Source organism: Coloeus monedula (genome assembly GCF_965178545.1).
Source record: "Coloeus monedula genome assembly, chromosome: 10".
Taxonomy (NCBI): domain Eukaryota; kingdom Metazoa; phylum Chordata; class Aves; order Passeriformes; family Corvidae; genus Coloeus; species Coloeus monedula.
Window position 1 is genome coordinate 9,223,184 of NC_138790.1, and position 288,358 is coordinate 9,511,541.

The following is a 288,358-nucleotide window of genomic DNA, read 5'->3' on the forward strand; positions in this document are numbered from 1 at the left end:
ATTCTTAGATTATATGGTGTTTATTCCCCTCAGGTACTGCTGGCTGAGGCATGGGGATGGGTCTGTGAGTCCAGGACCACCTCTTGCCCTCCAGGAGGCATGGGTGCTCCATGGAATCACAGCACAGAGAGAAAACCAGGAGATAGGCCATCTGCTGCTTGTGTCATGCTAGCTCCAACAGGTGTGTGTTTAAACAAATATTTGATATTGTCCAGGAAAGACAGAGGGGTTTGTGCACATGTGTCTAAACTAGTCCTCTTCCCACAGCAGTGGGAATACAGCAGGGCATGGACTTTTGTTGGTTCCCTTCCCCTGGGCCTGGGTCCCACCAGGCTTTGGCTCAAGAGGCAGCTTTTGAGAAGATACCCAGTTTATTATCGGTGATGTCACAGGAGAGTCACTGGTTGTGTGGGACAGAAAGGCTGAGGGGAGTTTAGAGGAGGCTGTGGAAGGGCTGCAAAAAGCAGCACTTGTGCTTGGTGTAGGGCTTTGACCCAGATTTTGATGTGCCTGCTGAACACACACAGCACTGGAGGGCTGAGGATCAGAGACAGAGCCATGAGCACAGTGCCTTAGAATCACCACACCAAGAGCAAAACCCTCCCTGCCAGACAGGCACAGAGCCCTGGCTCGAAACACAATCCCCTACAGCATCCCACAACCTGCACCAAACAGCAGCAATGAGGTGGGTGACACAGGGCTTTTAGTACCCACAGGGCTGCCTGTGCCAGTTGGGCTGATGGAGGACAGAAGCTCATCTTTATCAAGGGGAGAGGGGTTTTCCCCAAATAGTTCTTCATTGTGTCCCCTCAGGACTCACTCTCAAATCACTGAAATCTCTCACTCTACAAACAATTATTTAAAAAATAAACGTAGGAAATGGGGTAACTCTGCCAAGCACCAAACCCCATGAATTCATTGCACCTAACACCAATCACTGCGTTCCTGTTAATATCCCTGCTGCTGTCCTTTCCTGTCGGACAGGCTGGGTGGCTGCAGACACAGCCTGGATGATGGCAGCCACATGCAGGGAGCTTCACCTCCTGCTTCTTGTCAGGCCTCTGGCAGCAACTCACAGCTTGGTAGCAGTAGAACGGAAAGTGCTGCTTCTCCCCACAAACCTCCTGTCCTTGGGTAAGGGTGGCTATTGACTCCACCATTTCTGCTCCTGCTCTGCTAAGGGCAGTTCTAAGAAAGCCTTGGCAAGAAACCTCCTTGCCACTCTCCCGGCTCCTTGCCCTCCGGAGGTTGGGACCCGATGATCCCGGCCGTGCCAGGTAGTGTCCAGCTGGGGCTGACCGCACCACGTCCTGCCTGGGCTCCAGCAGCGGGCACCGGGACGAGGGACGTGCCGTGAGCTGCCGTCGTGCCGGCGATGCCGTGGCCCCGGGATGCTCCTCGGCAGCACTCAATTCCCGACACAGCCACAGCTGCGGGAAACGCGCCTCTTCTGCGGAAAACAGCCGAGCCCGTGGGGGGCGCGGAGGGGACCCGGGACCGCGCCGCTCGGGGCCGCTCCGAGCGCCGGCGGCGCGTCCGTGCCCGCGGCCACCGGGTGCCACCGGGTGCCACCGGGTGTCACCGCCGCGGGCGAGCGCGGCGGGGCCGGGCCTGGCCGGGCCGCCGCCCCCCGGGCCGGCAGCGGGCAACACAGCGGGACCGGCGGCAGCGGCAGGATGGTGAGCGGGGCGGCGGGGCGGGCCGGGACAGACAGACAGACAGCTCCTACCGGGGGCCGACAGATAGACAGGTAGCTCCTGTTGGGGATACACAGGCAGACAGCTAGCTCCTGTCGTGGACAGACAGCTGCGGCCGGAGACAGACAGGCATCTCCTGCCGGGGACAGACGGACAGACAGACGGGCAGCCCCTGCCAGCCTGAGAGCAGGGGCTGAGCGCCTGCTGCCGCCGTGTCGGGACAGGGTGCTGACCCGCAGGCTGTGGGGCATTCGGAGCGTATCATCCTTCGGCTGGTGCCGCTCTGACAGCGCTGCTCGGGCCGCTCTTTTATCGTTTCCCGATCCCCAGTGGCGAGTCCGTCAGTGCTAAGGCAGAACCGCAGCAGTCGCGGCACGGCCGAGTCTCCGCAGATGCGGCAGCCGTGCGTGGCTGCTGTGCCCGCGCTGCAGCGCCGAGCTCCGGCCGCAGCCACGGCACAGCGCATCCCCGGCCGGCGGGGCCTCGGGCCCTTCTCTGCAAAACAGCGTTGGCTGTTTCTTCTCTTCTGCTGAATGCTTGTGAAACGCTGAGGAAAAGGCTGCGCTGTTTACTGAAAGATACAATGGCTGTCAAACAATATTACTTTCTCTTTAGGCCGTCAAGCATTATTACTTTCTCTCTTGCAATATAAAATTAGCAGAGGAATCTGAAATACAAAATAGTGGTGTGTTGGGGCAGCACTTGAAAAACCAGTAGGTCTTTTCCATGTTCATATATTTGCTTTTGCAGTATGGATTTATAAACACATGCCTGAAGTCTTTGGTGGTTGAAAAGTATGGCGAAGAAACATGGGAAAAATTAAGGTAATGTGTTGCCAATAAACGTAGTGCGTTGAAAGAAAATGCACAGGAATTCAGCAACAGAGGATGTAATTTCTCATTGGTAAATGGTAGCTGATGTGTATCTCAAGTAATTATTAGGAGTAACTAACAGGGACAGTTTCTTGCCTTGTAACACTTCATCCTCTGATACTAATTTGTCCCAATTAATTTGTCATATCAGATAATTAAAGATGACATTTAGTCTTATAGACAATTTTGCAATAGACTCACTGGCTCAGCATGACAATATCAAGAAGTAATTACACTGAAAAGATGTCATCCTTAATATAAAGTCAGTTTAATTCAACTACTCTCAGAAAAGCAGCTAAATCATACATCATCTGGTTCCAATTCCCCTGCCATGAGCAGGGAACCTTCCACTAGACCAGGTTGCTCAAAGCCCCATTCAATCTGGCCTTGTATCATCTCTGGTTTTGTCTTGTCTTTATGAGCTATGTAGTATTTCCAAGATACATAAATGATATTTAGATATATACATATATTATCCATTGAAGCCAATATAAAAAAACCAGCAGGTTTGGGGAGCCTCAAAGAGCTAGATATTGTGGCCACATTGAACGACAAGCCAGTAGACCAGAAGACAAACTAAGAGTCCACTTGCTCTAGCACCCCACAGTAAGATGTCCTAATCCTTGATAGAGTTTTACCATAATGTGAAATAGCAGAAATGGAGAGGTGGACACCGCCATTCAGCCATGTTAAAGCAATTTAATTAATTTAAAGCAATTTAATATTAAACTTACATCATTAGGTGAAGTAGTGTTTGCATTCACAGCAAACAGTACTTAAGAAATACCAGTTGGGTCACCCAAGCGTGTTGTATTTCCAGCACTGCTGAAACAAGAATATTGTCTTCTCTGCTTTAGGCTGCAGGCTGGAGTCCAGGATTCTTTCTTGACTTTTGAGGTTTACAAAGATGAGATCACAATGCAGCTCGTCGACAAAGCCTGCAAAGTATTAGGTATGTGTTAGCATGCCTCAAAAATGAACCATCCTGGGTCAAGCCTGAGACTGCAGCCCAGGTTTTGTCTCCTGTGCCCTTGGGAATGTCTTCCCTGTATTGCAAATTTTCTGCCTTCATTCTTAATCCACCTGACAGCACTGCAAGAACTTGCAAACCTTTCTTATTTCTTAAGGTATCTTTATTTTGCCAGGTGTTCCTGCTGACACTGTTCTGAGCGAGTTTGGAAAGTATTTCTTTGAATTCTGCAAGCGCTCAGGCTATGACCACATGCTGAGGACACTGGGTGGAAATCTCTATGAGTTCATAGAGAACCTGGATGCATTGCACAGCTACCTGTCCCTTTCTTACCAGGCAAGTCCGAGTAGTAACTGCTGAGCAGGTATGGATGGACTCTGCCAGAGCTCATAACACAAGGAACAGCATCTCCTAGGTGTGAATAAATAATGAAAAAAATCACCAAAGCATGTTCTCCTACGTTCTGAGACAGCTGACTCCGAAATGTTAGGACAATATCTAAAAATGATTAGTTTTGACTAGTCTTCAACATTAGGTATTATTTGGTACATTGGCTTTAAAGCATAGCAGATTTTCCTTCACAGGTGAGAATATTTAATTTTATGTTTTTCAGCTTATTCATATTACAGTTTATGTTATTAAGGCATGAGATGCTTTTATCAAAGTAGAATCCATCAGTAGTCTTTTTCAGAAAAAGATATTGAGATTTTGGGTTTGGTTTTGTTTGTTTTTTCCTCAGGAGATGAATGCACCATCTTTTAGAGTGGAAAAGAATGAAGATGGGTCAATGAATTTACATTACTATTCAGACAGAAGAGGTCTGTGCCATATTGTGCCAGGTAATGAGACAAAATGCAGAGTACAGATCAATGCAATATATATACAGAATAATCAAATATTTGCAAATGCACTCAGAGTTCAGTATCTTTTTTCAGATGAGGACTGGCCATGGAATTGAAGCGTGGCAGCGTTCGGTCTCCAGACACCTGAACTCAGTACTTCCCTACTGCCTGATCACTCCTAGCTCCCAATAACTTTCATCAAAATGTACTGTATGACAACCTGGACTGTAATTGTCCATTCTTGCTATAGAATTCCGTCCCTGGAAGAAGAATTAAAGTTCATGAAGTGTATTATGTCTAACTGTTTATTAATTCTTGGTGACTCGTGCTTTTTAAATTACAGTGAAGTAGAAATTCTAGTTGAGTTCAAGACAGTCATCCACCCTGTAGTACATCCAATCTGTGAAACTCCTACTGAACCCTGCTCAAAACTGAATCTTTTATCCGAATTTACCAGAATCTCCTGAGCTGTAATTGTGCAAGGATTGGACAGCTATAGGTCTGTAAGAGAAGATCATATTCCTTTCTTTCATAAATAATGCCGAATTTAGAAGTTCATCAGAACTTCCCCCTTTGTCAAAACTCATTTAATATTGAAAGCACAGAAATATTTGGAATGTCAGACAGAGCTTTTGATGTCATTGTCCAGTATTTTGCCTAATACCCAATCAGAGATGAGAAACTGATTTTGCATCTGCATGAAAGGTATTTCCTTCCTTTCAAAATATAATATCCTTCAGCGATTGAAATAGATTGTATAGCAGAATTTCTTTAGACTGCCTGCACTTTTTGGGTTAATGGGAATTCATATTATTGCTCTATGACTACTTGAACACATTCTTCAGAGGTCCTGCTGGGCTGCTCCTAGTGAAAATAAGCATTTGTCCTCAGCCAAGGCAAAAGCAGCAGTAACTTTAAAGCTGACCTCCTGTGTGCATATTCTCATCATGGCAACGGTAGCAAGAACGACATGGGTTGCTTTCTTCTTCCAGAGTCCTTTGGAAAAGTGATTTCTGAAACAGTGAAATTCCACTGTGGGCCCTCTAAAAGGGGAATTGAAAAGGTTTTGTTCTTGGCAATACCTTGTCTTTTGTTTCTTCTTCAGGAATCATCAGTGCAGCAGCCCTGGATTTTTTTAACATTGAGATTTCAATGAAAATAGTCAATCAAACAGAAGAAGAAGAAAGAACTGGGAAAAAAGAACATATTGTTTTTCTTGTCACTCAAACCCCTCTATTTCCATGTAAGGAAAGAAGTGAATTTTCTTCCTCATCTCGATGTCTTGTTGACTCTGAAAAACAATTTGAGAACCAACTGAATAAAGAGGTATTTTAATATTCATATCAGCATATTACTAAAATATATTTAAAGTAAAATCACCTTTGAATTTCCCTTTGGATTTATTTCAACAGGACCTAGAAAAAGCCAAGAATGCAAATGGAGACAGAGGAAACTCTGTTTGTCCTGTTAAGAAAAGTCACTGGAAAACATTAAGAGGAATAATCACATTAGGAAAAGGTGAGCGATTGTTCAGAGAGAGCTTGTCATCATTTCTGAGTCTCTTCAGCAAGAAAGTCAGTAAGCCTCCCTATCCCCACCCACCCATCCATTTTGAAGTTACCATTTATATTTCCTCTGCAAATTTTCAAAATGTTTCTGGTTAAGTTTCTTTCAGTTTGACATTGATGATCAAAGAAAAATTGCAGATAATAAGCATGCTTAGTAATGACAGATACTTAAATGGAATATGACCTGTCACTTTTGTCTCTTAAACAGGGCTTTCATCTGAAAAGTCTTCTTCTATAAAATGCCATTGTGTGGTGAATTTGATTCTTCATTGTCATGTCACTTGGTTTAAGATGCTGAATTTAAAAGCATGTTTTTTAACTCGGTAGATACTATTCCTTCCAAAACTATCAACTGTAGTAAATTTTGAAAGCCAAATTACATCCTCCGCTACCAAAAGTCTACTGCTAATCTAGCAATCTCTGTTCGTACCTCTATATATTAGATGTTTATATATGTTTATAAAACTGAAGGAATTTTTCAGAAGGAATGAAAATCTAGTTCAGTATTGCCAAGATGTTGGTTTTTTTTTTTTCTCTAAGTGTTTCTTAGGAGCTGGCAAAGTGTATTAAATCCACTTCTGTGCACATTTTTGTGGGATGTAGCTGTGTCATATTGCTATGGCATCTGCAGATTCATAAAGGAGTAACATCTACAGTTGTTAATCTATTCTTATTTTTTCCACATAATCTCATGCATCTAGTGCTCTGTGGTTTTTGTGTGCTTAAGTTTTAAACACCCAGCCAACTCAGATTAGTTGCTAATCAGCTGTGGATTACACGGCAGAGCATTTAGCACAGATGTGTGCTCATTTCTGGGCCCACACACTGTTTGCTTTGTCTTCAGTCATTATGATCTAGGGTCCTGTTTCACTGAGTGGCAAAAAGTAATGCTGATGGGCTTTATGAGGTGCAGCCTGATTTAAAGACTATACATTTATCACCACAGGTAAGCTCCTGAGAGGATTTGATCCTGTTTATCCCAAGAGCCTCTGGATTGACACAAAAACATTTTGCAATGGACTTCCTTTTCATATGGTTTTTGACAAAGAGGTAGGACAAGCATGTGGTCAGGGCCCTTAGTTTGCATAAACCTCGTAGTAATTTCCCTCTATTTTGACTGTCCTACAGTTCCCTGCTGCATGTGCTCTGTGTGCAGTGCACACTCACAGGATTTGCAGAAGTACTCTGTACAGAGACATGCAATAAACAAAGCAACTCTCTCTCTGGATCACTGCAGACAGGAATCTCCTTTGAATTTATTGAGTTTACCATGTCTGAAACAGCTGCAGAAATGCCAGCAAGGTTTATTGCAGCAGTCTATCTGTTACCAAATACTAAGCAGAATTTTTCGAGGTTTCTGGCCACCTTCCTGTCCCTGGATATACCAGAGACATGTCCCATCCTTTAAATTGGCTTTGCCAAGTTAGTCCCCTTCTGCTCCTATTAATCTATCCCAAGGCTTTGAGGGCTCTGCTGGCAGGTGAGGCTCTATGTGCTTCCTGAGACATGCTTCTGCTGGGAAAACCCAGCTACCTACCAAATCAGGCAGCATGCAGCCCCATCTAGGACCCAAAAATCTCTTTACCTTCTGGGGCAGGATTGAGTCTCCTCTCCTTTGCACACATAATCTACAGTCCCCTATAAGGGCTGCCCTCCCAACTAGCCTGGGTTCCCACCAAGCTACAGCTCCTCTTGCTCCGAACTCGGTGGAGAGAATATTGGCTTAAGACAGGAGCAAAGAAAGGAGAAACTGAGGATGGGACAGCAGAAGAACGCTGACCACATTCCCCTCAGGGAACATGTTTTGATATCATGCTGATCGAGATTTCCAGAGCACACAACCTGCTTCGTGCTACTGTCCACATCAGCCAAAATACAGTGTCTTTAACCTTTCAAGAGGGCCATATTTTATGCAGAATTTAATAAGATTACTAGTGTGCAAAGAAGACAAATCCTACACCCATTCCTGGTAGCTGGGTCAGAGCTTCAGTAACTGATAACAAGCAGAGAAGAACATTTCTGCAGAATTTAAGAGCTCACATATGGTCAGCAGAGTAAAGAAGAATGACTAAACCTTTACACCCAGTTAAGAGAAAGTAACCCATGGCATCTATTAGAAAATTAATATTTGCCAAGCCATTCTATGCCACAGTTATTTTCATTTTGGAATACAAGACACTCTGGTGTCTCTTAACTTTCTCCTGCAGCTACCTGTTTGTTAGGCCTACACAAATGCAAGCAGGGATAATAGCAGGTAGTTTTGGGGATTTTTCACAATTGACAGGAAGGAACACTTAATTAACAACATTCTTTTCCTGGGGCTTTGCCTTGCTATAAAGGGCATGCATTCAGAGCTGTGTAGTAACTACTAACAAGGTAGAAATTCTGTTCAGAAATAAGCCACATACTCTAGCAAGGCTCAGCGTGTGGAAATGTATAAACAGCAATCAGCTGTAGCTTGGTCTGAACCCAAAGGGACATGAATTGTAACACATGGCCTATGTTTTCTTTTTAAGCTCAAAGTGAAGCAAGCTGGGGTGAGCATTCAAAAGATTGTACCTGGCCTTCAGACCATGGGCATCTGCTTGGATCAGTACTTCAGGATCGTTCACCCAGAAGTACCCTTCACCATCTCCAGCATTCAGAAATTCATCAACAGCCAATTTGTTTTCCAGACTAGAAGAGAGATGATGCCTGAGTCGTGGAAAGAACGGCCAATGCTAGAGCTAAGAGGTACTTCACTGTTTTCAGTAGCACGAGTGCTCATATTAAATCAGGAATTACACAGAGGTGCACTCCTGACCTCACTCAAGTCCTATAAATAGCCTTTGGGAGAGGAGATTACATGGTTCTGTTTAGAGAAACATGACATGCTCGTACACAAATTCTGCTATCACCCCACCAGATTTTGAAGGCTTTCAGTCAGAAACAACAACTTTGCTCCTATTTGAAAGGCTTAGAAATATGGTGCTTTTCTGATGCTGCAAAACCCACATGTGAATACATTATTTGTTCTTAATTTATGCCTTTGAGGGGAGTTATTTGCTACTGGCTGGGTTTCAAATGTGATTAAAAATAGATTAGTTCTCTGTGCTTTTATTTTTTGTAGCACATTTTCAGATTCTGATTTCTGTCTTCACACAACCCCCCCAAAGCCACATAAGAGTTTACAAGTTAAAATTATCTCAGCAAAGAAGATACTGTATTTGCTTTATTTTTACTGAGAGGACTGAATATGGGATGATCCTCTGCTAGGTGTAATTAACTATAATGACATTTGCTTTAAGTGTTCTGTGACTTCAATTTTGCTTTTCTGAGCTATGTAATCTCACCTAATTTTCTCTTGTCTCATTTCACCTTTATGTAATGAGTGTAAAATGTCGTATTCCTGAGATTCAGAAAAAACTAAGGGTTTAGGGAGACCTTGAAAAAAGTAATGCTACCAAAACAAGGAACTTTGACTAGTCATGGGTACAACTGTACTTTCTCTTATGCTTTGGGGGTTAATTCACATGGTATTTCTGATGTTTCAATCCTCTTACTTTTAAAGCTGTTCATCCAGTAGCCCTGGGGATGAGGTGAGGGAGAAAGAAAGAAACAGGAATTTCTAGATTGCTGTTTAGAAACCTATGATACTTGTGAAGCAAGATAATAATAATAATAATAATAATAATAATAATAATAATAATAATAATAATAATAATAATATACAAAGCAGAATCATAACCAAACCTCAACCAAAAACCAAAAAACTGAATCGCCCACCAAAAATCCTTTTTACCTTTCAGGCATTTTTGTAACTGCTTATTTAGATTATGATAGTGAGGGAAAGCTCCAGTTTCCAGGAAGGAAAGTGCCATTGACTTTACTGGGACACAAACTATGCGCTGTGAAATTAAACTTCAAATGTTTTGCTTAATCACCGTGAGTCTTGGTTCCCCTGTGCATGATTCTAACTGACTGGCTTCAGGAACAGCTCAAGACCAGGGAGTAGAGGAGGGGAAATGCAGAAGGGAGCAGAAAGGAGAGGAGAGATATTGTGAGCACTGGGGTTCCTCATGAGGAAGAGACCTGAGTCACAGTTGGGCTCTGCCCAGCACCTGCAGTGAGGGAGTGACTGCTTCCTGGGTCCTGGCATTTTGTTATTTGCCTAGTGTAGCTCCTCTGAAAAGGAGGATTCACAGAAAACAAATTCCTGCGATCATCCAGACCCTACAGAAACCCACTGTCCTTGGAACTCATCCCCTAAAATTAACACCAGTAATGCTGAGCACCGTGTGAAAGGCCACACTGCTGAAAACCCTTGCCAACACTTGTTCCCCACAGGCCAGATGATGTGGATGGAGTCCCTTCAGTGCATGCTCTACCTCTGCTCACCTTTGCTTCGCACTTTGCATGAGCTGGAGGAGCGGCAGATGCACATCGCAGACATTGCCCCTCACGATGTGACCAGGGATTTGATTCTCCTCAATCAGCAGCGACTGGCAGAGATGGAGCTCTCAAACCAGCTGGAGAGGAAGAAGGAAGAGCTGAGGATCCTGTCAAAACACCTGGAGGAAGAGAAGAAGAAGACTGAAGCTCTGCTCTATGCCATGCTTCCCCAGCACGTGGCCAACCAGCTGAAAGAGGGGAAGCGAGTTGAGGCAGGTGAATGAACAGGATCATTTGGGATGTGGGATTTCTGCATTTGGAGATGGTGATAGAGACTGGGGTGCTGGCACAGCCCCTTTGCCACTGCTGTGGAGTCCTCTGTACTTGGTGACGTTCTTGGGTAGGAGGATGACCCAGACCCTTAATCTCGCTGATAATAAAAATTAGGCTATTCTTTCAAAGAAAGCTTTGGAAGCTCTTTGCCAGTATTGTTCTTTAGGTGGTGAAATGTGGTAGTAGCTGCCCAGTCAGTGAAAAAATTCAGTGATCAACAGTAATCTGAGATTTTGGTTTTAACATGGATATACAGGAAAACAAGGGCTCAGAAGTGAAGGAAATGAAGAAAGTGGTGTTTCCTAGACTATTCTCTTAGTACCTCTGTAAACACAGAATCGTGATGATTCCCATTGTTATTAAGGGTAGCAATTAAATGCCTAAATTCCCTTTAGTAAGTACATATATGAAACTAAGGATAACAAGCTAAGTGTATCCTGTATATGATGTATTCAGATCTCTGCGTTGAGATGTGCAATGATTCTTACATTTGATACAGTCTATATCGACACTTCTCCTTCGTCTCAGCACCCACTTATGAATATTACAACTGATAGGTCACTGGATGATCTGTGCAAACAAGTCTTGAACAGATACCATGATTGTCCAGCCATTGCAAGTACTTAACCACTGCTCTTTCTGCTCACAGGAGAGTTCAAGGAGTGCACTGTATTGTTCAGTGACGTGGTGACCTTTACCAACATTTGTGCCCAATGTGAGCCTATTCAGATAGTTCTCATGTTAAATTCAATGTACCTGAGATTTGACAGACTGACCACGGTGCATGACGTGTACAAGGTAGGTACTGTTCAAAAAACGCTGTAGAAATTTTTGCTGTGGTTTTTGCTTTGCTTTTTTTTTTTTTTTTTTGCTTTTAAATGTACTTTAATCCTCTTCAGCACAGCATAATTTTTTTTTTTTTTTTTGCTTTTAAATGTACTTAAATCCTCTTCAGCACAGCATAATTTTTTATAAATCATAAAATATTACCTATTTGTAGTGGCCACGCAAACTGAAAAACAAAGGGAAGTGTGATTAAATCTGTTTAAAATTTTTGGACAGGAATGCAACTTCTGTCATAGACTAAAGTCTCTTTCCACAATGCTAATACCAGAATGGCTGTTTTTTCATGTATCTCTTTCCCTCCTATCTCAAATGCCTGTCCAACATGACTAATTTTCCTAGGTCCTTTATTTGAACTTTTTGTAAATAGGTCACTATCATTAAGTGTCACTCTGGTGGAAATTAACATTGTAAACAATACCCAGATAATACCCAGACTTTTTATTTATTTCATGGAGATCTTCAGCTATGGTATTGATCTCCTGCTGACCCCCAAAGAGCATCAATTAGACCTAGGCTGTAATGTACATGTGATCTCCAAACTGTGCTGCAAAGATCAGAGCACTGTCTGGCCTACTGTAATAGTGTCATTAACACTTCCAGAGTTACCAGATTTGATGTGCTGAAGAGCAGTTCCTAAGTTTCTGTCTGTTCCCAGCTCATTAAGTATCGAGGAAGGCAGAAATAGTAAAGGGTGAAATCCAGATCTCGTTCATTCCTTGCTCAGGCAAGGCTTGCAGTTCATCCCACATAAATTGTACTGGGAAATCAGAAGCATTTCTTCCTTGGCAAGGAATATGTATTCAATAATTGAAGCATTCAGGATATGGCTCACAGATTTTAGGATAGATTAGCATCATATTCTATGTAAATCATCCATCATGAGTAAATGATATGTCACTATAATAATCTCCTTTTGATGCCTGTATATAACTCCTATTAATATTGAAGGAGGTTACTGGGGTACAGAAAGCAAGGATGAGATTACTATTGCAGGGAATTGGAAAAGAAATGAAATAGTGGCATTGATCAAAGAAACTTGGCCCAAGCTTAAAACCATCTAAAGTTATGAATAAATCTTGCTAAATTAAATCTTCTACTATGGCTGAAAAATAATTAGGGTATCTATTTGCATTAGTAGCTTTTTACAGTTGTTTTTAATTTGTTACAGAAAATTACTGGCGTCAGCGTGGGTTTGGCTATCTGATAGAAGGCATGGACAGGAACACATTCTTTGAGATTAATGTGCTGAACAGTTTTAAGTCATTATGTTAATGCACAAACCCAAATATTACATTATGTTTCCACTGTCCTATTGGTGTTAATTTTTAAGAAAGCCAATCAATCTAATCTAAAAGATCTCTTGTTTACTGATGATAAATGGCCAGTGAAGTCTCGTAAGAGCAGTTAAAAAAATTTCACTACCATGTAACCGGCTTTTACAGTGGGTTTATAAACATTAAAGAATTCCCTGTTTCATACAGGTCTGTTCTATTTCCAGCAAAATTTCTGATACAGGAACAAAATCCAAAGTATTTCTCTTACTTTTGCATGTATTTCAAGGAGACTGGATGCCTGAAGGAGGACAAACCCTTCAGCATATGTGTCACAGGCTGCAGCTGTTGTGGGAAAACAGCTGGTTGTAGGGAAGGATGCTCCCAAATTGCTTAGCTCACACTGTGTTCTGTGACATTCTGGAGATGAGGTTCCTTAATTTCATGTGAACCCCTTAATCATAATCAGCCGTGAATAGGCTCCCTTGCTTTATTATGACTTTTTAAAAAAATAAATCTCTCCTAAATAAGAAATATGCTTTTAGCACCAATTGTGAATTAGAGCTAATTAATATCACTCATCTATCATGTAACCTCCTGGCTCAGGAGGCTGTGCCTCGGGTTAGCTCTCTGCATATGGGTCTGCCCTGCAAAAGAGGAAGGCAAACAGTCTGACACTTGCACAGCAGCCCTTTCTCCTTAGGGTCTCTCACACTGATATCTAAAGTGGGTCAAGTGAGCAGGGACAGAATGTGTTGAAATTTTTAGTGTGGAGTGAAGGAAAGAATCTCCATCTCAAGGAAACTCACGTGTGCTAGAGCTTTTCAGTGACTGGAAACATCTTTTAAGAGAAAGGGGCAGCTGGTGCAGATAAGAAGAGCCCTGAACAGCAAAACACTAACCTGAGTGAGATATACCTGGCATGCTCATGTGCTTGTCCCTCTCAATTAAAGGTGGAGACGATTGGAGATGCCTACATGGTTGTAGGTGGGGTCCCTGTGCCTGTACCCACTCATGCTGAGCGAGTTGCTAATTTTGCCTTGGGCATGATAATGGCAGCCAAAGGAGTGCAGAACCCAGTTTCTGGAAATCCTATCCAAGTAAGTTAACACAAAGGTGCATCTGTGTCTGTCTGCTTCTCGTGCTGAGCTTCTGGTTAATGTATTGCAGCAGCACCTCAAACAGCTGCTTCTGACTCCTCTGTGGCTTTGGGCAAGGCCCACATGGGCATATTTTTCATGAAGAGTGTCTCCCTGTGGATATTTGATATCATACTGGTGTCCAGTGTTGTGTTGAGATGAACTGGATAGCATTAAGAAAGATGTTAAATAACAAGTGACATTTTTGGGGGGTGTTTTATGTCTTTGTAAAGATTCGAGTTGGGATCCATACAGGTCCTGTTTTGGCTGGGGTTGTTGGAGAAAAGATGCCTCGTTACTGCTTGTTTGGAGACACAGTGAATATCGCTTCCCGCATGGAGAGCCACGGTGTCCCGAGCAAAATTCACCTGAGCTCCAGTGCCTATCAGTGAGTAACTGCGTTGGAAACTTTACCTGTTCAAATCCGTGCTGAAATCCACTGCCTTGGTAGCTGCACCTTTCAGTGTAGATGGTGCTTAGTCACTCTTTTAAGCAGCTTGTAAAGGAAAGTCACTGCTTGTAAAGAGCTTGATTTTCTCTATTTATTCCAAATGTACCTTTATATAGAAGCAGAGGTTTGAGAGTCTCCATCCAAGAGAGCAAAATATTTAAAAAAAAAAAAAATTGTGACAGCTTAGCTGGAAGTACTGATAAATTGATGTAGATGCTAGAAAGACAATCAGAACATTTAGAATGTTTATTAACAAAAGCTTTAAAATCTCTCTCTTTGAGTACCATAATTTGTAGTGAAACAGTTTTATTTACACTTACTATGGATAAACTGCATACACAGCTATCTTCTTCATGCTGTAATTTACTCTCCAGAAACTCATGTTCATAAAAAATTAATACTGTATTTTCAAGAACTTCATGTATGCATAAAATCTGTGTGCAAGAGTGGAAGCAAAGACAAACTATAAAGGAAGTAGTGCAACAGTATTTTCTGGGCACACAGGAATGATGTTGGGAAAATGAGAACTCAGCTGGCACTGAAATGGGCAACAAAGTTCAAAGGCAGTCAGAGGAGCTTCTGCAATGTTAGAATATAAACAGACACATGGACCTGCTGTGGCAGGTGATTCAGTGACAGTGCCCTGAAGAAAGGCTGAGTTACTCAAGGCCTTTCTTGCCTTGGTCTTCATTGATGAGATCTTCAAGGTCCCTGCACCAAGAGTCAGGGTCCAAGGAGTAGGTGAACTGTAAGTATTGGAAGAGGATCAGAGCAGGGGTCTTTTGAGACACCTCAATCTACAGAAATGTGAGGGAGCAGAAGGGATCTGAGGTAATGAGAGAGCTGGGCGATGGCACTGCAGAGCTGCTGGCTGTCAGCTTTGGAAGGCCGTGACTGTCAGCACCGTAGCAGCTGAAGAAAGCCAGATGCTACAGCTGCATGGAAAAATGGCAAGGGGGACAGGGTGAAACTGGAGGCTGATAAGCCTCGTGTCAGTCCCAGTGAAAATCAAATGGCCATTTTTGAACACATGAAAAAGGCAATCGGGAATAGCAAGTCTGGATGTAAAATAAGTAAGTCTGGATGTAGAATAAGTAAATCATGCTTGATGGACCTGATTGCCTTCTCTGATGAAATGACTGGGGATAATTCTGTCTAGCTGATATTGGCTGCCTCAGTTCTTAAGTTCTATTTACTGGTCAATAAGAACCCTCCGCCCTACTGAAGTATTTGACTACGTGATCCATTAATTTTGATCAGGCTGTATGTGTAAAGCTATGAAAGCACAACAGGCTTGAATAAACAGTTGAAACAAATCCTGAGTTGTTCATGAATTGAGACTCTTTTCCCCAGACTGTTGTGATTTGATCACTCGGCTCTTTTAAAACATCAGTGTCACTTCTATTTGTCTTGAATTTTCACATTCGTTTTGCTTCTCATACTTTAGGTGCCTAAAATACAAGAATTTTGAGATTACTGAAAGAGGAGAAATAGAAGTAAAAGGCAAAGGGAAAATGCACACATACTTCCTCATTAGAAATAAATCTGCAACTGAGAATGAGATTATGGGAAGGCCTCTGAAAGATTTAGATTCTGGCCATGAATCTGTTCAGTCCCTTCCAGAAGGCAAGACTGAAACAATACCAAGTTCTCATCAGCCAGGTAGAGTCAACTCAACACATATTTTCTTCCTTGAACAAATGAGCATTAATACAATCCAATTAAATGTCCTTTTGTGTTGTTCTTTCAGCTACTCAGACTCAGCCAGAAAAGGACCAGACCCCAGCTATTGCAATGAAATATGTTGACGGCCCCACAGATGCACAAAACAGCTTCAAAAGAAGAAATCAGATGAAAGTTGGAGATTTAACAGGTAGTTTTGGTTACCATCTCACAAAGACCACAGAACTAGGAAGTAACTGAGGTTTAATCTTACAAGTTCTTTATATGCGTCTTCTGAATAACTATTGTTTTACTTGAGCCAGAAATTCATGCCAACATATACACATCACCCTTCTGCACACTCTTTAGGGCCAGACAAATTTCACCTTTGGAGCAATCCCAGGTGTTGATTGTGCACTAGGGAGAAAGAAGCTGACAGAGCTGTCAAACCCCAGAGCCCTTCTGGCTGTGCAAATAGAATTGATAAACGTTAGACAGCTCTGCACAGGGACAGAGCCATGAACTGTTCATGTACCCATCTTTTCCTAGAAAAAGTGTAGTTATGGGGGAGCCTTACCTACTCAAGAGAGACCTCAGTCCTCAAGCCAGACTGCTGCAGGAGTCAGAAGGATTTAATGCCATGCTCATGTTCTGTGACCAAAGTTCATTCTCCTTTGAAGCAGCTGATGCTGAAAGATAACAGATTTGATGCCATAACAATCTAATTCAGCAAGTCTTGTAGTTCTATTTCTGTGTTTTGTGGATTTTATAAAGACTAAATATGTTGTCACTAATTACTAGAAAATATTTTACTGCCTTGCCTCCCACCTACTTAGATGTGGTAGTTATTCCAGTATGTGGTGTGCTGACAAACAGAAACCTTGCTGGTCCTTAAAAACTCACACTTCAGGCGTGTCTCCTTGCAGGCAAAACTTGTGATTCCAAAAGCGATGGAAGTCTCCATGGCAACCAGCAAGCAGATGATGGTTCTCGTCCTCCAAACCAGGGAAGAGTCAAACCTGCTGCTGAAGAGCCACAGAATAGAAATGTTCGCTCTAATTTTTGCACTTTACTCTAAGTTTCTTACTTTTACATTAAACAGAGAAATTTTATTATGATTTTGTGCATTTTGCTGTTATGGGACTGATTTTGTATATGAGTACCACATGATTTTGTAAAAAAAAAAAGAAAAAAGACATTTCATCACAGTGTTCAGTAAAAATAAAACAATGGAGGAAATTTTTTTAAATCAATCTACATGGGCCATATAATACTCCCAGTGGAGGAAGAAACCCTTGCAAGATGCTTTGAAGATGCATTTTCAGCCTGTGCCACATCTTTGAATATCCCTGTGCAAAAATCTTGTGTTGGTATCTGATGCAGCAATTGAGAAAGAGGTGACTCATCCAGCCAGAAATATTCCTACTCAAATGAGCACTTGCCATAAAAGAAACATTCCCTGAAGTGACCATCTGTCTTGACTCCAGCACAGCCAACAACTTCCCCATGTAAGGTTAGCAGAGTTACATCTACATTTTAACTGCAACAACAGCTTCATCTCTTAACAGGTCTTTTGTTGGGTAAAGGCATCATGAAGTAGAAGTGCAGAATAGATCTAAAACAACCTGTATTTTTGCATCCTGAGGAGGGAATAATATCTACTTGATAGCATGCAACAGTAAAAAAGAGCACCTGTGATCTCTGAACCAGCCACACATGCTGTGCATAGAAGGACATGGAAATGGTGGAGTTACAAAGCATCAGATTTGTCACAACACTGAAGGACTGTTCGAGGCCTACAACCTATTTGACACCTTCAAATGAGTTTCAAGTTTATTTCTCGTTTTGTCAGCCCAGCTAATAAAAAAAAACCAAATTTCAGGACTGCAGAAGGAGACTGTCAGTGCTGGAATTAATGTTGCTAATATAATTGAAAACAACAGCATTCAAGATCAACATTACTCACCTGGTGTCAGAGGCTGCTCAGCTGAAATACTTCCATGCTGATGTACTCTTAAATTATACCTGATCAGAAATAGCAGAGAAAAATTGAAGTTCATCTGTCAGGGATTTCAGACAGAGGAGCAAAAATACAATGGATATAAAGGTTGTAGATAATTTGGTGCATCATAAATTGTGCTCTCACTCCTATAAATGGATCCTGGAGTAGGTGGGTTACTTTGACAGAAGATGTGCCCTGCACACTGATTTATTACCTCTGGGTGTGGATTCAGCGACTAAGGATGCAGGCATGAGACTAATGTGAACTTTGAGCAAAATCTCACTGGAGAAGGTGATAATGTTACTCCTCTCTAACAGTCTGGAGCATCACATTTCCACCTCTGTGTCTGCAGCCAGAACAAAGCTCTTTAAACAGCAGACAGAGAGCTAAGACTGATGAAAGGCATCTCCTCCTCTTCATGCTATAGCCAGATGAAATTTCACCTGGTTAGATTTTTTTTTTTCAAATCTGAGACAGGAGCTCCATAGTCCAGGATCTCTGTCTAAATGAGCAATTAGTGCAATTAGAGCAGCAGAGGAGGATGCACAGAGTAAAACCATCAGTGCTGTTCTCCACACCAGAGGTGTTCAGGGGATTTGCTAGGTGTGGTCCCATGCAATAATACCTGTTAGCTTTTGGAGCACCTCATAAGCACATCCTCTGACTTACGTTTCATCCAGAAGAAATCCATTCGTGTGCTGTGAGACCACTTTACAGCGAGAAACAAAGTATGGTGAGTGGCTTTGAGCAGGAAATTCACTCAGGAGTGTACTCCTGACTGACTGAAATGCTGTTGTAGGCACACCCTGTAACAGGAGGACTTTCCACCATACAGCTGAGCAGCACCATTGAGGGAGTTCAATTTTATGAATGGAAAGCTTTATTTATTTATTTGGATATTGTTATCTAGGTATTCTTCATTATTTTGGCAAGGGAGAAATCTACTGTATGTTGATGCTGCATCTGAGGGTTATAATTGCTAAGTTGGGTATCAAGATTTCAAACACTGGACTCTGTGCTACCCTCAGACACACAATCTCAGTATCACCTTCACCCCTGGTAATGCCTCTCCATTGTCCCAGTGCTTTTTTGTGCTTCTGTAGTACGACCATAGCTTTAAGAAGACTTTCCGGAAGAATGGGAATACTCAATTTCTCTCTCACTCACAACGATGTAAAAGTGAAGTACAGGTTAAATCAGCACTGTCCCAGTGACTGAAGTCAAGAAGGAGCTCTGACAAGACTTGTGTCTCCAGCCTAGAGATGTGTTTCAGCACTCTTGACTAGTCATGCTGATGGAATGGAGAACACATCATTAACAAATGGCAGTGGAGGACTCTGTCATTATTGGCATTTGCTGTGGAGATAGAAAGCCACTTTAGTCCCAAGCAAAAGTGTGACACAGGAGTTTACGTCTCTCCGTGGCCAGTGTGAACACAGCAGGGATGCTCTTTCTGTCTCTGCTGCTCTTGCAGTCCCACACCTGTGTGGCTGAACAGCCCTGACCACTTCTCTGAAAAAAAGAATTTCCAGCTGGAAATGGTCCAACCAGTCTGGCCATCCATGAATAGGGTCTGGTATACATTCTGGGGTTTAATATAGATATATTACAGAGTAGTTTTAGGTAGAAGCCCAGAGCTCCTCTGAACTTGTATGGATCATCTTGGGAAGAAGAAAGAAAAGAATAATGGCTTAATTGCTGCCAGTATCTCTCTGTCCTTTAACACTCACTTTGCTTAAACCTGCCCTTCTTGCACTGAACAATCTATGGATGTTTAATATTGGAATGTTTTAATTGCCAGTAAGTGCTCCATGGTAAGTTACTTCATGCTGTACTGTGGTAAAAATGATGTGCTCAGTGCTTGCTCTGTGGCATCTGCTACAATCTGGTTCTCCTGGAGGTGCAGACCTGGGTCAAATCTGCACAACTGCTTCTAAAAATTAATGCGCCTGTGCATCATCATGTGTTCTTAAATCTGTAGGCACTGCTAAAGTCTGCAAAATATAATTCAAAAATAAATCTTTTCATTAATATACTGACTGCCATCTGTCAATGACTACTTTGATTCCTTTTCCCTTCCACCTTTTCTGTTCTCTTTTTCCTCTAGGCCTACAAAAGTGCACAGTCTTTGTGTCAGTCATGTATATACAGTGAATTGACACAAAAAGGGTGAGAGAAGAGAACTGCTGCTTCATGGAAGCTGAAGCTTAGAAAAATTTAAAGTTGAGATTTTGAAAGCTTTCTAAAGCATAGGGATTCCCAAATCCCATTAAATCTGGTGTTAAAACATTAACTGTAAAAGTTTGGGTACCTTAAAGGTCCAGGGACCAGATTTTTCAAAGACTTTTGTTACTTTCCTAAGTGAAAACAACTGGATTTAGGTCCTTAACTGAACACATATGCAGTGTTTAGTTCCCAAAAATTATGCTTTCCTTAAAACATTTGAAAAGCACTTCCCTGTAAAGCCTTCTAAAATGGCCTAACTAAACTTTCCAAACTGGAACATCATTTGCCGGAACTCATTGATTCATTACTTCTGACATTACAATGCAACTCTGTATGGATCCAAGCTGAACATAAAAATACACAAATTAAATAGCTGTGAAATTATTACTTCAATGGTAAGAATATATTAAAAGTATATTTGAATATAAAATACCGTAGTGAAATTCAAAACAAAAAAGGAACATAGATTTTTATAGAAGTATACAACATAATGGAAAATCCAGAGGGGATTTTTTTACACCAAGTCTCTGCTTTCACCTTAGAAAATTCAAAACTTTAGGAGTAGACAGTGAGATGAAAATCTTCCTTAAAGTTATCTGTACAAACATCTACTATTCATGCATTCTCTATACAATATTCAATCATAAATGCTTCCTGTACATAAAGAAGTGTGAAGTATTTTGATTCCTTAAATAGTTGTAATCAAAATAACACATGGAACGCTATCTTTACTCATATGACTAGACTAACAAGCACTGCTCGTTTTTTACAAGCTGTCTGTAGTTCTCTCTCACATTTATTTTGCACCTGCTTGCTGAATTTCTGTTAATGATTTTTGGTCCGAGCTGTGCTGAGAAGCCATTCCTGAAAAATTCTGATATTCACCGTCCTTCCTATTTTTACTTGGTGTCCAGCCTTCAGTCTCCAGCTGGATGAGCACAACAAGTTGGAAGCAGATTTGTAGTCACATTTTCATACCAATATGTACTTACTCTCCTGTGCTCTGTTAGAGGTGAACTCCAAACGGAAATATACTCATTGCCAAGCTTTGCAGAAATTCAGGGCAACGTTAACTGACTCTGTAACACCTCCTTAACTTTGTTTTATTAGTACTGTGAAGTTTGAAAGCTTTACCTACAGAGAAAACCTCACAGGCTCTTTGATAATTCTTATTTTGTGATTTGCATCAGACACCTTTCTGTCAAGGGAATCAGCAAACACAAGCAGTGGCACAGTTTCTGCTTTTTTGTGACAAACACACCAAACCCAGCTTCAACACCCTGTTCACATCAGTCCTAAGGCAAGGGGTCCTTGAGACACGTTGCACAGAAGCACTTTGTGGAGGGACCTTTGCTTTCTGTGGTTTCATCAGTGTCTGGGCTTCCAGCTGGCTTTGTCATGGCTTCCATTGCCGTGCTGAACATTGGGCCAGTGACCCGAAACACGGCTGAGTGATGCTCTGTGGGCATCCTGCCAAAGCGTTTTGCAGGAGAGGAACCTGACACACAGCTATCATTTAAGGCCAATTTCTCTCAGGGATCAACGGGCCTTTAAAAATTCACCAGCTCACATATCCTTTTCAGTGATGGCCATTAGATGTTTTGTGCTCTGATTTTGTGGACTTTTGAGAGAACCTTGCTTTTCAGCAAATGCTGACATATCCATTGGTAAAAGGAAACTCACAGCCTTTACTTTACCCCTGGAGAAAAAATGAGAAATCATTATGAGGATTACAAATGTATAAAACATGCAGAGAAAGTAAAAAAACCCCCAACAAAACAGCAAATCAGCAAGCAAAAAGTAAATGCTTTCAACCCTTGCATGCTGCTGGAGGCAGGATTTCATGCCATTCACATGGTCATCCCAAAGGACGATCATGGTCCTGTCTGCTGGAAGCATCTGCCATTTCCCATTGAGTCTCACTTCTGTCACTGCCTGCCCTGTGTGTACAAAGCTGTGTGTGCACAGAACCCTGGGGGTGCGCGTGCACCCACAGAGACCCTTCAGTAATTTTAGTATAATAGCCCTGAAAAGAGTTCTCAGCCTCTCTTATCCTGTATTTAAATATTTAATGGTTTTTTCCATTTACCAAACGCAGTGGGAATCCCTTGGTAGAAATAATGCTTTAGCATATATGAATTAAATTATTTTAGACATGCAAATTGCAGATGATTTGTTAGCAGTGCTGGTTTTTTATTACTTGGATGCAACTGCGCTCTATATGAATTCAAGGTGATACTTCTACAGAATTAAAGCAAAAATATTCGTATCACATACAGGATTATAGCTTTGGAGCAAAATGTGAGGAAGCTACAATAAACAAAGAATAGGAAAACCTGACATGAACCAGCATGCTGGGAAGCAAAAATGTCATCCTTGTAAAAAATTAAGCTTAATAAGCTTGCTGAACTAATTGCTAGAAATTTTCTTACTAGTGAAAAGCTAAGATTGGTGTCCATGTCAGACATTTGGGTATATAACAGAAGCATCCACCATTAAGACCATAAAAGATATTAAATTTTTTTTTTTGGTGTAAGAAACACAAAGCTTCATGCTTTGCCTCTGCGTCCTTTTTGGAGCAGTTCCCACTTTGCCCGGTCAGCTCTGGATGCAGCAGGCTGCGGGGGCCAGCCTCCGGAATCCGGGAGACCAGAGGTCTGGCTCGTGGGTCCTTCCACAGGACCGCAGCAATAGAGGCAGGTGGTGGAAGAAGGAGGCAGGCTCAATTGTGGATGAAATCCGGAAGGTTTATTGTGTCTCCGAACAGGGGACCCCGCCCCCCGGGGGTGTCCAGCAATGAGCAACCCTGAACGCACCTGCCAGGGGTTTTATGGGGGGGTGGCGACAGGGGCGGGATGACGTCAACGGCTTCGAATCAGGGAAGGAGAAGGACGGGTCTGCGGGATGAGGGACACACAAGGGAACCTATCTTGGGAAAGGGAGGGATCCTCTCCCCAAGACCAATCACTCGACGCCCCTGCCAGAACTTTCTAGAAGCTTGGGAGGGGTGCCGGAGCGATTGGCAGGGGTCTGGGAGGAGACAAATAGAGAAAGCAGGGTTATGAACACGAAACCAGGAGGGTATAAACTGGGATGGTACAGTAACACGAAACCCAAAGGGGAGACCCGGACTGAACCAAACAAGACACACTCCCACAATGCTTCAGGAGATCAACCAGCCTTCTGAAGGGGTTAGGTGAAAAGCTCTTTCCACAGCCATTTCTCCTCCTGAAGCAGCCAGCAGTGAGTTCACGAGTCACTGTTCAGCTTGGCAAGGCAGCTCAAAGACAGTGATAAAATCATCAGCTCTGTCGTTTGGCCATGGGCACCTGGTAGGTCCCCAGGCATTTGATGTAACAGATCTGTGCAGCTATTTTGATTGCTTTGAAAGTTCTTTCCCCTCATGAGCAAGCAGCAGTATTTGCCACTGCCACCCCGTTCCTGCACGCTGCCCCTGTGTTTCCAACCACGCACACCTTCCACGTGAGCTGGCTGGAGGGCAAACCCCCTGGAAGCATTCATGAGCACCATGAGTCTTGAGTTTCCCTGACCCAGTGGAGTGTGCACAGAAATCCAGAGTTACAGGGTCAGGGTGCTCTGGAACACAACACGAGTTCCCTTCCAGGGACTAAATTTAGGTACCTAACTGCTGTAAAACATCTGACCCTGAAACATCCTTACAAGGAAACCCAGGTGCCTCTCAAAGCTTGGCCTCGTTGTCCCCTGCAGCCTCTCAGGGAGGAGCTGGGCCCCAAATCAGCTTTGCACAGGGAGTGCAAGGGGCTGGGCACTGGTCTGCTCTGAGGATTTAGGGGGACAGAATTAAAGCTGTTGTGATGTGCCATGCACAGTTACCTCCACACAGGTGACACAACCCACAGCAGGTGTCAGCTCCCAGGGTGGCCGCTGGAGTCCTGCCCCAGGACATGCATGGTCAGGTGGGCAGAGCCATGGACTTCTCCCTGATCAAACACATGCTTTGAGGCCATTTGGATTATTTTCCTTTTCAGCACGGGATGATTGAGCTGAACCCGGGAATCAGCATGAATTCCCAAGGTGGATGTATCAGCAACAGGATGTGGCTGGGCTATCATGTATCACTGTCTTATTACTGCTGGTTCCGCCGGTGGTTGTTGTCCTGTGCTGGAAAGCTTCTCGTCAATGAGCAGAGACACTCAGGGCTGGTCCAGCAGCCATTTCACTTAATTTAGAAGCTGTCCTGAAACTACTTTTTTCAGGGCTGAAAGCATTAACTTGTAATGCTTCAGTTACAGGGGATATATGATACAGTACAACTAAATCCATGACCCGCAGTAATCACACTTTTAAAGGCATAGTGCAGAGTTCCTTGGTACTTCCATGCTTTCTGTTCAAAGTTTAAGAAACCCTTTCAAGCTTAGCTTGTCAGAACAACACATCAATCTGCAAAACCCTGCCTGGCTTTAACAGAGCAAAGATTTCAACCTCTTTCTCTCTCCCTCAGCCTCTCCTTTCTATAGCAAATTTAACCTGCTACCACTGCCGAACCTCACGCATTTCAGGGAGGAGAAGGACAACTTCCTCAAAAGAGGTCTCCAGTCTGCTCAGGGCCCGTATACATTCAAACAACAATTTTGGTGATAACATACTAAAACCCAGAGCAAAGTCCATATACCTTATTAGGTGAAACCTATGACCAGCCCAGGCTGGTGATGCTGTGAAGGCAAACCAAACCTACCTGCACTTGCAGATGTGCTCCTGAAACAGCTTCATGTTGCTGGAGTGGCTGTAGGAGAGACAACTGGCTGGTGATGGTTCAAGCCCTTTCTCCTCTTCCCTGCTGAGCGGTGCTGCAGCAGGAGGGGCTGGTGGCTGGGCACTGTCTGACACCTCCAGGAGCCCATGGCTTGGAGGCTTCCTGCCAGCCCAGTAGGACCTTGTGCTGGAAGGAGCAGGAGCTGGGGAGACAGTGGGGTAGCGTCTCACAGTCATGGCAGTATCTGAGGAGCAGAAAAAAAAGCAGAGCTAGAAATAATAATAATAACAATATCATTACAACAATTCAGGTATCCTCAATGTATTTTTGGAGAGCAACTTTTTACATGGGCAGATAGTGATAGAACAAAGGGGTGCAGTTTTAAGCTAAAAGAGGGGACATGAGATTATAGGAAGTGAGACACTGGAACATGTTGCCCAGAGAAGTTGTGGGTGCCCCATCCCTGGAAATGTCCAAGGCCAGGAAGAATGAGTCTTTGAGCAACCTGGTCTAGTGGAAGGTGTCCCTGCCCATGGCAGGGTTGTTCAAACTAGATGATGTTTAAGGTCCCTTCCAACCCCAAATGATCAATCATTCTATTTTTAATCACTTTTTTGAGGCTCAAAAACATTTTGCATGTGGTGAAGCTGAGAGGCAGAGGAGGCCAGACAGCCTCTCTAGGTCCTACCCTTTGCCCTAGAAGGCAGCTGGAGAGGAAGAACCACAGGGTTAGAGGGCACTAACTTTCCAACTTGCCAAAAGACCGTGGAGCTATTCCCAAGATGACAACATCCATAGCCACCAGCAGCCCCTGTCTGAGGCCTCCAGGCAGGTAATGTGGCCACTGGGTCAGTGGGGTTGGCAACAGGCACTATTCCCTCACAGCACCCCTCTGGCTGCACATAGATCCACTGGTGCCGGTCAGCCTCTCATCTTACTCCTTCACAGAGATTTGTCTCCATGAAAACTTGTGGGGCCATTTCTCTGATGCTTCTCACCAAGTAACATTTTGTTCTAATTCCTGCTTCATTAATTCCTCCAGAAGTCCCAACCAGATTTCTGTAATTGAGGAATATTTCCATTTTTCTCCTCTGATACACTTGTGAAGAGAATGTATTCCTATATCTTGACCCATCTCTGCCTCAGCGAGAACTAACTGCATTATCAGCAAAAGTAAACTGCACATCTGGCATGATGTGCAGCCAACCCAGTATTATTTGTTACTACTTGTAGCATTTTTCTCATTTTTTACTAAGGCAGGATGGGTTATGGCATGGTTACAAGTGTTGGCCCTTTTCTTCCTGGAATAGGCATGTGGAGGAGAGTCCATGCCTGCGAAAACCCAAAGCAGAAAGTCAAATTCTGCTTAAGCAAACTGAACTCTGAGTTGAATCCTTTCAGCTGAATCCTTTGAGCAGCGGCAAAACACTCCGCTAAGCTCAGCAAGGAGGATGCATCCTAAAAAGCCCACAGAGCAAGACACGCAGCGCTGGCGTGTTTGGTGTGAACACAGAAGGAGGCCAGAGCAATTCCATGGAGTTAACCAGGCAGCCGGCTAGCAGCTCATCTCCCTTCCCTGCAGACAGGGCACAGCCGGGCTGGCAGACCCTGCATGGGCAGTACCGGGGTGCCATGGACAGCCCCACTCAGTACCTGTCTGCTCGCTCGGCGCTGGAGCGGCCGTGGCGCTTCCCTGCAGGGATGCTGGGGATGCAGCCGGTCCTTCCCCATCAATGGCGAGGCTCCTCACGTCGTTCCCATCTGCTCCTGCCGCCCCTCTCTCCGCCGGCACAGCTCTCTGCCCGCAGCCCTGCAGCTCTCCCTTCAGCGCCCTGTTTTCCCTCTCCAGCCTATTGATTTGGGAGAGCATCTTGCGGATGACCTGCAGGAGGTGCGTGTTCCCCTCCATGCCGCCCCGCCAGAGCCCCTGCCCTGCAGAGGGGCTCCGCAGCCGGCCGCGGGCAGACCCTGCCCTTAAAAGCTCCTGGACACTGGGAGTCCCTCCCCGCACGGGCCAGATCCCGGGCTGGGAGGGCTGGACCGAGCCGCCAAGTTGCTAAGAGAGGACCATGATTTATTCATTCGGGGGCTCGCGTTTCAGAGCAGAGCTGGCCTGTCCCCCCCGCACAAATCACTGTCAACACGGCATCGCTGCCCCAGAGAAAACCCGCCCGCCCCTCGCCTGCCTTTTGGTTTTCTCCGCATGGCCGAGGAGGACAGAGCCCATTTCCTTTGGTTTGCCCAAAAAGGCCAGGGATCATTTCCATGGCACAGAGAGAGGGTCACCCTTTGCTGGGCAGCAATTCAACTCTCCCTTAACACAGGATGAATTACACTTTTTCGCTCTGTGCATCTGGAATTTCAATTCCAGAATTAGCAATTTCTCACAGGAAAATTAAATTTCTAGATGAAAGCTGATACGGTGCAAGAACCCCGCTATTAACAACATATGCCAACAGCTGTGATGGACAAGCAGGTATGCCAAAGCTCTCCTGCAAGGCTGCAGCAGCCCTCTCTGGGCACCCAGGGAGGCTTGCTGGAGTGGAGCGCCTGCATGAGTATCCCAGGAGTGTAACAAGAGACAGGACAGGCATGATTCTTGCATTAGCAAAAGAAACACAATCCCCTGTATTTCTCTCACCACCTAGTCCCTAAAGCCATCTTTCTGCTGGCAGCAAGATGAAAAAACGTGGAGCAGTCTTCCCGCTCCTCAAAACCTACTTCAAAATACAGAGAATGCCAGAAAGTCAACAGGGAAATAATTTAATACACCTTTTGCTTTGAGGCCATTCACTTCCCAACAGCTCAACAGTGACTCACGAATCTCTGAGAGAGGAAAAAAAGACTTTTCAGCTGTGTGCATTTTCCCACTCTGCTGCTGGAGGCTGGGGAAAGAAAGGAAAATTGTTGTGAGATGCTTCAAACATGAGATGACTCAGTTTTACTTTTTCCAAAGGTGTCAGAAGGGCTGCTGTGAGGAAGCCACCGGGTCCATGGGGAGGTGCTGCTGCCAAGCAGCTACAGGGAAATCTGACAGAAACTGCTGGAACTGAGACAAAACCAGGGATGGGAGTGAGGGCATGCCCTGGGGCATGTCCCCATGTGAGCAGTGCTGCCTTCTTAGAGCAGCATCCTCAAAAAGTGCTTCACAAGGGCAAAGTGGTTCCCATAGGCCTCACTGCTCACTGCCCCCCTGACTTAGAGCATGTGCAGTGTGTAGCAAGGGCAGCTAGGACTTGCTGCAGGAATACACACCTGTGCTGATTTTCCCAGGGACACAGGCACAAGGCTGGGCACTGGGAGCCACAAGAGTCACTGGCAGCCCTGCTGTCACCTCCTGGGAACCTCTCCAGAGGGCTCTGTGTGGTTCAGGCTGCATGCAGAGAGGTGAAACAAATGAGAGTTCTTAGGCTGCAGATGAAGCCCACAGCACCCATGCATTTGACTTGGGCTTGGACCCAGGCTTAAATAACAGTGTAGGTGCCCCTATGCAGGGGACAATCTATAGGGAGCATTATGGGTCTATTTCTCCTGCAAACAGACCAGGCACTGGAGCAGTGACAGCACCTACGCGTAATTATAACATTGCCGCTGATGCTGCAGCTGGCGGGTTTGGCTGGGCAGGGGGTGCTTACCAGCTCAGCAATTGGCTTATCCCAGCTGTAGTTGAACATATCTGCTCCTGTCATCACATGCCTGCTGCTCCTCTGGAACCACATTGGAACAGGCATAGACCTTTTGATGCACCAGAAATGTCTGAGGAAATGACTTTTGTCTTGTAACCTTGAACAGCTGCTCCTGCTGCTAGGGCCAGATGACTCAGGAGTTTTGGACAGTGGAAACCTGGCAAAGCTGCCTTTGCCACTGGGCTGACCAGTGTGCTCCCTGTCATCAAAAAGAGCTCCATGCACCCAACCTTGGTTTTTGTAAATTCAGTGGGGTCCAAGACGTGTGCTTACCCCGACAGCTCCTGGATGTTGCTGCTCTGTGTGCCATGGGTGGGAAACATGCTAGGAGCCTCTTAGCTATGACACACTGGCAGGCTGCAGATTTTGGCCAAGTGTATCTTCAGTGTGCCTTCCTGAGCCTCCTGCAGACACCTCTAGATGTGTGGGTTTTGTTATAAAACACTCCAAATCTTTTAACAGAGAGAGCACTTTCTCACACCTGAGAAGCTTTGGCAGGTTGTGCTTGGTAGGATACAGACCTGGGTAAAATTGTTTTCACCCTCAGTCATATCCGAAGCTCTCAGCTAAGAAGAATAACCAAACACAGATCTTCTGGCAGCTGTTGGGCTTGAGGAGCCCCATAGCAATATCTCTGTGTGGCTGCTGGTGCATGAACTCTGTCTCAGTGGACTGTACAAATTGCATAACAAATAGTACTGCAGCAGAAAACCTGTAAACAAAACACAGAGACCTTGTGGAGCATCTTCATCCAAACTGTGGGGAGCTCAGCTCTTTATTCTCCCCTGCCCAGCACGGTGACGTGTGCTGTGTGTGCATGGCTGCTGCAGGGGCTTCCTGGGGAAGGGCTGCACTGAGAGCAGTAAGGGGACAGTGTGAAAACTGCCACCAGCAGGAAACAGCACCTGCACAGCTACCACCACTGCTGAACAGTTTTTGTAGACGTCTCACTTGCCAAATCCCTCTTGCTCCCCTGAGGTTAGAGAGACAAAAAAATCAAAAAGGACTCATTCATTGCTACTCATTGCATGATGATTTCTTCTTAGCATATCACAACATTTTGTTCTGGGAAATCCATCAGCTGCAGGTGTGTGGATGTCTTCTATGACATGCTGCAGCTGGAGATGTGTCCTGCCTCCCAGTGGCACGGGAGTCCCTGTGCAAAAAGACAGAGCCTCCCTTCTCTGGGGATAAATCCGACCAGCAGAGCACAAGTACTGACATGGCATCTCCAGCCTCTCTGGGACAGGATGGAGGAGAAGCACAGCAGCCCGTCTGCCCCCACAGGAAACCTTTGGGAATAGAAGAGCTCACAGGTCCATCACTCCAGCACCAAACCTGAAGCCCAGATCTCTGTCAGGGCTGAAGTCTCCAGGGAAGGTTTGCTGTTAATCAGCCTCAAAAGTCAGCAGCACTGGATTTATGCATCCTATAAAAAATTACCAAGCAAAAGCATAACAGCAGCTCTGGTCAGGGTCAACACCAAACTCTTCCAATTCTCATTGTGCAAGAACAGTGCTGTGCCCTGAGTCCTTGCTTGATTTCTGACTTTGACGTGTTTAAAGCATCATTGTGGTGCAAAAGAGCCTAATTCTCTTCCGAATCTGGCTGTACAACTTAAGGAGGTAAAAAAAAGAATATTTCAGTGGATTTAAAAATTAACAAAAAGATAGTTTTTTCTGTGCTGCTTCTGCTTTGCTGACACACTTCTAATAATTTTCCTTCTGTACATCTGAAAGGACTAAACAGGTTTAATGTCCAAATTGGATCCCATATTGGCCTTCTCTCAGTGGTGTCTCCATTTAAATGGCAAACTAAGAGGTAAACAGTAAATTTAAGAAGCAAACATATTTTTTTCCAATTTTCATTTCTCCCCTTTCATTCTTCTCCAAGTTGAGACATTTAGACCTTTATGCATTTAAATTATCCCTGTGCTTTATTTGGCCTATCCTATGACCTGAGGTTTAAGATGCAGCAGGTTTAAGATGCTCAACTTGAATGCATTTTCTTCTGAGCACTCAAATAATAGCTTGAATGCAGTGGGAGATGCAGCACGGTCTGCAAGGCCCTTGCTCACCTGAGCCCAGCATGCTGGCAGCCACATCAGTGTCCCCAGACATGCTGCTCTGCCAGGCCAGGCCACGTCTTGCTTTGGACATATTTCATCTGCAAATGCTCATCCACGTAAAGAAATGCATCCTTCGTGTGAGGAAAGGATTTGACAGAGTAGATTTTACAGCAGAAATTGGAAATGTTCTAATAATTGGACAAATGGCCCAGTCTCTCAAGTTTGCTGGTCATATCTGTGTTTAATGCAGTTCCCTGGCCATGCACTCCTGTGGGAGTGTGTTTCTGTTTGGTTTAGTCGGGGTCTCCCCTTGGATTTGTATTATTGTGCCAACCCAGTTTGTACCCTCCCAGTTTCATGTTAATTGCCCTATGTGTCATCTTGGTCTCCTCCCTGGACCTGCCAATCACTCCGGCACTCCTCCCAAGCCTCTAGAAAGTTCTGGCAGAAGCGTCAAGTGATTGGTCATGGGGAAAGGGTCCCTCCCTCCTTCTCCTATGATTGGTTCCCTTGTGTGTCCCTTTATCCTGTCTACCACACCCTCCCTTCCTTTGATTGGTTGTTCTTGTGATCCCTCCCTTGTCGCCACGCCTCCATAAAACCTCTTGCACAAGCCTCCAGGTTGCTCATTTTTGGGCACCGCCGGAGGGTGAGGTCTCTTGTCAGGAGGCACAGTAAACCTTTCGGATTTCACCCAGAATTGGGCTTGCCTCCTTCTTCCACCGCCTGCCTCTATTGCCGCGGTGCTGTGGAAGGACCCACGAGCCAGACCTCTGGTCTCCCGGATTCCGGAGGCTGGCCCCCACAGCCTGCTGCGTCCAGAGCTGACCGGGCTGAGTGGGAACTGCTCCAAGGGGACGCAGAGGCACACTCCCTGGGCAGGGTGCTGCTCTCAGCCCGGGTCTCCAGCCTGTGTTCACGCACCCAAGAGGTCCATCCCTGCAGGGCCACTGCTCCTTCCTCGGGCCAGCCTGGGCTCCTCGCCAGAGCTGAGCTGCCATAGCGAAGGCAGGGACAGGAGCTTGTACCAGTTTCTGCAGCAGTGCTTTAGGCTTTCACCAGGGCAATCAGCTAATCATTCACTGACTAGATTCATTTACAGGGCTGTTTGGAGCACCCTCGGTTTTAGCTGTGGGAGTACCTCCCCTCCTCTGAGCTGGCACCACGCTGTAGTCAAACAGGAAGCTGAAGGCCTGTTTTGGTACATTCCCACAGATACAAATGCCGAAAAATACCCATTCTTATTCTGAAAAGTCTGGGGTTTGGGTCTTACCTATTGCACAGCCGAAACCTGCTATTCCCAAGCCCCTTCTGAAGGAGAAGGCTAAGGTATGCTGGTGTTGAGACACCCATGTGGGAGGTGCCAGTGCTGCCATGCCAGCAGGCAGGTGTCCCCCAGAACCACAACCCACCTAGCCTGGGAAGGAAACTCCTTTTTCACGTGTGTAAAAGGGCTGAGACGGTGCTTTTGCAGGCAGAGCTCTGCAGGAGCGCAGAGCAGCACGCACGAAGCTGCCCGAGGCGGGGCGCGATGCCCCTGCTCCCCCAGCACACCCGTGCCCGGCTGAGCCAGCCCCGCTGTCCCGCACGGAGCCGCCTCCCCGAGCGCCACCCGCGTGTCGCACCCCGCCAGCAGCGTCCGGCACACGCCGCTTCTGTACAGAGCGCTTTTCTGAGCACCCTCGGACTGAAACTTCCCGGCAGAGCGCCAGTTACCGAGCGGATTGGCAGGATGAGCCCAGGAAGGCAACTACAAGTCTGCAGGAAAGCTCTGTCCTTGACATTGAAGTGGGAAGAGGAAGTGCTCCAGCTGAGCGGGAGGGGGACATGGGACACGAGGACATGGGCCGGGGGCTGCCTTGGGGCACAGACACGAGCAGCAGCATTCGGGGGGAAGCGGAGCGGGAAGGGCAGAGCCCGTGGAATCGCTCCCCAGCGAATCACGTGTAGCCGGGCGTGAGCCAGTGCGAACCCGGCTGCTCTCCGTGCTTGAATGAGACTTTGCCTTCCTCTCATGACTAATTAAACGTTCCCTTTTAACCACGGCGGAGTGGGGACTTGCTCACAGCGGGTGCAACGAGGCTTTTCTGGGGAGTGAGCTGCACAAGCTCCCAGAATCAAAGCAAGATGGCAAAAATCAATTATATGCGTAAAGCATTCTCGGGTTTCAACATCTCATTAGGTAATGATGGCGCAAAGTTACCTGATTAGTGCGTTAGGAGGTAATTGTTTAACTTATTAATGTCTGTTAAGCACCCTTTTCCTTTTGCAAGGACCATTTGCCTGACTGTGCCTTAACTCCCACATGTGTGTGGAAAATCCCACATGACCCATATTAAAAGAAGCTTTGATTTTGAGCATTCAAGGTTTATGAAAGGGGTCTGAATTCCAGCAGGGGATGCTCAATACTTTTGAAAAACAAGGCTTGACCTGAAAATGGGAAATAGAAACACTGAGATACATGAGTCACATCTGAAAACCTCGGCTATGGTTTTGGACTGGGCTGGCGTGAAGTAAGGCTACAGAAATGTTTCAAACTTCTAAGAGAGCACTTCAGGTCTCCGTGTTGCATTTCCAAGGCTCTGTGTCTCTGTCCCTTTAAATGGATCCTCAAATTAGTGTGGAATAATTAGAACTAGTCTCTTTTATGCTACCCCCTGCAAGCACAACATATGCTACAGAGTACAAACCCGTGCCTCATGCAAGAGAATCTTTATGCTCAGCTAGAGATTTTCATAATGAGGAGTTCGCAGCTGGGCCCAAAGTTACCTGCACAGAGCTTGTGATAACTTTCAAATTAGAACAAGCCCTCACTCATGGGAGAGAGCCTCATGATTACAGAGCAGCCCCAAGCACAAAATCCATCCTAAAATTAATAATTTTTTACTCAGCTTTCTTTTCTCAAGCAAAACACCCCATATAAAATGTGAGTATATTTGAATCCCTGTAGCTATAAGGTATCACACTGGAGGCAACCTGTGCAAAGACATCTAAACCATGACTCAGAACTACAGGGAACAGCACATGGAATTTGCAGGTCACAAAAACATATCACAGGGTAAGTAACACCCTCACAGCTGGCCCTAACCAAAAATGAGTGACTATAGCTAACCAAAGCAGCACATAGCACAGCTTAAAAAGCACACTGAAAATGCAGCTTCTATAAGATGGGGTAATTAATAGGAAAAAAGGAAACCTGGTGCTGTTCACGATGAGATGTTTGCAGTGAGTAATGAAAAACCCTCAACAACCTGGACAGAGGTGTCAGTAATTGTGATAGCACTTCTGCATTACTGAGAATTTTGTAAAAATATCTGTACATTTTCAACTCAATGGAACCTTAGAAACCATGCACATATCTCATGTAGGCTACGACTCCCAGCTTAAAGGACACTCACTACCCTGACTCCCACCTTACTGGGCCTCAGAGATGTTCTTAAAGGCATGAGACATGCCCAGGGTTGATCCCAAACCTCTGTTGGGTACAGCTTCCCTGCAGCACCTCCTCCCACAGTGCCGTGAGCCAGAACTGCTTGGGTGCCAATGTTTTTGCATCTTGAGGCTGCAGTGTGAAATACACACATCACTTACTGGAGGCTCTCCCAGATGAATTCTTTATCATTTTGCCTTAAAACCACTCAATACTCTTTTGGCCTGATACTCTATGTGCTGTGGCAGCTTCCCCCTAACACTGCTGGCTTCACTGTACTTTTACTTTTTCCCATCTCCAAATGCTCCAACACATGCCTGGGAGGTAGGAAAGTTACTTGATATTTTCCATAGCTAATATTTCACCAAGGAACTGTGCTGGACTTTTCTTGAAAAGAATAATAATGTTCTCATTTCCTCCCCCAGCTGCCCAGCAAGCTGACAGCCGCCCAGAGCTGCTCTCTGCGGACTGCAAACAAAAATGGGCTGGAAGGGCCCGTGCAGGGAGAGCTGGGGGCACCCAGGCTGCGATCTGCATGGCCTGCCACTGGCCATGAGCCCACCCTGGTCTGTCAGGGACTGCCTCAGCCCCAGTGGGAGCTGGTGTGGAGGGCACAGCCTCATTTGGAGCAAACTCTGCACATCCCTGATTTAAGTAATTTTGAAACAAAAGCATCAGGTTGGCATTTTCCAAAGTTCCCCCTGCTTTTCCCAACTAAAATTAGTTATTCTGTTCATTTTTAGTTAGCAAATAATTTCAGTTGTGTTTTGCAGTAAGAAGGATTCTGTGTTTGAAGTACGAGAGATCAGCCCTGAAGTATGGCCACAAGACCGGGTTTGTGACGAGGCAGGGGATAGTGATCCCAGTGTCCCAGCCCTGGCAGCTTGGACACTGCACTGCTCCAGCACTTCTGATCTTGGGGAAGTCCCGACCCACTGTCTGCAAACTCTGTGTTCACACTTTGATCTCCCATGAGCCGTGCTCTGCTCTGGTGCACAGCAGCTGTTCCCATCACAGGCTCACCTGGGAGCTGAAGCCAAGCAGGTGCTCTCCTGCAGGGAACTGGCCCATGGCACCTTGGCAGCCCAAAAGACCTGCAGGAAGTTTTCTCTCCGCTGTTGCAGCGTGTGCTCACCAGAGTGGGACCCTGCCCTTCCTTGTCAGCATGTGTGCACTTGGGGCCACTGCAAAAGCAAAAGAACCTCAAACAAAATTTTAAAAAAACCCCTTCCCACTCCTGGAAGCTGTGGCTTCCAGACAGCAAAGTGGTGGCAGAAGGAACAGGAAACTGGTGTGGGGCTGGGGTGGTTTGTGCCTGGTGGTTCCTGTCCAAGCAGCTCGTGTGAAAGCAGAGGGGATGCAGCAATGGTGAGGCTGAAGGTCCTTCCTGGTCATGGTCGTAGTTCTACATGGCCTTGGCTGTTCCTTGCCTTTTGGATTAGTTTTAATTTATCTCAAAGCAATTCTCTTAAATGAGAAATGCATTCTAGTTTGTTTGGTTATTAAAATTTTCTTCTTTTTCTGCAGCTTTGAAGGCTTTCCTCCAAATCCTATTTCTTTGTTCTCATTTCATATTTGATTTAAACATCCTTTGATTTTAACTGCCTAGTTCAGAGCTCACTTCATGGTTTTATTTGTTGTGAATGTGTATTGCTGATTATTTTTATGATAATCTAAATATTACAAGAAAAATCTTGTGCATGCATACCAAACTTGTTAAAAATTGGTAAACACATTGAAGTTCATAGCAGATACCCTTGATAGATCATCTGTCTTGAAGATTCATCCTCCCATGTTACTTGGGAGCTGAAATATTGAGTAGTCAGTTACCAGTTTAAAAAACTTTCAAACTGATGTAAAAGGTACCTGCAGCCTGGAGCTTCTCAGCACATGTGGGACAACAGTTTTCATGCTGAGATCAAAAAATCCACATTTAAAGCTATGTATGGATGCAATTTCACTTCTTCCCAGATCCAGGCCCATGGATGGCCAGCACAGGGGCGGTATGTCTGGACTATGCATAGTATAGATCATCCCCTTCCATTTCTCATTTGGATATTATCCAAAAATAAAATAAAAAAATAATATTTCTCTTCAGATCAATATTATGTTGCCAATATAACATTTCTCCAGTTAATGTTAAGATATAATTACCCTGTAAGGAATGATTCCTATTAAACATTTAATACATCTCCCTCTAATTGAAATTTAAGCCCTTGGTTGTGGTTGGGTGTCACTAAAGATGTGATTAAACATAAAATATGTATAACACTTAACTCCTTTTGGGGTGTTGAGATAGCTTCCACTAAGTAACAAACATGAATAATTTCTTTTGCACTCTGTAAAGTTTTTAAAGAAGCTCAATTTGAGTCTGGTACAGGCAGATCTTCTTCCTTGGATGAAAAGGAATCTTTCATCAGCTTCGCCTACAGCACCAGGGGGATGAACCTCCTCCAGCTGGAGGAAAAGGTGTAAGAATAGACTGTGAAATAATTTACTGGAGAAAACCTCAGCTCCAAGAACAGGCATCATGATCTTGTGGCTGCCCTAGACAAAAGGAGTCTCAAAGTGGAGCTTGTGGTAGAAAAGAAAAAATAGTGCAGACCTCATATAATCCTATGAGTTTAAAAAGCAGCAGTTGTATGAAGAGCCTTTTCCTACAGCATCGTGGACAGGGTGGGTATGAGATCCAGTGCTACACGTCTGATTTACGAAGTTTGGGTTGCTGAATTTTAATCATGGTAAAGGGCCGAACCCTGTGCTTGTAATCATCCTACAGCCTCACAATGAGTCCTGCATTCCTTTTATCCTCTCCCCTCAAACGCTGGGACCATCCATGGTCTAATGCTTTTGTTTTCTCTCCGTGCTGCAGCCTTGGTTCAAAGCTAATGTTTGTGCTAATTGCCTTCACCTGACGAAGTTTAAAGTGTGTGAACACAGCAGGAAGGGAAGAGCCATCTGGAGCAAGGACCCAGCTACACTCAAGCCTGAGCATCTCTAACACCAGCAACAAGGCAACTCCAGAAAATGAGCTGGTTCTCAAGCCCCAGAGGAGGCTGCAGAACTGGTTGCTTAAAATAAACCAAATCCCACAGCCCTTGGACTTAGTCATGAAACTCATTATGTGTGCAACTTATTGAGAAAACAATCCAGGGATTTCCTTACCTCTGCTTTACAGACCACAGCTTGGCTTCAGGCCAGCCTGGCACCAACCTGCAACATTCCCTCAGTGCAAGCCATGCTTTTGCCATCTAGTTATTCCCAAAGATGGCCAACAACAGATGCAGTTGCTCATTTCTTGTGAACATTAATTAGAAACAGTCTGTCTCCAGATCACCTTGATGGCTTCTGAAGTACCCATCCATAAACACAAATCATCATAAACACAAAATGAGTCCAGTGAGACCAACAAACCAAGGGACAAGAGGACTCAGTGCTCACTTACCTCTCTGTATGGCGCAGTCCTGCTGCCATCACTGATGATATATATATATATATATATATAATATATATGGGTTCCTCTCATATATATACATATATAAACAGCAGGTAAAACTTCAACTACCACTATATATACAGCATAAAGCAAGTTAAAATTTGGGCCAGACATCATTCCTTTCAGTAGACTACTGGTTTTGCAGAGCAATGTCTGAAGAGCAGAGCTGGGCCTGTCGAGGTGAGGCTGAGGAGGGCTCAGCTCCTGTCCAGCTGTGTGGCTGATGCTGCTGTGCAGTGCCCAGGTGAGAACTTGGGGTCTTCCCAAGCCCCAGGTGAGGGTCACGCTGTCCCTGCACTGACACTGGAGGAGCAGGGCCATCCCAAACCATGGTGTGCCTGTCCCAACCACTCCCCTCCTTCCCCCACCAGGCAAGGACACTGGGGGAGATTTCAAACCTTAGCAAAGAATTCTGGAAAACTCCTGATCTGCTGAGTGAGACAGCAGCAGGTGCTGGCAGCATCTGCAAGCAGGTAAAGGCTGGGTGATGGCACCTCTATCTTGCATACGGACATGGGGTGAATTCAGAGGCTGCTCTTGGCTCTGGCCTGCAGGGCCAGGCTACAACTCCAGCTGAGATGCACCAGTTGTGCACTTGGCGTGTTACGAGAAGAGACAGGAGGGCAGAATGGGGCAAAAGACTGGAAAATTCCTCCTGGTACCCCCAGGTGGAAAGACATAGCGCTGCCCTCTGCCCTGAACAAACCTGTGGAGGCCTCAGAGGAATCACCAGAGCTTCTCCAGGGAAAATGAGCTAAACAGAAAAAACCAGCTTAGCAGAATTGTGGGGACTGTGTGCATAGGAAAGAATAATTGTAACACACAGGCACTAAAAGCAGGGACTGCTGAAAGCAGGGATTTTCTATGAATGAACATGAATGAACATTCAGGGAACTCCTAAGAACTGGCAGAATCACTCCCACCTTATCCCCACATGATGCAGAAACTGAAACAAACATCTCACTAAAGGCACAAAGTTTCCCAGCGTGCCCTCGGCAAAATCTGGGACTATGAACTTCAAAGGAAAATCAGAGTTTTCTTGGCCTCAAGCAGCAGAACTACACCAAGCCTGTTTCTCACAGGGTGACTTCAGTCTGGGGCCATGAAGAGAATCCAAAGCCACATTCTGCAGATGGTCACCAGTGTCTTTATCAGCATCCAAAACATGACAGACAGTTGGGATGCAGGAGGCATCCTGATCACCACCACTCCAGAGAGTGCTGTCCTAGGAATGAACCAATGCACAGACCTTCAAAGAGAAAATTTTATGGACGCTTTTATACACATACACAAATATTTTAATATAATGGTAACTGAAATGTTATCCATATTCTTAGTACTGTCATAATTAACTAAAAAGATATTTTTTAAATTTCGTAAAAATGACATATTTTACACATCTTCTATTTACAATTGCAATATGCTTAAATGTTATAAAACATCCACTCTGACCTTTAAAATATGTGTATACTAGGACTTAGTATTAGATATATTATAATTTATAGCAAATTTAGGGTTTGCTGTGTACCTATCTGTTCAATGGGAATTTCATAATCAGCCTGGCTTAATAAAGGCTGCTCAAAACCAAAAATTGACAACAAAAAAGAAAAAAGGAAAAAAAAAAAGAGAGGGAATGTGCAAATATTGGGGCAGGCAAAAAAAAAAATTCTCAAGCTTGCATTTTTAAAAATAACACTGTGAAGACTTCCAATAAATTAAAATCTTAACCCTCAAAGCCTTTTCCTGGTATTGTCCATGTTCAACTTAATTTTCAGTACTATTAATCTAAAAGACAGAATACCCCAAACAACAAAGGACAAACCCCACCCCAGACACCAGATCTTCCTGAGGCCGTATGGTCCCCACACTGCAGTCAAGCATCAGGATTTGCTGGAGTGGTGGCTGCTGGCACAGAGGAGCTAGCTCTATGGATGACTCGTGAATATGTGCGCTCCATCCCTGGATGTTTTGCTGAGTCCTCCTTGTACGCAATCTTTTCAGAAAAAAAAGAGAAAAAATAAGCAACAGTGAGACAGATCTGAATAGCTTGGTGTCTGATGTGTCCATTGTTTAACCAGGGATTTCCCATTTTTAAATTGTTAGATTTACTGTAATGATGCCAAGGATCTGACAGAGGAAAAGGACCTTTCCCTGGCAAATGGAGGCTGCAGGGACAGGGGTGACATCTTCTGAGTCAGGGGGGCTGGGCTGGCTTCTGCCAAGCTCCATAGGGTTCCCTGAACTGCACCACTCTCACAGCTGAAAAGTCCCCTACACTTTACAAACTTCAAGACACCTGCATTAGCACCTCCTGACTGTGGCACAGACAGGCCCAGCTCTGCCCATGCAGTCATTCAGAGATGCAGCAGCCCCACAGAGCTGCACACACCCAGTAGCAGGGCTGTGACCAAGTGCCAGGCTGAGCCTGTGGGCAGAGCTGCAGGGGAGCAGCAGAGGCAAAAGCTTGCTCTTCTCTGTCCTATGGATAGGCTTTGGCAAGAAGGAAGATCTTTTTCTGAAGAAGCTCTTCTAGCCTTGGTAATAGCTCTTTTTTCCTACTTCTATAAAAGCAGACTGAAAACCTGTTTTCCTCCATAGGCGCTTTGTTGAAGCATCCACAGCAGAGACAGGGCCACCCCCACTGACCACACAGCACCAGCAATGGATGAGAAACCTCTCCCCTTGTCAAAGCTCCAGGTGTAACCCTACACCATCAACCCCGAGCTGTCCTTGGCCAGGGCTGCAGGTCAGCCACACCTCAGCTGTCACTCGGCAGACATGACCACAGTCAGCTTCAGTGCCTGAGCCAGCAGCTGGGGCAGCTCTGGGAAGGAGCTGCTCTCACACAATGGGCTGCAGGAAGAGCACTGGGACTTGGGCACTCCCTTTTGCTACTACTGGCGCTTGCTTTTGCATTAGGGGCCTCTTGTCGAGCTGCCTCACTGGCCTCCCCAAAGTTCGCAACTGGGATCCTAAAGAACAGGCCTCTTGAGACTGCTCGTGGACAACACATCACACATATACCTTGGATCTTTTTTTTTTAACCCCCTGAGAAGGGAGTCATTAGAGATGAAATTAAACAAACACCCAGCAGAAAAACCAGCAAATGAGGGAAGTATGTGACATTAAAAGAAAAAATAGATGTAAGAAAAATGAACATACCACTTTTGGCTATAGTATTGAGGGAAATGTTAGACAGGGAAGAAGAGAAGCTGTATAAGCAAGGACCATGACAGAGCTGTCAGAAAAGAAAAACAAAACAAAACAAAAAAGAGAAAAACATATGGTGATGAAAAAGTCACTGTCAGTAGGTGAGAAACAAAACTCTCTTGAATACGACAATGGGAAAGACGGCAAATTGTACTGGTGTAAAGCACAGAGCACAGATGCAAGAGAGCCTCAAGCTTTCCAACTGTGAGATAAATATTTCAGCCACAGTTTATGGCATGTGATTTCTCTGAGGCAATACTCTGCTCAGAAGCAGGGAGTTCATGAGTTCACTGCAAGAGGAGTAGAGTTTTCTCAAAACCTCACACTGCCTGGAAAATGGGGCTGTCACTTTTTAGGCTTCCCCAAAGGACTGCAAGTGGGAGACTGTTTTCAGGGTGGACTTCAAAATTCAGATGATTTTGGTAAAACAGATGACAATTTTGACTTTTGTTGGATGAACTCTTTACAGATTAGCATTGCTTTGTACGAGTATTTTTGTACTATTTAGTGTTTTCATTTACATGAAGAAAACTCACAGAGCTCACTGATACAAATAGAGGTATGAGCATTTAACAGAACTCTCCAAATATTTTATGAATGCTGAAGCTCATGGGCTGCTCATGCCTCGTTTGAGCTGACCATCCATTCCCCATTCTTGTGGGGAACAGTGGTTCACACAAGACATATGGTGCTGCCTATGCACACTGACTAGATGGCCAAAATAAACTCCTTGGGAGATGCATGAATATTGATTAACAAATAATACCCTTAACACTTACATACTTAATATAACAGTGATAAATAGTAGTTATGATAAAATCACTGGAATGCTTGAGGTTCACAAATCTTTATACACTTAAACAGGAGAGGAGCACAACTCCCAAAACTGCAGTTCGACCCCCACCTGACAGGCACCAGGCCTCCAAGCAATTAGGAGCTTTACATCCAGTGAAAAACTCATACAATTCCACAGTAAGTACAACAATGGGCAAAAAATTCAGATCAATCCTTATTCTCCTCATATGTGAAGATGAATAATCCAGCATGGGGTAATGGAGTGCCAATTAGGCACTTCCGTGAGATGCCACCACTGACACCAGTGGTTAAGCCAAGTAACTACACCAACAGTGCTTTTGGATGCTACAGGCACCTGGAAATGCAGCACAACTGCTAGAGAGGAACTGTTTATCAGATGCAATCTAAGGTAGCCTACGCAAAAGCATGCAGAGATATAATTAAACATGGTTTAATTAGTACTTCAGTATGCAGAATCACTCAATATTTATTGAAACAGAAAACTTTAAAAAAATATTCTGCCTGGACACAGCAGTAGAATAGCTGCAAGTATGCACTGGAGTCCAATTCAGAATTTTGGGATGCAGTTCATATAATGTACCCATGCATGCTCATCCTTCTGAAGCTGCTAAAATATATGACATCTATTCTGACAGTGTATTCAAATGAAAAAAATTTTGAAAAATAACTTTCTCTGAAAGATGAATATAAATAGAAGCGATAAAAATACCTCCTGTGGTTACAAGCTACATCTTAATAGCAATTTACTGTTTTAATTAAATACTTCACAGCTATAGGACAAAGCAAGCACAGCATAAAGCACTAGTTTAGACTGACTATCTTTCTATCCTTCTAAACCCCAGTCAGCATTTAGCCCCACAAACATTCAGCTTTTCAATATGTAGCAAGGCAGGCAGAAGACAGATCTTTGTTGATCAGATTCAGCATATAGAACATACCTCTATTTAAACAAAAAAAAAAAAAAAAAAAAAAGAGGGGAAGAAACAAAAACCAAAACAAAAACGTAAACTGTTTTCTCAGTGACTATTGCCTTGAAAGGTTTTACTTCTAGTATTTTGCTCTACAGCTTCATTTGTTACTAGAAGACACAATTAGCCACCCTCATTGAGCCTAACCAGCACCAAAATAGATGTTCTGACCTGTTCATTCATAACTACAGAGAGCTCACTGAGCATATCCTTGTAATGAGACTTCATCTCTCCCTGATACTCAAATTGGTCCTCCTTAATAAGGCGTTCGTTGACATCGAGGGCATGTCCACAGGCTTCAGCAAACTGCCTGCAAGCACAAAACCACAAAAAAACAATGATACAAGTTTTGTGGTAATGAAAAAAACTATCTATCTATATATACACACACAATGCTGCATCTCTTCTCCCCCTTGCAAATTGCACCTTGCTAGAAATAGAATTTCAGAATTCATTCTCAGATGAAAAGGAATGTATTCTACTAGGGCAGCCCAAAACTCCAGTAAATGTTTGTTAGGAATTACTTGTAAGATAGGGTAAATGCAGATGTAAATTAGACTGGTTGAAATCAGCCTGATTTCGTGTCTCACCTACCTGTGCCACGCAGAGTGTCCTATGTGCTATGCAGGGGTGAAAAACCTAAAATTAATGTTTACCTGAAGATTTCCTTCAGCAGCTTTACTTGATTATCAGGATATCTCTTAGCATTTGTTTCTTCAAGAAAAGCACGAGCATAGGCCATTGGTCCAGCGTTTACCTAGGTGAAAAATACACAGTTTAGGTTCAGAGAACAAGCCATTCACTGTTGTTTTTCTTGTGTTCCAAGGCCTGGAGACTGGCCTCAGGCAACCTAGCCTGTGAGAATATCACCTCACTCCTTTTGTCACCAGGATGGAAGCTGAGGAGTTTTACTGAGGAAACAGGAGCTGCTCAACCTTGTACAAGCTGCAGATCTGTGCTGGCCTTTTGAAGTCCCCAGCTAGCTGACCACCCAGACAGCTACATGTTTGTTTGAAGACATTTCCATGAGAGCACCAGGAATACACATGCCTTTCACAATCCCAACTTTCCTAAATAGGAAATGACAAAGCCAGTCCTAGCAAAACTCCCTTTAAATAATCTGCTTGCTTGTGATGGGCCATATTCTCAAGTGATATGCTATGGTCTTGTTGGAAAGGTCTTCATTTTTACTTAGAGTAGACTTAAATGAAATAATTATATTAGCATATAAAACCAGTAGTCACCAATGCCAGTGGAAAACTTTCCATTCCTTAGTGTGTTTACAGTGGGGTCTAACAGCACTGGAATATAAGATATGCCAAAGACAAAAAATGCCCAGAATTATGAAAATCAGAATAAAAATTTAGGTATATGCATTTAAAAAAAAAGACAAAAAAGGCAGGAAATTGTCATTACCTTGACACTGACACTTCCTTGGAGCTTGAGCTGCAGTCGGATCATGTCCACTTCTTCCATTGTGCAAAGCTGATTGAGCTCTGAAACCTTTTTGGACATCTCATCAATGGCCACTTCGATGGGGTTCAGTTCTGTGCTGGTTTGGCTTATGACCTGGATCCGCTTCTTCACGTAGGGAAACAAGTGACTGGCTACTCGAGAGAGAGAAATGGATCAGAGAACTCACCCAACAAGAGACTATCTCGGAAAGCAAAACAATTAAGTCAAAGTATTAACTTTTGACTTTGTCAATCTCTTTATCAATCCATAAAAATTAAGTTTTAATCACTGAATGAGTAGAAGTGACACAATGGGTCCAAACTGAATTCTGATGTACCTGGCACTGGAAGAGCATTTCCTTTTGAACTCATCAGTTTGATACCAAGCTCTGTCACATGCAGGTGGCAAAAATCTCTCAGTGCTCAGATTTTAGAATCCACAAATTTCTTCTTCTGAGTTAAAGCACCAAATTATAAGTCCACACTGAACTTCAGCTAAGTCCACAGCTAAAACCATCACATCAAATATATGTCCTGTTAGAGGCAGGAGCCTCTAGCTTAGCTGAACTGGGAATCATTCACTGTGCTGGTGTTGGCTGGGATAGAGTTAATTTTCTTCACAGTAGCTGGTAGAGGGCTGTGCTTTGGATTTGTGCTGGAAACAGTGCTGATAGCACAGGGATGTTTTGGTTATTGCTGGGCAGGGCTTACGCAGCATCAAGGCCTTTTCTGCCCCTCACCCCACACATCAGAGAGGAGGCTGGGGGTGCACAAGGAGTTAGGAGGGGACACAGCCAGGACAGCTGACCCCAACTAACCCAAGGGATTTTCCAGACCATATGGTGTCATGCTCAGCATATACAGCTGGAGGAAAGAGTAGGAAAGGGGAGGGACATTCAGAGTGATGGTGTTTGTCTTCCCAAGACACTGTTACATGTGATGGAGCCCTGCTTTCCTGGAGATGGCTGGACCTGCCTTCCCATGGGAAACAGTGAATAAACCCCTGGTTTTGCTTTGCTTGTCTGTGCAGCTTTTGCTTTACCTATTAAACTGTCTGTATCTCAACCCATGAGTTTTTCACTTTTACACTTCTGATTTTCTGAGTGAGTGGCTGTGTGGGGCTTAGCTGTCAGCTGAGGTTAAACCGGGACACCCACCTGCAGATGAACCTACTATTAAAACATCATCCTTAAAGCAGTGAACAGGTTCTTTTAATACTCAACCTAAATACTGCTCTGGGAGCTGACAGAGGAATTATTCACCTTTAAAACTCTTTACTTCCCAGTCAAGGCCTTTCATGGATCTCAGGGAGTTTGGCAAAGGTACTGTTACAGTCCATTAAGTCTGATCTAAGCTAACACTCTTTTCTGATTGCCCTACATACTTTGGAAGGTCTCCCAAACTCCATGCATGTCCTTCTCTGCTAAGCATCTGCTTCCAGTCAGCTCAGACCTAAATAAGCTCCAGTTTACAGGGTGTCTGTCTCACTGGAGAGCAGGAAACCCAGGACTTCCAGAGCTGGAAGCACGAGCCAGGCATGGCAGAGAGCCAATGAACCAAGGACTGCAGCCAGACTGTGCTTGCCCTCTGCCCAGCAGCCTCTGGAGCAGAGGCACAGTGCAGGTGCCACTCCAGCCACCCAAGCACAATTGACTTCACCACTTCTCCAGTCATAGCATAAGCCTTGCTTTTTTCTCAAACTAAAAGCACCTAAGTTTACACAGGAAACAAATGAAAATACATGACTTTATCAAACAGGAGTGGAAAAAAACAAGAAAAAAAAAAGAGAAGAAAAGAATGTTTCCTTTAGTGAAAAGCACTGAGGTGAGGTCCCTGTCAAAGGGAAAAGCAAGGCAGAAGAGGAGGTCATCAAACTCCCACCTAATACCAAAGATGGAGCAAGGCTGAGAGCAGTGGAAGCTGATGACAGCATGTAATAACCCAGGGAAAATACTCTGCCAGAAGAACAGCCCTCTCTATGTTTGCCAGACAGGCCATAATGGCTGCACTTTCAAGTCAGTGAAACGACCTGCTTCAATACAGATCTCAAAACACCTACTGCTGCTCAAGCACTTAAAAAAACCACACACAAGCCATTCCTCCTGTCTTCTTACAAGCAAAGCTATGTCATGTAACAAGACACTCTCAGACATCAGTGCCTCCTTCCTGATTTGCCAGAAGAAAACTTTTAGGTGACTATGCTTTCACTGTAGGCAGTTGTTTTCACTTTGTCCTTTGGGGGAAGCAGATGCACTGAAGTTGGTGGAAAACTGGATTTTCTGTCACTTGGGAGCCTTTGCTGTGAACATCAGCCTCTGCCCACGGCTGCCCATGAGAACAACGCCTCCAACTCAGACAGTTCCTCATACATCAAAATTCAGACATGTTGTAGTAGTGTCACAAAGGAGGCTTTTTAAAAGAGAGATTTTAAAAGAGAGATTTCAATCATGATAAGGAGCTAAAATACTTCAGTTTAATATGACTCATTAAGAAGACATATCCAGTGCTCCTGACATTCCTGCCTTAAAACACTGATTGAAATCTTACCTCTAGCTTAAAAAAAATTCTATATAGTATATCTTATTCCCATTTTGAACAAAAATTCCTATCTGCAAGTTTTATTCTTAGCAGAACAGACACCCTACTTGGCTCTTTCTTTGACTTGTTTATTATTAAAAGAAAATGGTTCTGAGTGCTAAGCTGCTTCCAGCAGAACCACTCCCAAGTTACATCACTGCAAGAATAGTTAAGATGTCAATTATAAGGAAAAATAAAGCATCTAAATGAAAGTAACTATCCCTAAGATGGTCAGCAGGTCTGTAAGGAAGCACATTGCCAACAGACGCAGTGAAAAGATGAGTTATCATCCTGCACAACTGATGGACACCTGGCACTGGACCTGCCCTTCTGGGCTCAGCTGGGAAAGCTGGGATGGGAGCGGGCAGCAGGCAAGCAGACGTACTGGTGAGGATGGTGCGCCTCTTGCACTGCTCCTCCACTCCCCCGTGCTTCTTCCCCGAGAGCGTGAACGGCGTCTCGAACACAAAGCGGTTGATGTTGTGGTGCATTTCAAAGTCAGTCTTTCGATCCTCAGCCTCCTTCTCCTCAAAGAAAGGTGTGACATAGGTCACTTGGATGTAGGCATATTTTGGATCCAGGTCTTTGGGGTTCACCTGTGTTACAGCAACAAACAATAATGTTATGTTTAGTGCGACGAGCTTCCAAGGCATCTGTTACATTTTTGATGTACTTATTTATTTATTTATAAATAAATAACGATGAAAACTGACACTTCCAAATGTAATACTCAGATCCTGGATGAATACAAAGATACTTAACCAAGAGATCCCCAAGAAGAGTGGGACCTTTGACTACAGCCATTGGCAAAAGTAGATGAAAGCTAAATGAGACAGAAAACCACCTACTTCTGCACTGCAGCAAACATCTGCTCCTCTCCCACTGTGATGCCCTGCTATAACACTGGCATTTCCATACAGCACCTGCCAGGCTTGTTTCAGTTGTCTGGAGGGTTCCTAGTAGTTTACACATACACTCAGATGCCATTCATTCGAAGCACAGCTCTCAAAATGTGAGCCATGCACTCAGTTCTCTCCCTTGGGCAAAACCACATGTCCATACCTTGTTGGAATCCTGGATGATCTTCACGTTATCTATTCCAAACTTGTCTGCATATAGTTTCATCAGCCTTTGAGAGATCTCAGATAAGCCAGTTAATTTGGGTTCTTTATAGATATATTCTTTCCCTTCCTCTTCTTCAAAAAAGCCCTGTTCGGAAAGAAACAGAAGGATACAGTGAACATAACAGGCAGGGCAAAGCCAAAACAAGGTGATTACATCAGGAATCAAGGTTGCCTGTATACCCACCAGAGCATCCAGTAGACCACTTCCAGCACCTAAGTTAAAAGCTTACCTCTGTGCACTTCTAGCAGACATGTGCCTAGAGGCCAGTGTTTATACTGGTCTGCAATCTCCAAAGTAACCCAGGAAAAGATCTCTACATTTATTCTCGTAAGAGACTAAGCTGCTTAAAGAGTTAAAAGGCTTACTTGAAAATGCTGATGTATGATGAAAAAACCCTCATGGATTAAAAATTAGACATTAAAAATTCTTCATATCTTAATAATTGGGTTCAATTAACAGCTGTTTGCTGGACACTGAGCCCAGCTGGGTTGTGTGCAGCATGTGGGATCCAGTGCATCCTCTGGGAGCCACGTGTGCAGGCACAGGCCATGGCATGGGGAGCACCTGGGAGCCAGTCTGCATCGCCTCAGGGCAGCTGAAGAGACACTCTGGTGGCACCTTGAAAGGCCATACAGAATTGCAGCATTTCCAGAGGCAATTAGAAAATAATTTACATTTGAAAAGAAAAAGAAAGCAAATTTTTTGCAATAAAGGTACAATCTTGCTAAGGTCATTATTTCATATACTGGATGGACTTGGCTCCATTTATTATTAAAGTGGACTTTAATAAGAAGCTCCATTGAAGGGCTGAACATGAATCTGTCAAGCTTCAGAAGAAATGCCAGCCTCTGAAAATTAACAGAGCACTGCATCACCTGCAGGTGAGACACTCAACTGCTACAAGAGGAGCATGTACTTTGGTGCTCCAGGAGAAGCTCTCCCAGCTGAGCAGGAAGCAGCAGGTGCCCCATCAACAAGGACTGGATTCGTCCCAATGCCATGAGCAGCACCAACCCTCCTCCTAGGATTTCATATCCAATTTGGTGATGTGCACCCCTGCAGCTGCACTCAAAGCCTCTTCCTTTCACCTTAAAGCAAAGTGACCCAGAGGGAAACACCTGAAGCTGCAGGGATAGGGGGAAAGGCAGACAGCATTAATGATGACAGACCCAAGGCCCTTTGAACTTCACATGATGTGAAAGCTTGGACAGCTAATTCTACAATATGCCTAAGCAAACTGCCGAGAAGCAGAAATTTATGAAGGCAAGAGATACCTCCAAAATCTCTTTGGAAGGTACTCATGCAAAATCCAGCCTTTTCCTCTGGAAGTGTATTTCAACTTTTCGCTGTAAAATTATTGACTAGGCAAATCTTCACAAAACAAACCAAACAGAATTAAAATATAATAAGCTATGAATTTCATTGCTTCTTTAGGAGAAAAATCCTTAAATGTTATTTCAATAGGGATTAACAAATATGTGCATCTTTGGCTTCTCCTTCAGTGAGGACAAGGGGCAATGAAATTGTCTTTTAATTTGGCAAGTGCCAGGAGTACTGTGGGCATTACTGGAAACCAATAACTAATAGCTGCAACAGCAGCTCATCTGACAGCATCTTCATCAGTCTCAAAGTGACCTTCTAACATTGCATGATTTTTAACAATGTTCATCAATTAAATTCCATAGGCACATGAAGAACTTCACAGGTAATTAGAGAAAAAATCTAGAGCTTGTCCAAAGTTGACATCCTATAAACATCTGTTGAGCTGGGCAGGCAATTGACTTCCTATTGATTACACTGAGAAAAGATCTACAACATTATAATCTGGTTTCTGATCTTGTTTCCACTGAAGCAAAACTGCTTTATGTGGGAAAACCTCATTAGTTTGATGCAACCATACTTACACGCTACTCAGGACTGTTTTTGTCAAAAGACATCTGTTTTCTGTTACTATTCAGCGTTTTCAACAAAACCCCTCATGTTTTCCAAATTAATCACACAGCAAGCTAGAATATAGTTTATGCTCTTAAACCCTAATTCTGTGTATGTTTGCATGCTGGAACACAGTGTTTATATGTAAGCGCCAAATCTCTGCTGATGCTGCATGGCACACTAACAGAGGTGTTATCTCTGTTAATCATTTTACTTAAAAAAAAATACCTGAAAACAAACAACTAACAGATTTAGTCTTATCTCTAATGCAAGAGACATCATTTAAGTACATATTCCCTACAGTATTTCAGCTGACAAGTGACAAGCAGAAGTTAACTGTGAGCTATAAATAATCACGTCTGCCATATGCTATATGTCTGGCAAAGACTATTAAAAGTAAGATTAAATACTTTTCAGAAGCCAAATATCCTCCAATTTCAGGATTTAAAAATATTAAGCAGCCAAAGTTACATTATCGATGCATATCCCTGGATTATTTTCATCCTGGCTGGTTTTGTCCTGCAAGGACAACACAGCCTCACAGATGAAAATTATTCCGGGGAGCAGCTGATGGTGATGGAAGGCAGATGACCTCCTGGACAGCAGGTTACTGGTTTCCACTGTGCTCTGATGTTCTGAGAGGCAAATTGTGATCCAATCACAGCCTATCACTGTGTGAGTTCTGATAAGGCCCTTCCTCCTTCCCACACTCCTCCAGACACAGCCTTGAAGCTCACAGCAAGTACATCAGACCCTTCTCTGCCCTTTATTGAAAGGTGCTGAGGTAAAGCCTTCTGCTTGACCTGCCAGGAATTGGCATCTAATGGAACCTTCCCCATGTCTATTAAGCAAGCATCTCCTTCCACAGTGAGTGAGTGTGATCACTGTGAAAACACTGACCTCCAACTTCTAGAGCTTCTTGCACACACAGGAGAACAAGCCCTCAGCTCTACTTTTACCTGACATTGCTCTGAAAAACAGGTCTTGAATGTCTTTGCTTATCAGCACAATATGAGTTCTCAGTGATTCAATATATTTAACAGGATTTTTTTTGGCTTTTAATTCAACAAAGGTACTGACTTCTCAAACACTCATCTGTGAGTAAACTCAGATGCACTGGCTAGTGTGGTCACTTGGTGCAATGAGATATTCTCACCAAAGGCCCTTACAGTCTAAAACAGCAGCTGCCATGAGCTCTGGTTCTCTGAGCTGGCAAATAAAGCTTGCTGATGAAAACAGACGACTGAGTCCTCCCTGAGGATCACATTAATTCAAACCATCCTTGCACAGAGTCCCTACAGCAATGCAGTAACCAAATACTGCCTCTGCCTTTGCATGAAGAACAGTTTTCAGATGCAGCTGCAGATCATCTTTCTCCACTATGAACCCACAAAATTCTCCCTCCCACTATTAACATTATTCTTTTTTTCTCTAATCTGCTTTCTCTGCAGCTTTTATTTCACTTAGGAACAGCAGCCACATCACATGTTTTCCTGCGAAGGGCAAGGAGAAAGCAGTGCTTGTTGCCTTTAGAACCCAGTGACTGGGGGGAACAAAAAGAGGAAGACACACCTATGACCAAGTCATACACCTTACAGCACCAAGGCTCTTGAAATGAAATTGCCCTTGTGGCACTGGCACCTGGAAAGTCATTGCACTGTTACAGAGATGCTAACCCAGTTCAGCAGAAGTGCTGTAGCTAAATTACCCACTGGGAGAGCCACTGGCTGTGGGAGAGTGCTGGCAGGAGGCTGCACGTAGGAGAGTCTTGTTTTGCCCTGTGCTGCTCCCATTTTGAAGGCCAGGCATAAGAAAAACTGCCCTTCCTCAGGTGCAGCTCACTTTCTCCGTGCATTTGGCAAGCTCAGCTGTGCTGATCTGTCCAGAGAGCCAGGACCTGCTATTCCCCTCTGACTCCCCATCTGCTTGCTCCTACAAGGGACTGCCAGGACCACGGCCATTGCCTGCCCAGAGTGCTCCAGTGACCACTGCCAAACCCCTCGGACTGACACAACAGCCCTCCACCTGGGAGCTGCTGCACAGGCCAGGAAAACAGGCTTGCATTCAAACAGCATTAATGCTACCCCAGACTTTCAACAGAGGAAGAAGGGGTCCAATCCTGCTCCCAGTGAAGCTGGGAGGAATTTCCACTGAGATGAGATGATGCAGCACTGGGCCCCACTGTGCACACACAACATGATGACAGATACAGCTCGGTAATTCAGGTAACTGAACAAACAAAAGTTAGTTTGCAGGATGCAACAATGAATGCAGCAACGTTATTTCATCTGCCACAAACCAAAGAATTGAGAGCACAGGAAAATTAATGTTAAGTAACAGTAGAGGGAAGGATGGAGGATATGTGAGGAGAATTAAACAAAACATGCAATAGAACTAGACTTACCACAGCCTTGAATAAGATCAAAAGGAGAAAAGAGCAAATTTCTGCATTAAAATCTAATTAGCAAACAGAATGATTCACATCAATCTGTTGTTTACACACTTTATATTTCAGAGCACAGGAAATTGTATGTTTGTCAAAACCAAGACTAAAAGGAACATGCTGGATTGCTACACTGGTTGGTGGTGGAAGAAAGCACAAAATAATGCTTCAAGGGTGCTGAAGCACAGCAGAGGGAATAATGCTATTCTACAGTACATTGCACAGAATCAGAGGTGGCCTGGAAGCAGAAGGCAGAGTCATTGAAAAACACAACAAAGCATCTACTGCATACTGCTCTGCTTTAAGCTCTATTAGAGGAGAGTGCCATACATCAAAGATGTCTTATCTGGTTCTATTTATGTTGTAGTCTGAAAAAACCTGCCCTGCCTCAGTCTCAGCTTTGCCTGACGAAGTCAAGAACTAAAGCTGACACACAAGTCTGTTCTCTGATACATCACTAAATCCACAGCAGTGGTTTACACAGAGGCAACTGAGTGCTCTCTCTCCTGAATAAATCCTGCTGGGAATCTGACCCACGAGGCAGTTTCTATCCTGGGACTCACTACCAAGTGCTTCCCTGAACTATATCAGGAACAGGTCTGAAATCTGTGACTCTGTGGAGACAAAAGAACCCAAGTTCACTTACCTGCCCATAAAATGCCACCCGGTAATATCGCCCAAAGAGACGTTTCTCAGAGTTCACTACTTCTGCAACCTTCAGGTAGGACCGGTGGATGTCGTAGTACAGGTCAGACAGTCTCTGCATGAGCAAACAGGCAGAGGGAGGGGAGGTGAGGTGAGGGTGTGCCAGCACCTTTGGAAATGCCACCACAGCTCTGCACAACAGTGGCTTGCCTTAACTGAGTTCCCAAACCTTTGCAAAGATGGCTGTACATGCTAAGGGAGTAGTTTAACCTTGTTAGCAGTCACTAAAGATTCATTTCAAGGTTTCTGTCATCTCCTGAGGACTTTTGTGGCAGTGGAGCCTTTGTGTACAGGGTCACACAGGAAGAGAATCATCCCACCACCAGATGGTGGTGCTGACCTAGTAAGAGGTCAGAGAACTCAAGTGTCGTTTAGGCAGGTGGGAACAAGGTGCCAACAACTCCAATCAGCTCCCAACCCCACACAAAGATGTGCTATTCACTATTACCACTAGGCAGCACTTTCTCAGGAGAGTGAACCAAAATTTCAGCTAATTTAAAATCTGAGGACCTGCTTCCTCAGCATACAGCTTATTGCTACCTACCATTTGGGGTCTCTTTAAATTTAAACCCAGAAAAATCAGTAAATGGGATTATCATCTAGCTATCCATTATGTATTGAAATTGCCAAGTAAATAAGAAATTAAGAAACCCTGAAAATGTGAAGAAATCACACAATTTATCAGCATTTTCTAAACTTAAATACAATGCAATTGTGCTCTTGGTTTAAAACCCATGTAAAAAATCATATCCACTGGCTAAGACAAGAGGTTTGTTTGAAAAATTTTACATTTACTGTTGCTGAAAAGAGGCAGGGAAGACACCAGAGCTTTTTATTTTTTCACAGCACAAAACATTAAAAAGAGAAATTACAGTCAGGAAGAAAAAAAATGTTCCTTTTAAAGAAAGCACATTTTTTCCCCTAAAAGTTTTGATCTTTACTGTTGCCTTAGGATAATTAAAAAGACCCAAACCAAACACCCACTTACTTTGAAGTCCCTCTGCTTTTCAAAAACAGCAATGATAGGCTTGTTAACCTCAGCAATAAGCTCATATCTCTCAGACTTCCAGAGGTACTCAACACACAACTCCAGCTGTTCCACGAGAATATTCTGCAATGTCACAAATGCAAATAGTTCAGTGACTTGACAGCTGGTGGCATTTAACGAACAGCAATGCAGCAAAAGCACATACCCACTACTTCATTTTTATTCTAGAACTTCTATATTAAGGTTTATTGCAATTACACAATGTTTAATCAGGTATTGGTGGCCTATCTCTTCTTTAGACAAAATCCCTAAAAAAACAGTAACATGAAAATACTTGAATAGTTGACATCTCATGCAGATGAATGGGTTTGCTTCATGGGCTCCCCTCTGCCCTGACTTCCAGCTCTGGTAATTTATGTTCTCCTTAGCTAAACACCAGTGCAACAGCTGTGACATTTCACTCAAAAGCTGTGTGCCTTTTAATGCTGCGTGAGTACACTCACTATAATTTGTTGTAACATGCACAGGCATTCACTAGAAATAACTCTCTCTGTTAATACAGAACAGGTATATAAATGTTAATGTTGCTGACCTCATTATACGGAGTATCTTGCATCCCAGAATCTTCCTTCATAGCACCTTCTTCTTTAATGTTGGGGGTAATGCTCAGAAAAGCAGGCCATCCCATGGAAAATAAGCCTTGAAGTGCAAGTCATAAGAAAGGCTATCAATGACTAAATAACCAGATACTTCAAGAAGTTACTAGATGCCATTAAAACAGAGCTGATGAGTTCATTTTTTTTGCAGCCCAAGTAATGAGAAGCACAAATAGAGCTGATTGAATTTATGAGACTATTACACATTTTCCTCAGTAATAGAAACCCACTTCTCCAGGCAAAGGGGAACGATAGCATTTTCCTGATGCAGTGTTATTCCTCTCTCTGGCATTTTGGTTCCTGAGCTGTAAGTACTGGCAGTCCTTGCAAAGCTTCATGGGCAACACTCCTTTGTGCACAGGAATTACCCTCGCAGGCTGAGGTGACACAATTCACACTTGGGGAACCTGCACGTGTCCCACCTGTCAGGTGTCCCGGGGCACACAGTCCCCCCGGTCTGCCACAGCCCAGGGGAGGTGGCTCAGGGCATGCTGTGCCTGTGCTGGGCTCAGACCATGCTGGCAGTGGCTTTCCTGTCCTGCCCTGGGTCAGCTGTGCTGCCATGGGGCAGTAAGCTCGTGTTGGTGGCAGCAGCTGCTGATGGGAAGGCTCACAAGGAATAAAACTGAGCTTAAATTGAGTATTTGTTAAGCTGAGGCCTTAGTGCCACGGCTGCAGCAGAAACAACTTGCACAGGTACCACACTTTACAGACCAGGAAGAGTCTGTTCTGCAAGGATTTTTTTATTGCTCTGGAGTGGAGAAGGTAAAGCTGCCAGTGGAGGGGACAAACACCTGGCATGGCCCATATTTAATTTAAAAGTAGGAAAATGCTACTATGGCACAATTAAAAAAGCTAACCCATATACACTGAGATGGTGGCCTCCATTCTCTCTCTCAAGTTCTGGAAACCATTTAAGTGCAGGTTTAAAATGACTTCACTCCAGCTACTATAATCTTTATACAGGCAAAGTATTTTACCACTACTGAACTGTTTCAGAAATACTGCTCTTCACAGACAGCTTCCTTCTAAAAGGATGCATTTTTTCATCTTGTCCACAGACACTTTGAAATGTCGTGAAGGACTACATTCTTTCCAAAAATGTTCTTTCTTCCCCAGATATTTGTCCTTGACCCTGGAAATTGCTCTTTGTGGAAATTGCTAACATATCTCATGCTAAGAATTAGTATGAAATACACATTTCATAAACTAAATAACCATCAGCACAGAAGCATTAAAAAATATAAGCCTGCACTTTATTTGTTAATAAGTATCATAGATTTTAAAAACCCCCTTGATCTATACTATGTTACATATGGATAACCTGATATTAATTCCATCCCCCTGCCCTCCCAGCTTTGGATAGCCAAGGAATTGGACATGGATTTGCATGCTAAACACCAATTGACCCAAGAGGGATTTTCCTGCTGCAAAAGCCCATAATCAGAGGCATTCTGAGCAATCCATCAAACCAGCCAAAGAGCATCAGGAAAGGAACTCATGATGTTTCCAACATTGCTTTCTATAACAGCCTTCATCATGCACTAGAAACAGTTTTGCTTTGGTTGATATTTTTCCAGATCAATTGGGAAACAGTAGTTTGATCTCCTAATGTTATTTGACCCACAAACAGGCATGGTTAGAGCACTCACTTCCTCCATTGTGAGTTGTTAGTAACACATTACTATCAGAGACTTGAGCATCTTCCAGGAGCATACGTGAGGTACAAATCTTTTCCATTTTCCAGTAACCTATGGTATTGTAAGATGGTATTAGTATACTGCTACCGTATGTGTTAATACATGCATATTTAATAACAACAGACTAACAAGTGAAGCATTCTGTATTAGCACTAGCTTGCTAAACATTTAATTAAACCTCTTTACACAACACACACTTTCACTGTTCCAGTCTAAGACTAGCATTTATGATATATTAAAAAAAAAAAGTATTTGGGAAGAATTCAAGCTGCTTTAAGAATACTTTACGTATAAGGAAGGAAAGCAGGATAGCCAAAAACGATTTTGAACAACAATAATATTTATAGATACACAGTTGGTTTTGAATATGTTGATCTTACCTTTTCTCTTCAGGTACTCTGCAATGAGAGCAGCAATATGAATATAGCACATAGCAGCCTGTAACGAGAGACCAACATACATGGATATGTTAAAGTACACTGAATTACAGCATGATAACGAGCATGTACTTTCAGCACTGTCAAGTCATGAGGCAGAAAAGGGAATACAAAACTAATCTAAGAAAATCAAGGATTAAATGATGAAATCCTCCTGAAGTGTAAATTTCACGAGGTATCTCATGTAAATACCTAGATTTTCTCAAGACAATCGTTAAGATTACTTAATAAATAAGGTATTCCTGGGTTATGCAGTAGAATTTTGCATCACCCATTTAGACTTTGATGAAAAGGACAACACATTATAAGCAAAGCTCCTCTCCTAGGGCCATAGTGGTGAAGAAGACAATCCTTTATGTGAGTTACTTACTGCTCATAACCTCGTCTGCACTACAGCTATGGTGCCTGATGGGGGTAAGCAGCAGAGATGTCAAAGTGACACTGCCCTCAGCTTCCCTATCAGACAGTTTCACATCTTGCTCCAGCACGTATCAGGTCGTCATGATCAGGCAAGCTGGGATGAGCCTATCACCTGTACTCTTCTGATGTCAAATAGATGAGAGATACTGTATGATTCTCTTAACTCACTACTGCTGTTTGTCTTTCAAAGCCCTTTTCATCAGAACAGCTCAGCCTGAAGACAAATGGATTTCCTGTTCATTTATTTACATTACCTCTGATAAATCTCCATTTCTTGCATGAATTTTGGCCATGCTTTCGAGCCATGTCCTGCGTAACTCAGGTGTGCTGGCATAGGAATTTGCTAGGCTGTACTGCAGATCCACCAGCATCTCGGGATCTTTCTCATGCTCCTTCATCTGAGCTGTGGCCATCAAAACTGTCCTGATGCGCTTAGTCAGATCCTTCACCTCTGCTGGGAAATTAACGTTCTTTGGGAAAGATAAGCAATGCATCACTGAAACCATCCAAAGAGCCACATGCAGCATCCCTGAACAAGCTAAAGTTCTGCTTACAGAAGACCTCCATCCCCTTCCCTAACTGGGCACGCTTTGGAGCAGTCACAGTTCCAGAGCATGCACACATTGCACACAAACCCTGGATGTTCTTTCTTGATGTGTCACAGCACTATAAGGTGGCCCATGTCAGCCACCTGTTCCAGTGCCCCTGTGCAACAGCTCTGCTGAAGTCAGGGAACTGGGACGGGTGTTGCTCAGTTGCTTACTGGGTCCAGAACTGGATCCTTGCACACTTTCCTCTGAGCAACAGCACCATGTACTATAGATAGTCCTGCTTAACTACAGTCCCAGCATGTTTCACCATGGGAATAAAGCACAAGTCTGGCTCCTGACCTTCTCACACTGTGCCAGATTAAAACAGAGTCCTTATATTACTCACACCAGCTGTTCTCAGCATATTTAGCTCAGCTCTGCAGTTTTTCTTTTTAGATGAGTGGTGAAATACATTTGTTTTCAGACTTATTTCCATCCTTTGCTTTGTTTAAAAGCAAAACATTCAGAAAAAGTAAGTGAAAATAAATGCTTCCTCCTCTAAGTCACACAGAGATGATCAAGTCACAGAAGCAGGTTGACTGACTGCAGTGCTGTGAAATCAAAGCTGGACTTCAAAAGCAAGTAGAACTGTAATTATATCTTATTTAAGATCCATGCCAACTTTATTATTAATCTCAGTGGAGATACCCTAAAGTCACCTTCAGAAAAGGACAACACCTCCAAAGTATAAAACTGAAAATACATGTTGACAAATGTTTCAACAAGAATGGTAAAAATTAAAAACCAGAATATTTTTTCAAAAATTTTAGTACAGACAATTACTATAACAGCAGTGGTAACTCATCTAAGAGCCAAGTGCATTTTCCAGGAGTTAGCAAGGTCTTACAAAAGCCAACTGTTGTGCCTGTTTCTGCTACACATTTACTGAACAGAGGAAAGGGAGAGATTGTAGACTAAAAATTGTAAACTGCAATTGTGTTCCATTAGTCACAATGCATGACCTCTGACATGAGGCAAATGAACAAAATAAGCAATAAAAACCAAATAATACAATTTTCAAACAAAAATATTTTTTGTTTAAAAATTATTTTCAGTTATTAAGCTTCTGAGTCACAAACACCTTCATGAACTTCAAGTTGCCTGTGAAAGACACATGAATGCATAAATCACTGGATAATAAGAGCCAGCAATTTTATTCACTGAAACACTTGCTCCTGTGAAATTGTTGACCTTTTGCAAGAGGTAGTGATCGACAAAAAATGTTTCTTACTTTCATCTGCTTGTCTCCATTAGCAAAATTATTTATAATTGCGAGTGAATGTTGAAATCGAGATCCGCCAATCCCCGCATCTGCTATGAGCTGGCTCACTGCTTTGATGAGCTGCACAGGGGGAGCAAACACAGGATGTAATTAGCAAAGAAATCAGAGTTTCGGAAGAGTTTTTAACCCCTATTTCAGTATGACTTAGTGTACCAGGCGCTAGTGCACTTTTATACCTTTCTTAAGAAGGTAACATGCACAAAGTCAAGGACTGAATAATCTTTCCAGATTTTGTAACTGCTCACATTTTGAAGCGTACACGTTATTACTGGACTTAACATGTCTGTTCCTGTACTGTCTGATTCTGTTTAAAGAACAGAATCAGACAGTGCTCCCACTGCTGTAAGCAACACACGTGAGTCAAGAATAGCCATTAATCTGGCAATGCGGCTACATTCATAGCAGTTGTCTCTCCCTGGAACAGAGCTGAGCAGCCCAAGAACAGCAGAGAATCCAGTCCAGCTTCAGACATGGCAGGAAAATCAAGATGCCACAGAGAATTGCCTGTCTGAGGACTCCAAAAGGATAGCCTTGCTTCAATGCATCAAAATAATAATGATAAAAACTAATGCACATCAGTTAAATATTGATGATCTCACACTTCACTTACCTGTAGATGGGATCTGACTATTGATTTCTGCTTGTTAAATTCAAAGTTCTTCCTCATGAAAAAATAAAGAAGAGCAGATGCTTCTGTCTGAGTTGAACGTGACCTATGGTTACAACACTTCAGGATTTCATAGCAGAGGGAACCACAGAGATCTGCTTGTCCTTGGAAGAATGCTGATGGGAACTATCGAAAAAAAATGCGTGAATATGTTCAGTACTACTCTCAGGTCCTGTGCAGTTATTCTGAGTTAACAATTTTTTTGTTAACCTTTCAGTAACTCTCCCACAGTTATTCAAACTAGGGTTTAAACTAAACATAATCCCATATGAAAATTAAGATTAATTAAGAACTATACCCAGGTTTTCATACAAACACTGTATGCCATCAAACTGGCCTCTAGGAAGCCCAGACAGCAGCTGGCTCACAGCAAGCCCAGCAGCAGGGAATCTGCAAGGAATGCAGGATAGCTGACTAGGAAAAGCAGGGGGGAGTTCTGCACTGTTATAAAAGCTGCTCAACAGAAGGAAAATATTTTGAGTAGCAAAGTCAGTGAACTTCCAGAGGTCAAGAGTTTGAACAGCACAAGACAACAGAGAAGGATGGCTTTCCAAACCATACCCACTATTACCAGCAGGGTGAATGTAATAGAAGACTGAGGGAGATGGAAGTGTACATGCGCTATAGATCTTAATTACTGCCTGAGGGGTTCTGCTGCAGGAACCACAATGGAACCCTGCTCCCACAGAACCACAAAGGGAGAATTCAATCCCAAAAGCTACAGCATAAATGAGAAGGGCAATTCTGGATATTTATTCATTCTCCCCATTGCATAGAGTTCTTCCGTTCCCAACTGTCTGGTATGACCATTTAAAGCCGTATGTCGTTTAAAGCTGTCTGTGGATGGTTTACTTCCTATCTCCCCCATGTCCTGAAGCTGCACTATTGGGAGAAGCATGATTTCCTCCTCTTTCCCCTGAGACAACAACCAGAGGGAGGCCACATGGTGTAAACTCAGCTACACTCTTGTGTTTCATAGAAACATTTAGGAACCGAGGCCAGCCTTGCTTATTCTCACTTCCCCAGAGCAATTGTTATGTGAGTGCTAGATTCTGGTTGCTTTTCAGAGGATCTAAGCCTGTGACTTGGAAATTGTGCAGCCTCTGCAGTTGGCACCAAGTGCCTAATTGCCCATGATCGTTTACACAAATGCAATGCAAGCAAAGAAACAGTTTGACACACAGCCATATCTTTTCCCCAGTGCTCTTCTATGTTTAAAACTAGGCATTTGTAAAACTGTACTAGTGCGGATGAACTTTTGGTGAAGTGTACGGAACACACTCCTGCTAGTTCCTCCAAGGACAGCAGTAATCATTCACTGCTGGATTCTGCAAACCAGGTATCTGCCATGAAGACCACGGACCTCTAGGGTTTCAAGCTTTCTTCCATAGGTGGCAAAAGCAGGGAAGTCAATGGATACAGAGCTGGACATCACTTATCTACTTACATTAAAACTTTCTCTTTCTTAGTAAATTTTTTGATTTCAAAACCAAAACTGTTTTTTCAGACATTGTGAAGTTCTTAGTTTTAATCAGCAGTAAATCAGACCATCTTTGTCAGGAATAAGTATTAATACAGTGAAGTTCAGAACTCTTTCCAAGTGTCCAATTGTCCCCAAGCTGTACTTGCTGTAATGTATTGATAGGCACGACTAACAGAATAAACCCAGAGTTACCTTGCCTACAAACAGCCGTAGAGCAGCAAAGACGTGTTTGAGAGCTGCTGCTGACTGGTTGATTTGCAAAAAGAGCATGTGCGTGTCAAAGACTTTCTTCATCAACACATTCTGGCAGTCAGACTGTTGGAGCTGCCTCTGAAAAGTTCACAGACAAGACATGACATTGCGATTATTGAAGTGAATAAGCAGAAGAAGGATCTGCTGGACGTTACCTTGGAGCGCTCCTAGAGAGATATTTTTTTCAATGTAAAATTTCTGCAGATGATGCTTCCCAGCTTGCTGCAGACTCTTGCAGGTTTTCAAGAAAAGCACTTTGCTATGCCTGCACTGCTCATGGATTGTATACACTGTATTTAAGGGTTAGGGTGACAGAGAGGGAACACTAAAATGTAAAAGGAGCTGTTTTCTGTATTGCAGTTTGAGACCTTCAGCAAGTCATCTGGGCTTGCTGAAGCAATCTGAGCCATTTCTAAAGAGGCAGAGAATACACCTGCTGACTTGCAGAGATAGAGAAAATTAGCAGTTTGGAAATCTGTTGTCAAAAATCTCTGAATTCTAGTGGGATAAGCGTGATTCAGAAAATGCAAGACATTCCAAGCAGAGCAGGGTTGTACATAGCCCTGGATACGTAGGATGTTTTTCTTCTTCCATCTCCTTCTATTCAGTTTGGGTACTATGAACCAATTCCCTTCTAAAAGACCTACATTGAGGACTGGCATATCTTATTTCCCTATCCTGCTGTCTCAATGTTTTAACTTTCTGTGTGCTTGCTCCCCCAGGCCTTCCTTTTACCCCGCATCCCACCCGTTCAAGCAGAAAAGAAACTGAGCAAAACATACCTGGTGATTCACAGTGTAAAGACACAACAGGTCAAGGATTATGAGGGAAACTTCTGTAGCGATGTTTGCCTCTGTGTCTACATACTGTACAATGTCTGTTTCATTAGAGGTGCCTGCAGCATAATAAAAGAAAGATGAAAAACAATCTCCTGAGTGTTGCTAAAGATTATTTAATTCTCCAATCTGGTCCGTAAGTCTCATCACAGCAGAGATGAGGTCCAAACTGCACTTCTAATCAAAGTGGTATTTTGAAGAAAACTGCTCATAGGAGATAAAAGGGGAAGTTTGAGTCAACTCTCACCAACTGCACCAGTGGTGTGAATACATCCTGTCACTGTTTCTGTTCATCCTCAAAGGAGGAAAGAAACCTAATTGGAAAGTGGGATAGATGCCTTCAATCTCATAATTTTAAGAACATCCTGTCAAGAAAAATTCTGTATAGAGCCTGATCTAAACCCCACAGAATTCCACAGGGAAGTAAATAATTTCTGTACTTACTTGCAGTGCTACTGTCTATTATCTGCAAGAGTTTGGGGTTAGAAAGTGCATTTTTGCCACGGATTATTGGTAATGTTTGAGATCTGTGGTGCTTGTGGCCATCGTGACTTGAAGTAGAATGCATCCTGGAATTGAAAGGTACCATTAAAAACAGAAAAAAAAGAACAAACTAATGTGCCTTATCAGAATTTTCTATGTCAGTTACTACAGTGCTTCCCAATGGCTGAATTAAACAAACTGATGCAAAATTCTTCAGAGAAACAAAGATGAAGGAAATCAGTGGGGTGGACAAAAACATGTGCTGGGATTTCTTGAAATCACAGGGGACAAAACTTTAAGCACTGAAAAGAAATGCATCAGCTTAAATAGCTGGCTGATGTTTAGAAAACTGGTTTTGGGTGAAGAAAAACTGAGGTGAGTTCTGTTAGCTCAGAATATCAGAAAAATATATCCTGCTCAAGAAAGAAATAATAGAGTTTCTATGAGGGGGAAAAAAATTACGACAAACTGAAAATGACAGTAAAAATACATGTGTGCATATGCACACATGTTCTTTTAATCCTCTTTGATGCTGACAAACACATCATTAATTTATAATGAGAAGCTTAGAACTAAAATACCAGTGATTATTATAATTCTTGAAAGGTTTTTGTATTTATAACTAGTATAGAATTCAGGAAGATTTAACATCTCAAAATTCAGGCAACTTCTTAAAATACACTTCCTGTTTATTTCTTTTAAAAGTGTAATTTCATAAATTTACATAATTAATAATATTCTAGGACAGAATTACTCCCTGAAAGTAACACTTTAACCAACAGCTTGTAAGTCAAGCTGAAGAGACACAACTTTTTTATGATTTAAAGCTTTGGAGGCTTTGAAATTTGGTACATGTTTTGTCCACCTCTTTTCAGTCAATGCTGTCACAGAGTACAAGGGCTGGAGGATGACAGCAAATGCTGAGGGTTTATAGAGTTTGTAATTCAATGTGACATTACCATTGTGAGAGCAGCCCCGATGCTTGGCCAGAAGAGTTCGAACCTTTAAGGGTTCCATTATTCTGGGTGGCCTGGACAAACTTAAAAGCAGCTGCAATTTTCCTGTTAAGGAAAGAGAAAATATGTGTTGATCTGTTACGAAACATGACATTTATTTTTGCCATGTCCCTGAAGAGTAAGTGCAGGCCTGACAAAACCTGCCATGGAGCATGGACTGGTTCATCTGGCGACCTTTAATTTTTACACTGCATGACACACAGACAAGTTCACAGCAGTAACATAAAATTAAAAATGAACATCAGCTGAGACAAAGCGTGCATTCCACATTTCACAGCTGAACATGATCTCACATTTTTTCAGACAGGTAGGAGACCTTTTTTTTTATTGCTGTGAAACAATTATCTATGCCCATTAAAACTACTCTTTCCATGACATTCTTTCCAATACAGTGTTCAAAGTTCCCTTGTTCGGCATATGCACAGAAATGTGGTTGAGAATGGCCCAGTATTTTGGGTTATAAATGCAATAATGGTTATCACATCATGCAATTCATCTTTTATGGCAGGTATGTACGCAGATATCCAGAACATCACGATAACATTGTTGGCATAAAAGAAAAAATGAAGCACACATTGGCTTCAGTTTGACAAACAGATTCTTTCAAGAGAAAATTGATGGATAAACTGTTAATCTCATTTAAGTCTAATAAATGCTGTAATATTTCAATACTGCAACACAGAGTCTGTAACTACAGAATTACCTGACAATATTGCGTTTTCCTAGATATCTGAAATTTTGCAGACAAACCCTGAAAGACAAAACAACACATTTTATGCCTATTAATGGCTTCGTACTTATGAAAAAAATGCCAAATCTTAGTGCCTCAATGAGACCCATGGCCTGGTAGTTAAATAACTCACATTTCAACTACAAAATGGTGAGGAAATTTCAAAACCAGCTACCCGCTTGGATTCTGCAGTCATGCATAGATTGGATTGAGCAAACCACCCTGGGGATGTGAAAAGCAAGTCATCCTACATTATGTGACTTATCTTATGGCTGGAAAGTTTTGGGGAGCTAAATATTTTTCTCCAGGGAAGAAGAGAAGCTCAACACCAAATGGGAGACTAATATGAAGATCTCTTTTAGGAGGAAGACCCAAAGCATTATGACCCTTGTTCATGGAAATTACAACATATTGCAGGACACAGATCTTATTAATAATGTCTCATTATGACTTTGGAAGACTATGGCAAAATAATTTAAGATACAAGAGTATCTCAGACTATTCCAAGAGGTGGACAGACCCAATAGGAATTGTTTGCAGCCAGCACTTTAGAATATTCAACACAAAATCAACCACAAAGTAAACTTACTCTAAAATGCTGAAAAAGTCTGTTATTTCTGAGAATGGTGCTCGCAACCAGTAGGAAATCAGTGCATCTAAGGGGAGATATTAAAATAAATTATGTATCTGTTACAGGGAATTAAACTTAGCCCAAAGCCTTTAAAATACACTGATAATTACTCTAATTTAATGTTCATTTGGATTCAGCATTCACAGTATTTTACAGCAACATAAATTACGTAGTGAATGCACATTTTTTACCTTCCGAAATGGTTTTCATAATGTGAAGGAAGCACATAAGAAGGCTTCTAGTTTCAGCTTGATCCAGCTTGTCAAAACGAAGAGTTGACCCAATCAAAGACAAAGGTCTCATGATCTGTTGAGGTGACAGCAAAGGGCCTCATTAAGTACAGTGACGGGCTCCCACCTACAGCAAGCATTCTCAACATTTGCATATGTACCTTTTCACACGTGTCAGTTCTCTCACTGTTTTTTTCATTGGTACTTGGGTTAGATTCAAGACTTGCTAAGGAAGCTCTGGAGTCAGCATGGTTTGCTGCAGAGATAGCTATTGATGAAAAGGCTGTAAATGAAAGTCATAGCAAACATGCTAAACTAAAACATTTATGGATACAAAAACTAACAAAAAAATGGAGAACTTAAAACGTGTCACATGCTGCATTGAGACAAGTGCTTTGAACTTCCAATAGCAAAGCTATTGATGGGTACATTTAGTACTGAAAACATGCAACAAGTTGAAGTATAATGATTCAGTTTGCCATTTTTCACGGCATTAAAATGGCCTGTTGCATTCTGTAAGAATTGACCTAAAGCCACAAAAAATCAGTGGAAAGATGCCTGAATTCACTTCCCTGAATTTTGAGATGGGGTTTGGAGGTAGTGAACAAAGTAAACTGTGTTTCTACTCTTCCATTAAGCCTGGAAAAACTATGAATATTTGCCTCCATGAGACATCAGGAGTTTTCAGGAGAAACCTTGTAATTATTTTTAAGTCAGGCAGAGACTAGAAGAATGAACTCAAGCAAAGGGATTTCTTAGAGCCTGAATACTGGCATCATTCCAAAGCAGGAGAGTAAGTGAAGCAGTGGAAGTAGAACAGCTTCACAAGAGAAAGAAAGTCAATCCAAAGACACTCAAAGGGAAGAGAAACATTGCATACCATATTTCCCTGGATATGGTATAAAAAAAGTTAATGGATATCCTCAATGAATTCTAAGCAGAAAGCACAATGGACTGAGATACACACAAATCTGCCTATGTGTCTGTTCAATCTGTCATTTATACCGGCAATGGAGTTCAGAACATCTTTGGAAAAGGATGTGTCCACAGAGTTTGCATGTTTCATTGCTGTCTGGCTCTGAAACCCTCCGGCTGTGCTCAGGTCGTCCCTGGATCCCTGTATTTGAAAGAAACGGAAAAAGTTCCAGTGGGTGATATCACTCAGAATTTAGAAAAGCCTCCCGGGTCATTATCCAAGACGCTGAGTTTGAGAACCTACTTTCAGTTGTTTTGACATGACAGCCTTTAAAGGATCAAGGCTTGCCATAATATGCTGAAAAGTTACCTGCCATATGAGACTCTCTCACAGTGGAAGCTGTAAAGGATGGATCAAGTCAAACTAGTATCTGTTTCTAAAACATTAACACAGCATTGGCAAAGGAACATTAATTGCCATTAGCAATGCTCAGATGAAATGGGCTCGTTCGCTGGAAGGACTGAAAGACACAACACCCCTGCAGAAATCTGCTTCTAGTTTTTAAAGCGGTATGGTTATAACACATCTAATCAAAAAAATCACCTGAATTACCTGATTGGAAGTATTGATATTGAAGAGGAACATATCTTTCATGTAAATCCTTGGCATATTGTCCAAAAGCATTCCATAGAGTGGCATATACAGGTTTGCTATTTGTGCTTGTTTTGCCTAAAAATAAAAGATACGACATAATCATCAAGAAACTAATAAACATATACCAGTGGCTAAGAAAGTTTCACGTGTGTTTAGCTACTGTATGAACAAGAAAATGAAAAAGAACAAACAGTTTCTTTACCGGCTCTGCATATCGATCATCAAACGAATGCTTGGCCATCAAATTTTTAAGCACAGCCAAAGCCAAGTGCCTGATATCCTGGTCTTCTTGCAGGGCAAAGCCAACCTCCCGCAGCAGGACTCCAATTAGGAAATGTTTACGGCAAAACTCATTAGTCAGTGTGTACTCTGGAATGTCTTGGAATAGAATGGACAAGACTGTTTAAATTAATATATAGGTTACATACAACCTCCCCCCCGCCTTCATTTTCTAAATGCTCAAAACCTTGATTTCCTGGTCTGACTGCCTCATTCTGCTCCCTCACTTCTCAGAATGACCTAGTCTAATCATCTCTTGAAATCATGCAGTTTTTACTATTTAATAATAAAAGATGATTTATATACACATTCCCACATGAGAATCGCAACTGTTTTCTCATTAGACTATTGACTTCTTGGGGGCACAGAGTCCAAATTGTTGTTCCCATATCCTAAGCTAGACAAGTTCTAAACCACAGAGTTTGAGAGCAATTACACTTCTGAAAATGATAAATAACTTTTGTTTAATATTTGCCACAATACAGTGGCAGTGATCAAAGTAAAATTCTGCTCACTTATGCAGTCATTTTGTTCATACCTGATGTTCGATATTCCTGTGCTGATTCTGAAGGCGTCACAGTGTCTTCATTTTTCATAAACATAAGAAAATAGGCAAAAATAATCCACTTTTCAATTAATGGTATTAATTGTAAAAATAATTTGCTTTGCTTTTTTGTAAAAAATTTGACTCAAATTTGAACTAAACAGCTTCTACGCTGAGAAAAGATCTGAGTGTCAGAACTGAACTCATTTTTTGATGCTGAAAACTGAAGTAAAAAGGAGACGAGACATTGTTTGAGCTTCTCCTCCTTCCTGCTGTACTTGTTGAAATCCTCCCAAGCTCACCACCTCCCAAGGCTACTGCATTAGCCTTACTGATTTAATAAATCAGTCATCACAAAAATTCCAGTTAAAACTTCCAGTGAGAAGCTTCCACCTCCCTCCCCCTCACTGAGCTGCCAGAGGTTGCATTCATTTACAGGCATACTGAAATTATGTTATTTTTATTGCACTGCTTAAGTACCACACCTGAAAAGCTGTTTGGGGCTTCTGAGCCTGATGTTCAGACACAGCTCTTGAGAGAGTTATTTATTATCTGCTCTTTGAACCTCCCAACAATTCACTGTTGTACAGAAACCCACCCGAGGGAACCCTTACCAGGAATGTTTGAAGACCGTATGGGCAGGCACAGAGGGATAAAGTGCTCATGGTGACAGACTTCTTGGAGAAAGTCAAATTTGAACTGGTGTAAAGTCTGAAAAATCACAACAGGCAATGGCTCAGTTCACATTTAAACAGGGAAAGTGATGAGACAGAGCTCCACTACTACTAATCTCTACCTCAAACTTCACACTCACACCCAACAATGAAACCTTAGAGCTTGTTTTGCCAAGCTGCACAAACAATAAACACGTGGTTTTCATCTCTGTTATCGAAAGAATTCATCACAGACAAACAAGCTTTTTGAATTCTTAAACTATGATTTTTCATTGAAGATGTACTGATAAACCTAAGCTTGATCCAAACTAAATATTTAAGGTATCCTTAAAGCTGCACTGGGTCTTTTGATGACATATACTACAGCATTTAATCATAGTGAAGTATCATCTCCAGTCCACAGAAATTTTGACCCATCATAGTTATTATGACTTTTTTGGGTTTTTTTTACAGTTTCAGCCACATAGGTCAGACCCAGAGCTTACTGACAGTAGTAAAAACTTCCTCTATTGATGCCAGTGAGTTTCAGCTCCAAGGGATTTGGATAACATATAGTTCTACTATTATTTCTTTAATATCTCCCTTCAAAGATGCCATCCAGACCCTTTTTGGAGCCTTGCAGCTACCTGAAGAATTTATCATTCCTTCTGTAATGATGTGACAGTGAGATATAAAGATAATACATGATTTCCAGTAACAAATGTTTATTTCCATCATCTCATCTCATTGTTCTCAGTGGCAGAAAGCAGTCATTCAGGGCTATTCTGAATGCCCTTACACTACAAAGCACTTGTAGATGTCTTTTAATTTGCACTAAAATTAAATTGTAGCATTTCTGCTGCCACCATCAGGTTGGGATACCTAGAACATGCAGTTTTCACTTTTCAGAGTCTACCAAGTAGGGGATGGTAGGGAATTTTCCCCTGAAATGTTTATTGCACTATAGTACCTTTTCAGGAATACAGCTGGACATGCTAATGGCAAATAAAGAAGTGAAGCATCTGAAATGTGTTTCCCAAGAGGAACTGTGACATTTTGAGGGAACACAGCAATGAACTGATTTCTAATGAGGTATTTCAACTTTTCAAGAAATGCTTCCCAAAACAATATCCAAATGTCAAAATATGGAATACCATAAGGGATATTTCTGTGAAACAGAAACTATGTTGCTTCATCCAGAATTACAATAAATTCAAACTGCACTAAGACTGATATGCCCACATAATATTCAGGCAACAATATACACTGTTAAATTTTCTGAAAAGACAGGTCAGATTGCAGTATCTTTTTTTTTTGATACATAAATAATCCAGTTAAAGAGGCAAAAAACACACAGAAAGAAATCTTTCTGCACATTAAGAAGACTGACTCTTGCCTAGGCATTGGACTGAAATGAAAACAATTCAAGGCCTCTCTCTCCTTGAGGTCAGAAATCTCTCATTTTATTTTGTGACTATTGTTTCCAAGTGCCACAAAGCCTACTCCAGCTGCACATCTGTCACAACTCCACAGTGATTCCACTCCCACACATGCTGGCAGATGGATCTGGAGGGATGCTGGCACTGTTCACACGCTTACTGCCAAGAAGGTGCTAAGTACTGCTCTGCACACTGATTAATCTCAGGCTTTTTGACTGACCATTAATGGGCTTTTTTAATTAAACATCTGTTTCTATGGTTGAATGTATTTAGGGAAGTTTGAAATGTGGAAACAGTTTTCAGATTGCATAATATTGTTTACAGAATTAGGGACTTCAGGCTATGACATTAATAACTGAGAGACTCCATTCTACAGCTGTTCCAGAGATTAAGTGAAAGACCTGCGTTCAGAATGAAGTTGGTTTTAGTAAAAGGGAAAGCAGACCTGGAGTAATCTCATTCTTTAGCTACAAATGCACATTACCACTAAAAAATCACAAAAAGTTAATGGACAAAAGCATTGTGAGCTTTTTGGGGTAAGATGAGTCATTCAAAGCGTATTTCTTGAATACATTCTGTTACTATATATATGCTCTGGTATGATACCTCATAAACCTTGGCATGGAAGAGAAAAAGCCTGTGACTCATCCTGATGGATGAAGAGCAAAGGAGTCAAGCTGAATAATTTGGGGACCTCTTGCTGTTTGAAATTTATTGTTCAAATTATGTCAGTGACTATTGCAGGTATTATAGAAGAAATTCAGGCTGCAGGGAATTTTCCCCACAGCCAGCACAAACAAATTTGGAACAGCTTTGCCTTCTTGCATCGTCAGTGAGGTAAGAGCATGGCAGCCACACAAAGTAAAGATGTTACAGTCTCACTTGAGTTTACACAATTATAACTTTTTCATATGCTCTTACTTTACTCTTCTCAAAGAAAATTATTTCCAGTTGCTGATGATATTTATAGACAAGTGTACTTTCAAAGAATTAAGGCTTAAATTCAGTCTTTTGGATGCTTTGGTCTGAGCAGTCTCTGCAGTCTGCTCTTGCAGGTCTCACTGAGTAGTTGTTTGAACATGGCTATATACTCCCAGGAAAGGGGATACATGGAATGAACCCAAGAGGTTTTAATCCATATTTATCCTAAATGTTTTCACTGACTTGAGTTCTGAGCGTGGTGAAGTCATGGAATCATAAATAGTTTCAATATAAAAAATATTCTGCTAGTCATCACTTTAAAAAAACAGACACAAAAAAATAAATCAGAGCCATACCTTGCTATCTCCAGCTCCAAACATACTTATATAGTTATTAACCATCCTGAACACAAATCCACGATCCATAAACGTAAAACAGCGCTAAGAAAGGGGGGGGAAAAAGAATTACTATTTTATAGAAAAAACCCCAATACATGGCCTCATTTAGCTGGCTGTTCACTTTGTGTCACCTGTACACCTGAACCATGTGTGCAGATGAGGTTAGTCTTAGGCAGGGAAAGGAACATCAGGGACCTGGTGAATCTCCCTTGATTTTTACACCTGTTTTCAGTAACAATGAGTTAATCGAACTTTTCATTTGCACTGTGTCTGCAGCCTAAAATAACCACCTCTTGGGAAAGCGTCTCTGAGGGCAGTCAGTCCTGTATGGCAGCACTGCATCCGCCACTGGAACTGGCAGGTGACGGGAGCTGAGCATCTCCCTCAGCAACAGGGCAGCGACTGGTGAGGAACCAGTCCAGCCACAATGCTCATTGTCTGGGCTATGCTCTCTCTCTGGGACCAAGTGTGCCACTACATTGCTTTATGATGAGAACACAGCTCTTTATGACTGATCGGGCTAAATATTGGCAGAAAGTGTAGAGGTTTTGAGGGCCTTGGTTCTGCAGTTACTGACATGTTTTCCTTGCCTACCAGCTAGAGAATGCAATCTTGAATTCCCTCCTTTTCTGCAGCTCCTGAACTCTGCAATACTAGCAAAGCCTTCTGCTACACACATTCAAACAAGATTCCTTGATTAGGGACAATTAATCCACCCACAGCCACTCAGAATTACAGCATTTAAAAAAAGAATAGCAGCTCAAGTCCAACTACAGTCTCATTCCTTTCCAAATGTTTTACCCATTTGAATACAATGTAAGAATCTGCAAAACTTGAAAACTTTGACTCTTTAAGAGCACAGACAGAAATGAATTACAATTGCTTTAGAGCAGATTTACATGAAGCCTTTGCATCCTCAAAGACCAAAGGCCATAGAAAAATGAACAATCAGTCAACACTGAACTTGGAAACTAAACCATCATTCAACTCAGAATTGGTTTTACTCCCTTTGACTAGACTAGAATAGTCTGGAGTTTGTAATAAGTATGGGGAAATAAGAGCATATGCTGTAATGACGGAACACCTCACCTTGAGAAATTTGGCAGTGCTGTAGTTTGCATTCCTGGTTTCTTCAAGAGCATCTTTGTACTTCCAAACAACGTGGTCTGCTAAGACCATCACAAGTATATCCAGCTCAGTTTGAAATGATGCTGGAAACCTCTGAGTTCGAGAAACCTAAGCAGGGAATAGATCATCAGCTGAAGAGTGCATGATGTTGCACATTAAACATTCAGGCCAAGAATAAAGACAATAAACCACAGGCCATTCCACATAGAAGAAGAATATTCCTAGAGTTCCATGGATCCATTCTGAGCACAAACCCCAAACAAAAGAATCGGGTCCATAGGAAAGTGGGAAATATGTCCTCAACCTATCCTTAATCTATCCTTGTACAGTCAAGAACAGGTTTGAGCCTAGCAGGTAATATAATGTTTTTGTAGGTCAACCAAATATTTTACCAAGTATCACAGCATTTATTTTATTGACCAGTCAAGCAGAAAAGTTCAAGTATATTCAAGTGTATTTCCTGGGCTTCTGCATTTTATATTTTCCCTAAGAGATGGATTGCCTACTCGCTAAGATTTTGTATATACATATACTTACCTTTATTTTGTTTGTATCAACCAAGTGCTGTGCCATTGATTTTAAGATAACTGCAAAGAAGAACCAGGAATGCTGTTCAAAAGAAGGAAAAGAGTGAATGAATACTGACTACCTGAGAAAACACCTTATGATGCATTACCATTCCTTGCAGACGGATTGCATGTCTCGGTAATGCACAGTGTTAAACACTACATGACAAATAAACTAAGAAATTTAAGTAACATTGGATCATGTCCTTAAGAAAGGTGAAGCCCTCTCAGGCATTTTGTTATTGTGGCCTTTTGCAATGAGGACCAAGCACACCTCCTACAATCTTCCCATTCCTACTGAGCACCATCTTCATGGGTTGTTTGCAGTTAACTGGCAGAAAGGTGTGATGCAGAGAACCTCAGAGAATAACCTGCCTTGTTAGTTCTATCAGACTGCTAATTTAGCACAGAATAAGATGGAACTTGAACAGAGTGGTTCTTCAAATACCATTTGAAATAGTGAATAGGTAGGATACAGATATATATGAAACAAATACACTCCAAAAGCTTATACATTGAAAAAAAACCCAAACCATCCCATAACAAACCCAACCACAAGTACTTTTGCATGGCCCAGGTTTCCTGCTTTTTTCAGACTATTTTTTGCTAAAGGCTCAGTACAGGAAATCAGAACTGGCTCACTTTAAACAGGTGAACATATTTTTGCCTCTGGGAAGTCCTGGGCTGGTCTGGGTAGCTCTCGTACCATAACCCAGAGGCCTTACACATGAATAAATTTCATACAGATCAATATTTTCCCTGCATCTTCCAAGTTAAAAACTAAAACAAAGTATCGTAAAAGTAATTGCTCACATCATATTGTGTAAGAATTAGGTCTCAGACTCTGACTGAGCTGTAAAAGACAGGAGGAATTTTATAACGCAAACCACAGAATCCTGAGAAATGTGTTATGCTGAGAACCTGCAGCAGGTCTGATAAGTCTGACTGTTGAATCACTGCAGGACATGATTTGCGCAAAGGTCGTAGAGGGAAAAGGAAGAGGAGAAAGAGGTAAGTGAACTTCAGGCAAAAAACCAGTAATTAAACTACAAATGTGCTAATTCAAGCTATCATTCACCTTTAAAACCTGTTTCACAGTTACTTGTTCATTTGACTTCAGAAGACTAGTCACATTCTTGGACAGCTCCTCATGGACAGTTCTTTCATCAAATGATTTGGTCCTGAACACGTACTGAAGAAGGAAGAAAAAATGAAAATTTTCAAAATGTGCATTAAAACAAACATAAAAAAGCCTCAGTTGGAGATGATAAATTATTTGTATAACACTGATAGCCAACAATCTTTGCTGCCAAAATATCTTGACTGAACAATGCATTCACATGAAAGTTCAATTTCCCTGGCAGTAATGGCACAACGCTGCTCCCCTACAAAACCTGTGTTTTAAACACAGCTTTCTGTTGATTTCAGCTTAATGTGAATCAAGAGGAAATTCTGCTTAAATTCAGTGCTATGATTTACTTTTCAATAGAGGATAGGATCCTGACACCTCCAAACTGCCTTTCAAGCCATTTCACCAGGAAAGAAAAGAATAAGCAAGCAGAGGAAGTGTGGAGGATTTTTCACCCACCTAGTCCAGGCTACCTTTCACCTGCTCCTTCCTTCCAGTGGCAACAACTACTCAGAGCTGGTAACAACTCTTCATCCTGAAAGGTGTAGAGTACCCACTGCAGCTGACTGAAGGGGAAAACTAAACCCCCTTTTAGAAACTGAGCCTTCAAGGAAGGAATTTATCTACCAAGTTGCTTGGAACTCATAAATCTACTATGAGTTTTATTCAACATTTTAAGCTAATAATTTGGTACTACTGTGCCTTCCCTAAAGCAAGAGCTCTGACAGGGCATCAGTTGGGATCAAAAATCTTTTCAATACAACCAGGTTGGCAAAAGAAACTAATGTCTCTTGGAAACACGTTATTAATATTCAGCTTTGTTTCCACAGCAGATGCCATAAGCTTCTCCCCGTGCAGTTTGGCACTTCTGGGTCCAGTTATTTAAGTCAGTGTAATTTCGCATTATTGCTGCATTGTGAGTCACAATTCTCAACTTACTTATTCCCAAAACAGCATTTGTAAAGTAGGTATTTGTTTCCTTACAGATGGAAAACGAAGAGATTACCAGTTATTGGGTTTTGACTGCTGCTGGAAATGAGAAAACAAGCCAAATGGACTTATGGTGTGACTTAATGATCACCTGTAGTTTCAAAGATGATTAGGTGGTCACGTAATAGACATCTACTTCAATTTTGAAACGATATTGGAGAGAAGAGGTTTTAATACCCATTTAATTAACGACATTTACATGTTACATAGCTTATTTATTTTGGAGCCTGAAGAGCTCTGTTGGACCTCAGCAGAGTTCCGTGTTTAAATCAGAGTTCTTGGGACTAAAATTGAACAATTCAGAGGCTGAGGTGCATGACCTATAAACACCTACATTCATAAAGTAGAAAAGTAAATCCATGCCATGAAAATATCAATCGACAGTTGTCAACACTGAAATTAAAATGTTTTCCCATTTAGCAGTCCAACTCCTAACATATTCTCATTATTCTACCCATGAACACGCTAAAGTCCCCAGTTTATCAGGAACATATTTGCTTTCACTTTATTCCTAAAGTGAAACACCTCCCTCCAAATTTATGTCACATATACTACTCATCATCCACAAATGAAATGTACTTTATGAGAACTACTAGTTGCACAGTGAAGCAGGATATCATCACAGCCAGCACTCCACACAATCGTTTGCCTCTCATAGTTTCTTTCCATGATTGTGGGGGATCTCTCACTGCTATCATGATCTCCATGAGTTCTGTCACCACTGACTAGAGCAAGACAAGAGACAAAGTGATGGCAATATCTCCTTCAACTCTTTGAATAACCTTAAATTCTCCCTTATTCTGCTATTTGAAATACACAGATAAGTCAGCAAACATAACACTCAAAGATATGACAACTTTCTCGTTACTGATTCATCAGGCATGACTAGAACAAAATTTATCATCGCTCTCCACTGCAATTAAAAGAGAGAGAAAAAAACAAAGGCAAGTGAAGGGAATAAAAAGTGTAACACCCTTAATGGGGATCCCTTGTCTATGTATTTTTCTGCCCCTGCCAGTAGCAGCAGTTAATGTGTGCTTCTGCTTAAAAACACTGCCTCATAAAACTCTCAGCTTACACAGCTGTTACCCAAGTGTACTGATGATGAGGTAGTTGATGGCCAACAGCATTTTTCATACTCATTTGATGGATGTCCAACTGATACAGATGACAAGGAGATCATCTTTAAAGAGGCCACTCCTTTGTTTTTTTAAGTAATACCACAGCTTGTCCAGAAGCAATCTCCATACACAGTACATACCCATATATATTCTAAATATATCCTATTCTTCAAAACAATAAAGGATTAAAAAAAGGCTGAGGAAATAGGGAAAAGTCACAAGAATATGAATTCCACAGATGAGAAAAGAATTTATGTACAATAGCACATGCAAAAACAAGGGATCTTGAGACTAGAATCAACTTCATAATCAAAAGCTTAGTTAAAAAGCTATAGCTTCCTAAGAGACATAAAGCCATCTTGAAACCGTGAAGAGCACCAAGTACCTCGTTCATAAAAATGACTACTTGTGGATCCTTTTCAGTGGATTGAAAGGGATTCAGAGGGATTGCCTTGCGAGGGCAACCCTGTACCCGTATAACACAGATGGCCAGATATTTTATAGTGAAAAATCTCATCACAGTCAAGAGGAGTACTGCAGACTGCAAGCAGCATCAAATGTCTCTCACTGGTATCTATCTAGCTGAAGTTTCATGATTTTTCATGTAGTCATCTCCTCCTTCCCTTCTCTCAAACCCTGCACAGGGGAAGCTCTTGGTTAAGCACCATTTCACAAAGACTGATACTAATTCTACACTCCTAAAAGCTCAGTGGTAGTGCATTTGCACTAGGTTTTGGTCCTAAAATATAAGTTCTAGTTACCAGCTGAATGCACTGCAGTTTCTCCCTCCTGTGCTTGCTCAACTTGGTGTTTTATGGAAAAAAAGCTGCAGCAGCAGCAGCAGAGACCCGAGCAGCAGCTTGTCCTCAACAGAAGATTTTAAAAATTTCTTAACCAGAGCCTCCCAGTCACCAGTGGCAGAAAATTATGATGCAAATGCAGAAAAAGCTACAAACAAGTACAACTAAGAGTAAACAGGAAAAAAAAAAAAAAACCACAAAACCACCAAACCCAATCCATCCCTCCCAAAATATTAACATTCCAGCAGCGGCCATACTGTCACGTAAGAATTGATGCAGTTGTCTAGTTGTTCTTCGTGGCACTTGGCAACGATGTTGGTAAGAACTCTGCAAGATAAAACAACAACAAAAATTGAGCTATTTTGTGTCATAAGGCAGCGAAAGTATACCTGATACTCACATTGTCCTGTTCTTGTAAGCTCATGTAAAACAATGCATGAGGGATGTGATCCAAATGATGAATAATATGTGCAAAAGCTGTCCACTGGGAAAAACTGTCATTCCTTGGATGTTCCACTTGCTTGCATTGTGCTGTTATATATGTATTTGCTTAACAAAATGCACCCAGTGTTAAGGATAATAACTGTACTGTCATCACAACAAGAGAAAATAATAACTAACTGAACTTTATAGAGACCTTGGATACTTAGGGATAACAAAAATTAGAATACTTTAATGAAATAGAGAGGCAAGAGCACCTTTTCCAGGAATGCTACCTGCTAAGTTCTCTCAGGTCTTTGTAATTTTGTAAATCTCCTGACGCTTTGCTTTTGCTGGCACTGTTCATCAAAGACAAGCACAAGCCTGGGCTGAAGCCTGAGCAGGTCCCTCTGCAGCACTGTCTGCTCATATCCTTGGACTCAGCCCCAGCACTCAGGCTGAGCACAGCACCCTCAGTACTGCACAGCAGGGAGAGGCTGGACACTTGGAGAGACCACAGATGCTTTGAGCATCTGCAAATCAGCTTGGGGAGCAGCAACAAGGAAGAAAATCGCCTAGATCACACCAGCACTCACTCTCAAAACCTGAGCTCCTACTGACAGCAGGGAAGGCACTACGCGAAGCTGAGAATTTCAGCAAAGCTTTCTCTTCAGTTTGTACTTTCTTTGAGATCATCCTGTTCCATAAAACACAAGTCTGGGCAAGAAGTCTTCAACTTGGCCATATTCTTTTGATTATTGGGAGTTCATTTTTTCAGAATACTTAATATAGAAAAGACTCTGCAATTTTATAATCTTATTTTTACGTTAAAGAATTCAGGGATAAGCATAGTAACAGTATGACTAAAATAGATTAATAAGATGTCTGACTGTGGTCCACATGTGAGTACTCCTTTTGACTAGCTTGGTGATATGAGTGACTTCTGGCAATTCTTATTATTGGATCCAAAAACTTTGTAATTCACTTAAGTGTTTTTAATCATCTCATTTCTTGGTGTTAGTAGAAGTAAAACTTGTAGCAAAACACAAAGTCTATGTCAGAATTAGTTGTGCCTATTCCGACCTTTTTACCTTTATTCTGATCTGAAACGGAAATGAGTTCTGACAAAAATGTGACAGAGACATGATGACACTGGGCCCCCAGACAAGTAAATAACCACAAGTATAAAAGGAATGTTTTTCTAACATAAGCCAGTCCATGCTCCCATTCTGTTGTTGTTGCTTTTAATAAGTTCAACACAAGCTGCTTCAAGCTATTCAGAACAAAACACAGTGTGTATATATAGGACACGTCAATGAATGACATGTAGCAGACATGCATATTCCCATTGGCATCAGCTCTACCAGCACAAAAGACACCACACATGCAAGAAAAACACTGAGAATCCTTCTTTTTTTTTTTTTTTTTCAGCTAGGTGAGTGTATAGTGAAAACCTGAAGCATGAAAATAAAATAACATCCTTCTGCCTTTCCATCTAATCATTAAGCATTTTAAACAGCTGCTTCTTCTACAGCATTTTTCCAGTCAGTTAACTGATGCCGAAATTCTACCCTGGGACACAATTCTTCATTCTCTCTAGACTTAACATCAGTTGATTTGCTGGCCACAAAGGTGTCCCCAACAAAGGTCTGCTGCCTCTCCCCCTTTGAAAACAGTGTGCAATGATTAAATCACACACACTTCTGAGGAAAGGTTCTTTTAATCCTAGTACTTAGCTGTGGTAAAACTGGACTTTGCCCTGAAAAATGCCACGATCCTTTGATAAAGCATGTTGAAACTCTAGCCTTCCAAGGCTAAGATGGGGAACTCTGCTTCCTCATTCCTTTAAGTTTCCCTAACTAATCATTCTTCAGGAACTAATTCTGAAGCACAATGTGTGGAAGGAAAGAAAGAATACTGACAGCAGATTAGTCTAACAGGGTTGCAGAGGACAGTTGTAATTTTTTCCTACTAGTAGTATTGTAGTCCTCATGTTTAGCTGCTGGAGGAAGTACAACAGAAACAATGCTATGGCCAAAAGTAAATGCAACACAACTTTCTGCCCTCCTGCAGAGACCAATAATAATAATCTTGCCAGTATTTTTTTCCTGCTGCCCTGATTAACAGCATCAATAAAGACAACTTCATTATGTGAGGGGTGAGAGACTCAGCAAATCATTGCAGTTGTTTTCCTGCTCTCTGCAAAATGCTTCCATTGCTTTTCAGTTATTGCTGATAGATTCTAATTAAAAAATGCCCCTGAACGGTGTGACTTGGTTGTTTGACTCTGCACTGGATGCAGCAAGATGCTGAGCTCTTCCTATGCTGAACTCCATATCCTTAGAACCACACACAAACCAAAGACGAAAAACAGTTTTGTCAGGAAGCTCTTAGCTGGTCAGGAATGAGACCTTTCCCTAGGATTGCCTCAGGGCAGAAAAACATGTCCACCATGGTCAATGATTTCCAGCCACATGATACCAACGCTCTTCCATGTGTTATTTGCACAGCCCAGTGCCAAGGGGGATGCAGCATTCTCACCTACTGCAGTCTAAATGTCATAGAGCAGCTATAACTGGACTAACATCTGCATTTGCACTCCTGAGTGAATTCTGTACATCACACAAGAATTATCCAGATACCTGGTCACAGCTGTTGTAACTTCATCATCACTGTTTTGCACCAAAACCCAGAAGAGTTGATTCAGGACTACAGGAAGAAAATTCATAATGACATGGATCTTCTCAATCTTCAACAAATTCTGTAAGGCAGGTAAGAAAGAAAATGAGAGACTTTCAATACAAGCAATGAAAGCTGACAGCTGCCATGCGGCTTTCCTGCTTCAGCAGGTAAAATGCGATGCAGCCACTGGTGTAACAGCAGGAGGAAAACAGGTCAACTAAGTAGAGAACTGGTTCCCCATGGAGTTTGTTTTAAATATGAGCATCAACACAACTCTAGATACTGTCCAAATTTCAGAATTCCAGTATTTTGTTCTACACTGATTTAAGGGGAGGGAAAAAAAAAGAGAGAAACCCAAACCAATTTTCCTATTTCACTAAGGATACTATTTAAGGGCAATAAAAGAAGTCAACTACTATTTTCAAAGCATGCATTTCCTAGTATTTTTACAAAAACTCTTTCTTTTTTTTATACAGAGATCTGATAAACTCAACTTGTTGTGGCTAAAACATGTTTGTTAAAAGCAAAGTGGTAAAAAGAAGTATTAACACACTAACCTGACTGGACTCTCATTTTATTATCTTCTCTAATCAAGAAAGATACTGATTTTTTAATAAAAAACAAACAAACTCCTTTGAATTACTCCTAGGTTTTAATTTCAGTTATTTCCAATTCATTCCAGAACTTCTAACAAAGGTACTAGCAATTTGTAAATGAAAGCAAAATACCCTGGGGAAGATTACTTAGTCTCGGGTTATACTGCCTAGGTGATTTCTTGTTGCATGCAACATTGTCTCTGTTTTCTAATAAATTCACTGGAATATTTTTAAAAGGTAAACTACAAACAGCAGATAAAGAACAGTGCAGTCCTGGTGGTTTAGACGACCAACTTACTGTCTAGAAAGTTGTAAAGCTTTTACGGATTCCTAAACTTTGCCCATAATGCTCAATGGCTTTCCAAAAATTAATTAAGGACTCCATTCCTCAGAGGTATAACCTCTAAATAACACTGATGCTTTGATTTGTGAACACACTCCTTAATAACTTCTTTAAATCAAGACAGTATTTGCAAACAAAGCCACTCTTTTCAGCTCTGCAGGTAGACCTGCATCTACCACCAAAGTAGTGGCCATCCTTATGGATTTGTCCAGAGAACTACCATGATTTATTGAAACTTATTCTTTGCTTATTAAAGCAAAAATATCTTCCCAAGCAGCTTGTATCTGATTAAGGTACACTCATACAGGAAAACATTAACAGTGAAGGAAAGGAGGAAAGCACCTACATGGTGGTAACATCTAAACCCCCAAACACCTGCTGGATTTTACAGACTGCTAAAAGGAAACACAATAAATGTCATATGTATGGTGTTTCAGTCACAGTCCAGAGATGGAACAGAGTCACATCTACCTTCAGTTTTCTTGCTTATCTGTCTGTTAGTGTTCCACAAGCATAGTGCACAGCAAGTACTCTGAATTTTCAGCACTCATGAACAGGTAAAGAATTAGGGCCTTACATTTACCTGCTGCTCTTCTAATTTGCTTGTCATACTCCTCCCTTCTCACAGTTTTTGACCTCTACTGAATACAAGCACATCTGATACAGCTCTTGCTTATTCATTTCATCTTTGCAGAAGATGTTCTTTCTGGTTTCAGAACTTGACAGGCAACAAGCACCCTTGATTTATACACCCCAAATACCCTGAGCAGCCCTTTGAATAGCATCCAGGTTTTTAGAGCAGGTAAGGATAGAAGTTATTTAAGGCAAGAGAGGATTAGCAGGAATATTGCAGCTCTACAGGCTACAACTCTCTTCCCCAGACATTACTGGAGCAACACTGCATTATCCCCTAACGGGATCTGAGCTTTGGAACAGGCTGGATTAGCAGAGCTGCTGGGGCAAATGCAGCCCTGCTCTAAATGAGAAGGGATGGGAGGCAGCTGTGTGACCAGCAGTGCATCTGTCCCATCAAGTCCATCTGACTGGAGCTGTCACAGACCCTCTGCCTCCTGGTAAACTTGGGCCATGGTTAGAACTCTGCAGTGGGGGATGAGTTGAGAGAAAGCCCTAAATGCAACTATATAGTGCAATCCATGATGCAGGTTACTTTACCTTACAAGAATTGATAAATTTTGAGGTAGGAGGCTGAGATAGATCCTGTTCCCTTTCCTGGCACTGATGGAAAAAGTTATTCAGGTATGGATCCTAAAATAGGAAACATTCACATTAATGTATATTATAGCTGACTAGAATTTAGTTACAGCAAATACTGGTTACAGCAATCACCTGTGACACCCATGAACACACTTGATCCCCACCATCTTATACTGAGTCACAGGAAGAAAATCAATTTATTTAGTCCAATCCATTGGCCAGCACAGCTTGCTAAATTCCAGGTGCTTTGATTAATATTTTTTCAGTGTTGTGAATAATTATTTTTTCCCCTCACAATCTAAGGCATTTCAAAGGCCAGATTTTTTTTCTTCCTGGTGCTTACAATTTATTTTCTTGCTGTTTAAATTGATATTCCACAATTTTTCTGTTGGTATAATCTTAAGCAATTTTTATTTTTCCTTGAACTGTGTATTTAATCCTTAAAGTGTGTGTTCCATCGCTGGCATCTTGCCATTCTGCACTGAAATAATCTTTAAATGTTATAGGAACGAATTCATACAAGATTTTAAAACCCCGTTCAGACATTCCCTGACACTTCCTGTGTGTAAGCAGGTCATAGAGCTAAGAGGAATGCTGACTTACCTGAGTATTTACTGTTGATACAACAAAAGTAGAGACTTTGAAAAGTGGTTTCCCATTGTCTACCCATTTTATATCACTGCCAATCTGCTGTTAAAACAAAAACAATAAAAAAATATTTCCCCACCTACTTCCTACTTTTTCAAGTTTGCATCAATTTTCAGTGCAGAGCCTTGCACATGAGTGTGCATGAACCGCACTGGCTGCTGTGCTTTCACATACACCATCACTGCAATACAAAGCCACTTTTCAGCACAAGACCAATGCTACCATTTAAGGGACCAGATCCTGCCCCACCCTGTCCTCATGACAATAGCAAAACAAACACAAGGAGGCAGAAATAATCCAAGCTGGACTGGATCAGCGGGAAAATATGATATCACACCACAAAACTGGAGAATGAATCATGACTGTGGAGCACATCAGCTGGAGAATGAATGTCATATGGCCTGAGTTTGTGAAAAGAGTTCTTTTTGACCACTCTGATACACATTTTGAGGAGTTACAACATTGTAGAATAAATAAAATACACTTTTTCCATATACACCTGTGAATCAGCAACATAGGACACTCAGTCCAGTGTTGCATGTATCAGTTCCTATATTCAGTATTTCTAAATCAGAAACCCTATTTACCCTTTACACTCCCCAGCAAAATGCAAATGTCTGATCTCATGAAAAACACCTGCGAATGGATGCTCTGTGCCATTTGAGTAACATGGAAGTGTGAATGAATACCTTTGTACTCGATGGCTCCTGAAGGCTCAGGTAGTTGGGGGGAAGGCTGCTGGCCACTGGCAAGTGGTGTTCCTGGGAAGCCAACTGGGCATCTTTCAACAAAGGAAGCCAGGCAAACCCCACTGTGCACAAGAACAAATAAACGGGACTCTTTGGAAAAAAGAGCTTCTAAATTTCAAAGGAAGACAGTAACATCCAGCCAAAAACTTTGAAATCCTTATATGAATGTACATAATTTATATTTATAATTGAAAGTAATTCTACTACAGGTACCTGGTGTTTCCAGAGCCTCTTTCTTTTTGGCATTAGCTTTTGCATTTATGTCACAGGTAACATGATAAAATGAAAACAGAATGTGGTGTTTCTTATGGAGTTGAGTGGGAAGTTCAATTTTCACCTGAAATGTAAAATGTTACACCTCACTTTAGTTTAAAAATCAATTAAACCAGGCATCAGAGATGGGCTAAATGAGTGATATCTCTCTACACAGAGGTCTAACTATAGCCTGCCTTTACTGGGTAATGTTTGCCCCATGGTAATAAATGATCACTTAAGGAAATTGTTTATGATGATCATCTATCACTTTTACTTAAAACAGCTTTTTTCCCACTTTGTTGTGTGGAGGAGTATTTCATTAATGATTAAAGAGTGTAAGATGAAAGAGGACAGAACTAAAGAGTGGTGGACTCTGCTTAGAAGTGATCACCTGCACTTTAGCAGCCATAAAATAGCCAGCCCCAAGCTCATATTTTCAGGATGACCAAACTAAAAACTAAAATGACATCTCTGCTACTGCTTCATCATCATTTCATGGCAAAGACCAAGTAATAAAGGCTGACATAAAAATAAACTTTTATTTATGATTTCTGCTCAGTCTTTAATCCCGTATCATGCTACCCATGAATCCTACATACTGGTTTTCAGGTGTTATTAACCTATTGGAATAAAACTACAAACTAATCTGAACACGTTACCATAAGAACTAATAAAAATGACCCTTTGCTCTTGTGAGCTGTGATGAAGTTTATCCAAGTTAATCCTATGCTAAAGTAAGGGTTAGAAATCATTGATAAATGCTTCCACTGTTAAATCAGCTTATGGGTAAGAACCTAATACCATAAACATAGATATAAAATGGGCACTCAGAGATGGAGATTAAGACAACTTTCACCTTAACATCCTACATTCTTTTACATTCTGCACTTGCTTTACCAGGGACATTCAGGACAGGTGCACGCACCTCTTCCAGCCAAATTGGCTATTAACATCTGAATTCAGCTCCTCATTCAAATTTAAAGTAATCTCCCCAAACCAAGTGGCTCACTAGCATCACATGAAGGATGCTTTCAGACATGTTAAACCCAAAACATATCTTGTAAACGATTAGCAAGGAGTTCAGAATCTCTAAAAATTTAATGCTTTAAGTTCCACCTCAGTTCCTAAACAGGAATCTTAAAATTCATACTTCACACCTAGTTGTAGATTATCTGCTGATCTTGCCTCTGCAATTTTATGAAAGCAAATTTTTACTGAAAAAAGGAAATTTCACTGACTAAGAGAACAGTTTGGAAAATGCTGGCTAACTACTCTATGCTGTTTGCCAGTCTTACCACTACACAAAAAGCAGTAGTGGAAAATCCAGAACAGAGACTTGACATTCACAGGCCCTCAAACACACCAGTCACTGATAGGGTGAAATTCAGTTCACCTGCAGGAAGCCTGGGGAATCAATACTTGATGTTGGTGAAACATAAGGATGCATGTGCGACTAACATTTGGCAAAGGCCACCACATGAACTATTCTGTAGCTGCATCCTCAAAAGCACCAGCTAAATGCCTTGCTGCAGCCACCACACGTCACTGTACATTCTGTTCAGACCACTAGATCAACAAAAATGCCCCGATGCAGATCTTATATCTCAGAAAGGGATTTGTTCTGACACTTGGCTCCACACTTCATCATAATGTTTACTGTTTCCATTAAATTCAGAGATGCAGCTGGACCCTTAATGTTATCCAGACGTGCATTTTAGAGAGCTGGACTGTTCCTAATTAATTTTACAGCATCTTAACTGTGCTCAGAACATCTTACAAAAGGAACAATTCACTGAGTTGATTCAAGAAGGAAAAACAGAACGTGAGACAGCATGTCAATCTACATAGCACAGCCCCTTCCAGATACACAAGCCATTGCAACAGAAGCGTTCTGTACAGATATTTTTCAGTCTCATTGGCAAACATGTGGGATTGGCAGACATTTGATGAAAGAAAAAGCAGACTGACCTCATCATAGAAATCAGGATTCTGGGAATGATGTAGCACAGCAGTGTAAGCTGACGTTGCAAATAATGATCCACCTGGCTTCCCATAAATACACTGATAAAAGTAACATGTTTTCATTACATTGTGAAATTCTGCTGAAGACACTAGTATTGGTATATCTAATATGTATGTACATTTAAAACACTATCATGAAAGATTGATCATTACTTTATCAAATATTAAAAGAAATGTATTAAGTGCTCAAACCTGGATTTTTTTATACACACTTCCAGTAAAAGTCCATTGATTCTGTGAAAATTACCCTATGCTCAATTAAGCAATGCAGACTCCTTAGACTTGTTCCTTGCTGTTATCAATTTCAGAGTTTTCTGCAAAAAGCTTTACAAAATCTATTTCACTTTTATGCAGTTCAATGCACAATACAGTGCTTTTACTGACTTTCCGATGTTACAAAAGCTATCCCTGTTAACAATCTCTTTTCTGGCAAGGTCCTCTCTGGGCACTCTTGATTACTGAGTAATGGCAATTTTATTTATTGCTGGGAAAACCAGACCACAACTGGACTATGCAACAGACCTTGGGCAACAGCACAGCTAAGAATTAAGTCTCAGGTCTTTCTAACTTTGCGCATCACTCTTTTCAACCAAGTGTCCGGAGCTCTATGAGAAATGTAGGATAAGTGGTAAATTCTAGAATAAGCAAGACGCACTGTAAAAAATGGTTCAGTTTTCTAATACTATCTTCCTTCCCCTCCACCAGCCAGAAAGCTAGCACTACAAAATGGAATCACTATGACTAGCTGGGTTCTAACAGAACCACAGTGCAAATGTAGAGGGATGTATGGCAACACCCACTCTTTAATTGTTCTGGTTTAGTATCGCCCTTATTCCTGGATTTTATAAGTAATCTCCTCAGAAACAGCACGCTCTGAATATACTCCTCTTGCAGCTCACCTTCAATGGCTTTGCTCCTTCTTCATCAGAGCTTTTAAACTCAATACACACTGTTATATTCCGTGCCTGGAGAGACAGGAGCATATTAAAGCTTAGATCAGAAATGGGGTACCCTTAAAAACTCAGGCAAACTACAGAGCTGAAAGAAGGTCTTTTCAGAATCCAGGAGAAATGTGCAGATGGTGTATCAATATTTATAATGCCTGTAAATCACAGTGATATCACTAGAAATACAAATTCCAAGAAAAACTGGCAAAATGCAAGGTAGGCCTCAAAATGACTGTGTAGAAGCAGATTATTAAGTGACAGGACTATACCTATATCTTATCCTTAATTAGTTTTCAACCACCATGAAAACACAAGTGGTACTCAGGTTTCATTTAAGAACTACAAAAATTATCCAGATTAATTTTATCTGCTCACATTATGTCATTACCATAAAGCCCTTCTGAAAATTGTGAGGAAGGTATTACCACATTCTCTCTCTTTGCACCACTAGTACAACCTAAAATTAACCCATAGATTCAACTCATCAAAATTGTACCAATATTTTATCATTGCAAATCCTGAAAAAGATGAAAAGCCAACTCAGTGACATCACCATTTTCCTCTCCTTTGTAAGTACTCCTTTACTCCTAAAAGAGTTCATGCAATGTATGACTACCCCATGTTGGTCTGAATCAGTCACATACTGTACCTTGTTGAAGTGTTTTTGGCTGTCATACTTGAGGTGTTTTGGATAGATGTATATTTGGTTCTTGTACACTCTGTAAGGTCGAGAATATTTTGTTGATTCCTGCACGAATTCCTCAACTTCCACTGTAGGTTGATGCTCTTTTACATTATGGAATGGCTTGATTGGAATAAAGGATGAAGTTACACAGTCTTCAAAAGAAAAGGAAAGAGAGCCATCACATATTGTGTTTGTTTTTACAGTCTTACTATGAAGAGTAAGTAATATTGAGATGGAACATGCAAAATCCTGCCTTTATTTACAAAGAATGAGTAATGCTGAGATGCCTTAAATTTACATATTACCTCAGAACAGTGGCAATATGTCATCCTCAAATGGTTTTTCTCACTTGAGTTAAACTGGACAGCATTGGTAACCCCTTTTGACACAAACATAGTGTTTGGTGACATTTAATGCTGTAAGAGCCCCATTGGTATATGGACAATTTCTGCAGAAAGTACTGAGAGATACTGCTTCTAATCAATTTTACAGCTCAACAGCTTAAGTTTTTCTATTATCTAATAACATAATAAATAAAATGAAGAAATGAGCAGTGCAGAACTAGATCAAATACATGATGTAATTGGGATAACTGAAATCAGATCAAGAAACAGAAGATGAAAATAAGCACTCTGTCACTGAGACTGGGAGAGATTAAAACTGGACAGAGAATACTTTCTCTTCCTATGCCATTAAATCAGTGAGGCATTTAACTTTATGGGGAACTCAAGCTGAGAGTGGCCACCAACTTAGGGATGTCCAGAGCTACCAGAACTATTTCTGGGAAAAGCCATTGGACAGACGCTGCCTACAAATTCCTTCCTCAAATCATAGAATAACGCCCAGGAAAATACCAATATGGTGTGAGGAAGCTGAAAGAAGCTTGTGATCCCTCACATACACCACAACAAATTTTACTTCCCTCTAACCTAGTACAAGAGGAAATTGCCAGCTTCAGAGCAATGCAGGTGCTCTGCAACCCATGCAGGATGGGGAGAAGTGGCTCTAGGCCAGATACAGCAGTGTGGTTTCTTTCTCCTCTTTCACAGGCACTAAAAACTGGGGTGCATCTGGCCAGGTACAGGATGAAACAAAGACTGGCGTAATTAAATGACAACAAACCAAAAACACTCCCCTGCATACATTTTCCTACACAATGGACACTTCTGTCAGAACTGTCTCGAGGCATGATTATGGATTGAAATCCTATGACAATATCCTATTTAATTAGAATAATTAATTTTCAAGTGGAATCATACTTGGATGTTCCAAAGGAACACAATCAACTGCAATGTCCAAACAGCCAGGTATAGTCTGTATTTTGCTAATCTTCTCCGCTCTGCAATGAGATAAATGAAAAAATTTTAGAAAATTAGAACAATAGAGATGATACCATCACAGGAATTAATCTAAAATGAAAAACAGACCCTGATTTAAGATATAAATATACATGAAACACATTTAAGATACACCTATTGGCTATTAAACTCTAATCAAATATAACAGCAGAAATAAAATATGATTTGGTTTGTGGTCTCTTTTTTTTTTTTCTTAGTCTCATTCCTGCCTTCTTTTTGCAAGCAATATTATTTTGTAGAAGACAAAGAAAGTGATGAAGCAAAATTTATGAGAATTAACTACCTACTTTTACTTTCTAAAATATTCCCTAAAAGGAATTCAATAAGCACTGGGATGAGAAGAGCTCACAGCATTGTGGCTTCTGCAAGTACCATGCTGAAAAGGGACCAAGACATATTCCTTGTGCCTAAGCAATTTGAGTAGTGCCAAAACTACGATGCTAAATCTCTTTTGTCTAGAAGGTGTTTTAGAGACACAAACACAGCAGTGGTAACACTAATGAATAGTCAGTTGAGTGTCCTGACCAGTAACAGCAAGATGGCACAGGAAGTTAAGGGCCTGATCCAAGCCCCATGGCTGACAGTCAATCTTTCTATGATTTTTTTTTTTTAAATATAAATGGAAAAGAAATTATTTAGATGAATTCCTTTTTAGGCACATTTAGAGTAGAAGGGACAAGAAGAAATACACGGTTCAATTCTCATGTCACTTATCCAGTATAAACACAGACCCTGCTCTAGGATTAACTTGATTTATACCTGTGTGGAAGACTATTCAGCCAAACCTCTGTTCAGTAATTTCCAGACTGTAAAACACTTGGAGAAGGTTTTTACTTTTGATGTCCATTCTTCAGTTTGCCACGGAAACTCAAGCAAACAAAAGCAAGGAGCTGGGAAACCCATAAAAATGCTTTTTTTCTTTTTTCTCGTTTTTTTTTCCCCTGAGATAATGTTCTCTTTTTGAGTACTTCAACTGCATCTTCCCCTGATAAAAGCTGATTTAAGCAATCACTATTTTTAGGTTATAATAACATTTATTTTAATGTGCCAAATGATGTTACAATTTTCCTGGAAAGTCCAACTTCAAGCACTCTTTGGCAGGTAATAACCTAATGTGAAAAAACTAATGTAATAAAATTTAACATGGCCACTTTGGCACATTGTGTTAAATGAAGAAAAAAACCAGCAACAATTATTCTGCACAGCTTTATAAAGCTTCAAAGCAAATCAGAAACTTTTCCTTACCTTCTGTATTCTGCTATTAGTTTAATCAAATCTTCCATGGAAATCTTATTACTTTCTTGCCTGAATAAAGGTGAGAATCGGGAGTCTCTGTCAACATTTCCCTGGTTATCTTTAAACACTGGCCTATAAAGAAAGAAAAATGGCATATTTATAAACACTCATCCATATATATATATATATATATATGTATATATTTGAGCATTTGAAATTGTCTTGTAATCTTTTAACAAAGCTGTGATATGAATTCTTACAGAAATTCATGGCCTCTCTGCAGATTATCACCCTAGAAAGCATTGCCAAACTTTATGTTTGCAGGAGCAAAGCCAATTTCAGTTTATTCCATGTGAATCCCAGTCCTGCAAAGATCTCAGACCTGGTTTGAGTGAGAGCCTCTCACCCATCATGGACACGACTCCTCACTTCAACAAAGAGACTGATTCCTTATTTCAAGGAATCAGTTTGAAGAATTCTGTGCATCCATAGGTGGCTTCATCCATAGGCAATTTAATCCAAGAAGTTATTATCCAAGGAAAATCATTATAATTTTAAACAACAGAAATCATAGCAAGCTGTCAAATCTCAACCACCACCTCCTACCACATAAAGAAACACAGGTTAGAGACCTCAATGAGTGCTCCTGTGCATTAAATCTGTCCTGTGTCCTCCAGGAGCATGACACCAGCTCACTGTGGCTTAGCATTCCTTCAAAAAACAAGTTTGGGCAGCACCAACTAAATTTTTGATGAACCAGTTACAAAGTGCCCAACGAAATGGAAAAGTAGGATAACCATCTATAACTGAGAACAATAAATATCAGCTGTTGTGTGCACAGGAAGACATTTCCAGACATTTCCATTCCTGCTCATTGACACTTGCAGGATTTAATTAAGACACTCCAGTGCCCTTTGTATATCCTCAAGGGTCACACATGCTGGCTGGACCAGATAACGTAACAGCCACCCAAATTAATCAACCTTGGATTCAACTGTAGTATGAAAATCGTTGCTTAACAAAAGTAAAATGTTCTTGACACTAAGTGCTGTTCTGTGAATCATTTGGCCAATCTTGCTTCCTTAATTTACTTCTCTGTTCCACTGCCAGTGAGAAGAAGAATTGATGCCAGGACAAATTGTTGCCAGATGCAAAACAACGGAGCAAACCTTTGGAAGAGGATCCCAAGAATAAGTATAAATGCACCGTATCTTAACTTAATTAACTGAGAGAAGCATCCCTATTTCAGTTCTTTGCAACTGTAATGATCAACTCTCTTCTATCAGATTTTTGCCTCCAGCTGTTGGAGGGAATAAGGTCCACACCAATACACCATGTCAAAAAGCTTACTAGGGAGAAACCAGACCTCATTTCTGGCAGCCACCACTTACTCTACAAATTCTCTTAAACTGCTGTCAGAAAAAAGAAAAAGGAAAGAAAAAAGATTTAATAATTATTACGGTATTGGTGACACTATGGTATTTCTTGGACTCAGCACTGCTTCCTCCTCCAGACTAACAGAGAGGACCAAAACATTGGGTGCGTGATTTCCGCTGTGCCACTGGGCTCTGCAATGTGATGCTGAGCAAAACCAGGCTCTGCTGGAAACTATTAACTGATTCCAGTGCAGGCTCTGGCACCGAACAAACCCCTGCTCAGTGCAGCAGAGTGTAGGGGCACTCACCAAGGAAGGGCTGGGAATACAAGTGAAAAGGAAATGAAGCTGGAAATAGCTCACTCTGGGTCAGTGGTATTGAGCACTGCCTTTCAGGAGGCTCAGGAACACAGCATCATGATCCTCAAGGTCTCTTTAAACCCAAAAGCTTCCGTGATTGTGCACTCCTCCCCTCTGGTTTGGAGTCAGAAGGGCTTTACAGAGTCGTCCTGCCTACAACCACTGCTTGCTCCAGAGTATCAGTGCTCCCTGGCTATCACACACTCTACCTCTAGGACTGGTTCAGCAGCATATCCCCACTGAAATAATGCACCCAGGACAAAACTAAAGGCATGAAACTACTACAAAATGGAAATATTTTTCATCTCTCCAGCTTACACAAAGTACTCAATTTATATAAAGTTCTTAGAACCACATGAGTAGTTTAGATGTCCACTGAAAACAAGATAATCCTTCTTAAAAAGGTATGTTTTATGCACTGGGAAAACTGTACTGGTGTCTCCATTCCCCGCAATTATTAAAGCTGAAGAATTGCCAGAGCAGCAAGTATTGAATGTGTTACAGCTGCAGTCAAGTAACTGCAATCCCATGTTTTGCTAGATCCTTGCAGGCGGAACAAAAGTGCTCCTTTGTCACAAGGAACATACGGAAGGCATTTGAGAATGACAACTGTCAGGTCAAAACAAGGAAATGCTTTGAAAACTTCTACAGTCCAGGGGTCCAATATTAGTCTAATACATTAACAATTGCCTTAGTGCTGGGCACTTATTTACTGAGATGTTTTAATAAGAAACATTTCACAGAACTAAACTCCTGAAGAGATTCTGAAAGTGGTAATTTAGGGGTAAGCAAGTTAATAAATTACACTAAAGAAACTGTAACATCATCTCAGTACTTAAAGTGTTTATATGATTCTGCTCTTCTGACACTGTTAGCTGATTGTCCACAATTCTAAAAAAATTCTCTGAGCACAGAAAACCTACACATTGTTCATCATTTAACTTTGAAAAAAGTACTTTTGATGTAGTGGTTTATGACTTGCAGGAAAATTGCTCACCTCCAGGGTTAGACATTCAGTGAAAGATCTGCAGCTACGGGAAATCAGTGCAGTCTCACTGCCTTCAGCTACCTCAACCTACAGCAGCTAAACCAAACCAGCAGCTGCACAAGCTGCTGAAGGATTCAAATATTAGGTTCCAAAACATTATGTTTACAAGGGTGGAGAAGGTTTGAAGGAGTAAGAGTGTAAAAACTAATCTCTGTGAATGAAGTTTTTCCCCCCACATTACAATATGTAGCTGAGGCAGATATTTGCAAACTTTGGCAGTTCTGGCAGGAATATGAGACTCTGACACACTGTAATTCTAACACATAGCGTAATTATACCTGCGAGAGCACACAGACACCAGATTTCCCAGCAGGAAATCAGGGAAGAACCCTGAGTCATGCTTTTGAGCAATGCTAACAAACTGGTGCCACAGGAGCTAATTAAGAGTTTCAGTCACATGTGCAATACTCAGCTGTCAAGAGTTTGGCTTGCTGAATGCATACGTAAAAATTGCACTGTGGCCATCTGTAACTGCTTTAAGGAGGGAAAATTTCCACACAAAAACAGGAGTGTGCTTAATGCCAGAATGAACTAACTGGAAAACACATTTCCAAACCCAGGGTCTTGCTATTTATCATAGCCAAACCATTTTTTCCCCCTGTAGCGCAATAGCCTCATGTGGAAACTTCTATTTTCAAGCTGTGAAAACAGAAATAGATTTTACACTCTGCTTTTACCAAAGTCAGACCTGAGCAATGTTAATACACAAATAGATGTAAATAAGTGTGGAATTTTTATTTTCTCAATGCACCTCAGCCTGACAGGCATTTAGGGTGCTCTGTGCCTCACAGGGATAGAGGCCACAGCAAACTTCACTCATGTCTGTAAAGACTTCCCTTAGGCAGAGCAAGTGCAGAGCTGCAGCCACAGTTCTGGGCTGAGGCACACAGTCCGTGATGCACTTGGGCAGTACAGCTGTGGAACACACAGCCCAGCAGCTGAGAACCAGGGGAGTGGGGCACAGCCCAAATCCTGCTCCTGCCCACTCCCTCTCACCACAAGGCAACAAGGGATTGACGCTTGGGGAATCCTATAAAAGGAAAACACACTTCTTTCAAAATGAGAAGAAAACCTTTCTGTATTTTATTTTTGGCAGGATTTGCTGAAGCTGTGGAAGAATGTTCTAGCCTTCTTTATACGCATGAGTGCCTGGCCAAACCCTAAACTAGTTAAAATCATAATGACTCCTAAAGATAGCTACAGCAAGGGCTGAGTTGCAGAACGTTATCACTGATGGTACTGCCACAGAGCACAGGCAGGCAGACAGAGTTAATAGGAAGCTCCAGGTCAGTCTGGTGCCAAGCCTGCACCACCTGCCATTGCACAGTCTGTTACATGGTAAAAGTGTCTCTATCAACCCATCAGTATGATTTTGATGAAAGGTCCTCCAGCTACACAGACACAGCAAATATTTATGAGCATCCTTGAGCTTGGAATGACAGATCAGAACACATTATCTGCCTTTCTCTTGAGCACTCACTTACCTCTCCTGTTCTTACTGGATACTGAGAAAGAAAGTACATAAATAAGAAATAAATGAACGCTTCAAATGGCCATACCACTGCATGTTTTCTTCTTTGCCATCTAAGCACCATATTCTAAAATCAGAAGCTTTCCTCTGCACATGTCATGGGAAACTGTGCCCTTCTGGAGCTCTGTGCTCCCCAGAAGAAGCACACACCACAGAGCTCTCTCATAACTATGGGCAATGCCACAACACGAATTTTTCACCCAGCACTTGCTCTTCCTTTCTCCCTACTGAGAGCTTTAGGCAGCTCTCCACCTGGCCTGCTACTGTGAGAACAGAAGCCACAGAGAAGGAGGAATGTTTTCACTTGGCAATTGAAAGCTTTCCTTTTTATAGGGAATATAAAAATTTATATTCCCTGCTCTACACATGGCAGAAAGAAAGGAGAGCTGTCATAGGGACACACAGGAGGGTCTCCATTAGGAAGCTCTCTCATTCCAGGGCAGCAGTAAGTTGACGAAATTAAACAACACTGAGAAAGAAAAAAGGGAGAGGACAGAGAAAGGAATTACATCAAAACTTCAAGGAAGAAAAAAAGGGAAAAAAAAAAGCCGTGTTTGCTAAAAGGGGATCAAAAGACACAGGGGTGCCTCAATTTTGAGGTGAGACCAGCAAAAAATTATACAGGAGGAGAGAGAGAAAGAATAAAAATCCATTACTGCCACTGCACTGACCTGCAATAAAACCCAACTGACCTGCCAAATGAGAAAATAGAAGTTCTCCATCACCTAACCACAAAAAATGCAAGAGTACCTGAACCATAATCCCTCAATATTACCCCCAAAGCACTTCAAGTCCTTGGTTAGAGTTTTCTTAAAACTTGACAGGCATCATAACAAGAACAGAGCTTCACACCTATGCATCTACTTTCTAGGTGGCCACTGCAACTCTCTTTCAGACCACAATTCTCTTTGCAGGAAATTCTTGTGAGAACTGTGACTTTAACATCTCTTTGGCAATTTTTAGCACCCAATGAATGGTGGAGCTCACGATAAATTGATATTTCATCAGCTACCTTTGCTGCTCCCTGGCAACTTCACTACACACCTGAAGAAAAGATTCCACCACAGTAACATTTAATGAGCAAGTAACGGACGTTTAGCTGTGAGAAAAATAGGGCAATGAAACAAAAAAACTGCAGGATATTCTGGGGTCCTGGACCAGAGAGAAAGCTTTGCTTAGCTTCAGGCAGAAAAAGTGGGAAAGAATAAAAGGATAGAAGCCCAAGGGAATAAGCAATAAGATGCTTATTAAAATCATGAAAAGAATGAATACATACCTCACTGACCAAGCAAATGGCATACGGTATTTCCCCAGCTTGCTGCAGAACTGTTTATTGGATTTTAACACTTTCTGTGCCCACTGCAAAAATGGAAATGTGAATTATTTCATCAATAGCATTCTAGCACCTTAAATGGTGCACAAAGTACATGCAAGCCGAAGAGGCTACAGCATCACTACAATAATTTGGCCTGATACTGTTCATAACAAAAGGTTCCAGGGTGGACAGCAGAGACATCACAAGATGAATATGATGCTGCTGACAAATTAAACCCTTTCACCACTCCTTTATTCAGAACTGCATTAAAGTTGTTCCAGTTTTCTGTAATTACCAATGCAGGTGCAGTGCCTGCTCTCAGACACAGACAGGTGCCTAGGCCAACTTTGCTCATGTACAAAGTTCCCTAGCTCATAATTTCTAAAAGATTGCTGAAAGACAATATCCCTGTACTAAGGCATAACCAGCACAGGAATGCACCACAGATGGTTTTGCATGTTGCAGGCAAAATGGAGCTTCATTCATTCAGTCAGTGAACTTGGACATTTGCTTTCTGAAGCATGGGGCGCCCGGGAGCTTGTCCTGTTCAGCAACCACACACTGCTGAGATACGGTTTGTGATGCCTTCAGCTTCCAGCACACAGAAGCTACAGAGAAGGAACTGATGTTCCTGTTACATTACCTTAAAAGAATCAGGATTCTTAATGTAAGGTTCGGCACTGCTGGCAATGTTTCCCGTAAGCACCTTTTCTATTTTTGCCACTAGTACAATCTCAGAATGAGGATTACTTATGGAGAAAAGAGCCTGTGGATAAAAGAGAACAGTTCAAAAATATACAGCAGTACTGGAGAAAGGAAATACTGCCAGTGCTCTCTGTTCATGGAAACAGTAACAAACCAAATCCAGAAATGAGTATTAAGGATTATTATCTTGATTTATTCAACACAGACAGACGGAAAAGAAAATCTTTGTATTAGTGCTGAAGTCAACTTGTGCACATGCAGCACCTTGCAAACAGACTGATTCAAGTCAAAAAGCAGTATGACCATGTTAGCATGGTCTAACCTAACTGTTCCTCTCTTGGGCAGCACCTAAAAGCTGGCCTAAATCAGTCATTCCTCAGGGGAATGAAAGGAGGAGAAAAGTAACACATGCTGCTGTTTCAGCACACAGCTTATGGCAACAGCAAGAATGTGAAAGCACTTTGAGATTATTGCAGCATCTAGGCATCTAGGTGTTGGTCTGAGTTGTGATTTTGTCTGGCTGGTTGGAAGAGCTCAGAAAATGGACCCAAAGAGCACAGGAAATATGGGTGGTTTCTCTAAATAAGAGACACTAACTTTTATCACAGTTTTGATTGTAAATGGTCTATACAGGGTTCTCAGAAAGCTGTATATGAGTACAACCAACACATGAAAAGGCATTTTCTTGAAAACAAGAACCACTGGTAGTATACATGACTTCTCCAATGAAAAAGAATACTACTGATCTTTCTAAAGAAGTCACACAGGTCACTAAGCCATGCAAGTCGCACGTGGAGTACCTGTTTGGGGTATTTCAGCCACTCTTCTGGGAACCCTTTGACCTGTGGTTCTTCCATTTCATTTGAGTCAATACTTGAGTCAACTGCACCATTTTCTAATAGACACGAGGAACCTGAAATCATCTGTCTAACCAGAGTGTGGTTCAAATCCACATGAAAATCAGCAGAGATCTTCCTGCCATCCCTGACGTCATACAGTGCCACGCTCACAAAGAAAGGTTCTACCTAGAGAAAATACCAGAAACATAATACAGGGGTAAGTGAGAGAATGAGGGTAAGGTCTGTCTTTTAATGGATTTATGCAACTACAAAAAAAGAAAGTAAATATTATTTAAAAATTATGAGATACATTAAAAACACTCACACACCCCCTTGCCCAAGTTAGTTTCAAAGCATGTGATTTTAGGGGCTTTCTTTTTTTGTCAACAGGGTACCAGAAGAGGAATTGAGAGCTTAGAAACTCACAGAATCAAAAGCAACTGGATAACTAATTATTAGAGTAAATGAATAGAGTCCCAGTAAACACACCGCAGGATTTTTAAAATGCAGATTCAGAGTCATTATAAAAGAGGGAAGAGTGAGTGTGGGCTTTCCAGGGATCGTCAGAAATGCAACACAAAGATGACAAATGCAAGGGGATGGAAAATGTTTACTGGTACAAACACAAAAGCGTGGGTGTATTATTCTGTGGGAAACACATGTTCCATTTTGCTGGGAAACCAGCACTCAAACCACTCTGACAGTGCCCACTTATCCTATGGCAGAGCAACAGGGAATTCAGTCCTGTGACTGAAAGTAACCTTCAGAGAGCATCCACAGTTCTGACAGAATAAATCAGCCTCAGAATAACACCACCTGAGCTGTCCAGAAATCAGAACCTTAAAACTGTGGCGATAAAGAGCAGTGCATAACAGGAACAGTGTCCTATGCTTTTTCAGCCTCTGCAGTGAATATTGCATGCCCTTGGTGCAGTTATCGTGACTTTATTTAATAAACAGTTATTCCAGTCTGCCAAAAAAAGATATTGATTACATCATGCTGAATTTGCACTCACTGTAGAGGTCATCTTCAAATGAAAAACAAATCAACAAACAAAATCAATGCCTCATATGTAATATATGAAAGTGGAGTTGCTGGGACACTGATGTCTCATAACTTTCCTGCTTCAGAGGAGAACTAACTAAAAGCTATAGACTAACATCTACATCCCAATTTTCCCTGCCCCTTTTTTTTTTACAGTAAGAATAAGCAAAATTTTCTGTTTTGTCCTGGTTTTAGCTGGATTTTTCCACTAGATGAAACATCCTGTCCTTTCTATTTTGCTTTCTCTCCTGTAACTTTATCTGCTTGGCTCCTGGTCTCTCTCAGAAAAAAAAACAGCAAAAAAACCCCAATTCACCAGCAACTGATATTCAATTACCTCCCTACATAAGTCTTGGCAGTTTAAACTCGTTCTTCTTATAGCAATTGTTAAGAATCCTCAAGGATTTAAACATTTTTAATTCTCCACTGAACTGTAGCTAAAAGTCTGCAATCTAAATCAGCTTCAAAATATCTATTGAAAAGTTAATCAGTTTCATTATTCAGTCCAAAGGGATGGTCAGGGGAGGAGGAGTGAATGCAGTATGCACGTGTGAGACAGCTTTCCTTTCACTTCTCTTTCCAAACTAACACATGTACAGAAAGAGAAAAAAAACCCCAAGCATCAAACCAACCAAAAAAAAAAAAAAAAAAAAAAAAGAGAAAAATCACAGAGAAATAAGAAAAGCTTACATTGGTTGAGGGATCATTTTCATTTTCAGTAACGCAGGCCTGGAGATTCAAACTGAGGGATTTGCAGGTTATCAGGATCCTCTTTGCAGGCTTTTCTTCAAATGGCTTTATCACTGAGTCTCTCCCTGGAAGCTCCCTTTTCTGAGGATTCAATGCCTGAAACAAGTTGGGCAATTTGTTATACATAGGAAAAAACATCATATTCCAAAACTAAGTAAGCTTTTTAAAGGTCTTTGCAACCACTGAAACACCTGAAAACCTCAAAAGTCACTCTTGATATCTTCATATTACTACAGTAAATGAGTGTTACTCCCAATTTATAGATTAGGAAACAAACCAAAAAGATTGCCTGAGAACATATATAATATCAGAGGCAGAATTAGGGATTCAAATTAGATTTCCTGTAATTTTAGAACAGACTTTTTTCTTGTTTACTTACTGTTTCTGAAACTTTAGCTTTTAATCTCCTCATATAGATTAAAAAAACTCACATTTTCAGATTATTAACACCACATTTTAGAATGAGATTGCAGGCATTTCCCTCTTTTCCCATTACTTATATGCCACATTACTATTTCAATTCACTTAATACTTTGAATAAAGGTCTTGTAGCTGATTGACAGCAGGCTCAAGTTTAAATATACACTGATCCCATTGTTACTTAAGCCTTCTTTTTAAGTAAAATAAAATTTCTATTTAAATCACATTCAGTGCAAGAAATAATGTTCTTTGAATCCTCACATTAAATGTTAAACTTTGCTTTAATGCTTGTTTTAAGCTCATTCAGAGTTTAGCTCGACTGGACTGGGTGACCTCCAGAGGTCACTGCCATCCTCAGCCATTCTGCAGTCAAAGTGTAGAGTCTGTACAGAAATCTCTGTGGACTACAGATAGCTCCCCTCTCTCTTCACAGCTGAAGCCTTGGGTATACCCAGTTGCTTGCTGAAGTGCAAACCACTTTCCTGGCTCAGCTAACCCAGTTAGCTCGTGCCACCTGTACTTTAAAACTTCTAAGAATTGAAAAAAAAAATTTAGAATCTCTTACTGCTATATCAGGATCCAAAGAGAACAGGTTTAGCCGCTCTGTATTCCGAGAAGCTTTCACTGTTTCTTCTGTTTCTGTGATGTACTGTGGTGACAAATAATAAATTAGTTTTCTGCACAAGAACAGAAATCCATAGTTTTTAGACTTCTAAATGAGTGATCCATGTTTCACTCACAACAACATTTCCCATTTCTGCAACAGTTTTCCCAAAGCATTTCCATGCACACTCTGCTTGTGAAGCAGGGATTTTCAGGCCATGACATACTTTTAAGAAATCCAAAACCAGATCAATTAAGTAACTCAAGTTTTTGTATGTTCACATGTGCTATCCATTGAGTAAGATACACCAAAATCAATTTAGAGATTCCCAAGATGAGGGAAATAAATCCCAAAAAAAACCAGCCCCACAGAAAAACACCTGCCAGGGGAAGGCAGAAAGGGGAGCAGCAAATGGCACTCAGACTCACAGGCTGGGCAGACACACAGACTGCAGCATCACCCAAAGGGAAGGTTGAGAGTCCTCTCCCATCCACCCTCTGCCACAGGGAGGATCACACATACCTATTTCCTTTCTGACAGACACATGCTTAAGTTAATAGCAAGCTCTCTGACAAAACCAATTTCACCTCCTGAAGCTGCCTGGTGCTTTCCTACCCCACCTTCTAAAAGTTTATCCTTATGTCTAACTGTGGTAACTTTTTCCTTGCTATTTAGCCTCACTTATCCAATATGTAAAGTAAGCCCTATACATTTCCCTTCCCCTTAAAGATCCCTTTGGATAGCTCTGAATTTTTTTTTCTCAGTCTAAACATGCTCAATTCCTTCAATCTTTCTTTGCACTTAGATTTCCCCTAATTTTTAAATTGTTAATCTCTGAACTTTTAACAGAGTGTCCATCTTTTCTGGTTGCCTAGGACTGAGTACAACCCTTAGTTACCATGGCACAGGATATTCTCTTGTTCAGGTCCCATTCAGTGTCTCACATCTTCCACACCATGACATTGCCAGCACACATTAAGTAACAAGCAGCAGTAGCAGCCCAGCAAGACCAAGAGCTCTACATTGACTTCCTAACATGCACTGCCTGTGGCCTGACCTGAAGAGGTAGGCCCTGATGTGGCTCTGGTAAACTGGTTTAGAGATGGGATCAGCATATTTATCTGCCACAGACTAAGGAAAGGCCACAGAACACTGCTGCAGCCAGGCCTACAGAGCCAGGGTGGGGGAACAGGAATTATCCATATAAAGGGCAAAACAAGCATCACAAAACAAGCTGACCATCTCCTATAGCCTTGCAGGCACCAGTGGTCTTTGAGATATCAGTAAGATACTTCTGAGATATCTGCATCAAATAAATCATTAGATAGAATCTATCCACAAACAAGATGATCAGACACTTCTGCTGCTCTTAATACATAAACCACATTTTATCTGGTTGGTTGTTTCGTGTTTATTTTGTTTGGTGATCTGATTTTTTTTTCTTTTTCTCATTCTAGGTGACCACTTCACATATATGAATATGATCTACAGTAAAATTCTGTCCTCAATTGCATAGACAGCTTTCAGTTCAAATCTGTGTGAGTAACATCCTCAAACAGCATTTGGCTGTGTAGACAGACAGTATCTACAGCAGCTCACTGGCAGAAGGCTACAAACAGATTGTGCATTTGTTTAAGAGAAAGCAGTGAAGCATTTCCAATCTAGCTTTTCATTAAAAAGCTTCTTAGCACCATCTACAATTATCTCATCCACATGAAGCAGTTTATAAGCTCCAGAGGACAAAATGCCTCCCCTGGTAGCACACATATCTTTCAATGAAGTTACAAAAGGCAATGAGCACTTCAGAGCTCCCTTCCTTGCCAGTCACACAGGAAATCTTGGCTCTCCAAGGGCCAAACTCTACTGAAATGCAGTTCAGATGAGCAAATATTTCACACATAACTGCAGGGACCAGACCCTTACTGCCTTCCTGGTCTAAATCAAAATACTCTGTGGAGCACCTGCTCTCTCTGCATCTGATGGAGATTTTCTCACTTAAACAAAAGGATGAGTTACTCAGAAAGAAGATTATTCCTGTCATTTGTTGTGCCTCTAACAATTGTAATAGACTGTGCTATATTTTTCAACCTTTCACAATATTAATGATTAACCTATTGGCAGGCATTTTTCACCTAGGAAATTCTTTGCACTAAACTTGTAAAGAAAAACATAACATCCATTACTTTCGCGAAGTCTGGGTGCAAGGTGTTCTCTGAAGAATCTGCCTCTTCTTGAGAGCAATCATAATTCACCAAAACTTCTGCAGGGTCTTGAAGAGAAGAAAAAAAAAAACACAAAATGGTTTTATTTTTCTTGCTATTACCATTGTGTTTAAAAGATAAAACCCCATATTTCATGTTATTTCTTTTTATCTCCTTCAGTCTCATCAGGCTACCAAATGGAAGCGACGCTCATGTAAACCTCTGTCCTCCTGAACCTCATCTCCACTGTTGCCCACTGTATCTTAGTCTACATTTAAGCTTCCAAACAACAGGCCTGACTGCTCAGTGAAACATCCAACACATTCACCCATGACAAATATTCATGCCCACAACAAAGGGACGAATCAGTCTCTTCTGATGCAACACCAAAGGTTTATGTCAACCAAAAGATTTTGGATACCCAGTAAAGGGAGTATTCAGCGAGGCAGGCAGCACCTTACCTGCCCGTTGGGAAAGGAAGGGATGCAGTGTCTGGACTCCATGAGCTGCAAACCTATGGATCCAGAGAATAGCACTAAACACAAGCCCTGTGCTTTACTCAGCTCACCAGGGAGTGCTGTTTTCACTAGGTAACTCCCCCATGTGAAAGAAGTCATTGCAGTCACTTTGAGCTCTTCTTGCCAAGAAAGCCTCATGTCTTTTGACAAGTTAACTCCATAGCACATTCCTGTTGCTTGTTATCAGCTTTTTTACCAGTAGAGACTTCTGTTTTCTGTTAGCCTGTGTTTTTGACCTTTTATGCACATATGTCTTGCTGTTTCATTAATATCCCTTAGGGGTAGGATTTTCAAAAGTACTCCTCTGATTCTGAAGTGCAAGTCTCTTGTGCCTCCAAATTACAAAAACATCTTTGGCTATATGAAGAGTATCCTGTCCTTCCAAAATTAGAACTTATTATAAATATCAGGCTAAAGAGTTCAATTAGCTCTGAACATCCCTAATGTTCGGACGCATGTGGATTCAAAGCTTTGACTCAGCTCAGAGCACACGCATTCTACATCTCTATTAAGGTTTCAAGTGTTTTCAGCCTTAGAATTTCAGCTGGAGTTCATCCAAACTGAATGTGGATTTATTATGTGGAGGAATGAGTTACTGCCACACGAAGACTGCAGTATAACAGAGCATCCAATTCTTTCTTCCACGGTGAAAGTATAATATGCAAGCTCAAAAAAGCAAGAAGTAAAAGTCAATAAGCTTTCAGAGAAAGAGCCATATACCACAGCTGGGATTTTTTTTTTTTTTAATTATTAGCTCCAGATTTTTAGAGAAAGCAAAATGATGGAAAAAGAACTGATCTAACCACTCTCCAGCACAAAACTCTCTTAAACTTTCAGAGTTCCAGGACAGTAAAACACAAAGTACCAGTAAGATCATTGACAGAGAGGACTAAATTTGAAAAAGAGCTGCATATGCAGAATGGAGCCACGTTGCTCCTGCTGACTTTGTGGGAACAGCTTTACCTCCCCCTCCAGCCTTTTGAAAATGATCTGAGGGGAGTTAGCTGACATTGTTCAGGGATTGCCAAGACTGGTGCTGCTTCGTCAGAAATCAATAGGTACAGAATCCATTACAGACTCAGGCAGTTAAAATGATTAAATACTGATATGAAGGTTCCACTTTTTTCACTTGTTTAAAAAAACCCCAACAATACAAGAGATTTTTCACTCTTACCAAGTCTCAGATCAGTGAGATCTGCACTCTTCCTCTCCTGAATTGTTCCCTCTGGATTTATTTGCAGAATTTTGTTAAGAGTGAAAATCCAGTCATCCATATCCTGCTCATTTTCAGCTGCCAGCACAAAGTATGTGAGGTCATTCATTTTCAACTCAAAGGCATGTTTCCTAAGCCTGTTATTCTGTTGGAACAAAAGGAAAATAAAAATAAACACTAGAAATAATACAAAAAGGTACTGAAAAAGTCATCCATAAGATGGATTTGTATATGGCCACTCCTTAAAATGACATTTAAGCAAACTTCAGCGGCTTTAAAGAAAATCCAAATAGTGCAATATTAACACAGATTTATGTCCATTTGTGCCTTTAAGAGCTTCTATGGCCAAACATATGTCCCATATTTAGCCACAGAAATCTAAGATGGACAATACTTCAGAAGGGAATACCTCCCATGTGGAACAATAAAAGACCTCTGGTCACAAAGTGCAGCACTGCTACACGAGTTGAAGCGGTCTGGAGAGAACAGCTCTAAAAATCAAGTCTCTTACACTTTACCAGCACACCAGACACAAAAAAGATAAACAAAAGTACTGCTAAGTCATATAAATATTTGGGGGATAGTGGGAACAATCTTTCCAGAAGATTGCAACAGGACAAATTCCTGCACAGTAACTATTACAATGGGTACTTCCCACGTCTACTTTTGTCTTAGATTTTAGAAACAACTTAGGGGATTTCAACAACTTTTCACAAGAGGCAAAGGTGAGGTATAGCGCTGGTCAGTCATTGCAATGCTATCCTTTTCAAGCACAAAATAAGAACAAATGCCCAGTATACTGGGAATAGACTGAGTTCTGAGATCTGTTCTGTATCACCAGATTTTACTGGCAGGAGATGATGAGTCTATCAATTTGTGTCATAAGAATTAACAGGTACTTAGTTACTGAAACACCTCAATAAAATTAAACAAAGTGATGGGATGTAACATAATGTGCTTCATTTCTCAAATCTACCCAGTTAGTGAGGCACATATCTCGTAGTCTTAAGGAAGCAGTTGCATCAATTTCTCTCCTCCTTGCTTGTATCTGAGAGAACAGTAATGCATTCTATTCCCTATTGTTTCACTGAACTTTTAAAGCTGACTGACGATGGACATCAGTGCCACCATTTTGATTTCAATATTCCAGAAGATTGCCATCACTTTGTTGACAGATTTAACCTTGGAGTGATGCTGACAAATGAAAAAAAAAAAAAAAAAAAAAATCCACCCCATAACTGGCCATTTCACTCCATTTTTTCTTCCTTAACAGTCTCAAATAACATGACAGTGGTCTCCTGTAGTTCTGCATACTGTAACTATTTTTCTGCATAGTCCTATATGAACAAGTTATTAAGAAGCTTCTAAGCCAGATGGTGAGATGATAGTGATATTTTTATTTAAGAGGAACAGAGGCAAAATCTGATAGTGATTAGCAGAGGAGGAGGAGAACCCAGGACACTGAGAAGCAAGTTCCATGAACATTTTTTTCCAGCAACAAAGATTATTTAGAAGATTCCTACCCAATCTGTTGCTAATCACTTGCTCCAGTTCTTATATTACATGTCATGACCCAGATCAGGAATCACTTAAGACTGAACTACTTCTTCTGGAGCTACTTGGGTCAACAGGGTCAGACAAATCTTGGCTTTTCAAACTGACTTGGGATTGTGTGTGTGCATATATGTGTGCATGTGTGCTGTTTTCTATTTCTGCTACTGGAAATTCTCTTGATAGGAAATAATTTTCCTCTGAAGTGCTCTATGAAGGTGAATATTCTTTCAGGGTTATAAATTTTAGTTCTTCAAACACAGGGTAAGAATAGGCTTGGGTTTTGCAGCAATTGGTTTGGGTGTTCAGTATTTATCCTGATCCTGAAATCACTCAAATTCTCCAATCATACATTCAAGCTAATGTAAAACAAGGACTAAAATGTCATTAAAACCTGTTACGTATGTATAAAATCATATAACATAAGGGCCTGACCAAGAGCTAGAAGTTGAACAAAACTATGCCAAGAATCTTAGGTAGTGGCCATTCAAAACTTTCAAAGATAGATTATTTGTAAAGTGGATTATGTACACCAGTTTATGCATAATCTACAAAGAAGAATGCTATGTTTCAATTTTACTTCAGATAAGACAAAAGCATTTAAAATTAATGCATTTCTTTTCTATTTTATATACTTCCTTTTATGACAGGGCCAAGATCTTTAAATCAGGTACTGAAACACAAAACGAATGCATTTATTGTCTATATTATGTACTGCCCCTCATAGACATGGCCAAGATCTTTAAATCAGGTACTGAAAGGCTACCAGACATTATCTAATACAGCAATACATCTTGCATGCTGAATCTTAAGAACATCAGGCAGGGCAGGAAAACTTCAATATCCACTTTTCCATCTGCACTTCAGACTTCTGGCAAGCAGATGAGATCTACAGCAAAGTCTTTGTTTTGAATCTAAGGCCAACTATTTTACCTTCCTAATCAGTTAACAGGAAAAAAAAAAAAAAGGTACCATTTCTCAGTTTGCTCCTCTATAGAACTCCTTCCATACCTTGACTTCTTATCTTCAACACTTAATTTCAAGTTCAAAAATTTCTTCCAGAAGGAAATAATACAAGATTCAAAAAAGAGACTATGAATGAGCTATAAATGAAACATCAGGCTAAGTCTAATGCCTGGAGGGTCATTCTTCCAAAATAACAGAATTGTTTTGGAAGCACTTTTTATTTTATCTGGAGATGATTCCTCTGGGATGTTTACTACAATTTTGATATTCTATCTCTATCAAACAGGAGCTCAAAGTCATTCATAGAGACTTAAATTATTTATAGAGGTATGAAAAGTCATTAAATCACAATGTACATATCACATTTTTTCACTAAAAATTCAGTTTTACCCAACTCTTTCTCCACATCCTCGGGTCTCCCTGTTTATGGCAACTCTAAGCCAGGTTTTGTTTTTGAGCCCTATGATTCCAAGTCCACCACAGGCTTTGGCAGCTGATGATATTCACCCTAGTACCCCTTTGGCTAAGATTCTAACTTCTTGCAAGTGAAGATAGCTCAAATTTGTGAATCCCATACTAAACGTCAATCAAAGAACAATCACAGAAACTTGTATCTGGGGACAGGCAAGAGGAGAACCCACCGGTCAACCAGTTTAGGACAATTTGGAGGAACACTGTAGATTTAGAAAGCAGTTGTCAAAAGCTCAGGGGGAGGAGGATTTCAAAGCTTTCTTGAGGTATTTTTGTCAGAAGTTAGTGAAAAAGGACAGAAAACTTGCAGTCAAGGCATTTCTGTTATCCTGGAGTGTCACGAGAAACAACACAGCAGAATGGACACCCCTGGGATACCATTAAATGTGTACATAACAACACCCTACAGGGCTGGACTGGAGCTCTGGCTGAGACCCACCTTACAAGCAACACTTGCTGCCACCAGGCAGGAGCAAGCAGCAATTTCTAAACAGGATTTCTCTCTAACAATCTCCTCTACAGCTTCTGCTACACTTCCAAGCTACCTGTGTGGGTCTTTCAAGCCAATGGATTGACACTGGCAAACATCCCTGTCCTACATGCTTCTCTCCACCCTGTTCTACACCTGTTTGAAAAAAGAGACAGCCTTCTGAACAGCACAGGGGAAATGGCCATTGCCCACAGAGCTGGGGACTGTCAGCAAATACTTGTTCCCAGAGTGAATCACTGGGAACTGATTATTTTTCTTGCTCCAAAGGGTTTTAGAGGTGAAGGAGAGACATCACAACCAAGAAAAACTTTTGTTTATCAGGGGTCTTCCCTTGTGTTACCTGAAAGATTTCTTTCAAAGCAACTCTCAAATCAGCCTGCCTGGCACTGTTACCAGCCTTTACTGGTTAAGTAAAGTATGGATTAAATAAAAGGCATTTCCTTCTTCAGTGACACAATGGGCTAGGTCAGTCAATAGCCACATACCATTCAAGGTAACATCTTGTTTAGAATGAAACAAAAGCAAAAAGAGAAATATATTAACAGAATGAGAGGACAGGAAGAAGAAGATGGAGGGAACAAGCTAATGACACTGTCTTAGGGGAACAGTAGGGGAAAAAAAAGGTTAGTTTAGACATTTCTGGCAAGCAAACAATAAGGTTCTATCCTACTTGATGCCATTAAGATTCTCTATCATCTCTAAAAGTGATGACCCTCAAGGAGGCTCAGGATACAAGATTAATTTAACACTTGCCCAACAGGTGATGCTTTTTAACCTGAATCTCTTTACCCCACAACAAGCAAGCATGTTCTTAGTAAGCATGAGGTAAAATCTGACATCTCAGAAAATAATTTCAGTGAAACACTCCCCCCCCCGCGCACAAACATTTCACAATATTTTTTTATCATGTTTGCCATGGACAAAGAGTGTGTGCATGGTCTGCTACCATAATTCAGCTGTAGTTTTTCGTAACTTGTCAGTCTGAGCATTTGCACCAATTTAAAGAGCAAAACCACTGATGCTTTCATTTCCTGAAACTGCTAATGAGACCATTATTCTGTTAATGAACGTGTTCTTCCACTTGCCTTTTAAAATGCATCCTAAACCCAAAACACTACAATGAAATAAACTGGAACTTACCTGTACAACTCCTGTACAAGAATCCAAAAAAATACATCCCTTTGGCTCCTTTGATATTTTTTCATCTTTATAAAAATTCATAATATATGAGTTATCCGACAACTGTGTCAGCTGGAAGTAGCGCTTTTTGAATGACTGAAATGGTGGGAAAGAAGCATGAAAATTGTTGTACTGCAAATTATTGTCACTGATACTTTATTCACAAGGTTTAAATAACAGGTAACTCCTGACTGCACTTCAATCACACTATTTTGCAGACAACTGAAATATTACTTTATTATCATTTAAAGCAATGTAATCAAACCTGAGATATAAACAGCTAAATGACAATGGCAAAAAGCGAGCCTCTTTGGGGAATATAAATCCAAAAGGAATAAAGAGAGAATAATGTTGTTTCCTTACCCGAACAGTAATGCTATTGTTTACAGTGCTGTTGAAATTCCCTTTATAAAGCCATCCAGACTTGTAAACTCCTGCTGCTAATCCTCCTCCACCACCACCACCTTTTGAAGATGAGTGGGATGTTGTGTCCTATATGGAAGACATGGTTAATATTGCATGGACTTGTTTTCTGAATTCCAAGATGAAAAAAAACTGCAATGTATGAATATCTACTTAATAATCACCCTTTCATTCCTTTTAAAATAAGATATTATTAATAGCCCTCCCATACACAGGATGACACGAGACAAAGCTGTTCCACTAATTTCAGAGCTATTAAAAATATGAAATACTTTATAGGAGATAATGACCTTCCATTATCATTCTTTATTTGATATTAAAGCAATAAATAACTTCCCCAGCGGAAAAAAACCCAACCCACACCAAAACCAGAATACATACTTCATCCTTATCCACATCTTCATGATCGATTTCAAAGGAATGTGATGGCAGTTTCTCTGGTCTACATTCACTTCTGGGAGGGGGGGAAAAAAAAGTATTTATTTCTTTATCTATTTGTTTATTTATTAAAAACAAATCATGTACCGGCTATTTCAGGGAGGTAACCATCCCGAGCCTCCATGGCAATGTCAGTATACCTTTTGCTATATCCTATTGTCTCCTTTAAAATCACTACACTTTTAAAATACTTTTTTCCTAAGCCACATGTATCTTTATTTTTCCCAAGACTATGAAGCTCTAACAGTTCTATACAAATGATGAAATACCAGTTCTTGTTCTCTTTGCTGCTTTTTCATGACAAAATTTTGCTAATGACTCTTTCTGTTCCCAGACAGACTGTCAGCACAGCACACACTAAGCAATCCCTAATCTCCCACCCTTCTACTTGCCCATGAAGCAAGAACACAACACCACAAAGCATAAAACATGGTGTAAAAGAGGTAGTGAGAGCTCACAGAGAGGAATTTAAGGAATAAGAAAGTGCTGAGAAAAACCTCCAAGGAGGAACACACTCAGAGAAAAACTAAAGCAATTGCTAAATATTTTGGTCCTGTCATGCACATGGTGCTGAGCTCTGCCCTGGTGCCACAGCACTGCTGCAGTGGGCATGTTGAGTACTCACTGCCTGCCCCAGGTGCTCAGCATCACACTGCAACTGCTTTCCAAACAGAAAGGGTCAGGATTCAGAAAGAGTAACTCAGAGAAAAATCTTCTACACTATGCAGCCATGTTGTACAACTGAGTGACCCAGCACAGCATGGCCTCAAGCACAACCAAGCATGAACACCTTCAGTGCTGCTGAAAGCTGCTGAGCCCCAATATTTATATTTCTATATGGAAAAGGCCACAGGGAAGTTCAGCACACCCTCAGTGAATGGAATTACTTTAGCCACAGTTAGATCTGGCATTGTAAATGATATTCCTTTCCCACGATGTAAAGCTAAACACTTAACACTCATCTAGTATTCCCCAATACAATGACTTTCTATAAAGGGATTGATACAAGAACATGCTCAGATTTCTGAAAGTACAACAGCAGATCTCTTCAAACAAAAACCTGTAAAAACTGGGCATCCAGAGCTATCAACAGTGAGACACAGTAAAATGACAAAGACATATCAGGCCACTTTATCTTTCTTGAAAAGATTTAGTCTCAAACACCAAACTTCATAACATGCATGTGCAAATCAAGGTTGAAGCGGCTGGAAACAATATGAAATGAGGTAGACCTCGAACCAGATCTGTTAAAGGTATGTTAAGCTCAAAAGCCATGGCAGCTTTCAGCAAACAAAATGCAGACAACTCCTGCTATAATTTTGCATCTAAAATTTCAACCAGTGTGGCACCCATAACATTCCTAAGAGACACAAGATCTCGTGTCAGTATAATCCTCAGTACAATGCATGTGGCTGGGGGGGGGGGAAGTAAGATGCAAGACACGAGCATGAACCCATGAAAGCAAATCCCATTAAGCACCACACTAAAATATCCTTCGCAGAAGAGGATGTATGTAATCAGCTAAAACGTACTTTTGTGCACAGTAATGCACCCACATCTGTCCAATGCATATTTCATAAGAGTGAAGACATTTAAGGTTAAATGGAAAACTGCTGTGCTACAAACATTTTTCTTGAGCACTAAATGCATTAATTTTCTAAACCAATCAGGAGGCTGGGTACTTAAGAAAGGGTATGTTTATAATCTCTGATTAGCAAAACTGCTCTTAATGGCTTTTTGTACTACCACGTACTCTGTTCATAAAAATACCAACATACAAGAGCAAATGCAGGTCTAAGGGAAGGTTTGCAGTGCAAAACCCTCTGAACACAGCATCTAACTGGGCCATAAGACTCAGTTTATCAGTTCCTGAAGCAATGAAGTTAGTACTAGTTCCCATCCAACCCAAGCCTGGAGCACCCATCCATTTCTTCATTATGTGCAGGTAAAAACCTTTTTCATCCAGTATTGAAATTTTAGTGACTCAAATTCCAGGAAAGGAGGCAGTAACAGCTCATTCTGGCACTTAGTGATTTTGTTAACTACCCTCTAAAGCTTTCCTCAGGGGCAGGACACAAACCTTCCAGAAACAAGAGCATGAGTAGGAACTCACGCATGCAGGAATGAGCACCAGAGTCTTAACTTCTTTCCACTCAAGTCAAGGAACTTATTCCTGCCCCTCCCAGCACTTCTACAGCAATTTTCATGCCCCCAAGCACAGGAAGGGTGCCCCTTACCCTGACACCAGCACATCTCTGTAGCCTTGTACCATCAGTGCACCCAGTTCTCCTGTACAAGGCAGCTACAAAGCACTGAAATCCTTCTTTCTGTTACACAGGGTAACTAAAAGGAGAATTAATCCCAGTGAAAGGTGAGTGACATTTATGCATTATTAAGGAAAATGAAAAGCCACCTCTCCTGTATCAACTGTGCTTTGAATACGCAAATACGCTTGTAAGGATTTGAATCAGCACTAATGGAGTTTGTTGATACCAGTGAATTCTGCGGAGTCTTGAACTTTTCTGAAGGACCTTTGCTTCCCCTTTTTAAAAATGCAAGGCACTAAAAATATGGTAAAACAAGCACAGCGGAAGACAAAGGAAAGTGCAAATATGGACAAAGCTTAGCAAATGACACAAGCCTAAAGGGAAAAAATAATAAAAAGGAGAACTTATGTGAGTTCTTACTGTGGTAAGTGTCGAAAATCTTCTGAATAGGGTTCATATTTGTAGTTCACAACATGCCAGTGGGAACTGTAGTATTTACAAGCCTAATCAGAAGAAACACAAACAACAACAATAGAATTACTACAAATGTTTAGACTCAAGAAGGCTAGAGAACTGATAAAGTTCTGAGGCAGCCCACGTGCTAGAGAACATATTCTTCTCTTTTAGAGCTGGGTGCACAGTTCTTAAAGGAAAGCCACAGTCATATATTTCCATATTTTGAAGCACAATTTCCCTTTAAAATCAAATGCACTGAATCACACAAGATGGAGGAAGGAGCTGATAGCAATTTAACATGCTTTACTGATTCTCATCTGCTTTCTAGGAAGCATCATTAAATTATATAGTTACTGCTTCAAAAGACATGATCTAGTTTAGGCCTGACTTCCTCCATGGACATTGATTATACAGTTTTTGTTTGCATCTTGTTTCATTACCTAAGCCTTCCACTCTAAATACATTTGCTTTATTCTTTTTACTCCCCCTTGTTGCAGCACAAGCCCTCTACTTCTTATTCTGCCCTTAAGGATTGATCTGTAACCTCTCAATAACATTCAAGAATATATTAACAGGACTATAATTTTTCACCAGTCTCATTTTCCCTTCCACACTGAATTTGCTCAGTCATGTCATCATGTACTTTCCGCTATCTAAAATTTTTCTTGCTGGTTTTGCATTCGCCTTTGGAAAGTGTTCTTAATACATCAATCTCCCTTAAATAAGGAAGCCAGACCTGAACTATACAGAAGAGCTTGGCTGTGCTGTCAAATAGAGCAGAATATCTGTGCAATTTATTTGATGCAGAACTTTTATGTATGCAGTTAAACCCAACATGACATTTTGAAAGGCAACAAGATGCATGAAATACGTACAGTTATTGCTAAGGTACACATCTACAAGAAAAATGACACAATGTCAGAATTCCCAGTGATTCTTTATACAGTGTATAAATTGCAAACTGATATTTGCTGAAGATTTTACCCCAGTGTTGTATTATTTTCTCCCCACACTCCACCATAAAATTTGCACCAGCCCACCTGAGATGGAAAGGAAGGAAGAGAGGAATCAAGCCTAGAACCCAACAGTAGAAGTTGCTGCCCAAGGAGGAAAAGCAGGCATATCAGGAAGGAAAAGGGTGGAGAAAGAAGCAGCAACACTGAAAGAAATCTGAGGAGGGAACAGTGAAGACAGTCTCACAGAAAGGCATGAGACTCCAGAAGTCAAACAGAATGGAATAAAGGATATATCAAAGGTATCTAAATACCAAAAGCTATGCAGAGAAAGTAGAAAGAAAGAGAATAAAGGGACAATTATAAATTACTATAAAAAGGTTGACTGCTTCAACTGGGAGTATTCCCTCTCTTCACTCCTGCCTCTTCTGGAGTGCCCACAGGAGTCGTTGCTTGCACAGTGGTCTCTGCCTCAGAGGGACAGAGGGGATTATCAGGCTGCTGGAGCAAACCTGAGATGGGCTGACAACTTAACGGTGGTGCTGTCTAAATTACTCAGCACTGACTTAACAGACCACTTTTTAAAAATCTTGGGCAAAATATGCAGAGTATGTAGCCATAAATTATTTTAGGAAGTCATCTTTGTATCCAGAGTCTTCTGTGACAGCTTTATTTGGTTTAGAGTGTGGAAAAGGTGGCAAGGAAGTAGGTGCACATTTATAGGCACTTCTCTCCCTGGCAGTTCAGCACAACCAAAGGCAGTAAACACATTCCATGTGGATCCAGTATTTACCTTCTCATCTGACACAAGACCTCGTTATCTTACAGGATGCAGAATAAAATGTGACAATTAGACAGTATAATGACATATTCTCCAGGAATGAAGATAATATTGTAGCATTATAACTGACTCTCTCTGCACTTGGCAGGGTCAGGCCCAAAGGTACCCCTGACAACCATGTTCCTACACCTCTACAGCATTGTCTGCACTTGGCCTTTGACTATAGATATGATTAAAAAAAACCAGCCACTAAATCCCAACTGTTCTATGTTGCTTCATAAAACAACTTTATTGCTCCTGTGCTTGTGTTAAAACTATGTGATAGTAGCATGGGCCATAAGAACACTTTTACAAGGGTAACATATACTCTGTTCTACATGAGCCAATGAAAAGCTCATAGAGCATTGTGAGGGCAAGCACAGAATCTCCAATTCACACATCACTCCCCTTTTCCTTGGCAAATGTAAACCAAGTGAACCTTCTACAGAAAGGACCACTTTTCCCCTGTGGTACTTTCATTACTAAGTATTTTACTTAACAGATACAATTAAAGCCCACAGAGAACTCTCAGTGTGGACTTTTATTGCAAACATTATAGGCTAGTGTGTTCAAAAAAGCAGTTGTGAATAACATATAGAGCAGGCCACAGTATTTTATCCTGCAACTATAAAGGTTTATTGTGCTCCTCCAAGAAAAAGCTAATCAAAATTAAAATCAAAGGGGACAAAGCAGCACATTCAAGTATCACTCAGTAAATTCACAAAAGACAAGCCAACCCAATGCAACAGCTACCACTGTTCTTGAACTAGCTCGCTGTGGGGAAACTAGATCTCACTAAAAAGTAACACCAAAAAAAGGGTACAGATTTTCTCTTCAGAATATCCCAACTAAAAATTAAATACTTCTGCTAACCATACTGACTTAAAATTATTTTTTAAAATTGAAAATCATTATTGGAAATTAAGTTTTAGCAATGAGGAAAAATACCTGCAAACCTGATTTGATGAACAAGAAAAATCTTTCTAGAGGCAGAGATTTTATGAAGAGGCCAGAGCTGGCTACTACTGTTCCTGACAAAGAACAGACCCACCAATGCAGGGGCTGTTGAGCTCAAGTGAACTGTGGGGGAGGAAAAATATAGATGGAGAAATGGAAGTTTTGGGATGTGGGAGGGTTGGCACATGCTTGCATGAACTTTCTACTGTTCTGTTAACCAGGCAGGCAGCACAGCCTATTCCCAGGGGCTCTATCAAACTCAGGTATTTTTTTTTGGTTTGTTTGTTTTGGTTTTTTTGTTTGTTTTTCAGTTTTGTCCAGATGGCCTAATTTTATCTTATAGAGACAGACAATCCTGCAGGCTTTTTCTACCTGTAACTTCTTATCTCTGGCTCTGGTGATGACAGCATGATGACTACCACTGTGAAAAAGACACTTAAAAAAGATTTACCCAGCAATGGAAAGGAACCTATTGGAGGAAAAAAACCAAACCAAACCAGAAAAAAGGGGAAAGTGAGGGAAACATAAATAAAACAAACAACTTCCCTGCTTATATCCTTAGACAGCACTAGTATGTGGTCTTCAGAAAAAAAGATGCGCATATGATAAAAGTCATTCATGGAACAACTGGGCTCCTTGCAAAGGAACTGCAAGCACAGAGCAACTCTGGCCCCTCACTCACCCTGGCAGAGTGGCTGTTCCTAAGGTGGAACAGGGCAGGGCAAGCCCATGCAAGAGCTTGGAAACAGAAAGCAAAGACGTTCTGGAGCTGAATGTGGCCACAATGCTAGAAAGGAAGCTGCAGAGGTGGCTCCGCGCTCTGCCCCATGACGTGCACAGCCCTGCTCACAGAGCCTTCCCTCCCTCCTCTGACCTCAGCTGCAACAACCAAAGGAAGGAAGTGTGCAGGGATCTGGGGAGGTGGAAGGTGCTGTGATCACCCTGGGTGGAAATCCAGCCCTCCACCCAGGCCTGCCCCAGACTGCTCATATCCGCAATGAGCATGGCAGCAGCACGAGTGGCTGCTGCCAACCTGCACCTTCATTTTGGGGCTCTCAAAACTGTTCCCAAAATAACAGTTCACACTTATAGTAAAGTCCAGCGACACAGCCAAGTAACAAGCCAAAACACTGAAACACACTATTATTTTAAAGCATCAAACATTTTTAACAGGTATTTACCTTCTGCGCTATCGAAAGACTCACTACCCTTTAATAATCTATGTCTAGCCCTGAGCCTACAGCTCTTTCAAGCACTGAAAAAGCTTAGATTTTGAAGATGGGGAAATTTACACTGTGATGCGCAATAACAAAACTTTCTGGGTGTCACTGTCAACAGGAGTTCCCATTTTAGTCTGATTTTGAAAGAGGTAAGAACAATGCAGATTGGCCTGCAAATCAAAAAGCCTCAGAAATCCACTCTGTAGACACATAACCACTTTGAGAAGTTGTACAGGAGGCTGTTGCTTTTTCACATTGTGATTAATAAAACTCATGTTTCATAATTACTTACAGATCCTGTACACCCAACCAGCAAAATCTCAAATAAAACTCCCCCAAATGAGTGGCAAGAGCTTTGCAAGCTTACTACAAGTGACAGCTCCCTGTTGTGTATCCAGAAAACCTCCACAAGGAAGTTCAGAGACACTCACATGAACACTGTATTATCATAGACAAAGTTAACTACAAATTAACAACATCATTCATCAAATGAAATTTCAATATTCCTACACTGTTATTTCATTTTGATGTGTTTTTCACCCAGGAAGCTCACTCCTTCTGCCCTTGCACAGCTCCTGCACCTCCTCATTCATGCAGCCAGCCCCTCTGCAAACACATTTCCAAAAAACTTATCCAAGTAGCACCTTTTGTTTATTTTTTTTTTTTTTTTGGAAGGATCAGCTGGCTTAAACTCATTTCATAAAGGAGAGCTGACAGCTAATATTTATTTACGTTCTGCATTTTTTTCACATCTACCTAGGATTTAATTCCTACAGATAATTCCTACACACACACAAACAGCATTTATTTGTGTGCACATAACTGCATTCTTCCTGAAAATACTGACTCGATGCAAACCAATAAATTATGTTGATTAAATATGTTGCAATTAGATAGTTCCTCAAATGAAATATAACTTAGAATAGCAAGTGCACTATCCCCTTGTATTTTCAAATGAAATGTGGGGAAAATCCCAAGAATTCCCATTTGATCTGCATATTCAGGATACAGACTAAGGAAAGGTGATATTAGGAATGTTTTTACTGTCTAAAAGGAAGAATTTTATTTCATGTCTTATGAAGTGAATGTTTCTATTTGCCAAAATTATGGACCATGAGGACAATGCTGACTGGCATAAATGCAGCAGACATGCAGCAGACCCTGTGAGGAGAGAGAAAATTCAGAATTTGGAAGGAAACAACATGATAAAGGAAGTCAGGAATACTTAAAACAACAAACCACTGAAGACAATTTTATTCTGGCTTTAAAAGTTCCTGGAAACTTCTCCTTTCTAACTAATTTAATTCCTCAGGCTGATCCTGCCTAAGAAAAGTTAAAGTGGAAAAATCCATAAGGAAAACATCCTAGTACAACTACAGGTATAGGAATAACCAATTCACAAAGTATTAACTTTAAAATATAGCTAATACTTAGGTATAAATTAATAAAGAGACAGGTATTAATCATAAAATGTAAACTATCTATTCTCTTTGCAGGCAAAAAATACTTTTTAAGGGACTATTTATTTATTTGTCACCTTAGTTTTATTTTGTTTTAGATTTTCATTTTACAGTTTCAGAAAAACACAGATGGTCAGACATCTTTTTTAAAGGCAATTCTTCTGCCTCACCCACTACCATAACATTTCAATATCACAAACAGGGAAAGTTTTGCATTCCTGAGGAATACAAAGCAGTATTATGAGAACTGAATGGACGAATAGAGGCACAAACCTTCCACTACAGGTGGACCACATCAAATGCCATCGATACTGAAAGCATTTCTCAGCAACATTAGCCTCATCGTTCTTCATCTGGCTTGTCAGCTCTTTTGGATCATAAACCAATATTGTCCAGGCAACTGAGTCCTCCTGGTGTGCCTCTAAGTACTGTTTAATGGTTGCTTGAGGAAGGGAAACTTGATCAAGTCCCCAGGCTGCCTTTGTATGGATTTTGGTAAGGGCTGGGGAAAAAATCCCCTCATCCTTGAAGGGCTATAGCAGTGAAAGAGCTCGAGGTGGAAGAAAAGCTTTCCTATAGTCACCAGAGAGAAAGCCAGGAAGAAACAGCCAGGATTTTAAGGGATTATCACAGATTTCTGACAATCCTTTACAAATGACCTCATCTTGTAGACAAGACCATCTGAACACCACCAAGCAGCCAGAAGAATGAGATGAGATAATGGATCTGAGGTCTTGAAACGGTTTCAGTACCATGTCCTCACACTGCATCACATGGAGGAAATTAGTTTCACCTCCAAGATCAGACCCTTCTTTTGAAGTTCAACAACTTGCTCCATGTCTTTGTCTCACCTTGCTAAAGTACTGAGATAGTGAACAGTCAGAGACAGCTGATACCAAAATGGCTTCAGCAGGATGAGCTGTACATTCCCCAGAGTCTCATCAGGAATTAGGCATTTGATCCTGGCTTGCCATAAATCCAGGTGACCAACAGTCAGTCAAGTGTGCACAAGGTGGACACCTTCACTGTTCATACAGTTCAATATATCATGCTATATTTGAAGAAAGACTCCTTCAGCAAGTGAAGTGTTGGCTTTTCCACAGTTCCAAGAGAGAAGTGAAGGTCACCAATCCCACTCCTGCACATCTATCCAGAAGTGACCGACACCTACCTGGAACACAACAGAGATGTATACTGCTAGGGCAGTACACATCTCTGCAATTGCTGCAGGGGACTACAATCACAGATCTTCACAGAACCCCATGCTCAGTTTCACCTAATTTTGGACTAGAAACCATCCTCTCCATGGGGTTTAATTTATTGTGTGTGTATATATATGTATGTGTGTATATATATATATATATATATACATATATATATGTATATATATATATATATATATATATATATACACACACACACACACACAGTTTTTGGCTTTGTGGCAAATTGGAATACATGCATTACTACTTTAAAACAGGGTCTTTACCCTGCCACTATTCCATGCACAGGCTTAGTAATACTGGTTTTTTCCACTGCTTTGCTCCTCTCTCCCCCTCCTCTTGGCTCACTGGTACTGCAGAGAAAGCTAATAGATGTACTCAGTATGTGTTTTACAAGGTGGCTGTTAGCATCCCCTTGGCGTGCTCAGCTGTAACGATTCCCAGGAACTGTGCACCGTGTTCCATTTTTAGACCCACCACTTTCTCTGTAAAGCCATGAGCACAGTGCTGGCCTTGCAACTTGTGGAACTTTAAAATAAAAAGCAGACCCCAAAGTGCTGAAAGGCAGTGAGGCTTCTGGGAAGGTAGATAACTCCACAAGCTATGTTATCTTTTAACACTGCTGCCAGATTAGCAAAGATGGCAAAGTTCAGACAATCTGAGCTGGCAGTAAATTATTATTGCTCTTTTTAGACCTGCTGAAAAGAAATAGGGCCAGCCTGTAAAACGTCACATTGCATACAATTCAACAGCTACATTTCTGCCTAATTTTGGATTTAATGATTTCTAATTTCTGTGTTTGTCTGCAACTGACTTTTCCTCCACAGTTTCCTCTTGCAGTTATAGTGCCTATGAAATACTTTTTCAGACCAGGAAGTGCAGCATGAAAAATCCCAACTGGTGAAAAAAAGGCCAAGAACCATCACATTATGGGCCAATTATCAGTGCTCGGAATTAAACTCCTTCTAGAAGTTGACTGAAAATTTGGTTTCATAAACCTGTTTTGTTAATGCAAATAGTGAGATATATTTCACATCTATAATGAAAGATGGGAAGGTTCAGGGAGCCATCTAAAGTAAATTCCTTTGAACAGTGCAATCAACTCCTTTAAAGTCCTTCAAAGTGATAAAACCAGTGATAACACAAAATATTCCTGAGGTAGCAGGATGAGAAATCTTCTCCTACAATCTGAGATCAGGTATGGAGACAATACAACCATAGGGGTTTTTTAAAGGTAGAGCAAACTCCTGGTGGGCCTCTAACTGTCATGGAAGAATTTTGTTGAACTTTCTATTATGAAGGTAAAACAGACTCTAAATACTTAAAATAAATATAAACCCCTATGCACCCTTCACACAGTGCACCTATTCCTCATATATACAGCTCCAAATGAGATACATACCTTGTAATAACACCTGAGAGTCTAAACCAGTGCCAATTGGTTATCTATTTTTGGAAAGATATCAATATTTTCAAAGGCAAAGCACATGCAGATCACCAATCATTAGCAGTGATGTAAAAATACCAACATCAATATCAGTGGACTAGTGGTGACAGGGAATGCAGCTGGAAAACAGTACAATGACAGGCTGATTCAGTGCATTTACAATTTTTCTAGATACAAACATCTCACAGTAGGCAACTGCAGACATGCTGCTAACCCTCCCCCCTCCTACTGGCCTTCAAAATTCAAACCTGATTCAAATCACCTAAAACATATTAAAAGAAAAAAGATGTTCATTATAAACATAGCAAGCCTCCTCCAGACTCTTGGTTTCATTTAAAATTAGATACTCACCTCTCTAACAAATAAATTTTCTGCTTTTTGTTCTGCATCTTCAGGTACAGAAGGATACAGTGTCCTGATTTCCAGTGAAATTGTGTCTATCTGGCAATAAACAAAAAACGTGCAATTTAGTCAAAGGCAAACAGAACAGCAGTTTTGTCTCAGGAAGAGGTTAAGAACCTTGTTATCATGGCTTGCATTTTTCAGCTTGTCATGCAGCCAACACACATGCATACCAACAACTGCAGCCCAGCTCCTGCCCACACACACTATTCAATACTATCAGCTAAGGCATTAATTAGCAAGCAAGAACAGTGCTTGAGTAGATTTCTGGGAATAAAGCTGTTCCAAGCAAAGTTCCTTCAGTCTCTGAGGTTTCTGATAAAAAAAAAAGTCAAGTCTTCCTTACATCCTCTCCCAGAAATATATGCCAAATCCAAGAGTGCTACTTTCTTCCTCCACTTCCTTTCTCCACCTCATGCTTTTCTGGCAAGGAATGTGGAGACAGAACTAAAAGCTTTGACTCTTTTGAAAGGAGAAGAGAGGAGTAGAGTCCCCCCAAGAAGCTGCAAAAGGGAGTGCCACAGGACAGCTCGGTGGCCGGAAAGCAAGGAGAACCAGGCAGCAGCTTCTCAGAGGGACATTCCCACCTGTGGGCACAGGCAGCAGGACAGGGCCGACAAGGGACTCCTGCCACTGCCTGAAGTCTCTTCCAGCCTCCACAGCCTGCACAAATTAAGCCCTTTTTCTGAAAGCAGCTGCTGGCTGAGCTGTCTTGTCAGGCCCCAGAGCAGGAAACCACAGAGAAAAGTGGATCTCCTGAAGTTCTCCACAAGGAGCCAAGCTTCCCTTAGTTCCCAGCAAGCCAACAAGAGGCCAGGGCCACCAGCAGTGCCTGTGTGACCCAGGGCCCCTGTGCTGGGGTTGGCCAAGGCAGCCGCTTCACAAAAGGCTCACAAGAGGAAGCTTTGGGGTATTTTCAATTAACCTATATATCTGTCCCGCTCATTTTCTCTGCCATAAGAGGAGAAAACAACCAAAATCAACACCCAGCAGCCTAGATTATGCTCTCAGTTACAATGGAGTAACTTTTCACTCAAGACAGCAAAGGACCGAAACCCAGACAAATCTGGCCTCCCAAACCCATTTTCTCTTCCATTACAAAAAGACCCATGATTTCCAGAGGAAGGCCTGTGGCACACAACTCTTTAATATGAAGAATCACTACGTACTAATACCATGAAGCAGCCTGCAGTACCTACTGCATCCCTGGAGGCTCTCTTCCATATCCTCACCCTCAGACTAAAAGGTGATGTTTTTTCTCTGTAAATTGAAGCACCCAAACTCTACATGAGTGCCTGAATATAATGGACTGCATTTTTCCTTAGAGTTTACATGAACCACTTTGATTTTCCCCCATCACTTTCCACATGAGTAGCTATGAAAGAAAGGCATGTATCACTCAGGCAGAAACATCATGGGATCCCCCGAACTTTTTCTGTTTCAGCTGGAGAGCTCAGGATACAATATGATTAAACCCTGGCTCTCACAAAAAAAATGATGGGGGTGTCATAGACACCAGAAAGTGAAAAAAAAATCCCATTGTTCTGATAAACTGAGCACAGTTTCCTAAATGTGGGTTCCTGGGCTCTACTCAGCTGTGTTATCAATGCCTGCATGAAGTGCTTTACACAATCATTGAGTCTATGAGTAAAAGAGACAGAAGATGGAGAAGTATGAATTTTCAGGCTATGTTTAGTAAGAGATGTCTGAATTCTTGGTTGCTTAGGGACTTCCCAGCAGTACCCACAGTCTCTGGAATGCACCTCATTGCTTTTACTTCACACATATGTGACATTTGAAGCAGTAATGTTTTTTCAGCAGTCATGACAAGACGCAATCCCTGAGCACAGCTGAAAAGCCTGGGGTGCCCCTGTGGCCCATGATATTGAGCTCTTCCCAGGGCTGGGCCCTGCAGCCATGAAGCACCCTCCTCCCAGCACACACAGCACTGCTGAAGATCTGCTCCTCTTCCCAGACAGAGGCAGAGTGGGAGGCCATAGGAGAGGAGATGAAATGTACTCTGTACCTCACACTGACCCTGTCACGATGGTGAATAAGCTTCAGAGAGAGCAACAGCCTGTTCTGCTTGCCCACAGCAAAACTTGCCTGCTCCATGTATTGCACAGAAAGTAGTTTCCAGTATTTTTTTATAGGTAGGACATATAGCAAGTAATTTCTTTTTACCTAATACAACACTTGTCAACTGATACGAACACACTGAGACAGGCAACATCTACCTTAGTGGGGCCATTGTGCCTCCCTCTCCTTACACAGCCTGATAAAAATACTGTAGCTGAACAAGACAGGTAACCCAAGCCCGCTGTTCTGCCTGTGGTGCCCTTCCCAGCTGCACTTGAAAGAAAGAAACAGAGCCCTGCAAACCTGAGAAATCGGGTAACACTGGGCTTGCTGCCTTTCTAGACTTTGACAAAGAATACCACATGTTTATTTACAAAGAATTGGGACATGGAAAATGTTATATATTGTTATATTTAAACTTGTCTTAAAAACTACAAAGCACTTCCCTTCTGAGAACTACTCATGTTTAACCACTTAGCTGCAAAAGCTTGGCCACAAAGGCACTTCCTGTTCATAGTCAATTACTTTCAAAGTTAAATGCTCCTAAAGGCTGATCAGGAACGGTATTATTCACCAAAACTGCTTTATTCAGAAAAGAACTAAATTTCAACAACAGAACATGTGCTTCTGAGTCAGTCACCCAAAAAATTAAAGATTTTATTTAGAGAATTCAGTATGTATAAATGTGCTGTGAATTCAGCCTAATTTCTAATGTTTAGGCAATCATGGCACTTGTCTGTTCAAGCCAAAGGCCAATTACCCTCTCATTTGTGCATGCAAACTGTGGTAATCAAATAATGCAGGTATCAGCCTAAAGCATTCAAGTCTGTAATTCTTCTGAATTATTTTAAATTTATTTTATATAAATATCCTATATCTAGCCATGATTTCTGGCACTGCCAGGCTGTCTTATTTGCATAAGCTGTTGGCCCCAGGTGTTGGATGAGTTACAAGGTGCAATTTCCCTAAGCACCTTCTCTTGCCACATTCACCTTCTACAATGAAGCATGGAAGTTAATACTGCTCCTTTTCAAACACTGATTAGGAATAATGTTTTCAGGCAGTGACTACTTCCCAGTGACATGGTGAATTTAGCATTTGAAAATGGAGTTCAAACTCCATTAGCCATTTCAAACATTTTCAGTCTGAATCTATTCTGAATAGCTTTTAGTCTGAAAGCACGTTAGCAGTGGTTAAATCTTTAGAGGGATTCATCAACAATGATGATATTTACTTCCTGCAAAGGCCGCCCTTCAGAGAGACCTAACCACACACGGGCTGACATGTTCCTCCCTGGTAATGCTTATGTTCAAGCTCTCTAAAGAAAAGCTGCTCAGCCCCACTTTCATCCAAGTAAACAGATTTACTTAATGTTACCAAAACCTGCAATGAGTTAGTCCATCAAATTAAAAAGCAGGCTAAGATGCGACTATGCTGTACAAATACCATGGTGCAGAGGCTGTTGTGGTACAGAGCTCCCTGACAGGCTGCGGTCCCAGCACAGATCTCACCACCTGTGCAGGCTGCAAAGAGAAAGGAAAGCAGGAACAGAGCACATTTAAAGGACAGATTTTGCCCCATCACTCCCTGAATCACATTCAGTGTGAGAGGCTATGCTTTGCTGACTGCATTAAACAGTTGGAATGCACCCCTAGGAGTCCAGATACCTCTCACTGTCCTGCTCCTGCCAGCCCATGCAAATGTGCACGTCAAGGATACCCATAACACCATTAGTCATGAGAGAAATGGACTCAATTTCTGCTCCTCTAAGAATGAGCAGATACTCCTTGTCACATGGGAAAGTGGGAGCTAAGTCATGTGCTATTTGACATAACTCATGATCTCACCACCATAACTCTTCTGATCTTAGAAATAACAGTCAGGTTTCCAAGGGGTTTTTCAGGGGTTTTTCCAAGGAGGCCCAAGGCCTGCACTTCCAGCTGCCCCTATAGCACACGTTTCATGTGAAGAGGCAGTGTCCTTGATGACTCTTGCTCCCTCCCCTTACGGATGCATCTGGTTCTGTTATGAACTTCTGTATCCAGATGAACAACTTTTGTCCCTGCACAGCATCTAGAAAGCAGAGGTTTCACAACCTGAAAAATAGGGAGATTTTGGCTTTTGTTCAGAGCTAAAAAAAAGAACCTTGGAAACAATCATGCCTGCAGTGATGGCAAATACAGCAATTGCACAATTCAGCTCCTTTTCTTCTAAGGCCTCTGCAATACTTGGGAGGGAACAGGGCTCCCAGGTGGGCTTTCAGAAGCTCAAAGAGTCAGGAGCACATCAGACTGACCCTTCAACAGGTTTTGCATTATACAAGCAAGTTTTGCCATCTTACACCTGTCCTGAATTTAGGCAATGAATTATTGCTTCTATTGCAGGTTGAAAACCAGGCATTCAGCCATACTTATACAAATAGTTTTAAAAAGTCTGAGTTCCACTTTTCAAACAGATTTAGGAAAGTCATACATGAGAAGGAGGAACAAATTTTCACGACCCAGGGAGTTTAACATGCTTTTATAGTATACAAATTTAAGTGACCATTAAATACTTTCATCTACCTTTTTAAAACAATTAACTTACATTTATCAACATACCATTAACATACACTTAGTTACTAAACCTGCACACAAGCAAAGCTATTAGCAAAGGAGTGCTGAGCCTGTTGCCACTAAGGAAGAGCAGCTGTGATTTTAAGCAAGACTTCAGATCCTGGAGAGATTTGAAAAGAGGCTGCTGGGCATTCAGTGAATTTCCAAAGGATGGAAGAAAATATGAAAAATTACTTACGAAAGGATACAGCAAGTATTTTGTTTGGATACATGACAGTGCCTAGGAGCAGAAGTACAGATGTATGACAACAAATCCAGGCAACAATAAGATGTCAAAGGTTAAAGGTGGGAGTGAGACCAACTTGAAGGAAGGTATAACACTTCCTTCATGGCCTCCTTTCTGGCAAACACATAGCAGAAAAGTGAGAAATAGGAATCCCAGACAGCAGCAGTTCCAGTTGTTAAGGGGAGTGTGCCCAGGTTTGGGGAGCAGAAGGTAAAGGAAGCAAAGCAACCCAATGGTGAGGATGCAAAACTACCAGGATCATCACCAAGCTTGCCTTTTTATAAGTACAACAGGAAGGCAATCAACTCCCTCTTACTACCACCAAGAAGTACAGTGTAAGCTCTGCTCTGATGCATTGCTGCAGAAATTTCCACTGGCCATTATTTCACAGCACAGCAACAGAAGGGATCCAGGAACAGGTGAAACTTGAAGCTGAGCTGACATGCTTTTTCTGAAATGGAAAATGGACTTTGGGCAGGCAAATGAGTTATAAGGAAGGAATTGCTAGGAAAACAAGAAGTGGAACTGATGTGAATCGATTATTTTTTATTTTTTTAAGGGATTATTAAGCATGGTTACAAAAGAAGTGAAGTATCTTTTCCCCAGCTGGAATAAAACCAGAGAAGGCATCTGTAATGTATACACCTTGTACTCTTCTGCGGAGATGCAGGGGAATGGAGGAATAGAGTCTACCAGACTCTGATATAAAGAATTCTCTGCTGTTCCACAGACTTCACATAAGATGTTAGAAATGACCAACAGAAGTCTTGTGAGAATAACAGCATTCTCTTTGAATGCAAGTAAAAAGAGAAGCAATTCTGAGATGAAACAACAGTGACAATAATTCACCCATATCTGATGCATGTGGTGAACGACAGATCCAAAAATTGGAAATCATTATTAAAAGCAGAATTTTCTCCTCTGTCCACTGCCTCAGCCAACTCTTTTGGTTGGGGTTTCACTCTGAAGAGACTTTTGCCTATAGGATGTGCTCACCCACAGGCCCACGCTGGGTCTGTGTCAACACTGAGACATGAAGTCTGCAGCAAGTGTAATCATTAGGAGTTAAACAGGGCCAGCCACCATTTCCTTGGGCATTATCACATTAAATCCCACTCAGAGTCAGCCTGGGCACCTCCTAATTCAGTCAGACGTGGACCTCTTTCTACTCAAATGTCTGACCCAGACTTTTGTGCACAGGTGATATTTCAGCAGGAGAGAGCAGGACTAGAAATAGATATTCTGCAACTGGAACACCTGCCTGGTGCAGAAGCTCTGCAGTCCTGTCTGGTGACATAGGCTCTTGCCACTGACACTGACTTCAACAGGAGATAACAAAGATAAGAGAGGTTTATTGCAAGGATATGGACCCTATCTACCACTGCCTTTGCTCTTCTGTGAGTACAGACCATCTCCACCATGCAAGTACCTCTCTCATCTGTCTTAATCTCTTTTTTCTTATTATTTTTTGAATTTAGATAGATTATGCCAAATAGGTGCAAAGCATAACACAGAGGAAACAAAACAGAAGTAGCTACTAAAATCCAAGCAACAACTGCTCAAAATAAATGAAAATAAGGATATGAAAATACGCTTGACAGACAGAGGCCTTTAGCAGTAGGACAAGATTCTTCTTTCACTGAGAAGGTTTGCTCCATGGACTTGATCTCAGTTACTCTAAATCAAAGGGCTCAAGAGCCTTGTACATACAGCACGCAGTATGTCTATTCAGCTTTGTAATGTTAATTTCATAAATTGACAAACGTGCAAAATGGATAAAGGAATTAAAAATAATGAGGAAATCTATTCTGTTTAGCTTCTTTCAATCCCATGAGCACATTAACTCAGTTAATACCACCAAGGAAATAGAACCACTTAGTAAAACAAAGCAGTCGATTAGATTAAGCTGCCCTCCTAGGACAGGAGCAGTGCCATGAGCTGATGGGAAGGGCCCTCACAGAGCAGTTACAATTGGTCACAAATTGAAATGTCTTCCTTTAGAAAATGCCTATTCATCAAAACCTAAATGTTTTACAAAGTTGGGGTGATTTTACAGAAGCTGCTGTTCAATGCAGGCAATCTGCCCGTGCACTTGCCTGGTAACACAGCTCCCCAGCCACCCTGCTGACCACCCCAGCACTGGCACTGGAGAGCTGCCCTGGGCCTCCAGGCTCTCCATGTCTTTGCAGTTTGCCAGGACAAGCAGTGGGGGACCCAGGATGAGGTCAGGCAGCTCCATGGCTGTGGGGTCAGGGATCCACTGCCTCTCAGTGTCCCACCATGAGAGCTTTCCTCAGTACCAGAGACTCTATCTAGTGGCCAAATACATCAAACAGAACAGGATCAGAAGTTACAGATTAAATTGGACTAAATCAGACTATAATAGTAGGGAGAGATTCTAGGACTGGCCAAACAACCACTGTGCTGAAAAACAGAGAAGTATACATTATAGAATAACATGTTTAGTGAGTTCCTGAAATGTATCTGGGAACAACCAGGGCTTCAAGCTTTATCTAACCCTGAGCAGTAAAGTCATGCATATATAAATGCCAGAGGAAAAAAAAAAACAACCCAAAAGCCAAGTGCATTTGGTGAGAGGGAAGTATGGCATTTTGCATGAGTTAAGAAAATCTTAGAGAGCCCTGGGACAACTTGTGGCTCTCCCTCTAGCAATGGAGATTAAATCAAAGAGGAGAACAAACCTAAGAAAAGGAATAACACATATTTGCCTTGTACTTACTGAAAAGTCATCATCAGGGAACAATATCAGATCTTTAAACTGGCTGTCCCCAATATTTTTTTCGATCTCTGTGATAACAGCCTCATAATCCAAAGGCTCCAAGAGTTTGGGTTTTTCCTGCTGTGAAAAAAAAAGAAAAGATCAGGTGATCTCTCTACACACAAATTTGCTTTCCTCCCCCTTCATAAACTGACATCTGTTGCTTTTTTGCCTTTATACACCAAAGCATGAATAACTTCTCCCCTCATTCCATTCTGTTCATCTTGTTGCATCTGAACTTGTGCACTAGAGTGAAGCGAGGAAGCTGGGCCACTTGCAACAGCCACTCTCCATCTCACAACTCCAGAGCAATCTGTCAGCTTATTACAGAGACCAAAACCACCAGCTTAATTTACCTGGAATTCTCTCTTTCTCCATAAATACATCAAGAAAATTGATGGATACAGTTTGAACTGAACATAGATAGGACTTTGAGCTAATATGTTTCAGAATAAGAAACCTACTTATTTCTTCACTGTTTTACACAGTCCCCACCTTTTGAACTGCTGGCAGTTTGTGAAAGCCACCATATTGTTTTACTTGGCAATAACCCAAGATTATTCTGCTGGGATAAACTGGCATCCATCTCCATGGTTTCTCTTGTCAGAAAGCAGGACTAGTATCATCACAGCAGTACTACTATTGCCTGAAACAGCAGTAAAGTAAGAAACCACCACAGGAAAAAGTAAAGTCACATTGTCCTGAAATACAACCCAAAAATAGAAAAAGAGAAGCCTGCCTGACATGCTAGAATACATTAAACAAATGAAGAGTCATGTACTAGACTGAGAACATTTACTCAATTCAAAGATGTAAGCATCAGGAAGAGTGAATGAGAAAGGGCAAGAACTGCCAGAAGGGATGGAAAAGAATGTGATGAAAGAGAAAAAGGGCACTAGTGGAAAGCAAATGCAGAAACATTTACTCTCTCAGTCTGGTGCAAAAGTGGACATTAGACAAGATTGTATTTTACCCACTGTTCTTTCATTGAGCTATCCAGGACTATAAAGTTTCCCTCCATCTTCCCTTAATCAAAACCAAGGTGTATTGAAAAAGAAAGCTTTAACATCTCCATAAAACAAATTTCTCCAATAAGAATGTCCATCATATATGATTTTACTTACCTCATTCATGTATGGTCCATTATACATAGAATGATTCAAATGTAATAGTCCCTCTCCCTTTTGACTTTGTCCTAGAAAGTTCTTGGTTTTTTTTTAGTAATCACAGTCATCTCAAGATTTCTTGTGAACATTGTTTCCCTTCTATATTGAGTCCAAGACTCACCTTGGCATCAAATGCATCTATGAAAAGTTTAATTAGCATCAGCAACACAGCCACACAAATTAGATTAAAACACATGAATACACATGTTCCTAGAAAGTTATTCAATTGCTGAACAGCTGATGCAAGAATCACAGAACAACTCAGGACCTCTGCAGGTCACCTACTCCAACTCCCTGCTTAAAGAATCAAAGCTCCACCAAAGTGTGGCGACACAATTAAAAAAGTTAGAACTGCTTCTTCAGCAGTTCTCAGTCTATTAACTCTCACAGTCCCTTTTGCACACTTATGAGTTAATAACCTTTTAAAAATCATTAGTATTTAACATTCACAGACCACAAGCACTATCTACTGATGCTGAGACATTAAAGAATTGTAAAAGACAGTCAAGCTCAACACATAACAGTAACAAATCGAAGAAAACTACTTTAATGTTTGATTTAGATTCTGTGACAGGACTGGATTCTGGTTTTGTGATGTCCAGTTAAGACAAGGAGTCCTACTAGGACATGAGACTTCATATTAACCCAGCCACAGCACCTCAAGCTGCCCCAAGCTGGTACTTGGCCCTGGCCTGCCCCAGTTGACACACAATGATCCACTCCTGCTCAAGAAGCTCTTGGGCTGAGTCTCAGCCATATCTCTCAGTAAGGTTTCTCTCTGTTGTTTGCCGACAGCAGTTCCCCACAGGAACTTAACAGGGCCAACTTGGCCACGTCACCATACGCAGCTTGCTCTCATTCCCTTCCAAACTGTGTTAAGTCCCTGCAGTATCATCTTGACAGGAGTTTCAGACTTCCTGTCATTAAATCTGTGATTGCATCTATTTATTAAATATTCATCTATAAACATACATTTCAAGGAGTTAAAACCATGAAGAGAAAACACCAGTGCCCACTGAGTGTACCATCTCTGCTGTACCGCTGGTTTTGGTAACGATGCCAAAAGGCCTGAACAAAGTTCACGCAGTTCAAGTTCAGCTGGAAGCAAACTTGTAATAGTGCAACTGTTACCTTCAGTAGGAAACCTTATAGCAACCGTTTACAAGGAAACTCATAGTAAAAGTGAAAAAAATACGTACACTGACATTTATGATGCACCAGTGCTTCACACGGGCATTTTTTCCTGTGTAGTGGTTTCACTAAAACATGAACATTTTCTGCATAAAATGTGTGACATTGACTACACTGATAACTCTCCCTTCCCAGAGCTGATACTGTCAGGCTAATGATGCTGCAACAATCTCAACTCTTAGTAAGACATGCAACTGAAATCATAAAATGTCCACTCTCCAAAAAAAAAAGAAAAGTGTCAACACAACCTTAATCTTGGTCAGATGCTCCTTGGAAACATCATGAATGTCAGTTTTCAAAATCTCCTAAAAAACCATTAAGCAAAAAAATGACAGAAGTAGTCACCTTCCCATTGAAGTTGTAGACTAGAGAAGAGCTGGGAAACCCCAGAAATCTTGGGACTTCTCTTGAAATATGGGGAAATCCCATAAAAATGTGTAGCATTTGCAGGTTTTCTATACCCGTGGAAACTACCCTTTTTGCTGGGGCTGGCAGAAGGAAGTATTCCTTCTTCCCCCTGGAAATCCCTGTAAGGTTGGGGTGAACACAGCTACATCTCCTTCAAAATTAATATCCTGCAGATGTTGGGGTGCAAGTTGAGGCAGGGTAAGCTATCTCACATTGCCTTCTCTTTGCTCTTCAGAAACTGGTAATGCTCAGAAACCCACTCCTGAAAGCTGCTCAAACACTCCAGGGGAAAACTCCTTCTTGGCAGCTGCAAGGTTATTTACATGAGACAAGAACACAATTCGAGAAACCCCCGAAGCAGAGGAATACAGCAAGCGTATGAATACCACTGCTCCCACAGCACTAATTCTCTTGCTCTCAGTGCTGCAAAGGGCAGCATCTGATGGAAACATTTTAACAGATGTTAACAGAGAAGTCTTCGGAGAAAGCTTACACAGCTGAACTAAATGCAAGTATATATGACATTATCAAACCTGCTGCAAAACTTTTCAGTGGAGCACTTCAATATTTATGGTGATGTTTTTCTACTCATGCAGTAAAAATTACATTCTTCCTTCCATGTCAGTACAGCAAAATCCTGTGTAAAATGCAATACTCTATTATGCAAGCTCCCATAAATCAGAGATGCAAGTAATAGCCCATCCTTGTCGATACACTGGCCACAGAGATAATTGAGTCCCTTGCCAGCATGAAGCATGATGCTATAATAAATGTGACGCCTCTTCATCAATTCTGTGTGTTCCTACAGACCATAAGACTCTGCTCTGTGGACACTGACTCCATCCCTTGCAGAGCCAGTACTTTGGATTTGGCAAAGCTCTGCAGTGCAATGCTTGTATTGCAGTTGTGATGGGAAGTGGCAGCTGGTTAGTTAGAAGCTTATCTCTACTGGTGTGGGGTGGCTGCTCCATTTTTTCCTCCCTAGCAGACAGAAGCAGTGATGTTGGGATTAGCAAATTTCTCCCTGCAAGCACTAGTAGAGATCTGTAAATGAGTAGGGCTGACTTAAAGCTAATTTAATAATCCCAGCACTGCCTCTTCTCAATTTAACTTGTCTGTTCTTTTTGGAAACAGGCCAACCTGGCAATCTGTGCCAAAATCGAATTACGCTGTCTTGGATTTCTGTAATGCTTTTTATATTCGCCATCTCAAGTGAGTAATGAATTTAGTTGTGCTAAAATGGTTGTGAATACATCTAGTAAAAAGGCACTCTCCGACTCACCTGCTACAACATTCTCAGCAGTACCATTTATTTCACACCCTGACAGTGCTGTGTAGCTTTGCATGTTGTTGAGCCAGCCTTTCCACACTCTTTTGGAATACTGAAGTGGTATTAAATCAGAGCTGACACCATAGGAGGATAATATACTTTCACAGGGGTGAAACTGGCCAGATTCCATCAGTGATATATGGCTTCATTGCCATCACCTTCTCGTCTAGGTGAAAAAGGATTATATTTCCCTGTAGTAATGACCCAAAATATCCAAATAAATGATATTACAGAATCAAATATGGTACTTGACTTTCCTCCAGATGCATAGACATTGTGCACTGATGCTAGTACCCATCTTTTCTTCATAATTATATATCATCCTCCTAAAGCTGTATTTCTGTGAACACTCCCTGAAGGAGGAAATGATATAATAGAGACCAATAGTCTCTGAACAGTCATCCCAAGAACTTCCCCATTCTAAAAATAAACTAGACTAACTGCTAGGATTTTCTAATGCTTTAATGTCATATTATTCAACACCAAATCCTGAATATTTAGAATTTATTGAATTTAATAGAGATGTTAAAAATAATTTCTTCTCTTCCACACACCAGGAAGAAAAACATTAAGGAAACAGATAAACAGAAAGAAATTAAGTTGCTGGACTTCAGTTACCCTAACCCTATATCTGTGACCCAAAGATCCATGTTCATAAAGAGAATCAAAACTATTGTGATGGCCAGATTGGTCAAGATCAAGCAAGACTCTGATTTTATATTTCATTCAAGCTATGGCTTGTCAAAAATGACAATTCATTCTAGTATACATCTGAAATACTGAAATGGGTACTTAAAAGAGAAAGAGCCACTTTAACTGTTACTACAACAATAGCATCACCTTCCTTCGTTTTTTTAGACTTCATAATGATATTATTAACCAAACAAAATCCTATCAAAACTTACAACAGCAAATTAAACTGTTTTTTTAGGATGACACCAATGTGAAGTGCTTCTCACACTCCTTTGTTCTTCCTTTCCTTTTCATTCTTACATACTGTATCTCTGACATAATGTATGTCTTTCTATGTTTTCATATGGTTAATATATGTAGCTAATTATATTCCACCAGGGCAGGCCAACTTCAATTGAATATTTCTTTGCCAAGCCTGTCCAAACTGAAGCTAAAGAACAGCCAGGAGTCCACGACTTTTGGAGAAGATGTAGCATAAAGGCTGAATTTAGCTCCGTCTCAGATATGCCAGAGATCCAGCATGCCCAGCAGCTCTGAGATGTGCTACTTGCAGCTGCCTGAACACTCAAGGAGCTGAAGCTAGAAAACAATCTGTGTTTCATGGATTCACCACAACTTTTGCATTTCTGTAGGACCAACATATGTCTCTATTCACCACAGGGCAGCAGAGCAGTTTGGTGCCTGGGGTGAATTCCATGGGAAGGATATCTCCATTGGGTGCACCTTTTTCCCCCACCAGATCATGGGTGAGCAGCCTGAGATCCTGTGTGCTCCTGGCAGGGAGTCCCATGGCAGCATTTTTATCCAGGGAGCACAGACAGCACAGCCACTCCAGGATAAAGGTGTCCCCAACACCCTCAAGCAGCTGAGCTGGGAGTGACAGGAATCACCCACTCAAAATATTCTCACCCTACAGGCCTCCCCTTTCTGCTCCCAACACACTCTGCATCATGCTACAGATTTCATTTAAGGAAAATAAGTTTTGCACTTCAAGCACAGAGCAGGCAGTTCAAGGTCTGCAAAAGGTATCCAGGGTATGGATATGGAAGCACAGCCAGAACCAGCAGGCAGACGGTCTCTCCTTTTGATTCAGATCTCCTTTTTATGACTGCTTGGCCTGTTCTGCATCTATTTACAGTCAACAAACCCTCTGGCCACATTACAAAGGCTTCCTTTGGCTCAGTATGTGATCCACAGTCAACAAATTTATTAAAATTAGTGGTACAAAGAAAATTTTCTTTGACACAACTGTCCCATCTTAAAATACATTTACTTGTCAGGTCCAAAATGTTTAATTTGTCATGACTTTCAGTAAACCTTGGAGAATTGCACTTGGAAAGAACCCAGTCAGGGCTGCACAGCTCAACTAATATACTCTTCAGTGTCAGCACTGAAGCCAACGTGCCAATAAATTTCATTAAGGGGATTGCCAGTTCCCACACGAGTCTGCTACAGAGAAAATCACCAAGAATTACAAAGAATCCACCCCCAATTCCTAGTAATTCAGAAACTACTTGCCAAAATGCTATAGTACCCATCAGCTCAAGCACAGCAAAAGAAAGGAAACCTGTTGAAGATCCTGCTGGGAGTAATTTTCATTCTTTAAAGCCTCCTTATTCAAAGAAAATTCTGATTGACACCAATAAGTGACCTGCTTGACTAAATGAGACTTACTTTGTGCAAATACTGCTAGGATAGGATGAATCCCAATTGCTTACATAACCATTGTTTTGTGGATCTAAATATATGTAAAACTGCTTTGTATTATTTTCCAGCTTTAAAAATTACTGTAAGAGAATTCAGAGAATTCAGCATGTTAAATATTTGAAAAATAGAAACACCTTTCATGTGGATGAGCTATCTCAGAAAATTTTCCTTTCAACTGGTGGTCCAGCTGGAGCCCTCGGAGCCTCCAGCGGCACATGGAGCTGCTCCAGCACGGTGACTGACGAGCAACCAGGGCTCAGGCTGCTCCAACCACAGAGAACTATTCTCAGGCAACTGGGAGCGACCCACACTTTCTAATAGCTCTTGTTTCTCAAGACAGAATTTATCGTTGCTTTCATTATGAATTTTGAAAGTTCCAGCCCTAATAAAACTACCTCCCTCATGGTTAAACTGTGGAAGCCACACAAGACTGTTGACTAGCAAAGCCTCCAGCTGGAGGGAGAGAGGAGATGCTTCGTGCTACGCCCAACTTAATCATATGCATTTCCTGAATCCTGTTTCCCAACCATGATTGTTCACCTGGCATTGCAGCCTTGCTGCAGTGCCTTCTGACTCTGCAAAGGCAATGCATGGGCACGTCCATCTTCATGGACTAGCACCTGTCCTTTTAGACAGTAGATAAAATTATCAGTACAATCTGCAAAAAACCTTCAGGGTAAGAAGGCAACAACTTACTTGTCCTCACTGCTTATGCAGTATCTTGAAACTCTCCTTAGGAAGGAGATTTAAAAAATTCATTTAATCATAAAACTACTGAAGTCAGCCACTGACAAGACCTCTAATGAAACTGCTAAGTTTTAAATTTGGATTTAATTGGTTGGCTTTTCAAAATGTCAAGAATAACACCTTCTAAATAGCAAGGACTTCTGAAGCCTAGACTAAATATTTGCCCACAGGTCACTTCAGGGGAAAAACAAGCAAGTTTTGTTAAGCGTCATAAGGGTTTTTTTTAAATAATTTACATAGACCTCTAACCTAGCAAAACTCAGCCACTTTCTCTCCCCTTACCTGACCTAAACCTGGAAAAAAAAGTGCAGCTTTAGCAACAAAAGGCTTTCTTTGAATCTATCACACAGAACCTATTCATGAAGAAAGCAAGCAAAAGCCAAAGACACAATTCACTCCTGTTCATGCAGACATCTATCTGAACAGACAGGTAGGGTATGGTGGAAGAGGACTGGGCAGAAGGGACGGGAACAGAGGCAGAAGGGATGGAGCAGAGAGGAGCTGCCAACAGAGCTGGAGTGTTCTGCTCAGCCACTTGCCTCGTTAGTGATTACTTCACTCCAGGGAAGGAGAAGGGCATTGTCCTGCCCTGTGCACTGTAGAGGGGATGCTGAAGTGAGTCTAGTTCAGCTGTTTTGGAAACATGCTTTTCTTCCTGTCCACTTCTTTTAGCACAGTCTCAGGCGTGCAGAGCCACTGCCCCAAACAGCAATAACAAAACCAGCCTGCAAGCTGCATGCAGTCGATTTGACCAAAGCTTGTCAGCTTCCTATTTAAAGTTTATGTAAACAGCACTTCTGAGTCTGTCTGTGCACATGTGCACACACACACACACACACGCGTGTATAACCTCACATTTAAAGTCATTGTTGGCTCAGGAAAATCTATATTTAAAGAAAAGATGCTCCCAATTTTTGCCCTTAAACGGCACTCCTAGCAGAGGTAGAAGCCCAGCCTTGACACCTATAGCATATACACAACAATAATAGAAGTGGTTACAGCAACAGGCAAACCAGTCGCCTCCGTTTGTGCAAACTCGATGAATTAGGGAGACAGGGGGATCTACACATGGTTATCTGTGTACAGGTTCAGGGGAAGTACAAAGAGAAGGCTGTGCCAGGCATTCCTCCCTCACCCATTCCTCCACCAGGTTCATCCAGCACAAACTTGCTGCTAAAATGGGATTAGATTTTACATCACACTGTGCACAGCACAGGATTGTCTTTAAAACGGTTTTATTTATTTTGAAATGAAAAATTTCTTTTCAGCAGACTGTGGTTTTAGAGTACATAGAAGAGTTTGTTTTTCAAGGACTGAAGGGAAAGCTCTAATATCTGTTCATTAGATCATGCTCTGATGCTAAAGACTTTGATACTATTGCATGTCTGATGAAGTTGCAACTCAGTGCAGAGGCAAACATCCATTGTTCATTTTCAATTAAAACCTAAGACTTAGATGCATGAAGACCTAGACATGTCAACTGAGCAAACAACTGTTTTGAAAGGGGCTCAACCACTTCAGAAGGCCCTGAAGCAAAAACAACTAACAAAAATGTTTGCATTAGCTCTAAATAAACTTTTCAAAGATATCATTTAACTTCTAGAGTACTTGCTAATATGTTACTGTCCCATGGGTAAATCTCATGCATGCTGTTCTGCTTCATTTTACTCAGTGAATAACCCTCTTTCTCTACTGGCACTATGGTTCCTTATCTCTTCACAAGTAATAGGTATTTCTCATGCTACATATCTGAATAAATGATTTTAAGTATTTCCACGGAGGTTTTATCTGTAAAATTAACATCAATTACCCATGGCCATTATAAACTCTGCTCTCACAATGACGTTAAAATTGTAATTGTTTCCTTGACATCAACTCCCCTCCCAGTCAATTATCTGGCTATCAAGGCATTTACACACACAGGATGTAAATGAGAGCAAAAAACCACTGAGCTCAATCATCAACCTACAATCAATTAAAGATAATCAGATAATAATTAGTCTTACAAAAAAAAAAAAAAGGGAGCTTCCAGTAAATAATGCAAGTCCATCTACAGAAAACACAGATCTAAGAATAGTATATGAAGAAATGCACCCTGAGTAAGGTCCCCACACACAAAAGCCTTTACAGCTGCAGTGGGAACTGACACCACTCTGAAATCTGTGTGGAGGTGCAGAGGACTGATGCATGAAGGAGAGATTGGCTGCTGGTTGATAACAAAAAGTGCCTGTAGGCCAAAGATTTAACATGCTCCAATTATGAAATATTGGGCAGAAAGACACAGATTGCAAGGCACAAAAGTAAAGTGTGCCTGCATTTCCTAAGGGCTAAATAAACTACTGAGAAATACATCTACAGAGTAATACGACACAGTGACCCTATCTTAGTCTATCTTATGTCTGAAAAGAAGAGAAATCAGCACAGATTCCCCTGCAAAGCTGAGCTGTATCACTGACATACAGCGGCCACCCACGTCAGGGGAAGTGCAGGGTGACCCACAAGCCACTGATGAAACAGGCTTGTTACCTATTTCCAATTACAGGCAACAGGCACAGGGTTACAAGTGCTGTGTGTTTTAGGTCAAACTACAATGCATTGTTGTTTTTTCTAAGAATCAGTAAAATTCGAAGGTTCTTCAGCACCACTAAATTGAACGCTCAGTTTCTGTTACCTGATGATACAGGAAAAAGGGACCAAACACATTCCTCTTTATCTGCAGGCAGGCTGCTGGCTTACTGTTACCATTTGGGCTTTATTTCCAGCCATCCTTTCCTGTAAGGATGCAATAACTTCAGATGAGCACTAATAATGTATAGACAGGATTTGTACAATAATGACAAAAATCCCTCCTCACCATGATTTAAGAGGATAAGTGAAGAAAGCAGCGCCTACCTCCTACCAAAGCCTTGTGAACTGCTGTGGTTAGATGCTTTCAGCAGCACCACCAGCATTCATTCCTGAGACCCTTGACCATGAAGCTCAAACATGGTATCTTTGACTGTATGTCAATAGCTCAGGGCAGCAGAAACTACACCATAAAGTAGCCTTGTCAAAAAGATCCACTTCCATATAAAATACCTATCCAAAAAGGCACCTAGTCACAAGCAAAACCCAAACACTACTAGATGAACCACAAACCATCTTAACTGGTGACCAAGTGTTACAACTGCAAAGTTCTTTTCCTTCCTATTTAAAAAAGCTAATGAGAATACTCTTCTTGGTTATCACTGATTCTATTACACTGGACATGCCTCAAAAGAGCTATCTGCATGCATGTGCAAACAGAGTAACTGAATGAACAAAACTATGGAAGAAAATCAAACACCTCTTGCCTTGAGGAAAAAAATTCACTGTCTCTTCTTCTTGCAGAAGCCATTAAATGTTTCCTGAGCTAAAGTAGTCTTTCCAGTGAAGAGAATACACTGAAAATCAGTACTTGCCCAAGACTCCTCAACAGCAGACTCTAAGCGTTTTACCCTATTGTTGTCTGCAGTTTCAATTTCAGTCAGGAAAGTTTAGGTACAACGCAGTTGATGTGAGCTTCCCAGGGCCCCACAGTGCAGTTTCAGGAGCCGCAGTCCTGGCCCAAAACCATCAGTGGCAAAGCTGCTGTGTAGCCCAAGGGGCAGAACCTCACTCTAGCTTGCCACCAAAGGTTCTAGAGCTTTCTCCAGTGGCTCCCTGCATTGCAGAAGGCCAGTGTTTTTCTCCTTCTCCCGGCCTTGAGAGGTGCCCATCGCAAATCACGAACTCTGAAATAGCACAGAGGAACTTTCCTCTCCAGAAGCAGCATTATGGATTTTCATGGAACTACCAGGCATTTGCTATAAGGTGCCAGAAGGACTACCACACACTCCTGCTATCAGTATGTTTCTGATCAACAGTGTGAGTCTATAAAAGTTTCCCTAATGTGCCTGAGTTCTGTAAACTCCTGAACTTCCTGTGCTTCAGTCTCATTCTCCAGTGCTCAATCCCTGAACACAGACTGAACGAGGCTTGGTGAATCCTACATAAACAATGAGCAATAAATCCTACTCTCTCCAAAGTGTAGTCCTAAGAGTGACCTGCAATTTCTTAGCCATTTCTCAGAAGAAGTGGAAGAAGGGTGCATACTCACACAGCTTAATCTCTGAATTTCTCCTTGGTTCACTCTCCTAATGGTCTTTCTCTTCCTCCGCAGTTCACTGGGCTCCCTTCTGAATCTCCCACGAAAACTCATTGTATCCGTAGGAATTAAGCAGCCAACAAATATCTCTTTAAAAACTGTGCTCCTTTAACCTCCTTCCTTCAGCAGCTTCAGCACAACTGGAAGCTGCGTATGCTGTTCAAGGGGGAAGTAGGTCTAAAAGTTACATGCTGTATCCACAGTAACTGAACAGAAAGAAGAAGAAAACCAGCAATAACTCATTTCTTCCTGTGAGCAACATTCTGCTATTAAGGCAAGAGCATCTCATTAAACCATAAATACACCCAGTCTCCACCTCTAACGCAAATCGAAATAGGAAGTTGTAGAAAAAACGCTGCAAGTGAACATCTATCTTTGTCTCAAACACCATTACATCCTTTCTCCTCACCACCCTCCCTGATTCGAAAGCCAAAACAGCTGCACTCTTACTTCATATGTGTGTGTGTCTGCAAGATAAAAAAAGTCATTCACAGAACAGCCATCTCTTACATAGCCCCTCGGTAGCAGACTTGGGCCACAGTGCACGCAGTGTCAGGTTTGTGCTGCCAGGGCCATCTCTCCTTTTGGAGCAAGGTAGCAGTTCCCCTTTCAAAGTGGCATGAAACACCAATAAGAGGAAGAACCCTGCAAATTCCTAAATTTGCAGACAGTTACAAAAAGGTGACAACAGAGAAATTCATATGCTAATATCCAAAATGTATTTTTTGCTTGTAAAAAACAGGTTTTAGAAATGCTTGTAACCTGCCAACTAAGAACCTGCTTGCTTCACACCCTGCTGCCACCTCAGAAGGAGAGCTGTCAGACTGAGCCTGCTCCCCAGATGCCCCACACAGGGGAATACCAGCAGCTCCCCCTGCCCACTACCCCATACAGGGGCAATCCTAGCAGCACCTTGACAGGTTAGAAGCCCTCACTCAGTGCCTCAGAACTGCAGTGGCAACAGGAGCAGTGACATGGCCAGTCAAATTATTCTTAATTAAGGTAGGAGACTCACCCAGTGCTCAGCTGTCTGAAGGCTGGGAGGGCACAAAGATCTTTTAAAACTGAACAAATGCCCTCAGTGCCCACACATGTGCAGGCACATGCACAGACCCTTACCTTCTTTGTTCCAGCTGAGGATTCATCCTGCTGCAGCAGCAAGGCTGCACTCCCCTATGCACACAGCCTTTATGTGGCATGCATTAGGTTTTTATTTTTATTTAATATCTGTGTGCATAGCTAGGGCAAAGTGATAGTTTTTCTGCTTTCTCATGCTGTATTTTTTGCCAATTGGACAATAAGCATCATTCTCACAACTTGTTTGAATTAATTAATTACTCTGAGATCTGCAACTTTACCCTGAGTGCCATATTTTTCTTTCTTTCCAACAAATAATTCTGAGTTCTACAAACTCTAGGAACTCTTTTACACATTCCTCAAGATTAGTAACATTTGATCCAAAGTAACAAACCTCTACAAGAGTTCCAAGGATTGTTCCATATGCTAGGTTTCCATTCCAGGAGAGCAGAGACACTGAGCCCAGCATATCTGACCTGAACACTACAAAACCACATCCGTTTGATCAGTTGCTTTCCTCTTCCAAAGTTAAAATGCGGTGCAACTCTTGAATTAACCCCCCATCTCATCATTATCTTTGTCATTCAGATTTGCCTTTGAGAAGATCACCTCCTTTAAACTGTTACCAGCCCTAAAACGACACCCTAAAACGGATTTCACTGTACTCCTACTTAGCGGTGAAAGGCATCTGTCTGATGCAAAAACAAAAAAGACAACAGCAACCCTTTGCCAAGGCATGCAGACATTTCAAGTAGCTACCGATATAGAAGTACAGCATTAACCAAGCTGGAATCACCCTTGTCTTCTCTCAAAGTACCACACTATCTCTACTGGAGTCCCTGGTGCCTCTCATGTAACACATGGAAGGTGGCTTCCAAGAGCAGAGGTCCTTGCCAGAAGTTAAATTTAATGCTGGAATCATCAGCTCTGCTGGTTTAACTTTAGGCAGGTATCAGTTCCTCTCAGAGGCTCCTTCGCTTATCCACTCCTTAACTCAACTGTCACACAGAACAAGCAGAGTTCCAACTTTCCTTTCCCTGGGAAGGCTCTCTCCCAGCTTCCTGCCTCCCACAGCACAGAGAAGCCTTTCCAGGGTGTCCTTTCCACTGAGATAAGGGTCACTACCACTTCCTGAAACTTTAATGAACTTGCATTACTCCAAAATAATACAAAAGATGAACTTAGGTTCAAGTCTCCAGCTGGTCCTCATCCAGTTTACTCCACTGAGTGTCTTTTGTCCAAAAGATTTTCATTCCTAATATTATTAATCCTCATTTATTTCCATATCTCTGGCAGACAGGTTTTCAGGAACAATACTAAAAGGCAGTCAGAACTGTATTTTCTCAACACTAAGGCATTAAAAGGCTGAAGCACTGAAATAACAAATAAGCTACAGCATTCACACAGAGATATGAACCAAAATAATAGTAAACAACTGCAAATAAAGACTCCACTTTCTTAGATCTGTTTTGAATGCAAATCCCTCTTGTAATGGGGAATAAGAAAACCATTCAAATGTCTAATAATACTTTGTCCTGTAGCAGAAGTACAAAGAAAACTTCATTAGCATCAGTGTGACCGTAAAAGATTTCCTAATTTTTCCTCAAGACTTCTCCATCTCTTCAGTTAAAGATACCAGGTAATTTAAGATAATCATAAAATTGGTTATGTTATACTAATATGAATAAAGCTCCTGTGCTGTTTTTAAATTCAGAATTATAATGTATAAGGTGAGAAGTATTATCCATACCTCAAGCTATTCCAAGAAAAGAGGTATTTGGCTCCAGGAAAACCACAAGCCTTGGTTTACATTTGTGAACTGCTGTATCCAATTCATGGAATCAAAATAAGGATGCTGAAGCCCTTCAAAAGCAATCAGTTATGTAAAGTAGTCAATTAAGTGTTTAATTGCCTTCTGCTCTGCTATCTTTGTGGGACATGTTCATCTGCTCCCAGCATTTTTCAGAAATGTAAGAATATCCAGACAGGAAGAAAAACGTTATTTTATATCTCTACCCCAGTTAAGGAAAAGCTATGCATTCCTTTTGCTGCAGAACCATTAGCATTTAATTTTCCAACAGGGGTTACAAGTTCTTTAATAACTTTTTAATTCCCTTTCCCTGCATTTCTTCTAGTTTCTCATTTCCCTTTTAGATCTATTCACTGTCATGCTTCATTTACTTCAGTTTGAATTGTGATATACAATTGTGAAATATGCAGTATGTAAAAAAATGCCATTGGACAAAACTAATTCACTGCTACAGTGCATCATGTGATCATTGGAAAATGCATTTCAATAGTGCTTTGCTAGGAGCCATAGAAAGACACAAAAATTCAGATCCTAAAGTGTGTATCTTCAACTAACATAAAAGACACCCCAAAACAGGCTGAATTTTTGGGCTGCTGTGTAGCAAATACTCAATTCACTACACTGTCCTTCTAAAATATTATAATCTACCAACTCGAACCAAGAAGGACCAAGAACTGATGCTTCTGTTTGTCACACAGGCATTTTTTTCCCACAGATTTAGAGAAGAAAAAAAGTCTCATGCAAGCATCAAATTCATAGCAAATTTTGGAGAATGAATGCTTCCCTTCAGTTCAGGGCTTCTGTCTGGAAGCAATAGTGACCTGAACAAAGCGCAAGTCAAAAACATAGTCTTGATTTATGCCAGCGTATATATGAATAATTGCACAATTCTGACTCAGGCCTCTTGTTTAACAGATTTGAGAAAAAGTTTAATTAACAAGTAAGAAAACTCCTTTTGCTGGAACAAGCTGCATCAACTGCGTATTATGCTTGTGCTAAGGTTAAATTCTGAAATGAAACAAACTTTTCATTACAAAACTTGCTTCATTTATAAACTAAGAGCCCTGTGATGACAGTGACACCGTCATTCAGAAAGCCTAGACCAGTACTGAGAGATCTGACACATTTAACGTTTCACAGCTTGGCAGAGCACAGATGAGAACCTTCCTACTCCCTTGAATGGCGTGTGGCATTTCCAGCACTTCAGAGTTCCTGGTAGAACCACCACAGTAAAGTTGCAGAAGAAAAACCAGAGGATGCCAGCCCTGCCCAACACCCAGCCCTTGGGGTAGAACCAGAAACAATCCTGCACTCTGTGCCCATGGTTACAGATTGGCACATGTGGAACAGGCAGCTATTAGCTCAGGTACTGGGGAAAAGAAGAAAAATTATTGTATCCTGGAGAGCGTCACAAAGAGCTTTTTATATTTTTCTGTTTCAATTTTAGTATTTTTACATTATTTTTTCAAAACTTGGAGGCATGGCTGGTATACTCACCTTCTGAGGCCAGTAACTAGGAGATTTACACAGTTAATATCCCACAGCATCCAGGCAGTGCAGGTGTACAGGCTGATGCTGCTTTTCATGTCTTCAGTGCTCATCCCCCAGCAAGTCCCCCACCACTGTGACATCCTGAACAGGGCAATGCTGCCAGAAGCCAGTTTTGTGTTTGGACAAAGGCAGTAGGATTAGATGTAACACACTGTCCTTTCTGTGGTCAGAATGCTCGTTAGGACATTGATTGCACTGACTGGCCACACACTGGATGTATTTTTTCAGATATGACTGTCAAAAATCTCCTAATGGGATTGCGAGACTAAGCTGAGGTGACACAGAATGGACACTGCACGCTCGTCTTACCTGCATCATCCAGGCATCGGGAATAGCGTGTGCTCTGCAGTGGTTTGTGACTGCACCTAAAAACTGCTCTTCCCAAAAGCTTCATGTTGGACAGGGAGAGAAGATCACTACACTGGGGCCAGGGACAGATAAGTGTTTTTTATAAGCACCTAACAAAGACAACAGAAAGCACTAGTGACCTCCATCCCAATCCCTTTGTCAAAGACTGAACATTCTCTCCTCTCCTCCTCCCCCCCTCAAAAATCTCCCAAATCAAACCAGGTGATCCTATTTTGAAATTAAATGCTCACTATTGATCCATGAACATTTGAAAATGTCCTAAAAAAAAAAAAAAAAAAAAAAAAAAAAAAGAAACCAAAACAATGTAAACAGAAAGGTAAAACAACTGAGTCAGAAAAACTACATCTGAAGCAACCTTTTGCAAAGCCACTCTGGTATTGAATTAACTGAAATGGAATGACACTGTTTTTTTGAGAAATACGACTCCACCTATGATCTAACAACTTAGGCTGATACATCAAGCCTTGCATACAAACAATCCACAAAGCCTTTAGGACAGCTGATGCTTGCATTTTGCCCACACATCCATACAGCTCGCTCTGCCCAGGCTAAGGGCTGGGAATCCATCACATTTAAAATGACATCAGCACACAAGGTGAGCTCTCCAAGGCAGGGAGACGGTGCCCCTGTATAAATATCCATGAAAAGCAGCCCTTATATCTGTCAGAGCTCTGCTAACAGATCTTTCCAGATAGCACTCCCTAATGTCAGAGAGTCTGCCTGTGTCAATCCATTTCTGTTCTTCCCAGGCAGATCAGTGTGCTGATCTCAGCGATTCCTCCCTCCGTGCCTTCACCTTCCCTTCGTGCCCCAGCTATCAGCACACTCAAGCAGAACACGTTTGCAAGAGGCTGCTGTACCTCTTTGCCCTGCATGAAAGGCTGAAACAGCCCTTCCAGCTGAACTGGTGGTGACAGGAGCCATCCACAGGTTGTCCGTGCCAGTCTCTTTGTGCCTTGCCAGAGAATTCACCCATGGTCAGAGGGGTCCCTGAGCGGGATGAGGAGAAGGACTTGGGGAAGCAATTTGGCAGCTCCCAGCCTGATCTCCCACGCAGCATCCAACGGCCATTTCATCACCTCAACGTGGCCATGTAAACACAGGAGCTTGCTGGTAGCATCCACACCCCAAAAGCCACTTGCTAGCCCCTTTTGCTCGATTTACAGATCCTAAAGAATGTCCTGCTGTCCTCCTGTTTGGGAAGCAGGCTTGGCTGAGCCAGAGGCCATCCTTCCCTGTCCTGCAGGAACGCTGCTCCCCCTGCACGCACCATCCTGCTCTCAATTTGACACTGCAACATTTCTATTGGCTCACCCCCAAAACACTGATGGAACAGCAGCATCATTTCAGCAGACTTCCAGCCTGGAAACGCACCTGTATCTGGCATGAATATGGCACATTCCCTTGCCACAAGGCTGAGCAGGGCCTTAGACAACCTAATGATGGTCTCACTTACAGACACCATCACCTCAGCTCTCGTGTTTGCTGCCGTTCCTCTCCTACCCAGTCAGCCCTCTGGGGACAGAGCCCTGGGGGGAGCACAGGGAGCAGGGCACTGGTTCTGTGCCATGATCCATTGGGAAATTTCAAACAAACATTACCCCTTTTGTTTTCATCTACTTGGACTGGAATCAGCCCTTGATAGCAACACATGCAGTGATGAAGGGACATGAAAGGTGATTAAATAATTTAATCATCTGAATTTACACTATCTCCAGACATGTCTATGCAGCTGTGACTTTGGCTCCTGCTCTTTCCTTTTCTGACTGTAATTTTAATCCTTTTTATTCATGTCTATGCTATGCTGCAGAAATAATTTTTCTTTACCACAAAAAACTCAGATCAGAGTTCTGGTTTATAAAAAGAATCTACATTTTCCCCCAGTTTTCCAGCTGGAATACCTCGAGCAAAAGAAGGCTGGGCAACTCACTCATTTACTCAAGGTCAACATCTACAATGCTATAATATTGATATAAAATATCCTAGAATCCCCTCCTATTTTTTTTTTTTTATGCACTAAAACACTCTCCCCTCCATACATGTGCAAGCTGACTGTACAATCATTATTGTGTTTGATATCATATATTTGTAACACATATTCAGTGTCAAAAATTCCTGTGTACCCTCTTCTAGTTGCCTGTGGATATCTTAAGCAAGTGAGAAAGCAACTGCATGTAGTAATTCATCATCTGGATCCTATAATTGAAAGCTAAATAATGGCGTTTTGGAAGAGACAAAAAGCACACAAATTTCAAAAGCAAATAAGCAAGATTATTTTCTCCGTTTTGAGAAAAAAGGTGTGAGGTGTAAAACCCTGCAAGTCAGATTTACATTAATTAAATCTGCTATGTGGAAAAGAGAGAAAGACAATTTGCATCCTTTTGACATTGCCCTTCTCTTTCTGTTCTGGAACACAGTAAATAAAACACCATTATGGAATTGTGCCAACATCTGATATGCTATTTCTGACATAACTTTGTGCAGACCCAGAGAATTGTTTCACCTTTCCAGGCCTTTGTGTTTAATTTCTTAATTAAAAACTGCTTATCCTAATTGAGACATAGAACAAACATGCAATCTTCAGTATTACCAAAATAAGGGAAAAACCATAAGGGAAATACCCAAGTAGCAGGGCTTAGGGTCCCTGAGTTAGCCTATGTAAAGCCATTAGAACTACATATAACCCAGCCCTGACAAAAAAAGGGCTGTAATCCACCTAATTCTACTCCTTCAGTTATCCCACGCCAAATTCTAGTTTTGGTAAGCATGGTCATAACATGTAGGATTTAAACCACATTTCTGCACCTGTGTCTGCAGGTGCTTAGGTAGAATACAGAATGGGGTCAATGTGACAGTATTTCTCCTGAATACTCTTTCAGTCTGCACTCATGCAGGTTTCCCAGCTTGAGACAGCGTCAGCCTATTTACTAGTTCTCAAAGACTTTTCTCTCACAAATTTTTTCACTCATTCATCAAACCTACACATTTTATGGTAGGGAAATTCAGTTTTAATGTTAATTCTGTAATTTTTTTCCCCAAAACTTGCCCCTAATTACTTTCATTTGATGATCCCTAGTTCATCATCTCTCACTGTTGAGAAAAGAAAACTGCAAGCAAAGTCTACACGCCTCTGACCATTCCTGATTTGTATGACTTCCATCATATCCCCCGATAGTTATTTTTCAGGCCAGTCCAGGTCCAGTCTTTATGTACATATGTAGGCATGGAACAATTTTGCTGATCCTCCTCACCCTTTTCTGTAATTTTCCAATTCCAGTAAGTCTGTTTGAACTGTATGAGGTATTAAAGGCCTCCCAAGAAGTTGCGATAGAACTCTTCTATCCAAGGATAGACCAAAAAGCAAAATTTATTTACGATTTCTCAGTGAACTGGAAAACAGGACCAAAATTATGTCATTCTTAGCACAGTAAAGCTGCTCTAAGCTTCCAGGTCTCAGCCCCAGCAAGACAGAGAGCTGAATCATAGTGATTCCTCTTCCTTCACCCTTTCTGGATGATTTTCTCCAACGGGATGAGTGTAAGCCAGTATTCCTCCCGTTGTGTTTCTCCCCACTCCCTCTTCTTGCTCTTTGTATCCAACACACAAACACAATTGTTTGCACCTTCATTCTTGCCTTATATCAACCCTAAACTGGTCACTGACAACTGAATCTGTACCAAGAGGTCTTTTTTTAATTTGGAAATTCTGGGGTTTTTTTTAAATATGGAAATTCTGGAAAGTCCAAAAAATTCCCTTTTACTGGGAAATAGCTGGAACATAACTCTTGTTTCTATTAAGTGCTACTTGAGCTGCAAACAAAAGCATTGGTCAGGAAATCAGAAACTAAAAGGTTAACTTCTGATTTCCTACAAACACACTACAGCCAGGCATAAACAAGTGCCAGAAAAGGATGTGGATGGGAAATAAAGCAGAGTTCGCTGCAGTTCCTCCTCACTCAGCTCCTTTCTGCCTGAAACACTGCAGACACGTCCTGACTCACGGAAAAAAAACCTTTTTTGAAAATATTTCCAAGAAATACAGTTGTCTTTTGAATGTATTTTACAAAAAACAATGTTTAGCCACCAATTCAGATTCTTTCTGCAGGCTCATGTAACTTAAAATTGCCTTTGAGTTTGTTTAAAAAGGAAAAAATTGGCAAGCACTTAGCACGTACAAAAGCTTTTGGCAGCTTAAAAATACTCTGTAAAGAAACTTCTCAGTGGGAGCTGGTACAAACTTTTATGTCAGTTCATCTCAAACATTTCATTTGGGCAGGTCTGTTTTGGTGCATTCTTCAAGAATTGGCTTTTTTTATACAGTAAAATGTTTCAGAATTACATTTTATTAACTGATACTTACAGTTTCATTTAGATTCAGAGCAGACAGCCTAAAACATATTGGTGTAATTCCAGGCTTAGATTCACTTTTATCTTTTATATAAAAAGCAGAATTAAGTATGTGTTAGTAAGCATTTCTAATATTTCCAAATAGTTCTTCAGTTCAAACTGTGTTCATGAGTATTCTCTATACTTCCATACATTCTGCTAAAATATTTTGCATTTACACATGAGTTTGAGGAATGAGCATGCTGTCTGTCAGAGCTGCTTGGTCATAGGGTTTCTGAACAAAAGCAGGTGACAGATGCACAAACACTCCCATCACGTGTCCTTCCCCAAGTGATGTCTTTGCTGCACTGTCAGCACAAAAAAAATCAGGTGCTACAGGGGGCAAATGGTCATAGTGAAGAATCAGATGCATCATGAACAACAAAATATATTGTGTACCTGAAATACTGGAAAATTCAAAGCAGTGTTTCCTGCTGGATAAACCAGATTCAAGGTTAGGATTGCTTTCCCTTTATCCTTGACACATGTGATGCTCACATTCCTCTGGAGGATGTGTTATGGAGCCCATGTCCAACACCTGAGACCAGACAGCAAACAAGGGACTTGGTTTCTTTCATAACAGCCATTAAAAGATAAAAGGAGACTCAACTGCAAGGTTGAAAGGCCAAAGGAACTGGACATTCCTGGCAACAAACAAGCTATTAGGTAACTGCACCTCCTTAAGGGCTCTGCCCTTGCTTAAAACCTTGCTGACAGTGGTCAATAGCTGGAGGAACTCAAGCACTGCAAAAGCCAACCAGAGTCAGAGCTGGAATGAGCAAATTCAGGCACAAGCACCACCTGGCAGGTGGAGAGACCAAACAGGCAGCTGGATGCATTTTCTGGGGAGCTCTAGGGACATGAGAAAAGTCTCCTCAAGCTCATGGGAGAATGGGTTGAAGACAGGGAAAGGGCTAAGGCACTGAAAAGAAAGAAGTGCAGATCAGCTGTGTGAGCACTTTTTATTCTTTAACTTCAAACCATAAAAGAGAAGGATCCAAAAATGAGAAAGAATAGGCCCAATTTCAAGATCGGTTTCTCTTAAGAACTTCTCTATAATCTCATTAAGATCAGATCTCCTGTAGTGATGGCTGCAATGAATGTTTGCACTTAATTTACTAATGGCAGAAACAGACAATGAGGGAGCATCTGGTTCCAGGAATCTACATTTCAGTAATTAATCTCTTTACTGTTAAGGCTTATACTGTACACAAGCTAATTTTAGCATGTAAGTCACCACCTGTGGAAAACATCAAGGTAATAACACCAAACCCTTACTGAAGCGCCAAAGAAAGTCATGAGTGATTGGTGGCACAATGTTCAACTCCCAGAATCCCCGTTTCAGAGCCAACCATGGACTGATCCAGCGAGGCCACACACATTTTCCACTCTAACTTCATGACTTCTTTTTTTGGGGAGAGAGACACGCAAGCAGCACAGAATTACACTTCTGATCTGGTTTACTGCTTTAAGTTAAAACCTTATTCTGCTGGATTTGCACACATTTAACTGAGAACTGAATCTGGCCAACTCATCTTCATGCAAGTATCAATACTAATGAAAAGAAAATGAGCACAGCAGTTGACAGATGAGAAGTGAGGAAAAACAAACACCAAAGGCATGAAGTATTCAATTCAATTGGTTCCATACACTGTACTCAGAGTGATCCCTGAGGCAGGAAAGCCCAACAAACATTACAATGGCTATTTTTCATCGAAAACCACACACAGAGAATATATTATTTTTTAAGCTAACCACAAATTGGCAATAATTATTAACAGATTGCAATTGTAGAAGCAAGATATTGCATACAATTTCTTTCAGTTTAGACAGAAAATAACATTTTGTTCTGAAGAAGCACCACATTAACATGATGACAAAAGTAGATTTTTATAGACTATATTTACTTACAGAGCTTAAAATAAGAGAAATAATTGAGCGCCAGAACAATGAAGTAATCAGTTTCTGTCTGACTGGAAATATGTGCACACATGCACAGCTACCACACCTTGGCATAGGAGACCATGGCCCATGGTCTGAGCCAGCTTCAGCTGGACTAGACTTGGGTTAGTGCCTCAAGATGATGTCAGACCCTCGCCACCCAAAACATCCTGAAGTATTCATGTGACATGCTTTTTTGATGCTGAATCCTAATCCTTTCACTATTGTGGTATTCCTCACTCCAATCACTACTTCAAGCTGGAAGCCTTAATTATTCAAGGAAGTGATTCAAAAGCTGAAAGACCAGGAAAGGTTCCCGTATTTCCTAGACAGTCCATTTTCCTTCATCTTGCTTAGCTCCAGACACTCTGAAGATAACACACCTGTTCCTATATTCCTGAACAACATTACTGCAGGGAACAAGAGTTCAGTTGAGTACTTCAGCAGGTAATTTAATTTTTGTTTTACTCTTAAAAGTAGTAATTTCAGCCTCAAACAGGCTGAAATTCTGCTTAGATCTAGACATGAAATCCTGTGTTTTGCCTTTACAAACCTCTCTTTGGTCAAGGAAACATCAAAACCATTTGCCCATGTTTGTTCCCGTTATGCTACAAGGAGGTATTGCAAGCTGAAGCTGGTCTGTATTCACCCACACAATGACAGCAGTCATCTGATAGTCATGAAGCACTGCTGCCTTTCATCAAAACCCTGTATGATTCAGGAAATGTAATCTAGAAGTCAGAATCTCTTGAGAGGTTTTTTGAAATCAGGTGGGAATCCCCCTGAGATGCACAGAAAAAAACCAAGAACAAAGCTACCCACACCAGGTTTTGCAGCACACAGTTGATCACACTTAATTTTACGCTGCAGGTGCACTCAGTATCTACTCCTCCATTCAGCTTTCTGCCACAGCTGATGGTAGAATGGTTGAGCAGCTGCTATGACGAGAAATGATTCCTGTTTCCACATGATCTTGCTTTGCTGCCCCGAGGTTACTGGAGAGGTTACAGAGCAACAGAGACTTTCCACATACACCAAAACCAAATAGTTCTGATGGATGGAAAAGTATGAAACATGGATATAAAGGTTCAGAGATATATCTCTGCCTCTCAAGAGCAAAGAAACTTTGCATAAGGCTTTTGTCTGAAATGTGCTAAAGTGGAATTCTGCTTTATTTAAACTAGGTTTAGAACAAGTGTATTAAGATTGGTGTTGAAAAGGAGAAATTCATGGAAGTGAGAAATATCAGGAACAGTTCTGTTACACTCCATTCAGATTTCCAATCCATGCAGGAGGGGAATGGAGTGTATTTATGCTGAAGACAAAGCAGAAGATGGTTTTACACTTTGGGAAGGAGGAAATGGAAGAAGGGCAAGGGAGGAGAATTTAGTATCCGTGAGGAAGACGCATACTCACTCTGAAGTAACACCAAAGCTTTTGAAAAGAACAAAGGTGGGAGGAAAAAAGCAGCATTAGAATATGATACATCAACAGAGCAACGGTGGGTAGCCCTCTAAAATCAAATATCTGACCAAAGTTTAACAGCAGTGTGCCTATTTAATTTCAAATGAGAAGAAATGGCATTTCCCACTTGGCTTCTCTCTAATCACTTAACTCTTCCTCTGATACACACTGTCTTTGCCTCGACAGTTCTCTCTCCAGCTTTTACTTTGGCAGTACTTTTGGCTGGCTAGCTTCTCTGAGGGCCCCGGTGTCTCTGTGGCTCCCTTCCACACTCAACATACCTCTTACAGGGCAGAGCTGTTTCCAAGCTAAATCAATATCCCCATATTTGTGGCCAAAGGCCTGAAATGGACTCCGGACTCAGCTATATGCATTTAAATCCAGTTCAGTGCTACTCAGAGGACTCTGTATTGACAACAGCAGGAAAAATAAAGCCCAGCCCGGCTCTCAGGGCTGCAGCCAGAAGTGAGTTAAGGCCAGTGAGAGGCAAGGGCTGGGGCTGGCCCTAATATCGTTTCCTGAAAGCATGAGCTTAATATACTGTTCCTTTGTGCTCTTCTGCAACCAGCTGCAACTCACCCTAATTCAGCCGAAAAGACCCAGTCTGCCAGAGCCTGGGCCAAGGACAGGGAGCGCACGTTCAGACGCAAGTGCTGCTGCCACCACACTGCCACTGCTCCTGCCAGTCAGGGGCTCTCCAGCTGCCCTGCACAGGTCGGTGCTCCAGCTGCAGATCCCCATGGGAACGCTCTCACCGGTAATGCAGTCAAAACACCTGGGGCGTGCTGGGAGTGTGAATGGAGCATCACAAGGATTTCTGTACTCCTATGGCTTGACAGACTGCCTGTGCTACCCCAGCCTGCCTCCTGTGAGCTATGGGCAGCGACAGAGCTGCTAAACAGAGTACTCTGTGATTCCGTGAATTCTGCCTAATGGAGATGGGCTCCTTGTAATGGAGCATGGGACAATCTGCTTCTCAGCCAAGACACTGCAGCAGGTCGTATCACTGTTATCACCTAATTCCTGTAGATATTAACTACCAACCTAACCCACTCCCACAGTCTGGTCAGTACAGTGCCAGCAGCAGCCACACATCCCAGTACCAAAACCTCATCGGGGAAGCAAATGACCCAATTATTTGAACAAAGTCATGAGTCTGGAACTACTTGTGCAGCCCAAGATGTGCATAAAAAACCCCCAGAGAACTACTCTGAAATTATACCTAAAGGCTGCTGCTCCCAAATACACACATACATGTTTTATATTTCTGTTGAATGCTACGCTGCCTACTGACAGCATGAAACAAAATACCTCTACCAAATTCTGTGTGAAATGCATTTCAAATCAAGTCTCCAGAACATCAAAGTTATTATTATGGTTATTTTAGGTGGTTCATCCTGTGTCTAGCACTTGGCGTTTAAATCCATGTTAGTATCTTATTTATTATTCAGTTTATATTTTCTTCATAATTCATTCAAGTATTTAATATTGTGATAAACACAGGAGAGACACAAACAAATGCAAAATCTGTGCTCATGGCTGACTTGGTGTACGAAGGCAACACACCATGTACAGAGCTTCAGGTTGCTACAGCCACAGCTCACCCAGTTCCAAAATCCCAGGCTATCACTGGGAGAGATCACTGGGACCTTCTTCTTAACTCTGTACAAAGATCCAAAGAGCAAAACGATCAAGGGAAAAATACAGAAAGCTTGCATTTGCTAAAGGCCATGAGAGCTGGAGCCAAGCAGAACTGCAGAGCATCATCGACAAAACTGTGACAAATCAAGCATTTGTGTGCATAGCTCGGTCTGTGTATGTGCCTACGACACAGCACTGTGGCTGCAGAGTGCCAAAGCCTGAAAAACCTGGCTTTTTTCCTGCTTTTCTTGTGTGGGTTTGTTTCTCTCTTTGTCTTCTTGGCTTTAATCAAGTTCCTCTGCCTTTCTATAGGTCAGTTTTCTTCTCTCTCAAGAAGTATTCTGAGCACACATCCTAAATTGGGATTTTTGTCAAATGCATGAATCACCTTCCCAAAGCACTCCCAAGGACTGAGACTTACAGAGACTTTCTGTGTCTTTAATTTATATCCTTCTCTTTCAGGTATGCATTGCTTACAAATAAATAGCTTACTTTTCTCTTTTTCCCCTAGAAAAAAGAGAATAAATTCCTCATATGTAGGAGAATGTTTTCATCACTTTATTGCTTTGAGCCCACACTCTTCATAAGCTGTCATAAAAATTTGGTTAACACATTCATAATAATTACATTCCACACACTGTCATACTACACACATCGCTGCAACACTAATAAGAAGTGAAAGCAATATAAAACATTGCTCAGAGTACCAACGTCAGATGGAGCAGATTTGCTCAGTGGTAAAAGGCCACCTCTAACACCAGCTTTTCTTGAACCATATGCATACACTACATGGTACTGCAGCACTGAAGAATGAAAACCAACCCACATTTTCTCCCCTCTGTACATAAGAAACTCTACCCAGAGCCACAGCTGCTGTCTGAATGGGTGAACACCAAAACAAACCCAACATCCTTCCAAGCAGCAGCAAGGGACACTGTCCCTGGTACGCAGGGGATGGGCTGGCAGTCACTGCAGTCTCTCACAGGCCTGAGGGGCACTGGGCAGCATGCAAAGAAGCTGCAAAGGTAACAAGAACAGTGGCCAAAATGACTCTGAAGCAGAACTGCTTTTGTGCATCACTTACTACTTCTCCTCTTTACACTCTAATGTTATTCATTTATTCAAACATGGGCCTGTTTCTGTTCCTGCTGAGGTCAAGTGCTGAAGTGGAAGTTAAGGTCAAATAAAGCTACATATGATTATCGTTGCTTAAAAATGTATTACACATTGAAGCTTCTGACTTGACCTAAGAAGTCCTGACAATTTGGAGTATTTTTCTTTTCATTTTGCAGCCCTGGGTAATCTTGCTTTGCAAAGACAATCCCTCCCCTAAGACATTGCAGGAAGGGAACTCCCTTCTGCTCCCAGGGTTGAGCCTCCAAAAGGCACTGCAATTCCCCCCCATTTGAGTACACACGGACACATTCTCACATACAAAACCAGAAAGTTATGAGTCAGAGATCCTGTAATTCCTAGAGTTGCCACCCACTGATAGCACTTATATTGCACAGACCTTCAGGAGAGAAATGCATACAAATGAGATGAGTGCACTAAATTATTTCAACTAGAGGTAGAAAATTAATACAGACTACAAAACTTAAGGAACACAGTTCTGAAGGTAAAGTTCAACACTAGATGATGACAAATTCTCAAAGCCATGCTTGTTCTCTCTACTGCTTTCAGAAGAGTAAAAATCCATTTACAAACTAAGTGGCCTGAGAAGCAGCTTGGGCAGTATTAATGAAGTGAACATTGCTATGTTAAAGCTAATAAATCAGCTCAAGTTACACTATTTCATTCAAAATGCAAAACAATTTTTGCATTTTTATGTAGTTTATTACCAAGGGCAGGAAAGCTGGGGGTGGTGGAGAGTAGGATCATATCCTCAAATATGCTTTGCTCTTATCACACAAATCTCAGCTGCCAGTTTGTAATAAATTGCATGAAAAAAAAGAGAATTACCTACTAGATAAAGTTCAACTTCAAGCCCCAAGTTCCAAATGCAAACCATCATCTTGAATGTTAGTGCTCCCCCTTAAAACACCAAACAGTTCTACTTAACCCCATGTACTTCATTTTCTTCTTTCAGGCATCTTCCTCTTCTCCTTTTTCTTGTGGAAACAGCATGTACAGACATTTGCATTCACTCTAGAAAGGTTTTTAGTATCTCAAACCTCACATAGATTTATTTTGAAAGCTAGCTCTTGCAGACATGCTCTTAAAGGTACAGAAAACAAGGGTCTATTAAATCAGAGTCACTGAACAAATTGATTCAACTGATACACCATATTAGAAGTTGTTTGGACATTGACTTTGCATGTCTCTGGCACATTCCAGGATTTCATCCAAGAGAAGATGACACACAATAGTAATTGACAGAGAATTTACAATTTTCTCTTTCCAACATCTCTCCTAGCTCTGTGGATCCAGTCAAGATCTAAAACTAATGATTTATCTGTCTTGCCTAAGGGTAAAACCAGATTTCTAAACCAACAAACTGAAGAAAAAAAAAAAATCTCTGAATAAAGACATCAATCCTCACTTTCTGCAAGGACCAGAATGTTAAAAATACCTGCTGTGATGCTTAAAGGGTTCATACAGTGATTAGTAGGTAGCCATTAAGCAATAGCTGGAGGCTGTGCTGGGACTTCTTCCCTTCTTTTCTTATAGAGCACACTCACAGCATCTCCTGCGTGGAGTGCCACTGGCAAAAACAATTCCTAGAAGAATATCCTACAAGAATGTTCCTCTTCAGTGACTAACAAAGGAAAATGGGGCACATCCCTAGAGCTGTTTATGTACTGGAAGCACTTTAGGGTAGACTGCTGTTCTCTCTGATTCAGGGTTGCTTTCTTTATCAAGGCAACACCAAGATGTTACTTTTGCTACACACAGGACAGGCAAACTTGCAAGAACAGAGAGCAGACCCTGGTGACTTCAAAAAGCTGTTTAGAAGGCACAGTTTTCTCCTGAAATCAATACCAAAGGCTAACGATTTCTGTAGGGCACATATAGGCAGTGGCACACATGCTACAGAGAGGAAGACCATTTAATCTGAAGGCATGAAGAGACAAAATGCCAGATCTTCAGCTGACAGGAGCCAAACGATCGCACCCAGGCCCATCAATGTACTTCTGGTATTCTGCATTTTGAGATTTCCTCGCCTCTCTTCTTGGGCACTCCAATTACTCACTGTGCTCAGACGCGAGCTCTCAGTAATCTCATTGGGATCAGTTTAGCTCCTGGCATCTGCACAATGTGCATAATGACACTGGGAACTAAACACTCTTTTGCTTGTCTATATAGTTGCCTCCACTGTATTATCCAGACATAAACCTCAATGTTGTACAGCAGACCAAGGGGGAAAACTAATTTGTTAGGACCATAACATGTTGCATTAAGGCCCAGTAGCCTCCAGCTCTCTTTATCACGCTGCTCTTTCAAGTAACATAATTCAGGTGGAAACACGACCATCCATTCTGCCACAAAGTGCTCTGAAGCAGCAACTTCTTCTCAGCTCACCAGGTCTCCACGTCATTCCTAAGCCTAACTGCAAAGCTTAATGGCAAATTCATTTAGATATTTACATAATTAACTGCTTCAAAACAAAAGCATGGTAATAATACACATCCTGAAGAGAAAGATCAACCTCTGAAAGTCAACCTCTGCCCAAGCAGCTTTCCTCCAAAGTGCCTGCCTGCACCTACCCCAGCGTCAGGACAGGGCTGAACCACTCCTCCTCCTCTCAAAGTGACTGAGAGGGAGAAAATGATCCCAACAAAGCTCCTGGGGAAGGGCAGCCTTTTGGCAGGACAAACATCAGGGCCTTAACCACTGCTACAGAAAACCTAAGCCCCTGTTAGTACAACAGGTGGATACGTTTGAGGGGATCTCAGAGCCTACATCCAGCATCAGGTAACAGACCATCTTGACCAGAATGCCCCTCCTTTGGGTATCCCCAACTCTGCAGGGTGGTGGGCAGCTGCCACAGCTCCCTCCCCACTGCAAGGTAAAGCCTCACTTCCCTGAGAGCCCAAGAACCTTTGCTCTTGGAGCCCTGATCTCACAGGACTTACTACACAAAGAAGCACAACTCAGGCCGCTGATGAGTATTTCTGGGTTTGGCAAGGCTGGCACAGTGTTTGCTGCCACAACGCCCTAGACTACCCTTTTCTTCCAAGGACTGAAGCAAGTTACACAGATGATCCATACTCAGATGTGCTTCCAGACATTTCTCACTTCATCATGCTTGAAATTACTACCAGGAAGGAGACATTTATTTGTTTAAACGCTGCTGAGGTAATTTATTTAACCATTAAGTGGAAAAAAAAGAAGAGTTTGTTGTATAGACATAGATACTTTTGGAGCACAAGAAGCTTTAACATCAGATTCACAATGATGAAATCTATTTCCATCCTCATTATGACCATGAGGCTCCCCATGCACTGGATAATACCCTCAGCTCATACATAAAGCACTGCTGAGATTGGGTCCTTGCTACTATCGTTGCTATGGCTGCACCACACACCTCTCCATGGGCAGCAATGCTCTATTCAAAACAGCTGCTCAGGACAGCTATTAAATTCTCTAATGTTACCCTTTACCACTAAGTTACAACCCTGTGTGGGATCAGAGTATCATGGGGGTGCACTCTGAACTTCCTCAAAGTCTACCACTTAAATGATATAAATGAGTGTCCTGAAAAACTGGCAAAAATACTATTTTCAGTGTCTTGGTAATATTTTTATCAAGTGAGAGCCACAGAGTAACAAATTATTGCCACCTCACATGCAAACCACTCCAGAGTTCTGTAATTGCTCACCAGATGTGTATTTGGCAAAGAAGAGCAGTAACTAGGCAGTAAGTGTATTCCTCATTCTGAAATAGTGATTTATAATGAGGAACAACCCTGTCACTTATTCCTAATAAACCTATAGTGCTTATTATATTCCCATCACAAAATAAAAAAATTAATTCAGGAAGAAAATGATGCTTCAAGACTAAGAATCTTTCAAGCCCCCCTTCATTAAAGAACAGAAGCAACTCAGTAAACCAGAAAGCAGTGATCCAGCAAACACTTTACTGCTGCAAACTGTTTGAAGCAAAGATATATGGGAGTTTATTTGCATATAACTTAATATAAATTCCAACTGCATCCTTGGTGCAAATAAAGATTTTTTGTTTTGTTTGGCTTGGCTTTTAGGTTTGTTTTTGATTTTATGATGAACAGACTTAGCAAACATTTCCTAAGCTGTCTGCTGTTTGGAATTCTAAGTCTGAAATAAAACATAACCACGCTACCAGCTCCAGTGCTGCCTATCTCACAAACAGCAATAAAACCCACCAACAATTAAATAACAGAACATTTACTTTACACAGAGCTTATGAGGAGCTTAAAGCTTCACCTATAAAGTAACATTACAGATACACCAACTCTACCAGCAAACTAACAGAACTAACCTGACAAATTGCCTGTCAATTGCTCTCTCTCTATGAATATACAGTTAAAGGAAAAAAATAATCCCATAACATCTGTAATAATAATTCTGTCACCTCTCTCTCGATTAAAGTATACCATACCATTATGATGAGAGTCCTGGGTCTGCTCATTTCATCATCGCTATCCAGCGGCAGAATTTCATGTGACAACTCCTCTCGTCGTCGTCGCCTGCAGATATGTGGACAGTTCCTCTGTACCACAGAACGAAAGGCTTGGAGCAGAACAATGCTGGCAGCACAACCCATATCTGCATCCTGAAGCCTACAAAATAACTTCTATGTTTATGCTATGTTTGAAAAACAGTGGCTCCTTGTCCCTGAAAACAGCCTACAGTGCAGCTGCAGCCAGCTCGCTCTCCAATCGCTTCCTTGAGCTCTGATCATCTGATCACAACCAAATAGCTTGGATGCAGACAGAGGAAAGATTTGATCCACTGAAACAGAAACACATGCAATATTACGATGCTTTCCTCTCCCTCCCTGCTCCTGAATTCGCATGAGAAAATGCACTCCCTTCTCTTGTACAATCATCCGCCTCCTCTGATTCCAGTTTCATGGAACTGAAAGTATTAAAATTCCCAGTTCAAAAGAGCCAGCTGTTCATTAAACACACACAGAGGCATCCACAGCAACTGGCTGGATCAGTTTAAATACCTTTTTAAAAAAGTCTTATGTAGCAAAAAAGCCAGTATCTGGAAAGTTATTAACTCTTATTATCAGCACTGCTGGGTTCAAAACACTTTGCCTAAGGGGTTTTTACCACACATAAAAAAAAAGCTCAAGCTCGCAGAGGGATTGGGGCTGCAATGTTTTCACCACTTGCAATTTTCTGAAGCACAGCAAGTTCATTTGAGCTGTAAAAGTAACAAGTGGCAAAAAGGCAGAAATCTGTGTGCTTCATCCAGCTCATACTAAAACAGCCATGGCTCAAGGCGAAGCAGCAGCTCTGAAATGCCTCTCAACAGTGGGGCTGTTTTGTGTTCCAACACACAGGTGCCCTCACAGAGAAACATCTTTGCACCTTCACAGGAGCCTGTGTAGGGCAGGGTCTCTGCGGGCAGGGTCTCGCTCTGAACCACACAGCGACGACCTTCCCAGAAGGGTGAGAGGAGAGGGTTTCTGTGGGTTATCAGTGGGTCCAGGCTGGGAGAAGTGGCTGCTGGCAGCCAGCACTAACAAGTTGCCTCTCTGGCTCCTGTCTGGCAAGTCATTCAAAAGCAGGCAGGGATGCTCAGCAATCACATGGCTGACCTGGAAACACAGCAAGCACTAATGGGAGAGTGTGTAAGATAATAGCAGAGGAGAGGAAGTTAGCACTAAAAATACCTACAGAAAATGGATTCCTCCTACACATTAGGAAAACTCACAATTTCCAATAGGGTTTCCAGAGCACCTGCTTTTAAGCTAATATGTATAACTTTATTATATGTGCACCCAAAACCATATTTACTTTGCATCAAAAGGTTTTCATTTCTAATGAAGGCCATGAAAGTTTTGTCATCAATTCCCACGGGGGCATAATCAACCTTATAATGTCTGTTAATGAGATATTTGTAAATAATTCTCCTCTTCACAATCTCAGCCAGGAACTGCACTGAAAACTTTTCATGGAAGTACTTTTTCCAGGCTTAAGTAGAGTTTAATTGCTCAGCAATATGGCAAAAGACATCATAATTCAAATTAAAGCATTTCCAGGAAAAGGTAAATCCTTTAGATCTGTCCTTTAATAGCAACAAACTCATCACCATTACTTCTTGCCTTTATTTCTTTAGAGCAAACTGCTTTTGAGTGCATGTGGAAAACAGTCAGCAGCATTGGCAGGCACTGCACAACCTGACCCCCCAGACCTGCCAATGCACCCACCTGGCTCTTCCCCCTCAGATCCTCCTGGGCACACCCTTCACATGCTGATGAGATGTCCCTGCCTCCCCAGCAGCAAACCCTGCAGAGGGGGCCTATCCTATCATGCTTGTTAGTCTGACTTTCCTAATGGGATTACAAGGGCACAGTGGCACATCTGAGCAATTCCTGCACCAAATCAGCAATCCTGCTGCCACTGCTACTATTGTTTATGTTTTCATCAGCCCCCTGCCTACTCCAGAGCTGCAAATGACACCTTGGCCACACAGATGATGCACTTGGCAGCTGGGAGACTTTCATTCCTACTCTAATTCCAGCAGCAGCAGTATGGTCCTGGGTAACATCAGTTGCTGGCTGTTATGGCAACTGCTCTGCTATCCTGAGGGCTGCTAACACATCTCCTGTCTGTCTGTATAGCATCTTCCTTTACTCACCAGTGCTCAGCTGGGAGAGTTGGCAGCTTTTTTTTGAAATTTGGTTTCCATAGCACAGCCCAACACTGTCACAGGTGGTCATGTATGTGTGTATGGAACAGCACCCTAGGGCTCGACCCAAAGCTTCACTTTGTTCTCAGTGAAGAATCCCATTCATTCCAGTGGTCTTTGGATCACACTATTCTCTGCCAGTGGCCTTAGTAACTTCATTACAATTATTTGTGGATCAAGCTATTATTAGATACAAGTAGAAATGACACAGTCTTGGCATTTTAGCTCTTTGGAGAGAAAAATGATGCTTAGTCTGAAAGCAAGTAAACTAACAAGCCAAAGGCAGCCAGAAGTAGCCTCCAGCTCCTGATCAAAATTTGAGAACTGAAAAACAGCTAATGCACAGGGGAAAAGAAACCACTGAGGAGCTAAAAAACCCCTTCTGTTTTAAGGAAATCTCAAAGACGCATGAGCTGTCATTGGAAAGGAAATCTCCCAGCCCACTGAAAATGCCTGGACACACACGGAGGATTAACAGCTTTGTTTTACAAAGGTAGGGATCTCATTAGCATACATTATGTTTATACACTAACTATCAACAGTGTTAGTTACTCTTACAGTGAAGCATTGAGCACTATTTTGTGTTAATTAGCACTTTAATCCAGAAACAAAATTCAGTTAAACCCCCCGGGAAGCAAAATACTCCTTTGTGCAAGCAACTCCTTAATTCCCCATTACAAAGTCTGGCAGCAATGCTGGGCTAAGCAATATGCACACTGGAAGTCTTCCACTGCCCACTCTCACTCCATTCTTAACCACCACTCATTTTAGCTATGCTATGTAGCCATGTAACACCAGCATGATGGTTTATGGGGACAGGCTGGGAAGGAGACCATTAAAGGCAACTCAATGAAGAAAAGGAAAAAAATAAAATTAGGCAAGATAATTGTTTTAACCCAGAAGACTTCAGTGACCCAGTCCTCAGCAGCTCCAAGGGCTGGGTCTGTGTAGCAGCAGAGTTGTGCAGGAACAGAAGTGGGTCACACTTGCCACGTCTTATAAAGTCCGTGATAAGAAAGCAGAGTTCAAAGGCATCTGTATCCTCAAGCTTACCATTATTCCAGCCTCAGCTTCCACACGAAAGCCATGCCAGCTCTGCCAAAGGGCAGCCAGGGGCCGAAAAGGCAAACTCTCTCTGGCATTAAGTCTGTAGCAGACAGTAAACTCCTTCTCCTCCAAGCACTGGGTTATTTCTCTTCCACAATATTCCCATATTTCTGTTTCTGCAGGCTGCTAGACTTTCTGAACATGCTACCAGACATTTTCTTACACACCTATTTCATACCTCATTAGCACACCACCCTAAAAGCTGTTTTCCTTCCCACAGCTTGCTTTACTCCATTAATTTTCCTTTCTCTTTCCAGCATTTGAATTTCTGTGATTGTAATAAACAGGATACAACCTATTGGTATTTTGGTCTTCAGCTGAGGGTTTTAAAGAGGAAGGCAGAAGGGCAAGTCTTGGAGAAGATCCTTTAGTGAGAGGATGACTTGTCAAATTCAACACTGATTCTTCCTTCCACCTGAAAGGAGGCTGCGTTTTTCTCAAGCAAGAAGGATGGCTGCAGGTTAGAACCCCCCTTTGCCATGAGACCTCTCAGCTGTCAGCATGACATGCACCATTTTGTTTGGCTGGGTCTTTTATAATATAGAAAACAAGCCTGCCTCTCCATGGTATTTTTGCATGACATATCCTGAGAAGCTATACAGAAGCTCTTGTGGTGTGGCAATCCTAAAGCAGCAGTGGCAGGTGAGCACAGGAGCCATTCACATGCACAGGAACACGCCTGGAACTGCTTACAGCAGCGTGTTTAGTCCGGCCCACAGGAGCCTCAAGCCATTAACAGGCACTAAAGACAGCATATCTGTACAAACATTAAGAACTGCACTGTTAGAGATGATAAGGCTCATGCCACCATTACAAGTTACCAAAGTTTCCATTCCACATACATCTTAACCTGGTACAGGTGATGAGCAGCTCCCAGCAGCACATAAACAACGTAAGTGGCCAGTGGCTGTTACTCACAGCTCCACATATAGACCCACCATTTTATAGTAAAACTTCTCTTAAGTTAGTCCATACAAGTAGCAGATGAACATTTGAGGCAAGATACGGCAACGAAATTGCACTCTGCCTGGATGCAAATGAGGATCACCCACATTTCCATAAGCTAATGTCTCATCTCTCAACACTTAAATATTTATCATCCACATCACCCTTTCGAAACAAAAAGACCTGATACACATTTTCTTAGCAAAGGTCTTTGTCTCCAGTGTTTGTTTTCATAAAGGCTTGGAGGCACTTGCAAAGAAAGCAGAGCGAAAAAAATGCACCCAAGTTTGAAAGTCTCTCTCCATGCTCTGCTACTTCAAAACAAACAGTGGAATCTTAACCAGCCTCCAAGGAATCAGTATCGAGACCCAGATCAGACAGGTGAAGTCTGATCTCCAAGAGATGGTCTTCATGGCAGTCAGCTTAATGAGACAAACCCTCATTAATTGGCCTCTTTTCCTTGCATATTTTATGTATGAGAAAAAGCTGTAAGTACATATACCTGAGTAAAAGCTCAGGTCTTTCTATGCACTTTTTTCTAATGACTTTAGCCTTAAAGTGATGTGGAGGACACCGTGTTACAGTGGCATCTCTCACTGCCACAGAGGCAGCATTTCCAACACACCTCCTGTTCTCTGTCTGCTCCAGTGTAGATCTGGGGGAATACAAGAATCCACCTTCAAGGAGCTGCCCTGTCTTCTCTTTCCAACAGTTATGTCCCAAACCTTTCACATCCAGCCCAGTGGCCTGCAAGAGGCTGTGCAGGATTAGGCTGAACCACTGCTGCCACATGTTTTGAGGGAGGAGAAAAAAAACATGCCTTAAAGGATACATGGGGATCCCACATTTACTTCAAAGAAAGCTTATGTAGTCACAGGTGCTACAAGCCATTAATAGCATTTGTGCCTTCCACTCATAGCATACCCTCTTGAAAGCGTTCAGACACGTTATCTTCAAGTGTTGCTGCAAAAATGGTTAAATATCAGAAACACTGAGCTCTCAAACAGTGGAGTGGGTCACTAAGAGTCAGAATACACAGGCTTTGTATTTCTTCAGTTTCTACCAGCTGCTCCCTAGTAGCCCGGGAAAGGAGGCATTTACTGCAGTAACCGGTCAGCACAACTCCTGAATGATTGAGAGCTTTTTCCATCTTGAAATTGTGTTTCCTTCCCACAAAGTTATCCCTGACCAACACAAACAACTCGTAACATACAAGTTACAGTAAGTAAAAATCCACAAATGAGAGTACACGGTTATGACTATGTGAGAGGTACTTGAATCATTCAGCCACCTCTTTTCTCCTCATTGCACCTTCCAGCATTAAGTGATGCTCACACTACAGCGAGTCAGAAGAAACCAGCACAAGGCTGCAATGTCACCTGGCTGCAGAGCACACAGGGCTGCAGAACGCGGGTGTCTGGCACCCTCTAGGGAGTAGTACATGAAAGACCAATTCACAGCTCCTGCTTCCTAACTTTACCAGCTGAAAATTGAAACAACTGCTACAGACACGGGAGGAAAGAAAAAAAAGTCAGGTAAGCATAGAAATAGGCTCCCCGTGACTGCCTGTGCCAGTGCTGCCTTCCTCCTCTCAATACTCCCTTGTTATTTCATGTTTGGTGCAAAATGTTATACAGAAGTTGTGTGGAAGACTCTTAATTACTACCACAGTGTACACGGCCAAAATACAGGTTTCCCCCATTAGATCTCACAGCAGATGGCACCAACAAATTGCAGCCACTTGGCAAATAAGAAAACAAAGTTATAAAAGACTGGTGTAAGGATTTCCAACAGGCTAATGACAGAAGCTGGTCTAGAATCCCCTACCTCTGGAGCTTCAAACCCTAAAGGGGTTTCTCAAAATGCTCTCTTTACACAAAAAGTGAAATAAATCTGTAATCTGCATGCAAGTAGTTTCCACATTCTTATTTTCAGCAGGGTGAAGCGCCCTGCTGATTTTCAAGACATTCCTCACTTTGACAGGTAGTTTTCCACAACTACAGCCTCTGTGAGATCAATGGGATTATTCTTAGATCAAGTAAAATGGAGTACTGCAGCCCACAGGCAGTGATGAAAACCTCCTTATTTCAATGCACTTCAGTGGCTTCTGGATCTAGCACAGAATATTCCAAAGAGCAGCTAAGAGCATTGTTGTGGTTTCCTTAAACATGTAATGGGAAAAAGAAATCTTTGACTTCAAACCAGGAAAAATAACTACGTAACCTACAAAGCAAATGTTTGTTTGTTTTTAAAAAGAACTTTTATTATCCCATAAAACTGGTGGGGAACTGGAGCTACCAAAACTCATCTTTTCCCTGGCACACAGTTAAATAAAAACATAATGTATTAAGATAAACTCTGTGAAGAGTTTTCACCAGAAGTTACAGCCCTGGCTGAGCTCACACTTCTAAAGCAAAGATTTTACAGGTAAGTCACAACAGAAAAAACCAGCCACCACCCCACTAGTTCCCAAAAAGAACTGGTAGCAAATTGCTATCCTCTTTCAGAAAGATACACATTTAACTCACACACAACCCCTCAAATAGCATTATCAACAGCTGATCCTGTTTTCAGGTGACTTCCATTTCACTAGCCCAAAGGGGGAGGATCTGAAAACAAAAACTGGCATAGAGGAATAAAACCAAGAAATACTATAGTGCCTGTTTGCACTCTAACATGTTGGTTTTGTGACATTCCTTACAGTTGAAACAAAGTGCTACTCGTCTGTTACCTGTCACAGTCCAAGATCTCCATGTCATGCAAAAATTCCAAAGACTTTTGTTTGGAATTCGTTTCACAAACCAATTTTAAAGAATGAAACACACACAGCTACATGGGAAGATGATCTTCCCACAGAAGAGCAAATGGATTCTCCATTTTCTGCCCTGGCATCAGCCCTGCCACTTATGGAAGCACTGAAAAAAGAACCAAGCAACTGGGGAGACCAGGCAGGAACACCCCCCAGCCACCCTCCCAGGGCACACGGAGACAGAGACATCAGCAGCCACTAACGAGGCTTTAAGAGCAAGATGTGGGTTTGGACGAGGTGCCATTTGTACAGCAATGTTCTCTATGCTGAATGGCCTGAGCAGCATGGTGGTTTAATAAAATACCACTTCTTCTCTAAAATATGATCAAGGGCCTAAAAAAACACTGCAAAACCTCTCACCCACATCCACAAACTTTGGACAAGAGCTACAGAAACCTTTACTGCTGACATCTCATCTCAGGATGTGCAACCTATTCTCTATTTCTGTAAGAGCCACAGCTTGCCATAATACAAAACTAGTATTTCTGTTCAAAGACAGGCTAGAAACACAGAGCAAGCACAAACAGAGACAAAGAGAGACTGGAGTTACTTTCAAAAAGACCACTCAAAGTGGAATTTTCGATATCTTGGTAGAAAATGCATTTTCTATTCCAATTTGCCTCCACTCCAAGCCAATGGCATCTTTCTACTTAAAACTCAGCTAACAACAGATAACCAAACCCAGAACTGCTCCACAACTAGAGCACTTTCAGCCTTTAACTCTTTGAAACGATGCTTCTTTTTTCGGTCATAAGAGAGCCTGCAAAGGAAGGTATCTCTTGGCACACTCCAATCTACTCATGCACTCCTTCAGTTTTCAAGCCACTCACTTGAATAGGAAAAAATGCACATGCCTTAACATTTGAGGTAGGAATTTAAATAACATAAATGAATTCTTTCATTTAATGTTTTTCACATTGTTTAACAAAGAAAAAAAAAATGGTTTACAATCAAGAAAGAGTGGAATCAGGTATTAAATGAACAAGTCAGGCTTCATACACAAATGCCAGAGCTTACACAGGACAGGTCTAAATTCAGGCCACACCAGATAAGCTAGAGAAGCAGGACTGTATTGATTGTAAATGCACACAGGGTAAAAATATTTTGAGAACTGAAGTGTGGCACTCAGTGGCAGCCTGGATGGAATCTCCACCTCAGCCACAGCCCTCCAGCACAGTTTCCCACTCTTCACTATATCAGCACTTAGAATAACTACCTGGGACCTAAGCATGTTTCTTTGTTTGCATGAAAAATTAAAAAAACCCAAACCCCACCATTTTTTCCCCTGCAGATGAAGCCAGGCCAGAGAGGTTACAGTCACTCCTCTCTTGGCTCCCACTTTTGATATCCTTCCTCTCTCTCAGATGCCAGACTGACAGGACGAGAGTAGTATTGAACACCTTCTGCCTCTGAGTCAGGACTATGCATGTGATAGAGCTCAGCAGCAATTCCCACCTGGCTCTGCACATGCTCTTCACAGGAGGCTTTTAGATTTTCAAGCCAAGAAAGGCCTTTCCAAACTCCCTCATAAAAATGATGGGCTGCCCCAGGGAGCCAGGAGTTTAGCTGCCTAAAGCATTCCAAACTAATTAAATAAATTTTTAATTCAAAACACCAAATGCCTTGAAGCTAAGAATTTCTACTGTAAGCTGGGCATTCAGCAGCTGAAAATAAAGGAGGAAGAGCTGGAAGCAGAGGCCAATGCCAAAATGATAATCAACTACCAATACGACACCAGCATAAGCAGAGTTCATTATAGATGTGGATATCATCCGAGGTACCTCTAGCAAAGAGACTACTTACAGTCCTGTGTTTAAATGTAATGACATGAACACCCTGCTGAAACATCACTGAAAGTACACGAACAGGCCTGGCCACCTGAGTCAGTTGCAGAACAGTGTGCCCAGAGAATTAATGTGGTTGCTGTGTCCAGTTCTCAAATGCCCAGCACAAGTCCACTTACACAGAGGATCAAATTCTTTGCAAGATCACCAATACAGACTGAGGCTGGAGAATGCTGAGAAATGCTGAGAAAAATACCTTTGCCCACCCTTACGAAGTGAAGGCTGATGGAAAACCTTGCCAGTCTACACTCTAGTGGGGTATAGAGAAGAGAGAGGTTTCCCATGGAGACATAGCAGCAGGGAATGAGACACAATGAACAGAACATACGTGATAGGGGACAATTCAATCAAATATGGTAATATAAACTTTTAACCATGAAGGGTGGTCAAACACAGGAACAGGGCATCTTTGGAAAGTGGACAAGGGCCTGAGTAACCTTGTCTCTCTGGACCTGCTTTGACAACCTCCAGAAGTTCTTTCCACACTGTTATTCTGTGAGTGTGTAAGAACATGGCTTATTCAGCCTAACAAACCAGAGCACAAATTTGTGCCCTCTTTGGGAAAGCCCCAAACACAACCAAAGCAGAAGAGCCTCCTAAGCCAAAGACTCAAACCAAAGGTTAGACACGATGAACTGGCCATTTTAGACCGTACAATTTCACTTCACGCAAGGCTCTGTATCTAACCTAACCCAGAAACGAACAAAAGAGGCTCCCAATCAGGCTTCTTTCAACTCTAAGTCAGATGTACAATCCCTGCTTATTGTTTCAAGGCAATTTCACTTTGAGGCAGATGCAAAGAGTTCAGCCAGATGCAAGGAACCAAAAGGAACAATCTCATTCAATTTCCAAGCACAAGCTTCTACAGCTGCAAAAGGGAAAATTAGGCACAAAATGTGGATGAAGTAAAAAAAAAAAGAAATGCAAAGTAAAATCTGGACATATGTGGGCCAGCAAAAAACTGTGTTGTCTCGGGTGCTGCTCTCCCATCACCCCATTTCCCCAAATACAGCATCTGAGGATGTATCCTTTTATCTGTCAGAAAAGATCCCACAAGAAGAATATGGATTGTTTCCACTAGCAGTATAATAATGTGGCTTCTGATTCTTTTTCCTTACCAGTGCCAAGAATCCAAAATAAAGAAGCTAAAAGTTAGGACTCTGAAAGTTTCTAAGGCTATAAATACAGAGCTGCCTTGATTTTTTTGTTTGTTTACATATTACCCAAAAAACCCTACCCAAATCTGACAGGTCCAGGGGCAGCCAGCCACGCACATTTTCCCTGTTTGATCATATCAAGTTACCACCTAACCCTGACACTTCTTGGGCTAAAGCACACAGGGCAAGTTGTTAATTTCTAAAGAGAAATCCACCTACAGAGAATCCTACTGGCATAAACATCAGCCTTCACAAGACAAGGGATCTGTGTGCATATAGTGCCAGATACTGCAAGAGAAGTTATCCTCTTGATTACAATGTGGGGGCTGATTAGCCCCAAAACCTTTCCCTTCTCAGCACATCTGGAAGCTCAGGGAGGCTCACATTCCTCATGCTTTTACACCAGCCAGGAAGCCCAAGCTGCACATTGGAACAGTGAGACCACCCATACAACAGCATGGAAAAGAGACAAGCTCCCTCAGACCCACAGTGCTCCCTGGGATGTTGTCACCCTCTCAGAAAGGAGCAACTCAAACACAGTTCCTCTGCCACCTCTCACACCACACCCCAGGAAGTGCCGGAAACCCACAGCTTTTCCCTTATCACCACAGAAAAAAAAAAAAAAAAGTACCCCAAAAGGCAAAACAAAAAACACCAACGCAATCAAAAAGCATCCTGCCCCTTTTAGAAATAATATTGCTGGGCTTTTTTCACAGCACAACAATGTGCTCACTATATCAAACCAAGTAACAGCTATTGTAGCAGCTAATGAGTGACACTGTCCCCTGGACAGCTTTTCTGTACAACATGTGGTTTTCATTTTATGTCTCATGTCAGGATTTCACTCCCTTTCTTTTATTTGACCTCCAGAAGAGAATAAAATCATACAAAATACAAAACTAATGAACCCTAAGTTTCTGGTACCCATTAACATTCACATCCACAAGGCTGTTGATTCAACAAAATACAAAATAAGCAAAACCAGCCCAATTATAAGTTGTTTGGTCTGTATTTGTTAAGTTCTAACACAGTCTCTATAAACATATGTCTTCTGGTTGGTATTTCAGGAAGAAATCCTTAGAAGAATAATATTTTGATTAGTAACATGTGTGTTTTCAAAGACTAATACTGAACTCTAAGGGAGACTAAAATATGAGTAGAAACTATGAGCTAAATACACATATGTGCAAAGATCTTTCATTCTCACTGACTGAAATGTCTCATTACAAGTAATTTGTTTTTATTATTGAAGTCCTAATAGCATGTGCTATTGACTTTTTGTAAAATTAACTGATATTTATGAAAATATCCTGTTCTTACAGAACCACTTTAGAGAAGTACTTTAAAAAAAATTACCTAGTATATAATAGATGTGATGCCATTCTCTAGATTATTATGACACATCTCAAATGAACTTTCAAGGGATCCTAGTAATTTTAGGTAGTACTCAAATGTTAACCTCTTCTCTTTTTAGTCTTTCAGGACTTCTCAACCAAGCAGGAAACAGAGATCAGCCAGATAGTGTTTTTCAGGAAATCATAATTATTTACACTCAAAAATGAATTGATTTATTTCAGGGTATCAAGCAGCTCCCTAACTGTGTACACCATGCAATTAGATTTTAAAATAGATTACCAACTTCTTGGATCACCCCCTGATTCTTCTGCTGGCAGCTGGTCATTGAGCAGGGTTATCTTCTTAAGTAGCTCCAGCAGAAAAAGTGCAAATTCATAAGAAAATTATTTAAATGTTACCGAGTACACAGGGGAACTTTAACCCAAAAGATTGGTTTATAGTTGTTGTTTAAGGAAGTCAACAGTCTGGTTGTCTATGCTGCCAAAGCTTTCATTAGAACATGCAATATCCAAGTGAAAATATGATGGTACATGCAGATTCCCTTTAAACATACCCCTTTTTCACACCAAGGGAAAATATTCTCAACTTTGTCTTACAATTCAGATGGAAATTTAAATGCAGAGATAGCAATTGTTCATTTCTGCTGAAATTCACACCAATATATAATTAGTGCTCTAATTAAAGTTAACAATCATGTAGCACTTTCAATGTAATGTTACAATTATTTCATGGTAACACAGAATTGCAACAGAAGAGCTCTCACCTCGATGTCATTCATGCTTTTGTCAAGCAGCTGAGCAGATTAGGAACAGTTACAGCTAAATACCAAACACACACTGTCAGGCATAAGGGCAGACTTGGTTACAATTACTCACTCTCAGTATCAGTGCCTCACTCCTGATGTAGTAACACTAAATTCAGGACGACTGCTCTTCACAAAAGATCAGGCTGGCAACTTACTGAGGAGACTGCTGGGGCACAGTGTCACTGGCATACACAAACACCGGCAAGGGAAGCTACTGCACTTCCAGGGAGACACCTAGAGATGTCCTCCACCCAGCACAAATATGCCAGAAGATCTCAGCACTCTGGGAAGCAGTACCCTCTGGCTTTCAAATCTCATCTATCAGCATCTGATTTGAAAAAACCACAGGCTTAAAAGCCAGCCCCAAAAGAGTGCTGCACCCTGATAGGAGGTACTACCCTAACCAAGACATCCTGCTGAACCAGTGTTCACATGACTGCCAGCCAAAAGGAACAGGCAGGGTGAAAGGTTAAGAGAGGTTCACCTCCACCACACAGGAGTTTGGGCTGGGACCTTGGCACCTCTGTGGATAGCACTTGCTTGGGGTCTCAAGAGACAAGGACACAAATCCTCTGAAGAAAGTATCTATCATCCTATTCCAAATAAAAATTTATCTGGCGATCTGGGAAACACATCAAATGGCACTAGAATTATTATTTGACTTTGGAGTGCTGAGGAACCTGGCATCTGCCTATGACACAGGACTTCTGGAAGCTCTAACCTGATCCAGAAGAGCAAACCACACTGGTGTGAGCGCATACTTTAAAGGCAAATCTAATCCCACTTTCCAACTTGACCATGCAGACAGAAATCTGAAGATGTTACACTGCAGTCAAAAGAATAGCAGGGCAATTCTGTGGTTTTTAACCAGAACCTGTTCAATCTATTTAAAGGAACAACTACATTTAAATTTGGCTGTCACTGACATCGTCTTTCCTACCATAACAACAAATGCTGAAGCCCCAGATGGGTTAATATTTATGAAAAAGGCAACAGAACATCAAACAGAACAGGAAATAGCATTTCCTGCCAAACTGTCTAAAAGCAGTCATACCGTTTGCACTGCACTTAGCCAGCTTTTATTCCTGTTATCATACAGACAGACTCAAAAAAGCAAAAAAAATCTGCCTAGCTGAGCCCATGATAATAGCAACTAGCATGTATTATTCCTATAGATGTTACCAATAATAAAATGAATGAAATCATAAGCATGACTGGTGAACAGTCATTCAAATAGCAACTATTGATACAAACCCATGTGCTCAATGTAAAACCCCACACTAAAGCCAGGAGAGAGGCCTATCACCAAAGCCAAAGTTTCCATCACCAGAATGGGGGCGAGAGATGCGGCAGAGCAGAGCGACACAGGGCAGTGACGGGAGGAGCAGAGAGATTATCCATTTGCAGAACTGGCAAGGAGCATTCCTGGAAGAAGTGGGTTTTTATGTGGCATGGATGGCAGGCAAAGATATGGTGCCTGACACAAATGACACACTGTTCCCTGCACAGAGAGGCATTAACAGAGGCTCCGAGACAAGTGGGAGAGGGACACAAAGCACAACAAGGATCCAGGACTGGAAGGGGTGAGGGCAGCAAAGCAGGGAGTGGGCAGATATGAGAATGAAGAAATGAGAGAAAGATAATATTTAACTGCAACATACAGGCCACGGCTAGTGATTTTGAAGGGTTCTCATTGTAAGAACAACTCGAGAAAGAAAAAAGAAAAAAGGAGATAAACTTCATATTAAGGCATGCATACTACTGCTCATCCTTATTGCAACACAAATAACTTGTAATGTTCACCTGAAACCTCTCTGCAGTTTTCTCCTCACCCTTCCTGAGGAAAGAATACATAGAAGGCAGTAAGTATTTCATTGCCAACATCCCCAGCCAGCTGGAACTATCATTGCTACATAACGCTTCCCCCCCCCCCCCCCCCCCCAAACTATCATTCCATCTTCTTCCATTTCCAAACCAATCACACTTAAACCACTTGGAGTTGGTGTGTTACATGAGCTCCAATTCCTTTCCAAAGTCTATAGAAACACAGAAACAACTGGGTATGTATTTGAAACATGAAAAGAAGGAGCAGGAGGTTTCTGAAAGACATTTGAAGACAAGTAATCATCTACCTTGACTACAATTTTTTCTTGTTCATATTAGGGATTTCCTAATGTTGCTGTTAAACCACAGGTTATTATTTCACCAGAAAGGCCAAATATATGTTCATGTATCTCTTGAATTTCTGTTTTGTAGGTTCTCTTACAAAACCTCCAAAACAGTGTTCATTGATTCAGGGGAAGCTATGAGGATAAATTCATGTAGCACTAAAAAGAGCAGTATAATTCAACCCTACTTAATGCTGTATGACTTAGTTTCCATCAGTGTTTGCAATTTTAGCTGTTTAATGAAAGGGTGTCAGCAGAACGGAGGCACTGTGCAATCACACAGCTCAAAGGAAAAACAACTGTTACTTATGTTAAAGGCCTAAAGTGAGATGCAGCTTTGGAACAGGCAGATGCTTTTTAGTAACTTGCTTTCAGAGGAGAGCTGTGCGTGATATTTAACACTGCTACTGTAATTGGTCTCTAACCACTGATGGAAGTCCACCTGCTACCCATGAATTGAAGGGAAAAACGTGTGCCTATATACTGACAATAGAAACATGATGGCTCAGCACATATTTTAGTATGCATTGCAAATATGTGAATACAAAAGGTATTCACATACCACATGATATTCTAGAATAAATATCAAAGTCTGCTCATTACTAGTTTTAATACTTACTCATCACTCCCTTTCTCTCTGCACATAGAATCAGAGGTGTGACCCAGGACTTGTTTTCCCAAGGTCTCTTCCTGTCAACGCACAGTTGTTCTGTACAATGAGCTTTCATGTATTTTGTTCCATACAGCTTAAAGTTCAAAGCCATGAGACAGTTCTATCCCAAGGATGGCCAAATTCAGGCCCGTGAACCACTTTTGAGACTTAGTAACAAATAAAGAAGAAAAAAAAAGGAAGCCAGGGAAAAGGCGGTACACTGGTATCTTCAAAGAGAGACTGAGATTGCTACAAATACCACAAGTTATTTATGGTGTGTGAAATGCAACAGAGGCATTCCTAACAAAAGACATCAAGCCTGGCCTGTGCCATGGCACTTCCACAGCAATGGAGAAAGCTCTTTCACAGGACAGGCTCCAAAGATAACTTACTATCTGAACAAGCACAGTCCAATCAATAGCCCCCAGGCTGACTTCAGCCCACCACTTTCACTCAAAGACTCAAAAGCTCTGAATCCTTTCTCCTGCACCTACTCATAGCACGGAAGGGAGAGCTGTGTTTGCTTCCAAAGGGGAGAGAAGGAAGATGTGGAGGACTGGAATCTTGCCCTCCTTCAAACTGAACATACATTTTGCACAGTGCTTGGGTATAGGCAGCCTTTCCTTCCTCTATTCTGCTGACTTCTTGGCTCAGACTCTCCCCAGGGCTGCCAGAGCTTGCACAAGACTAAGAGGGAAAGAAGGCAGGAGGTGGAGAGCGGGCAAGGAGGAAGCTGCAACAAGCGCCTCATAGCAGAAGAAAGAGATGGAAAAAGTAGTTTAAGGCTTTGTTACACACCACGGTGGCCAGAGGATATCACAGCAGTCTTCCCCTCCTTCTCCTCATGCCCCTCTGCCATGCACTTGTTTCTGTCCCCAAGCCTGGCAAAAATTCACATCACAGGAGAATCTTCTCACACTTTAAAAATACATTTTCTTCAAACCATGTCAACCTCTGCCCCTAAACCACAAGAAAAACCCAGTCTAGAGCAAAGATCACTGAGGAATTAGTATCAAAAGATAGACACATTTACCCTTTGTTGAAACGTTCCAGGCAGCTTTTGGATAAAAGATGTTTCTAGGCCTGGTCTGCAGAGCCGTTGTGCTCCCCATATGGGGAGATTTTAACTTACCCTAGAAAAGCAGAGCCATGTGCTAGAAGACACTTAAGAATCAAGACTTTCATTCTTGCCTACAAATTAAAGTACACTCCTCAAAATAATCAACCTAAACATGGCTGCCAAAGCAGGTATATCTAGCATGGCCAAGCAACACATTTAGATGACGACAACTTAAAAACTAAAATCCAAAGACGATAGATTTTTTTTTTCTTTTTTGCTATTCCAAACATTCCTAATCATACCAGTTTCAGAGAGAATATTTCTGTACTACTCTTGTTGATAAACAGTAACACATTAAAAAAAAATGAAGCTTTCCCCCTCTATCATATCCAATTCAATTGCATTCATTAAATTTCATTATATCTACATCATTTAATTTAGGTCAGCATGTCAAAGTAACCTAGGATCATGTTTGCTTTAAGTCAGCCAGCATTACTCTCCTACCTGAACAGCCCGTTTCAGACTCAGTGACAGAATTGCCCTCCACTTCCTTCCTCCACACTCCGTGAAGGAAAAAGCAGGTAACTACACAGGAATTTAAAAAAATCACTGCACTGCGGACAGCATACTAAGCTTCTGTATAATGCATATTATACAACTGCACAGCAGCAATAGGGGGAATAAAGTCTAGCAGTAAGTTAATTGTTATTTAATAAGGAGTGCATTAGTAATTTCAAACATAACACAGTGTATCTTTCAATTTTTTGAAATCTCCATTTCCCTATGTTTTCCTGGGATCCCAATGACAGCTGCAGCTCACACTAGTGTCTGCACAGTATGGACCCACACCTGTCACAAACACATCCAGATTTCCCTATCTGATGTATTTTAATACAAGCTTAAAGAACATCTACATTATGTCATCTCAAAACATTACACTGTGTTCCAAAACATGCACTATTTGGATTCCAGCTGAAAAGTAATATTACAGCACCCAAACAAAGAAGCTGGATGTTAACTCCCAGAGTAAAGCTGGGAAGAAGAGGCTGGGCAGCACCACCTACCCCCAGTGCTCCAAGGGAACTCTTCACCTGTGTAAAATCTAACGACAAAAATGCAACATTGACATCTTTCCTGTGTGTAGAATGAAGAAAAAACTAGTACCAGAAATGGCAAGTAATCAACAAAAAATTTCTTTAAGCAATGCATTTAGGTTGGGATTATGCATCACTGACACAAAGTAGAAAAAATAATAGACTTCTGCCTTGAGCACCCAAACTAAAGAACAGAGGAGGGGAAGGGACATTTGGGAAATAATAAAAAAATAAAAGAGAAAGAGAGAAGTGGAAAAAGCCTTCCCACCTCCGTAAGGCTTCACTGACACACATCACGGTTTAACACTAATGCAGCCCAGTACCCTCCTATTACACTGCTATTTGGAGTCTGTTTGTGCTCTGCCCAGAAAGGGACAGCATGAGCAGAGGTCATTTACACCAAGCAAGCACGCAAAGGACAGGCAGCCTTCAGTTATCTTACAATTTTACAAAAGAGGGAAAAATTTCCCCAGGTCACAAGTGAGAGGAGTAGGGTGGGGACTATGAAGCCAGGCAAATTATTCCTCCATATGGGGCAGGACAGCCTGCAGGGGGATAAACTTGGACACAATCATTCTAAGGCTTTTACTATAGATTTATTGCATGAACTTGGGCAGTTAGCTCCTGGTGTTTTGTTTCTCTTATCAACAAAACCAGGGATAAAGTCGGCATTTGCTAAAATAAGAATATACAGTTGTTATAAAACAGACAGCAAGTATAGTTTAGATTCTGAAAATTATTGTTGAGTTCTGTGAAATGAAGGGAATCCAAAACTGGAAACATTACACACATGACAAGCAAGTCTTTGTGTAATAATCACATCTGTGTCACTACTTCAGAGGGTTTTTGACCTTGTGCTAGAAAAGTTACAAACATATTTTGACTTCTGGAAGTGACATATGCACTGCAGAACTGCCTGTTATAAACCACAACAATATTAAACTGTCTCTCTGTGTATCCATCCTCCTCCAAAGCCAACACAAGGCTTAATTTTCCAGCTTCTCTTTGCTATTGATGTTCATTCTCTCCCTCTCAAGACCCCTTATTTAACCTTGCAGGCAAAAGGAAAGGAGTTAATGCAACTTCTATAACCTGAGAGCATTTTGAGTTACTCAAGGTGACTCACTTTCCATGAATTTAAAACAAAGTCTTAGTCAAGTGACAGATGCCAGACAACAGTAAAAACTCTACATTTAAATCCAAGTGCCTGGCTCTCCCCACCTCCTAAATGACTGCCCAGCAGTGCATATTAATGGCTTATCTGCACAAGTTATTCACCAACCTGACGAAGCTTTCTTGCAGCTCTCTTAGTTTCTTTCCTTCGTTTTATTGTCTTCTTCAGCCTCTCCGTCCCCACAAAGTCTTTTCTCTTTTCCCCCATTTTCTCCAATACTTTTTTTCTTTCTAAACCATTTTCTTCCCTTCTCTGTCTCCACCCTCTCTGAGGCTCTGTTCCCTTATCTCCTTTTCCTCACTTCTGTATCAATTTCATCCCCAGTGCCAGATGAAGTTCCTAGAATTGCTCAGGAGCAGACTTTGCCCCTTTTGTCTGCCTGCAGAGGAGGGAGCCTTGCAGCTGGAGAATGTGCAAGCAGTGCATTCTTGTCTGTGCCCTTTGCTTGATTTGCCCTTACATCTGGGCTCCAGCAGCTAGCTGAAAGCAATCAGATCCTTGCCCAGGCCACACCAAGTGTTCTTGGGATACCCTAGTGAAAAACATCTACAAAATTACTCATCAGACACTTCAAAACAACAAAAAATTGCTAAGAAAGGAGACTACTTACAAATAATGTGGGTCTTATGCTTGAGCAAGTAAGGGATGTCACACAGGCTATAAATGAAAGGTAAGTTCTTGAGTGTAGATTCATGAACAAGGTTCACAGGTAAATTACAAATATAAACAAGTTATTTAATATTTCAACATTGCACAAGGTTGTTAACATTCTAAATATGCCTGTCAAGTTGTGTCATCCCTACCTCATCTCAAATGCAAAGGCCTGCCATAACAGAACTACCAGCTCCACACTGTAGGTGATACTCCCTTATGCTGGTGTCATGAACAAACTCTCTCAACCACTAGAACAGGATGAGGCTTTCTCCGTATGCTCATGCTCTTAAGATTCCTGCACCAGTTTGGGGTTTTTTTGCAGGAAAATAGAAAAAAAAAAAATCTAGGAGCTGGTGTGTGAAGACAGTGCATGTACACCTATGTACAGGCACACAGAGTCTATTTTATGTACAACACCATGATAGACTCACTGCCTTTATAAATGCATTACTTGGGTTCACCCTAGACTAACAGTAGACATCAGAATATCCTCAGAAGAAAGGGGTCTTTCACAGTCCAGTTTCTGTCTTTGAAGCAGCTCAGGTAACACTGTACCTTCTCAGCAGATGAGGTTTTCAGTGTTATTTCATTCACAACAAGGAAGCCAAATCACATACGGAGAAAAGGCCATACAGAGTAGGCACAGTCAAAGCTCTGTCATCGTTATCAAGGTTCCAAGGCAATGGGTGCTCCCTGTGAGGCTGGAAACCACACACATTCCTCTTCTTGAGAGACTACAATGCACCACTGGAGTCACAAAGCAGTTCATTACCCACGCAAAACTAGAAATATACAACCACAATATAAACAGAGACATTATTTGTAAAGTACGTACCACATAAAATACACATTGGAAATTAAGGGGATCTATTCTTTCAGGGAGGAATTATGGTGGGCCCAGGTAAGGTAAAAAAGAGAGGAACCCATATTGTACAGAAGAGAGAGCCATATAATCCAGCCCTCCATGTGAGAGAGACAGCCAGTACTCAGGGATCGGACATCATGACTCTCCATGCTTGGCTGCAGGGGGATGGAAAGAAACCTCTGCCAAAAAAAAGACATGTGGAGCAACAGCCCAATTTCAGACTGCTATTAACTTGTTTAATGATGGAAGAGATGAGGAGAAAGACCTGCTGCAGCTCTTTTATAAAAACAATGTCACAATACTTTATGTAAAGGATGAGGACTGCAGCCAGCAGTACTTAGCCAAATTAATTGAGATCTGGAAATAATAGTATAACATGAAGTTTAGTACTAGCTAAACAGTTAGCAAGCTGATTTCTAGAAGCACTGACTGGCCCATGTCCATTTTAAAAACTTCCAGTAAAGTACTGCTGCAGTGACAAACACAAATGAAGCAACAGACATATTAATTTCCCTTTCTTGTGTGCAGCTATTCAGCTTTCCTGGGCAGTGGCAGCGAGTGTTCATAAAGCAACTTTCAAACAAGTGTTTTCTATTAGAAGAGACAAAGAATTTCCCATCAAAGTTCCAAAATACAATAAATTATTTACCTTCTAGATGATGCTGATCTATTTCATCAGCTAGTTTGGTGAATTGCCATTTCTACTTGAAAGCTTAAGGAGGCAATGGAAACAACCTGAAGTACAGCCATACACCATTAACACCTGACAGCACCACTCCTTCCACCTGCTGAAGAGTTGGGTAATTAACGTAGAATGTGTTACTTCTGTCAAAACTACCCCCTACCAGCAAGATACACACATATATTCCACCTTCAAGCTCTGTTTCCACTTTTTATCTTTCAGGGCACTGTAGAAGTTCTTCTCTTATACAACACCAAATGACAAACATCCTTACTTCTACCAACTCATTTTTCCTGATTATAATGGCACCTTTTTCTTTTTACAAACAGCTTTGTGTGCTGAACACTAACAACTGTTTTTCCCTATTAAATGAATAAATGAGCAAAAGTAAAGGTGAAGGACACAAAAGAAGAAGCAATCTATATGACTGACAACAATAAAGAGCTGAAAGACTCAACACTTTTCTCTAAGATAGAGATTTTATCCCTATGCTCTTACTGAACTGAAGGGTTGCACCTAGAGCAGGCGCTGTTCAAATGTCATCAGCAGAAGTTCAGCTGCAATTCAGTACAGGACATACACAAAAGCAGTACCAGAAGGCTTAATTCTTTACTCTTTACACATAATTCTTTTTACATTACACGTTTATGCTTTCCCTCCTTTGTAGCTGCCAGTTATTTGCAGACTCTTAACAGCAGCTGTGCCAACTTTTGGGACACTCCAACACAAGCCAGATTTAGCATAACTGGAATATAAGGTGCTGATACATCCAGAGCAAGATGTGATGAAAACCAACAGACCTCACTGAATTCACCCGATTTTTCTTTTCTGTGAGAATATTCACTTCTGGTACAAAAAGTCAGTTGAAGTTCAGCCAGAAATTTTGGGTTCTGTGGGACTTTTTTACAATAGCAACACAACAGCTTTACTGCAATGGCTGCGTCATCCCAGCATCCCTGAGTGCAAGGCTCAGAGGCTAGAGCGAACCCTAACGCACCTCAACAGACCTGCCACCCTGGCATTCTGTGTTACAGATCCAGAGGCAGCAATCACTGCCCAGGACAGAACACCACTCCACCCAGCAGCCCCCAAATGGCAACCCTGGTTACATCTGCCAAGATACCATGGTTAATTCCGCTCAATCTAGCTGATGTAGGTAGAAAAGATTTAACTCTGAAGGGAGCAGCTTTGTACTCCGTCATGAGACTGCAGCATAAAGCATTTTTTAAAACTTTGCCTTTCAGAGGCAACATTACTGGCAACCCAAAAAAGTATGGTAAAAAGACGGTAACTTCATTAAGTTCCCCAGAGCCATACATATTCAACACAGCAAGCAACTCAGACTTCAGAACCATTGTGCCTGCTGCTGAATAAAACACATCTGGAAGTGTCTAAGTGATCCCACTGAGCGGTATAACTGAAACCAGAATTTGGTATCGTGTCTTCAAATCTTAACTTCAGAATCTTTAAAAGACCATCTTTTCAGATCTGACTGTATTTGCCTCAGATATTGAATCAAAAGCCCTGATGAAATCCAGCACCAGTGTGTTTCATCAGTCAACAGGAAGTCTCACAGAAGACTCATAGAAGCGGCGGATGATTTTTGTCACCCTACAACTGAAGTCTCGATGTTTTAAAGACAGACTGAATAAAATACAATGTGAATACATGAGGAGTAATTAAATGCTATATTCTTAAGATAGCAGTTTAAGATTTGTTAGTAACACATTAAAAACATCACTCTCATCTAAGGAAACAGACCGTCGATTTCAGATTTGCCCCATCAAGTTAATTCTGTTTTGTTTCTGCGTTCTTGCAGCAAAAAACCAGCAGAGTAAAGCATACTTCTAACAGAATTTCATTTATAATACTCCAAGATGCAATAAGACAATGCAATAGTTTAGCTGGTACCTGAACTGAAATATACCCTCTTCAGAAACAACTACTCAGCACAGTGTCCGGTTAGAGCCCAAACGAACCATGACAGTTCCTTGTAGGTTTCCACCAAAACTCCATCAGTGTTCTGCATACTGTTTGATAATGGGCCAAATTCTGATCTCTGTGCCCAGCAGACATGACCACGCGAATCTGTTGGTGGTGCAGTTGTAAGGATGCTTTGGGATTTGATAAGGGCTGATGGCATGTACAACATTTGTGGGAAGTCAGGAGAGACATATAACTTCTTCTAACCTTTCCGTAAGCTGATTGTAAAAGCACTTCAAATCTAGTGATGTAAAGAAAACAACTCACATTTGGTGTACAGATAACTAGGAACTGGGAACTGGCTGCTGTCCTTAAGCACAGCAGTCGCTTTAACACAGCTGTCCATTTGTACTGGGCAAGAGCCCTTAGAAAATGGGAAATGCCCACTAACTTTATGGGAACACAGTTGCATAATTGCTTCCTGTTTTATGCAGAGAGAATGTATTACAGCTAGGCACTGCCGTGAGGTAAACTTTGATAAGTGATGACTTTTCACTTACAACTTTCCCTCTACTTTGGGAGCTGTGTTGTCTGAAAAACTAGAAAAGGAAAATATTTACCTGAATTAAATGATTCACAGAAATTATATGTTTAATCATCTAAAGAGTCATATAATGCTCATAACACGTATCTTTAAGTCCAAAGGAATCTTAATATCAAAGTGGCTAATAAATGACTCATAAATGCCTAGTGATTTGAAAAGGCTAGCAGATATTTCACTGTGAACCCTAACAATTTGCCATCTATGCCTGATCAGCTGAGGACTTAGGTACATCTATGTAAAGGGAGGAGAAAATACAGTTAAAATAGTGTGATAACAGTTTACAGTTCTGTAGTGCTATTCCACTGATGGAGAGACACGGGGCCTGAAGCCTCATGCAATGCATTTCAAAAGCGAATGCAAGTAGGAAGAACAGGGTCTGTGTTTCCGTGGCATTTTAGGCTTCTGGCGTGGGGTTTCCAGTGGAAATCACCGGGAGCGCACACGCCTCTCGGTAGCGATAGTGACGCCCGGGCTGTGCAGGACCGATACCTCACGTGGCTGTCACACACCGGGGATCCGCGCCTGTCCCGGCCCCGAGCACCCGCGCCTGTCCTGGCACCGGCTGGGCGCTCCCCGGCTATCACTTATCCGCCACTGCAAAGCTCAAACAGAGGGAAAGAAAACCGGCGAAAACCAAAGGAGGACGCCGGGCCGCCGGCCAGGGCTGTCAGCGAGGTCTGTCAGCCCGGCCGTAGCACGGGCACGGGAAGGCGCGGAGCGGAGCGCGGAGCGGAGCGCGGCGGCTCCGCGCCCACGGCCGAGCGGCTCGGGCGGGCCGGGGCTGCCGGCGCTGCGGCCCCCGCCCCGGCGCTGCCGCCGCGCCCTCCCCGGGAACCGAGCGCGCTTCGCACCTGGGCCGGTGCCCGCAGCCCCGCCGGACGCTGCCCCGCCGCACTCACCCGCAGCTGCAGCCGCCCGCTGGCGGCCGCGGCGGCCGCGCTGTGCCGCAGCTCCGCCGCCTGCCCGGGCCGCAGGAGGCTCCGCGTGAAGCGCCGCGTCCGCTCGCCGGCCATGGGCGCCGGCAGCCCCGCGCTCCGGCCGCCGCTCCCCGCCCGGGCCGCGGCGCCGTCAGGAAGCGGAACTGGGGGTTTCCCTCCCGCTCCCCCCGCGCGGGGGAGGTGTGCGGGGCGGGGGCCGTCCGCCGCCGCCGGGCCCGCGGACCCTCCCCGGGGCAGCGTCGCGCCCCCGCCGCCCGCGCTGGCCATGTGCGCGCTGGGCCAGCGCCGGCCCGAGAGGCGCCGCGGGGACGGCCCCGCGCCCGCCCCGGCTGCTGCGAGACGGCTGCGCACCGAGGGGGATACGGGGGCCCCCGGGGGCGACGGGGCTCCGGGAGGGAGCCCGAGCCGGGCCAGCGCAGCCACACCGCTGTCCGTGAGCGTAGTCATCAAAGGATGCTCTCCCGGCAAGGCTGCGGGTGGGTTCGGCAGAGGAAGAACTACTCTTGGTATTAACCACTTGCCAAGGTAGGAACCCCGGCTCACGGGATGAAACCGAAGTGGTCTCCAGGTTTCATGAGAAATCAGCTCTTTGGTCATCGCCACCGTCCAAGGAGCTCTTAGAAAGCATCCTTCAAGCAGCACAGAGAGCCTACACTGATCAAGGCGGGATGTCTCCCAGTCCTTCTGCCAGCTGGAATGGCATCTCTCTCTCTTCGCCATGGAAAACTCAGCCGATCCACAATTAAGTTTAGCCATTTAAGCCCACAGAAGTTACACAATAGTCACAGATCTCCCAGCCCCCAGCAGAGCGATCATACCTTCTGTTAGTAGGAATACAGCTTTGTGCCTTAACACTAAAGCTGCAATGTGGAGAATATAGGATTGCTGTGAGAGCTGTGTCTTAATTTCTTTGCATGATAATACTTACATTCTACTCTGTAATGCAGAGTTTTCCTTATTCGGTTTAACTGGTAGGTGTGGGAAAGGAGATAACCGTGAGAGATAGCACATCTGAACACATGGCAATCCCTGTAAGAAAAGATTGAAATAAAACCCGAGGAACTTTGAATGTAATCCCTGAAGGGCAATGCTGCTGTACACGTGTGAGGGCAACAGCTGAAGCTGCAAAGGTGCTAAAACACAAAACCCAACAGAGTCAGTTAACATTTAGTTAGACTTTGTATTAGGGAATTCAGCGTTGCAAGAACTCCTGGCTTATGTCTTCCCTGAGAAGCACTGTGCGTGTTTTGAGGTAGTTGGCTCTAATACAAAACAGGTTGCAGCGTGCTACAAATTCACTGCAGCCTCCTCGTGACCCCCAGTTCTCTCCTCCAAGTTTACTGAAGACACCAAAGGCAGCAATGATAACAGAGTTTAAGTATTTCTCTGCAAAGGAAATGTTTCCCCATAAACTGAATTATCTGAAGTGTCCTCCAGAATTGGCTTCAAACAACTAAGTATTCTAGTCTAGCCATTTCTACCAGGCAACAGGTGTTACATTGTAGTATCTTGGAGATGAGATTTGTTTGAAACTAAAGCTCAGTAAGAAACTACTACTGGATTGGAAAAGTTTTCTTGAGAAATTTGACACAAAAAGCTACTGTGAGATGGAAAAGGAGACTCCATTCATTTTGCAAACAATCCATATAAGACTCATTTTAGGAATGCAGGCTGATGGTGCAAAGAAACAAAAAAGAAGAGTAAGCAGCCTCAGAGACTAGGGAGGAATTCAGCCTCAACACAAGGATGTAATTTAGGATAAATTTGACTGTAATTTATTGCAGACAGCAAACAAAACACACATTGCATGTGTGAGAAAGAATAAAGAAAATGAATGGTTTCTTCCATTCTTTCATTCATTCATTCTTCCATTCAGTGTGTACATGTACATTCTGGGAAATGATTTAAAGGAAATTGTCACCATAACCCAGGTCAGAAACGTCCAGCCATCCCTGTCTTTGGGCACAGTACTGTTGTTCCTGCTCAGATGTGGTCAGCTCTGTGGTCAGGCAATAGCAACCTGTGCTCCTCAATACTTCTCCCTTCACAACTGCACGTGGGCAAGCTGGGGTTGAGTGAATATGCAGATACTTGTCAGTGAGTGTTTGGCTGCTGAAATCTATTAGTAGACATCAAGAAATAAAAGAGCCAGCTGTTTCTACACCACAAACATTTTCAAGCCTGCAGGGAAGAAAGAAATATCCACAAATACTCAAATAATGAGCAAAAAAAGGCAGTTGGATTAAATATAACACATTTTTTATTATCATGCTCGTAAGTAAACATTCAGTGATAGTCTAGGAAAGGACTTCTGTCAAAGACAAGCTGAGTCTCTCAAATTGTCACATACAGTGCAAACAAGTGTCCAGGATTTTACGTGCATGTGGTTGTTAACCAAAAAAACATTGTGCAAGTGTAATTCTTTGGGTTTGTTTCACAGTTCTTCAGTATTTCAGAAGTTCTTTGGTTTTCACATTTCAGTCAGTTGTTACACAAAGCCACTGCACTCTCTAAGAGGCCCTCCATTTGATTTTGGGTACCCGATAGTGTGGTTCTGCTAGAAAAGTACATATGCTATATGCTGTTAATTCTCCACCTTTAAAAAACTGTTACCTTGATAAACACATATTTAGCATTAGTAAAATAGCAGGAACACCAGTGTTGTAACTTTGGATAGTCAGTAAGTCTTGGACTAGAGATTGGATTTACAGAAACAAGTAATTCTTAAAACATAAGTTTGGTTTGAAGTCGATTCCTGCAACTGCTTAAGTCTGACCCCAAGAGATGGATGATTGTAGCATCCCTGATGGATATCAATTTCAGCACAGCATAAAATGGCTGGCAGTAACTGTTTGGACTGGGTTTCCAACTCAAAGCTGGCTTTGGATCTGGAACACTTTTTTTTCAAAATTCAAGAATGTTTGGAAAAATTTTGTTTCAATGCCACTGCTAATCAGAAGTAAAAACCGTTCAATTTGCAGTTGCATTAAATAGCAAGGCCATATGAGTCTTGTCTCGGTCTAGCAAGAGCATGAAAACTAATTTTTTTCACAACTGCGTGTGAGCTCAAATCAAAGAATTGGCCCCATTTCCTCCAGTTGCCATTTCCCCCAGGCTTATAGCAAAACAAAAGATAGTGACATTCTGTTTAGGTTTGCTTCTTTAGCATTTTACATTTCTAGAACTGCCTTTTGAAGCAAATCACAGAAATCTGTCATTTTATATATCTCTACTGGCAAACTTACCCAATATGCACCAGTTTTCTAATGCAGAGATCCAGCTTCATTATCTGGGGATTCTAGTTCATGCCGACAGGTTACTCAGGAGTGTGAGTGTTTAAACATTTAACCTAAGTTTTCTTTGTCCCTGAAATTGTCATTGATTAGTGAAAAAGTTATGTTTTTCTTACACCTTTAAGCTGGTGCACACAAACGTTTAAGGCAAACATTCTTTTCATTGAGATAACACTTCCTCCCACCCCTGCCTCTTCTGCTCCTGAGTACAAGTGCATTTCTGTCCTATTATCAGCACACTAACTGCAAAAGTGAAACTAACTGCTGTGGTTTTTTATCATCTGAGCTGCAACCCCCCTGAAACTTACCATATAGTGTAGCTTCATTTTCTCTTGGACTTTGAATTTTTTCCTCTTGTGCAATGCAATGAATCTTCTTTAGCTTATAGTATACAGTTTTAAGTTGTCACTAAATGCTGATGAAGATGTTTGCTGCATGGAATTTAGGAATCTCCATCACTACTAATAGGACAAGAAGGTTGACTCCTTTAACATGATTCTAAATTCAAGTGCCTTTTGCATTGGTCCAGTAATCCAGAAACTTTTAAGACCTCACTATTCACTTCCCAGCTAATTCCCACTCCATCTGATTTGTTGCAAATGACAGCATTGCACAACCTTTGATTGTTCTGCCACCTGCCCAACATGACATCCAACCTGCTCACAGGCACCTGCCCTTCACAGGATGACTGTGGTTGCTCTGGAACACAGTTCAGCCTGCCCAGGCAGAGCATTGAGGAGAGCTTCCTCCCTCCACAGCTGAGACCTGCGCTGCATCTGCATTGCTTCATGTCACAGTGCATAAACTCACCAAACTGAAGGTGATACATCTATTTGAAGTTTAATGTGTCATAGCACGATAGCAATAGAAGGAAAGGAAAACCTGCAAACACAAAATATCTCCTTCAGTGCTCAAATTAAAAACTGCAGGAGTAATACTCTTGCACATGCCTTTAATATCTATACATATAAACCCACTTTGCTGCAAAGGTTACACTCTTTAAAAATGGTCTTATAGCATAAAGGATATTAAGAGAAATAAGTTTCCCGCCCTTCATCTACCTTTTCTCTAAGAGACCAGGTTGGGTGTAGCTGCCTGAGGAGAAGCATCCTTGGCATCAGTAGGACTATTTTAGCAAGGCAAGTAAGAGGGTCACGGGGTAGCTCTAAATATTTCAAGCTTCATGCTATGACCTACTCTGTGTATGCATATAAATTTAACTATTTCTGCTAGATTTGTAAAGATGTAGGCTTATCATTGGAGAGCTACAAGTGACAAATCTGAGTGGAACTTTTTATTAATCAATTAATGCATGTATGTCTTTAATGAGTCAGGATCAAGTTGGTAGTTAAGCGTACATCTCAAACACTGGGCAAACATTCATCCTTTTTATAAAGCCTTATCTGGAAAACACACTGCTTGTAGAAGACAGGCTTTGTCATTATTTTACAAGTTCAGCAAGGTCAGAATGTCTTTCCTTAATTGTGGAATACCAAATCTGTCCTCATATTTAGTTACAATGCCGGGGCAGAATTCTAGTCCCTCTAGAGTGTTAAGTATAAGAAACTGAGAAGAATAGAACACTGCAGGGTTAAAAAAACATATTCTATATTTAAAGGCCACCAAAGTATTCAAGTAGACAATTTAAATGAAAACAAAGATGCATACTATGGTATCTCTGACCAGGGCATGCAATCATGTAAGTAGCCAGAAAAATCCAGTATACCTTGTGGATCTGACTTCATTCATACTTTGAACTCTAGAGATAAGCTCCTCTCCCGTCCCAACACCCTTAAATTTAATGCTACAAGAAGTATTTATTCATCCAAAGCAGTTTCTTTTGGGTAATGTGTCTTTTCTTCATGAATAGGCATAAAATTTACTTCCAGTTTTTATGTGGCAATATTAGCATGGTCTTAAACTTGTATAATGTTACATGCAAAGAAGGCACTGCCTAATGGTTAAGGCAATAATCTGGACATTTGTGTTGATTCCTATTCTGCAGAATTTATCTTCTCCATTTGACTTTCCTCTAGGAGATGGGAAAAACTATATCCTCACCATGGGTGTAATATAAAGGGGTTCAAAAGTTTAGTTCACAAGGTCCCATGAGTAACAAGGCTGTCCATGGCTGTACGTAAATATTTGTAAGAACAAAAATAATTAATACTAATTTAACAGTGATAATTTTAAGCTGTTTATCAGTCTCGTTCAGAGCTGGAGTTTCACGAAAAATTTCCATCTAAATATTGTATTCCATTTTCTGGTCAGCTGTATAATTCACATTAATCATTCCCCCAATAAACGGTTTCAATACTTGCCCCCTACTATGGAAAAAGTACAAGAGTAGTGCTGTTTATAAAACATTCAAACACTACATTCAGAACAGCATTATAAATACCTAGCTGGATCATAAAAAAAAGAAGTTCTTTTCACTTCAGCTGTGCAAATGCAAACCCTTGAATTTGTGACAGCTGTACTAGCCTCTTAGGAGAAGATTCACACATGGATTTAAGCACCTTTATGGAGCAGAAGCATTACTCAGTGATTCACAAGACACTTGTCCTGTAAGTGCTCAGGCACTCACAGGACTAAAGACATCGTTAAATACAGAGTGCTTTTCTTAAGTGCGCAGAAAATAACAAGTTTGGTGTTTAAACCTTTCTCTCTGCAAAGCTGTTATGAATTCTTAAGCATGGCAGCACTGAGCACTGCAGCCCTTCTAAGACTCATTCTTCACATCCTCTCTCTGCCAAGTCATCAGATTAATTTTAGAAATTTTCATAAAATTCTAACATGGAAGCTGCAAGGAAAATCACATCAAATCAATTTCAAGCTTATCTTAATCACTGGATTGATACGTTCTCAATTTTAAAATATAACTCCATTATCAATTACATTAAACGTACATTGCTGAGAGGCTCCATTTGGTATGACTGATGCAATGTCGTGCATGATTTAATTGTGATACCAACCCTCTTGTAAACAGACTGAGGTCCATTGACACAAAAAAATCCAGATATCTGTCGTATTTTGCATTGGTGAAAAGTGCATATAATCACACAAATTAAACTACAGCTCAAGCAGCCTTTTGCCTTTTAAAGTAGAAATTCTCCGTTCCGTGTGACACTTGACAAGTGTGTATCATTAGAACCACCTCTTTAGTTTGAAAAATTGGCAGAAAATTTAAATATAAAGTAGCAAAAGCTTAAGGTAATTCTGTGTGATCACAGTCTTAATTTAGGAATATTCAGAGCAGCTTGAAACTTCTAGTAAGTGCTCCACCTGCATATTTTTCACTGTACTTATAGATGATATTAAAGGCAAGATTAATTGTCTTCGTGCTTTTAATTCTCACTTTTGTGTCTCATACCTCCATAGCACATACTCTTCTTTCACAGTAAGCATATTTTACCATTTGTGGAAGTCAACAAGGTCAAGATCCTGACCTTTCCATTTTTAAATGCTGTTTTTCCATGATACTCTATACGAAATGTACTTGGCATTGAGGATTGCATTCCAGGAGCCTTCTTTTTCTTTTCCTTTTCTAAACACAAAGTCTGCTTGATTTTTCTACTGCTTGAAATGATTAATAGGATGGGTCTTGTGACCTCTACATTTCATTTTTAAATGCATTTGGCCTGCCACTTCACAGGTAAAAATTCCCGATGGAAAAGAACTGGGGTGAGAATTGAATGCAACCATAATTGAATGGGTAATCCTCTTGGGTGAAAGCTGGATGCTTTGTCATATTTTCCTTTTTTAAAAGCAGGTGTTGCACAAATGTTTTTTCCTTCATGAAAATGCAGAGCACATAGATGATAAGATCTGTGGTATAAAACAATAAACAGCAAAACCAGCCAACCTGACTTTACTTCTGCCAAACCTCTTGGGCATTCCAGATACACAGTCAACTCTTTTGAAGAGGAAGACATAACCATAACTAAGAACAAAGCAGGCAATAGAAGTAAGGCAGAAAGCCCAGTACATATTTCAGTCATTTTTATAAAGGTAGACACAGGTTTCAATAGAGTACAGGTCCAGTTTAAAGCAGTAGGAAATAAAAGCTGAACCTACTACCGCCCCTTTCTTGTGGTGGTTCGTTGGGCTGCAGAAACATGCCTATAGCAATGTACTGCTGCCAGGGTGGGAAACAGCTGCTGGAGACTGGAAATTCTGCACAGAAGCATGGGAGTGAAAAGGATAAATGTACTGGATGTGATTCAGTACTTTCCTTTGGGAGAAAAGAGCTTTTTTTCTTTCTTGCTCCATTTGAGCAAAAAAAAAAAAAAGAGAAAGAGTAGATGCTGGAGTTCATAGTCAGAGCACTCAGCTTGTGGAAGAGATTGATCAGGGAACGCATCCACAAACTTGCACATCTCTAAATGCAGCCAGAACTTCACTGAGTGGCCTCTCCCCTTATCTTTGCCTTCCTCCCACCACCCTGCCTGCACGGGGGGAGGAGTTGTCATCAAATGTCACAGGAAAAGCAGAAGCCTTTTCTCTGCTCCCTCTTAGACTCTTGTTCTACTCCTGTGCTGGAAAAGTGAGAAGGAGCCACAGCAGCAGCTCTGTGCAATCTTGTCCCTACCACAAACACTCACACGCTGGCTCTTACAGCCTGCTCCTTGAAGTGGAAACATGGTCACATCATGTAGCTTTGGGTAAGTTTTATTCTCTATTTCTGCTCTTGCCTCTCACACAAAGTGACTGAAATCACTTTTGGTTTCACTAAATGCACAAATGCTCATGGTGAGACTGAATCTCCTCACTTGCTTTGCTACTAGAATGCAGAAAGATTTAGGATGTCTCCCACAACCCCTCTGAAATCTAGTCTGGACACTGCAAGAACATTATTGCCAGAGCTGATTTAGTTGTGGAAAACACTCAGATTGATGTAATCTGGCTCTCTATAAAACATCCAGAGACCTGAATTTTCCAAGTTAGAAGACTCTTGGGCCCACTCCCGCTTCTGAGTCAGAAGGGTTGAACAAAGTGCTACGCCATAAACATGTGTCAGAAAAAAAAAGTAAACAGGCTTTCTGAAATTTACTTTCTAGAGGATTCGTTTTGCTAAAATTTGGTGCTTTCTTCTTCACTTACAGAGGAACTTGGGGAATAAGAAAAAGGTTATAGTCAGATTATCTTCCCTCTGTCCTATTCAGTCACAAACAGGTAAAATACTAAAAACCCTCAACAGGTCTCACAGATGCATTGGCAGGAGGAAGAGGGGAAAATGTCATCACTGAAGTATAAACTCTTGGCCTAGCAGCTAGTTGTAATTGATTTATGTAAGTGAAAATCCAGAGTTTAATCTAGTTCCTGTGACTATAAGAGCTGCCACTGGGTCCAATTTGCTTGCACCACATAAAGTTTGTATGGCCTTGTGCAATCACTTGATATTTACAAACAGCAATATTAGAATGGCAATAGGTTTACTTTTAATTTAAATTTAGACACATTATAAATCAAAAGTTATTGTATTTTAAACAAAAATCCTCTTCAACTATCCAGCAACAAGGCCAGTGTGAGGTCAAGCTCAGATTTAACTCAGATTTAACAGCAGCAGGTTGTGTGAGCATATTCTACAGTGGAGAATCAAATGTCTTCTTTCTGATGGATTTCTTGAATCTTTGGAGTGTATCACAACATCTATAAATAGAAGTTCTAATACAGTAACAGAGTACAAAAATACTTATAATATTAGAAAGTGATTTGTTATAAAATGAGAGCACAGATGGGCACCATAGCTACATATCCTATGGAGAGAGCTACCCATGGAGACCAACTGAAAATCTGAACAGGAACTTTTGCCAGCATCAGTCAATGTAAAGTAATTCTTTCCCTCTGACTGTAACAATGACAGGTGCCAAGATATCTCTCCTTTTTCTGTACTCATAAATAAACAAATTCAACAAAGATGGAATAAGAAGTTACTCTGCTTAGGGTAACTCTATATACTTAATGTAACTAGAGAAGAGTGTTAAAAACAGACTTGCAACTGTACTCTGAAGCTGTTATCAGATTGTTGATTTTACTTGATAGTAACAATACATCACATTATTGAGACTGACCGAATCTCATTAAAGTTCATGGGACTAAATCCACTAATTTTACTGGACTCTGTCATTCTCCCCTGGAAAAACAAGAAGATTCCAACTAACTACTGAAGTACATCTTTAACATGAGGGACAAACTTTCTCCTGAAGTGTATGCACATATTCTCATTCAACTTCCACAGATTAATTATTGCAGCAGAGGGGAAAGATGCATACATTACATTTAAGAGAAGATTTTTTACAGTAATTACCACCTCTTTTATCTATATGATACCTTTAACTTTACTATCTGTGCAGTGGAACACAGAACCGCTCATCTGCCCAGGTGCAGAAAATTAAGTTCAAAAGAAGGCCTTCCCTGTTACCCCCTACAGTGGAAACAGTCATGTAGAATGTTCTTGGTCCAGCTTTTGCCTACCTGTTTTTTTTAAACTTACTTACTGCTACCGTTACGTGATGGGTCCCCAGAGCATCGAGGCCCAAATGCAGCTCCACTAGAGATCCACTGTCTCTCATTAGTTTATACAGCAACAAACTGCTGGGAATGACTCATGGGTGGAGAGAGAAGCCAACAGAAATTCTTCTACCCACATTTGGAGAGTTGGTGGGACAGGAAAAACTGGAAATGCTTTGGCACTACAAGCAGCAGGTAGAGTTCAGAGATAGTGCCATTTTCATAAACAATGGTTCTTAAAAGAAGACTACATTCAGAAAGCTAAAAAAAGATGCAACTTGCAATGTGTAACACCTAAAAGAGCACTGAAAACACTAGAAAATACAAGTATTACAGGCTGCATTAGTGCACTGCCTGGGACTTGATACTGCACAGTCACAAAGGCATTTACTATGTGTGTATGTCTCCTAGGGCAGGGGGCTCAGTAGCCAGACATCAAGATCTAACAGTCAGTCTCTAGCGTCAGCATCTGCCTACATGATAAACTCTCCAGGTGACTTTGTCTGCACCTCTGGGTCCATCACAATTAGACTACTGCTCTGTTTTCCGACCTGCTTCATCTTCCTTAAGGCCATTTCTTTAACTTTGGAATAAGACAGTTCTTCCCTGCTCAGTATCTGTGATACTTTATATCTCCTTTGAGGGATAATAACAAAAACATCAGGGGCTAACATTAGTATTGCTTTTATGACTATTTAATATTTATTTATGACTAATAGCACACTGATAATTATAGTTCCCTGAATTCCCAGTTTAACATGCAGGGAGTCCCTCTGTCCTTAGATGTTGTTTTATGTGGACCCCAACAGTTTAAAATTTCTAGGCCCATTTTCTCATCACATTACAGTTACTCAAAAGTGGAATGATGCATGCAAATCAGACATAACACACACCATAAACAAAAATGGGGATATTACAGTCATTCCCTCCCCGTAGACACACAGTGTAAAGTCCCTCTTCAAAGCTCTATCCCTACGCAGATTTCACTTGGGGGGGTGACACTTGAGTTTCTGCCAGCTGATTAGTCACAGGGAGGAGAAAAACTCTGTCCCTGTAAATGGTTTCCCACCTATAGTGAAACTTACAATTAGATGATTAAACAAGAAAGAATATTATTAATCCATTAATCCTAAAAGCCCAATTCACTCATCATTATTTATTCCATTTTACCTCGATTTGCCTCAGATTAGGTAAGGAAGCCTTTATGTAGAAACGACATGTAAGGTCATTGGGGTCATAAGAGTTTGCATCTTTTTTTGGGCACAGGGCCAAGGATATCTCCAAGGCTTGGTGTTATGTCTCTTCCCTCCACACACCCTCTGCCTTCTTTTCTTCATGGACTAAATTCTCTAGTTCTTCTCATCACTAAGAGATCTACCTTTACAGTAACATCAGTCTCGGTGCTCCAGTCGTGGTGTCAGACATCCCCACGTCTTTCTGCTGCTTGGCTGGTTACTCTCCTGTTTCATATTTGAGCACCCAATTTCTCTGAAATGCAATGTTTTGGACCTGGACTGAATGTCAAGTAGTGAATTTCAGACCATTTATTAAATGTCTGAATATTCTGGTTTTCTACATCAAAGCACTGCAACCCTTCCCTGCACAGCATCATCTACAAATGTTAATAGACCATCTTTTTTCTGATGTCAGTAGTGAAGAGATTAATTACAATTAAGCTGTAGACAGCTTTCTTTTGAAATTTCCTTCTATTTTAGCAAACCAATTGACACCTGACCTTTGGACAGTTTTCAGCTGGTCATGTACTCAGCTAATGATGATTTCATCTAGATTCTGCTGCCTTAGTCTGTTTATGAGAATATCATGTGAGAATGTGTTCTCAGTGTGCCACATATCTGATATAGCACAACCCTGTTCTGGAAGGTCAGCTGGTCTGTCAAAGAAGAAAATTTCACTGCCTGAATGCAAATGCTTTGACATGTCTATTACTAAGGCAATTTGGGCTACACAGTGCACAGAGAATAAACAAGATGCAAACCTCCCCCCCACCCTCCCCCCCACTGATATATCTGCCTCTCATCTTCTGGGTAGTTGTCAGTACACCCAGTTTTTCATGCCCTCTCTGGCTCAATCCTTATTTGATTGCTGCACACACCTAAAAGGCAACAGTATTCTAGCTTTTTATTGCAGCAGGGAAATAGAGAGATAAGAGGCCATTTACTGCCAGCTTTCTTGTGTTCTCTGACCAGCCTGTGACCATGGCCAAGTGTAGCTCCAGTACCCCGCTGCTTTTAAGTGACAGACACAAGGTCACACAGTAATGAGGGACTGAAGAATCCTCAAGAAAACTGGAAAGGTGCTATAGAGTGTCTGTGATGTCCTTCTGCACTGCAGACACTCTGGTCTGTAGGCTGAATACCTCAACCCCATAGATGTTGATTAGGGCTTTATCCTGGGAGAGAGGGATTCAGATTAACTCGCCTAAACAGAAAGCTGATCTGGGATTTCCAGCATTTCAGGTGTGTGCCCTAGCCATGGAACTGCTGAATAAGGTGTGCATGCTATTTCTTTTCACTGCTGAGGGCTGTTCTCCACAAGAACCCTGCCCCAGTTTGTCAGGCAGACCTGGAAAGTATCAGACTGTGCTCTGCAGATGAGTAAGTCAGAAAGATGCAGACTGTGAATCCTAAAAGGGGCTAAGCATTACTTTTGTGCACTGGTACTTAATAAAGTGAGACACTGTGGGGCATTTCAAGAAGCCAAATTGTGATGACTTGGGGCACTGGTACAAGTTTAGACAGAAGCAGGAGACTAACAGAGTCAAAGTCTTCTGAATTTTAGTTTTTTTAATGAAGTAGCAGTCAGGTATTTCGACTTTGAATGGTGTTAAATCCCATAGTCGGTCAGTGACATTTTTTATGCTATGCTGCATTTTGTCGTTTGCTGAGTGAAAATACAGGGTAAAGATCCAGAGTGGAAGCAGAGGCCTGGTTGGGAGAGGAGAGCGAGGCACAGGTTCAAAGCAGTAAAATGGCCAGAAACATCTAATCAATGATGTACCTATCCCAAGTAGCTAAATAAGGAGATACAGCAACAGACAAAATAATTTCTGTAGAACTCTTTTAAGGAATAAAATCAAGGAACAAACAGTACAAGTGTGTTATCGTTAAGGTCAAAGTCTTTCTATTTTACAAGGAACAGTAAGCATGTCACCTACTGACAGCACTGCATGCACTTTTTTCCAGTTTGTAGCTAGCATGGTATTTGTCCATGAGTGGGAATAGCACAGCCCAGTCACTCAAGAGCTAAAGCATTATCATAACAATGCTTCGAGTCCACAGTTATTTAGATTTCTAGAGATTTTATATTTCTGTATCTGGAAAACAGTAGGACTTAATATGCTGATTTAATATTTCCAAGATTTATAAAAGAAAAAGGATTCTGTTGAGAGATGAGTGCAATAGGACAACAAAAGGCCTGGAGTAAGACAACTTCTATTAACAACAGAGAATTCAGAATCATGATGGAATGATATCAAATACAGAATTTAAATGGAGGTACAAGATCCTGCACTGCACCACCGAGAGAGTGGGCTCTGTTTCCCAAAGATTTTCTACAATATGGTTCTATTTACTGCACTGTGTCAGAATACTGCACCCAGTGTGCAGAGGTAGAGATCAGTGTTTGTGGATGTGTTGTGGCACTAAAACAATTATCTAGGATGTTCCAGTGCTGCAACATTTAGCTTTTCCTGTACGTGACCTCTGGGAGATCAGGGATTTTAAGTCAGAGTGTAAAGATATAACCTCCTCCCGCTCACATTGTCTTTGTGTGTATATGGGACAGCAACATTCAAGAGCTGTCCTGCAGGCAACATGAACATTGGAGATTAAAGTAGTACACAAATAAAATAAAGTCAGTGTATAAATAAAGTTTAAGAGCTCTTCCCACTGAAAACTCTTCAAATAGAAGTATCATACATTTTAAAATTTTATAACTCTTCTGTTTAAAATCAGAAGGAACAAGTCAGACCAATTAGAATTTGGAATGTTCTGGAATTCTTTATTTCTCATTAAACTCAGCATAGCATTGGGTAAATTAGTCCTGTTGGTACCATCTTCCTGGTCAGACTGTGACATGTCTAGTTTTATATGAAATACCAGATATTAGTACAGTAGCCAACTTCCTTCCAGTCTTTTCTTACTTACATTTGACTACGTTTAGTCTATATTTAACCCTCCCAATTTTTTAATATCATATTTAAACTTGTTGCCTGACCTATGTATACAGCAAATTGCCTTCTCAGCTTTTCATCTGATGTTTTCAAACTTTCTCTAAAGTTCTGAAGCTACATAGACATAAAAATGAATGCCATACAATGGAACACCAGCATTTAAGTCAGAAAATAACATTAACAAGGTGAAAAACAAATGCATCTCATTCTTCAGTGGGGCATCTCCTCTTAACATAGATTTATAAGAAAAAGAAGCAGGAAATTACTTTCCAAAATGGTCAGTATCAGAATACAGTACTTTCCAGTATTAAGGGAAAACTTGAAGGCAGGAAACTTGGTTAGGGATTTCAGCCTTGGCATGGATTTTTATTGCAAAACCAATAATGAATTACTTTGGACTAGATCGGAAATCCAGTTAAAAAGGAGCTGTACTATTTGACATACAATACTTCAGCATTCTTGCATAATGCCAAAATGCAAGGATATGTTCACTTCTTTTTGGTGCATGTTGTCTTTGTGTATTTCCAGAGAGCTGAATTGGTGCTGTATGAAGGTATTGCCTCAGCCGGACACAGGAGTTCCTGCTGCTGACAGTATAGCCAAAAGCATGGGAAACGTGGGTGTGAAATCTCTCAAAAAAGGGAAAAAACTTTTCCAGTCCACTATTTTCTACACAATCAGTCCAAATTCAAAGTACCAAAAGGCAAAATGGTTTAAAGAGAGCAATTTAGGACAAGGAATTCCTGAACACCTTTTGCTTAAGAAATGTGTGTTGAAACAAAGAGCCACAACTTAGCCTCCTCCTATGCACTCCATGTGCTCTGAGCAACTTATTATTAGACCCATTACCACACTATGTTGCTCAGATGCTGTAGCAGCAATTTGCTGGGGTTTGCAGGATCACAGCTTTGCACCTAGATCACCCAAGCTCCACCTGGCTTCATGCTGGGTGGCAAATCCAGTTCTAGATTGCTGCAGTGTTCAGACAGAACTGATGGTTAGGAGACTCTCCAGGGAAACCTACCAGCTCAGAGTAGCCCCCAAACACATTTTTAAACTACTTGGTATGCTGTTTTCAAGAGATAAAATGGGAAAGAAATAATGGTCTGCAGTATCACAACTCCTTTTTCAGAAAGGTAAACGTTAGAACACCCATCTAGAGTCAGTAGCCTAGAAAAACGCATACATCATCTTCTGTGCCAGATTTTCTGCATGTTCTTAAGGAAGGTGTAAGCCATTACCAACACTTGACCCACAAGCTCTGCATTTTCAGGACATCTTCGCTTCCAGTGAACCATTTGTAGGCATTCTTCTGTATCACACACTTTGTAAGTAGACGTAAAGTTCTACTTCCAAACTTAAATTCTATCCCTCTCTCAGCGCTTCAGTAGAAGCTGAAGTACTGTATATTTGTCCTAGCAAAACATGCAAATCACACTGACTAGGAAAGCTTAGCTGGGGGCAGGGTGGCCCAGGGAGGGAAAGAGAAGTCCTACTGCTTCAGAAATAGGAAGGGAGAGACACTGCAACTGTGGGCTGGCACTGCTCTGTGCCTGGCTGTGACCTGTGGGTTCCCATAAGAGTTGGTATTTTATAAGGAAGTGAAGAAAGGAAGAACAAAAGCATAAACCACATTTTTTAAGCTTTCTCTTCAGCTTCAAAACCCCCATGTCTCACAGAGTACGTTTCTTACTTCAGATCTGATCCAGCCATTTTCCCCCTTCAGGGTCTTAAAATGCTTTCCATATGTTTAACATTCTTCTAATGTATTTTCCATCTATATAATGCATTGTCTATTCTATTTCTATTCAGCCATTTTGTCTAATCAGCAGGACACTCTCTCTGATCCAGTAACTAATTTGCCAGCATAAGGCTCAAACTCCTCTGTTATCTAGGAGTACTCCTATTACTAAGAGTAATTTGCTAATATACTAAAGGTAGCACTTCAGATGCTGGTGTCCTTGCTTTTGCAATATTAATTACTAAGAATCATATTCCACAATGCTCTAAGTTACAGCTGCCCCAAAACATATGCTTATAATTTCCTTCTGGGTTGAAATTTCTCCAGCATAAATTATTTTCTTGTGATCCCAATCTGTGTAAGTGTTCTGGTGCCCAGGATAGTCTGAAGTATATTGGATTGCATTTGTTTCAATTTAGCAGTCCTTGTTGATTAATAGCTCTTAACTCATCTCCTCACACAATTTCCTCCAAGTATTCAGATAATCCATCTTCTTCTGCCAGTGTTAAATTAAAGCATCATCTTTCCTGTAGAGAATATCATGGAGAGGTTCCCACTCCCCAGAACTAATACAGTATTTCATAACTCTCCCTCCTAGTTGTCCTTACCCAAGCCATCCACAGCCTTATGAACTTCTGCTCCCAGTTTGTTCCCCTTCAGGAGCTTCTCATCCCTGAGACCATTCTGTGCAAAACAGACACCTGGAGGTCTGCATAGGGAAATAACTCATTTGCTCTGGTTTGGTTATTGGGACTAAAACTAGCAGAGACCAGCTCAGGCTCAGGCAGAGGCAGGGCATGGAAGTACTGTGGCGAGAACAGGACAATTCAAGCATGTCCTGCCACCCCTTGGCTGCCTTCCAGACCTACAGCAATTCTGCAGCTATCGTTACGTGAGCTCTCCCCATGGAGCACATGGTTCATGAACCACTTCCTTTATGTTTCTCTACAATTTAACTGCTTTCCACACTTAACACAATGCCAGACAGGCTCCTTAATACAACCCCTCAGACAAGTACAGGCCGCTGGCTTTGGCTCCTTGAAGGCAGTCTTCAGAAATGGAATAAGATTGTGTGATGTATCTTGAGTGGGGTCAGTGAGTGGGCTGAGCCAAACACCCATTAATAGCAAACCTGTCACATCAGGCTCTCCCTGGGAAATCAGTGCTGGGCTGGCAGCAAGGTCTGATCCATACCAGGTGACTGGTAAGTCACAGGGTGCCAGCATTAACTCTTGAGATGGTGAGGTGGGACTGTATGAAATGCTGAGCACCCTCATCTTTGACACATCCAATAGGGAAAATTAGTGCAGGTAAGGATCACTGGAAGTGCCTGTGTCCCCTGTCTGCTGAACTGTCTTTTCAGACTAAACCTCAAAGTACTTCTCCCTTGTTTCTTTTCTGATGTCTAAGAACTACAAAAGTACATTCTCATTCTCTGACTAATTCTAAGTGTGTAGGAACATAAATCAGCTCCAGATCAGGCTCTGCTCTTCACACAATGGCAGGCGTTACTCAATAGAACTGTGGTGGATTTAAAATGTGAAAATCAGACTTGGGGAAAAGAACTATGTTAAAATTAGTGATCTGTGTGGTGAGAAGTATTTTTAGTTTAAATGTAAAGGACAAAGTAAACCAGTAGAGTACTTATGAGCTTCCTCTTGAGGTCTGAACTCTGAACCAGAAGGTGGCTCAGTGGCCTGGTGAAGTCAGAATATGAGAGCAACACTTACCTTTCAAGGTTTTTTTATACTAGTTTTTTTTACCTCAGCTCCTCTTCAAATACGCTGGAATAGAAAGCATGACATCTTCTTGAATAATTTTCATAGTCTGTAATTTGGGAACTGTTTTAAATGCTAAAAATCCTAAAGAACTACACTAGGACGGCTTCTGGGAGACTGTGAGCCTCCCCTGGTCCTTTGGCTAACACTGATTTAATTTTGAACAGTAACTGGTGTTCTAGGCTGTCCCTCAGAACAGGTGATCACCCTCCACCAGCAAGGCGGTGACCAGCTTGGTGATGCAGACTGGCATTCCATGAGATTTGCAGAAACATCATCCACGAGTCACTGCTTCCTGCCAGGCCCAGCCTCCCCCACTGAGCCAGGTGTGGTCCCAAGGTCTTTCTGAGCACGGCCATAATGCACAGCCCACAACCTGTTAACAACCACTGCTCCAGACCTGCCCTCATCAACTGCTTCTCTCTCTGCCAGGGAGAGCCTTGGTTTGAGATGCACTCCAGTCAGGTGCCATGTGCAGACAGCTTGCAAAGACAGACACACAGCACTGCTGCTCTGGTCATTCCAGAGCACACCATAAAGTACAGCTACTGGGGTGTCCATAGTTACCTTTTCCACTTACTTAGTCATCCTTCTTTCTATACATTTTTCTTATAATCATAAGCTCCAGCTCCCATCATCACCTCTCAGTGCAGATAGTACAATTTGAAAGTTGAATTTGGATATTTCTTCATCTACCTGTCATCTTTGTAGAGGCATCTGTGGTAGATCTTAGCCAGACATCTGGCTTGTTCGTCTTATCCTAACACCAGTGTATTCTTAAGCAACCACATTTCAGCTGTACAGCCAGAACAATTATCTTCTTTTCTCTCATGCCAGCTCAGCCCTGGGCTCCCCATTTGTGCTAAAATTAACAAGACTTAGCAGCTACTATGTGCCTTTGGGAATTCCAGATTATCTCTGCACATCTTAGGAAGACAAAACGTTAACAGAGCACATAGTAATTGTCATGCTAGAACGAGGAAAAATCCCAGCACCTTGATACTGAGGCACCTTAGAGAAAAACTCTGCTACCTTCTATATGTATTATCATTCTCAGTAGCTTAATAGAGCAAGTTGCTCCTGCACAGCGAGTGAGCGCTTATTAACTGTTATCAAAGCCGATTCCATTAATCCTTCTGCATAAATTCAGACAAATTACTGAAGCTCTAGAAAGAATATAACAGTGAGAAGGAAACGATTCCTCATGTTAGTGACTCTACAATCTGTTCATCCTGCTGTGCTCATCAAACTTGACAGCCATTTTCAGAACCAGCAACTCATTTTAAGTTTGCATTACAGGAAACTTTCCAATATAGAAACGCCAAAATAGAAGAGCATTCCCCTCCAAACAATGATGCCACGAGTGCTGAAAATGGACTGTTTAAATTATTTTAAACCTTATGCCTGGGTGGGGCTGAGGAGGGATTGCCCAATCTGTAGTTCCTCGGAGCATCAGTAGGTTGCAGCAGAGTGTTAAGTACAACCTGGGACGAGGGTGTAAAAAGGACAGGCGCAGCACAGGACACTGCTGTCACAAAATGTGCCTGAAGCCAACATAGCGATATGCGGGGAAATATATGGGACAACTTCGCTGAGCAGACTTGAACCATGAGAAGGTGGGCTCTAAACTACCATATAACCAGAGCTTGTGTTTTCTTAGGATGCCAGTGTTAGTTTTGGAGCCTTGTCAACAGCCAGTGACATGGTGGACTGACATCACTGGTTTGGGAAAGGGATGTTCCATTTCTGTGGTACCAGCTCTGCAGTTTGGTTTGGATTCAGGAAGGGGAATGCTGCATTTAGATGCTTTTCTCCATGGAATACCACAGTGAAACCCAGAAATTTATGGGAGAAAGAAAATAAGAAAAATAAAAGCAACAGATTAGTATGAGACGGTAGTTGTACAAAAAGTAAATTCTGGCAAAGAAAAAACAACAAAATCTAATACACTGATAGTAAAGCCACCATACAGAATTGTTTGTCTCTTGATGATACATTTGGATATAAGAAAAAGAGTACTTCAATCAAGTCTCTCAGCACTTATTAGTGGGGTCTCTGTTCCCTTCAATTGTTCTTTTTCTCTAATTTGATCGTAAATAATAACTCCACAGCTGTGTCTTCTGTAACCAATTCCATCTCTCTAGGTTCCTATATTTAGCCTACATACAAGCATGCACAAAAAGTAACAAAGACATAAAGAATGCTGCTTAGCCTTTAGCAAAATCATACAAAAGAGCTAATGAAGCTCACTCTAATAAGCTTTACTGAATGACCAGCTGTAAACCTTCATTTGTATTCCTCAACAGGAATACTCAGAGAATGTTACCCTTCCTCTAAAGGTATTGAGTTACTCCCTTTCCAAAGTATCACACTTCAATGAGTAATAGAGATTTCTTGCAAACTGAAAGCAATGCCATTGCCAGAAATGGCCCTGTGCAACTGGTCAAAAGATACTTCTCTATACAAAGAAGTTTCAGGTGATAAAACTTCCGCTGCTTGTTCTATTTTTAGCTAACCAGCAGGCTACCTGAAAAAATAAACATAACCATGCTGATAACAACATCTTCCTTTTCACAATTTCTTCTTTGTCTGCATCATATCCTATACTAAACCCACCATTTTTGTGATGTTGTGCTACCAATGAAGCCAATAGTCAGTTATTCCAGTTGCAGGGGAAACATTCAAGGCTTAGTGACTTGTGCTTCTGTACTATCAAGCTATGGAGACTCTGGCTAACATCAATTATAGGAACCTTGGTGCATCCCCTGTCCTAATAAAAAAAGGGTGTCCAGAAAAGCTGTGTACTGTGTTGTTCAAGGGTTTACACAGCAGTGTTATAGCACTGACACTTGCCTGAAAGCAGGGTAAATCCAGAAAGATTCAAGTTTCTCTAGGGAGCAGATGGATTATACTTGTCCACTGCCAGTATTGTCCACTCCTGATGGGGCCTGGGACCAGAGAACACCAAAGGAGTGAAGGCAGAGCTGGGGGCTGCCCTTCTTCCAACCACCCAAGGGAACAGCTCTCAGATCCAGACCTCAGTTCCCAGTGCCCAGCTGACAATATTAGTGCACATTTGTGCTGTATGATGGAGGGCACACACACCCCAGTTAGCTACACTTGATACCTGCAGGTGGCTGCCTGTTTGGGGTGCCATCACAGCAAACAGAAGACACTGATGAGATGAAGTGAGCTCTGTGGAGGGCCACCAGAATGGTCCGTGGGCTGGTGCATTCCCCTCCTGCATGTTCTGGGACTGAATGGGGGCTGTTCTGTGGAGCACCAGGAGGCCCATAACTGCAGCGTATTTGCACAGACCAACCTCAGTTGCTCAAGTTGGATCCTCGTGTAAGGAAGTTAAGAATCTGAAGTTAATACTCTTCTGTTTTCTACTTATGCATTTGGCAGAAGACAACACTGGCCAGGAGACACTCTGTGCTTATTAAATGCTGAGGCAACATGGGGAACACGAGGTACAAACACATCAAATAAGGCAGCTGCATTTAGACAGTAGGAGATGTATCCTCCACCTGGAGTTATTTCAATTGTGCATAACAAGAGTTGGAAAACAGCCTGGACAGTCAGAGTAGGGAATATAAAATCCCCCCAAAATAACATACCTCTCTGGAATCTTCATTAGTTTCTATAGCAAAAGGTATATACTCATGTCCAAAGAGGTTTAGAACAGTGGTTCCCTGGAAAGCACCAGGAAGGAAAAGCTTCCACCCACAAAAGTAACTTAGCAAGCAAATACATCTTGAAAGAAATATATAGCCATTCTCTTTTAAACCCAGAAAATACTTTCATTAGGCCTTCTATGCCAACTTCTACGAGAACTAATGTGTAATTTCTATTTCTGATTGAATGTTTTCCCCTGGAAAATGCAAGCTCTCCAAAGCTAGAATTTTCACCTTGAAATAATATCCGAGTGGGGAGTAACACAGGAATGAAAGGTTCATATCCCTTTCTATTTGTGTCAGTGCCCTGACCATGAATTCACACAATTTCTCTTACCGTATAGAAGGTCTTGTATCCATGCTGTGGCGCTTGGCAGCATAACATGATTAAGCTCAAGGTCAGATTAAATGGTTCATTTCCATATAGGAACAGGAGCAAAAACTACTCTCCTCTGTGGAAGGTTTTTAGCGGTGAAAGCTGGCAGGGACAGAAAACACATTTGAGAGGGCAATATCAGACCTTTGTGAGTCATGCTCAAGCACATCTGGTTACCAGAATTTTAAGTTCATTGTATTTTTGTAAAAGGAAGCTATAATATTAACAGTAGACTTTATAGAGTCTGCCTCTCTCCTGCTGGAACTGTTTCGTTTTGGGTAGATAATTAAATATTCGCTGAGCCAAAGAGGACTACAAAGAAAGAGAGTTGTGAGCAGGAAAACCAAGGCAGAAAAACTCATTCCAAAAAAACATGTTAAAGGAATCAGTTTCACTTCCATGAAAAATTTTTACCATATTTAATTTTTTTTTTCTACCAAAGGGTTAGCCTGGCTCTGAGGTCCTCATCTGAAAGATTTACATTCTTAAAACTCAAAGCCACAAACCAGGTAAAGAAACAAGAGGAGCAGTATAAATTTAGTCTTGGTACAATACTCAGTTCTGGTTACCATAGCAGTATCTGCATTATTTTTCTGGATTTAAGGTAGACAGAGAAGGATTAGCTAGCTTCTCTTTTATTTTATATAAGTCTTTAACAAAGCTATACTTATTAACATTCTTTCATTGTGAATGCTCCCTACACAACATCTCAAACTAGGAATAAAATTGTCCCCAGTCTACAGGGTAATTTGAATATAATGTAAAGCTAAGAAACCCCAATATTAATAAACTGACTACAAGAGATGAAAGAACTTTATTCCATCTCTTTCAAAAATAAATGCTTTCTTCAAGATGTGCATATTTTCAAACTACATCGTTTCCCTTGATGAATATTCCAGTATGTTTCTCAAAGTCCTGCTATAGTGAGTATGACAAGATGTTCGCAGACTTTTTATGGTAAGGAGGAATGCCAAGAATACAGCTGAAGAGGCCAGATTTGTAATATGGTAGGAACAGTCTGGGAATTCCTAATTTCTGTCTTGTTTATTGGCATCCAGTACCAGGTTTCCAGCAGAAAAGACCTTTCATCCAGAATCAAAACAGCCCTCCCATAGCATCATGCTGAGAACAAATTTGTGGCCAGTAGAGGCAATGGTAATTCTCAAAGGCTCCTCAGTACCTACACAGATCCTTGAGAAACTTGAATTCATCGGTGTTTATAAATACATGAAATTAATGTTACAAGGAAGACAGCCTTGTCTGGGGGCCCGAGCTGGCCACAGGCCTCTCAGAGAGACATGGGGCTGTAGCTCCAGAGGAAATCCTGCATGTTGGCAGGCAGAAAAGGGAGGAGAAGAGTCGGATTCACAACAGTGTGAGTTAGAAGGGAGGTTCCAGAAACATAAGCCAGATATTTAGCATTAAAATACCAGGTAGGAAGAAGGGAGTGAAAACCAGTGAACCACATTTCACTCTTAGCTCCTGTTATCATTTGGAGTTCGAGCAGTTCACTCCATTTACCCCAGCAGCTTGCTCCCAGTAAGAGCAATACCTGCATTAGGATACCCACTGTTGAAATGTGCCAAATGCTCTGCAGTGCACAGTACTATCACTGTAGTTACATTCAGAACTGGTAAAGTACAGCCTGAGACACAGAAGAGCTTTGCCTTACACATGGGACAAGTTTTTACGGCTGGAGTTCAAGTTTCCTGAGCCAATCCTAGGGCTCTCTTCCCTTTGCCTGCCTCCTGTGAGTAGAATTGCTTTGTGTGTAGAGAAAAAAGAAAAAAATTGGCAATGAGTTAAGCTACACTCCCTCCACGTATATCCAGCTTTGTGTGCATTTACGGAATGCTGAACTAGAACTATTGCAGTAGGCTCTCCCCAGGTTCAAACAGATCAACAGATGCTCCTTTGTCTGGCACCAAATCCCTTTGTCCGGCACCAAATCCCTTTGTCCCAGGCAGGATCAGTGTAATCTAAACCACCTCATGCTGAGCTCCACTGGAGTGAGGTGTTCTCCCTCAAGAACCAGACAGTTCAAAGATCCCAAAGACCCATCCTCGGATGGCCAAGGGACACCTTGGATTCCCTGTTGTTGTCTTCCTTTTGCAAGCCTAAGGACTCCTTACAAATACATGTTTCAAATCAAGCTTGAAGAGAAGTAGAATGGGGATTTAAATATTACATTACACTCTTTGGACTCTGGAACACTGAAATAAATCACAAATGCCTTTAAGCAAAACAAAGCAAAAGAAGATGCTGCAGTCTTTCAATCACAGATAGCTTTTTACCCAGGTACTGGCACATTTTTTATTTCTCATCCTGCCTTCCCAACAGCAGGAAGTCTATGGTTATTACATCTCCCTGCTCTCTGAGAGAACATTATTTTTTGCCTTGACGGCTGAAAGAAAAAATCCTCAGAAAGAAATTTGATTCAGTGTTAAACATTCTAGATGTCAATATGATTTTGGATTCCAATAAAAGGAAGTTAAAACAGTTAATTTGACTGAAAATGAGATGTTTTACTTAAAAATTTAGAGCCTACTGATATTACTTAAATCACACATTCAAATGGCATCTCAAATGTTAAAATCAAATCTTTTGTCAGCTCCAGAATGAAATACTAAGGCTAATATTTTAGCATTCCCATTTCCTTTTCTTAAAGAAAATATTTGCCAAATTTAACAAATGCATTTTTGATTTCCCAGATCTTTACTGATTTCTAACTATTTATTTAAAAGCTAGACCTAGTATAACAAAATAAAGAATTTTTCATCATGTCATGTAAATGTAAATAGCTTCAATCAGACCAAAAAAAATAAAACAGGATAGAAAAAAAAGAGTTTAAATTTACTGCTGATTTGTCTCAATCCTTGAGTTTTCTTCCTTCTTACAGATCAAACAGCAAAACATAAAATGCAGCAGCAATGCACCTGAAGACAGTAAAGATTATGCAGAGTTTGCAGACATGTTCCATGTCTGTAAATCTCAGCAACCACTTTGAAAACATGACCTGAATTTTAAATGGATAAGGAAATAGGGGTGATGATCTCAAAACAGATGCGGTCTGTTAACCATAGTGAAGATTTTTCTACAGTTGGCCTTGGTTTCAGAAATAACATAAATTTCAGGTGATTTTTAAGCTGACATGAACGATATGTATTTCTCGGAGCTCTAAGCCTTTTGTTCATGACGATTCAAATACTCTATTACTTTAAGTTTATTAAAAAATTAACATAATATTGCCCAGAACAGAACAAAACTTAAAATAAGAATATCTAGTGAGGGCCCATCTGTTCAAGAAAAGAATGCTAATGAAGCCTGAAAAAGGCAATTGCATTTTTATTTTGTTTTCAGTTGCTCTTTTCATCTATTCATAAATTGCAAATGAGAGAACTGGAACTGTCAGTATATGACACTCATGTCCAAGACCTCCACAGCCAAGTAGCCCACTTCTCCCTATGGGTCTTTCCAGCTTTTAGGAAAACCCTCTTAGTACAATTCACACACTAGCACACTAATACTTTGCAGTTTGGCTTCTGGCCCCCATGCCTGTCTCTCAGATGTCTTTGTCTGCTTGCCCACCTCAAAGACAGCATGTTTTGTAACACTAATTAGGACTGGACTGTGGCAATACAAAAACATCATCTCCTCTAGGAACTCTTCTATACCCTAGCAGCCATGTGTTTGGTGGATTTTGACTGCCCAGCAGGAGCACGTGGCCTTTCTTGGGGTTGGGGCTCTGAACTGAGACACTGTGAGGCAACAGTCTCTGTACAATACTCCTGAAAAGACATACTGGAGACAGTTTTGTCTCTCTAGAGTGTCTTGCACTAAACGATTTTCTTCTTCTTTTCTCTTATGCTCATTTAATGGAAATAAGGTTTCTACTCATTAAAAGTAACATTTGCATCCAATTCACCTCCAGGTTTTTTATGTCTCATTGCACCAAAACCAAGGGAAATACCAGAAGAATCCAGTGAGTATTTCAGTGGCATAAGGACACAAAATAAAGGGAAGATGACAAAGCAACAATTTTATACTAACAGATATTCACTCTCAAGTTTTTCACGTTAGTGATAAGGCCAAACCTTTGAGTTTAACAACATACAAACAGAGGAACAACGAATGGCTGCAAAACTTGATTTGCAATTAAGAGGGAGGGTTCCCAACTCCTGTGGAATTGGTGGAGGGTGCATCAGCTCCTGCATAGTACCTGATCATCTGAAGCTATGCTGTGACCATGTTTGGGAGCTGCAGCTGCCTGTTCTCCTTTATATACTTTATTTCTATTGTCTACGTAAATTGCAAGCTATGCCTGTCAGGAGCTCTCTCTTTCAGGAAGCTCTTAGGCCCAGCACATTGGATTCCAGTTTTGGGGAAATTTCATAGAGCTTGCTCTAGCTCAGACTACAATAATAATATACTACATTGACAAGGTTTTATGTTAATGAAATGGAAAAAAAATTACTTGCGCCTATCTTGATTTCAGCCCATGGCTTTGCCTCAAGCTAAAATACACACTAAGTGAGCTTGAACTAATAATGTCATCTCTGTGATTGCTAATGATTTAATTAAATGACTATAGTTACATTCAAATAAATATCTGAATCTCATTTTCTGGAGTGCAAAAAATTATTTTAATTAAACCTGATTACAGAAGTCATCGAAGGAAGCATTCTCTTAGTACTTCTGCGGTGAAATGGAATCCATTAATCACAGTGATCTTCTTATTTGAAATACTACAAAAATAAGTGCCTGTAAAAGGAATTGTTGTCATGTTCTATAGAAATACATTGGTACAAAATCCTGTCTTAATGGGAAATTACAGATGAGAAATGAAAGGCTACTGAAGCTCAAAATTCAATAGTACTGTTTCTTTGAAAATATATCTCTCACTATGAATGTGAAATTGTTCAGATTTTTATTATACAATGGTAGATTTTCAGTTTTAGAAGAAAATTAAGAATATTGTTGTGTGTTCTATGGTGGGACTACAGTTGCTGTGGGAACCACCACACTAAATTTCCATACAGCTGTATTTATGTTCTCAGCCAAACAGTGGAATTAAAATAGTTTTCAGCATTCATATTTTTGGTTTTTTTCATGAGCAAAAAAAATTCCATTACAGTAGAACCTCAGGTTCAAATAAACATACTACTCAATTTCAACAATTTGAACTTTTTTCACATTTAACAGGTCTTCAATGAAAATAACTGCAAATAATTTCTTTGACACATTGACCTAAATAGGCTTATTTCAGAAAGCTGAGTTTTCTACCTGGACTGACATGCCTTAGTATTAAAGTTACTAGAAAAACATAGGGCATGTGTTCTGGAACAGTCCAATTCTGCTGCAGCTGCTGGATTCTATTTACTACCATTAGGAGAGTCTGTGGAAAATAAGGCTTGTTAGATTTTAATACTAAACCCTTCCAAAGTGGACCAGTATAAAGCTTTAGCTTCTGTATAATCTCCTTTCTCCAGGATAATTCCTGAAGAGAAAGGCCTAGAGAGCTGAGTAGAAGAATTGCTCTAATTGACTGCATCTTGAATACTTGTTTTGTGCCTTTCTAGTTGAAAGAAAGTATGTTTTATTCAATTATACGTACGGGTAATTTCTGAGCAACGTGTCCAAAGATATTTAAGTCTGGACTGCTGCAACCATGACATGGCTGTGTCCTGAGCATAGCTTGCTTTATGATCACATCACCCTACAGTTTCTATCATCCTATCATATCCTGCTTGCCTGAATTTTGAGTGCTCTTCCTGTGCTGTACGTTATGGCTTCAGATCTGAAAGATTTACATTTCCTCCAGTGTAACTAAAGCAAATATGCTTCTGTTTCTTGAATTTTGCTAAAATTTTTTACAAAAATATATTTCTCAGCTACAGACTGTGGCTAGGTGCTAGATAGCCACACTGCAACTTAAATGTATATCTCTAAAGGTACAGTCAACTGTAAGCCCTTTACATTTTTAAAAAGCAGCTGATGACCTTGGACAAGCTTAATTTCCTGCAGATGCAGCCAGTAGAATCTGGAATATTCTTTCAGAAAAAAAAAATAAGGCTTTCTGACATGTTCTAGAATTGAATCTGAGTTTTCAAACTTGTGGGGCAAGATCTCAGTTGATATAAATCCCTTCTGTTCACCCCAGTCTAGACAATTCAATTTAGGCTGCCTAAGAATCCAGACTAGGGTTTGCTTCTCTGATTAATAGCTATCAGATGAGGTCCTGCAGAAGGACTGATATGTTCCTACTATCATTCCCTTATTTTTTGTAGCTGCCATTTACAATCTACATTGACATATTCCCTCCAACAATAAGATTCTACTTTAATTTCCTGTATGTTGCCTGGTACACCTGGATTATACATTGCAGCTATGAAAGCTACAAAGTGTATAATTAGAGAGATTGGTAAAGGAGACTTGTGATTACATCTTGAATACTTGTTTTGTGCCCTTTCCACTCTAACTGGGTGTGCTGGTACATTCCCCCCATCCTCCTCCTCAGGCTGCTCTACGATCTCAGGAGTCCTCGTTAGGCCTTGGCCTTGATTAATAGCCCCTGGGCAGTTAAACTCCCCTCAAGCTTATCAGAAACACTGTCTGCACCAGGAGCTTCTGTTGCCTAACCAAAGAAGGGGACAAGAGATAATCAGTCATCCCTGGACAGCCTTGTAACATTACTTGCCTGAATCATAGACCGCGGAAAGCAATACTATTGTTACTGGACTTTCAAAAAATTCCAATAATTACTGGATTGGATTGCAGCCCAGATGGACATTGACTGATGACTAATGCCAATCATCCCGCGACCCTACGTGAAGTGGTCCTACACGAGGCCCTTGCAGCTCTCTGGGGTTGCAGGGAGCTGTGGCAGCATCTCTCCAAGTGGGACAGCTCAGCTTGCCAGCTGTCACCTTTGCAATACTTGAGGGCCACCCCGAAATCTGCCGAAGGGCCACGGCTGTGACCCCCATGATTGAGGCTCAGCCCTTGTCTGCTGAGAAATGCAAAGGCATCCAAAGTGTTCCACTCTGAACAGTTCTCACTGCATGTGAGGGGAATTTTAGCAGGTGCTTTTGTACATCTGTACATATGCACATACACATCCCTGTGTTGGTGTGTGTGCAGGTGTGAATTGACTGAAATACTTCACAGCAAGCGTAGTATGAATATTGCCATCTCAGATCTACAGTTACTGCTGTGCTTATAGTAAATCCTCTTGGATCAGCCATTGATTATGGGCCGTTAAATGCCTTTGGCGTAAACTGTTGTCCAAGTTGGAGGCTAAGTTTGGGCTCAGACTTGCTTAGGCTCCATCAGGAACATAGAAAGCAAGGGGGGCTATTCTGAACCTCACGACCAAATGGGAGGGTCTACAACACCTCATTGCATCCTCAACCTTTTGTGTCCCTGCTCCTCTGCATCCTTATCCAGTTGTGCTCCCTGTCTCTGTAAATCATTCTAAACACATACTAGTCTGAATTTCCTTTGCATCTGTGCAGTAAGTAATACAGTAAACTGTGCTGCCAAACTTCATTAAGTTGCATTTTCACAAATTTCTATTAAACCTGCTTTTGCTAATAGCTTTGATGATGCTAATAGCTAAACCACTCGTGTGACACTAGACCCCACTGATAACACTCCTGGCAAACATATAAACCTTTCCAAAACTCCAGTTAATATTTATACTAGAAAACGCATTGTAATCAGAAAATTAAAATCCAAAAGGGGAAAAGACTCACTGACAAACACAATCAAACCTCTCTAGACATAAATCTCCTTCTATGTCTCCTCTACTGACATCACCAAGTGAAGCTGACAGACAAAATAGCACACTAAAATTACAGAATTTTAATCTTTTTTTAGGAATTTTATGTAATCTGCTGGCTGTGGTGCATTAAAATAAGAAATGATAAGAAACAACACAAGCCAAGATACCTCCATACAGACAGCATCTTACTGACAAGCAATTTTAACCTTTTTCCTGCATTTCACTACTACTCTGTTGCCAGCTGTCTGAAGACATGGCAAAAGATGCATCTAAACATTCCAGGGCCTTCTGCTGACATTTTCATTATCCTGAACCTCCTCTTGACAAAAGTTGATGAGCCGCTTCACCCTCATCCAACCCAAACTTTAACTTCTGACACTGCTAGGATTCTGATTTTTTTTTCCTTTGTCCATGTTCTACCTTTACACTGAATCTTGTTAATTAAATCATCTTAATACCAAAAAATACTTTAAAAATTGCGGGTTTGGCCCTTCCCACCACAGACTGAGAAGCCATATGATGTTTATTAGCATGCAGCATGTGTTACTTTGAGTTGGCTGGGAGGTTGATGGAGTTAACTTGAATGCCATGCTGGTATTCACACTGGCAGATCTCCAGTTCCTCTTTGCCACCTGCAAACCGCATCCTCCCTCAAACAGGATGCTCATTTCACCATTCCCTGCGGCAACACCAGCTTCTGAACACATTCCTGTTTTCCCTTATATTACAGGTATGGGACGTGCTCATACACAAAAGAAAGGCCCTTGTAGAGCTTTCCAGATAAATGACTTCGAGCTGTTGAATTGTTTACACTTCATTTGACTCTGTGTAGCCTCTTTGTCTTTTTTGAACAAATCATTTTTGAACTTACTTTTAACTATATTTCAGTACAAGCATGGCTATAGGTCTCCATTCAGCCTACACAGAAGAGTCAGTGTTTCATCTTGAATTGTGGGTTGAGGAAGCTCTTTAAGAAAATGATGAATTTGCTGAATGATACAGATTCAGGTCAGCCAAAGTGACTGGAAAATTGAATTCGTTGAACTGTTTTGAAATTAATGGGGAGAAGGAGTACTAAAAACATTTAGGAAATAAAATGAATGACTGTATGGCAGCATAGTCTAAAAAGCTTTCACAGAGATAATAAGGGATATTCCAAAACAATTCTAAGACTTGTATTTTAAGTGTTTTGTGTTGTTTATAATGATTTAAGTTCTTAGATTTAAAGACATTTGTTACAAATTACTAAAATAGCAGTTCAGCTAGAGATGTTGCTGCATTACTGTTTTGCAAGATTTTGTGTGAATGATAAATGCTTTTTCTTAGAGGACACTGGAATAACATCTATAATTCAATTAGCCTTAACAAAATAGTGCCTAGAATTAGAAAGAGTTACCTGAATCTCAATTTTAAACAACTCTTTATAGGCTAGCACTGCACTATCAGGTTAGTTTAACAAGCAATTATAATTATTGGGAGACCAGTGTCTCTATTAAAAGATTGGGGAAGAATCACTACAGCTCCAGCTATGAATATAATTGGACATTTAACGAAATGTGTCTACCCAGTGTTCTTTTCCCTTTTTAACAAATTCATTTTAGAATCAGAATACAGGACAGCAGTGCACTCAGTTCAGGGAGAAAGATGACTATTTTATGCTAAGCTGATTTATTTCTTTTTAAAATCTGACAGTACAATTAACAATGTCTAGGAGTAAAAGTACAAAAAATTTAAAACTATTATTACAACTACTTATGTCCAGCACAACTTAAATTTTGAAAAATGGTGACTAAGTTGATTATTCATCCTGTATTTGAACACCCAGGTAATCTGAAAAGGTGGAAAGCTCCCAGAACCAGTAATTCACAGATCTCCCTGAAATCTACTGTTTCTAGTTTTAGACTCACAAATGTAGAAGTGCTGTGTCCCTCCAGAAATTAGGTGTGCTAGAGAAGCCTCGGCCATTTTTAAATCTTTAGAAGGAGAATTCTAACACTGAGATTCCTGTCTGCTGCAAATCAGAGTTCTGGCAAGACCCTGATAGCTGAATAACCAGGATCTTAATTAGTATTTACAAAAAGGTTCTTAAAATTTCTTCTCAGATCTGAGTCTTTAATCAAACCTAAAGGAAACAAGCATAAATTATCTGAGTAAAATGAATGATTACTGTATCTTAAATTATGTGAGAGGAAAGTATTCATCCCTGGAATACAGTGATATATCTTTGGTGAAACTCACCACTTCCAAGTGAGCAGGCAGAAACAGAAAGGATTGAAGAATATGAGAGACAGAGTGCTGGAACTGCTATCCTAAGTCAATAAAAAATAAAATTTATATGCCATCCATATCTAAGGCTAGGCTTAACTCCCTCTAAATGGAGAGGAAGGGATTATAAATTTGAGTGCAGATTGCTGTATCTATCCCAGATTAAAGACAAGTTATTTTCTAATAAAGCATGTTCTGTAGTAAGGGCCAGTTTCCCATTTTCACTGTGATCCCATTGCTAATATGCATGTTTAGCAAGGACGAAAAATTGTATCAGTTTCTCATGTGGTGGAAATAATTATTTTCTTATTTTAAATAAGTAAAATATTTATAGCTTGTTTGATTGTAGTTTTCTTGGTGAAGTAGCTATAACAGATGGTCTGCTACTATCTTTCTACACACAGATATTCTTGAAATCAGCTCTGGCTTTAGTAGGAGCTAGAGTACACAACATCTTAATGCTTGTGGTCACAGCCATCACAGGAGAGGACCCACAGGCTACATCAGGAGACAGAGAAGGCAGCAGAGACGAGCAGCAACAACCACAACCAAGGCTGTGAGCTGGGCAGCTGAGCTCCCTGGGGCACCATCAGACACCCCAGGCTGCTGCTCTGACCCCAGCACACCTTACCAGGCTGCTGGCCTGAAGGGAGGTATCAGCTCTGGCTCCAACCCAACTGGGAAAACACAGTCCAGTTGCAGACCTTCAGTTTTCCATGAACATGCACATATACGGAGAAGAGAAGGAAAGTTCCAGCTACAGAAATGGTAAAAAAAGAAATGGCTTTTATGTACAAGTTTTAAATGACATCTGCAAATGGTTTTAATCAGGATAACGGAATGAACTTGCTACATATTCTCTTGAAAGGATGCTTTTAAAAGAATCTAACAGCATAAAATAATGTTCAGCTTTCCTGAACAAAACTAATCTCAAACCTGCCAAATATGTCACTCAATAAGCACTTTGTGGAGCCCATAAATGTGGTTATTTAAAAAAAAAAATCTCTTATTTTCAGCCAGTAGTATGAACTCCAGGCTGAATCCAAGAACATATATAAGAACCAAATCAAATTCTTCTTTTAGCCATCTTCAGATACTTAGTGATGACAGAATAGATTGCCATTCAATCTAAATTCAGCAATTATGTAATATGAGACAAAAGAAACCCACAGCAAAACCCAAAACCTGCAGTAGATCTGTGCAGATCTTGAGTTAAGCCTCTGCACTTCATGCTGGAATGGATTAATAAGTGCTCCCATGTTCTGATCTGCTGGTAGAATTGTGGACTAAATGTTGAGCATTAGATAAAAAAATACGTTGAAATGCTCTAATTGTTTGCCAAGTTAATGGATATTTATAGCTTAATGCTGCCCCTAATTAGTTTAAGCCTAACCAAAGTGATATCCAAATTTAAGTGAAGTGTATCCTGACTTGAGGCATAAATTTATGACAAATGCCCCCTGGTGTCTAGTCACAATTCTAGACAGAAAAGTCTTCAGTATAACCTTTCCAAATTTACACTGTTAATAATTGCAAACTGCTCCTAACTAAGCTTTTGACATCTGTCGGCAGAATTTTCCCACCATCAAGTTCACTTCCTAAAGAAACATTACTTTGGGATAGACAAGCATTAAAGAATAAATCAGGCTGTGAACAGTCACACTAAGCTTGAAGCATGGCAATGAAATACCTGGTCACACCAGAGAGTAGTTGCTATAGCAGAATTGAAAAGGAGATTGCAGAAGCAGAGCACTCCAAAGAGGTATGGCATAAATCAGATGAAAATAAAACACACAAGCGTGTCCTCAAGGATGGAACTGGGGAGAAAAACGGAGAGCAATACAGTCCAGCAATGTTTTTCTCTTTTGATCAAAATATGTCAAAGAGTGAACCACAAAGTTTAACAAATCCCTTTCTCCGTGACTGACTTACAACATGTTCCTTTCTCCTTTGTCTTTCGCTTCTCCCCAGCACTGTAAATGCCCTACTAACTCAGGTTTAGATCCACTGAGAAGGCTGGATAAAATATCTCAGAGCACAGCAACTTTTTTCCACTTCTCTTGTTACAAAACGACAAATGATAAAACCTATCTTCATATTTGAAACCATATTATACCAAAAATGCTACATAAATTAACAAGGGTGTCCTTTCATTTGTAAATAAAATGAACTAAAAATTACTGAACAACACAAAATACAACACAAAATGCTTTTCTTCCTGGCAGTGATTGACTTAGTTGATGGATTTTTTTTCTGCCTTAACTAAGGCAAAATTATATCTATGATTCATTGCAATATTTTGCATATTGCTCTGAAAAAAAGAAAGCCTTAAGGAATTGCACAACATAGCATCATCTGAGGATTTTCTTTTTATTTATTGTATGGGAAAAGAGCTAGGATGCCGTCCAGTTATCTATCAACAGGATTCCTTGCAGATTTAACATCTGGTGTAAAAAGAATCACAATTTTGTGCATATTATATTAAGAGCTTTTGTTTAGGATCATCTCATATTTGCAGATATAGAGCTGTTCCACATGTACACCAAGAAACACACCTTACCTAATCTGTGTTTTGAAATCACTAGTATTAAAGTCTATGAAAAAAATGTTGCCCTTTATCATCCCAAGGAATACAATCACCATGAATTTGCATCTGCTGTTGCTCTATGTTAGAAGAGCCAAACAAAAGAAGAAAGGATTAATATTCACTTGTTTTTATTTAGCTCAGAAAAAAGTCTGACATCAGGAAAGAAAGAGACGCTGGGCTAATGAAATCTATAAATAGATTTGATGACATGTGGGAGGAAATCAGCTGGAGCAGTAAGTGAGGAAAAAGGAATTTTGTGCTTGAATTTTTCACAGATGAGAAAACTCCATCTGATATTGGGAAATAAGTCTGTGTTCTTGACTTTTTCATTCAATTATTTTTTTTTCTTTGTAAGAAAAATATTGTATACGTTTATAATGGCAAGACAAACTTTTTCTGCTTCTGTAAAAGTGGAAGCAGTGCCCTATATTTCTGTGCATTAAACCTTGCAGTACCAGCATAATTAATTTGTTTACCTGATACCGACTGCCATGATGTAAATGTCTTTCTGGAAACTCATAGTGGATTCTCATTGGTTTTTGTTATGTCCAAGCATGGTCCTTTAGCTGTCTTGTGACATTTGGGGATTTAAGTTTTTTTGTTTTCGCTCTTCTGGTTTTTACTCCAGGGTCATTCACATCCAATATCACTAGAACCATGCAGGCAGGAAATGTTACAATATCCAGATTTTCTTCTTGGTCTAGACCTCATACAAGTTTCCTCAATGCTTTATGATTATATGCATGACATCTAGCCTTTAATGCCTTTATATTTCTAGGATTTAGATGTCAGGCAGTTTGAATGATTATTTCCTGGTCTCTTGCAGCACCCAATTAAGTTTCATCCTTGACAGCCTTTGAAAAGTTGCTCTGTTCTGCCTGAACAGAAAGCTCACAATCTCAGACACCATTAGAATTCTCTTGTTGAGAGACTCAGTGGTGTCCTACACAGTCTTCACTTCAGCTTAATACAGCTGGAAAGCAGCCAGTTCACTTGAGAACCACATTTCACTATTTCCGTTTCTTTATAGTCCCTGGCTGCAGGAGAATTAGCCTCCAGCACCAGAGAAAAAGACTGCAGTCCTTTATTTCTAGGAAGAGAGTAATGGTGATACTAAATTGTTTAACTTAATAATGAAAAATAGCTCTAAGGTAAGAAAAATACCACGTAAAGTTTGAAATTTATGATGGGTTTTGATCTGGTCAGATACCAGTTCATTCATATCTTAATTTTCCTTTTCTCACCTTTTCCTTTCCCTTCAGGTATCAGTGTATATCACCAATTCTTTTAAAGTGAGAAAAAATATGTAAAATTAAGAAAATTAATGTTAAAATTGAAAAATCCACTACCATTTCTTCAGTCATTTAGAAGGAACAAATTCAGTTAACTTCCATTCAGAATAGTTTTGGTACCAAAACCTTTCCCAAATAATACACATGGACTTTTAACGACAATCAGAATTTCCTCTGCTTATGCCAGCCTTGCTGGAGAAGAGGCAGATATGAAGTCTTATGTCTTCTGTATCAAAATTTGTGTCTCTACCACTTCAGTGCACAAATCCAGTAAGCTTGACACTGGAAAATTTTCCACAAGAGTCTGAGGTTTCAACCTGTGCAATTGGAGTGTTTTGTGACCTTTGACAGATGGACAATACTTTGTTTATGTTAATGAGAGCAGCTTCAGGTAAAACACCTTACCAATATTTTCAGCAGTCATTCACAGGACAGGTAGTTTGGGGAAAATTATTTTAATCAAGTTTGCCTCCCCTAATAAAACTTTTAAAGACTGTTTTAAAAATGGATCTGGAGGATTCAACAAAGTTTGAAAAAGTTAAACCAAAGCTGCTTTTTCTGTCAGTTCTGACTCAAGTAAGTTACTGACCATGACAGGGAGTGCCAGTGGATGCAGGTTCTGACTGCAGGGGGACAGAGCTTGCATGAGACCAGCCAGGATGTATCCCACACAAAATAGGTCAGGAACAAACTTAAGTGGAAAAAACATTAGGAATGACTTGGAACTGCAAACAGATCAGTGAATATTTCTCTCCGCCTTTACTCAAGACACAGAGTACAAGATCCTGTTGGCATCAGAGTCGCAGGCGACAAGAACCTTCTATTTATAATTCAGATATTTTGACTATCACTGGTATGATCTTCATTTGCCTTTGCACACATACAAGAAAAAAGCACTTGCAAGAGCGAATGCTCTAAGATTTCAATAGAGAGCTACAGGCTTGTAACAAAGGAGAATAAAATGAAGCCTTTGGAAAATAATTTTCCACAAAGGTACCTTACAGTCCTTGGCTGCAGCTAGCACACATTTGTTTTTCTGGAAAGGGCACATACACTGTTGTAGCTGATTACTTTTCCAGATTTATTGACTTTGCTCTACTTACAAAATTATCATCAGCTTTCTAATGCCAATAACTGGAAGAGAGTTTCTAGATTTTTCATATCAGGGAAAAGGCCTTGATTTTCCTCTAAAGCATTCCAAGTGTTTTTCCAGTATTTAGGCTTTCATCACTGGTTCTTCCTATCAGCCTCAGAAATATAGATAATGCAGAGACAGTACTAAAGAGACTTCTGAAAAAAATTCACTAGCCCCATTGCTGTGTTCCTTGCATACTGGTCAGCAATAGTCCCAGTGCAGAAAAGAAAGCTGTATCTCTCTGTGAAACCAGGGAGTCCAAACATATGATCTGAACTGAAGGAATGTAAGAAATGTGCAAGAATGTCTCAGAACAGCACTGAGTCACTGGGCTGGCACCAGAGAACAGACTGAGGCAGAGGACCCAAGCATTCAGAAACATTCAGAATTTGGTTCAAGCTTCCATTTCCTATAGAGTTGGATCTTTTAAAAGCATTACTCTGAAGGGATGAGTTTTACCTTCAGTATCTCCTAGCAAGAAACAGAGAGGTTGAGACATTTTGAATATCTCTTAGGGAATTTCCCCATTTACAACAGCTCCACACAAAAGTTTACCAGAAAGAGAAGAATGGACTGCAGGCTTTGCTCAGAACTGGAGAACAAATGCTTGCAAGCCCACCTATCCCTTTAACAGTATCACTGAGCTGAACATGAGACACTAAAGGAGCAAATCAGGTGAAGTTACAGGACTACAATGAAACCTGTAATAACACAGACTTGTAACCCTGCCCCAAGGAGGAACTATTAGGTCAAAATGCTGGACCACAATTAAACATACAGCCTGTATTTAACACAAGGTAGTCTGATACTTGTTAGTAGCACAAAGTATCTTCTCTACCATCATAAATTCTAATTAGCTGAATTTTTCCAGTTGCTTCTAATTTATGACCTCATTTGTTCTTTCACAAATTTGTATAATACCAATTTAGAGAGCCTCCTAGTCCCAACCCTGCACATAACATTATACTTAATGTGCAGTAACCACAATTCCCAACTCAGCCTTGAAATACCAATATGTTAAGAAATTTCTTTTCCCTCTGATTTTAAAGCAAAATAACCTACTTTGTCCTTAGCTGTAACCCTCCCTCTCCCAAACTCCTATGTTTTATATGAACCACAGTAACCACTACCTGCTCCATGTGATGTAACACTGCTAAACCTCCTTTCCCCCAACCCCTTGCTGCTCACAGCTAATGAAAGACGTAGCCAAGAAATCATTTTAAGGCATGTCTACACTAAAGAAATAGGATGTACTTTAGAAAATCCGGAGCCAAGTCCTGACACCAGAGTTAGTATGTTTATGCAGTTTAGTGCTAAATGGATTTAATTACTTTTGTCCAGAATGTCTTGGAATGCTTCACCAGGTCTACATAAACATGGCAACTCGTATGCAAACCCAACCTGATTTGTATCTGGTCCCTTTATATATCTTTGCCTTATGATTCCTTCCATTTCTGTTTTTGAGATCAACATGAGCAAGTGGTGTCTCTTACCCAACATAACCATACAAATCAGCTGTGATTCTGGAAAATAACGTATTCTGCAGATCCATTTACTTGTTCTGTTGATGTGCATTATACCTTTTTACTTGTCTCTTTATCCTGACATGCCCTTTATTTTGATTTAAGCATGTGTTTGTACTTGGAAGCTATTAAAATAAAATACTAAGGATAGAGTTAATCATTATTATAACAAACACAGTCTATCTCCTCCCCTTTAAGTATCTCCTGTTTTGCAATGTATGAATCAATCTGAGAAGACACTGTTGATAGTTCTGAAATTGAAGAAACTTGGCAAAAATGCACAATAATCATGACACTTCAAACAGAAGCCCTATACTTAATAAAATTGCTTCAAAAGCTCAAGGTGTGCTAAATGTTTTACAGTCACTATTACTATTTTTTAATATTTTGTATTTTTAAATTGTAGTCCACATGACTTTCTTGTTTTTAAATTTATCTTGTATTTTAAAATTGCAGGCCACATGACTTCCTCATTTTTTTCCTCAATATGTCAAAATTTTTAATCACTTTCATCCTGAAAGAGTACTCAGAGTGCAGGAAAATGCATAATGCCTACAGCCATACTGTCTCCAGCTGTGATCTTGTCAGAACTTATAAGAGAAGTATGTCTGTACTTGAGTGGCAGGGCTTAAAGAGCAGTACAAGTAAAAGTTACACGGCTAAAGCAAGGGGTGACCCTTCCCAGGGGGATGCACTGGGCTCTGTTGCATTGTGTAGGTTGGATTTGGTCATGTAGGTCAGCAGACAGGGCATGCCCTCAAAAGACCACCAGTCATACCAAGCTGAGCAAAGTCTGACCAAGGGGCAGGCCAAGTTCACACCTGAGTACTGTGGGTTACTGTAGGGAGGAATTGTGCTTCCATGGGATTGGAAACCAACCTTGCTGGACAGTTTGTAGCTACTAAAACCTCAGAATATGCTTATTATTGTTAACTTGCTACAAAAAGTTGGTAGTCCAGAGATGCTGAATTCTAACCTGGGCAACTCTTCTTGCTAGAGCCTATTACTTTCAGATGACCTTGTATGCTTGAATACATTAATTGCTAAACTTAATTTACTTCTTTGTTTTGCCTGTGATTTGTTATAGAGTGACTTCTGTGCATATTGCAGAGTTTGTATAAATCAAGGTTAAAACTGCAATGAATTTTGGAATACCTGTTGATAAACAATGCTGAAGAACACAAGATATTTATCATTGTTAATATTCACTGGCTGGGCTGATCCATATTCATAAATAATTCCTTAAATATGTGAAGCATTAACATTTATAGTTTAGATTTGTAATTATCTCTACAGCTACAGACAAAAACAACGTCTCCTTTGCTCTAATACTGCTCTAACCCAAGGACAAAAGAGAGGAAGAGACAGGCAGCTGTCCCTGTGCTGTGCTTGGTTTGTGAACAGCTCAAGCACTGCTCATCACAGATGCCACAGGAGCACACACTGCTGCAAGAGACCCTGTCAGCCCCTGAGCTGGAGGTCCTGGCTAGGGCCTTCCATGACAACCATATTTTGTTGATACCATGCCTGGAATAAAGTATTTGCTAAGAAAGGATGAATTCATCAGGAATAAGGTTTTTGGTGATTTTGCTGGGGGTTTTTATGTTTTGTTTTTGAATTTACACATCTATGATCCAGTGCTTTGTATTTGTAAAAAAATATTCCACACTCTAGACATTGTTTCCAATCTTCTATTTCTGTTACAAAACACGATGTGAAATCTGGAAAGAAAGAAAGGATAAAAAGAGTAAATTATTAACAATTTTAATAATTTTTTGCACGCTGACAGATTTTAAATTGCTTCTCAGCAGTGGTGCAACTAGACTGAGGGGCTGCTGCTGGCTTGTGGCTGCAAATATCTACAGAAATGCAATTTTAGCAATACAAGCCCTGATCCCAGCCACAGTGTTAGAGCTAAGAAGTTAGCGTGCAAGCTTTCTTGCTGTCCCTGCCAACTGAAGACTCTTGAGCAGCTATAATCAGCTTCTTGTGACTATCAACTTCACAACAGCTTTTTGTCACAAAAACCATGCAAAGTTAGCTTAACATCATACAGAAGCAGACCCACAATATTATGGTCCCATATTTTGTGACAGAAATGCATGTACTATGTTTTGAAAATGTAATAATCCTTCATGCAGCAAACCTGCTAGGTATGGAAATACCTTGACACTTAAATACTCAGTAGCACTAATTCATATTAGAGACAAAAACCCTCAAACCCCTTCTTTAAATTATATAGCAGTTTTGAAATGTAAAAAAACCCAACAAAACAGAAACCAAACAAACCACCAACCCCCCAGACTCCAGATTAATTGAATAAATGCAATCTGTAGCTACATTCTTATGCCAAGCTTCAGTCTGGAGCATTTTACAGCCAAATGACAAACCCATGAGAACAGGAATTTTAAACAAGAACTGTGATGACCATTAAGGTAAGAATATGAATGGTTTTTCTGTAACACCTATTGAAGTCTTTTCTGAGCCAATAATAATGTATCAAAAACAGTCTATAATAAACATTTTAGAGAAGACCTAATAGATAGAAATTTGCATTTAATATTTTAGAGGTTCAAAGTCATTGGATAAAATTCATTCCTGGTGAAACACATTTCTCCCAAACCACTCATGATAAAGCTATTCCATAGAAAGTTCTGTTTGTGAGGGTCTCATCAAGATACTTCCTTGCTTTAGTCATGCTGTAAAACTTGCTGTGGCCATGATGACAAAGATTGATATGGAGAATATCATAGCCTTTCTTTAAACTTTGCTTGTTACACTGCCAAGTGTCTTTTCTCCTTCTTCCTTCTAAAAAGGTAATGGGAAAATGGACTGAAAAAAACTGTTGCAGGTTCTAGAACAGTTCTGGAAGTCATAGCAAACAACTGAACTGTGCGGGCACTCCATTTGCCACAAGAAGGCTTTGATATTTAGCTAATTGAAACACCCCAGATATCACTCACTAGAGACAGAAAAGAAAATAGAGCAGGGCCTAAATGGAAAAATAATATAGGAATCAAAACAGATTGGCTAAGGACAAAGGGTACAGAAATGACCAGGAGCTGTATGGAAATGAACCTCAAATGAACATACAGCATTGAGAGAATGAACCAGGCAGAACTGAGTTATTTCCAGCCCCAACTTCTGAGTGGATTGGACAAGAAATGACAGGCTATATCAGATTAGTTTGGATTCATCTTGGTTTCTTTGATAAGTGATTTTCTAACCCAGAAAGATCTAGACTCACTGGAATACAGGAGAACAGCACGTGGGAATCCGTTAGCTGAGATGAAGAAGGTGAGGACTGAAAAACTAATTGTAAGAGAGCAAGGGAAAGGGATAAATAGAAGATAATGTAGGCTGTATCAGCAACAGAAGAAGATTGGAAGGTTAGACAGAAATAATTAGAGCAATAGAAACAGAATGAAATTTGGTATCATTGGCCTAATTAAAAAAAACAAAACAACAGCTCATGATATAAAATAGGAGTTCTTCAGTGTAAAAGCAACAGAAAAGTACATGGACATACAATCTGAATGTAAGATGACAACAAGCTGCCTCAGTGACCCCTGTGAAAGTAACAGAGACATCATCCACTTCATTAAAAGCAGGTAATGCTTGAGGGAAGAATAGACAATATTAAACAACTTTGACTACAGTATTGGCTATAATTTTGCTCAAATGAAGGGGACTGGTGAAGCCTGACTTACTTCTGCTAAAAATGAAAGCAGAGAATGGATAGAAGCCCATTAGTGTCTATAAATACATCAACAGGGATAAATGCCAGGAAGGGGGAAGATCTTTTGTGTGAGAATAGAAGATGCTGGCACAAGAATAAAGCAGTGTGAGCTTTCCCTGAATAAACTGAAAATTGGATGTCAACAGAAGGTTTTTAACCAAAGGAATGACTTTTTGTGAGTAACAACCTCCCCACAAGCACAGCAGACCCACTCCCTTGCTGAGCTCCTAGGAAGCAGTGACAGGAGCCTGCAATGACTGGGAGCGTAACTTCCTCACCTCCAAGATCCTCTCCAGTTTTCTTTTTACTTCGGTGCAGACCTGGTGAAGCCCTTGGAGCTGACATAATAAGGCAAGACATAATAAGAACCTGCAGACAGAAGCTGAATGTGTGGTCTCAGAGATTTACTCTTCCCACTGCACAAGTATTAGCATTAATCTGCCTGGCACATGAGAAGAGTTTTGTAAGACTAACAGGAGATGTACTTGCAAGATCTCTGACTCCCTCAGACTTCTGAAATACAGAATCACACAACACAGCATTGCTACCCAAATTCTTTCTAATACTCCTATCTCAATTCTAATAACAGGAACTAAAGCTGGGGCACGTCAGGGAAGCTCGCTGACATTGACACAAGGCAGAAAGTTGAGAAATACTTTACAGATCTAAAAATAAAACCAAGCAGACATAAGCCAGTGAACTTTTTCCACAGACCTCTTTACTTTGCTTTCACTGCCTTTTCTATTTTGAGGGGTCTTTTTTTTTTTTTTTTTTTTTGGGAAAAAAGCAACCAGAAACTCATGTTTAAGGGAATGGGAATTTGATAAATGGGAGGAAGAATATTCCAAGTGCCACTAAAGGACACACAGCAGTCAGACACTCCCATACACCTTGCATTTCTGCTTTTGGCTAAATTGCCAGACACTCAACAATTTCATCATTTTATTGGAAAAGAAGGTAAGTGGAACTTAATTTTTCAGACCCAGATGAATGATACAGTGCAGCTGGTTCAGTCTGGGGAGTAGCTCCTTCCAGTCTGCCTTCCTAACCAAAGGAGACTTATTATATAAGCCTCCAGTACCCTGCAAGGGGCTTCCATCCCCATGGCAACAGCCCTCCCACCCTGCTGCCCACCCACCCACCACTGTCCTCTCCCAGCTGACTTAACTCCCTCTTGGGTTTGACCCATATCCCAGAAAATACCATCAGCACTGGAAATCACACCCTGTCGCCCATCTTCACAAAACAAAAGGGACCCTAGTGGCTGCAATTTGAAGTTTAAGGAGCTGTGATTTAAATACAAAGCACAAACAACAGTTTCTGTTACTAATTTGCATAATAATTAAAATTATATTATGCTCTTTACAGAAAAAGCTTCAATAAAAACAATATTTAGAGCAACAAAGTATTAATTTGATACATGATAAAAGGAATTAGGTGTATCACATGTTTTCAGTTGAAATACGAAAATGAATGATTTTTTTTGTTATGCAAATACACAGAATTCCACTTCAATTAGACTGCCCTTGTGAGTTTTTTGCAGCAAATAATCTTAGCAAATAAGATATAAAGAGAACATTCAAAGGTATTTTTATTATAAAAGAAACCTGTGTCTGTGTTACAAAGCCAACATGCTACATAACCCACTTTATTTTTTCCCAGATAAGATGCAGTTGCCCTTGGCAGAGGCACATACTTGCCTGGCACCTCCCACCTGCACTCAGCTCCCACCGCTGCCTCTGTCCCTCTTGAAGCCATCCCCCTGAGCACCACTGAATTTACAGGTGCCTCCAATCAGCCACCTCACTCCCCCCAAGTCACTGCACGGCACCCTCTGTGGCTCTCCCTGCCTGCTAATCCTTTCTCAGGGCTGTCCTTTAAGAATTCCCTCATGGCAAACAGACTGCAGGCAGCATATCCTGGGCTTAATCCTCTGAACTAGTGGGAAAAACATTCACCAGTGCTCACCCACTCTGCACTTTGCCTCTTGTTCTTCAGGGCACAATCACAGGCAGCAACGCAGTGGGAAAAATCATTTTCTTGTGTACTTCTTCTTCCCATTTCTAGATGACCTTTATTTGTGGAGCGGAGCAAACTGCAGTGCAGACTGTCAGAAGAAAACCACACCAGGGCATTCTTTCAAAGGGACTTTTTTGTTTGGTTTGTTGTTCTCTTAATCAAAGAAACCTAATTCGCATAGAAAGTGTCTCTTTGCTCTTTGTGTCTAGAAAAACATAAGAATTACAATGTTAACATTTCCAAATGGCAAAAAATGAATTTCAAATAGCTGGCAATGACAATGCTTGATAAACACATGCTGGCTGAAATTCACTTCTCTTTCACACCCACTATGCCTAAACCCCATATTAACCATATGCTTTTGCAGATTAAGTTTAGTTCTGGGTGTAGTTTATAATCTGCTTTGTTACAATGCAGCTATAATAACCTAAACTTCCTGAAAATTTAAGCTAAAGGGAAAAATAAAGCTGTGAGATTTGCAAAATTGTGCAAGAGAGCATTTGTCCTGTATAACACCACCCTGCCAAAACATCAAGTATTTAGTAGTGACAGTATTCTTCTATGAATTATACTGTCTGTTGCTGGCTTCAATTCCATTGATAATTTTATACTTATTGTACAGATTCTGTGGTTAGTATTATAGAAAGTTAAATCACACAGAAATAAAAGTATTATAACATTTCACATTCAATTTCAGCTTCAGCACATGTCAAGAATTCTGAATATGTACCTTATTTAGAGAGTTGCCTCATGAAGTTGCTGGTTCTTTTTGACTTGGGTGACACTGGCCTGCTCTCACCAAACAGCTGGGCCAGATGATGGCCATATGTCTTTCCTATTTGTATCAAGACATCAACAGCAACACTAACTTGCTGAATTTAGTTAGAGCCCTTTGCCTTACAATTATAAACCATGCAATGTAACTCTCAAATCACTGGGCCTCTAAATAACTCAATTCATTAAAGAAAACCATTTCCACACAGTTTTAAAAAATCCTTATATCCAAACATAATGCACAAATTTGCATGCAGCAATAAATCTACTACCACAACCAGGATTGTAATTGGTAGTTTTGATCCTAAGTACACTCCCATTTGGATTCCTCCAGGCTTTTGGAGGGGTTCGACTGGGTGCTGGCAGAGCCTTCCCTGAGCGTACTGTCAGCACAGGGCTCTGTTCTCCTGTGGGCTGGACATTCACAGAAGAAAAGAGCCCTGTGCTCCAGAGACCTTTCCATCTCAACCCAGAAACAGGCAGCCCACATGGAACAGACAAATCACATCTGTAGAGTTCACCCCACTGACAACCTTCACCACTCCCTTTTAAACTAATTTTCTTGATCCAATTCCCCATGACAGTCCCTACTCACACAATGAGAACACCTTTCTGGCCTGTTGCTTATAAAGGCAGAAGGAAAAGAGTAAATGTCTCATCCCTCCTCCCCTTCCCCAAAGCATATTTGTGAGTTTTCTGATGGAAAACATTCTTCTTTTGAAAAATGGAGGTTTGTCAAAACTGAAAAGTTTTGAGGAACAGTGTAATTTTGTTGACTCTTCAGAAGAAACCTAAATTTCTTGCCAGTTCAGCTTCTCACAGGCTGAGAAGTGCCAGGGCCTTAGAAGCTGTGGCTGAATCAGTCTCATCAAAATCTGTTGAACTCTGAGCTTCTTCTTAGCCCACCAGACAAACAGCCAAGGTTTACAGCTGAGGTGTAAAGTGAAGCTGCAAAATTGGTTTTAGGCATATCTCTTCTGATCCCACTAGACGACAATGTCTGTTTCTAGGAAATTGAGTAAGTTTCACTTTGATGCAGAAATATTTTTGTTTTCTCTTTGTACATGGAAATCTCAACACTTCAAGATCTTTCATCATATAAGCAAGTGTGTAAAGTCAGGAAAAGGTGACCTTCTGGCTATCTACTCTGCAAGGAGAAGGCTATAGGAGACCAGTTGTTTGAGAAGTCTCTAAGTATAGTCTATGCTCTTCAAACACCCTTTCCCTTCTGCCAAGACAGAAAATCTCAAAGCATCTATGAGTCTGGGGTGTCCATTTGCACTTCCTTTAAGCAGAGACTGCTGCTGGCATATTAGTCTTTCAATAAAATATTTTTCCATTCAAGCTTTTTTCTCAAATGTGCAGTATTCCCTGTTCTACATACAAAATATTTTCTACATAAAATAGCAAATAATTCACCGAGGATGGCATTCTCAATACCCCAGCATTTTTGACATCATCAGGACAGATTTGTAAAGCCATTACAGCCTGACTTTGTTCTGAATTCACTTCCAAATGCAACAGTACCACACACATAGCAGCCTTAGTGTTTGTGAAGGCCACCAGAAGCATCCCATCACACAGTAAAATTCATAGGCAAAACCTGGCTGAATCCATTTTGTTCCCTGTGTACCAGAAGCTGGACAAGCTAATTTGCACAGCTAGCTTACCTGCACATTCAAAAAGGGACCTGGGCTGAGGGAAGACTGCCTGCCAAGCTCCAATTTGGCTCCCTGCCAGCACAGCTGTTATTTCTCACATTATTTGTCACAATATAAGAGCTCCAGCCCTCAATGGCGACCCCACTGTTACCCAGTATACAAACACACAGCAAAGACCAGTGCCCTTGTTGCAATTGAGCCTGGGTACTGAGCTTGAAGCAAACAAATAGAGAAACACAGGTTTTCCCTCTTATATTGATGGAAGCTCCCTGCTGACAAACACAGAATCCTGGGAAATTGAGGTCAGATCCTCTAGCTGTTTTTACTAAGAAAAGGAGCAAATCAACTCTGTAGTAAGGTTAAAGACAGAATGCAAGCAAGGAAAAAGAAGTAAGATGGCTTTCCTGCTTATGAATTGAAAGTGATTTCTGAGCACTTCCTCAAGTATCAGGTTAGTGCTGAACCCTTGCAGGAAACAAATAGTGTGACCTGGCGGTCTTGTTCATGAATCACTGTGCACTGCAGTCAGTCAGCTCTGCCAACTGCAATGGGAATGAAGCTCCCAGTAGGAGCTTCATATCCACCTCTTGAGTCTGAAGCTTACTATGGGCAATATTACAAAGCAAGACACCTAGACAGCTTTTTGATGTGATTAGAAAGGAGATGCAGATAGAGCTGGGTGTGAAAGAATGACCAACCCCCACACTATTTATTTAGTATTATTACTTAAGAAAATTCCTTGGACATGCTGTCAAAGCTGATCAGAAGACCTGTCTTGAGCACTCCTGAAATTGGCTAAGTGACAAGATCAACCAACAGTGAGGAAAAAGCTTTCAAATGACTGGAAGTATTTAGGAATAGAATAAATGAACTGTTTTCAGGACTCTTTTAAACACTAATACTTGTATCTAGACTGGTAAAAATACCCCTACTATACAGAGTCCTTCACTGAGAGATCCATTTTTTGTTTAAACAGGATTGTTAAGTACATTTGAGGTTCCATTGCTGCTTGTTACCCAAGGCCTTTGCTTCAACCACAGAGACAGCCCATATTTCTACCTGATTACAGCATATGAGACTTGCCTGACAGAAACAGTTCTGTGGAAACACGCTCTGTGAAAATGGTTTGCTGAATCTGCACCAAACATCTGAGTTTATCAAGGAAACCCGAACCATAAGGCCATATACAATATAGGGAAATATTGGGCACACTTTGTCTAGAAGATGGTTCAATCCAGCAAGTACAGAATCTGTTTTAAACCGTTAAGGGAAATCAGCATCTTCCTAAGTTAGAGGAACAAATGTCATCAGGATGGAGGAGAGCATTGAAGCAGGAAGGACTAGGAATTGCAAGGAAAATTGGTACTCTGTTGCCCAGCCTGCAATTCAGTGGACAATACCAGGCAATACAACAGCCCATGGCATTTTGTCTTTATTTTGGATCTATCTCAGATCAGCAATGGCCAGGAACAGTTGCTTCCTTAATATCACTCTGGATTTGTCTCTCTACTCAGCACCAAAATACTGTGAAGAGTTTTCTAAGTAAAGAGTCTTACCAAGAATAGCCCACGAAACAAAAGTGCTTCCATTTTCCTCCTTAAAAAACACAGTTTTGTTGGAAGTTCCATAGCTTTATATTCTGACATTAATTTTAAGCATTCAACCTTACAGCGGTGAATTTCATGCTATTAAAAAAAATATTACATAGCTCCAATATCATACTTTTTATAAAATAAATCTTCTTATTCTTTCCATAGGAAAAAAAGCCTATGATCAAATAAAAAACAAGAACAAATGTAAAGCTTTTAGAATATCCCAGAGATGTTCTGTCAGCTGCAAAAACACACAGAAATTTCAGTCTATCTCAGGAAGGGCAGGTTGTCTGTAACATGACATCATTGCCAGATGCACTTAGTGTCTTGGATGCCAGTCAGGTCTGAATAAGTATGAACTGAAAACGTTACAGTCTTTGGTATTCCTTCATCTCCTTACAGGTCAGAACTGAGACATGCACCATCACTACACAGGCAGTTATCTGCTTTGTGACTGAAAAGAGGATTTTATTCTCCAAGATTATCGGTTGGGCACCTTTACAGGCAACAAAGAAAAAAATGAAACCCAATCATACAGCCTAACCTTCTTATCAAGGGCATTGATAAAGTGGAACAAAAGCCTGACAGCTCTGCAGTGGTTAGTTTTGAAGCAGGCATGGGTAACTTAGACTTAGGGGAATTCGATGGAAATTCTGAACATCTTTTTACAGTCCAGCACCACCTGAAGCAGTGGGGCTGGGGGGGGGCAGCTGAAGCTGTTCTGCTCCAGCCCTGCCCTCAGACTGTGCAGTGCAGTCTTCACAACCACACAGCACCTGAATTCCCAGCCCTGACACAGGCAAGCAGACTTGATGTGGATTTTGTTTGGCAATGAAGAGGGTTGATGTGTAGTCACAGTGACGCTCGTTTCTTGCGGTTGCTGAACCACACAAAGTTCACTGGGCTCTGACCAGCATAGCAATGGCCAATGTGGCCACCCTGCACTTGAGCTATCTTCCTCACCAACTTAATTAAATCATTAATACTTATGAAGTATTAATTTTTTTCCTTTAGTACTGAAGACTGAAAACAATGCTAGAGAATGCCCTCTCCTGAAAGAACATAAAATCTCAATAAAATTTAAGGTCCCATCATCATTTTCTCAAATAGACATAGAAGCTATTAGAGCAATTGTGACACTTTCAAGTTTTATTCTAAAAGTTTTCTTCTAAGGGTGGTAATTTTTCTTAATGTTACTGCATATTTTCTTTCAAAATATTCTGCCTTTGTTGCTGAGACAGGAATACTAGCTGATAGTAAGTGAAATTGTTGCCTCCAGACAAATTGGCATTCTCCATTCAAGCAGAAAAATAAATTAAGTGCAACATTTAGGCACTCTGCATTAGGTTGTTAAAAAAAACCCAAAAAACAACCAAGGGAAAACAAATGGTATGTCAACTATTGACTATAAAAACCAAATAAATAAGAATTTCTCCAGTACTTCTACAGACTCGTAATTCACCACATGCTGAAAAGTATGAAGCTTTTAATAGTTTTGTTGGAACCAGCAATCAACTTTACATTTTTTAGATAGGAATATGTGGCCTTGGTTAATCCTAAAAACTACACCTGTTCTTTTAATAGTTCAATGTGGTATTTAAAACAACTATTAGTAATATTATTACTATTAAGAGTTATTAAACATAATTATGATGTTTTGCCACAGTCTGGAGGACAATTATTACTCCTTTACATTGTCTTTGAAGAACGTCTTTCTTCCTAAAGAATTCAAGAGTGCTTATACATTTTAAGATGCAGAAAGCATCTGAAATCATTTCATGCACCAGGTGAGGCTATCTCTGAACTAGAGTGTCAATTTTACTTTCCTTCAATATTGTAGGACAGGAAAGGGAATGGAAAAATTTGAACATAATGAAGTTCACTACTGAGATAGCTGTCATTTGGCAAAAGTCTTATCAGCATTTACTATGGAGCACATGCTCCTTGTCACTAGTACCCCATGAACAACAAGTATTGCCATTGTTGGACATTTTGCAGCATAAAAAGAGGTTTTGGTAAGCTTCTACCATGAAAACAGTGTGAAACTTGTCAATAATACATGTAGTCTTGTGTCTATCAATACTGATTTTCAATCACTATCACCCTGGCAGAGCCATTAGCATTCTTTAAGATTCCCTAAATCCCTACATTGGATTAACTTCACATCACTAGAAAATTTTTTCACCCTTCTGCTCATCCACTTTCCCCATTATCAATAAAAAGCTTGTCATTCCACACACAAAATTATAGCTCACCCCACAGCTAATTTCTGTCCTTCAAACTGACCGGCTGTTCCTGGTCAGAGTCAAGGACTTCTTTCATTACTTGACTCCTGCCCAGAGCTCTGGTCTGCAGATGAACAGTCACCAAGCTGAGGGTCTAACACAGCTGGGGCTGGTACCACTCTGACATGGACTAAATGTATTAACTTGTAATCCTCTTCCACATTCTTCCTAAATTCTGTCTTACACAGTCATTCCTCTACTATGTATGACCTTGTCTTCTCCTTTATGCTTCTCAAGACACCCCTGAAATCTTGTACGCGCTTCGTATCTCTTCAGGGTCAAATCTGTGCCTGTGCCTCCCCTAGAGCATACAAATTCACCACAACAATCTAGGTGGAGCAATAGCCACACATTCCAAGGTAGTTTGCCAAGCCCTGAAAGGGCAAAAGCCCTGTGTGATACACTGGGAATACACAGTTCCACTGACAAACATGAGTTAGTGTCTGCAACTGTTCATGCATTTAGCGGAGCACAAACAGTCCCTGTTACAGAGCCTAGGATAAACCAGAAAAGAGAAGGGGCTTCAAATATGTTTCCTCTTGGTAAAAACATCAACAATCCAATCTCTGAAAGCTCAGGTTAATACTGTATTCTGCCTAGGATTTATGGTGGGATCCACCCTTCTTTCCCATCAGGAAATAATTTTAAGAACAGAGGAGAGAGTACTTAAATGTAAGTAGCTCCATGCATTCTTTCTACCTGTCATCAGCTCATGCACCAAGATGAAGCTTAAGATAGTGATGAGATGAGCTACAGGAGAAGGGAAGAAAGAAATGAAGGGGGCAGCACCTGAGCCTTTGCATTTCCAAAAAAGAAAGTGGCCAGAATTACTGACTCAGGAGAGAAAAGAAAATCTCATCTTTCAAGACCACTTCTCTTTTCTGAATCATTGCAGGGTCCTGAATTAATTTAAAAAAAAAAAAAAAAAAAAAAAAGAGAAACTGGGCCTTAACTGGTCTTAAAGATATTATAACAACACCCCAAACTCTGCAAGAATATGGATTTGATTTGCTCTCTCAACCTGCTTCCCAAGATCTATTACAGTGGGGCTATACTTGCAAAGTCCAGTCACATTTTACCAGTTCAGAAGTACTCATTAAGCATTCAAGATTCTTTAAATGGAGCCAACAGGTGGGAAAGCTGCACCTACCAGAATGCAACATTAGCATTCCAGGAATTTGGATGGATGCCACTTTTTGGCATGAAATGACTGGAAGAGACTTGCTGAACTACTGAACCATGCTGATGCAAAGACACTGTTGTATTAAAAGGCTGCCCTGCCACTTTCACCAATTTTCTTTTTTAAACTTATGTCACCATTCTTCTAGCACTACCTTTTGCTGGAGCCTACCCTGGGCAATTTCTCCACCACTTGGCTGATACATACAATACTGCAGACTTCCTCTCTGTGTATATATTCATACTCTGCAGGGAGATTTAGGAGTCAAATGAACCAAGTTCATTTGTTAACTCTTTCCTCTCTTGGTCACAGGTAATTTGACACAGTCCATACAAAACCTCCCTGTATCAGGGGAGAGATTTTGAAACAGAGCAGGTAGAACAAGCATTAAGCTCACACTGCATCTGTACTGGAAATTTGCTATGCTTTTTAAAATGAGAACGGTCACATAATTTCCTGTTTCAAGGTGATTATCCTGAAGTAATGTATGGTGAATGACAAATATTTGGTTGATGAATAATTTGAGTATTTTTCTTTGCATGTAAATCTGACCTTTATAGTGAACATTACTGCATTAAAAAGGTTCTGCATAATCAAAACACTGTACAGCCAGCATCTGTTATTCAGAAGACCCGAGGGGTAGGAAAAAAAAAAGTCACAGCAAATCATTTGACCTAAATATGTTTTGCTCAGTGATATAAAGTATACTTTTACTGTCTGACTTGCCAAATTCTTCATGCCTTAGTGTGACACTGTTTGTTAACAGAAATATGCAATTTGTGTAACCTTTATGTTTAATGTTGTAGCTAATTGTTATTCTTTAATAGTGTATACGTCATTTGTCACACAGTGAACTGTAGATGCTGAAGACAGATGGACCACCAGATGGACCCTGGGAAGGATTGGTTAAAATGTCAGTGATAAGCTAACAAAATGAAACACAGTAGACTGAAGAGCCTATTCAGCTGAAAAGCCTGTCTACAGAAATAGCTTTTGTATTATTCACATTCATTAAAGTGCACTTCAGCCACACTGTTTTGACATTTTTTGCTCTGTGACTTTTCAAAGCAGCCAAAGCTCTTTTTTCCCTTCCCTAAATACTTGTTTGATGATACAGACTGGCAAAAGTGATCCTAGCTTATAGAGGTGATCACTTTTGCCATCAAGGAACTTAACCACAATTATATTCAAACTCAAAAGTGCACAAATTCAGTGCTCGAGCAAACAGTTGATGATGCCTGCAGGAGTTGTATTGACCAGAGGGGAATTATTGCTTGCTCCTGGTTAGTTACCATGACTTGGATTCCCTGATTCTGGCCATGCATTTTCTTTGCAATACTAATTACTATAAACTTCCTTCGGTCTACCCATGAAAATTTCATTAAATAAATGGAAAAATCTTCAGTGGGATCAGGATATTAGACACAATGCACAAACCTAGTAAATCAGCAGAAGGAAGCAAGCTAAGATTGGTTAGGAATGATTCTAGGCAGAAGCAATGCTGCAAAACAGAAACACACAAAATACGGAGATTTATGTATTTCCTCATTTCATATAGTTCCTCATCCATTGTCTGAGGAAAGAAGCTTTTTATGTGGAACATAGGAAAAAACAAAAAAACTCTTGCAACCCTGGCTGTGATTCTTTACCAAGGCCATATGTCTGAGCCATCCATGCCCTCATAAGAGATGTTTTTATGGTCCCAAGCACAATTCAGTTGTCACCAGAGAAACATGAAAATCTCATTTTTACTGAGTTACTAGATATCTAACAGCTACCGTGAATATTGCCATATAAGTGAACCAGGAAATGAAAACAAATTATGGGAAATTTGGGAATCGTAGTAATTTTCTATTCTGCTGTAATTCAAAGCCATCCCTGGGTTAAACAAACATCCATTGAAGAAGCGTTTTTGACTTTTAATTTTTCTTACTTTCCATTTGGAAATTTTTGAAATTAGAATTGTTTTTACTGAAAGTGTTTTAAAACTGAAAAAAACCAACAAGTCTCAGCTGTGTTTGTCATTTCGTCTGACAAATTTAAGGCCAATAAAATGAGAAGCCATTTCAAAGCAGGTCAGTGAGGTAGGCTAAAATTATGGATACCTTATCCAAGGATGCCCTATTAATTCCCATCTCTCAAAATCTTTAAGTATTTCTAAAAGGCATGCTGTGCCTACAAAAATAATAATAAGCTGGATAATGGGGCAAGATATGTTAAGAAGTCATTTAAAGAAGATAGTCAGAAAGTCAGCTGTAATATTCCTTTTTGTTAAAAAGCACCATTAATCAATCTGATATTTTCTACCAGCAAACAATACAGCATAGAATGAAGTCACATGCACACCTGTTCATCATCAAAATGATGGAGTGGTGCAAAAATGCTAATAGAAGACTGTGCACAATCTAGCAACATAAAATATGTATCCCTCTATGTCCAAATATATTGGAGTCCAAAAGGATGAAGGGCATTTTCTTTCACTTTAACCCAATTATGACTCTCAAAATACTAGCATTTTCATATTCCATGTGTTGCATTTACACACTGCTCCTTTGGCTTTTTTTCCTTAAGGTGCCATCATATGTTCATGACATTGTACATATCAAGCTTAAATAATGTTACAGTTACCTTATATGGCAGGAATTTTTATTGCCATCCAGTAACTAAAACAAGAGGTTAAATCTTCTGATGCAGTAATGCAGCTGCATTTTGCTCAGAAATACATAAACAGATCCAGAGGCAAGGGCTCAGACTCCAAAGTTTGTCAAAGCAGACTCTCAAACAAAACACAACACAGTTATTTGCCATTGATTTGAAGGTAGTCATGAGAGTTAACAGCATCAGCCTAAGCTCACTTGGTGACCCATCAGAATGCCATGAGGGTGTGGTCCCAATTTGCCCATATCCAATTGAAAAGCCACTTCGGGCATTTCTCTGCTCCCATCTGCTCATTCCCACTCACAAACCTGTAGCAAACAAGCTACATAAATATTTTTGCAAATGCTTCTTGTTTTGCTTAGATTCTGTGACCCACCTGAAAATCTCTAATAGGACAGATGAAATGTCAGTAAACTGGGACATGGGGCAAGAACTTCTTTTATAGCCTTACAGCATTATCACTTTAGAGGATATCTCAGAACGGAGAAGTTTGTTATGGTGACACGAGAACAGGACATCATGATTTTCCACATGGAAAAAAGGAGTATTAGGATGTCTGAGGAGATATTCTGTAATCACATCTCAATTTTATCTGTTAATTCTTACCAAAGTGACTTCAATGAAATCCTTATCACCTCAAAAAAATTTCTACAAGATTTGCTCATTGTCAGTATTCAAAATTATCAAAGTAGACTCCCCCATTTCATTTGCCATAGCTGGGATTAATTCAGATCTAAGGGATCATGCAACAGGGTAGACTATACTTTTCATTGAATGTAGCTTGAAGTTATTTACTTTTCCACAACAAAACTTTCTGGCATCTCATGTAAATAAATGGAAAACGTGAGAAACATCAAATCAGTAAATCAATTATATCAGGGGAACTAATAGGATTTGAATATGACTCATGAATTACAGTTTGAAGTTCTTGATTGTTGCCTTTAGTGTCAGATTTTTTTGAGGCAGAAAAGGAATGAACACTATGAAAGTCCTCTAATAACAGTTTTTTTCTGAAGAAATACCCGGGGAAAGAGCAGTATGGTGTGAAGATTACATTATTATCTCTTAAAATATACAATGGAAGCACTTTTAAAAAATCATAAAAAGATTTATAACAAAAACATAGTTAATGTAACTTCATAGCAATAAACAGTAATAGTACAGATTGATTCTGCAGATTATAGCAATAATAACCTCACTTGTTTGTCATGTGACCTCATGGTGACAAACACCCCAGTTTCTCTCTGTATATACTTACATGAGCATGGGAAAAGCAACTGAATAAATGTGTGTATGCACATTCTTGCACTGATAACAAAATCATCCACCCTGGACCCAATTTACTGTGCTGGCAACAGCAGCGGGCAGCAGCTCTGCACAGTCACTGACAGCATGGCATAACACGAGAGTATATAATACCTTACATCACAAGAGTTATTTCCTAGCCTTAGGAAGCCTGGAAAAGTTTTAGAGATGCATAAACCCGGTATACCCCAGTGGCATATGCAACAGCTCTTCAAAGGAGATTCTACATGAGCTGCAAGTTTTGAAAATATAAACTCTTCTGGTAAGTTTGTCACATTTCATTAGTAAAGATAATTATAGATTCAGCTTTCAGACAAGAAAATGTTAGTATATTTGAAGATACTGCGATAAAAAAATTTAAAATAAGCAACACTTCAATAGTCCTCATTGTTTTCAGTGACAGCCTGACAGGAATAACTACACTCATTTTTTCAAATCCTTAATGGTCCATCATAACAGACATATATATATATATGAGACAAAGAATCAAGTCTGTCCTGGAGAAAGTCAATACCCATTTCTGTCAGCAAAAATACCACACTCTGCAAGCCACAACTACCTCAGGTCTTGGCTTGCATAGCATTGATAAGAACATTGTTTTGGTGCTTTAAAGCACAGGCACAATGTAAAAAACTGCTCCTCTTCAAAAAAGGAGAGAGTTAAAAAGTCATGCTGGTTGCAGGCTGAGCCCCTCAGATCAGTGAAGAGTGCAGTAAAGACATTCCTCTTAAAGAAAATCACTGCACTAGTGTTCCTTTCTAATCCCTGGAGAATGCTGCAATTTCTGTCACTCCTAGGAAACAGCAAATCAAAAAACAGTTGAAAATAAAAATTTGTAGCCTCAGATTAAAACTTTAAGGTTGTGCAGATTGAGGGCTTTCATTTACACATTCAGTTTTGCACCCAGGTTCAGTTTAAACAATGAGGAATTCCCCAAACCTTCAAGGTTTAGGATTTTAAAAGCCAGAACTACTTATGGTCCTTAAAAGACTGAGTAAGCACCAAAATTAATTACAAAAAAATCTCCCTCACTGCAATGTGATTCTTTCCCTAATCTATGAGCCCCTACTGGAGTTTAAATTCACCCACACTCACTTATAGGGCAGGTCCATTGTTGTGCTCCACAAAAACAGCAAGAAAGAACAAAGTATGACATTACTGTGTTCTGTTGCAGACCAGGGACATGTGTAACTCTAAACTGTGCCATGAAGTTGGGGTCAGGAAAGATGGGGATCCTCTACTTTACAGCTACACCTGGTCACAAGGTTAGCAATTACAGCAAGTAATGGGCTCTGCTTTGGGCTCCAGCTCATGATGTAAACATCTCAGCTAAGTATTTTCTATTAGTAAAGAAGGCAAGATGATAAGTTTCCCACTGTTTGTGAAGTAGCAAAGATAATACAGAGAGACTGAAATCCCTGAAACCATCCTCAAAATTGGGAAGAGCCAGGTTGATGCCAGAGAAAAATTAAATGGCTGCTGAAGCCAGATACTTTGAGCAGTTGTCTGACTTAGTCCCACAAATATGCTGGGAAATAAACATACCCACTACTGTCACTTGTAAAATTTTACTGATGTTTGATAACATCTCTCTAAAAATTTATAGACCTTTAGGCTGTGTGCCTAAAAATAGCATCTATAGCATTGCTATCTTTTGCATTAGCTGTTAAGATTAAATATATGACAATTCCACAGAGAGCTCTACATTTGCAATTAGACTAATTCTTGGAATGGAAATTTAGTAAAACTTTCACATACAGAAGATGATGAAGTTAGTGTACTGTAGTACAGCTGCTGCCTGGGCTGGGAAATATGAAAACTGGATAGTAACATGAGAAACTGGCTTTTCCTTTAAAAATATCAACTATTCTTAATTTTTATTATTTATTACACATAAATAGTGGGGCATGCAGGATGCAGCCATGAGGTACTGCACAAAAATGTAGAGGAAAACATGACTCTAGCCTAAAGAGCCTCCTGTGCAAGTGCTCATCCAGGTGGTGTTTTTCAGATGGAAGTTATTGAACACATCACACTGCACCCTGACCATTGTACGAAGCCCAAGCTAGTGAACTGTGTTGAAAGTTAAAAAAGAAAAGAGCCTTAATGCAAGCCTGTGTCTTCTAGACAGGGACTTGACAAATCCTGCTTACCCTGAATAACCAAAGCAGGAAAAGAACTGGAAGTGCCAAGCTGAGTTACTCAAATTCATTCAGCAAGGGAGCAGCAGTCACGAACAGAGCCAGTCTTCGTCTTCCCACAGTGTCAAGCTGCCATTGCTGTATAGTGAGATTAAAGCAACATTAAGGAGAAGCACTTCACTGTAGTTTAACAGCCCTGGCTCCTGGACACGTGGCCAGGCTGTGTCACACCACAGAGAGGGCAGTCTTGTTCTCTGAGTACGCTATTGGAAATTAACAGGGCACCACAACCAACTCTGCCCATGCACATGGGATTTCTGCAGCACAAAATACAGGTGTACAGCAGAACCAACACTTGCTCTACTCTCATCACAAAGCTGAGACATAGCCCAGGTGTCTTCAGGGACTGCATAACATGCAAGCACTGAAATACCCTTTTCCCATTCTATAGGCTCTTCACCCGCTCATGGGAATGCTCCATCTCCACACACCTTGTACAGGCAAATACAGGATCATTCTTAAACACAGAATGAAAAAATTTTCTCTCATATCCAGGTCCCCAGGATACTTTAAACAAGTGCTTATGGATTATAAGACTGAATGTTCTTCAAATTCAACATCCTAACTCCAAGAGCTGCCAGGTGTAGTCTTTGAAAAGAGCATAAGGACCCAGTACAATCAAAGTGTGCTCTCTTCCTCTTTAGGGAGGTTTTGCCATCCACTGGAAAGGAGATTTCTCCTCTGCACCATGATGACTGAAGGCTACCAACTGGTAATTTATTTTTTTTCTTTTAAACACATTATATCTTGTCTCTACTATGGCGACAAGCTCCAGGATTTAATTACCTGGTGTGCATAAGAAGCACTTTCTTTGAGCAGTTAAATCTGATACCAAAGTCGTATCACTGTTCATTACTTTGTCTTCAATTTTGTGAGAAATAGTAAATAATCACCATCTCCTATTCACCTCTTATTCTTCTATTCACTTTCTCTGAATGCGATACCAGATCATTCGCTCAGATATCCATTACTGTAAAGTTCAACTGCCATTATAACTCAGAGAGAAGGCAGGGTTTTTTTAACGTTTTCTTATGCCAGAAACATTCACAAGGATTTTTAATATCCTTTGTGAGATTGTCTCTGCATATATTTGTAATTCTCGTCTTTTGACTTTTAATAAAAATGGCTAAACCATCCTATCTGCATAACACAGACACAACCTAGTTTCAGCTCTCATTCATTATTAACAGATAGAACTCAGTTATTTATGAGAAGTTTCTTATTCACTTCTGCACATGCTTCTTCAGCCTCTTTATGAAAAAACCCCACCAACCCAAAGCCCCCTATTTCAAAACCAACAATTTTAGATTTGTGTTCAAGATATTTATGCTCTTTAAAAAAAATACTTTTGATAACTGCAAACATACAAAGATGCTTGTGGGTTTGCGGCCTCAGTTTTGTTTTTCTTTTGCATTAATCTATACTCCAAGGTTAGGAAAAGATTCCATAAAATTAGACTTCCGTTAGCACCATACCCCGCTCAGTTACAAAAAATTGTAATTTCAATAACATCTAAGTGTTGGCAAATCATCTGTCTTGCAACTGTGTAATTCATTAGAGGACAGAATAAGCTGCTATCTGCCATAGAGGAATTTTTTTCCCACTATTTCTTTTAAGGGAGTACCAGATTGCAACTCTTGTAAATCACTAGAAATCTCTTGATATCACTAAAGCTGTGCCCTTTTATACCCTGGGACATTTTGATTTTACAGGGTCTTTTAAGATGTTCAGTAGGTGACACTGTAATAAAGACAGCTAATTTTAGGTCTTCTCCAGCATGTGCATTGAGGAACAATAAAAAAATACATGGTTTGGTAATTCTGCTCATGCTACAAAGGAGAGTCTGCAATAGTTAGGTCTCCATAAACATTGGGAGTTTCTGTTTTCAACTTCTCAATCCATGTCCATCCCACAGCTGAATTCCCAGACCGTGTTCCTGGGAACTGGCTGACAAGGTCACCCCCAGAATATCAGAATGTAAAGCTGCCTCCATTCCTCTAAGTCAAAGTCCTGGCTTCAGCAGTAGCCAAAAGTGAACACAATACAAATAGCGAATATATATGTGTGTATATATATATATAATTTTTTACCAGAAATGTGCTCTCAGCTTCCAACTCATTTGGAGACTCAGCAGACACAGGTCAGACACAGTCTTTAACTGTGTGGTCAATGTGGTCAATGCAGCTATTCAGTCTGCTCACATTTATACCAGCATAACAAAGGGGTTTTACTGATACAGATAACAGAATGGCCTTCACACCCCATTGTGAATGCCACTTTAACTGGTCATGAGAGAACCTGTAAAAACACCTAAGGCTTTTTATTTGGATGAGTTGCACAAAATGAAAAGAAAGCATTGATTTATTATAGTGCCCTGACAGTTTCAGCATCAGAGCCATCAAGTACAAGAAAAAATCTGCTGGTCCTGTGAAAACCCAAGCAACCCAGCCACCACCTTCATTAAGCTCCAAACCGTGAACAAGCCTTACAAATTCAGCTTGATGAGCAGAACTAATGGTCAATGGTCTGACAAAGCATTTTCTCCCATGAGAAAAAGCTGATGAGTTGAAATGAAAGCATTTCATGGAGGTATTGATTTTAATAAAATTTTAGGGGAAATAGGTCCTTAGCCCTGATGGGATATTAAATCCAGGACCGCCAATACATCTAGCCACTAGAGCATCATGCAGTTTCTAATTAACCCACATTGCTCTGACTGAGTCTGACTGGAAAACTAAACCTGTTTTGCACATCCCTGTAAATGTCCACTCATCCTATTAACTACTCTTGCATGGCTTATTTTCTCTTCTGGCAGGACTCTACAACTTTACACAAATACATATTAACCCAGAGAAAGAACAGCTCCAGATGCAGCTCAAGATGGGACTCTGAGATTTAGCTCCATACTCAGTGAAGGCTCATTTTTGTCCACCAGGAAACTCAACGCAACATCCTGATAGCTGAAACAGCCTCAGGATCTCAGCCCTTCATCTTAGATCTTGGCAACCTAGGGTCAAAGTATCAGTGCAACCAGGCCAAACAAGGGTTGGAGTGAAGTCTCTGTGATCCCGAGGGACTGACCTGTCCCTCAGGGAGGTCTCCATAGAAACGGAGGCAGAATGAGGATAAAAAGGGAACTTGTATCACAAAACATTCAGTGAGATAGGAAGTTTGTGAAGAAGGGAAGAAAGAACATTCTCCTAGGGGGAATGCTGTGTTCCTTGGGGGCACTAGAATTTTAAATCAAATGTTCACAGATTGATTTGATTTTAACTTTCTGTCCAGGCACTTATTTAATAGAATCCATAACAAACTGGCCCCTGCGGGGCTCACACAGGTCATGTCCTGACTGCTTTCTTCTGTGGCTTATTCTGAATGTTTTCAGGTTCTGGTTCAGTGAGATTCCAAGGCAGTTCCTTGAGAATACCCAAGCTTTTTGAACACACACTTCAGCAACAGTTAAGGCACTCAGTATCTCTCAGAAACAGGCTCTTAAACATTAAGGGCTGCAATCATTTCAAAGCATCAGGGAGTTACACACTTAGCTCACCTGCATATTGATGCAGAACATAGACATTAAGTATAAAGCAGCTAAAGGCAATTATTCTGATCATTAAAAAATTCTAATCAGAATAACTTTGAATTTTGTAGAGACACAATCAAAGAACTAGTCACCTTCCCATTTTCAAGGAGACTTGTATACTTTTAAGCAGTAAATACTAACCATTAGCTACTTTGTGCAATGCTTAAAGCACACAAGTTTTGTTTAGAAAAAAACTGGTGCAATTACACATACCAACAGAAAATGTTACAAAATGTTAAAATAATATTGCAATGATATTTCTTTCTCTATAGGGCTAAGAAGAAAAATTCTTAGAAAAAACAACCACTTTTTTCAGCATAAATAATATTACAGAGGGAAAAAAATCGTGGCTTTAAAACTTCACCCAACTACATCCTTTCTTTGGTACTGTGGCCCACCTTTGGGTTGCTTTAGTTGCTGCACACTGGGGAACAAAGCTACAGTGCAGAGGGTGAGCTCAGAAATCATCTAGTGAATGACAAACCAGAGGCTAAAAACCTGTTCTACCCATCAGTGAACATTAGACAGGACAAAGATGCACACTCTCAGTGATGTTATGATGACCTCCCTGGGGTTAAGTAATCTGTACCAGATGAGGATCTGAGGAGTTATTGACTTAAGACAGGGCTCATAGTACACAATTCATATCACCTTCCTGTGGCAGGCTTGAGTGAGAGTGACATGCTCCAAACCTTATTTTCCCCTCTCACATATTAGCTTGGAGGGCAGGGGAAGGAAAGGGGCAGACAAAGCAGTGCCCTTTTCCACTGAAACTCAGCTGAAAGCCTGGCTAACTCATGTGATGGTTATCTAATTCATTCAAATGTCACCTTGGTATACAGAGCCTTGTAGCTTTCCCAGACAGACTGTTGCAGTCTCCTCACTCATTTATATTTTTCAAAGGCTTTTCTTTTAGTGTATGAAAGGAATAAAATATTACATAAATTATCTCACTAAATTATTCTCTTTAAATGTCTGCCTTGCTTTTCATGTTTGTCTCTGACCTACTGTCGATCCCATTTACATGAAAAAATTACTGGAGCACTTCTATATCAGCATTCATTAGCAGCTCCAAGTGCCTGGCACACAACAGGGGTTTTGCCTACTATGCAGTTTGAGGATGCTCTCATCAGAAACAGGAGCAGATAATGAGGAAAACACAAATCTATATGGTTTCTGTCACCACTGCTCTGTTTTCTTCAACAAGCAGTAATGGGGAAATATTTTCATATGCCAGTTTTTCTCCTGCAGTTTGTGTAGTCAAAGCAGTTTTAGGCCTGTTTTATACCTTTTTTGCTTTATTTTTTTATTTTTTTTGTTTATTGCCCTTCCCCCATCCTGTACCGCACATATCAAGGTGCTCTGAGAAGCAAAGTTTAAACACACATGACTGCATACTTCTGCTTCAGGAAAGCCACCTGTGTGTGTTAGGTTTGACAGGACTCGTTGTGAAATGACTGCTCCAAGGACCAGCTTGAAAGTGATATCAGCTGAAAATGAAAGGCAATTGTACTCAGGATTCCTGGAAATCTCTACAGAAGTCAGGTTGTCTGGCTGGAAGAATTATTAAATAAATTTCTCTACAAACAGTACATATCTTTCTAGCCACTGCCCTGTGACACTGCTGCAGGAACATAGACAGAAATCTTCCCTAATGTGAAACATTTGAAATTTGAACAATTTCCAAATGAAAATTTTCTGAATTGAAATACTCTGTTTTCTTATTGCAGTTCCTAAGCTTGCCTCCCTTTTATGTCAGCTTTCACTTAAAGGCTCACTCCACTGTGATTTTATCCTCAGTATCCAGCAAAAACTTCTAGGATAATTTTTTTCTTAGCTGTCATTATGATTTGACTACATTTTACATATCATACAGCTATATATCTAAATATATAATTAGATATATTAGAAAATTAGAAGAGGTATTTCTGATGAAAAAACCTATAATGGTAAATAAAAAAAACCCCAACAAAAAACAACAACAAAAAAAACCCCCAAAAACAAAACCAAAAAACAAACCAAAACACACCCCTTACATGGGGAAATAGAGAAGGCTGAATAAAATACATAGATGTGCTTCTGGGAACGCTTGGAAGCAGATACACACACAGTCTGTTCAGCTGTCTCTGCTAGAGAGGAGACAAGAAGAAAACCAATATCTAAGGAAGGAATCATTTCACTTGTCTTTTAAATTTGCTTTTTACTCTCCCCAGCATTTTTGAGAGAACCTAAGATTCTTTCAGGAAAAAAGGCAAAGGGATTCTGTGTAGCTGGGTCCTGGTTTCCACCCTTCTGACAGATTTGTGTTACCTTCCACTGTGAGGAGACAAATCCTGACACACAAAGCTGTGTCAAGGCTACCCCTGTGGCTTTTCACAGCAAGGTCAGAGCAGCAATTTAACTTACTGTTTAACAGTCAGTTCTTAATTGGAAAACTATCCACTGTGACACTGTGGAGTAAGCGAGTTAATCACCACACTAGCGCAGTACGGCATAAAGCAGGTCCTGCTGAGAGGACAAGCTGCAAGCCCCAAACACAGAGCAAAGCAAAGACGTGGAAGGCACACCCAGACATGGCCAGGGGATTTCTGCACCACTGCAACCATGCAGCTTGGGACTGCCAGGTGTGTGGGACTTGCAGAATCCAGTGGGAGCTGTGAATCTGTAAGGATTACACATCAGCAGGCCTCTAAAAGTTACAGCTTTCCTACAACAAAGCCTTGCACCTTTTAGGGCTGCCACATCAAAATGCCAGCCAGTGTTCGTCTCCCATTTGCCCAGACTGAGCACAATCCATACTGGTGGGTCACTTCCTGACACCTTCAAGCCCTCTATTTTACAAGACTTTACACTCCTTGTGGAGCTGGCCCTCCCATACTTTCCTCTATTCCTCTCTTCTATTTTAGCTTTTTTCCCTAAAACCTAAAAAGAAAAATTAGCCTTATTTACTGTGCTTTCTACACCGGTAAAGAAAGCTGACAGGTGCATCAGCAACAAGCACCCAAGGGCTTCTATGATTAAACACTCAACTTCACATCAGAGGAGATGAAAGGATTTAAAGACTTAAATTCTTAATTTCTTTTTTTTTTTTTTTTTTACCACTAATGAACTAACTTTAAATATTTAATGATTCTTAGAAAGCTTTTGAGTATGTAATTTTTTTAAAATGGTACTTTAAAGAAAAAAAATTCCCAAAGTAATCCACTTCTGTTCCTTTTACTAGCTGATTTCTTTGCTTTATCTGAAGTGATCACTTACCTACTCGAGGAAAATTTTGGCTAAAGACTATTTATATTCTAACAATAATTTTAGGTAAAAATAAAATCAAAATCAGCATTGCTATGTTTCCTTTAAAATGTCCCTAATAATAAAAATAATGTAGCTGCATATTGTTTATATGTAATGAAGACAAATAAGAAATTAAAAACCCCCAAATTAAAGTTACTTGAAAAAATATTTTTTCTCTTGTATATTCTTGACTTCCCTAGTGACACCATATTATATAAAAACTACGTAAATAATGTAGCTGTCTAGGACTGGTCATCATGCACCACAAGCTTAGACATTTTCTTTGACCCATTCTCAATTCTAAGGCAAAAAGTGATGGACTGGAAAGTGATTTCTCCCTCTCCCATGTTAAAGTATTGCACCTGAAACCAGTAAAGACAGGATCTCATCTGAATCTCCTTAAAAACCAGTGAAATGATTCACCAATTTCAATGATTAAGACAGAGCCTTCCAGTGTAGTATCACATCCCTGTTAGAATGAGAACACTTTTAAGACAGGTAAAAATCTTGACACTGGTACATGTTCTGAGACCTTGGTGCCAGTATCAAACATGAATAATCCCTTACTGAACAGTATTCCTACTTAAGCCAAGTTATCAACTTGTATCATCTTAATGCTACTGAAAACAACAGCAGGGAAGCTTATACACAAGACACATTCATTTTTATGCAAGAAAGTCTCACTTAAAAATAAAAGTATATAATAAACTTTTATACTGAAACTGATGCCCAAATTTTTCTCAGACTGGAGGTCCTACCAGACAGGATACCCCACTACCCACATGCCTTTCTGCTGCACAATACCTCATTGAAACCAGTGATCTCTTTCTCCCAGTTTGAAAAGGAATTCGAGCAGTGAAAATCGTGACTTGATAATTTTGTATATTAAGATGGAACAAAAAGTAATAAATGCTGTCCAAATTGTCAACAAGCACTCCTCAGAATGGATGTGGCCATACACTGGGTTAGGAGAAGCCTGCTTTCCTTCAGTCATTCCTTTTACAAATAAAAAAAGACAGAAGCCCCTGCACAGAACCTGCTAGGTGCTTCTGGAGCTTGCACCTGGTATGAAAACCCTGGGCCTGGGATAGCAAGAGCCAGGTGTCAGCTAATGGAAAAAGCAGAAGATAGAAAGAAGAATCAATGTTTGGCCCTTAGCAAACCTCCTGTGACGACCCGGTCTGACCCACCTCCCCCCCCACATGGTGAACACAGCCAGCAGCATGTGGCACATGATCGATGATCCCCTCCCTGCACTGCAGCTGGCTCACTCCAGGCTGGACAGGAGACAGCCTTTCATATGGTGCAAGGTAGCCCATGCCAAATGTGTTGTGCCACTAGAAAAACACAGCAGATGGGTCAGAGCATCTGCTTTGCAGCACAGCTTCATTTCAGTGCACTTGAGCTCTTTAGGTTCCTCCTTGGGGTTGACGGAAGATGTGAGTTGTGCTGGTTATTGTACATCTTGAGAACCAAGCCCCAGAATCTGCACAAACTTTTCCCTTTACCTCCAGTCTTGACTCAAGTCCAGCTCAGACAGAAAGAAGAATTAGAGAAAAAAAAAATATAATAGGAAGAGCACCCAGGCTTTGAAAGAAGCAGCACCACTCACAACGCAAGTAATTACATTAGTCACATAATTACTTTTCTTTCATAGTTTTTCTTCTTTTCAATAAAATAAAGGGTACACATTCAGCCAGAGTAATTAGATTTCATTTAATAAAATATTAGTGTTTAATTTTGAAAGGGAACGAATAGAAACAAGGGAAGAAAGAAACACCAGCTGTTTTTGCAAAGGTAAAAATCAAACAGACAATAGCAGCTCAGCATTTTTCAAAACCCTACCCACAAAGGGCTCCAGACCCTCAGGACTCATTCCCACCATCTCCCACATACATGCAGGAGTTGTCACTGACTGTACTTAAGTTTTCATTTGTTGACAGATCTGGAATGAAGTTTTGCATCCCAAAAGCAAGATACAAATGCAAAACCAAAAACTGTATGTCACAGGTCATCAGCCAATCTAATTATTTGGCTCTGATGATGCAACATTCCATCAGGAAAACAGCATTTAATTAGGCTGGCACAAACACAGTAACCAGAAAAAATGGAATTCAAACAAATGCCATGGGTGGGCAGAGTCTTTACATAACAAGCAGCAATTTCAATAGTACAGGTAACTTGTCAAAATGCTACCACCTACATCAAAAATAAAGCAAGAAAAAGTAAAGTTATACTCCAGAAATGCACTCTTTCCAGGGCCCAAGCCTGGAAAATTCTCCAAGAACTGTGGATCAGTGGTTAAGTCACCCCAGGAGCTCTTGGAGTCAAGCAGTAAGGAAATGTTCAGAAAGACTCAAGAGAGAAGGCAGCAGGAATCAAGCCCTGGAACAATTTTATGTTCACATCTAAAAACCTGTGGGGAAAAAGGGTGGCAAATGTCCAGCCAAATTAATTGGGTTGGTGGCCAACTTTGGCCCACAGGCCGTAGGTTAGCATTCTCACTCTAAACTACAGGGAAATACAACGTGAATCTTTGTTTGACTTTCCTGTTTTCAGACTCAAAGACTGAATTTTAACCATAATTTCAGTATCTTGTGAGCTACAAAGCAGCCTCCTGAGAAACCAAACCTCCCTTCAGCATTCCTTGTTACCCCATCCTCAAATATCCTGCTGTAGTGATTAGGTTGAAGAGTTTGCTCTGGTTCCTATCTTCTAAGGCTCTTTGAGTCCTTATCCTGCTGCCCCTCCTCTCTCTCATTTCCCAAGGTCAGAGCTTACTCCATAAGCAGTACACAAACAAGTGACAACCTGAGAACAAATTAAAAACCAGGACTGAGTTCACAACTGCGAAGTATCTTGCTCTGAGACAAAGTCAAGCCCTGAGATTACAGGCAGAAATAGGTCACAGTGGATAGAGGAGCTCCAAAAAGAGAGAGAGGACCTATGAATGCAGCAGACCATCTTGGTCTTGATTCTCTTAGCAGGAAACATCCCTGTCCTCAGACAAGTTACCCTGAACTTATACCTGTGCAAAAAAGAATTGGATCTTTTAGGCACTGCCAAGTTCCAACAAGCAAAGATAGATGAGGTGGTCAGGTACAACAGCATTTTCTATGCACAGTATCCAAGCAACCCAGTGAGACACAACAACTGTGCTGCTTTTAGCACACAAAGACTGCAAAAGCAGCTTTTCTTTCCTCCTTTTCTTCTCTATCAGAGGCGCTAGACTCCCACTTGAAGCCTGAGCACACCTCTGAGGAAATAATTTAGCCAATCCAATAAGAGAACACAAGATTCGATATCTGATAAGATAGCACAAGTGTGAGGAACCCAAAGGAATACCTGAATTCACCTGATAAACAGATGACCTGCTGCAAAAGTAAACATCCACAAAAATACAAAGGAAAGCAACACAAACTCACTGATTGCCTATAGAAAAAAATTATGTGTTTTATTCCCCATATGCCAGCATAACCAAGAAGGTGTTTTCTGGAAGCCAAACACACTGAGGAGAAGAATCCAACTGACAACTTGGAGATTAACCAGTATGAATCCTGCATGACTGACTCCTTCCTTCCCATTATTATAACTACCATTGTGGGCACAGGACGGGCACTCCTGGGCTCAAGCTCCATTTGCAGACTCATTCGTTCTTCTCTTGAGTTCATAAATTTCTATATGGATTATGGATATTTCATACTCATACAAAGCATGAATATTTATAAAAAGTACAAAAATGAGAGTTGGTCGCATTCACGATACAAAACTTCTCTCAGGTACTGACTTTGTAAAGATGTCTTTAAGTTCCTTATGTGAAATCAAAATTGTGCAGCTAAGCACTTGTCTAGGTCACCCACATCTTAAAATGCACAGTACTTTACTATTACAGGAGTGTTTGTCATTTCCCTTAAATCATCCTTGGCTTTTAGTGTCAATTCTCATTTTGAACAGCTTCAAATGACTCAGTTGTCATAGAAGATTGATACAGTCATCATTTCATTTACAAACTATTTATTTCTATAAAGTACATAAAAATGATTTTGAGCATTTATGTTTAGTATTCAAGTAGTGCAGCTATGAAAAGAAAGGCAAATGTCATAATTCCTCTGAGTAATGGAAAAGAGAATCTAATTTTATAAGAACTATTGATAGTGTGGGCACAGTTTTTCTCATATTTTTAAAGGAATCAAATAATCTGATCATTGAAGGGGGTGGAGGCAAGGTCAGGTTGGACTTGCTACCTGTTATGCCTGATGTTCCATGCAAAGCAGTCAATCCTGTATGATTAATAAAGAAATTGCCTGTCTTCCAAAAAAGCCAAACACCTCTTCAAGTCCTTGCTGTAGGTCTCAATGCACCAAGTCAGCTAGAAAAAAGTTGTGTTCTACCTTTGAAATAACAGAACTAGATCAGACTTTGGACCATTTAAAATGATGTAAACACTCTAACCTCTGAGTTAGGTTTTAGTAGCTTATAATTCACCTATTTCCCCCTGCAATCCTTTAGTTCCAAAAGCATCAGCTCCTCAGAGCTTATCAGCAGTTGCTGAATCTAAACGTAACTTGAAGACAATGCAAAATGCTCTCATGTTCTGCCCTGAAAGAACTTTCACATCTATGCCAGTTTCACTAATCCAGGAAATTTAGTTCCTGGTTTCAGATCTTTCAGGATCACTGTTACACTATAGAATCCGATGTCCCAACTGTTACACTGAAGTGCACATTCTTCAAATCCCCAAAATTGTATTATTTTTCTTATGAGCTCAGCAGTTTACTGAAGTAAATCAGTAAGTAATTATCTACCCTGCCAAATGCTCATGGTGAAGGCATGGAAAACTTCCCAGGCATGAAAACAAAAGCATTTCCCTTATAATAGGGTGGAACACTTGTCACCAAGGCTCCTCATTTCCTCTAACCAGGTTTGAAGTCTAAACGTGTCAGTTTGACACCATATGCAGAGCTGCTAGGTACCTGGATTGGAAGTTAGCACTTTTATTCCCTACAGACACAAGAAGTACACATACAGGTTAGAACAGATGGTGGGGAAGTCAGGAAACACATGTTTTTATCTGGACACCTCCACACTAAGAAGCAAAAGAAACCACCTCTATGCTCTCTTAAAGCTGCTCTTTGTTTTTCATGAGTTCCAGTTTGACAGAGGGGAGTTCATTGTGTTTCCATCCCTGCTTTTCACCAAGTATACCAATCCTACCTCTTGGAACAAGCAGAGAGCCCTATCCCTCCCCTCTGCTGATTTCCATCACCCTTGGGAGAATGTAACAAGCAATCAGGGAGGGAACTCTGCAGTTATATGCAGCGCTGCATGAAACTCTCTGGCTGCCTTGCAAAACTGTAAACAGGAAAAAACTAGAGCAGATGAAGCAGATTTTGCCAGTTATTGCTTTGAGTTTTAACTGCTCAAACACCAATTTACAGAGAAGCCCAAAAGACACATAAACCTTCTACTGGGACAGTAGTAAGCAAGACAATGAAGGGATATTTCCATTTTTGTCAATCATAAATGTTTTGCCTTGGACAAGATGAAAAATTTAAAACCACATATATTTAAATTACAAACAGTTATTCCAGAGTGATCAATTTTGGTCTGCTCTTCCTGTAAAATTTCAAGATTTTGTTGAACTATCAGTCACTCAGTCACTTTATGACTTTGACTCAGGTATCACAGAACTTCACAGAAATCACAGCAGAATTGCTCCATTTCTCTGTGCATGGGCATCTCTGCACTGATTCTATTTTTTAAAATATACCAAAGCCTGTGATCTGTTACCCTTCCTCTCACCTATGGAAGGGAAAAAATATGGTAGTGGGATAAAAATCATCATCATAATATATTACTGTTAAATCTATTCTGTCACCATTTCCACCTCAGAAGGCAGATAGACAGTGTTATATCCTAGATGCACCAGGATCAAACTGCAAAATAGCTTATTTTAGGTGAAAAAATGAGGAAGGATAAAGGTTTCCCTAAAGTACAGCATTTCTGCTGACACACTAAGAGAAAAATATTTGTCTCTGCATAAGGGTTCATAGAAGACTGATTCCATTTCCACAGTCCCCTTCCTAACACACAGTAAAATGTCTTGATATTTTAAACAACTAATTCTCTTTCATGCTCTCCTGAACTTGCAAATACCTTTAATCAACAGTCAGAGGCTTTCCTTTGTCCTGTTTAGTTATTTTATAAACACTTAATCTTTCTGTCCTATTTCATCCTAACACATCATTAATCATTGTCCCCAAAATTCTTCTTCATGAGGATGGATCACGAATTCTTGACAAGCACACACTCTTGTGCTTCAGAAACACCATAAAGACAATACTCTGTTTAACGATTAAATCCCAACCCTCTTAATGGCCATAATGGGATTTCAAAGGCAAAACTTGCTGGAAACACATCTTAACTCATCTTAATTCCCCAGGCAGACAATTGAGAGAGATGCAGGCAGTTTTCTGCTGCCCAAACAGTCTGCAAAGGGTTATAGGCAACTAACTCCTGCTTCCTGGAGATGAGTGAGCCATCAAGCCAGTGACATTTCCCAAATGGTAGGTTTCGTGGTGAATTCCATAATTCCAGGGATGTTCAAATGTACATGATTATGCAAAACGTATCTCTAAGGGAAGTTTTGCATTGTAACTGGTCATGCAAAATTTGGAGCCTTCCAGTGGACCAGTTTCAGCTGGACAGGAGCCTCCATTCACCAGGAACATACTTGAAAAGTGCTCTAAAGCCTAAATACAGCAGGCTAGAGTGAAATTCAAGGAAAAGTCCAACCCAAATCCTTGCAGCATGAATATTTGCCATTCTGGGGATTGCTGTGATTATACTGAAACTGGGAAGGCTTTCCTGTCTTTTCTTGCTGTGGCTTCTAAAAAACTCATTCTTGTTGGAGACAAGCATGTCTCCAACAGTAATTATGACACATACATGTACGCTACTATCATGGAACAAAGACTTACGTAATTTGAAAGTCCCAAGATCTTTTCATTAAAACATCTCTGTCCTGAAATTTAAATATCTCTAAAAATCATTTAATGATTCAACAATCATTGATCTTCTGGGGTTTTTTGCTGTCTGAAAGGAAGAAAGTGCAACTTAAAAAATGACTTACAATCATGGATTACTCAACACTAGCTGGAGGAAAAAGAATATTGATCACATTTTGCTGTTACTACAGCATGAGTAGATGTGACATTTCATTCACAGTAGTCTCCAAACAGACTTTGTGATCATGAGGACTTCTGAGTACAAGCTGGTTAAGAATCTTAAAAAATAAACAAAAAAAAGGGAATACAAATTCCTTAACCAGAAATAAGGTTCTTGGTGAAGGGTGTTCTGCCTTCCTTCAAGGATATTTTGACTAGCTGAACCCCAAGCAATTTCTTCACAATATTTTGTGAGGATTTATTCCCCAGAAAAAGTAATGCCTTTCAATTTTTCATTACTGCCTTTTGACAAACTGGAGATAAATTAAAAGTATTCCCTCTGATGCGTTAAGGTAGAGTATGATTCTTTACGCTCTAGTTACTGAAAAGACCAGAGCAGTGAAAATAAATGAACTAAAAGATTCTATGAAATATACAGTTCCTTTAGCTCTGTAACCTGGGCAGCTTTTCCAAAATCACTAGCATCAGAAGATTCTAAGTATCCTAGGAAGAATAGAAGACAATACTCACAGAAGACAGTGTTTTAATAGGCTGCAGCAGAGCTATTGTGCCCAAGTCTTTTTTCAAGCTTAACTGTTTGCTTGACAGGTAAATTGTTAATGCCTGCTTTAAAAAAAAAAAATCCTATTGCACAAAACCAAAATGGACATCAAACCCAAGAGTCAAAAAAATATATAGAAGATATGACTTTAAAAAAAATAGTTGGTATTCACTATGGAAGAGATGCAATCTTTGACAAACACTGGTCACATAATCAGGTATATTAGAACAAAAAGTGGGTAGTGGGCACTTCCTCCTCCCACATTTATTTCTGCCTTTCATGTCAGTGCCTGCCTAAATGGTCCATTCCCACACTTACTGCTTTGTCTTGAATCCACTGCTTAGAAAATATCTACAGGGAAAAATATAGCTATGTAAATAACTCATTGTTCTTTTTTCAGCCTCTGAGACACTTCTAAAAACATTCTAGAAGTTGTACTTAAAGAGCACACAAGAGCTGACAATCATTCAGCAGTAAAGGGAGTAGAGGAGAAAAGGGAAGGTAGAATTTACATGGTGCACAAACAGGCAGAAAGTTAAGCAGGCAGAAAAATATGTTTGGATCCCCTGGGATAAAAAACAACTATTCCACTTGAAAACCTGCCTGTCAGTATAGAAGTGGGACAAGGATTTGGAGTATTTACTGATAATGAGACTGAACAAAGGCTGAGTGCAGACACAGGCTGCAAGTTAATCAAAAGCATGCAGGAATATTCACACAAGCAAAGGCAGACATGATTTTGGGCTGCAGAGGCAAAACCCAGTAACTACCACCAGGCAAGCACACAAACCCTGCTCCACATGACCCAGATCTGACAAGACTGGCAATGTCACATCATCACAGCCACCACTTCCCCAACACAACAGTCAGACAGAGAAGGCTTTCCTAAAATTAACAACAGAAACGAGTGAAGGGTTAATTTCCCTTTGAGTGGAACACGACACACAACAGCAACTAAAACTTGCCAAATAAAAAAATTTATTAAGCAGCTAGAAAATGATCTCTACAGGCATAACACAGCTCAGCTCTGCTGAACTTAAAGGCTCAGTCTCTCAAAGAACTCAGAGAGCCTATGCTGTGCTAAGGGAATGCTGACAGGCAACTGAAAGACACGGATATTTCCCTGTGTAGAAAATCACACCTCAATTCCAATGAAGAAAGATAAAGTGCAATAAATACAATAAATATATGCAGCTTGATCAAATGAAGGCTAGAGAGCAACAAGACTGCCTAAATGAATTATTTAAAATAAATACCACCATGGAGAAAAAATTTAATTGAACATAAATAGAACTAGTGGAATGAGAACACACACATTTGGAATAGCAGGTAAAATTTAGAAACCTCTAAAAATATGGTTTCTGGGGAAGCAGCTAAAATACAGTCTTACTGAACTAGGCTGAGAAAAAGTTTTAGTATCACACACTAGCAAAGTAATGTTCTTACTGGGCATTCAGGAGAGCTTTCCTACCTTTACCACCCCAACTCTGTTGCTCTTTGCATTCATGAAACAGAATTACAAAAGCCCCCAGCCTCAAAATCCAGAACACATGCGTGAAGCACAAAGAAAAAGAATCACTTTTAAAATGGACTTCAGTTCCTGTTACAGGAAAAAAAAAAAAAAACCTAATAGTTTCTTATGCACCCAATCATGAAAGGTGCATTTTTAATGCATTGTCAGGTCATAACAGCAAACAGCTGCAGCAGTACCCCCTATGCGAGGACAAAGAATAAAGTGCCTCCATTTCTTTTAAGATACATAAGACATAAATTACAATTAAGTATCTTGAGAAAAAAGCATGATATTATGTAAATCCTCAGGAACTCAAATCAACACTGTGTTTACCCACACAAGTAACTCGTGACCTGCAATATGTAAAGGAAGTTGGTGGTATTGCAAGGATGATTTTTTAGAAATCAAAAGGCATTTAGTACTACCGGCTTCTCACAAGTAGATTGCACAAGTTTTTACAATGCAATAGCACTTTCACCCTTTTGCAGAACAGGAAAAAGAGCTAGAGGCATAAAATTACTTCCTGAAAGTCTTTGACCAGGCCTGTAGTAAAACAAAGATGCACTATGCACAAGCAGTGCTCCTGCTGCAAGCCGCAACAAAAAGGCCAAAGTCAGGAAAGGAACGAAAATTATCATTGTCAATTGTAAGAAAAGCACAGAGAGGAAAAGTATGATTAAGCTGTTACAGACTACAGCAGGTCAGAACACACTGCTCTTTTCAAGCCATGCTGTTCAGAATGCTGATGTGAAAGAGAAAAATTTTCACATATGTCAGCCTTTTGGAGACTTGTTCTAGATCTTTAAGACCCTTTTCAGCCCGACTCATTATGAAACACACAGAGTTCAATCTTCTATGCACTTAAAAGTCAAAAGAGGTCTTGGCTAAGCACACTTTTTGAAACCACACCATTGAAAACAGTGTTTATCAGTTTCTGGTTTTGTTTCATAGATAAAGAAATGGATATTGAAAAAAATCTGAAGTACTCTAAAGAAAACACAATTTTTCTCTCAGTCCCCTATAAGAATAAAATCAGACCTGCTTAATGCATTTCTGGGTTCTTTATTTCCCTCAGAGGCTTGAAAATCTTGTTTGTAGCTACAAACCCGTCACATTTTAAATGGAAAATTCATTTTAAAAATAAAAAATTACAAAGAATGTTCTCACAAGACAGGCAGCAATATGTCCCCACAAGTCATAAAACCTGATCAGCCAATTTTCAAGCAGCATGGACAGACATGAGCCAAAATGTCTCATTACTGGAGTTTCACACCTCTTTGAGATAAATTACTCAACCCCAAGACCTTTCACAAAAGAGTTGTTTTCCAAGAACCTGCCTTACAGCAGGAGCACTGAATAGGATTCAGAGGAAGGGATTTTGCAGATTGCAATGCCCATGATAGTTTGTCTTTTCACAAAGGTAGAGTTACAGTTTAAGAGAATGAATTATAAGTCTAATAGAAAAATTTATTCTGTCTATATAGAGCATGAGGTCTTTTTCATCACACTTTCTCCAAGAGGCCTTCCCATATAAATAAATAACTGAAGACATTTCATGTAAGTGCCTTGCATTTATATACTTGTAAAAGAAAGTTACTGACTACATAAACATCCAGACTCTTCTAGTAAATTACTATGTGTCAAATGCTTTGACAAGCCTATTGCTCAGGTCATTAGAGGAGTAGTAAGTTTATTCTCTTCATAACGCCAGTCAAAGCAACTCAAAATTTAACAAGAGAAAGGAAGTCAACTTGTCCAAACTTGTCTTTAACCCTAAGAGGGAGTCTTGACCATGGCATCTTAGGCTACTCAAACCCCTTTGGATCAGCAGTAATTCCTGTTGTCCATAATAATGGTGTGGGGTTGTTGGGGTTTCTTTTTTTATCACATTGAAAACACTGTTCTTGGGCTTCCTGGTATGCTACATTTGTTGCTTACACTTAATCATTCCTGCTACAGTTTCTTATTAATACAAGCTCCAGAGCCATAAACCCCTCTATATTTTGTACTTACACTAGTGCTCCACATTTTCAGTTTCCCTGAGGAAGCACAAGCCAGTAAAAACCCTGTTCGCTTTCATTCATGGCTACCAAACCTTTCAGCTGCATTTATTGAAGCTTCTGCATTTTTAAACACATTGAAATACTGACGCTACAGTCAAGCCCACAGATGCTTACAGGAAAACAGCGTTACCTCTGAAGCAGAAAACAAGGCTAATCTTCTCCATTTTAACTTCTGTAGAGAAGCCAGAGGCAAGTAGGGCTCTCAAAAAAAGGAGGTCAGAATCATCCATTATGCCACCAAAAAAAGTATAATAATACATGAAAGAGCAGTTATTGTAACACCAGGCAGAGGGAACCACGAAAACAATTGCACAGCCCTAACCCACATACTTTTGTCAATGATTATCCTCAAATGGTCCCAAGAAATGAAGCAGAAAAAAACCCTTAGCAGAATAACACTCATTAAGCAACTCAATTTCCAGCAGCAAGTGAGGGGCTGTCACAAGCCAATTGTTCTTCGCATTCACTCTTGGGACATTCACCACCTGTTCACTCCCCCCTCCTCTGAGCCAGAGGAAGGCTTGGAGTAACTCTAACAGCAGCAGCCGACTGGTGTTACAGCCTGCAGCCACGCAGCTCGAGCTGTGATCCCGTAACACGCGGGGTGAGGCCGGGTCACCATGCGGGCAGGAATCCCCCAGCAGCAGCACACGGCGCAGCCGACTCTGGGGCTGCAGAAGGGGCACACGACAGCCAGGGCTTGGGGCTGGGAACCCCACAACACCCCCGGCTGCCCCCACAGAGCCGGACATGGCCACCAGTGCCTTGCTGGCACCACGGCTCCTTCGTGCAGCCTGACCAAGGCTGATGGGCCCACACAAACACACGCCTTACAAACCGGCTGCAGCAATCCCAGTTTTTCAGAAACAGGCACACCGACTCAGCTGCCTATGAACCCAGGTAACTGCACGCTCTGAAATAAAGTGCCTACTTCCAGGTGTCTCCTATCAATTGCTTTCCTTGTTTCCCAGGGCCTGCTCTGCACTGCTAAGCATCTGTACTTCCAGGTCTTGTGTTTCCACCCTGTTCCTCACACATTCCACAGAGGCAGAGACATTGAACTGGGAGAAATGGTGTACATACCCCAAAGCTTCCACATTTCTACCAGTCTGCTTAGTTTAATACAAGTCACAACAGCTCCACAAACTTTGCCTCTCCAATTCCTCCACATGCTTCCTACTTCTCAGGGAGAGCTCGTGCGTGATGTGGACCTGCTCATGAACAGACAACCCTCACAGGGCCACAAAGGACAGTGACCACCCCATCACCTGTACCCTACACTGCACCCAGCCAAAACCTCTCCCAGCCCAGACTCCAAGCAGGAACAGGGCCACCCAAGCTGAGCCAGAGCTCAACATGCATACATGTGCTCCTGTAGAAGGCAGTGGCTTTTTATCAGGCTGCTCCTCAGGCAGGATCCACCTGGGAGGATCCCACACAGCAAACACCTGGGGCTGCATCCCTGGTACATGCTTGGGGCTGAGGGGACACAGCCAGGTGGGTGGTGTCCTCCAGCCAGTGTTTGCTGGCACTGGTGTGCTGTCTCTGCACCTCACAATTTATTCTGTAATATTTGATGCATCTTACATTTACAAAAGTGATATGTTTACGGAAGGGGAGTGGGAGAGGCTTGCAATTAAAACAATCTCAGCTCTCAGAACAATGGAAGAGCAGCAGTGCCAGGATACATTTGTGAGTGCAAATGAGAACAGCTGCTGCCTTCCAAGGATATGCCTTTGCTGGCCCAGACTCTAACCCACTTTGGACTGTGGTTTTTGGTAGCTTTTAGGATCAAGAGTCAGTTTAGACATTATCATTTTTTTTTTGTTATTGGAAGAGACTCCACCCTCTTTCATGAGAAAGCATTTTATTCAAGTGCAACCTTTCTAGTGTCAACATTATCATATTTTTGTTTGTGTGCAGCTCTCCCTGCTACCTTTTCCCCAGAGCACCTTCCTATTCCCTCTGCCATTCAGTATGTCCCATGAGGAGCAGGCGGCAGACCTGGAGTGGGCAGGAGGTAGAGGCTGAGGTGGTGTAATGGAAACCAGGACACATGGGCTGCCCAGAGCCAGAGCTTTGCCTCTGAGGAGCCACTCAGAGTGGCTTACAGCAGGGGACCCTGGCATAAGGCATCAGGGGCTGTTGAGAATGACCATCTCTGCTGGCTTTAACTGTGGGGTTTGCAATTTGTTAGTTTCCCTTGTAAGACCCCAGAGCACCTGGACATTTTGGGGCAACATCACTGCATACTGCTCTTCCCCCCTTGTCTTGAGAAACAGTGGGAAGTCTGTGATATTACTGCCCTTTCAATTTTTTCTTCAAGGGTCCATCTCTGTTTTTGCCTGCAAGGACATGAAACCTAATATGTTTTAAAAAATTAAAAAACTCTCCAAAACTTGCGAGAGGGATGTCTAGCTTTTTTTTTTTTCCTCCTTACCTCTGATTCTGATGGGCAGACTATAGACTAAAAAGGCAATTTCTTTCATTCTGTGAATGAAGCCAGATAATCAAGCTTTAAAGTGAGTTTGGACTAGAATTAGGGGTTTGACATTCTTAGAAATAGCATAGTAGAAGATTGCGGTGCCTACATCTCCTGGTTTGGAAGTAACTTCCTTCCGTAGAGGTCTCTGTAAGGGAACATGTATCCCCAGCCTCTTACAAACTCTTGCATTGTAACAACATCCCTGATGGTGACCAGCCTGGGAAGGATCCAAGATAGCTGTTCCTATGCTCTAATTCAACTAACCACTTAAACAAACTGCTCCTAATCCTGTATTTATCATACTGACCCGAGGCCTTCATGGAGATGCTCAGTGAAAAGGTTGCTTCTTTTTCAGTAGTTGTGAACATCATGCTGTGTGTCTCTTGCCTCAGGTCTGTGAATTACTCATTGTAAACACCATTTTTACTGTCTGTTTTTTCTCCCTTTGGTGCCCTACCCTTCTTTTTTCCAATATTTCTCAAAGACTGTGCTGCTATGTGTTACTATATTTTATATTTTAAAAAAAAAACCCACAGTAGAGGTTGCTGGCTGAAATACCAGGTAAACCTTGATGGAAAGGGAGCAGAAATCCAGACTGGAGTAAGACACCATGCTGTAGGTCATGCAGGTTTAATGAGGAAATTGTCCTTCCAATACAAAAAGTTACAGCAGACATGTGCCATCTGGAGAGTGCCATGCTGGTGAGCATGCATTTGTGCATTACATTTAAATGGGAGCAGGAGGGAAATGCCTCAATGAGATATTTGGGGAGCAGCAGGGGACCTGGCTGCCCCACCTCTCTAGATGCAGAGCTCCCTCTGGAAGCTGACGCAGGAGCATCTTGGAGAACTGATTCTAACTGTGTGAATTCCTTTTTCTTGCCTTTTCTCTGACTTTACTGTTTGGAAATTTCTGTTGCTGCATTTCATGCTGTGTCAGAAACTTAATGTCTGATGCTTCATATCAAGGCCAAAGTCTCAGGGTTGGGAGGCTACATCAAAAATGAGTGGGAAGGGAAAGTGAAAGGCTGCAGAGGGTTTTTTCTGTGGTTGGTTCAGTTGTGTCACCTTAGTAATTATGACCACACCCTTATGGTTTCTTTATATCTTTGCAGGAGGTGGGCAGGCTTTGTGTGGGAGTGAGACTGGAGTTTTGCAGTGAAAAAGAAAAGGAAGCCTGACTTCCCAGAGGAGGCTGTTTCCAAGCACTGGTTGTGTAAGCTTGCTGTTTATGATGTACTTTCTGGAGGTGAGCACCAGGAACTTTCTCAATTCTTGTTGTTATTGAATCAATTGTAATTATGCCTAAAAAACTCCAAAAGCATAAAGTATGGATAAACTGGATGATGTTAATTATTGGAAAAAATAACAGGAGAAAAAGAGACTGGTTGGTAGGATTGTTCCATGGCTTTCCAGAATATTAAATGTCATTACCGAGGATCTATAGATTAGTGCTCTCAATACGTGGCCCATGACATGGAAAGAAAAACCACCATGCTAATTTAAGGTCGTTTTTTGGGTTTTTTTTTGTTTGTTCTTGTTTAGATTTGTTTGGTTTTTTTGTGGGTTTTTTTGGGGTTTTTGTGGCCTTGGAACCCAGACAGGCAAAGGTTTGGCTGTTGGGCTGAAGGCTATTTCTGTCATTTTGTGTGTGGTGCTATTACTATTGGTGTAATTCTGTTGTTCAGCAGTTCAAGTTGAGATGCATTATGGATAAATGTAGATGAAGAGCTGGAGCTCAGAATTGAAAACACCTTTGTTTTCTCAGAGATTACCATTTAAAGGTTGATGAGGTTGGAGCCGAGGGCAAGACATAGGCAGGAGCTGTGAAGCCAATACAGCTGTCAGCTGATGAAGTAACAGGAAGAGAATTATTTTCACTAGGTGAAATTTGTAGTTGTTGTCTCCAGTAAATTGCATATCATTGAAGTGTTTTGGTAGTACAGCCAAATCTAATTTCAGCATATGTTGCATATTTTTTCTGCAGTTTTTATTTTCCTTTCATGTCTGTATTGAGTTTCAAATGGGAAAAGAAGCGTTCATTCTGAAGGAATCAAAATATTCAACATGTCATCTAATTAATAAATGACAAACCATACTCTATTAACCTTAAAGCATACTTTATGTGGTTGACATGCTAATGCAATGTACTGTAATTGTTAATATATGGATTCATCAGCCTGCACTGACCCTAACAAGATATCTAGCCATGTCTTTCAGTAGAAAATTAAAAATAAATCTCCAAGAAGAACCCCTTTTCAGAGTTCAAGTGTAGAATATGCTATAGAATTATATAGTTGCACCATTATATAGTTTAGAATTGATACTAGGAAAAATTTTTCATGGAAGGGGTTGTCAAGTATTGGAAACACCATCCTGGAGGTGTTTAAAACACATGTAGATGTGGCACCTGGGGACGTGGTTTAGTGGTGGGCTTGGCAGTACAAGGTTAATGGTGGGATTTTATGATCTTAAGGGTCTTTACCAACTTGGAAGATTCTATAATTATGTATATTTATTTTAAAAGCCTTGCAATGATTGTTTTTTTATTTGTATAATACTTTCTCTCAAACATTGCAACTGTTTTATGTTGGACTCTCTGGTAGCTCTCTGATTGTTTGAAACACTTGATCCTGTGGAGTGGTGATAAATGGTGAAATTAAACTCAAGGATCTCTTAGACACTGGAGTTTCATCCTGGCTTGTTAAAGTCTGGAGAAGTGGAATGAATCTCTGCCCTGTGCTGCTTTCGGTCCTTTTCTCTGCCTGTGGGTTGGTATCCTTAGAGTTTGATCTCTTCTCATTTGAAGAGAATGTTATTTTCCCTGCATCCATTGTGAGTGATCCCCCTAAAGTTCAGTGACTGGAAGGTTGGAATTTGTTTGTGGACACTTAGCTGCTCACAGTAAGAAGTGTAGCATTCCAGATCTGCATTTTTAACCTTTTCCTTGTTAGACATGGACTGATACATTTCGCTTCAAAACAGCCAAATCCTCATTTCCCACTTCATTCCCTCTGATCCTTTACTGGATCCTTTTTAAGCTTATACAGCCTTCCCTGGAGTTTTGCTGCCCAGTTAACCTCTTAGTTCCCAGTGGTAGTTCCAGGATTCTGCTTTGGGACTTCTAAGGAAAACTACAAGATGTTGTACCCTTGAAGGCTGTGTGAACTGGCATTAACAGGGTGGTGTTATGAGCTCTACAAGCACTGTTTTCCTCCAGAGATGTAAATTACTCCTATGCAATAGCTGACCTCTACCAGTGCAGGAAATAACATCATGTAGTGTTTCCTTATATTTCCAAGGGATGGTATTAAGAGTTTGAGACAGTTTTTGCTTGGCAGGTGTAATTTTCTTAAATCTGGCACTGGAAATACAATTTCTTAAAATGGGAGAGATAAAGCAAGAATATCAAGTCAATGCATTTCCAGGTATCTGTGTCCATTGCTTAAAATTACATCCTGTTCTAAAGGCTTGTTTAAGGACATACCAAAGTATAATTTTTTTAAGGTGTTCACTGTTCTATATTATATAACTGGTAAGTTTAGGGAAGAAGCATTCTTGTCCTCATCAGAGACATCAGATGGGTGTGGGAAGACAGGAGTCATATTCTGAGCAGATGTGTACTGCTTTTGAAATCGTGTATGCGGGCATTCTGCTTGCAACATGGAGGGAATGTGTTCATCTCTAATGAATATGGCTCTAAGGCTGCAATTAAAACAGTGACTTGTGCTCATTTCTATTAACCGCTTCAGCTGTGCTGTTGTTGTTCCTAATAGGCAATAATACTTAAACTGACATTAGGAGATCCAAAGCATGCTGCATTTGCAATTGTTTGCTTTAAAGTAAGTTTTGCTTCGTTGTAAGTGTCCAGCATGATTATTTGGGAGTCACTGCTGATAACTGAATGCTTAGAGCTGTTATGAAGTAGAAGCTAGTCAGCTTTCAGGAACTGATTCATTGGGAGACAGTAAAATGTTTTCCCATTCTGGCCAACTAAAGCAGTTTCACTTAGCAAAAATGATAAAAGAAATAAGTATTTTTAAAAGATTTTAAAAGCAAATTAACTTGGAAAACAGCTGCTGAGAAGAATTTCCTGTAAAGTCTTTCATCTGTGAGGATCAGGGCAAGCTCTAGGTCAATCGCTTTGCAGTCATTTGTGGAAATATAAATGCCTTAATTAAGCAAGTTTTAAATAGAAAGGGGAGCTAGAAATTGTTGGCTTTAATATAATTATACATCTTTTCAGCAGTTGAGGGAGAAGTGTGCTAATCTCAAGTCAAAATGAAATAACTATTATATCCTCAAAATTTCTGTAGAACTTTTTACAAATTCATCTGCTTAGTCAGTACTGCCACATGGTGTTAACATAACTAACTAAGCTGATGGAAGCAGATACCTTATCTGAGGCAGTTCAGTCAATCCTTATGATGGTTTAATCAATCCTTATGATGGTTATCAAATATAATGTTTTCAAGGGGCCCTGTGTTAGATTATACACTGATGAACGAGCAATTACCTAATGGAGTACATTGCATTTAGTGAGTGAAAGCAATGATCTTGGCTGAAACCAAGTTGTAACTCTTGGATGCTTCAGGTGAGTGCTTTGTCTGCTAAATGAAGAAGAAATAGTATTTCAAACTATACAACTTGTTAATATTTACAAATTCTTTTGTACTTTAGAAGATAAATATTCAAAAGTACTTTTCTGCCCTGATTTCTTTGATTGTTAGAGTATTTGAAAGCCCCGTCTTATCAATGATCCTACACCACAAACCAATAAAGTTGCTGGGATAACTGTGGAGGATATTTGAATCGAAACCATGAGTGTAAATCTAGTTATAAAAGTTCACAGAGCAGCCAGATAACCAAATAACCAGACTGCTGTTCTGGTGATGTTTGTGAGAGTAGAAATGAACTTGGGTATTTTGGGTGAATGTAAATGAATGTGAATTGTTCTTGTAAAACAAACAATTAAGTACGCAATTCAGAAGCAGCCTTGACTGCAGGTACAGGGACGTGTAGCCAGCATGGGCTTTGGACAGAAATTTTGTCTGCCAACTGGCTACATACCTTCAATTGGTCACTGCCAATTGAAGTGCCGTATTAGAAGCAACAAAAACAATATTTCTATCTCTACTGTCTTTTCTCTGCTATGAGGAGCCAGATCATCCTGTTTTATGGTCCTATTTGACTCCATGTAAGCTAACAATATCATGAGAAATGTAATAGACTAGGTCTTTCCAAATCTGTAATGATGCTGCAAGGATGTAAAACTCAGTAACTGCAGTCAAGTGTGAAAGGCATCCTTGCCTATTCTGTTCAGAGAGCTCTAAATCCCATTCCTTGATCTGAATAAGCTGGAGATACCTCCTGGGGCCTTCTTTTTTAAAGGGCACTGTGAAGGTGTCAAATTTCAACATCTTTGTCACCATCAATTTTCTTGAGATCAAAATCCAACTACAGAGCAGTGATTTATTTTTCTGTATTTGGTGAGGGATGGGAAGAGGAAGAAGCTACACTGCTTTATGGCTTTGGCCAAAAGTGGCTGATGTTGTGTCCATGTCTTTTCTTGGTTAAAGTCATCCTAGGTCTGTAATTGGCACAAGCCAGTGAAGTGCTGTATTTAACATAATTTCCAGACACTTTTCAATTTCTGTCTTGAAAGACCTTTGATGGGTTGAAAGGGGCATGTTTTCAGTAAGAGGTTTGAGCTCTCGTCTCTGGGCTGTTACTTTCACCCCCTTGCAGTTCATGGTTTTCAGGACTCCTCGGCTGCAGCATCAAGCTAGTATCAAGGCAGCGTGAATGAGGCAAGTTTTTTCTCTCGTAAATCTTGTATAACACTTCTGGGTCTTGCCCTGTGGGAAAAATCAAAGTCCTTTTTATGTTTGAGGCTTCTGCATGGATGCCAGTTTGTTGACTTAACTAGTCTTGTTATATACACGAATATAATTGATTGACTCTAAAGGGCTTTTGTCTCAGTTTGAACAGTGTATACCCAGGGTTACTTCCCTCTGATGAGCAGAAGTGACAGAAAATGAATGCAGCATTTCCTTTTTAGTGGTTATCCCAGGATATGGTTTGTAGTCTTAGAACAGCCAGCTCTTACCTTATCACGGTAATGTGTCCTCACCATCTGCTCAGGATTCTGTTGGTGAAGAGCTGAGGCTTAATTGGTGCTTAATATTAATCGAACAGTGATAACTAAGGAAAAGTCATTACTAAGGCTAAAGTGAATTAGTAGTAAAGATATTGTGGCAACAGCTATTATTGCTGTTTACTTCTTATATGGACCACTGGTTTCTGATAGAAAGTAGGCTATTTGTATAAAAGACCTATTTAAAAGAATGGCAATTTCCCACACAACACTTAAAGGGAACCAGTGAGTAATGATGACACATCCTCCAGATTCACCCAAGCTCACCCAGGTGATGCGTGTGTAAGAAGGAAAAGGCAGATTAATCATCAAATATGAAATGAGGGAAAAGTGGGTAGGCAGCAGTACTGCTGAAAATAATTGCTAGAAGACCACAAATTGAACATAAACTTTCACTACCATACTGCAGCTTGAAAAAAGCAACCAGATTTCTCTTGGGGGAATGAATAGACTCATCCTATGTAAGACATTTTTACAGTCTTGGGAGTTCTCTTTTAGGAGCCATGTTTTGAAAAAGATATAGACAAAACCTGTAGCTCTCTTCTTTATCCTTGTTCTCTTAGATAACACAATCTATGAGGAGAATTTGAGATGACTAATTTAGAATAGATGGAAGTTTGTTGTGAACAGAAAGGTGAACTGATGCTCTCCCTGTCTCCCACTGAGAGCAGAGTAAGGGGTTGTTAGCTGCACTTTCAGGCTGGAAAAGGCTTCACAAGAAGATGGTCTGTTTTCCATCACTGGAAGCCTTTATTGATAGGTTAATAGCACCTGTGTGGGCTGGATTATGTATCTCTCTCTTGACTTGCAGCAGGGCAGTGGACGACACAGCTTTTCTAGCTTTATTTTCAGTGTATCATGTAGCATATGGAATCTTTTAAAGTGATGATCTCAATGTCTAGCTGAACTGTTCATGCAGGTTTTCGAATTGTAGCTACAACTTTATTAAAGAAGACTTTAAGATCAAGAACCACTCAGGGTTTTGTCCCAAAGTATAGATCCTTGACACAAGCAGAAAAAAAACTCAGATTTTGCATTATTTCAACTTTGATTTCTGGCTTCATTGACTGAGCAGATGGGATCAGTCCCATCTCCGTGTGCTGCAAGGAGTGTAATGATGATTGCTGCTCTTGCTGAGGTACTTGGAATATTTCTAATTCAGATCTTGAATTAGTTTCAAATTGTTTGTAAAATCAGTGCATGTTATCCTTATGTGAAGCTGAAGGCATGTTGTTGATCCTATGTATTTGTTGTTATCATTATGGCAGATTTTTTTTCAGCTTAGTAAATAAGAGCAGAAACTCTGTCCTGCTGTAGTCTGGAGAGTAAGGACGCTGACTTTGGATGCTCCAGAATTTCAAAGTCCCTTCTTTCCCTAAATAAATGCTGAAATATTGAGAGCTATATTTATCCCAAGGCATTTTTATTTTTTTCAAGCTGAAAAAAGATCTATGAACTCCTAAAATAGCAGCTTCTTTTGGTATTGATGACACAGTAGTTGTACTAATATTGTTGCTGTGAAGTCTAAGGGTTTTTATAGAAGAAAATTTACAGAAAGTAAAAATACGCAAATTCCAGTAAACGGTTTAACAGAAATAAAGGGAGTTTTTTGTTTTCAGCATAACTGAAATATAGAACTTCTGTTCCCTTTTTAAACATAACTCTGCCACAACATCCAGAAATACGTCTTATTAATAATTTTTTTCAGGCTTTGCCAGCATGTGAATCCTGCCACAACTGGAAAAATTCAGTACCCAAAATAAAATGGAAATCAGAAATACCACAATAGCAATATATGATGCATTGAGCATTCACAATGCTGAGCTATGGTTAAAGGCCTAAAAGCAGGTTGGCCAGCAAATGAGGTGGTGTGCCAGGCTGCCGCTAAGAGCCCTGACAGAAGTACCTTACTGCTTGATTAAACTGGTGCAGCACAAAAATGGGTGGAGAGGAGAGATCAGGTTTTTGTGGCTGCCTGCAGAGTGTAGAAGCTGTCACAGAATGCTGTCAGCATGTTTTTGTATGGGCTGGAAATGGGGCAAGGCCACAGCACAGGAGTGATGCAGCCTCTGCTCCTCCATGGAGTAGGAGGATGTGTGATGAACCCTTCAAAAGCATGGCTTGACTTGGATGTATTTTTCCCTTGGAAATGCTGAACACTGCACAACCACCAGAACACTTTCTGGGTCAATGATTCAGTTTTTAAGGATCAAGGCTCCAACTGAGCAAAATACTGGAGTTTTTCCCTTGCACCCTAATCTCTTCTAAATCATCAGAGCCTTAGGCATTTGCAGAAACTCATGTGAAACCTGAACAAAAATAAATCCTTTTTGAGTATTCATCTAGTTTTTCAAGCAGCTAGTTTTGTCTTGCTATGTTGCAGATTATTTCAGTCCGTTCTAAACAATCAAGGTCAACTGTGACTTTGGGTTTCTGCAGCACCAAGCACCATGCAGGCACTGTGTAATACCACACCAGTGTTTTTAATTTCTTCTCAGTACGTATTAAATTTTATACATGCTTTAATATCTTAGTGGTAACCTCATTGCAAGGTTCTATATGGAAGTAGTTACTGAAAGAGTGTTTCTATTTTCTTTGTCCTCCCACCTGGTACCTTTTTGAGAGAAAAGGTGCAGTCCTGGTGCTTAAATTGCTATGGGAGATCAGGTGCCTTGTAAGACTTCTCTGTTATTACAACGCTGGTGTTTGAAAGAGTTCATTAAATCTTTAAGTGCCTACATTTTCACTTAATGTTTCTTAAGCTTTTTCTAAGGTGGTGGCTAGTAAAGTAGTAAGAAAGGACAATCTGCAGAGCTAAAAAAATCTAAACAATAATAACAACAACAATTTTTAAAAAGGACAAAAACTGAAAAAAAAAATCTCAAACCCACTCATATTTGTTTTTCTAGAAAATGCAACAAACTGTCTAGAACTTCTGTTGCACTTGACCAGAACTGAATTGGAAGTAACAGCTTGGTTTTGAAAGCATTTATATCTTATTACTTGTCCCTTGAGTTGTGTGGTTCTTCTGCCATCAGGGTTTCACAGAAGCAAACCTTCCAAAGCAAATAAATAAATAAAATCCCAGCTGACAGGCTATTATAAATGGTATGAAACAGAAGGGTAAATAGGCGGGGGGGGGGGGGGGGGGGGCCTGGAGAACTGATTTGACATAAACAAATTAGAGCTGTTGACAGTGTGGGTGATTTTGAGAAATGCAGTTCCATTAAATTCACAGATATGAATCCTGACAAATAACAAGCCATGGTAATTTATATAAACAAGGAAAGGAAATAACGAGTGGATGTGGAAATCTAACAAGAATTTGGTTGTTAGTACAGCACAAAACATTGTGGCAGGATGGATAGAGAAAACTGAGAGCCCCTGCCATGATGAGGCAGTGTTAACATGCACTGTCCCCCTGGAAGTAACCACAGTGCTGTGCTAGGGTGAGAAGATTGGAGGAATTAATGTAATTCTCTGCCTTTCACACTTTTTATAGCAAAACCAGAAAGCACATGGTTAGATTGTAAAGTCAGATAAAACCTGAGGTCTCTCAGTGTTGTGCTGTAAAGTTCTGGTGCAGGTGTCTCCAAGGCTAATTCAAATTATCAGTCCCTCTGCACCATACAAGCTGTGCATGTGGTTTGTTTGTCCCCTGGAACTCCTTTAATTCATCTGGTGCTCTATCTACTTTACACTGAAGTTTCTGTGCAGGTATGTTGTGCTTGTTCAGTGGAAATGGTCAATACCACACATAACATGCTGCTTCCTGCCTGCAGGCACCTCTTGGAGTTCATATCCTTCTGCTCTTTTCTGTGGAAAGAGCTGTTTTCACCTTTTGTTGAGGGTTCTTAATGAACAAATCTATTAAATATTCAAAGCACTGTATTTAGATAAAGCTGTTAATTATAAATGACCAGCCATATGGCCATTAAGACTAACATGTAGTAGGATATAAAGGGAATGAATATTTTAGATAATAAAGGACTGTTTTAGAAAATAGAAACTTTCATGATATTATGTTTCATGTAGGTTTAACAATGGAGTGGTGATTGGTAGCCTGCAGTGGTTCACATTAAAGAACTTGGTTTTCTTTTCTTTTACATTTTTAGTGCCTTGCTGTTGAAAATTGGCTGTTAAAAAAAAAGCTACAAATGAAAAGCCTCAAGGAAAGCCAGATGGCTGAATATTGGCATTTGAAATAAAAATAAAATATTCAGCTATACATATGTGTCTTAAATACACTTATCTGTAGTCCTTTGTTTGTTAGCCAGACTCTTTTCTCTATTGCTTTTGCACTGGTAAATTTGAACTTGCTTTGCATATTTTTCAGTAGATCAAAGTTGAGCAAAAATGTGGTTAAGGAAGTTTTAGTGCTTATTGGTTCTAGCCCCAAATCAAAGATACAAGGTCAGGTTTTTGTCAGATGTCCTAACCTGAAGTCTGGCAGGTTTGTTTGGTTTTTTTGAAACTCTGCCCATGGACAGGGATATTATTAGCAACCTTTTGAACATGTCTCAGCTTTTCCTCATACAACTGCTATTGCATGAAGTTTTGCTGATACTGAAAATCTTTAAACTTTGTCTGTAGTGATGATGTCCTTGTTGCCTGGAACCTTGTTGTGAAAAATGAGCAACAGTTCGGGAAAGCTTGTGTGTAGATAAGCAGATACCACCAACAACTGAAAAGTATGGTGGAGACATATGAAAACTCAGTTCTTCTACAGAAGCCCAGCCAACTCCTGGAGCAAGCTAAGAAATCCCCTGCAGGTATTCAGCGTGTTTCATCTGATACATAAAAGAGCAACCATTATATTGTTACTGCATTGACACTCTCCTGCTTTGGTGGAAAAATTTCCTTTTAATATTTCCTGTACTTTCTAGTTTTAATAGTCAGGACACACATTTGAAGACAGTGATTGAAGACTAGGATAACACCAATTAGTGGCACTCATAGTGCAACTTTGAAAAATGTGTCTGTCAGATATCCAGTGATGTGGATAGTGCCTAAATGGAACCTGCTGTTTTCTTTCTACCATCTTGGTTCTAAAGGCCCTTGATGGAAATGGGCATGGTTTGTGTTTCTCTCAGTTTTGTGAGAAAGCTGAAGAGGTTACAGCTCACTCCAGTCAGACCTGTTTTCTGTTTTCCTGTCTCAGTTTGGAGATGAAGTTAAGCTGTTTTCTCTGTATTCCTAGCCTGGACTTGCTTTAAGGGTCACTTTGCTATTGTCAGAAACTTGTCACTTCTTCTGTCTTGAGATTAATAATTGAATTTGAAGCACTGAACTGCTGGCATTTGAGATTCAAAATGTAGTAAGAAAACTCTATGGTGTACATTAAAATTGCCATGGAGTACTGTTGTGTGGCTCTCTGTAAAGCCTCTTTCAGGCTTTTTTGCAACCTTTGTCTTTTGGCCCATTTGCCCAGGAGTGCTACGAACTTCTGTGGCATGTGAGACAGTGTAAATACCATTTTGACAAGTCCCTGGGTATCTAGGGAAGGCTGTGGGTGGGTGCAGCTCTATCTACCTTACTCTCATTGCTGTGGGGAGAAAGGAAGGAATGAGCAGAAATGAGATGTGGTGGGGGCTGGACTGGTGGCGTTCCATCAGGTCTTCACTGTCAAAGTTGCTGCCTACAGCACTATATTTTTAGAGCAGTTATATATTACAGTAATGCCAGATGCTGCTCTGAAGGAAGATTTGGAGAGTGAAAAATGGATTAAGGTTTATTGTAAAATTTCTAAATCTGTGTGAAGACATGCAAGATCTGATTCCTCTTCCTCAGTACAGGGATGATTCACCACTCTGAAAAAATATTAGGAAAGAAATAGGCCCATCTTACAGCTTTAGATTTATGCTTCAAGAAGATAAAGAGCTATTTAAAACAGTTCTTAGTTCTTGCTCTTAGTTCTTAACCTATGCCAGTTGTCTCACACAGCAGCAATAGCCAGCAGAGATTTGCAGCACTGTTCTGTAGTCACAAATGATACTTGCCCAATAAATGAATAAAAAGTTCAGTCTAAGTTTGTATCTGGCACCTGACTGGCAGAAACACTTAGTACAAAGTCAGATATCTGACCTACAGAAAACCTAAGTAATGTTTGAAATATTAATGAATAGCAGAATTATAGATGAACAGACAAAATATTTTGACTGTTCAAACATTGGTAGTGTTTAATATTTGTAAATTAATTCAGCCACCAAACATTTTGATCTATTCTGGTTACTCAAAAGCTGCAGCTGCAGAAGCCATGTACAGTTCCTGAATATATAAAAATGAAATGGAAAATACTGAGTTCTACTGCTGAGACAACAGCAGATGACTTAAACAAAAGCTGTCATTGGAGATGTTATCACAGGTTAGGGAAACAGTGCTGCATATACTTGAAGTTCCACAGGTAATTAGACTAGGTGCCCTCTGAGCAACTCTACTCCAAATAATAAATTACTGGTTGCCCAAGGAGTCTAAAATCCTTTGGGTGATGACAGCAATTTGGGGTAATTTTGTTCCACAGCTAAGGTCTTGCCTCTGCAGTTCTGAAGGGCCTTTTTGAATCCACTAAAAGCAGCTGTCTGGTGAGACAAACTCAGAGTAGATCAACTCCCACAGAAATTGTTGTAGTCCTAATGTTAGCAGTGATGGTACTACCCTTGATTGTGAATGGTTTTACTCTGCACAAGGTGTAGCAGTGTCCAGCAGCCTCATCCTTGTTGACGTCAGAGTTTCCTTGAGTGCATTCTTCCTACACAGCCTGTCACAAGAAACATGGCCAAAACCTGTGTCCAGCAGACACACTCTCCTCCTCACTTTCCTTCAGGTAGTCTTTCTTTCTTCTAAGACTCTGCAGTCTGTTCCACAGCCAGGTGAGAGATCTCCAGGAAATTGGTCATTTCTAGGAATGTCCCACTGTTCCTGAGGTTTTGATTTATTGTGTACATGAAGGAGAAACTGAAGAGGTTTCCTGGAAGCTCGGCAGTGGAGGGTCATACAGAGCTATATTCCAATATACAAACTGCTGCTCCTCATGGACTATACAGTTAAGGCAGTGAGTGCATCTTTCCTGAGAGCTGGGCAAGGTAGTCAGGCTGATCAGAAACAAAAGCCTCTGAAGACATGGCTCCCAGGATTTTGCACATAATAGAAAACTCTGCTTTGTGCTGCAAAGTGATGTCACATCCCTATCAGGATGCCTGCAGGATGATTTTCATAAGCCTACATGCCTATAAGGGAGTTTAAGAGGTTATAATGGATGTCCAAATTGTACATTATTGTTCAGAGAGATGCAAGCTTAGTGGGAAATCCATAGCAGGGAAGGAATTTCTGTGCTCTTCAGTGAGTCAGTGCTATCATGACCCATACAAGTTGATTTGGGCCAATCCTGTTAGACTGCAGAGTGCTTCCTATGCTTATAGGGCAGAGTATGGCAGTAATTTCACCTCAAACACCACTGTCTGTATCTCATCCCATGCACTGCTTTTTAAGAGGCCAAGAGTAGTATTTGAGTACATCATCCTGACCAGTGGTAGAAAAGGGGCTTTCTTAACCTGGCTGTTAGAATTTCTGTTTGAATCCATAATGAAACTTCCAGTTAATTCCCACTGCTCAAGTTTAATCTAGATGCAGATTTCTTTACTGTGCTCCTTCCTTCATTTGTTGAGACCATTGTTGAGGAACCCTCTGACATTCTCATTTATATCTGTAAAACCCTTCCACTTTAGCAGATGGAAATGTATTCAGTGACTTTATCTTATTTAATGTGAAAGTCAGTCTGTCGGTTCCATGTATCCCTACAGTCAAGACTGTTTTCAATCCTTTGTGTCACTCTCCCAGTTAATTTGTCTTAAATTGTACAGTGACAACATTTACTCTTTAAGCCAAAATCCCTTAGCCCATGTCTGTCTTTATTGCCTTTCTTTCTTCCTCCTTGAAGCTATTTGCAATTAAACCTCAGTGAAATATGAAGCACCAGAAATGTTAGACTATCTTGGCAATGAAGAGGCATGAAACAGATGAATAATGAGAAGCACAAGATAAGAAGCAGTAATGCCACTTTCATTCTGGAGTGCCTATTCTGGCAAAGAGTTCACGTCACCTTTTAGTTTTGTAAGCTATTTATGAGTCATAGGAACGATTAAGGAAAAAAAAATCCTACCAGAGAAGAGTCCTCAGATTTGTTTAAATTATGGAAATTAGAGACTTCAAGGCCTTTTTTTGCTAAAGATTAAGAATTAACTATCTGAGATTGCTAATGCACTTCAACTTAGAGAAGTGTGTTGAAAAAGGACAGAGGAAACTCTTATGCTTGTACTTTTTTCTTGAATGTGCCCATTCAAGAATTTTGAGCAGTGTGTGAGTAGAGATGACGCAACATCATAAGCTGCCCTCTTTTTATTTCTTCCCAGATAATGGCCAGGGACACTTCTGTGTTGATGGAAAATGCACATTTGTGACAAATATAAAAAGCAAAGCTCAGTGAACAATGAGCACAAGATTGCAGAGATCTGAAGACTTTCCTTGAAGTTTTCTTAGCTTGTGTACTTTTCCATGTGCAAAAAACATGCTGGAGCTATGGAACTCAGTGGACCTCTTTCTCTTCTTTTATCTGGATCTCTCTCCTTTTTGTCCCTGAAATTTGCTGAAAATTGCCAATACTGTGAATATGTAGCATGGTTGATTTTGTGCTATTTATTTAGCATTGCTAATCTGGGTAATAACAATCTGGAGAGCAGGAATAAAAATTCTATTGAATATTTCTGTGTGGTGTGCTGTGATACGTGAAGGGGTGAGACCCAGCAGCAGAGATGCAAGCAAATCTAAGGTTTTATTTGGAAGCATCAGTATATATATCTATACCCCCAAGAGCCCCTCTTGGCTACAATGCACAGGCTTAATCACAGTTGCTCAATAAATCAGTCCTCTTGACATCTTCTGTTGTTCTCTTCAAAGCCATGGCTAGCAGAGCACAAAGTGTGTACTGTTCCAAGTTTCTTCATGGACTAGTGGAGATCGTGTACTGTTCCATACTGATGTAGAAATTCATTTGTCCAGTTCTGTCTCAGGTACACACTGTCCAGGGATGCTGCTGCAGCTTTCTGTTTAACTCTTTCCTTACACCAACACCTGTTACCCCAACAGTGTGCTGAAGGGACAAGTTTGTGTGAGTCACAGTGGACAGGGATGCAGTGAGAGAAACAAGGAGGCATTAGGTCTGCTCAACACTAAGGTCAGCTTGGGTAGGACAAAGATACTCAGACAAAGGCAAATTTAGTGCCTGCTGCCACTTTGTTTGCATGGCTGATTGTGATTGCATGTTACAGTAGGAGTAACTGGAATACAGGACACCTATGTAATGGAATGTTTTTAGGAGCTATGCCATTGTCCTGTTCTTGGATTAGAGTAGAAGCAAATTTTCTTCATCGCCCTCCCCCCCACTTCTTTTTTTTCTTTGTTTCTGCAGAACAAGCTTTTGTTCAAGATTTGGCCACTAGAGAGCCTTGAAATAGTAGGAATATGGAATTCTCCTGATAATGAAGGAAAAAGCATTATCATTACATTCCTGAAAAATGTGTAAATTAGGAGGAAATTTCCTTCAAGAAAAGAGTTGTCTGAGGGCTGAATCAGAATTATCTGGGTAGACCTGTAGGTAGAGGCATGCAATGCTATCTGTTTTGAGGGTATTTTAAATGTTTAATTTAGGTAATAAAATGCTAAGTATCACTGTCTAATTTTTGAGCTGTGATGGTTAATGACACCTGAGAATAAAAAGCTCAGAAATGCCTTTAACTTCTGCCCACTGCCCCAGAGTCATTGGCTTCATTGAAAGTGAAAGATGTCCCTCAGACAAGTGCAAGACATCTCATGCTCAAGAGATATTCCTGAATTTGTATGCCTCATTTAAGTTGGATCTGGTTGTGATTTTAATTAAATGCTTTTTCAATCAGAAAATGTTGATTCATGGAAGACAAAACATTTTGGAGAAATGCGCTGATTTGTAATTTCCTTCATTGTGGTGACTGTCTGGCTTTCAAAAGAGATTCTATTATAGATCTTAGAAACTTGAAAAAAGTTTAGGCAAGCCACACGTTTACTTCACATGTGTCCTTCTGATCCTCTTTCCCAGGGATTAATCCAGAAGGGATTAATTATTTAAGGTTAATATGTATACTTTAAAATGTCTCATTACTGTCATTAGGTGACAGGATCTCTTTTGCTGTGGGTTTTTTTTTTCTCAAGTCAACAAATACTCCTAAATGTGCTTTCTCAGCCCTCTCCTTTCCCTTTCAAGGCAGAAGCTTCATTTCCTCTTTCCTTTTATAAGTGTCATATCAAGAAAGGTGGGAAAACTGAGTCAAGCCTGCATTTCATTTTCTGCCGCTAGCACACTCGTTCTGGAAATGTTGATGTCTTCTCTTTTATCTTTTTGTTTTTTAGTTTAGAAAGAAGGAGCAAGGCCATTTCTCTCTGAAGAATTTTCTCACACAGAATTTTGCATTGGTTCTGGTTAGTGCCCCCTTGACATTCACTTACCCTTTGACTTGTTCTCACCAGTAAGGTGGTGTTGCAGTTTCTTCTTACCAGGGTAGGTAACAGCACTTGCTTCAAATTTTTATTCCTAATACCACCTGTGGTTTATTCATCCACTCTCACAGAAAATAAAATGACACTGATAGCAGGGGGAAAATCCCCATCATATCGAGAGTTTATTGCTGGCTCTGTGCATGATGGAGCCAAGATAAATATATTTCCTTTTTCTGCCCATCCCTCCATCTTCCCTAGCCCATGTTTTAGTTGTTTGGTAGGTTCTTGCTTATTTACAGAAATGACAAAGTAACTGGCCCTTAAACATAAACTTAAGGCAGTCAAGGTTATTCCTCTTTATTTCTTGCATTTACCCAACATCAATGCTGAACACACCATTCTTAATATTGTGTGTGAGAAATGAGACAACTCTTAAAAAGATTAATTTATTGAAAACAGAAAAATTGAAAAATTACAGAAATTTTAAAAATATATAAAAATTTGGGATCCTATGGCTCGGTAGATGGTATGCCCCAGGAGCGCAGGGATATGAAATCTTCTGGCTGAGACAGCACTAGACCTCAGGTAGAGAAAAAAACTTGCAGTGCTGGGTTGACTTAAAAAAATTACTAAAAGCCCCTTAAAAGGGGTAAGGCTTTTAATGCCCAGCACCGATGTCTCCCACAGCTAGTCTGGAGAGAGCAAGAGGGGAAGAGAGAAGAGGGCCTGCCTCTCAGCTTCGTCCTTTTTATAGTTTTTGCTCCGCCCCCAGTCTGCCCACAGCCCGCCCCTTCGGTCCAAGGCGATTGGTGCTTTCCCTTTGATGGATCATCTCTGTCCACCAATGGCTCATCGTTGTCAAGGGGGGTGGTATCAATTAGAGATAAGGGAAAACAATGCCTTCATTAAAATTCAGGTATTCAGGTTGCCATGGAACTTGCCTGCAGAGTAATGGCTGTGGCTAAAAATAACTGCTGGCTATTAAGACTGGGTGGGGTTTTGGCCTTGGAATCAAAATGCAAGTGAAACACTTACAAAAAGTATTAAAATACATCCAACACACCTCAAAACACTTGTAAAAGTATACAGTAAACACAGGAAAGGTAACTCTTATGGTGTACCAGTGGTTTGTAGCTTGAAAAGGGGCAAGTTTGTGATTTTTTACTGGGAAAAATTTTAACTGGGAAGGGTGCAACTCTATTAATAAACTTTAAACAAATGGAAACACTGATAATGGAACTGGATTTTTGTACCTGGGCTGATGGGTCAATTGTAACATTCAATTTTAAAATAATTAACTCAAAATTAATTACTTAAAGCACTTAATATGCAAAGACCAAGCACAAATAGGGATTTCATGTATGACATGTGTAATGCTGAGTATTTATGAAAAAAGTATTTATTTTTCTTATTAATATGACCAGGCAAAAAAATTGGTGTTTCAGGTCTGTTCGACAGACATGTAATTTTTTTCAGAGAAAGATGTAATTCTGTTCTTGGCCTTTAGTGGTGCCAGGACCATTTTCCAGGAATCTGAGAGCATTGTTTTACAGGAGTTTTACATTGGAAGATGTGAACTGCAACTTCCATTGCACATTTGCTTATTGTTTTCTGGGTTAGTTTAGCAAATACTTGGTCCAGTTTAGATCATAAACACTTTAATGTTCAATATATGTTGCAAGTAATGGAATTTTTAAATCTAGATTGAGCAAAGTCGGTATTACATATGTACAAATGGTCTGATCTTAAGCAGCTTCATGAATCCAGGGTATTGTGAATTCAAATAGTCTCTAAAATGAAGGACATCTTTGCCTAGCTGCCAGGGAGCAGTATTTCTGGCACTCGTGTGTGTGGTGGCATTGGTTTGCATGCTTATACACAGTTTTTCCAACCACCATTTTATCAGCTGTAATATATAAAATATGAGTAATTTTCATTTAGTCTGATTAGAGTTTGCAAACAGTAATTCCAAACAAAACCAGTCACACTGTATTAAACACTTAACTGTGGTGAGCAAGAGTGCAGGTTTTGTTTCTGAAGGGTAGTCTGTGTACAAGAGGTATTTAATTAGTTTTCATCAGTGCTATGGATCCTCTATTTGGGGATTATAAACAAGCCAGGAAAATCTGGCAGAGCTGAATTGCTGTATGCAAGCTCTAAACTAAAAATAGTGCCAAGATGCATATAGACACCAAACAATACCATCATAAATTTACTGAGAAATCTCGTGTGAAAACAAGGGTTAAATTCTAGCTTTGGATTCATGCTATATACCTCTCCCTTCTTCAATCTGCCTATCAGGCACAGAGTTCTTATTCTCCCCAGTATGCCAGCTCTTGAACTGAATGTGGTTGATCATGAGCATACTATAAAATGCTTCGGTGTATTTTGAGAGTTGAAAGGACTACCAACTGCAATATATATGAATGTGATACATTTATAATAAATTTGACACCCACACACAAAAATACATTACAGAAGCATGGAGAATGTGGTTTGACCATAAGGATGCCAGGGGATCTTAAGCTATTAAGGCGGGAGCTTTGTCCTTAATTCACCCTGTCATTTCTAGGTATTACAGTGTGTGGCACCAAATGTAACATACTGTCTCACATCCATTGTAAAAAAAAAAAAAAAAAAGATGGCATAATGTGAAGTATATTGGGTAAAAGTAGTCTGCTGTGAACTGAGATTCAGTCCACAATTTTCATGACATATATTTAGGACAGGTCTGTGCAGTTACTGTTAGCTTTTTGTACAGGAAGTATTTGTAACACTGGAAAAAAAAAATCCTGCACAATTATTCAGTGTATTTGGAGTACAGAGTATTTAGCATGATACATTAGAAAACAGGTACTTAGGAGAATCTAATGGCTCAAGATAACAGAGAAATCTATATTTTGTCTCATTGGAACCGTGTCTGTGTATTGTGTAAATCCATAGAGGTATATTCAAGGTGATTAGCCAGGATTTAGTTCTGTGTGAGAGCAGGGGGAAAAGGTCTAATGGAAATGTCGACAGACCATTAAGTAGAGTATCATTAATGGGTGATATAATAGAGAGAGATTTTTTTAATTGTAAAGGGGTTAATTGGTATTCCTCATTTGCATTCCTTTTTTCCTGAGTGGTGGCAATTTGAGCTCATCCAGTGATAGGAATGGTTTTTATACTGAGAGAATATGAAGGATCATAATATTTTGTCCAAGAAAATATGCAGGAGGGAAAACCAGAAATATATTAACTGACATGATGATTATCCAGCTACAGCTGAAGAGAAACCTGATTTTCCTAAGAATTTATTAAGGGAGGTCCTGCAGGAAATTACTGTTTCCTTAGTAATCAGAAGAATTTGATTTTTAAAATTTTAATTGTTTTATACCTGAGGGTGAAAAAATAGCTCACATGGGTCAAAGTGTTTACTGTGACTTACATGTTGCAAACTTCAACCCTTTTCTCTGTAGAGATCGGATTTTCTGAACGTAAGGGAGAAGCTACTGTTTACACAGCCCATGTCTAGGCATTCAGACACCTAAAATGAGGCTCATCTCCCTGAGCTGATGGGAATAAATTGAGCTTTTGCTCCCATTGCTCTCATTGGATCTTGGTTGAACCATGACCGGAGGAACTGGTCAGCTGATGTCAACAGGCTGCCCTGTTACCTCTCACCTTGTCACCAGCCTGTTCTGACAATAAGATCTTCCCCTGGTGCTGGTTAAGCTTGGATCATTGTGCAGGGTTTAGGTCAGGAGCAGCTAACAAGGGCTGGGGGAGCCCAGCCACAAGCCACTAGGGCAAGCTGCGGGCAGTGACTTCTGACTGCACAACAGCCAATCTCCATCGCCTGCCTGCAGCTCTCCATGCTTGGACTGGGCTCCAGTGGCTGATCATCTGCACACCCTAGCTGCCCACACACCATCAGGAAGCTCTGAGCCTACCCAGTTCCTTACACTGTTACTGTCTCTCTGAGTGGGACTCGCTGGTTGGGGTGTTGTGAGCAGAGTGAGGTACCCAGCCTTCCTCAGCACTTACAGTCCCTCTATGAAGCCTTCCTGCCTGAGGACCTCTTGGAGGTCATTTTCATCATCTCAAGAGTTAATGAGACCATTAGGAAAAGCAAACAAAGAACCAGGCACAAATGCATGCCCTCCACCTCTTCTGCTGTGGCCATCTCTTCTTTAGTTTGAAGTCATCTTCCCAGCATTCTCAAATTTCTTTTTTTTTTCTTTTTTTTTCTTTTTTTTTTTTTTTTTTTACTATTACTCCTCAATTCTGTTTTCCCCCAGCCTTCACTCTTCACTGAGCTGTGCATGCTTTCTCTAGAGGTCTAACAGCTTTTTCATTCATATGTCACTTGCCCTCCTGTCTTGTTCTGAAGTATATAGCAAAAAATTTTTCATGTGGATTTTTATTAAGTGCTGAAAGCAAACACATTTGAAAAATACATGATATAGTTGTGTGGCTGATAGGTCTTAAGTATATTTCACCGAACAAATAGTGTCTTTTAGTTTCTTTGCAAAGTTAATGCCTTAAAGAATTTAACCAACAGCAGCAATTTACTCATAAATACCATCTTAATATACATAGCACAACCATGTTCTAATAGACAAATTTGCCAATTTCTCGGTCCTAAAGTACAAACTGCAATTTCTTCACATCTTTCCAGTCTTCCAGTGTTTACTGTGCTTTTATTTAGTGGTCCAGATGCTCCTTTTTGTGAAAGAGAATAAAGCTGACTTTCCCCATCTTTGCCCATTTCCTAACAGATTTATGGGACTGCTTTGTCTATAGCACCATGAAAAAAAATGCAGATTATATCAATGAGTGCAGATAGGAGATTTCAAGTTTCTAGAGGATTTCCCAATTCTCATTCCAAGACCTCTTGCATCAGTTGCTTTTACAGATCTTGTGCTCTGTGGGATTCCAGGCACCCTTGTTTCAGCGTTCAGAGATGCTGTGGGGCTCACTAAACTCCTTGTTCACAGCTGAGTCTCTGACCAGCCTGGATGAAAGCAAGAAGTTGGATGCTCCTGAATGAGACCCAACTGGCCTGGCTTCCATCTGCTGGGCTGCACTGGGTCTCTGCTGCCCACTGCTTGCATAGGCAGGGTGGTCCTTTCACAAATAACAACATGCACGTGGTGCCAAAATCCCAGGCTAGTTCTCAGCTTGATCAGCTTCCCAATCTGCTTCACCACACGGCCAAGTGACATTTGTGCCAGATTAAGGCCAAAGGAAGAGCTGGGGGTGGGAGGGAAGCAGAGCTGCATTCTTGGCTCTGTTTTTTAGCTGCAGTGCTGTCTTACACAAATTTGGAATGCCTGGAGATTGTTAAAGGGTAAAGCACTTTGCAACTTACATGTGCGGTCACATTTGTGTGCTGTGTATATACCCTTTTCTGCCTGCCTTAAGGCAGCTGGGTGGTTGCGTGTACTTGCCAGAGTTGTGGAGTTTCTGGGCAGGGACACTGCCTGTCAGCTCCCTGACTGCCTGCAGGATTTTCTTTGTTCCTGGAGGCTTCAGCAGGCTGAGTCCCAGTACACCAGCTCTGGCATGTGTGCTGCCTGGGCACTGGAGTCATTCCCAGTGAAGCTTCAGCACTCTGGTAGTGTTTGTAGCATGGGGAATTTTCCGTCCACTAAAAGTCACGGACCACCTTGGCAGGGGTACCATTCTCACGCTGTGAAGTGCCCTCTGCATTGTGTAGTGCAAGGAAGTGATTTGGTTGAAAGGAACACCGTCCTCTTTCTTTATTTGGATTCTCCCTCATTCTCACCCCAAATTATTTCTGTTCTGGATCACTTCCACGACCCAGTTCCCTGCAAGGCCTCACAAATGGGAATGAGCAGCAAGGTGGGGAGGTGACAAACAAGCTTAAACTGCCTGGCCTTTGTATTCCACAGGAGAAAGAGTGCTTCTTTGGGGCTAGAAAACTGAGGCTACGAGAGCAGAAATAGAGCATCATGTGAGTGCAACTCTACTGACACAGCTGGGTTTATCCTGGAATAATAAACCCACCTACTGCCTCCTGTATGAGTTGAACAGTGGAAGCACAGTTTTGCCAGTGCAACTGCATCTGTGTTGGGGGATTTTACCAGCATCCATTGTGCTATAAATACAGATGTCTGTATTTGGGACCTGACCATAGAATGTATCTTTACCAGCTTTAATTGATTTTAGCTAGGAGCTAACTGTCTCCAGAAGAACTACTTATAGCTTAACATTTCTGTGGAAAATGTACCATTTAGTAATTAATGGGTTTGGAAAGCAGCCAGAATCTTTCAATCTAATCCAGTTTAAGAAAAAAGAATCAATTTACTCTTTTTGGAATGATAAATATAATGAAATATTTTACAAAAAATCATGGTTAAAAATAGCCTAGTTGCACTAGCTGTCATGTAGGATAAATCACTTGCATCAGGATGTGATCTTTGTGATTTGTGGTCTATGCAAATAAGCTAAAGGTTTTTCTGCATATTTTGTATTCAGGCAAAGTTCCCTGTGGACTTCAATGGGAATTTTGCCTATTTTGCCTAAGCAATAACAGCAAAATTGGTCCCATGTGAAAAAAAACCTGATCACTGGGGAAAATTAAGAGATTTTTCTTAAAGGCACAGATGGCAGTAAAGCATTTAACTTTAATTGGCTTTTTACATGAGTAGGGACCCCTCTACTGTTTTACCTTTAGAAGAATCCTCCTCAGAACTCTGAAGAGAGAAATGTGCATGACAGTGGTGGATAGTCTGTTGCTGGGAGGGATAGAGCCAGTGTGCTCCAGGGAAGTGAAAGAACGCTACAGAGGGATGTGAAATAGCTGAAACAAATGCCAAGATGGAGCACTGAGAGCTTCCTTTACTCTTATCATGTGAGTAGTTTTACTTGTCATGGCAGCAGTGTGTGTGTGAGGAATGAGAGACAGGCAAGAGGACTGCAGAACTTCAAGGGTTTTAAGAATGCTAAAGTTTATGTGGGGCATGGAAAGAAATAATTTGGGAAAAGTGGCCTTGAAGGCTCAATTTAGTATTTCAGCATGTCACGTTGAAAATTAATTGCAAATAGAGCCTTAAGTTTTCCCTTTGCTTAGCATGATGGTAAGTTGGTACTAAGAACTTGAACAAACAAAAGAGATGGTTGTTGGAGGTCGGGATTATGGTAAGCACTGTGCTTGGGTTTAGATGCATTTTGTTTTCTATGTATTTTCCTCAAAGAAACCCACTTCCCTTCAAAAATATTTATTAACTCAGGTTTAAATCCAAATAAAAATCTAAAACAGCTTTTTTCAATTGGTGCTAAAGGCACATCACATTGATTGCTAAACTGAGACTTAGAATGAAGCATACATAAGACTGTCACTGAAAATTTCACCTGCCTCACACATGGGCATGATAGTTGCTGTGAAGAAATGATGGTTTTATTGGGAAATCAAGACACTTAATAGCTGGGACTGATTAGAACCCAGTGCTAGGTGTTGGAACCAAGAAAGGTCACTGCTGGAAAAGTCAAGGATAGTAGCAAGGCCTGGGTTAAGAGATGTGGCCTGGGATCAGGTAAGGAATCCATAATGCAAGGAACATGAAGTGACTAGAGCTACTGCAGACTGGAAGCAGTAAAACCTGAGTGAGGACCAAGCACACAGGAGACAGGAAAAAGCAACTGAAGCTCAGGAGGCATTGTAAAGGAAAAAAAAGAAGCAAACCAAGTTTAGCTTAGCTTAGGCAAGGAATTTGTTAAACAGCCAAAGTCAGCATCTTGATGGCCTCATATTTTTAAGTGTGGGTAAACTGGCTTAGCTTCCACTGTGATGATCCTGGCTTGGTCAGCCTTTGGTCTTGGCAAAACCTGTCTGATAGGAACCCTATCTCATTTGATTGCTGCATAGACAGGTCCTGTTCAATAGCCTCTCTTCCCATTCACTGGGATGTAGGGTTTGGATACATATATTCCTATCATGGTCCCTTAGGTTAGGTATCAGAAATTTCCAGGTTTAAGTCCTTAGTTTCTGGGTTTTGTTTCAGAATTTTTTAGAACTTGTGGCATCTCCATTCCTAGAACTCTTCATCTATATGGTCTGCTGGTCAGATATAGAAATCTGTCATGGAACTGCCTTCTCTGGAGAAGCTTCAGGTGACCTGGGAGTGGTGCATTCAAACAGGAGAAACCTGTCCTTTTTGACCCTCATAAATGTAAATAATTACGTAACAGTTTCTGTATCAAGTCAGCTGTTACCAAGTTCAGGCCTGGAAACATGGTATTTGCTGTTCTTGGAGAACCTTCCTTCTCCATTTACCAGTAAAGCAGAGACTGAGTCACTGGCACTGACTCTAAGCCATTTGTCCTCAAGCTTCCCTTACTTCAGGGACAGGCAGACTGTCTTTTTCAGTCACTAAGTGGTCTGTTAGCATCTTAAATGAATATTCTTTTCCTCTTGAAAGCCCATTGTCTCTGCTCTGCCTGCAGTCTTCAGACCTCGAAAATCCTGAGCCTGTCATTGAACCTGAAAGGACTTGTCATGCCCTGGACAAAGAAGCCTCCTGCAGAGGTTTGCTGTCTCCTTATTACATATTCTGTACTCCAGCCCACTGCCAGCATGGCCAGGCAGAGACTGGGGTATTCCATAACTATTCTAAGACCGAGTAGTTGCCAGTGAGCAGTTCCACAGCACATTGTTCATATTCTCTTTTCCTGGTTTGCAAATGTCAGCCACAGGTCACACCATGTCTCTCTGTCTGTATGTATATTTGTTATATATGTGTGTGAGCATGAACATACACATACATAAATAAAATGGGTCAATATTTAAGGTATGTAGTGAAGCCTTGCATATGCTTCAGAAATTCAAAGCAAATGCAAGTAATTACATCTGCTGGAATTGAGTGGTTGTAAACTCTGGGAAGGATGGTGGAGCAAAGGAGACAGGGAGAGAGGACGGTAGCTACTGTGAGGAATGCATGGTTCTCCACTGCTGGCTGTTTGGAGGCCAGGAAGGCAGGTGCAGGCCTCTGCAACGTGAGAACATGAGTAGTAATTTGTGGAGATGCATACATTTGTGCTGATTAGGCTTCTTCTGTAACCAAGGAGTGAAACCCCATTGTAGGTTCATTAGAGTTGTCATTAAAGATGTTTAAAGGTGAATAACACTGTTCTGTAGAAACTCATGGAAAAAACAATGAACAACACAAAACATGTTACCTGAATTTTGATCCAGCCCTTCTGTCATTGATACAGGAAGTGCCATGATGAATTCTTCAGGTGCTTTTTCCTAGATTGTGAATTAAATTAGAAGGTCTTGTGTGTGATAACCAGGAATGGAACTGCCAGCCTTGCAGAGGTCATAACTCCAGTGTTCTTCCCACAATCCTACTGGAAAGAAAAATGGACGTTTCCTTCCACAGCTGATGGACACATGATTCCCAGGAACCCTGGTACAAAAAAGATGTGGAAACTTCCAAAAGGTGCAATAACATAAGTAGTCAGGGACAGGATTCTATCGGAGTTCAGTTACTGGGATGAACCATATGGTGAAGACATAGCCACGTGTTTCACACTTTGAGATTAAGATTAGTAGTTATTCAAGTTGCTTATGAAATTTTAATGACTTTAGTTATATCCTTGTTAAAGTAACTTGGAAGGAAGTTTGGCTGCGCAATTTCTCTATTTTCAGTGCATGACTTAGGGCAGAGATAGAGAAGATCTTTAATTCTGGAGAAGTATTGGGAATAAGAGGCTATTATGTGACAGGAATCCCCAGCTGATGAAAATTAAAGAGTTTCCCAATTACCACATGGCCACAG

At 40.9% G+C, this 288,358-nt stretch overlaps 2 protein-coding genes across 2 annotated transcripts; one reads left to right on the forward strand and one right to left on the reverse strand.

Moving 5' to 3' along the window:
• Window positions 1–1,391: 1,391 nt before the first annotated feature.
• Window positions 1,392–17,100, forward strand: LOC309576608 (guanylate cyclase soluble subunit beta-2-like; the record flags this gene model as incomplete). The annotated part of the gene is given in 19 exon segments (XM_082288017.1): window positions 1,392–1,519; window positions 1,521–1,679; window positions 1,775–2,033; window positions 2,313–2,411; window positions 2,415–2,521; window positions 3,427–3,521; window positions 3,715–3,875; window positions 4,279–4,378; window positions 5,487–5,707; window positions 5,794–5,899; window positions 6,896–6,999; window positions 8,466–8,682; window positions 10,276–10,596; window positions 11,303–11,451; window positions 13,724–13,870; window positions 14,143–14,297; window positions 15,808–16,022; window positions 16,111–16,233; window positions 16,949–17,100. Coding segments are annotated over 19 exon segments (3,018 nt in total).
• A 22,382-nt stretch (window positions 17,101–39,482) lies between these two features.
• DOCK10 (dedicator of cytokinesis 10) lies at window positions 39,483–183,736 on the reverse strand (the record flags this gene model as incomplete). The annotated part of the gene is made up of 56 exons (XM_082287920.1): window positions 39,483–39,658; window positions 42,831–42,969; window positions 43,316–43,416; window positions 44,076–44,266; window positions 47,076–47,286; window positions 47,753–47,899; window positions 52,837–52,950; window positions 53,884–54,006; window positions 54,476–54,582; window positions 56,192–56,290; window positions 56,620–56,677; window positions 57,351–57,566; window positions 58,918–59,028; window positions 59,579–59,761; window positions 61,311–61,448; window positions 62,153–62,265; window positions 62,651–62,775; window positions 63,649–63,750; window positions 64,409–64,456; window positions 65,025–65,091; window positions 65,258–65,372; window positions 65,458–65,579; window positions 66,302–66,413; window positions 66,825–66,941; window positions 67,069–67,244; window positions 67,684–67,728; window positions 68,304–68,400; window positions 71,059–71,142; window positions 72,190–72,336; window positions 72,766–72,837; window positions 73,873–73,986; window positions 77,092–77,161; window positions 79,897–80,015; window positions 82,049–82,141; window positions 82,694–82,780; window positions 83,428–83,549; window positions 83,701–83,824; window positions 85,711–85,803; window positions 86,664–86,729; window positions 87,361–87,548; window positions 88,656–88,735; window positions 90,000–90,122; window positions 95,581–95,663; window positions 96,263–96,385; window positions 97,125–97,349; window positions 98,898–99,053; window positions 99,943–100,026; window positions 102,165–102,241; window positions 103,869–104,058; window positions 108,532–108,666; window positions 108,934–109,062; window positions 109,375–109,447; window positions 112,119–112,201; window positions 120,586–120,671; window positions 128,293–128,416; window positions 183,623–183,736. The coding sequence occupies 56 exons, from the start codon at window positions 183,734–183,736 to the stop codon at window positions 39,539–39,541; spliced, it is 6,561 nt and encodes a 2,186-aa protein (XP_082144046.1). The 3' UTR covers window positions 39,483–39,538.
• Between the last annotated feature and the right edge of the window lie 104,622 nt (window positions 183,737–288,358).